General features: G+C 40.9%; 1 protein-coding gene across 3 annotated transcripts; it reads right to left on the minus strand.

Moving 5' to 3' along the window:
* Nucleotides 1-7,982: 7,982 nt before the first annotated feature.
* grik2 (glutamate receptor, ionotropic, kainate 2) lies at nt 7,983-219,263 on the minus strand. 3 transcript variants are annotated; one of them, XM_041043959.1, is made up of 17 exons: nt 219,146-219,263; nt 152,211-152,378; nt 150,551-150,808; nt 135,653-135,834; nt 130,369-130,422; nt 126,586-126,759; nt 86,590-86,733; nt 84,151-84,258; nt 79,285-79,398; nt 62,574-62,780; nt 60,440-60,663; nt 53,768-53,886; nt 48,624-48,841; nt 36,429-36,654; nt 24,190-24,440; nt 23,868-23,895; nt 7,983-8,236 (listed from the first exon to the last, which is right to left on the minus strand). In XM_041043959.1, the coding sequence occupies exons 1-17, from the start codon at nt 219,261-219,263 to the stop codon at nt 7,983-7,985; spliced, it is 2,847 nt and encodes a 948-aa protein (XP_040899893.1). The 3 variants fall into 3 exon arrangements, with proteins under 3 accessions (XP_040899893.1, XP_040899895.1, XP_040899894.1); XM_041043961.1 differs by lacking the exon at nt 23,868-23,895 and having other exon boundaries at nt 8,072-8,236; XM_041043960.1 differs by lacking the exon at nt 23,868-23,895 and having other exon boundaries at nt 8,072-8,236; nt 135,653-135,839; nt 150,550-150,808.
* Nucleotides 219,264-261,392: the final 42,129 nt, after the last annotated feature.

Here is a 261,392-nt window from a genome sequence, read left to right on the forward strand (position 1 = left end):
CATCAGCACAGGATATACAAGAATTCTTGAAAGCAGTATCTTTTTTAGGATTGTTTCTTCCATTGAAGGAAAGTTGACCGGACACCACTTCCATAAAAGGTCTCTCTCCTGGAGGTACTCCCACCACAGGTGGATCCCAGACACTGTAATCTGGTCATGCTCCATTAGACCACCATGGGTCTCACTCTGTGTAATCTGGCCATGGCTTGTAAGGTTCGGGTGTTTCTCCCTGAGTGTAATTTTGGATTATGTCTGTAAATCTCCTGTGGTGGGGATCAGCAGCGGATAAATGCCTATGACTTTCCCTTTTCACCACGCTCTCCCAAACCTTTCAGCCCTGCATTTGCTGGGCCAATAATCTCCAGTAGCACACACACCAAGAAACAAAACAGCCTAACCCCTTTTTATTTCTTTTCATCACTCGATTTCCACCCAAATAGCACAGGGAAGAAAAGTATTGTCACCTGATTCAGATGCATTGTTTTTTGTTTCTGATCCTGTCCATCCCTTACAGCTGTATGTATGTATGTTTTTTTTTTTTTTTAGAGAGGATTTAGTTTTGTTTCATCTCTCCTTTTTGACACAGTTCAAAGTGCTGCCATTGTTTTTGTTACATGATAGGCTTGGCTAGACCTTCTGAATTTTACCTGTGATTTAGCATGGTGTCACAGATTATCAGGATATGTTTCCACACAACTAGTATTTACTATGACTTTAGCTCCAATCCTAAAACTAACCCAGAGTCCATTTTCAAGGCTGCATCAGATTCTAACCTTAAAACCAGGCTTAACCCTCTGAAAAAAGACAGCCACTCAATTCACTAGATGATGATGCTAAAATAAACAAAATGTGTGTGGCCATTCTGAACTGATACCAATCCAAAAACATCTGCCTTCAGACATGGTTAGTTTACCCTCCATACAAACTAGCTTGTTGCAAGCATATGCTGGTCTGTAGTATCACCACTGTCTATCCACAGTATTTGACCAGTAACCCTTTTCTAACTCAAAATTCAGGCCTAACCCCCCAGACTCAAAGTCCAGTCAAGTCAGTTTTATTTATATAGCATCCATTCATAATGGTTATCTCAAACCACTTCTCATATAGAGCAGGTCTGGACCGTACTCTATGTGAGCCACGACAGTGGCAAGGAGAAACAACCTTTTAACAGGATTGAACAGAACCAGGTTCATGGCCTGCCTTGACAAGTTGGGTTGAGAGGCACGACAGACTGTCATTCATTGGGAATAGAAACTCCAAAAAAGTTCAGACTGAAATCAGCCCTGCTTTAATAATACAGGAGGCTGACTTATTAGGAGCATGTTACTTCAGGTAATAGTGAGATAGAAAATACAATCTAGGAGGTCTGTTTGAGTGACAGGTCTGTGAATTTGACGGCTTCTCACCAAACCACCGCAGAGCAGTTTATAATATTATGAGACGGGATTCAGGAGTTATCACAGCAGCAACTATTTTATCTTTTGTCAAGATGATTACGAGGTAAACAACAGAAATTCAGCATTTAAATTTCAAACTAATTCTACCAGGAACGTGTGCTGGCATGTATCTGATTGGGGAACTCAGTGCCTTGCCAGGTGATGTTATGTTGCAATTTGGCAAAAGCACATTCCTGGTGATGACTTGCTGTATATTTCTATTGTTAACCTCACAACTTTATAGTTGTGCAGTGTTCTGGCTTTCCTTGATCATATTTCATTGTCTCACTAGTACACTAAATAACACGCCCCCCCTCCAATGCAGACCCCCGTGTAGTTTTAACACAGGACTGGACTCCCCACTAACAGTGCATAAAACTCAGGCAAACCTCACACCTTTCAGAGGGTGGAATTCGGTTGGCTGTGTTCAGCAACTTTAAAAAATTTCCAGACAATCCAACAAGCATTGACTGGCCAGATGTGCAGAGGTGAGAAAGTAGGCAGAGTAGGAATTCTTTAACCATTTTTCACACAGCTACCTCAACCACTTTCTGTGTGTACAACCAACTGGATCACCATGCATGCTTTCGAGGAAGCATCGTCTGAAAGCGAAAGCCATTATCTCTATTTGTACAAGTCATCGCATCTGCTTTTCACACTATTGTGAGCAACACTTGAAATGCTGTTTGTGCTCCATTAGCACATTACGGTGTCAGTATCCATGTAAACACTTAAACACCTCTATTCTTTATCCAGTTAGAAACAAACCTCATTTGAAAAATTCTGAATTTACAAACAGAACAGGAAGTATAGTTGTTTTTTCATAGCGTTGGCTTCATCGATTGTTGTTCAGTGGGATTTCACTCATACATCATACTATGATATTTTAGGCAATAGTATGCTTTTAACTCTTTTATTGTAAATGATAATGCCCTCCTGCACAGAACCCTGACCTCAACCCCATTCAGCACATTTGCAATGAACTGCAGTGGCCTTCAGGAAGACCAATGTTACCAAACCTTAGTGGTATCATTTCATTATGAAGGTCACCCATATGAATAATTTGACATGACTAGTCAGCTGATGAATGAGCCAGTGATGGAGACCCATGAATGAGACAGGTAATGGAGCCTCAGTGCTCAGCCTGAACTGACATAATGCTATATTATAGCACAACTGAGAGTTATATAGATAAAATGGTGACCTTCTAAATGCTGCTAAGAATGCTTTTGTTGTTGTATTAAGACAGTACAGTTGACATTAATTAATTAATTGATGCTATAGTTCATCTAGCTGTTTACGTTAGCTTATCACCCTGCATTAAAACAGTCAGTGTTTATTTTAACCAAACACTCACTAGCTAACCCTTGTTAGACCTGGCTAGCTCACAGGACACTGTTGCTGAATTAAATCATTTTTCCTACCTGACTGTCCTTAACTAGTGAAGATGAAAAGGCAGTAAAACATCCTTTCCTTTATCATTCACTTCTCTGTCTTTATTTGTACTGGAAATGAAAGCTTGCCTAGCCACGCTTTCTCACGAAAAGTCACGTGGGGAAGTGAGATCCAGTCACAAGTGATCACTGGAGACACATTTTAATGCCAGGTGTGAACTGACAGGATCACCAGAGCTGCATGTTAATGCCAGGCCTGAATTAGGCCAGCGTGATCTGATCTCAATGCATCTTTGGTGCTTTCACACCTGTACTTAGAGCTGACCACTTGTGATCGAAGTACCCAAGATGCATCTTAATGGCAGGTGTCTCAGAGCCACTCTTCACCAGCCATGATAATTAGCCAATTAATGGGATCTGGCATGTGAGTCGGTTATCTGCCCTCTGACCCAGCTGAGACACAGAGATTAACATCCCATCACAGTGCACCTGTGTGTGAAAACATCAATATGATAATGGAAAGGCTGACACCTACACTAACACACACAAAAGAAACAAACACCACAGGCTACATGGTAATGATCTACACAAAAAGGAAGAGCATTTTGTGTGTGTGTGTGTGTGTGTGTGTGTGTGGAGTATCAGTATGTTTTCCCTCCATTCAGCTATTCCAGAGGTTCCAGTGAGGCAAAGACAAAGACCCTATTTGATTTGTTTTTCATGGATCGAGCATCAGGAACCTCATCCGTGTTATTTTTTTTCTAATGTTGCCAACTGTGGGCAGGAAGCAGGGGGCCAACTGAACACTGTGTAGCAGAAGAGACTTCTGTCTACTACTGGCATCCTTATCAATTCAGCCTGAGCCTTGAATGTTTAGAGCACATCATTAAAATCTTTAATAATCTATGAGCCAGTCAAGGGGGGAGGACTAGAAAGGAGCCAGTCTGTGTCATACAGCAGATAAGGGTGAGTAACCTATTCAGTGGTCAGCAGTTCAAGTTTTGGTGATCCCAGGTGATGGTGCAAACCAGGTGCAGCAGCAGACCGGCAGCACTGACTCTAGACTAACTCTAGGATTACACTCATGTACAATTGTGTTTGTAATCTTTAGGTCTCAAGATGGAGTTGATTCACTTGTAAATCTGCAATCAATAGGTGAAAAAAAGTATAGCAAATGGAAAGGCGCCGCAACTGAGAGTTTGGGTTTTTTTTTTTTTTTTTGGAAATTGCAGTGTCTGCGCTTCTGTCAAGAACAGCCACAAACAATTTTGTGCCAAAATGCGCACCAAAAATGGTACTGCACCGCCTAATCAGCATAAACACAGCCTCAGCAGTGACGGGAAATAACCAAACAGGCACACACATAAAAAATATTGACTTGCACCCCAGAAAATTGCATAAAATCAGCTTTTTTTTCCTCCCTGGTTCTGGCGTTGTGCCTGCAGAAAAATAGAGCCCTCTCAGTGTTGCAGAGGGATCTCTCCTCCAGCAGATACACACTGACACATTGCTTCTTTACTAATAAACTGAAAATCAACTGAAAATGCACTGTTTCCTCCGGTTTGCTGACAGTGATCAGGTGTTTGCTCAGCCTCTTTAAATTAACAACTATATATTTGTGAGCAACTTGTGTTCTTCTATCATATTTTCACTCAATTTAAGCTTCCTTTTAACTTTTGTGCCGCTTGTATCACTTGCCTGTAATTATGTGTAAAGCACATTGAACCACGTTGGTGGATGACATACAAATGCTATACTAATAAATCGGCCTTGGCCTCTTGATGATTGCTGGCCTAGATGGACACTGCTGTAAACCTTACATTACTATTCATCATCATCATACTGTTTAACATACATTCATCTGTGAGGATATTATTGGTGTCAGCATCATTGTGATACGCTGTAATTGTGCTCTCTCACCAACAGCTGTAACTTTACTGCAGAGGTCACTGAGCACAAATGTGCACTGATGGAGTGCGAACACCAAGGTCACTCTACCACCACATACATGAAGTCACCAGCCAAACTCACAGGTTCAAGCAGATAAGGGCACAGTCATTTACAGACCAGCAGGGCAGACAACTTAGTACAAATGTGTCTAATGTAATCTTTGGCTGCATCTCCCACAGCTTCCTGTCCTCAGATCTGTGCCACCTCAGGGTTCGAGGGCAAGGAGGATGAGGATGGGGCGCTTTAATCTGATTGGCTGCCATTCTGCTGAGTCATTGGGACTGACTTTGACCAGAGTCCCTGACAGAGGTCAGGGATTGCCTTCCACAGTGACCTTGTAGAGTGGTTCAGTTTCTGCTGAGTGAGCAAATTCCCAGCGACCAATTCCCAGAGCTGAAGAGATGCTTTAACTGTGTTAGATGACAGTGGAATGATGGAATTTGATGTTTGTGTGCAAATTCAGTGGTGACGGTATAAACTGTTGTGCTGTCACATGATTATTATTATTATTATTATTATTACTATTATTTACCTTTGAACATAACTAAGATATATCATACTTTGGCCTAATAATCAGCCTGCATATTGTCAGTGAGCTGGAGCCTGAGGATTATTACTCACATAACCCCATTTTATCACTCATTGGCACCAGAGGCCATCTACCTATGACCCTTGCCGTCAAGGGCGTGCAAGAATTGTTTCAATGTCAGAGGCATGAATATTCACCATTCAGCCACAACAACAAGTGATTGGTGTTAATATTTTGTCTCAGCTGTGTACATTTCAGTGGTTGATTCTATGACCTGCACATCGATACAGGTGTTTCCAGTTATTTTGCTTATTTGGAGCTCAGAGAATCAGCCAAAGTAATTAAATTTACCCGTGGGAGTTGCATGGTATTTAGGGAACGCCCTTGTCAAATTGGGGATGCTGCTATTCACTGGGTAATCTAAATGGGGGACCCAAACTGTGAGGGATCTACATGACCTTGGAGTCTCTTGTGTTTCCCTCCTGGGCCCAATCAACAGTCCACATACTGTCATTAAAAAAAAAAGTTTATTAGCCCCATTGTTAGTCCACAGTGACGCTGGAGAGCAAATATTTTTTAGACCTGGTTGCCATGGGTATGTGTGGAACTAAGACCCAGCTTCCATCCCATCATTAAAGTGCCACATGGGCATTTTTTGCTGTATACACTGTAAAAGAAATGATAACCACTCCTCCAGAAGACTTTAAAGCGCTGTCATTTCTGCTCTGTTCTTGTCATGTTTTGTTCAATAAAGACACAGAGGACATGAAAGTTGTGAATACTTTTTTTTAAATTTTCTTTAAACTTGTGCATCAACTTCAAAGGGTAAACTGTGTGCACTCTATTTTTGTTTTCACGAGTTCAAAATTAGTTAAGTGTTCTTATTATTATTATTTTTAAATACATCTTTTTTCCTTTTTAAAACCATTTACACACGATTGCTCAGCACTGGATTCTAGCAGTCTATCAGTAATCAGGGGTGTAGAATGATAAGCATCATCAGCAGTCTTCCTCCCTTCCTGTGTGTGTACACTATATAGTTGCTCTAACCAGTATTGTCATTACTCTTCTTTCATGTGAAGTAAAAATATCTTTCTTTAAATATGATTCTTTTACATGATAAAAATAGTTTCTTTTTTTTTTTCTTCTTCTTCTTCCTCTCCAAAACAACATTATGTCACTGATGCTTTACCAGAATGTTCTGCCTCTCTCTTGGAGAACAGAGCACTAATTGGTGTGAATTTGCTCCATGGAGAATGGGTGCACCCTGCACTCATGTGTGTATGTGTGTGTCTGTGTGTTTGGGTGAGTGTCAGCTTTGTCTAGTGTCTAGGAAAGCCTCCTGAAATACTGGCGTGGAGTACCACCGCTCTGCCATGGATGACACTCCTCGTGGTGCATTTTGTGTTGATAAAAATCATTACAAAATTTTGATTCTCTTCGTACAAAAACACTTTTTCATAGAAATTGCATTTGCACAAGTAAATGTGGGGCTTTGCTGCCAAAAAAAAAAAGAAAAATAAAGCCACAGGTGTACAAAATGAAACTGGAGACTTGTCACTGAGCAAATGGAAAGAAACTGTGTATACCCATACAGAGTTGAGGTGTATTTACCGCAGTAGTGAAAATCCAGTCCATAGAGATATAAATAAGGAGTCATAAATAAAACAATAAATACTTAGAATAAATAGAGTTTGTGTGTTGTGTGATTGCTGTGAATTTAGACTTGGTGAGCATCGCCCACACCACTCCAAGGTTCCTCCTCATTGACATTAAGGGTGTGTACCTCCACAGAATCCTCTTTACATGACTACTGGCTGATACATGGACATCAACAGCTCACTACATTGCCCCTAGTCCTGCATGGTCTGCTTGTATTTTACCATATAATCTTAAATCTTAAAATCACCCACCCACCCCCCTTACATTAAAGACAAAGTGTTAGTACTCTGAAACACAAATAAATGATATCACTTATTGCCTGATGGATGATATAGGCTACAGTTTATCCATTTCTGATGTCGATCAATATCATATGTGACTAAGCAATACCTCTCTGTACATTTTGGGAGCTGCCGAGGTCGCCATCGCCTTCGGGGCTTTGGGTTATAATTTAATCGAGAGCCCCTGTGGTCACTCAGTTCACAACTTTTGAAAATAAAACAATCCTATACAAACTTTTCTCCCCATTCCCCCAGTTAGTATTTCTATGTTCACTCATAATAATAATCTGAGATGCTCGTGAGGCTGCTCGACCAGCCTCTTTTTGAAACTGTGCGGTGAAAGACTGACTGAGCAGCAGCTAAAGATGATAGGTCCAATTCTTTTTTTTTCTTTTGTTTTCCCCCAATGACCTCTTCTTTCCCAATTTAAATTTATTTCCAGACTATCTCTTCAACTCCTAGGTTTTGAAAATCCTGGCACCTGTAGATTGCCGCCTTGCCAAGGTGGTAAGAGTAATGAGGTAACTCACTGAAATTTCACCCAGGTTCAAGTTATTTCCACAGGAAATATTGTTGAATCTCTTATCCCTAGCTAATTAAAAAGAAACAAGAATGACGTTTCGTCAATATACAACCAAGCACCTCTGCTCTACCTTTAAAATGACTCAGCTGTCAACCGTTACAACCCACTGCCCCCCCCCCCCCCCCCCCCCCCCCCCCCCCCCGCCCCTTACCATTTACCCCTGCCCTTTGCCCCAGTGTCTCTGCAGAACTCCTCACTGCAGGAGAGAGGGTGAGAAAGTGATTGAGATTCCCATTTTAGGCCATGGTCTCTTTCCCTGGTAGTCTGCGGTCGTTGAAAGTGTGCATGTTGATGACCTCCTCCGTTTTCACCATGACAGGCGGCTGGGGCTTGTGTTTGAGCCGGCGCTGGCACTTGAGGGAAACCCGCAGCTCGTCCACCATGGCACTGCAGAAGGACCTCTATAGAGGGGAAATAGAAAAAGGAGAACAGAATGGTTTCAGACTGCTTCTCCAAATGTTGTAGGTAAAAAAAAAATCAAACAAAAAAAAAAACCCCAAATGCCTGTTCTCCTAGTGGAGAGCCCTGTTTTGTAGCCTCCCCCAGTCACCACCCACCACGTTTGGTGCAGAGCTGCCACAGGGGAATATAGTGAAATATGCAGTGTAGCAGGCTGGGAATGGAAGAAATGCTGGATGGGAACAGAGAAAGAAGTAGGGTGGAAGGAGGTGCAGGTCCATGGGCTGTGTAGCAGAGTGTAAAGTGTAAAGCCATGGAATTACTCATCTCAGTGTCTGAATACATCAGTGGTGAATTTGTGGTTCTGGCTGCTCATGCAGGGCTTTTTATGTGCACAGTGTTTGATGCATTGCAAGATATTCTACATTTCACACGTATCCAAACTTGTATACTCTCACAGTGCTGTACATTATCTGTTCGTTATAAATCTGTAACGTCCAAAAAGGTTTAGCAGTAAGTTTGTCTTGAGTTACAAATATTTGGCTACAGACTCTTCTTCAAACTTGTTTTCTAATTAGTAGCCAGGATAGCTGTAGTCATTTGTAATTGCCAGTGTTACCCATAATGCCTTTCTACACTCTCAGAGAAGGGTAGGAACTTCCAGACAAAACACCAAGACTGGACAGTTCTGCAAAACCCCAGATTATGTTTAGTACATTTTCAGCCCAGTAGTGGCATGGCTCCGTGGCAGTGTTTACTTGTTGCAGACTGAGATATGTCAACAATTACTGAATGGATTACCACTACCACACAATTTTGTACACATTCACGGTCCCCAAGAGTATGATCCCCTGATTCTTCATCCTGCACCAACCACAGGTCAAAGTTTTCACTTCTCCAGTGAATTATCTCAACAACTACTAGATGAGTTACCATGAAATTTGGTATTTGCGCTCAGCAAGCACTTTATAAGGAAAATCTATCTATCTATTTTGCTTCTTTATTATTTATTTATTGGCATTTATGCAATCAGCCATGAAATCAATCAAATACAGGTCAGGAGGATCAAACATCAGAATTGGTAGTTAGAGTGATCGCTGTGACTTTGACCATGGCAAGATTATTGGTGCCAAAAGAGATGGACTGAGTGTTTCAGAAACTGCTGATTTCCTGGGAGTTATTCTTTTGCTTTACTGAATGGAGCAGAAAATCACTAGCTATTTGGAAGGAAGAAAAAGACAAAGCTCAACCAATCCTCCAAATTAAAAGACAAAATACAATGATTTCTGATATGATGCCCGTATCAACTGGATATTGTTTTTGAAGAACGCCTTTCAAAACTGTAAAAGAAATGATTAAAAAAATAAATGTTAAAATTAGTAGTTCGTTAAGGTTAGACAAGTTTTGTAAATTTGTGTTACAGTGCCAGTACCTCTGTTTCATGACAAGCAAAGGCTCTAATGTTTTTTTAAATACTAATTTAGATAGACTGCTGACTCTTTGCTACCTTTAGGTGCAGCAGTGAATGTAGCTGCCTAGAACAGAACAGGTTGGTGAGTTCCAACAGGATCCTGCATCAGTTCTAATGGTGAGTACACTGAGGAGAAATCTCCTTGCAGTATGTGATGAATCCCTTTGGAAAAATAAGTTAAATCTCCAGTGGGCTGTGTGCGTGTTCCAGCCCCACTTTGTAACTTAACTTGATCAGACATCTGGATTTCTACAGTTTTTCATTTAAATATTCCCTAGCGCAGTTTATCCACACACTGTGATCATCATGTAGCTGAACATTTTGACACCATGCCAAACAGTTTCACTGTATAGAGCCTGACTGATGTAAATTACATGAATATGTAATTAATGCAAAGATTCATGCATAATTGAATGATTAAATGTACCCAATTGCCATGTGACCCATTAAAGGGAAACCGATCCTCAAAAAGAATGCTACGGCTGTGACGTGCAAACATTTAAGGCTAAATTCTCCCCTCAAAACATACTGTTGAAACATGAGACACATTTTCAAAATGTTTTACTGTCAAGGATTTTGTGATTGTCTATGGATGCAGCCTTTCAAATAATCTCTGGCGACCTGGTTTCCTAAAAATAAGCCACAGGAAGGTGGTGGAGGTAGGTGCTTTGGATGTGCAACAAGCAGGACATCACATATGCTGATTTGTGTCCACATATTGAGTCCTGCTTGTGGTTAGGGTCATGCTTAGGTTGGCCTCTGAAACAGTTTGGTTAAGATTAAGGATCATGGCTCTGATTAATTTGATATTTACTTAAGCTTAGCCAAAAGATTTGATTTTCCAATACATAAGCATAAAAATGCTAATCATGGGCCATCCTTAAGGGTATAGAGGTTAAGGCACCAACCATGGACTTCACCATCCAACAAGGGATGTTACTTCTTTACATGCCACTCTCCATTTTTCTCTCTACCGCTATTTTCCTGTCGTTTCTCTGCTGCCATCTGTCTAATAATGACATGAATTGAAAAGGTTTTGTTCCTGTCAGTGTTATATTTTACTTTGCTTTTGTTTGCCGGTGTTTTGCGAAACCTTTTGTGTTTGCAAATCCTGACAGTGTGGCTGCTTCAACATTGCTTAGCATCCACCGCTCACATTTTTTCTTTCTACAGCATAGATGTGTTGAGGGTACAGTTAAGGTTAGGCAGCTTGAATGCTTCATCAGGTTTAGGGAAACATAATGGTTACAGTCCTTTTATTTAAAAAAAAAAAAAAAGGAAATATCAGTTCTTAAATTGTAACTGTGGATTGTGTTCTCTCCTGACATTGCTACATAAAGGGGACAGCAGTTCATGCACCTAAATTATTCTGTGTGCAATAGTCTCAAATGAGCATGAATAATATGTTCAGAATTTATCCACAGTCAAATTAATCTCTGGCTATAAACAGGCCTCCACTTGCCTCTTGTAGGTTTTTAAATTAGCCGACCCTCATGCTATTATTTTTTTGTTCATCAGGGAAGTGAATTGCACCCAACAGCTGTCAGTGGAAAAACATTCTCACTTGCATCAGGGCTGAATAACAGACTGCAGTTGCTGGATCACTGAAATAGTTAATATTCCTCGCCACTGTACTTCAGCAAGATGGGAAATCAACAAAACAAAGCATAACCACACAGATTAAGATTCTTCAGACAAAGTATTTCTTTCCAAATGTCCCTTTTTAAAAAGTTTTCAGTGAAAAGATAACTAGCTGAACATTAGCCCGGGTCAGTCTGCATTTGCTATGCCATGCCAAGCCCTGATTACAGCAGGAGGATAGGTGCGCAGAGCCATGCCACTGGTAGCAGCGTCATCCGGGGTCAACCTGAGAATTCTCGCTGCGGCATGCCATTTCTGGCAAACCTAGAAATAGGCTTTTATTTTGAAGACGTCATAGGAAATGCAGTGTTTCTCACCGTAAAGGTGACCTCATGGGAAGCATTTTAAGGGTTTCATGTGTCATTTAACACCGTTGTGGTTACGATTAATGGCAAAAAAATTATGTAATGACAACACGCAACATGACTTAAGGAAACTGGAGTAGTTTGGAGTTAAAGTTAGTGGAGCTTAGTTTGCAGTGCTGCTCTTAAATACAAACAGGTGCACTCCACCAGATATGGACATATTTTGCGCTACTTGGTAAAAAATCCGTTGTAAATATTACAGGGAGGAATAGAATGAACAGAAAGAGCCACAATGACCTGAAAAAAAGGGTTCAGGCAACCGGGTCTTACCTGGCTGATGGTCAGAGGAAATGGTCTGGATCATTAGTGAGTTAGAAATAAAGCAGATGAATGATGTGATTCACATAAACACCCACTCAGAAGCACAAGATGCTAGCTCATGCAGCACTGTAGGCATTTCCACATGTGCTTAAACGCAATCTCTGTGAGCACGGTGGGTTTTACAGGCCCATCAGAACATCATCACTTATCGCTGCACATTGTATCTCCTCAGACCGGAGTCTGCTGTTGCTGCTTCCCAATTAGACTGTCGCTTCTTCACATTCTCTCCTCTTGTCTCATAAGCTACTGTGGCATCTGCAAATACTGTGTGAAACAACACCAGCAGGTGGGGACCGGACCAGTCCTGCTCCTGGAGACACTACAAGCCATTGTGTTCTGTGCTCCAAGCTAATGAGATAAACAAAGTGACCACTGTGGCCCAGTGTACACTTATCCTTATTATATTTACAGTACATGCAAAAGGGAAAGGGGAGAACACAGCAAAAGTGACTGGGTGTGAGGCTCTCAAACGTGCATTATAATCATTATGAGGCAGATTCAGGCACTTACCTAAAGGGCCAGCCCCTGTGCTTGCTAATTAATATTGCCTTGTGACCACTGACAATCCCATTCACGGACAAGCAAAGACGGAAATGCCACAGAGAGTGGCCAAAAACTTTTGTAATGTCAAATGATATTGATTCAGCTATAATAGCATTTCAACGTCAAAGAACAAAAAAAAAAAGAAAAGAAAAAAAATCGATACCAATTGGATTCGGAGACAAGTAACAGCATTTCAGACTCAACTTTCTCACACTAATTGGCTGCACCGTGTCATCACCTGCAATCAATCAGGTGCAAGTAGTCTGTAACTTTGTTATACTACATTTCAACTGTTTGAACATTATTCAGCTGCTAATTTATAAAAATCTGATAAACTTCACCAAGCTGCTGATTTTTGACAAGCATTAATTATCATGTATTTATACTATGGTCATTCTACAAAGTGACACCAATAATTATTACTTTGGGGTGAACACAAAATGAAAAAGACATTTCAATATCAAACATTTCAAGTAGAATGACTGTGTTTTGGTGAATTTTGCGATTATCTTGTTGCAGCACATTAGAGAAGTCATTACTGCCTTAAACTATCCACCTATTAGAGGATTTCTTCTTCCTACGCTTCTCATTTATATGCCCTGAACCTTTGTTCAGTCCACGGTTTGGGTTTTAGGATTTGTAGCATTTAAAAATGAAATGAATGCACACACTCCTCTGAATGTTTACCCAGACTATGATAGAAATGGAAACCACAATGGACATAGAAGATACCAGTTACAACATGTTTACCATGACTTGTTCTCTTTCCACAATGTGTTGCATAAAATCACAGTTAAAGCTGCATTAACAGATGGTAGTTTGGTGAGTTTTGAGTAGAGCAACACAAGCATTCACGCAGTCGTTATCGTGTCAGTTTTGTAATTGGGCAGATAGTATACACGTTCGAATCCCAGCACGTTTGAATCAAAACAATGTGCAAAGAGAGGCTGAAAAGCAGCAGAGACAGATGCTATTCCTCTGTTTACATGACACATTCATTCATTCATTAATTTTCTACCGCTTAATCCTCTGTCAGGGTCGCAGGGGAACTGGAGCCTGTCCCAGCTGCCTATGGGCAAGAGGCGGGGTACACCCTGGACTGGTCGCCAGTCAATTGCAGGGCTGACACGCAAAGAAAGACAACCACACACGCACACCTACGGGCAATTTAGAGTAGCCAATTAACCTACCCCATGCATGTTTTTGGTATTGTGGGAGGAAGCCCGAGTACCCGGAGAGAACCCACGCAGGTACAGGGAGAACATGCAAACTCCACACAGAAGGGTCCAGACCGGGGTTCGAACCTGGAACCCTCTTGCTGTGAGGCGACAGTGCTAACCACTGCACCACCGTGTTTACATGACACATAATTTGTTGATGTTAAAATGCTATGTATAGCTCCTCCATTTAGACTGACGGTTTTCAAGAATGTGGATCGTATTAAACTACCACTTCTGTTCACAGTGCACAGTGCTAATTCTGCTCTACGCTGCACCTGCAGCAAACATGTAAAATGTCTACAAATCTATATTTTTTCACATCTATTTCTTACAGTAAACCTGCTGATTGTCTAAGCCACTCTGAAAGAGGCTTTTCAAAGCTATTGATTTCCCCCCCTTGTAAAAATTAAATGGCATGGCAGTGCTTTCACCAGTCACAGCCATATAGCTCCAGGCCTCGGGGAACGCTGGGTCCATTCTGCTCGCACACAGGGGGGACACATTTGCCATCATGGCTGCCTGCTGGTGGCATGTTGGATTGATGGAGGCTGCTTGTGGTCATTGGATTACAGAGTTTTTATGACGCTCGACAATCAGCCGAGGCTGTTTCGCCGCATGTCACCGTGAGATAGCTCAGAGGAAGGGCCTGCCCAGCCTGAGGAGAATAGAAACGTCGTATATCTGACGCTGTGAGCTGCCGTCAAAAGGAAAAAGCTGCATTTAGTCCACGCGATTATTTACACAGGCCCGACTGTACAGATGAATAATGGTTAATAAAACTGTATATCATGAAGGCATTTCCAGGGGAGTATTATTGGTTTAATCTCATTCTATGTGCATTTTATAGATGCAGTAATCCAAAAGTAATCAGAAGAAGATGATTTATGGTATAGATGTTTAGCAAGTACATATTAATCTGGAATAGGCCTGAGTTGAAAAGGAAAACCATTTTGGTCTACTCAGCTTTCTCTAAGTCCAACATATAAAGGGTGTCCTCACCTGTGAGAGTGAACTAATGGGCTCCATTTAGCCTGAATGGAGGAGGAGGAACAGATGTGAAGCTGTGATGCAGATGGGACGGGGGCATGGCTGCGCTATAAGCCTCAATTTACTCTGCGTGTCAGGCCCCCAGTGGGCAGTAAATGATTAGCTGCTTTGAAGGTTTGTCTAATCTGTGGGCTCCTCTGAGCTGCCATCCACATTTGGTGCAGTGCAGGCTGTGTTTTCCTTGGCGGATGACCTGTGTTCTGTTTGTTGTCTTCATGTTAAATGCTGTGTCTCTTTTCATGCCCGCTTGCATGCGTATCTCGTGTGTACAGAAATGTGCGTCAAGAGGAATTCAACAAGTCATTCAACAAGTTTTCAGATGCAGAAAGCATAATTAAATACAACTGTATGTGTATTCAGACACACATACTGTTCTATAAACCTGTCGTCCATCATCAGTAGCTCTTAAGAGGTGAATATGTATTAATGAATGAAATTTATATGCATATTCTTGTGATTCCCAAGCTTCAGTATCAGCTTGCGGTTTCTTTCAACTCTTGACACCTCTCTCCTCAATCATGAGAGAATAATAATCATTACCTGAGGGGTGTCTCATTATGTTTGATGATGCAAAAATTCAAAAGGAATTTCAATAAAGAAAAAAATCATCAATGGGTGACAGATTTTAAAAAAAAATTCTACGAAAAATTAGTGCAAATTCCAATTATTTTGAATAGATCACGGTCACAGTGGATAAACCTGACCTTGAAGATTTTTGAAAACAACCTGAAATAATTCATGAGTATGGACGTAAGCAGCAGGATCATATTTATCTGCTGTGTGAATATAGCCAAGTGATGCAACGGGTGGACTGGCATGCTTATGTTTTGTTTTTTTTTGGACCTGAAAGATCAGAGTTATATTTAATGCATGTATGTGTTATTCTGTTTTTTTAGGTGCTTCAAAAAACTACCTAGCAGCCTAGATAACGATGGGTTGGTTATGAAGTTTAAAGGTGAGCTGTCCAAATTCAGAGACAAGTTCTGAATAATCATTCAGACAAAGACACTTAACAGGGGTTTAGACCTGGATTAGACCTGTGATAAAAGAAAACAGGGGGCTGCATTGGTGGTAACTATTTTATCTTTTATCGTGACCATGACTCTTACAAGGTAAATGTTACATTTTACATGTCACATCTACCAGGACTGTGTGCTTGCATGTATTGAATTAGCCTGGAGTTAGCGTCAACAGACTGGCTCCATGAAGAAGCTGCATTTTTCGTTTTCACACAAGGCCCATGTTGGTCTGAACACATGCAGAGGATGATGATGTGGCCTTCAAAGTACCAGCAGTTTATCATTGAATGTTTCACTCATGTTATCTGAGTTGTCACTGGTAAACCATATAAATTAATGGTTATACTGCAAACCCAGTTTGCTGGGAATTATGTCCATATCAGGTGTCTAGCGATAAAGACACAGTTTTCTAGATTTGGGCAAAAGAAGTCTACATTTCTCCAGTCCCAATGGCCTGTAAAGACATATGTCAGGTGGAGGCTGATGTAGGACACAGCTACAAATTCAACCACTGAGATTTAGCTCTTCCACTAAATCTTTTTCTGCCTCAGATGGATCTCTGCCACAGAAAAATCTTTGCAGAATTAAAAAAAAAAGAACTGCCATGTAACTGAGACTAACCACCTGAATCATTCGACTTTTCCATTGAGCACAGACATCTCTACGTGTGCGTGAGAGTGTGCATCCATATGCATGCATTCGTGCACGTGTGTGTGTGTGTGTGAGTGTGTGTGTGCTGTGTGTCGATGAGATGGAGGTTCCTCACACACAGCTGGTGGTCCCTGCACCCCGAGAGCCAGGTTTAGTCTGCGGCAGCCTCAGCAGCAGGCAGGAAGAGAGGAAAAAGCAGCAGGAGGAGGAGGAGCGGGAGGAGGAGGAGTGGGAGGAGGAAGCGGAGGAGGAGCTGAGGGAGGGAGGGAAAGAAGAGGAGAGAAAGGAACGGGAAGCAGAGGGGGGGAGAGGGAGGAAGGGGGACAACCATGGTAATCATGGAGATCTGACAGACTAGAATGGAGATGACAAAGAAATGCTCCACTGAGAGCCGATGAGGCGTGTGATTTAGTGGGAAAATTGTGGAGACAAAATCTGAAAGATTTCAATTAAATTAGCAAGAATAATTTTTCTGAAGCACATTGTAACACACACTTTTGTGTGTGTGTGTGTGTGGGGGTAAATCTAACACACTATCAATTTTGCCTTGACTGTGCTGTTCCTGTGAAGCAGCCATTATGAGTGCAGAGATTACTATTACTCTATGCACTCATAGGTAATGAAAACTTCACTATAAGTGACATTTTGAGAAATCCTCTGGTTTAACATCTTACACCTGAATCATATACATTTCATAAATTCAGGTTCCAGGACATGTTTACAGTCGCCTGGCACACACAACAACACAACAGCTAAAGCAGAAAAGAACCACTTAACACTCAATTACAACAACTCCAAAGCTGTCGTCCTAGCATGTTGTATCTTGTTTAGTTCAAACCTTCAAAACTGAGACGCTATGGTTGTAGAAGCAGTTATAAAATGTTTTTTTGTTCTTGTTGTAAGTATACATTACAGTGATAATAAGTGCACTGAGGTGTCACTTTTGTCTTGACTGCAAATCAATTGTGTACTGTTTCCCTAAGTTCAAACTGAGTCTACACTGTGTTAAATTATTTAAGTCATATCCAGACATACATGCTAAATTTTAAAGTATGTTTTTGAGTTTTTTTTAGAGTTCCACTTTCTGCTATTGCACCTGCTCACCTACACCTGGAATCCTGCCCAAATAGTTCTTCAGACAGCGCTGGAGTCGTTGGAAAGCAGATTTTATTTATTTATTTTACTTATTACTTTAAATAGGAGCTAACTATTTACAGCTGTTTCCAGTCTTTGTGCTAAACGAGTATGAACAGTTCCCAGAGCAACCTCTGCCTGTGGATCTGAACAAATGGCCGTGAAGCAGTTATGATGGAATGCACTGAAATAATGTGAAGGGAACGCACACAAAATTAAAGAAAATGAACAAAGAAAAGTCTCACAGTCTCGGCAGATAAATCAAAATGACAAGCCTACAGAGCTCTGCAGTTTGTAAAGTTATCAAATGTTTATTAATATTTTTATTAAAACCTCTTAACAAGTGTATTTTTTTTCTGACAGTGCTCTCATCTAATGGTATTGCAATCTGTTTAGTAAATGCAGTAATCAAAAACACATACTTTTGACTACATGTCTATTTAAAAAAAAAAACACTATTAATACTTCCTCCAATGTATCAGAGGGTGTGTGGCTCAGTATATAAATGACTAGGCCCTTTCTAATGTTAAAGAAAAGAAGTAATTATAAAATGCAAATTGCAGGGTGTGCACTGTCAAGCATGTGAAACACAACAAAGATATGCTCAGCACCACATTTTTCAACTTGACACTGGCAGCGTCATGGAGAGAAAACAACCCCATATTGTTCAAAAAAGAAAAAAAAAAGAAAAGAAAAAAAAAGTTGGTGGTATTCAACTATATGCCAGAAGCCTGAAGCAATGAAACAAAAATATATATGGTTGATTTTCACAATGAAACAAAATAGATGGTTCGTTTTCACAGATTAGCCTGATGCTAATTAGCGCCGATCTGTGAGATCTAACAGCTACACATTATAGTGAATATTTAATTTTTTTAAACCAATATTTGGACTATACATATCAAGCTGGGTTTAGGGTTAGACCCACATATTGGTTTTCAAGTACTAGCCTTTTTTCACATCTCATATCAGCTAGTCTGACCTGCAAGCCACCATGATGACTGAGGTTCCTTTTTCACTGGAATTGTTGAAAAAAAAACTGTTCTAAAAAAGATGGAATGCAAGTTTTTCTTTCTTTGCACATTATACCTTTATGATAAAAATGTTTTCTGATACATTTTCTAAATGCATTCATCATCTGAAGTCAACAATATATCCCAGAGTTTCATCTTTTCCAAACAGTTGTGTGTATTACCCTGTCTTTAAGGAATACTTAGCCAATTCTGTGACTTAGTAACAGGAGCTGCATGTCTTTAATGTCAATAATACTTGCTTATGTTGTTATCATTGTACCAAGCTGTGGTTGCCTAGGTTACGTCCAATATTCACCACCACAGCCAGGGATGTTCAGTACTAAGTGTCTATCTGAAGTTCTGAATTTGTATATGAACAGCATGGCAACGGTAATTTCTTAGCTGTTATACTGTTGTTGGTCAACTGGAATCAGCTAATAAATAAATAAGAAGCTACCCAGTATCCGTGGAATTACGTTCATGTTGGGCAGTCCTGATGTACGTGATTTATGTCCAGCCAACATTCAGTGCCAGTGCAGGAAGCAGTGTGTCCTTTGTGTGGCAAAGCAGGAAGTAATAATAATGTGGAGGTTGGAGTGGTGCAGACCAGCTAATGCCATTTGCACACTGTAGTCATGATCTTTCCCTAACATCAGCAAAGTGTTCTTGTTTTGCCATGACCACGATCCTTCTCTACTTTAACCATACCATAGTCATGTGCCGATGCTTTAGAAATTTTCAGACTGTAAGCAATGGATGTTAAAAAACAAGGCTTTTGAGAATTTTGGTCAATGTTTAGTTATGGTTGTACAAATTATCTGATCTGTGGTCCTTAAATTCAACCAATCAGATAAAACACATCACTGAGCACATTTTTTTTAATTTTTTACTGCCCCATCTGTAATGGCTACCTGGTTACGTGTATGGGGAAGCAGATTATGTTCTGCAATTTCTATTGCATTTGCCTACTGTGTTTATCACTGAGAGCCAGGTAAACCTGTCCTCAAGCTGGGCTGGTCTTGACAAAGAAGCTGTAGTGCATCATTGAACGTGTAGGCACCGTTGGCCAGGCACTATGAGCAGGAAACTGCAGGTTTAGTTATGGACTACATCAAAGTGAAAGTGACTGTGGACGATGCAGACCACCATCAGAGTCTGGAGACTCTACTCACTCGGAAATTAAACTTCCCTCAAATAGCTGATAACCCACTTCAAAGAATTTAATTAATCTAGGTTTCAGTGGTTGGTCCTCAATGATGGCCCCAAATACTTTTTCAGAAGCTTTTTCAGTCAACAAAGAAGTTAGCAAATATCATCACATATCAGCTATAGGCAGCTTCAAAACGGCCTTCAAAACTCTAACCCAGTGATCCTATTTAGTTTAAATACTACATAAATTGTTGAGTGCACTCCCAAGCAAACAAGTGACATTGTGTTAATCATTGTACACTCATGTGCTCCAATCAAAGGCATATCCACATAGCAGAGTGCATAACACGTGACAGTAGTGGCATTTGTGCATGAAACAAGAGTGCAAGCATTTCATTGTCAATCCAACCTTTAAAGTGATGTGAGGTGCCTCCTGGGTCTTTTCATCTTATCTGACCTCACACTGTGTATATGTCTGATCTTACTATATATTCTCTATTAGAACCTGATGTACTCACACATATGCAGACCTTCTTTTTAAGGTTTTGGGAAACAGGTTGTTTGAATTTGAAGCATGATAGATCAAATAAAAAATCAGATGAACTAGTAGATTACTTGTTTGATGTCTCAAATTATACCCGAAGGTAAAATATGTACTGTTTATGAGAATATTGATACATAATCCCAGTAAACATTTTAACTTGGAACGCTGATGCTAACATGATTGCCTGCTCCAACCTGAAGAAATACCAATAGAAGTCCTCATATGAAAGTTGATGTCAGTGGTCACCCATACTTTCTACCTGTGGTGTTTTGTGAATCCAAATCTTATCCAAGAGGCAATGAGACTACACCAGGCGTACATAATGCTTCCCTGGAGCACAATATCATATACCTGTGGTGGTCATTTTGCCAACAGTACATTATGCAGAATCATGTTTGCATGTAATGTGTCCCCAAGGGTGCCATTTATGTTGAATATGCCTGAAGCACCATCTAATGTACCTTTGGTTCCCTTATTGCCTGGGTGCAAGATCCTACACATGTACCCCAGGCAATAAGGCTACCAGTGGCACATAATGGCACAATGGGTATATTGCCATTGACAATAAGGAAGAACATCACCTCATTATCTTATTTCCAGTGGTATATTATGTGCATACATGTAATGTACCCTTGGATATGAGACTGTAAAGAGCACATTATGCAACCCTTGGGTTTCATATAACGCAACCTTAATACCAGGAGTACATCACCTCAGAAAATGTATCCCAGACAACATCGCTGGCAGGGTTTAATCATGTATGACTGGGAAGACTGGTAGCCTTATTGCTCAGGTACACCTTTGATAATAAGGTGGAGCACTGACTGAAGTCCTCCTGGCATACTCAGTACCAAGGGTACATTACATGTAGAACATTTTCAGTTAGATATTTGTTTGTTGCTGTTACGTCTTGGATTGTATTGCAACAGTTTCCTAATCTATGCAATGTGTATCTTATATGCAAACACACACCAGCAAATGCCAATGGTGAATGTGAAGATCTTGCAAATGGTGTACACCCAGGTGTATACCTGTTGTTGTTTTCTGTTGGGATCAAAATTCTTCTTTCACCACTGACTCCAGTTTCATAGCAAATGCAGTCATAAATTCTGTCCACGACACTTTAATCTGTCTCTGCTTTTTCCATGAGTTGATACTGTATCTGGTCAGCTACTCATTATTGTCTTGTTGCTGCTTTAAATTCTTGTTTTCGCCCAGGCCATGTTTGCTTGCTCATACTGTTGTACAGTCTGTGGCTCTAATAGAATGTTGTCTGGGAGGAAGTATGTCTGCAAGTCATGGACACATTTTAGCAAGTAAACATAACTGTGGTAACAAAATAAATCACCTTATTAACACTTGCTGCCTTGACCTCTACAGTTATCATTCCAGTGCTGTACTTGCAACACAGCTTTTCACAGGCACAGCTTTCGACTTTTGGTGGCGTGTATGTGTGTTTATGTTATACCTGTATCTATATCTTATACTTGTGCGTTCACACCTGTGCGTGTGTTAACGTGTCTGAGTGCTCTGAGTGCGTTCCCTGAACAGAAATTCACAACAGGGGTGCCTGGCGAATCAATACAGGGTCACTGAGTCACTGTGCAATCAATATAATCAAATGGTGAAGGAAGCTGTCAATGAAACTCTTCCAGGATAAATACTGTGGCTCCAGAAAGTGGAATTATAGTTTCACTCCTCCCATGAGAGCCTATTAGTTTTAAGGCAAAACAGCACAGGCAGAGGACTCAGTTAGGATTTATGCTGTCTCTAGTAACTTAAAGCATTGGATAATTGCTCATTTGGTAATTTACCCTCAAAGCTCAATCTAATGAATATGACAGTGTGACCTCATGAGGAAATAATCAGAGATCTCAAAAATATTTTGAATAAATTTTCAAATAATAAAATAGGTCCAGATCTTACAAAACTAGTATGCATGAATGACTATGGCCATTATTTCATTTTTGGGCAGTATTTACACTGGTTTGCAACATATTATGTAATATACTGTATATAACTTGTGTACATTAGACTCATACCTATGTGAAAATTGACAGTTTAGTTATTATCTGAGTATGTGGCATCTTCATAATTTTCAGTCTATTAAAATGTAGTTTAGTGATTAAAACAAAACTTTTTTTTTTAATTTTATGTTTATAAAAACATAAAATATGAATTTCTTCTTTCTTTGCCATCCGACATGATACATGTACCTTTTGGGATGCTGCTGCTCTGTTCAGTCCACAGCATTTGGGGCACACCTCCCTGTTCACTGTCAGCTCTCTATGGTGATAAAAACCATAAGAGTTACATATTTTACTTGCTTATTTATTAGCTATTTTAAGCTGCAATCCAAATGTACACTTTCAACTTATGCGGTCATTTTATATGTATTAGCTTTAAGCTAACTGGCTTCTAGAGGAAACCTCTCTCGAGTTTCCCCAGGAAGCAGTTAGCTATTGACCTACACGCTGAACCATATAATGCTGTAATGCTAGCATCTATCTTGCAGTAGACAGTCGCATGTAAATAATAATTCATTGCCATTTTGTCTGCTTATGCAAACACATGTAGTTATAAAAAAATGTCCAAGTAAATATATCCTTCATTGTACAAACCTGTGACTGTGAAATAAATACAGATACATTTATAATGTTACATATATAATACAAACTATTATATACAGAATTATTTAACAGGAAGTACTTACGTATTCTAACCCATGTTTATACAGTTACAGCCTCATCTAGTCTAAAGTAGATTTCGGTTAAAATTAGTAAAGCAATTTCGATATGTTTGGCAGCTGAATGAGTCTTAACATATTCCATTTAATGCACTGAGAGAGATAGAGCCTTGGTTTTTGAACATGACAAATGAAACAGAGGATTCATGACAGGATTGGGCTTTAAAGAGTAGATACTGAACACCCACACCCCAGATATTTATATATAATAATGGAGAAATCTCATTGTTTCATTCATGTTTTATGCATTTACAATCGCCCTAAGTGTTTCTCCGATGGTGCAGGTCATTATATCAGCAACTAGTCAGTGTCACAATGTTTGCTGGGAAACTCCAGTCAAACAACACAGTCTTGTGATCTAGAAAAGCTGCCGTGCCGTGTATGAGCAAAATGCCACAGACATCAACGGTGAGAGTAGTTACAGTATAGGCAGGATGGCGGTTTGCAGAGTGGAAAATGGATAGCAGGAGTGGGGAGGAGTGTGTTAGTGGATGTGGCTGCTGAAGACGTGGGTCATGCAGCAGAGCAAAACATTCGCAGTACAGGTGTCTGTGAGCCAACTCTATGTTACTACCAAAACTCCAGACATGTCCCCATTCCCTCAGGAGTGTCACAAAGAAAAACACAATTCAGTAGTTTTTTTTTGGGGGAAGTTTTAGATCATGTTAGATTACAATAGAAAAAAAAAGTTTCTGGAGTTTCACTTGAGGTCATTTGAGATGGTGGTTAAAGTCTAGCTTGGATCCATGGTGACAGCAGAATTCCTCACGTTTCTTATCTCGTTGTCGCCATTGGGCCTATGTGAATAAATGCAAAGAAACCAACCCTTATCTTACTGCATATGACACAGCACTGTCATTATAGTGTGAGTTTCCACAAATTGGCAAACAGATGATCTCTTTAAATTATATATTATAATTAGAAAAATAAAATGTATTTGGCATACATTTTGTTTCATTTTGTTAACAGTTATAGATTTATTTGTCTTTGCCATGAGACTGCCTTTCATGGCACATGTGGTTAAGGTAAGAAATTCTGCTATCATTGTTTTAAATAAGGAAGCAGAGATGAATATCAGGCGTGCTTCTTACCTTTTCAAGTTGTGCATTCTGTTTGGACTTGTAGAGGAACTCTCCCACGGCCACAAACACAGAGAGGACAAGTCCAGCGGCTAGGACGATGAAGATCCCTCCGATGTTCTGTACCCCGAGGGCGCTGGCCTCCTTGCTTTCCTCCTCCGGGCAGCCGTTTCCTCTCCACCACTTCTCCTTCATCATGTGCAGCTTCCCTTCCTCCTGAAGCTGCAGGATGGCAATAGTGATCTTATCTCTGTACGGAGAGCCTGAAGGACCAAAAGACACAAGGTCAGCGTGAGCAACCAATATGACTGAATCCTTTACCTTATTTGCAAATGGAGGACACAGATCGTCTCCTTTATTGGAAACACTGACTTTGATGATCAGTTTGAGTATCATCTTAAATCTTAAAATCAGTGTGGTGTAGAGAGAATGCTGATTACTTGGTCAAAGATGCTGTTCATAACACTGTATGTACTTAGATACAGAAATTAAGTACCTGTATTCATTCCATATTAACTTCAAACTACTGCACAGTAGATGCCATTGGGTCATGAATATATCAACAGCTTGTTGAATATACTGTAAGTCACATGATTCGCACATTTTCAGCGGTCAGGCCCTTGTTTTTTCAGCTGTGGCTGATTAACTAATCCAGGCTAAAGTGTTGTTATCAGGTTAAAATGATCTTGTTAATTCTTCTTCAGGGGATTAGTTAAGAAATAGCAGTTCATATAAAGATTAAATGATTTACCTATAATCATAGTAACAATACATACAAACTAAACTAAATGAAAAATGTAAAAAAGTGTAGTGTAAAATATGTTGAACACAATATAAGTATCGCAGAGTAGATTTTCCAGTTACTTAGCTTAGCTTGTGTTGGATTGCCATTACAGTTTGAGACTGACCTCATAGGTCATTTGTGCAAGCAGCTTGTTACGACTAAGAGCTTCCCATGTGAAACATTTATCCATGACTGTTCCAAACCTTAACTGCTTCTATATTTTTTGATGATGGTCCTCTAACTTTAAGCACTTATTTTAAACCAAATCATGATCTTAAACCTAACCAAGTAGTTTCTGTGTCTAAACCTAACCAAACCAAGACTGTTCCACAATCTTAACCAGATTTATTGTTATTACCATGACCACAACAAGGGCCCAGAATGCCTGCCATTTACATACTGCTTCTGATAACCAGACCTCTAATGGCTGGCAAATGCTGCTAATTGGCATTTAGCTTCATATGTCCAATATTTACCAGCAGTGTCTTCTTAAATTTGTGATTAATTTTGCTGTAGATTTTAAGTCAACATTTTACAAGACAGATGTGACAGTGAAGCAAAATCAATAGGGTTCTCCCTTCAGACACTCAGAGTTCCTTAGATCCAAACCCAGAATGAACTCGGCGAGAGGCAGGGGCACACGCTGGACGGCGGCTGTACAGAGACAAACACATTCACATGCAGGCAATTTAGTAGGGACAATTTAGTTAATGGTGATAATTACTATGAATTTACATTTTCAATCAACCTCTGCTAAACTGTGTGTTTAGTGCTAATTAGCAGATGTTAAACCTTAGCAGTGACCATGGTATGGATTACCTGCTAAACATCAGCATGTTAACATGATCATAGTGAGCATGTTGCCACAGCTTGTTTCAGCATCTTTCTTTTATCATTAGTTTAGTTATGTTGAATTTCTTGTTTTTCTCCTGTGATAAATCAATGCTTATTTGTTGCATGCTGTTATTTTAAAGCCTGTTCTGTGATCCTGCCTCCTAGTCTTTTTTTTTTCTGTGTATTGGTGTATTTCAATCAAAAACCTCATTATACTTCAGTGACTGTTCAGTAAATTCCAGTCTACATTTCACTTTATTTCAATGTACACGTTTAACATTGTAAAATATTAATGCTAATGTCTAGCATTACCATTTCATTGTCCCCGTGGGCCCAACAACACTAAACTAATAAAGCTAAACTACATCTATGGGGCTCATGGTTCCACTCATTCTACCTGTATGGCTGTCTAATTAAAACCAGTTGCCATGCTTAATCTGTGCTAATGCTTTCACTGTGAGCTGTTTCCCTGGGTTAATAAGTTAACGTCCCCAAAGCAAGCCTCGAAATGTTCCCTTCTGCTCGAGTGAGGTGTTCGCCGAGCACCCAGTGAATTCTCCACTCTTTTTCAGTTTTCCCAACAACAACAACCCCTGCACCTCTAATCCTCCCCTTCTCCTCTCAGATAAAGCACTCCAGCACCTTCCCCTGCTCCTCTGCAGATCAAAACCAGTCACATGTTGAGATCCCTGATTAATCCTGAAGTGTAAAAAAAAAACAAACCAACCCCCCTACCACCAAAAAAAAAAAACGGTATCCTGCCAGACTCCCATTCCCCAAACGTCCCTGTGGTACAGCGACATATATACTGCAATCAGGACGTTAATGCAGCTTGACTTTAAAAAAAAAAAAAAAACAAACAAACAAACAAAAAAAAAACTAATAACACCTATTATCACAAACACTTAGAATGAACTCTCCCTGGAGCACAGGGGGGAAAAACATGTTTAGATTAGAAAACATTATCATTGGGTAGCTGCGGTGAAGTAGCAGTCTCTGTGATTACTAGTTAGTATGCAGAGCCATATTAGCAACAGTATTATTTAGTGGGATCAAAAGACTTAAAAAAAAAAAAAAGTGACAATAATAAACTGTGCTCCCCTGCTGGAGTGGAGCTTTGAGCTACAGCCCTCGGCCTTGCGGTGGTGAGGCTGCAGTCACAAGGCCATGTTCACACTCTTTAACATCTCTTCTGTCCTTCATCTCTGCCCAAGGGCTTCTGGTATCTGACTCTTTATTTCAGAGCGAGCCGCCCAGCGTGTTTCAAAAGCATCGATCACCATGGTGATGGTGAATGTGAATTGCGCTCCGGTCCTTGTTATTCATTGTCATCTACAGTGGATACCTTCCCTTCAGCTCCGGAGTGGAACAACAAGCCAACGTGTGTCAGATAAATCACTTGCTTAAAAAAAAAAAAAAAAAAAAAAAAAAAAGGAACAGGCCGGCAGCCTTGAAACCGGGCCCGCTCTGCCTGATCAAAACAAATGGAAAGACCTCAGCTGTGATGTCATGGGCGGGATGAAAATGAGCACTGTGTCGCACAGTCGAGACCGTTTTTTGGCAAGTGTTGTAACCCACATTCACATGAGCGTGAAATGGGTGAGCGATCTGATGCCTCCTGACTGACTGAGCAACAGTGTATCCTTTGTAAATGGGTTTTATGTTAGAGTTATAAAATACGCTGCAAACCATCAGATCTTCCAGAGCCAGATGGCATTGTGAGCCCGGTCTTGACTGTGAAACTAACCACAGCCTTCATACTCAGATCCAGATAAGCCTGCTCTGGATTCTTCTGTTTTGACTCATTCTAGACTCATCTCTGAAATTTTCAGTCTACCTTTCACTCTCTGCATAGCACTGGTCAAGATCAGTCATGCTTGCCACTGATGCAGTCCTGGACCACAATGTCCTAATGAGCCATATGAAAAACTATGCTGGCATCAGTGTTGTGGCTCTGGAGTGGCTCATCTTATGTCTAACAGATCCTTCTCTGTTGTCTCTGATGTCTCAGTGGTCTATTCTCAGTCCCCTTTTATTTACTATCTACACGCTAGCCCAGGGACAAATCATGTGTTGACATAATATTGATTTCAACTGCTATGTGGACAATACTCAACTGTATGTTCCGATAAAGCCTGGCACCACCGATGTGTCATCTATTATGTCCAGCCTTGATGAAATTAAGTACTGGATGTCCAATAATGTCCTGCAGTTGAATGATTCCAAATCATAACTATAATTACACTACCTGGACCCAGAGCTAGCAGCATGAACAGTCTCAGAACAGTGTTTTATCAAATTACGTCGAAAAACAGGCCTGCAATCTGGTTACTGTTCTCGACTCTGAGTTGTCCTTTGACAGTCAGGTGACTAAAGCTGTAAAATTCTGCTTCGTACAACTGAAATATTTAACCCGAGGTTAAGTCATTCCTTTCATCTGCAGATCCAGAAAAGGTCATCCATGCTTTTATCTCCTCCAGACCTGACAACGGGAACGCCTTTTATTCTGGTATCAGCAGGTGAAACATCCAGAGACTACAGCTGATAGCCAGGCTTTTAACACGTTCTAAGAGAAGCGACCACGTCACACCAATCACTGCTGCCCTTTACTTGTTACCTGTGAGTTTTAGAATTGATTTCAAGATTTTACTGCTTGTTTTTAAAGGCTTGAATGGTCAGGCCCCATGAGCATCTGTGATCTGCTAACTCCCTATGAGTCCTAACTGCCTGTGTCACTACCTGCCTGAGGACCTAAGACAGACAAAATAAATATCCTCTTATAAATCTCTTCTTCAAACTCACTTTTAACTTTTTCTTAACTGATGATATTTGTTGTTTTATTTATTCATCTTGTTTAAGATTCATGTTTTTGATTCGTTATTTTTAATCCTTGATTTTACAGTAAAGCACTTTGTAACTGTTTTGATCTGTCTGATCTATCTGTATTTTTATAGAGAAAATATAGAATACTAATTCTAATGACCTATTTTGTAAATTCTATTATCACAGGAATTTTAACACAATTTGAAACAATTAAAACAACAGTGGGTTTTGGTTTTCGATTTTGTTTTTCTTTATTTTATTTTATTTTTTCATTCATTTTTATTGTTAGCTATTGTCAGACTTAGTGTTTAGAGTTCTGCTCAAAGGGTTCAAGTTTTGTCTCATTAGACCTGAGAATCTTTGTCCTCAAATGCTCTTTGGCAAAGTCCAAGCAGGCCGTCTAATGCCTTTTACTCAAAGTGGCTTTTATTTTCCATCCATCTAGCCACTCTACCATAAAGACTGATGCAGAGGGCTTCTCTGAAGCTCTGTTAGAGTGGCCTCTGGGTTCTTGGTCACCTCCATATTCCCAACCCTTCTTTATCAGTTTCGCTTTAGCTGGACAGTCAACTCTAGGAAGAGTTTCACAATTAATGAGACCCCAGTGCTCCTGGGAACACTCAGAGCTTCAGAACTGGTTTCGTAGCCTTGCCTTGATCTATGCCTCACCTCAGTTTTATCATAATTTTTTAATCTACACTTGTGTGTGCCTTTCTCCACTGTGACCCAATTTGCAAGAGGTGGACTCCAGTCAGGTTCTAGACACATCTCAGGGCTCATTAAAGCAAAGAGGATTGCTGAGGAGTCTGACCATAATTTGGAGTGACACAGAACAGCTTGTTGCAGGGTTGTAAACAGGAGATTTAAAACAAGTGAGGGGTCTGACTACTTTCTGATGCCACTATAGTTTTACTGACAGTCTGTCACTGTGATTTTGTGTCTTACTGTATCTGACTGTGCTGTTTGTACACTGACTGTTACTGTGCTGTTGCATTTCTCTGATTTGGTGCATAGCTGCTACACAGTGTGACTCACTGCTTGGTCTTAAATGTACTAAACATACGCTATATTCAGCATCTGACTCAGGGAAGTCACTGACATTGCTGGGGACTGCAGCTTGTAGAGAAGATCTGAGGATGGTTTGAGGACTTTCTTTATTTTCCCAGTTTTCCTCTCATAGGAGCTCATGATGAGCTACGACACACATCCCTTCTGTGAATTTTATTATTATTATTTTGTTTTTGCTGTCACATCAGACAGCTGTTTGTTTATTTGTTGTTTATTCTGTCAGAGGATTTTGTGACTATAAAACAGGGAATTGATAGATGCCTCAGTCAGAGGGAATATTGTCTCCTCATTCAAAGTGAAAGAGTGTATCCCATCCTTCTGCTAATGGCTCATCGGTGCGACCCTCACAGGCAGCATGGACACCCCGGACACCCACGCTTACATCCTCAACTGTGGACTGATGCTGAAATTAGAGCACAACCCACCCACACAACCCATCATCAACCTACTACATGGAAAATAATTTTAATGACCAGTCATCAAATGCCTCCAAAAGCCTCTGTATACAGTGTTAAAGTCCAAAACACAAGAGATGGTCACTGAACTCCTCCTGCTTCGTGCTGGTATACATGTCAACCAGCAACGGATCAACACTACAGCAGTGTGTGCAGCTTCCAAGCATGTGCCAAAGTTTTTGGCTGTTGTGTGTATCCTCTATGTGCCATACACAGTTGATCCACAGGTCTGCTACACAGATAAAACAGTCTGTTTAACCACTGATTTACATGTTAAATGTAAACCAGTGTGTTACAGTTGCTGTTGAGGAACATGACGCATGTCTGGACAAGTCTAATTTCATAAAAAAAAAAAAAAAAATTCTCCCTGGACAAAATTTCCCAGTAATCTCAGACTCACTTCCACAGTGGGTTCTTACAGCTCGCTTAAAAATCTTCACTCTGTCAGACAAAATCAGCATAAATAGCTTAATGACAACAGTTCGCCCCAGGCACAGGTGTCCTCAGTTTAAGGTTTTTCAATCATGCAGAGGAGGACAGAAGTTTCATTGTATTAATTAGCCCATATGTGTAGTTTTCATTGCCCCACACCCCCATACCCAACACTGTTTTTGATGGCAGTTGATTTAGTCTTTTCGGGGGTCTCTTCACATGTACATATGTGTATATGCGTGTGTGTGATCAGGAAGGCCAGTTAAGTCTTCACTGCATGCCATCATCGAGAAGGGCTACTACTTCAATGCAGAAATAAGGCAGACACAATGAAAGAAGCTGTCGAACTGAATTAGCTGGCAGGAGACCATCAAATCCACACACAGCAATTAAACACAAACACATAAAGGCACCTTATGAGCCATAGATACAAAAGATGTATGTAGGTGATGCTGCTGCAGGCAAGTGGAAAAAAAAATCACAGTTTTTAAACAAACACAAATGCAGGTGTTTAAATAAAAGACGCATTGAAAGTTGACAATGCTCCGATTTCACCACTTATTTCCTTCCTCGTGGAAACGTCTTTAATTATGATGTTCACACTGATTAGTCACCATCAGATGTCACCACATATGGAAAAAAAAAAACAGACACGCAGTTAACGTGTGAATGTAAACAGGATGCTCCATACAACAAGGTGAGGTGTACTGTAAATGACATCAATCAAATCTCACTGGGACTTGAAAGTCTAGTGAGTCTGGCTGGCTGATAGTTAGAGGACTGTGAAAAAAAAAACAAACTGCACAGATGCCCAAGAGAAAAAAAAGGGCATTTACTCTTCTAATTCAGGGACGAGTGCAGAGAGAAATGACAGTGCCATAATGAATCCAGAATAAGACACTTAGATGTAATCTGCAAGATCAAAGCAGAGTTATGGGAAACCAATCCCTAATGCATTGTCTCTCAGTGAAGAAAAAACTTAGAAATCTAAATGTGCTGCAATGGCTGATGCTTGGAACATGTGATTTTCTAGGCTACCGAGAGCAATCCTGCTCTCTCTGCTCTGCATCAGGAGATTTGTTTTGGATGTTATGACTGGATGTAAACACAAAGAACAGCAATTAAAAAGGTGTTTATAGTGTTTAAAATGATTATATACTGGGGATTTTTGGGCATTATATATTCTGTGTTGTAGATTTATTAGACTCTTGATTTATTTCTTCTTACCATGAGTTCTACTTTCTTTAAAAGACAAATCTAATTTTTTGGATCTAAGTATTTGGATCAGTAAATTTGACTTCTGTCCAACTGACACCATCTAAAGACTGCAGATACACGTGATCCGTTTGCTGTAGTTATCAGACAAAACACGCCAGCTTCCTGCTCAAACCAGCCACGTGAGGCACAACATGCGGTGTAGTTCTGTTAGAAAGCTGCCAGATAAGAGCTCAGGTAAGAGCGCAGTTTTCATCAGAATCAGCTGAGTGTGTCACACTTCGGATTCCAGCCAATGAGCTCATCGTCTGCTCTGGATCTCGTCCATTAGGATGTTAGGATGAAAGATAAAGGCTCTTCAAACTGTCACCGCCATCAATGTCTCATCTTCACAGGGGGGGGTAGTATTCCTGTGGCTCATGGTGTGACTACCAAACACTAACACTACCAAAAAAAAAAACAAAACAGTAATTTCACAACTTAAAACTCTTCATATGTCTTTTCAGCTTTTCCTGGTTTTTGCACCCTATATAATAAAATACAGCATTTATAATTAATAAGACCTTCTTTCAGTTTGCCTCTCCCGTCATCAGCCATTCGGCCTCTTGTCTGCAGAAATATAGGTGAAATACTGAGTAAGTTTGGAGAAAAAAATATCCATCTGTCTGTCTGGAAAATGTTTTTAAACGCAAAGCTTCCACAGAATCAATGTCCCTGCTGCATCCTCCCTCTGTTTGAATACTCTGTCTAATGTTCCTTCTTTCTCTAGAGTGTGCTTGGGAGGTGGGGAAAGTGGTGGTGGTGGTGGTGGGTGGTTGTTGAGGGTTAGGGTGGTGTATGTCACTCCAGGTCACGGCATTGGAGATTTTCCATTTCACAGAAATCCTTCCTGTTTACGAGGTGAAGCTAAACAGCCCGACAGGGCAGCAGCCTGCAGACAGGCAGCACAGACGCTTCCCCCTTTACCCCGTTTGATTAATGCAGCCTAATGAAGCTAAATGAAGATTGATAGTCATCAGGGAGAGAGACAAAGAGAAAGGGAGGATGAGGAATAATGCAGAGCCTCATGAGACTGCAGTCAGTGCAGAGTAGGAGGCAGTGGCTGCTGCACAAGCTGTCTTGTACAAAATGTGGAAATAAAACCTGTGATGGTTGTACTGACAGTGACTCCATTTAATGACCTATTGGAAATAACATAAACGCTATCACCAAAAAAAAAAAAAAAAAAAAACACAGAACACTTTTAAACACAGTGTTCCAGCTTTGGAGCCAATCTCTCACCTCTGCACTGCATCCAGTTTAAGAAATACTGCCAAAAAAAAATCAGCTTGTAGAGAAGAAAAAACAAGGAAACTAATATTAAGTTCACTTAACACTGACACTGTGGAGGGCAGACGTTCCCCTGCCTGCTCCCCAGCAGACAGTCACGGTACGGTCGCTAGGGCAGATGCGAGAGATTTAAATTGCCATGATGAAGAGGGAGTGTATTTTTATCTCAACTGTTTTGTTTTTGTTGAGTTAAAATTAGAGATGACCTGATAGCACTTTCTTATTTCTGTACCACCACATGGGGGATCTGGTGATATGAATACAAACCTGCTGTCCTCTATAAGAATATGCACTTTCAGATATGTCTGGATTTATATTAAAAACATGATGCAGACATTGCTATATAGTTAAATCCCAATTAATTGTTAATACATAAGAGCAATCTCTCAATTTTGTAATACTGCTGCTCCCTGTTAGAGACTTCAACATTTCAAAGCATTTGGAAATGAATTATTGTACTACTATACTGGATCATTGGGCAGTGCTACCCTCAGAGCAGGGACTGTTCTGGGACAAGGAGCTACAGGTGAGGAACTAAATCTAAATTTAGATCCTGTACTTCTACCAGTTGAAATAGCATTGTCATTTATATAGAGCTTTTATCCAAAGCGATTTACAATTTGCCTTTCGCTGATCCGTTCACACACACACACACATACTCACACAGCAATGGTTGCAAGGCACTGGCCCAATCACTGAGAGCAGCTGGTGGTTCAGCGTCCTGCCTCAAACAAACTTCAAAGTGTTGACAGTAGGAAACCTACAATTAATGGACAACCCACCGAGGCACAGCCACAGGTACAGTGAAGTTTCCATGTTCCTGTGACGAGTTCTGGGCTCCAACAACACACTAATATTGCAAATTATACCATAATTTTGCCCAGTTAGCTACTGAGGTCGTGGGTTCAAACCCAGCTGTGGACGACACCACCTCCCAAGGATTTATGCATTGTGGACTGGATGACAGATGAAAATAGGACACTTCTAAATATTATACCTTGCTGTATCGTCCTCTTTGCTGCTGTAACGGATGTAATTTCCCCATTGTGGGACTAATAAAGGTTTATCTTATCTTATCTTATAAGGGATGTTTTGTGCACTAATATAGGTTACAGAGGCCACAAGTTTTCTTTAACAAAAACAAAAACCACACACAAAAAACCCACTAAAAGTTCTTCTTCCTGCACGTATAGGATCTATCTTCGTTCTACATACGTCCCTGATATGTTTAAGTATTTACCAGTGGATGTTTAATGAAGTAAACACACCATTAGCTTGAGCAATGACTAACACCTGGGAGGTGAACTCGGCCTGTCCATTACAGAGCTGAGGCAGCTGCCAAGGGGCTGAGCACTGAGTTATACAGCTCTATCAGAGCCCATGTACTAATGCAGGCCAACAGCTACTCTCTGTTCAAGTCAATGAGAAATGTGTTAAATGTCCTGGCTATATGGGAATACACGCTGCATATGGTAAAGGGTAATAAAAGGGTAGGATTAGCAATTTAAATACCTTGTCCTGACAGCACGTGAATGGGCCACCAGGGAGTAATGATGCTAACACCCCTGCTTTTTTTTTTTTTTTTTTTTTTTCCCCCCAGTACGGACAACAACTGTGTGGTGCACTCACGCTCCCTTCATTCCCTTCACCCTCTCGAGCTTTCTTTCTTTCTTCTTTTCAGTGACACACTCACACACACACACAAGGACAACCACATGAATAATATGAATAAATGTATACACCGTTATTTGTTCAGTCACAGAAAGCAGTAAAATATATACGATGTAAGTTTTATGCTATAGTCAAGTACGCAGTCACCTCGGAAAATTCATATCCACACACACCCACACCCACACACACCCACACACAGACACACACACACAGTAGCGCACCTTCAAAGGGAGCACATCAGTCAGGAAATGCAATCACCCAAAGAAAATATAGCCTACCTCCACTGTTTTCACACACAGCTACAGTCACTCAAATTACCTTCTGTGGCTGACCAGCAGAGCATACACAAACAGCAGCAAACGACCTTGCCAGCACTCAATGTCCCACAAGACATTTCCCTGATTTGTCAGGACAATACAGCTAGGCTGGGTGCTGGAGAGACACTTTTGAAGGCAGATGCGGACGAGAGTTGCTAATAGATAACAGATTTTCATTTGATTTGATCATTTGATGGAAAAGTGCAGTCACAAACAACAACAACAACAACAAGTCTTGGTTTGGGATATTTCACTTTTTGACTTTAGCTTCAACAAAGAGTTCTCCCAGTTTCAGGGCACTCAGTCTGGGCTGAAGTGGTGGATGCACTGATCCATACTGCCATTAATAGAGGCACAGCACCAGTACTCAGTTGCCATGGTGGCTCAATTGTTAGCATACATATTGCCCAACTTGAAAATTATAGGTTCGAAACTTGGTTGACCAAGGCTTACAGGTGTTGCCCGCGTGATGTTTTGTTATCTAGAAACAAGAACACCATTTAGTTAGCATTAATTTGATCTTAGGAGGCATAAACACACCGCAGGAAATAGCTCACAATCCCCTCTATGTTAAAGAATACAGCTTAAGAGCAGCCTGCATCACAAGGCCATGATGTTAAATTGTCTGTCAGTTGTAATTCCGCAAGTACTGAGCCAGAGTTTTTCTTCACACTGCGTTTGTAACAAGATTATGACAATCTGCTGCAGAGCCGCCCTCTCCGTTCATCCCCACTATTTGTGTTACACTGTTGCCTTGCCGGAGATAGCCCCAGGATTTTCCTCGCCGAGTATTCCCCCCCACCACACGATTTGCCCTCAGGGATGTGGTGCAGCATAAATGCACCAAATACACGGCTTTTAATTTGCAGCAACAGAGTTTACAACATTTTATAGAAACGTTCATGATCTACACTCAAGATATACACAGCACATCAAGGCAGGATCCTTCTTTTGAACTGCTACTACATTACTGGTCATATTTGGAGATACCATGGAGGATTATTCAAGCCATTACCAGGTCCATCGAATGGAGCCCAGAAAAATAAAGCAAGATATTTTAAATGCACGGATTCACGAAATATCAGGAAATCACAATTAACCAGAGTACACAGCTGTTTACGAAAGAATAACGTGAAGGGTTGCGTTTAGCTAAGGACCATTACTTCCAAACTTTAACGAAGCTACAACAGCAATGACAGTTGCAAAGGACAGCAATGAAGCTGCTACAGCACCTCTCATTCCACCACTTGAGCGTATGTTACATGCATCAGAGCTTAAGTTTTGCTTCAGCTACACCATGTCGTATAACTGTAGAACACATACCCATTGGGGTGCCAACCCCGTAGGCTTTGGAGTCGATAAGGCCTCCGATCTGGGTGAGGTTGCAGTTGCGCTGCGTGACGAACTCGATGGTGGTGGACTCCATGAGGAACGCGTAGTCCGAGGTGAGCACACGGTGGATGCCTTCCTCGACGTTCTTCACCATCACAGAGTGCCTCCGACTACTCATGAACTCCCACATCTTATCGTACGTGGAAATCTTGGTTTTCTGAGAGGGGAGAAAAATTGCACTGTGAGTAAGAAAAGAAATCCTAACAGACACAGAACAATCAAAAACCAAATGACTTCACATTTATTGATTGTGAAAGCTATACTGTTTATACTGACAGCGAAGGCCTCATATTTTGGAGGTTAATGACAAATTATTTTTGTCTCCAGCAGCTATAATGTCCCGAGCGACTAAAAGAAACAATGACAGGCAGAGCACTCGCACCACTCATTTAAACACAGCCAATGTATGCAGCTCTATCAAGGCCTGAAAAACCATTTACATTCAATTACTTTCCAAATTTCATTAGGAAAACACGTCATTTGCCTCAGCAGAACTTTTTTTTTTGCAGCTCCAGCAGCAGTATGTGCTTTCTGTCTGCCCAAGTCATTATCGCTTGTGAGGAAAATACAGGCTGAAGCAGACAAGCATGCTAAATAGCAGCAGTAGTGTGAATCTGTATGACTGTACATCTCTGATGTCTGTGCTGTTGCTATCATCTATAGTTAGGAGCGGCAGCCGCGTCGTCAGTAGCAGCGGGCCTCTCTTTCTACACCTGTAATCACTGAGAAAAATCCAAGAGCGCATAACTCTCCAGGGGAGCAGATTTGAAGGCATTTTTGAAGCCATTTGAAACCTAATTAAGTCACATCTTCAAGGTCCTGCCCGCCATTATTGTGTGTAATGACTTTTTGTGGCTGGTCGATATTTTAGATCAACTGGGTGATTTGCGGAGTGCCTATCAGAATCTTTCGGAGTCACCCTTGACAAATCAGGTGATTGAGCATGCAAGCTTCAGACTGCTGATAAGGCGAGAGCAGTGGCTGTGAATACACGGAGAGTCAGATAACCGCCTTTAACTCCCGAGTCAAGCAGAGAGCTGAGGTGGGCTTCCTGGAGCCTACAAAAAGGGATCCAGAGCTGATTACATTTAAACTGTACGTGAGATCTTGGAAAAACGCATGGGGTCCACGCGATGAATGGCTGTCTCTTGAGACCCAGTGCTGCAATTTTGTCCTCTATGGGGGACATCTGTTTCTCTCTTCCGCATTTCAATAACTATGTTGTGTTGAAATCTGTGACCCCCGTATATTGGACATCGTGGCCTTTCCAGAAATATCACATTTGTGGGGGCGTGTCCATCCCAACATGAATTATGACTTTTCAAACAATAGATAAAGTACAGCATTGAAAAGCACTTTGTCCTCTTCTCTTTTGAAAAGCATAATGTGAGTGTGGTTCTTTCACAGTGTGTTGCACTTGTCTGTGTTTTACTGGGAAATGGGTTGTGTTTGTACTTGTTGCTTCTCATGCTGTGGGATGTGATGGGCACTGGACGAAGGCTTGACAGTTAAAGTAAATTTAATGTGGAGTAGCTGTGTGAAGCTTTTATCTTTTGTTTGTCCATGATTCATTTTTGCATTTTTACAGTCATTTTTTGTGTAAGTGATATTCTGATTACGGCCTGGATGACAGAGACGAGTTTACTCAGGCAGGTAAGACCCCAAGATTTTCTCTGATCTGAGGTTAATTAAGATTATTTATTCATTCAGAATTTAATGACTAAAAAGCTAAATGCTCAGCTAATGATTTCCAAGAAACAACATTGATTTTAAATTTTCTATTTTTTAAATTGTCTTTTTTTCTTATTGTTGTTTCTCCAATATTCTGTCCAGATGCAAAATTACAAAGAGGAGAGATGAACAATGTCCTGATGTAATGCTTTTGGGAAGAAAAAAAAAAAAGACATGACATCCAATAGACTTATTTTAGCTAAAACCTCTTGAAATACCCAAGCACATTTTTAATGTAACATCTTTCTTTCAGAATATTCTAGCCCTTTCAATAATAAAAAAAAAACAACAAAAAAACAAAAACTCCTCGCTCCTCGTTAATACCCTCATTATACTGTAGTGGCCATAGATTTGCAAAGGTAACCACAACCACTATCAGCCTTGGTTAGATCAACACGGTGAATGAGTTATCCTCTCTGAGATCCTGTCTGAGACTTTGGCCTGTTTAAACACAACTAATTTGTCACTGAGTGGAAGACATTTCTATGGGAGGGTTTTTCCTACATCCGGTCTATTCCATAATCTTATTTTTTGTGGCTGGCATAAAGTAGAAAACCTGTGCCACCAAAGGCGTGTGATCAAGAAGGGCGATTTAATCTTCACTGCATGTGGACACTCAGCTTTAAAGCACTGGAGAAATCATTAGAGAAAGGCTGCTCTGGTAGGAGGTGCATAGACCAGTCCCTGAGAACTGCTGATGTGACATCAAATCTACACTTAATAATTATACATAGGCAAACAGTTGCCAGAGAACACAATAAAAACAGCAGTTACACTTTGTCCAAACTGTATTTAGCAAACCTAACTAATAGTGTATTAGATATGAATTAGAAAGAATGAGTTTGAAAAGTTGATGTCAAAGGCTGATAAGCGTCTACCATACACATTATCGTTTTATTCTAGAGCTATGACAACTACAGGTCAGAATGCCATTGAATTTGGTATGGATATTTATGGTTCATGAAGGACTTTAGCACGTTTTCAGGCACAGCTCACCTGCAAAATACAGCTGAAACTGAGGCCAAATCTTACTACAGCACTACATATGAAGCTTTGGGAAAGTTCAGTCAGGATGACTCTCCCTGTGCATGCCTTCTAAAGTCATAGGCACAGTTTCCTATTTCTAAGCTCCAACTGCTCATGATTTTTTCTTGATTTCAACCAACCACAACCTCGTAAGTTGTCAGACTCTCTCTCTGCTGTTATTTCGGCACCGCAATGATTCGTGACCTGCCTCCGCCCCTTTCACCACCTCAGCCGTGGATGGCTGGCTCTCTCAAATCAAATCTTCCAATCTGCAGTCTCCCTCTATAAAGATGTTCCAACCTTGAGCTCCATTCCTTATCACCACCACCTAGTTTAGGCTCCAGGGGGAGTTTCCTTCAAGTGGGAAACATCTAATCCATAAGATCGCTTCCCACGGGGATCTACTTCTTGCTGAGTTCTAACCGTCAAAATCTATTCTACCTGTTCATTATAAATGTACTCCACACTTGACTCTGTCGTGTCATGGTGTTTGTTCTGTTGATTGATTAATCTTCTAAAATGATCCTCCAGTAGAAAAAGCCTACAACATTAATTTCCAGTCAACATTAATTTCTTGACCATGACCTTTTCTTAACATTAACCAATATGCATTCAGAGCACAAAGTCTTGACATAGCATTCTGATCAGTTTCAATTCTATGCAGAAAATACATATTCAAATTCCTAACACAAATTCCCCTACAGGCCCCTGTAAGACAGCTACATCATCACTGCACAGAAAGTTCAGCTTCTCATCCGAAAACAAGATATTAATTGTTTAGTCTGCTTCGGTTCTCTAAGCTGTGAGAGTACAGGTGGGGAGTGGGAATGGGTCAGCAAGTCTTCAAACATCATGTAACAGCTCACAGCGCTGTAGCTGTGGAGCCTGTTGTCTGTCCAGCAGTGCAGAGTCGACAAAATAACAAATCAAACTCAAGCAGAGCTCCGGGACCTCGGGGAACAGGAAACAAAAGTGCACAGTAATCATCCCATTTGCGTAAAATCAAATAGCAGATTTGATGAGGGCAGAATCTTCTAATATGATAATGCTGTTAGAGATGCAAGACTATATTTGCTTTATGCAAGTTTATTTTCAAGTCAGTAAATTACACAGTAAATTACATGCACAGTCACTATGAAACTTTATTTCTTTTTTCCAGAGAAAACTTGTGACCCCCAACAACAAAGACCCTGTGAGGCTGGTTGTAGATGTTTTGGCCATCTCTTAGCCATGAACAACAAGTCAGACCCTTCAGGGATTTTTTTTTTATATAGTAGTTCTCACCAATGATGTTCATCTTTTAGGAAAGGTAAGTCATTTCAATAAAGTGACTACACAATTCACCATCAGTTATCAGTGTCATCAGTGATGTAATGGGTTGTACCAACTGTGGGGGAATTGTCCTTGGTACAACCCTGATTAAATTTTATTGTTTAGCAGAATGAATAACCTGCTTGAGACAGAAGTAATAGAAGCAGGTGCTGAAAGGAGGATATAACCTTTTCAAGACTAAGGTTATGACTAAGGACACAGTGCAACACTGAAAGTGAGTGGAGTGTTTTACAGTTGCTGAATTTAGGGGATAAACAGTAGGAGGTAGAGAGGGTTTTATTTTAGTACCTTAAGGAAAAGGGTCTAATATCCATATTATAAACTCTTTATGAAGTCGTAACGTTGCACTCTCTGGTATAGCAGGTGGCGGCATGCACCTTTCATGCCGGCTTGTGGCCCACCATTAAACAATGTAGAACAACTGTTAAGCCAAGATAACCATTTAGTTCATTTAGTTAAAAACTTTTTTTCTACAATTTTGTAATTTCATGGCACCAAATAAATAAATCCACATCTTCACATTTTGATGTGAAGAAGTTTCACTTGCCCAGACTTTCTGACGAGGCTTCCCCACAGGGTTTCAGATCCTCTCAGACAATCCAATAAGCACGTTGTTTGAAGCAGACCGAGACCTAAAAGCTAAGTGCTAAAACTGTTTATGGTTTGAACACTGCTTCCACACTGCAGTCGATATCCATGCAACCAAAAGAGGTTTTCTGTCAGCAAAACTAAACCTTCTTTTAAGTGTTTGAGCAAATGACCAAATCTGTCTTTCTTTTAATGAGTACATTCCTAAAGGTACCACATTTAAACAAGATACAATATCCAATTGCCATTCCATTAACTCCCAGGTTGCCTCCAGGAAGATCGTGCAACACCATTAGCTGGGAACAACCATATATTGACTCTTGTTCATGTAACAAAGGTCATTTTTCTGTGTACTTGTACTTTTTTTTATATTTTTGTATTACCATTACAGATTAAAATCAGGTCACATGAAAAAAAAATTAAAAAAGGAGCCAGATCAGCAGCTACAGTAGAGAAAAAGCTGATGGTGTGTCTGCAGCATTATGGTCTGTGGTCGCTGGAGGGCAGAGCTCTGTGTTCCGAGAGATGCCACTCCTAGCAAAACTTTCTAGATACATGCTTTAATTTTTAATTAATTAATCACTGACCAAGTGTCAGAGAGTGTGAGAGTGTGTGTTTGCACCTGGGTAAAGCCAAGAAGTTAGTGAAGTGAACAAAACAAGCACAACAATAAGGCTTGCATGCTGGGTCTGGCTAAATGCTTACATGTTCGCAGTGCACCCTGTAGCTGACAATTCTAAAGGATCTCTGCTGTGACTGCAGAGCTCATAGTTTGGCTGTATTTATAACTGACAAACAGTTGATGGAATTTATTGCTAGTTTGGACTGAAAGGCTTGGTGAGGTTCTCACCTGGGAACGGTGTTTATACGTTGATATATCTCCAGTGTTCTTGTTAATAGTTTTATCATATATATTAACTAATTACCACCATATAACAGCCCACCCTTTCCCTTTTGAAAAATGTAACAGTAAAATTTACTCAGTCGATTTTAACTGACTCATTTTTTTTTACTTTTGTCTGAGAACATTTTTACATAATTAAGTCATTTCACTTCTACTTGAGTAACATTTCCTTATAGTGACAGTACTTTCACTTGAGTACAATTTTCCAGTTATTTTTTCCATCTTTGGCACAACGTGCTGACACAATTCCCTGCTGTCTCTTACTGCCAAAACCCAACAGCAACTTAACCTTCAGATAGTTAATAGAATTACTACAAACTGCTGCTCAAAACACCCAGTGTCTGTTCTGCTGCATGAGAAAAAAAATCCTCTGCCACAGAAAATGATGTGTTTTATGTTTCCAGTTTCTTTAGAGTAAAAAGCAGTGTGTGTGTGTGTGTGTGTGTGTGTGTGTACTTGTAGTTCTATATTGGTGAGGACTAGTTTGAGTTCTAAATGTTGCAGATTGAGGACATTTTAGCCGGCCCTCACTTTGTAGCACACCTTCAAAGTTCTGTCTGAGGCTTCGAGACTTGGTTTAAAGGTACAAAAATGTGTGTGTGTGTGTTTGTGCTGTGGGTGTGTGTATGCTTGTTTTTAATGTCCTAATGGGGGACTGACTGCACACCAACCAGTGGCGGCTGTGGGGACAAAGGCAGAGGTCCCCACAGGTAGAGACTGCTTTTTAAGGGTTAAGACTTGGTTTTAGGGTTAGGGTTAGAATTAAGTTTACGTTAGTGTTAGGATAAAGGTTAAGGTCAGGCATTGAGCTGTGACAGTTAAGCTGTGACACATTATGTCAATGAGTGTACCTCACAAGGACAGTGAAACAAGTCTGTGTGTGTGTGTGTGTGTGTGTGTGTGTGTGAGTCTATGTCTGTGCAACTGTGTGTATTGCCACGGTAGATGCAACTATGTCTTGGTTTTTTGTGTTTCTGAGCACATTTGCACACAACACAGTTTAGCTTTTGTGCACACAGCGTTTAGTGTGTGTACGAGAGTGTAGCCCTGAATTGCTCACTGCTTGCCAAAGTGTTTTGCATACTTTTCAAAGGGCCCTAATCAAAAGAATCTAGAAAGCGGAGGGAAACGGCACACAGTTTTTGTCAGCACAAACAACAACTCTGCTTTTATGGAGCATTCCCTCACACCAGATTTTACACGCACTGTTTATGATACACTGTTGACACTAAACACAAGTGGCTATAAAAGGAAAACCAATTCTGCACTCATAGACACATTTGTAGTGTTGTCAGCTCGACCTGGAAGAGAGTCAACTGTAACAGCAGCAGATCAGATGTAGCACAGAAACAGAATCACACTGACTTTTTTTTAAATGTTATTTTATGTTTCATGCTATATCTACTGCTGCGTGTGTTTCACATGAGATGGAATGAAACCTTAATAATTATTGCGGGAAATTTAGAGAAAGAAAACCAAAACATGAATACGACAAGAAGATTATAAAGCAACTGACAATGCACATTTGCTATAAATAAGAATTATTTTGAGTTTGACCAGACAATTTTAAAAATCATGAGAACCAACCAAGACTAAAACAACTAAAATGGAAATACTGACTATGTTAAATTCTGTGGTTAAGGCTGAAAACAGTGCTAATAAGAGTGTTGAGACTAAGCCAGTACAGTAAAGTTATGGGCCATAAAACTATAACAATGACACGAAGACACTTAAATGCTGTGTATGCTGAGGAGAAGTGCAGAGTTGGTGATAATTTTCTGTGGTCTCATCTCTACAAGCAGCACCTTTCATACACCAGTAGCTGATTACTGCCACTTAAAGGTTTGGTTGTAGATAACTAAAAATGTCCAACAGAGTCATTTCTGTGTGACTGCGATTGACCTGATTTTACTTGCATAGAGGTACTGACAACAGTCCCTTTATTACTTTTATGGGGTTTATTTTTATATAATTTACTATATATAATTAGCAACATCAACAAGCCTGACCAACTCTGGTACAACAACAATGTTGTCTGTGGTATAATCAGAAAATGTAACATTAACTGTGACAAACAGCAGGGCTACAGCTATGCACTGACACCGTCCCACAGACACACACACACTGGACAGCCTCTCGTAGCAGAGGTGCTAGCTCAGCTACAGCACAGTATCCATACAGTGACTGTCTCAAAGGGCCAGAAATGTGCTTCTGGTAACTGTCAAACCTCCACCAGACTCCCTGTCTATCCAACAGAGAAAGGGACAGTCTGACAATAGCTTCTCATGGCTGATTAGCTCTGACTGCCAGCCCTTTGTCGGTGTCCATGCTGCACTGAGTGGTGGTCGGACAGTCTCCCCCTGTGCCCGAATGTCATCTCTACAGAGCCATGAGGCCATTCTCCCAACAGCCACCGCTCCTTCACTCCTCTGTTGCACTTTTTAAAATATGCTGGGAGAGAATCTGAGGGTGTAGTTACCCTTAAAGTAATGACCCAGAGAAGAAGGGATGCAATTGCTGAAGAAAACTGGGTCAGTCAGGTTCAAGGGGTTAAATCGGTTCACTCTCTGGGTTAATGTTGGATGATTTCAGCTGTTGTAGTGCAGTTTTTTTTTTTGTTTTTTTTGCTTCCAGTTGTAACTACAAACCACAAGCTCTAACATACACCTCTGGCTGGCTTCATCTCCAAACTGACATTGATTTCTGCTGTTTTATAGTGATTTTTAACCATGTGATCGTAAACACTGGATCATACGGCCATGAGCTGGAGCAAGTTATAAAAATATACCAGTTATTTCTTCGTCCGTCTGCCCTTACATACCCTGCCTCTCTCTCCTCTCTCAGGTATCAAGCACATCATCTCAATAAGCTTTTTCTGCTTGGTTTAATCACCATGCTGGAGGTGTCCCTCCCATCTGTCTTATGGCTAATGCAAAACAAGTCAGGCTTGTATAGCCTGGGGACATGGAGCCCAGTGCCATGGCTATGTAAAGGGCTACTGTCTCTCCCTCAGACTCTGCCAGCCGTCACCCCATTATACACACAAGGTGGGGAAAAAAAAAGCACTGTCTTTAATAAGATGTGATTTTATTAGCTAACAAGCAAGACACAGCTGCGGTGTGTGTTTGCTTATTAAATTATTCAGTGTTATTGTAGCGACAGTCCATAGGGAATGTCTCTGCTAGGAGGATGAGTGAGATGCTTCGATGCTTCAGAGACTATCCCGTGCAGACATTTACATAATTAGCCACCATTAGACTCCTGTTTTACAGCAGAAGTCGATAATTACCCAAACAAAAGGTATTTTGTCTTTTTTTCTTTACCTCCTTTTGAAAAGTAATTGAAATGCGTGCGCACATCATCCGTGAGCATGCTGCACTGAATCAACTAAGACTGATGATAAGTCTGATCAAAACACTCCATCCATCATCACAACAGTGTGTTTTAAACACCTCAGACGGGGGTTTGTGGACAGAATACATTTACGCAGTGAAGGACAACTGCCCTCTGCATAGGCCTAGATTCATTAATAATCAAACAAAGAATAAAAGCAAAGGATTATATGTTGCAGAGAGAGGCAACTAGCAGATCTTGTGTGGAAAGCTGCTGTCCTGCAGGTCTGATAACGTGTTTACTTAAGTTATTTTTTGTATTTAGTATTGTAATCTATTGTTATTTATTTATTTATTTTAACATAGTAGATTATGTTCAGACCTGGTGGAGCTCTAACAAAGCATTTCTCAAATACGAAAACACCAAGTATGTGCTGTAGGTGTTACTTCTACTGACATTTAACACAAGGACGATGGCCCAATACACAGTTTCCATTTAAGGATCATTTTACCCCAGAACAGTTTCGACCTTAGTATGAGCTAGGTAATCCACTATTACTACTAGCACTACTAGCTAACATGTAGTGTACAGTTTGTCAAATTATTGTTGATTGTTGTGGTTTATTCAGTACATGTTATATATACTGCTCTTGTACAGAGATGTTCTTATGATATGACAACTGAAATCTTTAGATTCTAATTGGCTGGAAGGTGTGAATTAACAATTAACAATTATTAACCACACAGGATAACCAGACATCTGTGACACAGGTGTTTGTAGTTCCAAATGAACCTGCCAGAATGAAACTGTAGGTAAAAAAGAGCCAGGGTTATTGGTGCAACCACCACCACTGGCAAAAGGAAAAGAAATGATTCAAAACTTTGAATTTGGACATCCATCTCAACTGACTAAGTGTCAAATTCATGGTCCTATTCTTTACAGCTGGGACCAGCTGATTGTGCTGAAGCTGACCATAATGGTGATCAGAATAACAGACACCCCACAGAAATCAAGAAGAGCAGGCTACAAACAGAAGAAAGACAGGAGGAACGAAGAGTCGAGGGTGTAGAGCTGGGTCCAGACAATAGAGACTGATGGAGGAGAGCACATTCACCTATCTATCATCACAGGCAACGTTAGATTGCAGGACAATAAGATGGACAAGCTAGCGGCCCTCGTGAGAATTCAGAGGGACATCCCCCACATCCTCCGCTAACCCAACAGCCACCTGTGGCATCGCCCACGTTGTTACCACCAGACTCAGGACTCAGTACCCCAGGGCTTTCTTCTCTCCTCACTTTTACTGAGTTTGTAGACAGCACTAGAGACAGGACCCTGGACCTGCAGTATGCTATCGTTAAAGAGGCCTGGAGATTCTACCATGTACATTACTTTTTGTTAGTTTTATTATCCATTTTGTCTGTTTACTTACTGTGTATTTATTACTTTATACTTTTTTACTTATTTACTTCCCATTGATCTCTGCAGGAGCAGATCTTGCAAGGTTTTCTGATTCTGATTCTGAATATTTTCAACTTGAGGACAGGTGGTGTTTTGTTGGCAGGTAGCCATGGCACAAGCAGGATAATACACTCCAAGCTCGCGTGTTCTGTGATTGATGGATTACTTGCAGTGAGGTGTACGGATTCTGCGGAGTAAGGGGTAGACTGATTCTGTGCAGAGATGCTGTCGTGTAGTTTATTGAGTCTCATGTTTCAGTGCGGTGACCGCCACCATCTAAAGTCCATTCACCACCATTGTACTGGGGTTTGGAAACAGAAATCTCAGAGACACGTATCACAAAACCTCAACAAACCAGCAGCTACCGAAGTTGGATTTGTTACTCAGTATTTTTTGATCCAAGGTTTTTGGCCTGGAAGCCAAAGCTTAGATGAAATGCCAAAAAAGACTGTGCTAATTTTAGTTTCTCATCACCATTAAATAACTGCACAAGTGAACCTGTGACAGTCTGTGTTAGACTGAGTTAGACACTATTATGATTTTTTTTTTAAATATGAAAAGTTTGGTGCAGACATTTTAAAATAAAACATATTCTCCAAACGGACACTTTTTGCATCCAAACACATGAGAAAAACTGTCATCAGCACTGGTATTATCCTGTATAACTGAGCCAATAATGCACAAATGATTTGGACTAAGTGTCTGACCTGAGGCTGTAAATTATGGCTGCAGAGGGACCTCAGCATCGGTACGATGATTAAAAAGCACATATGCTGCTTCTTACACCAACTGTTGTTTTCATTAATTTGTATGGTGAAATGATAAAGAGACTGTGCTACTATCACCACAGCAGTTTTCTAATGAATTGGTGTGAGCACGTCTCGGTGCGAAGACGAAACACACAAACATATTAATCACAACCGTATTCCTGTGTGTGAACAGTACCTACGAATGCGTGCGTGCTTATTGCACAGATGGATGAAAACAAGGTGTGAAAAAAAAAAAAGGCTAAATCTCAGATCTGTATGAGTGCCATCAACGGATTTCATGAGAAAAAAAAAAACAACTTAGAGACATTAAACTCAGAGAAAAGAGATCTAATGCAGGGAAGTTTTTAAACTTAGCAGGATTAACACAACTTCCTTGATATGCGGCAGGTATTCTATATGATCCTACAGTGAGGCGATTACCAAGCAGAGCCTTGGCAGTGGCAGAACTCTTACTGCTGCATGGTTACAGGCTGTTTCACTGGCAAAAAGGCACAGAAGTATTTGATCATGGAGACACGGTGGCTCAGTGGTTAGCACTGCTGCCTCGAAGCAAGAAGGTTCTGGGTCTCAACATGACCTGGCCACCTGGGACTTCGCTTTATGGAATTCGCAGTCCAAAGACATGCAGGTTAGGTGAAGTGGAAATTGCAGAGGAGTGTGAATGTGTGAATGTATCTACCCGTGTCAGTCCAGTGAGAGACTGGTGACCAATCTAGGAGGTTCCAGCTCCTCATGAGCCTTGATAAATGAGTACAGAAAGCAGACGCACACTTGTTTAATCGTGTTACACAAGTATAAAATAACTAAATATAATAACTGACATAGCTAAAACATATTCTTCACGGCAAGGCTGGAATACCAAGTGGGCAAAGTGGGCTTCAGCTTCTAAGTCCCCAGACTTCCACTGACCCATGGTGGGTCAGCAGAGTACTGCACCAGAAATGGCGGCATTTGGTTTAATAATACCCAGTTGCAACTAACCTTGAAGAAGGTCATGGTGGCGCCATCTTCTACCACCCCATATTCTATCTTCGTCTGCTTGGCCAGGTCGTCAGCAGAATCAATGGGTGACTCCATCCGCTCCACAGTGAGGAAAGCTGCCAGGTTTGCCGTATAGGAGGAGATGATGATGAGTGTGAAAAACCACCAGATTCCTCCTACAATTCTGGTGGAGAGGGCTTTCGGCATGAGCTCAGATCCTGAACGAGAGGAGCAGAGGGGGGTGCGTGAGGTCTGGTACAGCACTAGGCTGGAAAGGGGGCAGCACCCAGACAAGGCCAGGCTGAGTCAGGCTAGGCCTCTGCATCTGCTGCCTGGACCACACACTCAGATACAGACACACAGAGTGGACAGAGTGGGCAGGCTCGTGGTTGGACCTGGTGAATGGTATTTAGTCTTGAACTGGTGATGTGAATCCTTCCTGTGTACCCTGGACAGTCTTTACTGTGCTGCCTGGATCTGGCAGGCTAACCCCCATGCTAGCTAGTCAGAAACAACTTATTTTTGATTAAGGTTGCAAACCACGCTGCCTCAAATATTTGTTGTGCACCTTATTGTCACCATCACAGGTTGTCATTTATCATTTTTGATTGATTGCCATGCTTCCAGAGGGGCAGCTCTGCGTAGTAGCCTATGAGCCTGAGGGAAGACACTAGGGGGAAAGAATGTTTGAATAGAGAACAGGAATCAGCCCAATAACACAGTTGAGTAAGTGACACAGCAGAAAACTTGTCAAGGCCTGCACCCTTTTCTTGTTGATCTTCATCTTTGAGTATTTAGCATATGTGATGGCCTGTTAGTAGCTGGAACAGCCATAAGGCTTCATGAACAATTAATGGCTTCGACCAAACAACAAATTATTTTACCAGTAGCACCTGTGCTGTGGCAGTATACTCTGGTATAACAGGGTTTTATGAAGTTGGATTGGACACAGCTAAAATTATCCTTCTGATATTTTGGACTCTTCAGCTCTCCAGTCCCTGAAAGACCAGCCCTGTCAAGCTGCTTAGCAGTTGCTCAACAGAGGGAAATTACATGTTAAAGTTCACAAAAGCTAAACTCTACTTAAGATCTGCATGGATTTACTCACAGGGAGTGAGTGACTCCACTCCACTGATTGCAGCACTTCCTGTTAAATTAGTGGATTTTTGTATGGTATCAGTTACTTTCACTAGTTTGGATTTCTTATGGTAGAGTGCACCAAATCTTCAGCTAATCTGACTGTTTTTCATTCACAGTATGTATGAAGCTCATGAAGGAGCATACGTGCACAGGCAGAGTCAGGATGGGGTTTGTTGTCCAGGTGAAGGAAGATGGGCCTGGATTATCGCAGGACTATTCTACTCAAGCGGCTTAAGCAATTGAAAGCTGGGATTTTGCACATTGACTCAGAGGGAAAGCTGACAAAGAGTCAGAGAGATGGGAGGTTAAGAACTGTGTGTTCCACTCCCTTTGTGAGAGACTCGATCGGCACTCTCACCTTTAATGAAACTTTCTTTCTTTCTCATGGTTAACCGAGTTCCCCAGCGGCAGTAGCATGCAGGGGAAGACATAAGTTGACGGAGTTGATGGTGGTGGTTGTGGTCTTTCCAAGATCATAAGCATCAGAAGTGGCTAAATGTATTTACTGTTGGGACAGGCACAAAGAATGAAGCAATGGCACTACACTTTTTCTAGAGCCATGATACTACTTTATTAGAACACACTGAATATGCTGACTTGATACTTGATACTTATATACTTATGGTCTGTTCAGCTCTTAGTGAAGGTGTAAAATTTTGCCACTGCCATTGATTAAATTAGATTTGATGTTATTTATTCATGTATTAGTTTACTTATTTATTCAATGCATTGTCATTTTTTATTACTCCAGTTATTTTTTCCATGTAGACATTCAATCCTCTATTTCATTCTTTTTTAAATATTATTGACACTCTCCATGTATTTCCTTTGTTTGTTTGATGCCTTGGGTCATTATGTCTTAAGTCTAACATAAAGTACTGTGAATTGTCTTCTTGTTAATAGGTGTTACGCTGTAGGTGTTAAACAGACTCACCTTTTCTTGCCTTAACTGGTTAATCAAGGATTAATTAGAGAAGATGTGTTGAAAAGTGTTAGTCTGGGGCCTGTAATCCTTTAAAGTAGTTATTTATAAGCACGGAGTTAACTGTCACTGACATAATGAAGATTTTTCTCCAGTTGTTTCTGTGTTTCCTCTCATATTCATTATGAGTCTGAGCTTACATTTAGACCCCTTTCAATTTTAGGCATTTGGTTAACATAAACAGATCAGATCAGATCATATCATTATCATTGGGCATGTAAAAAAAGGTTAAGTAAAAGACGTAGAAATAATATATATGGAGCCCCCCCTTGATGGTAATCTCACAGAGGATCCTCACAAAGTTGAGGCTGTCCATATTGTTTGTTTGTCTCATTAGCCATTAAGCAGCAAAGTCACCCAGGACGGCCACCAGCCATCCACTTTGTCCACTCATCAAACCACAACCAAAAACAAAAATCAAGGAAACAGACATCAACCAATACATCAACACTTTTAGCAGTGGATTCTGCTTGTTCTGTGTCGGTCCCATGGCAAGCCATCAAATAAATGCAGGTTTGTTTAAAAAGTTGCACATGTTACCAGTTCCGTGCTTCTTACTCCGTTCCACCTCAGAAACCAGAAAACAGAAAAGGGGGGGGGGGAGGGGGGGGGAGCGACCCGCTCAGAGAAATGAGTCGAACCCAAACAGAGCCTGGTTGGGGCTGACTGTCATGTACCCAAGGTAACGTCATGACCAAACAGCACATCCCACAGTTTTCTGGGGGGCGGTTGCAAGCCACCAGGGCAGGGGAGCCTCTCTACAAGTGTAGACCAGCACGGTGCCATGCAGACACTGTGTGTTCATCCAGTCTAATCCCGCAGCCTTCTGGCCCCCAGCCACATCTTCTCAACTGGTCAACCCTCCATATCTGTTCTGCTGGCTTTTCAAGATATGCTACAATACACGAAACTGCATCCAGGAGCTAAAGTCATTCACATAAATCTCCAGCAGATGCTCGTTGGTTATAAACATGTTTTATGCTTAGTACTAATAGAATCTTGTGGGTGGTTTTTGCTGAGGCGAGGTTATAGTCAAAGCAGTCGTCGTATTTTGATCTCAGATAGTTTAAATGATTTCTGCATCTTAGGAGTCACATAAATAGAAATCTGTGAAATTGTTAGTAGCTAATTTGGGGAGATTAGTCAGCGTGCATTAAAATTAAGTCAGAGCATGCAGCCAGCAAAGAAGAGGTAAATAATCAGCGACAAAATCCTTAGAAAGATTGAGGTATTTAGGAGACTTAAGGGTCACTTCACCTAAAAAAAAACAAAAAAAAAGCAACAAAAACAAACTTATTTTCTCACTTACCTCTAGTGGTACCTAGTCATGCAGATAGTGTTGCTTTTATTTGTCTGACTTTGGAGATATGTCAACGTATGAGATTTTACCCTCCACCCTCATACAAAGGTGGAGGTGAAATGGAAAAAAAAAACAGTGTGTTCTGTGGATTATCCAGAGTAACTGGAACACTTTACCTGGAGATATATGTTGATGTTTAAATGTAATATACATTGGCAAATAGCCAAATAATATATAATATCACAAATATAAAATTCAACCACTACTTAATATTTATTACAATTGTTTTCTTAAAAACATCAAGTAAATGTTCTTAACAGGTGAGTACATTTAGGCAGGATGGAGGTTAAATTAATAATAATAATAATAATAATTTTAATAATTATTATTTTATATATATATACAATATATATATATATATAGCTATTTTTGTATTTTTATATTTATATTTATACAGATAAAACCAAACTATCTGTATGGCTAGCCACAAGAGGTACTGGAGATATATTTTTAAATTTCTTGTAATTTGAGTGAACTGACCCTTTAAAGCAGTTTTGGCTATAGCAGTTAGCTCTTTGAGTGCTTCAAACCACTGTTCAGATGCAAGACAGACATACAGACAGGTGACAAAGTAAAGGAAAAACCAACATAACGTCTAACACGCTGGTCCAAAATCTGACTAGCCATAACTTATCATTTTTTACACCACTGTAATGAGGGGTCTATGTACTGCAACCCTTCTATAATATCCCTCTCTGTGTAATTGTTGACTGTTCTAGCTGACACAGTCTGATGTCGTCTGATGACGTCCTGCACTGACATTCTCAGTCACCCGAGGGACTCGACGTATTAATGCACAAGCATCACAGTCATCAAATGTGTACTGTCGACCAGTTTCTGACCCTGTTTAATGGTGTCTTTTCTACTGATATAAATGCAGATGTCACTTAAGTAAAACCCCCGGCCAGTTAAACAGTCTCTATGACTGAAGCTCTGTGGCCCAACAATGGACTACTTACATCTTTTACTCTTAGAATAATGCATTTTTGTCCAGTGCACCTGCGTGGAAGCATCTGCATTCAGAATGTTTCTTAAAGTCATTTATGAAGGTTTTCCTTTCATTTCATTGTCACCCGTCTGTATATACCATGCTCTCCAGGCCCTAAAGTAATCACGACCTGCTATAAATATGTTGCTATGAAGGAAATGCTAATTTAAAAAAAATGCAACATATCTCCGATTGTGACAGGCACTGTAAAGGACCATTGTGTGCCATTCCACGATAATTCAGATTAGATTTACAGTTTAAAGATGCCAACTAGTTGAGAAGATATGGCATTGGTTTTTTTTTGCAGAAGGAGACAATAACCAAACAGGCAAGAAAAGCTGCTGAGTTCACATTCTCATTCAGTCTCACCCATCTGATTCATCTCAGGTATTCTGGGTGGGTACACTTACCTGTTCAAATGGCTGTGAATAGGAGGGGAGGGGTTAGGGGGGCTGGGATAAGGTGAACATGCAGGAGAACCATCTCCATTCACCGTCATCGCATCACTCAAATCCACTCAGTCCATTCTGCTAGACACTCTACCAGTGAAGCATCTAGCTACATGCACAGAGGCCCCCATGCATGGTCACGGGCCTGGTCAAAGAGCAAGGTTGACCCCCAGCAAAAAAGTGGGACTTGTGCTTGGAAAAAGGGGGGCAGGCAGAGGCGTCTACCTTGCTGCATGAGAGCTCCAACTCCGAACCAGAAACTATTTAGCAGGGTGAAATTGTTTTCCACTACATCCGAGTCAGGGTTGCAAGGATGGGGGTTATACCACTCGTAGGGACTAAACCTGTGACAGTCGACAGAGAACACACACACACATACACACACACATATAATTTTACTGCAGTTGCATGAAAGACACAAGAGTGTACAATAAAAAGAGACCAAGAGTGGTCGTCCTACCTGGGGAGACAGGAGAGAGAAAACACAGTTTAGTTAGTCATGTCCAGAGATGAGACACTGCAAATCATGCCTGAGAACACAATAATCAATAAGCATTGCTTTCCCTTCATGTACATACCACAGGATGCTATGCTGTCAACTGCATTAGTAAATTAAGAGTTTAGTACATGGATTACTATTTTTTTTTTTTTTTACTGAATAAGCTATTAGTGAAAATAAAGGCTCAAATATGACTACTCATCTGAATATCTCTTGTGTGTTTTTCAATTTTAATAACATATATTATGTGGGGAGCGGGCTTGAATTAACACCACTCATATTCCAAAAGTGGCTCCTCATGTGGGCGTGCTCATATCAAAGGCAATTCCCTCAGTAATTTAATCGATGGGGTCTGAAAATAACTCCATTGTCAGATGAGAAAAGAACTAATAATCCTTATAATCTTGGAGAAGCATTAATATTCAGCAGATCAAACGGTTCATTCCCATCATGCCCACACCAGCCTCAGCAACCCCCCCCCCCCCCCCCCCCCCCCCAACACTCCACGCACTCCTCAAGCAGAGAGATTTTTCATTTATTCATGTTAAATAAAAGTGACATTACATTAGTAAAGGTTGATTGGTCTACAATTAAGCATCCTGACCTGATTTGGTTTGCGCTGGAGTACGGGATGGGGTGGGGGGGGGCGGCGGGGGACCGGGGCCCTATCTTGACTCAAGCTGTTTAATAGACACCACGGTTTGACTAATCAAATTGCAATGTATAATGTAGACTTGTCTCAGTGTGGGCCTTTTTTTTTTTTTTTACTGCGCTGGAAGTCGAGAATGATAACCTGGAGTGGATGTAACATCTGCATGGAGGATAATACCTATGAAGCTGCTACAGTGCTGCGTTTCTGGATTGTCCTCTGGGTAAAATACAGTAGCACTGGGTCACATACTGTAATACATGACTCCATATGAAGACGTATGGCTGTATTGATAAAACGACAGCATCATAAGCGCACCTGGTCATTGAATAATGGACTTTGTCATTATAATGCGGGTAGCAGAGGCATTCCTTTTCACCCCTACAATACTCAGGAGGATATTGTGTAGTGTAGCTCAAGGACCTCTGAATGCCCCCCCCCCCCTCCAATTTCTGCTTTAAGAGAATCCTTGGCCTTAAATCAGTCCATCTGCTCACTCAATTTGCCCCAGATTTGCGTGCTTGTCAATTTGCAATGCCAAATTGAGTTCAACTGAACTGCAACCTTTCCGTGGCGTGTTTGACTCTGTGATCCAATCCCTCGCCAACAGAGGTCTCTGAATATGCTTCCTCCAATCATGTCGTGAGAAGGCAATTACAGCTCACCATGAACATGGATGAGCGAAGTTGTCATCAGTACTGTGCACTGGATCATGGGAGCGGTTGGCTGGACTGCTGCTGCTGCTGCTGCTGCTGGGCGGGTCAGGGAATGCTAAACCAGTGGCGTTTACAGGAGACAGCGCAGTTTAACCTGTCTCTCTCTGTAGCACTGTGCTCAGCCCGTTCACTGTCATTTTGATTCAATTTACACTGACCTTATATTATCTCAGGTCATCTGTGCTCCAGTAGGGAGAAACTTTGAGCAAGGTCAGTGCGAGAGATAAGCATGGACAATAAAGAGAGGGGAAAAAAAAAAAAAAGCGAGCATTTCACCAGCAGTGTAGAAACAATGTGAGGTTTTTATCTTTCTACAAGGGCAGGGTCATCCTGCTGAAAAACTCCAGCGATCACACGCGATAACGCCAATGTCAGGGGGAGACAGATCAACAGAGTCCAAATGGTCCTGTTGCTCTGGACACAGGATGGTTGACCTTACATGTCCACACATCAGTATGGAACAATGTGCGTTACACATTTACATGTTTACCTATCTGGGATTTATTTTTCTGTAAATCTTTTAATGGTTTCCGACCTTTTCATTTGTGCTTTAATGTTATATTTCTTTGCTTCCTGTGCCCCACACTTCCTTGGTGTGTGAAATGCCTTGCTTTGGATTATTCTTCACTTTCAGGAAGCCGTTTGACTCGGAAGAGATTTGGAACTTGCTGGAATAAGATAAACCACAGGTGCAGACTGAAAACTGCTCTACTACCCGGAAGGCAGACATTTAAAAACATAAAACACAGCGGTGTGCCACGGAAAATGGTCGGTAAGAATGAAATTACAAGCTAAATCGTGTGTTGTACATTGGCAGCGTGCTCTAAAGTTAACCAATATGTCCAACAGTCAGGTTTGTTCGCTCTTTACTTAAGAGCCAACATTTCCGTTTTAAGAATCTAAGATTTTTGTGGAAAAATTAACATGTACATGACCAGAATATCTTACTTAATGGACTGGATGAGATTCAAAGGAGAATTTTAACCACATTAAGGGGACGGTGCCTTTAATATGAGCACATATTAACCAACGGCTTTTCATTTAAAGCCTGAGGAGAGACAGATTCCACTTTGATGTGAGGGAAGAAAGACTTTATCCACAGAGAAATATTCTCATTTTGAGAAAAAGACAGGTGAGAATTAGATGTCAATATCATGAGTTGTAAGCATTTAGAGAAAGGATGGAAAGGAAAACGTTCTGATCAACTACTGTCACAAAGCTTTGCCTCTGCTTTTCACTTTTCTTAAAAAAAAAAAAAAAAAAGAAAAACAAACTTTATGTGGAAGATGGAGGGAATTTGATTACCCAAAGTGTAACCAGGTGAGAATGCACAGGCTTTATCAGAGGTGTGATGTACTACAGAGAGTGTTTTATTTTTTTATTTTTATTTTTTTTAGCTGTTTCATCACCCACGCCAGAAGCAGTGCTGTTTTTGTCATTAGAGGGAACATAAAAAAAAAAAGCAATAACAGCCGGCGACATTAACATCAGTAACTGGAGGTATATCAGGGGGCAGGTGGCAGTGCAACGGAGTAATCATGTGGTTCCAACTGTACACCTATGTGGACTAGGCCTACACGAGGAGAAAAGAAGCTGCTCTACCTCTGACACTGTTGTATGTCAGTCCTCATATTCAGTCTCTCACTCATGCAAACAGTCAGTCACACAGTACAGCACAAACACAAGCATACATAGATAAAATGTGTAATGTGTATACACACACACACACATATATATATATATATATATAAATATACACAGTGTATAATGCACAGTGGAAGTAAACCTTGTAGTATTAGGTCTTGTCTGTCAAATTTATGTGCTAGACAGTTTGTTCTCACAAACCTTTGTGAAATGAGAGTCAGCTCTTAGCATACAAATGACTAATGTGAACAGAAAATAAGGGAAACACACTTCTCTACCATGAAAGGATTAAGTGGAAGACATAGGACAAATAAGGCTCCTCATGAATCTGAAAGAAACCAAGGGAACAGATGTTTTATGCAAAAGGCTGAAAACAACCTACTTTATATTTCCATTTAAACTGAGAAACAACCTCTTATGTCGGTGTGAATTATGACCTTTGTCTGTCAGCAGCAAATGCAGAGGTACTGCGGCACTGTTCAGAGCCACAGAATGTGGTAGGGATCAGGTCATAGAGGTGGAAAGGGTCAATGAATCCTTTGACTATATATCCCACATCAAGCCCTGATCCTAACCCCAGATCTGTCCCCTAATCCTAACCAAGTGGTTCTTGCAACTAAACCCAGCCAGACTTTTACTAAATATGTAACTGTGATCATTGAGAAGGCTCTTCTCTTGCCACAGTAGCTTCAGATCATTTTTGTTGGCAATGAGAAATTGCATATTTAGTCATTTAGTTCAGGAGACTTACTGAGGAGTTTTCCAATTTTAGCTGATCCCATAGTGACTTTATTAAAAAGTCAGTTCACTCTTTTACTCCTTTTTATATTTAGCCATACAGACTAAGACTTTTCCCACATTATTCCAGTTTACATAGAGACTATTTCCTCTGCAGAGTTTTATTTCATTGACATCAAGATCTGTGGATTATCCACAGCAACCAGCTCGCTCTCTCTGGCAGATCTGTGCCAGCTGAATTTTAGAAACTAAATTCCATTCACCTGCATTGTATTGGAGTGAGGGCACAAATCTCAAAGACATATGACCTGGGCAAATAAAACTAAACCTACCTGTATGGCTGCCTATCACAGAAAGACTGTGATAGTTCCTGCCTGTACATTATAAACATGTAAAAATCCTCTTCTTATATAACTCTTTCACAGCTGAGAGACGTAATCTCCACATTTTCTGTTCACGATGCATAATCTCCCTTTTAGACTTCTCATTTCACGAAATTTTGTGAGACTGGTCTGTGCTACACTCTACAGCAACAACATGCAACTGTAGCCCAGCATGCATTTGTGGATACAGGAGAAAAAGAAGGAATAGAGTGAGGGGGGAAATTTACACACTTACCCAAACACTTACTTATTTGTGATATTAAATACAGATAGGTGCATATTCTGAGCCAACTTAGATGACAGTTGCCGCTTTTTATTCTCTCGTGTGATCATATCAGCCAGTAACATCGGAAAAAAAAACCCACGTGCGTTAACGGTAAAACTGTCGGGTCACGGGCTGCCAAAGAGAGCCGACGTCTCCCAAAAGTTTTAGAGTCAACACAAACCTTTCTTTCTCTTTTTTTTTTCTTCACCGTGCTTCAAACAGACACCACAAGCAAGAGCCGCTACGTCAAGTGAGCCAGCCATCAAAAAAATAAATAAATAAAATAAAAAAAAAACCCAAACTGGCCTAGTTTCATCAACTGAAAGGATTTGTCTGAGCAAAGACATTAAAGGAAAAGACAACCGGTACAAACAATGTGTTGTTTCATTTCACCAAACTGAGCTATTGAGCAGATGGACACAAAAGTAAGTAACATAATACTGAGCTGCTCCGTTATAAACACAACACCTACCCTTCTATACAAGGCTTTCTTATGGAAGGGTTGGGTTAGGTCTCAGTGATACAAGTACAGCAAACAAGCAGAGGCTAGATTCAGTTATAAGTTCCTAAAAACTGACCATAGGTTCCTATTAAATGAATCACGACAATACTCCATCCATACTTTCCCAACCCTTCACAGAATGACTGCATCCTCCCACTAAAACTAGCTCTAATCTACTGTACAGTTCCATCACTTTTCATGACTGGAGGCCTCTGAACAATCTAATTTCCAAACAATCTGGGCCAAAAAAATAAAACGCCACCAGTACAACTCCAGATGAGTTCAGGAACCCCGTACGTCTTCCGAAATGTTCACAACAAGCGCTCCCTCCTTGGGTTCAGTTTCTTTGAGCAAGTGCAATGTCATTTGAACTTGGGTGGCACCGATTAACTGCAGTGAGAGACCTGAAAATTGCGGGTCGTAGCCCCACTTATAAGAGAACTTTGGTGCAGTCCTTCAAGAGTGAGAAAGTAATCCAAAGCAACTACAGGAAATAAGGTTTTAGGCAAAGGTTTTTTGGGGGGAGGGGCGACCGAAGTTGACAATTGATAGCCAAAAGGTTTAGGTGCTTTGAAAGCCCAGCACAAAGCAGCCTGGACAGATATATTTGGTTATATCTTCATGGAATTTCAGCTGTTATGGACACCAGAGGATGTTAGTTATGAGAACAAGCATAGACAAAAAGGTTAAGGGGACTGGAATCAGATTCGACTTTTCCAACGACATGTCTAATCTGGTGAGGTGTCTTGCTGACACAATAAGCAGAAAGAGGTGACAGACCCTATCTCTGATTTGTTGTGTTTGAAACAAGGTGAAGGTAACAAGAGAAAAGAAAAGACAGCATGAACTCTGAGACACTGGGGGACAGCGAGGGAAAGGTGGGAGAGGGGGCAGCAGCCGTTCACATCGAGCTCGACACATCCCTCACACGTACTTTCACACACACATATCTAATATGAGTGCACAACCTCTCTGCCACTCTCTCAGACACATACACACTACCCTGAAACGGCTGATGGCTCTACAACTTCTCTGTCTAAGGTCTGTATTTCTGTGTATGTCTGTATCTCTGGATGGTTTTTTTTTTTTTTGTTTTTTTGTTTTACCGATACCACTCTGAGCAGAAGCAGGCCAGGGGTAACCTAGCAGCCATGCCAAGTGCCAATCTGAAACAAGATACTCTACAAAGCAAAAACAAATCCTTTATCAATGTCTGATGGTGGAAACAGGCAAATATCCATCACGCTTAAACTGCATTAAACATATTAAAAGACCATGATGTTGGGTCTGAGCTTTGATACATGACCACTGATTAGAGTCAGCACTGTCACTGAGTGGTCAAGCTTTCACTATCAGCAAGTTCAGTGTGTGCTCAGGATGCGGATCCTGTAATCACAGAGATTAGCCTGTTGTTAGTCAGATGGGCGAGGCTGAGCAATGGCCGCTAAGCAATTGTGTCTGACTGTGTGTGAAGCTGTGATCACTGGAAGTGACATGTTACCTGGCTATGACAAACAGCACACAACTGACACCCAAGTAAGCCAGCAGAATATACATCCAGATATCAGGCGAGAGGGGGTTGAGGAAGGAGAAGACCCCAGGGTTGGTCCCGTTGGGCTTGCGGTACAGTATACTTATACCCAGCGTCATGAAGGGCTTGGAGAAGTCAATAACCTTCTCGCGCACGTATGTGATGGCGAGGGGAGCCACTGCCAGATCAGCTCTCTGTCAACATTAAACATAAAAGGGAAGAGGGATAGGCTATAAGTCAGGAGAACAGGAAGCATTTAGAGGCAATCAAATTAAGAAAACAGGGTCTTTACACTCCACAGAATCTGTCCCAAGGCACTTAGCAAGAAATTTAAAGCCCTCTTTCTCTCTCAACCCATCAAGTATACTCCTGCTGCTAAACTCCACTTTTTATTTTTTTCCTCTGGAGCCTAAATCAAAGCATTTATTTATTTTCTTCTTTGTGAGGACGCCTGGGAGCATGAAGTCTATCATAGTGCTATACTTTATACAGTGGTGGAGAGGCGGAGGTTCAGACAGATAGGACAGATCGTGCTTTAGAGGACCAACACAAATACCTGATCTACAGGTTCTGGACTTCTATGATCTGACTGACATGATTAGACTTGTATGGACAAACCTTGACTATCAGGACATAGTCTAGGCCGACATCATGCTTTTGGTATAATGTTATTTAGCATTCAGTTACCATTCAATGGTACAATGGCTCAGTATATTCTTAATAATATAGTGACAACATCATCAAAAACTTTTATCTTGTTTTTTTATATATTTATACTTTATGCGAGTATTCGTTGATACAGATGCATTAGTAAAATGGTGGTTACTCTCATGTTTTCATGTAGCTGTCCTGGTTGTAATGTGACAGAGGCACTGGAAATTGGTATCAGGTATCAGCTCTGGAGCAATTCCAAAATTTAGTTCCAAGAACTGCTCCACAAACTGAGTCAAAAACCTGTGACAACTGACACATCAGCTATGTGCTGCATACACTCTACATTCTACATTTTATCGAGTTATTAACAACATGGCGTCATGCTTTGTTTGGCAAACAAAGGAGCTGTGCTTGTATGTGATGGGGTTTGTGTAGAGTCACGTTATCATATCTGGGATGAAACTGTGTCGTGCTGTTGACAGTTAATACATTTCAGGCTGCATTGTGACTATAAATGCTAAACATTCACAGCAAGGCCAAGTGGTTCATTTCTCAGAGATATATCCCTTTTGTCTTATGAAGGCTGCCATATATCACTCGAGGATGAATTGACTGAGCCGTGATACATGAAAAGTCTTGCTGATATCAGGCTTCTCTGAATCTATCCGAACTACTCTAACACAGCCCTTACACGCTGGAGATACACCAGGCCATGTTTACACGGCTGTGAGCATTAGACAGACCACAGATAATTTTGTTTAAATTCCTTTGACAGGATGTTTCCAACTTGTTCTGCACAATTCAGCATTTCCCCCTCAATTGAACTCTACGAGTCCACACTCCCCCAGTCTTCTGAGGCCCTGTCTGCCGCAATAACCATCTGTCTACGTCAAGCCTGTCTAAGCAAGAAGTGGAGGACAAACCCATGCTGAACATCATCTCGCAGGGGATTGGGCCCTTCACCCATGAAAAGACTGTCACGACAGCCAATCGCTGCACTGATCAAGAGCAGAAGCAGAAGACAAGCCTGGAGGAGTAAAGGGAGACCTGACCCCTTGTGGGTGCTGCTTCTAATGGGGTCAGATATTGACTATTGGGCGTGCAGCGGCCGCTATTTTTCTGCCCGTGCAGTTTATCCTAACTGGGACTTTGTCGGGTGTAATGATCTACACTGTGAGCAGATTGTGTGTGCCTGTGTGTGTGTGTTTTAATAAGCTCTGTAGGGGAAACAACTCACGACAGAATCCATGCTCGCCTCGCATCACTGTTCTCTCAAACAGTGCTAGTTGTTACCTCCCTCTTCTTCTGCCTTTTTCATAGTCTTTTCCTTCATCCCATTTTATTCTTTGTCGTTCCCGACCAAACATTTGTACAGTAATAGATGTTGATGTGAGAGTTTACACAGTTTTTTTTTTTGTTTACATTTTTTACATGATGTTTAGAGACTCACGTGGTCCATTAGCTCCTTGATCATCCCGTTCCACTGGCCTGTGTTCTCATCCTGGGCGCCGTACTTCCCGTCTTCCACCAGACGAACCTCGTAAGTGAAGCCCAGGATGTTGGCCAGCTCTCTCAGCAGGTCTATACAGTAGCCCTCAAAGCGGTCGTTCCCATACAACGGCTTGTCAGACTTCTTGAACATCACATACGGCTCCTCCTGTCGGGTGAAATAGTGGAGGAGGGATCAGTCTCTGCAGCACTTGGCATCTTTTACCTACTGATAAGGCCTATCTGAGGGGGTGTCTGATGTGTGAGATAGGCTTTTGAGCCTTGCGAGCTCAAATACACACTGGCTTGGTTAGTAAAGCATGTGTGTGTGTTTTTGTGTGTGTGTGTGTGCCTGCCAGTCCTGTGATGTGAGGTAGGTTGGGTGCAAAGTGAGGCATGACCATAATAAGAGATAATCCCCCCATATCAATGACTCCGTGCTCCTCTTAGGCTCAGCAGGCTGGCCTTGTGCCCGGGCCCAGCTTTCAGGACACCACATGCTTTGTCAATAAGATAAGAGATACTGATAGACAGACACAAAAAGAGAGTGCACATCCCCTCTGTTAACACAAACAGCTGGGGAGATTACTAATGTCTTCTTTCGTAGTATTTCCTTCTCCCTCCCGCCTGCTGAGGATCTCCTCTCCCTCCACACTTCACTCCATGTTGTTCTCCATATCTTTGCTTCATGTACCATCTGTCTTTGTTGGACTCTCGTACTCACTGCACGTCATTCATTTCTACAACTCCCTTTGTCACTCTCAGACAAATGAATTAAAAAAAAATATATATATCTATATATATCATAAAGCAGGTGTTGTTTACCATAAAAAGGAGTTTTAACAGTACACATGCATGAGAGATGTTTGCATGAAAAGAAAACCCAAAAGAAACCCAAAACAAAACAAAAACAGTTTGTTCTTTTAACCAGGACAAAAAAACAGGGTTGAGCGTAATGATTTCACTTCATAGTAATGTGACGATAGATATGTTAAGATTATGGGGGGGAAAAAAAAGGTAGAACAGTGTGAGAGTTTTCTTATTTAAAAACCATATCTTTGTGACCCCTTCTGTTTATTTTATTTTTAATTCATCTATCATTTATCACACTGATATTTTTATGTGATTCATTTTTCTCCCTTGCACAAAAAAAAAAACATCATTAATTTCATGTGCAGTATCACATTTGAAACAACCAAAGCATTTAAAATGCAATATTACATTTGAAATTTGTGTTTCTATATCAGGTGACTGTTCACTACATGTGAAATATTCCAAACCTAGAAACGTCTGTGATGTGAAAGTGACATGTAAAAAACTTTCATATGCAATGTTCACTGACTGAGTGTTGGAGGCTGGATTCGCACAGTGGGCGTAGCACTTTGTGAACAGAACTGATTCAATACATTAAGGACGGAGTCATTATTGGGGCTGTGGTTAGGATTAGCATTACCTCTGTCCAGGTAAGATAGCATCTACCTTAACTGATCACTGATTTGATGCATCAGCCAGCAACCGTGCTGAGGGACCCAAATCAAACACACCCTTGATGTCGTGTGACGAAGTGCACAAAGGTGCATGCTGGGTGTGACAAAGTATGACTTCTACCACAAATGTAATAAGACAAAAGTTGAAACCTAGAGGCTTCATTGCAGAGGATTTCATGGAGCACAAGGCTCGCAGAATGATGTTCAGACAGGTGAGAGCTACAACAAACTCCCTTACTGTGTGTACTGTGGTGATTTTGTGTGTGTGCTACACAGTGTGCATGTACAGTATGTTTGTGGGTTACAGCCCATGTGGAGTTTCTACTGTTCATGCATCTCCAAACTGTCAACCTTAGTGACGCTTTATTCTGTTGTTATTTCAACAAGATTCAGTATCAGGCTGCTTCATTGGTTTTGTCTTCTTCTCTGGTAAATTCTGGTGAGGACACACTGAGGAAGGCAGTTTATTTATATCTAAAAAAGCTACGACGTTAATTTGTTGTTGGTTTGGACATAAGGACTCATAAGGTGCAATTCCCCTGGGAATGGCGTAATGATGTTGCACAAGAATATACAATGATATTTCACTTTATTTTGTGGCTTAAATGTGCTCTTTAATTTCATATGACATTTTTATCACCATAAAATATTTTTTCTTTACCCACCACCCCCACACTTTCCCTAGTAAGGCAGTAAAACTTGCTCAGAGCACATTTGAACTTACTTTTATCTGCAGTTTTTCACATCATTTTTACTTTCACTTGAGTTAAATGTCTTTAACTTCATAGTGATTGTAACTGAGTACAATTTTCCAGTCCTCTTTCCAGCCCTGATTAAAACAAAATTAAAAGCAACATTTGAAAATGTGAACTATCCTGAAATCTATTGAATTTTTCATCAGAGCTAACAACTAAAGGATACTGTCAGACAAATGGAGCAGACGTACTGGTTTAATGCCTGCTGCTTTAATAAGACCTGCATGCATGTGCACCATCACACACACTGAAGCTTAGGTCCTGTTTGGTAAAATACTCAAAACCCAAAACAGAAACTCTTGTTTAGATTTGAGCTGATTTAGCTATTTGACCAGCTGCAATACTATTAATAAGAACAATGTTGTATTCAGTAACACTATGTCTCTGTCAGTAACATTTTCTGATGTTAAAAAAAAAAAAAAAAGAAAAGAAAAAAGTCTGGTTTCTTTTGTGACTGTGGTCCATCTAAATCCTCCTCTGGGTGTTTTGCTAAAGAAATATCACGAATAAGGTTATCAGACGATTTTGTGTCTCATCTCAGGCTGGACCCAGTAAATGGACATCATTTTAAAGAACCTCCAAATGACTCTCTGCTCTGCAGTGAGCTACACAGGTAGCTGCAGTAATGCTAGGTGAGCAGCAATGACACAGACAGAGCGGCAGAGTCCGTCTGTTTTGTTACTGCAGAGTTTTTTCCACTAACCTCACCAAGGATGAGAGCGACACTTGGAAACCATGGTAGCTACTCAACAAAGACGGCAACAGCTGTAGCCTCCAAATGCTTAACACGCACACAAATTAAATTAATGCAGAACAAAAATACTAACTAAAATGTCTTTAGTTTCTGTTGGATTAAAACTAATCAAAATCTAATGACTAAAATTTGATGAAATCTAATTATACAGATATATTTACATGTTCACTGCAAAAAGCAGTGTTAATGTTTTCACATGTGAAATATATGCTTATATATAATATTATATATGTTTCATATACAGTTTTACACATAAAACATGTGTCCCTAACCTACTAATAACTAAACTAATTTTAAATGTGAAGTATTTTAATTTATTAATAAATTTATCACAAATTGTGTCATACGTGAACTACAGCATTACATATGGGGATATCACATCTGGTGGATTTATCACATGTGAAATGTTGTTCCTCATTTAATACACAGTAAAAAAAATGTAAATCTTTCCCATTGCTGCCTTCCATCTAAAATCAAAACAGGAATGAGGTGGAATTAGCAGCTGCAGCCTCACTTTAACCACACTGCAACCGTCAGTTTCATCGGTGCTGACACAGCTCAGTGCATGAGATGTTATATCTGCACATTATACCTCAGCAGCTCCTGGACTGCAAGGATACTGATGTAATAATGATGAAAGAGCAGAAAGCAGTGTCCACATACAGATCAATAACAGGGTGCCTACAGTGTCAAGGCATACAGTACAAACACCAAAACAAACCAGTGCAGGTATATGCAAAAGTTTAGGCACCCCTGGGCAAATCACGTTTTGTTTTTATTTATTTGTTTATTTTATTTGGAAGTATAAGTATATAAGTAAATACACCCTCTGCAGCAAACAAGGCAGAAAAAATGAGCTTCGTTCAAATGTTATTGCACTGCTAATTTTAATTTCATGAGCTTAAGAGGCAGAAAAAAATTCTCATTGCAAATGCAAACGTTTAGTCACCCAAACACTCAGACTTTCATTAATTCATTACGTCTTCACTGAAACATTAGGACAGCTGAAGAACTGTCATTAGACAGACTGAGGATCTGATGCCTACAAAGCAGGAGAAACTATAAAAAAAAGAAATCAAAGAGCTTGTAGTTTGAAATGTCCACCATCCAAAGTGTCATTAAGAAATCATGTTTATGGTGAACTTTGGAGCAAGACAAGATCTGGAAGACCGAGAAATCTTTGAGATAAAACAGCACATTTCTTTGGCAAAAAACACAAACCCCCTTATGACTCTGCAGGGAAAACCGACCTGTGACCTCATCAGAAACATCAGTGTCAGAAGTCTGCAAAGCAACATCTGGATGAGCCAGAGTCCTTTTGGAAACAAATGCTGTGGACAGATGAAGTTAAAAATGGAGCTATTTGGCTGCAATCACTAAAGCTGTGTTTGGAGGGGGGAAAAAAGATTTCACAAAATATCCTGGATGCAAATATCATCCTGTATCTGTCTTCTTCTACAAAATGATAACGATCAAATTAAGCGGACCTTAAAATTCACCATGAACTGGTTTTGGGAGACACCCAAGCTGAAGGCTTTGGAGCAGCCCTCACAGTCCTGTGACCTGAGAATCATTGAACGTCTGTGGGTAGACCTTCAATATGCTGTGCACGTAAAACAGCCTGAAAATCTCAGAACTTAAACTGATAGGCAAAGAAGAGCAGGTAGAAAAAGTCCTTAATCAAGTCTGTTATCACGTCTGTTAAATACCTGACCAAATTACTATGGAAACATATAGGAAGGAAGCTCAGCTACTGTTAACGACAGCAACACATAGACGTGACAGCAGATGGTGTGTATGCGTATATACTACCAGTTTTTCTTCTACACATTCGCTGCAACATCTAACACTCTGAGGTGGGAGCAGGGCTTTCCTCTCTTCCCATCGCCATGGTAACTGAAACTCTGTACTTCAGGAGTGATGAGCACGCCAGTGTTTTTAAATCCACACATTTAGCTTTCTAGGGACTTTTATTACTGTGTGCAGAAGGACACCGCTCTCTACTGATACCACCAATATTAGAGTCAAGCAGAGGGAAGAAGGGTGTCATCATTTTAAAGGGGTTCTATCTTCAAACATACCAACTTTAAGATTATTTATCACTCACTACCTCAGGTATTGTGTTTGTTATTTTCTGTTAAAGTACATTTTGTGAATCTATTAGTCTTTGGTGTGGACATTCATTTGTGTAACAGATTACTGTTCCAGATTAATGTTCCTGCTACATCCAGTTTGTAAGAACTGCTGCAGGAACTTATGCATTTCTACAGTGGCCACAAGGATACTCTGTGCAAACCACAAGAACTGGGATTGGTCAGTTGCCGATGCACAGTGGAGAATACTGAGAGGGAAGACAGCACCAAGCTCTATCACAGTGAATGAAATGATGTAAACACAGTGACTGGATGGCACAAGTCTCCTACTCAGTAATGAAACCATGTGCAATGGAGGTTACCTGGATGTAACTCCTGTTCTATAAGTCTGTGGTCCATCATCACTCTGTCACAACATAAATGAAGCAAATGAAGACAGTAAACAGTGTTGGAAATGTACAGTAACTAAAGTATAATATACCCTGGTAACATACAATGTCCATGTATTGACGCTGAACTATAGAATCTATACTATCTACTATCACAGAGATCGAACCTTTGACTGACATTAATCCACTGTGTCCAGTGTAAACCCAAAAGAACTGGGTGGTGTCCTGTGTTAAAGTGCTTTGTCGGTCCCGTCCCTTCAACATGACTCCACCCAGTGTGCGCTTTGTTGCTATATACGTCACCGTTGCCGCAACCGTTGCCGCTGGAGGTCGCCTAACAATTAAACATAATTAGAGATGCCCACAGCTAATCCTAAGTATCAGCACTGGTGTTGATCCAGGCATATTGTAATGAATCGGCCTCAGCGTTGCACCTCCTCTCCTTTAAAAGGAAGCCATGCTCTACAGCTGCATAAGCCAGAGAAAAACTGGAGTGTGAATGTGAAATATTACTCCGTGTGCAGTAGTGAATGACTCTGAGAGTTCAGACACTGGGGTTGGAAAAATACACACAGGTTCGCTAAGCTCTGACTCTAATAATCATTAGCAAAGCAATGTAGAAAAGTGCTAGCTTCTCTTTTTTAGGCGGTGCCGAGCGTCGCTTTTGCGGGGATCAAATGACAAACACCACCAGCGTCATATCAGCTGTCACTAATTAATGTTAATTCTGTGAGTAACTTGATTACAGACCTAAATGAAACTCGGCTGGTGTGCTTTCTGCATGCTGCTGTCAGTACTTGTCAAAGACATTCATTGAGGGAAGAACCTCCACTCTATAACACAACTGTCACAGTGTGAACTGAACTGAGAGCTTCTTTAGTTCCAACAAATCCAACAGAGTGAGACGTCTTCTCTCTAGCATATCACGGCTTGTCACTGTCAGCGGTGGCATTGTGTGTGTGTGTCTGTGTGTGTATATATATATATACACACAGACTATTTCATCAACATTTAAGTAATAAAAATGTAAGTAAAGTAAAGTATGGGATCAGACTGGATATTGGCAGATACCCAGTACGACTCAGATCAGGGTCAAAAAACTTCATTTTTACCAGAGAGCAATTTCCATCAAATATAATTCACGTCTGTAAAGTTTCTCCCTCTGCAGGATGCTCTGTACCCAACACACATACACATACATTCAGTACGTCACAGCACTCTCTGAATACTGTCTGAGGAACACCATACTAACACTCGCTCTGAAAGCCTCGCTCTGAAAGCACTGATTCCACACCATGTTGGAAACTTTCCTCTGAGGTTCTGCTCCATGTTGACATGACTGCATCACATCATTTCTGCTGATTTATCAGCTGCACATTCAAGCTGCCAATCTCCTGTTCTACCACATCCCAGAGGTGTTCTACTGGATTCAGGTCTGGAGACTGGGGAGGCCACTGAAGTTCACTGAACTCACTGTCATGCTCATGAAACCAGTCTGAGACGACTTTAGGTTTGATTGATTGCTATTAAGGGGCCCAGAGTGAGTCAAGTTCCCCACACCATTACAGCACCACCACCACCACCACCACCAGCCTGGACTGATACCATCTGTGTGTCGTAGTGGATATCCAGATTCATCACCTGTGCAGGTCTCGCTGAGATCACAACTTTTGTCCATTCTGATGTTTGATGCAAACATTAACTGCAGCTCCTGACCTGTATGCATTGCACTGCTGCCACACGATTGGCTGATTGGATAATTGCTAATAGTTCTTAATGAAGTCTTTGGTGAGTGCATATAGAGAGGTTTAGACATTGATGGACCCCACTGCTTGTGTTTTAGGTTTAGTTTTAGTCTCATCTCTCTGAAAGGACCTTTTAACCACAGTAACAGCAGATTTCTCCTCAGTCTGACCTTTTAAATGATCACTGGATTCATCTGACCATTTTCTCCCAGTCTCCACGTGCTGCCATGTTAACTAGTGGAACAACTGTTAGTTCTAGTTGAACACAAAGAAGCTATTGTGAAGCCATTAGCAACTTCTGACCTCTCACCTTCTCTCAGCTGTGAAAGACTGTAATTATCATAAACAGTCAGTGGACACATTAACAAAGAGCACCTCTCCCTGGAACAGTCAGCAGCACCTGTGATTCTTTCTGGACATTATTAAAAAGCCCTTATCTTCCATCTGTGAAACAGGAAATTGTGTATGGAGGGGTTTTAATTTTTTTTTTTTTTTTTTTATTGGGATGAGCAGCCACAACATAAGAGCCATGTTACTGTTCCCGTCACTGAAATTATGCAATAATTCATGCTATTTGTTTCTTCTGGTTTGATTTAGGCCAATGCTGACCGACAGAGAATTAGCAGTTTCTGTCTTTTATGAATTCCAGCTTCAAAAGAGACGGCGTTCAAAAGAATTTTTAATGGCATAGTTTGATTTAACCAGCGTGGTTCTCCAGCTCCTATTCACACGCTTTAATCCCAATTAATCATATAAACACAGGCCTGGTGGAGAACATAATCTGACACAGGAACACATTGCTCAATAAGATAAACGGTACATGCTTTGCTGATGCACTTGCATGAGAAATTTGCATGGGGCTGTTCCAGAGGCAACAAATGTTGTGAGAGTAAATAACACAGTAAGCTAAATAATATAAATTGATTTATAAAAAAAAAAAAAAAAAGGACATTGTTGTTTGCTACAGTACCTCCACTCTACTGATAAAATACATTTTAAATATTCCATTTCACTTTCATTTATGTTTAAATGGATATTGTTATTTTGCAACATCTGTTTCCATTTTACATTTTCTCTGTGCTAACACATAATCACATAATCCTGCTTTTCAAGTGATTACCAAACCCTTGTTTATGTTTTACTAGCCAATAATAAGAATACCCAGTGTCCCCCTTTGTTCTTCTGCATCGATTTTAATATTTCTTTGGCAAAACTGTCACCCAACTCGGGGAATGTGCAAAATTCAGGGTAGTACTTTGGTAAAGAACTGATAAAAGCTCTCAGTTTGATTTTTTTAACACAAGTCTGTCTTGTCATAGTATGAAAAACACAGGTGTTGCCGGTGTCATTAACAATTCCACTGTTGTGACCCACACAGCCAATGAGTGAGCACACATAATCTGGAACTAGGAAAAAGGGACGCAGCCATTATAAATGGTATTAATTACATCTGTGGTCAAGATGTCTGCCAGGAAAAGGCTCTGTCGGCAGGAAGTAAATCAGGAAAGCCTTCTTCTCTTCTGAAAGTGTTTGAAATGACTCAGCACTGTTAATAAACCCATCAGTTAAACCAGCTCCTTAATTGGGTTTACAGTGACTTCATAACCTTTTGGAACTCATTAAAATGATGTATGATGATATGTTTTTAATTCTGGGTGTGGAAGTTTTTCTCAAGGTCCACTTACCAGCTTTTTTTTTTTTTCTGGGCTTTTAGCTGCATCTCAGAGTCTAACCCCTAACCCCAGCACTTACCATCACCCACTGGACAAACTCCATCTGATGAAGAGCATAAAATGTGGTTGGGAGATCCAGAAAATAGCAGAACTTAAGATTATTGCTATTATTCAAATGTCTATTGTTGCTTGCTACAGGTTTTATAGAAAAGATGCTTTTTCATTGGTTTTAACAATTTAATTCTGTGTAGCAAAGCATTAAAGTGAACTTCCTAACAGGGCATGCCCTCATATAGTTATTTTAGTTTATAAATAGGATACACATTGGTTTGAAACGACAAATTAAAATCTGCTTTTAGCTACATTACAGTGGTTATTGTTATTAACCATTTATTAATTGTTCAATAAACTAAGTTAAAGAATTATTAATTAATATAATTCATAGGACATTTTATTAACATTAAATGTTAAAAAGAAGTAGATAAAGCTTTGTGAAATACATTCAAATTATTCTGTTAAGTGTATTCAATACACATTCTGTGTTCAAATACAGTTGGATTGTGATTATATTAATTATAGTATGATTATGGCTGAATTATAGGTATGATAATTGTCACTTTCAGGACTCCACAGAGGTCAGCATGACTATGAATATCATGCACCCGACTGGGATACGAGCACGCATATAGGTCCTTCTAGGTGTCATCACACTATCCTGAACACATGTATATGTAACAACGCAAATACACACACTCCTTCCTGTCTCCTGCAGTGAAGCTGATAGTACATGTGGACCAGTGCATCTTTAAATAAAAAGAGAGAGAGAGACAGCAGCCGAGTGTCTCTGTAAAGCAAACCTAATTAAAGTATTACCGCATCCACGCCTCACCACAGACTTTCCTTAAACACGAAATCAAGCCCATTCCTCTCCAACAAAGGGAAAACAATGGATTTTGTGCCTCAACAAAAACAAATGAAACAGCCTTATTTGAGTCATTTTTAAACACTTATTTTAGTTTTATTAATCCCCCTCCATGTAGTGTGTTATAGCAGAGAACAAATCCAGGTGCTCTCGGCGTGCACTGCTGTGACTGCCTATTGGCTTAAATGTAACCGAGGAAAACACAGAAGAAATCTGATATAATACATTTCTAACTGCACTCATTTACTGTCAGAAATTGAATGGATCCAATTTACCAATCCGAATAATATGCAATGAAGTCTGCATATACAGCAGCCTATTGATGCCACCATAACAGTTTTGGTTAAATTGTTCCAACAAGATCCTCTTCATGTTTTAACAATATATTCATTCATCCATTCCCAGTTCGTCCTCGGAGCCCACCTGGGCGACATCGATCAGAAACTACCTGCTTTCATCAAGAAGTATCCCTCAGTGAGTGCTGCTGGACTTCATGCTGGCAACAACGACGCTTCAGCTCGACTGGGAGCTGAGTTATTAAAAGAACAATTGCTCGGTCTCTAATGGCGCTCAAATGCAACCTTGTGTTTTTTTCTATACCATATCTCTGCTGACATGGCTCTGAGATTTTCAATTCAGCTTTAACCACTTTGGGTATGTACAGCACTGTGATTCCCTCAGGCTATGTGATGCCTTCTGCAGTTCAAACGGTTTGTACTCAACTAAATTAAGGGCACAAATGCTCACCACAAACACAATAAACTGTTTTCAATTATAACATCATTCTGTATATCCTGTTAAGGCAATTCCCATTGTCCCATGGTCCCCAGCTGGAAAGACAGCCGCACAGTAAATGCCAGTAATCTTGTCCCCGGCCAAGCCCTCCTTGGACGTGCCCATCTGGTCCATGCCCATTTTCCAGCTCGGTTACACTGGTTTTGTTAAATGTCAGATCATTTAGTCATTTGGCAGACGTTTTTCATACAAAGCGAGGCAACTTAGGGTTCAGTGTCTTGCCCAAGGACACTTCGGCACGCAAACAGGAAGAGCCATGGACTGAACCACCATCAGCGATCAGTGGACAACCCACTCTACCACCTGAGCCACAGCTGCCCCGTTGTTCAGTTGTGATTTTAAATTATGAGATCAGTTGGATTTGAAGTCCAGGTGACTGTGTTGCATTAAATGAAACATGGCCTCCCAGTTTCAGTTATTTTTACCAGCCTAGGCTTGCAGGATGTGGAGGCAGCCAGACTTTATTTGCAGGACACCAGGATAGCCACATCCTCAAAACGCCCACTTGCTCACTGTAAATTTTCTGGACAGTTACCGGCACCGTTCACACATCGGCTCGACGGGACATTACATGGACGTGGGACTAGGGAGCCGGCAGGGTAAAGTTGATTTAACATCTGGTTTAACTGATGTGGACATTTGCGTTCGCACATATAGCTCCTCTGGGCAATGTCTAGGTAAGTTCAGGGTTGCGGTGCATGTGTGAAATCGGCGAGGGCATCAGCAGCATCAGCCACACACTCTGATTATTCAGTCTAAGAAATTAAACTTTTATAATTTGAGGCAACGTAGTGGTTGTTGACTATTCCGTCTGAACATCATTCTGCGAGCCTTGTGCACCACAAAGTCCAAATATCTGATCTAGGTTAAACGTCTGCTCGTTCAGTGCAAAGAGAAACAAATCCTATGGTATTCTTCTCTGAAAGGTATATTCAAATGAACCCCAACAAGCTAAATTTAACACACATATATATATATATATATATATATATAGTAATAATATAAACTATAACTAGCATAGCAGTATAGCTAAACAATGAACCATGACAACTGCACAAACAAAAGACTATTCACTCAAACAGAGATTTTCATGATGCCATGTGGACAATATTTATATGGACATTAGCAAAAAGAACTACTGTCTGTCTGTCTTCCATGATATTTCTGTTAACATAGTTGTATTACAATCTGGTTAATGTGCCACAGATGATCAGCTAATGGCAACATTGGCTCCTGGAGACATATTAGAAAAATGAGATGCATTACACAGCAGATAATCACCAGGATATGTTACACTAACAACATATGTTTGATAGCTGCAGCATTTAGCTTAATGATCCTTTACAGTGCTTATTTGTCAGTATGATCTAGTAATTAATGTAACCGATCCTATTTATTCATTCTTTCTCCACCTCTGTCTCGCTCCTGAACGTGACACATGCTGGAAGGTCTGTGAGCCCTGGCAACCTGCTTGTTTGCATTTCCTCACGTCTCGTCCAAGAGCAGCTGCCCTGGACCCGGACAGCCAAACCGAAATGAGACTTGATCTGAGACCAGAGGTCATTTCGTTTTTTCAGCCAAACATTTTAATCACCAGGTTTGCCGTCCCTCTCTATTTGCTAGTTTTCTAGTTTTAAATTTCAGATGCTTTTAGCTCTTGATGTGTTGAAGAGAAAGAACATAGATTTGCATGATTTAAGAAATCCTGAATAGTTTATTGACGGACTACACAGTGGAAGTACGTAAAAGCTGAATAATTGCGTTTGTGTTCAGTAATTTCAGCTTTAACTAAATATAAAATCTGAAGGTTTTCTTACGTGTAAAATATGAACAGAATAAGATTATATATCTGCAGAATTTATCTCAAACAATTTGTGGATTCAAGTGTTTTGTTTTAGATCTGTGTTAAACCTGCAGTGGGCTGCGTAGACAATGGCACAAGGCACTGCTAGTTAAAAATTCATATTACTCATCTTTAGATGTTTTGTATTTTCCAGTAGTGCACTGAATTTACATCAGAGCTTAAAGGCAAAAAAAAGGAAAAAGAAAAACATGACACACGAGAAGATGTAGTAACTGTGTAAACTCTTTAAAGAAAGACTTATTGTCAACAAATCCCATGTGCAGAGCCAAACCAACAATGAAAGGATTCTACTCAAGTGTTGTGCGTGTATTCGAAGCCTGAAATATCTATTCCTTTGTTCCACAGAACTCCATAAACTATTTAAAACACACTGTTGCACTGGGTGACATGTTTCTTCACTACCGTGAACACACACGTTCGACTCAGTTTAGGAAACCTCTTTTTATATGTAAAGCTATACATTTATGAACTGTTTTTAAAAATTGTGTGCCATTTGTGTAACAGTTTTGTAAGGCACTAACGATTTATGACCTAGGCAGCATTTGCCAAGGTGTACCACAAGGATGGAGTCTCTGCACGCAACAGTGGGGGGGTCCTTGGAGGTTTGGGGGGGCCACATTCCAGCAAACTGAGCTGATATACAATGTTGAGAGGCATTTGAGGAGGCCACATCTTACCCATCACACAATCCCATCAGGGAAGCATCGGATCCGTCCGGAATTCACAGCCCAGAACACAGAGCCAGTCATAAGGAGACGTATGGCCCCCACAGAGCCCATTTATCAAACTTCTCACAGGATGACACTTATGAGTCAGTAAAACTGTTCTTCACTGAGTTTGTGCAATAAGACGCATTTATCAAATGACTTCCACCTACTTACAGCAAGTTGTAAAAGTAACTTTAAAGAGCAGCTTACAGGTGACGGCATGATTGATGACATGTATGTTCAGAGAAGGAATAGTAAACCAGAGATATAGACTCACCCTCCATCTGCCATATTATAGAGTATATTCTTTTTTCCTCACAGTTGATTGAGTGGTATGTTATTCCGCAAGAAAATACTACTAAGCATGTTCAAAGAGTTCACTTTATTATGGGATATCTTTAAATCTGCTGGTCATAATTAATCTTAGAAATGAATCTAATGTTAATTATAATCTAACTGTAATGTATAAAAATGTAAAGAGGGATGAAGAAATAGGAAATTGGCTGAAACTGAAACTAAATTCTGCTGTTTGTCATCAGAAAAATCGTATAATAAGGAGAATTTGGTGCCGTGCAGACAGTAAAGATGCTTCAAATGCAAATGAAAATCTTAGGCCAAAACTACTCTATTTTAATTATTATTATTATTATTATTTTATGATTATCATTATTGATATCAACAGACAGAAAACAGAGCTTGGCTAGGATCCTCTGGAGCTCTCTTACATTTAAGAGCAACTGTAAGTCAAAAGAAGTTTGACATGGTAACACGAAGAGACAGAAGACACTGGGACGGCCATAATCCCAGATGCTTGGAACAACCTACCCGCCTTGAAAAACTGTACGAGTGTACAGAGGAGAACTGCTTTTACTTTGTAAAAGTAAAGTAAAAGTTTACTTTGTATAGAGTTAACAGATAAATAAAATCATTTGTGGTATTATTTTTGTATCTCACAATACAGCATTTTTTTTTCACAACTGCCTGAACTATTTGCAAAGTACCTTCAAAAGCTGGCACAGCGACTGATATGTAATCATTAAATGAGGGACACGCCGTCCACAAAATTCCTCATCTGCCTCAGGCACTAGGTATCTTCTTTTTTTCTGGGTGTCTTATCTGGGTGTCATACTTTTTGGACTTTGTGCTTTGCAACAGAGTGAATTTTCAATTAAATGTACAGTTTAATATTTTGCAACCCTAACTAACTAAAGGCCTGCTCCTTGCTCTCTCTAAGACATTACACAGTACATTATCTGCAGCTTCAGCCATTAGCCTAAAGGTACTTCATTTCCACTGCAACATTACGGGAGTGATTTCTAAAGTAGATAAACTGTTGATAGGCCGAGATCTCAACTGTAATTACATCATGTTTTATAGTACATAATCCCTGAGAAAATGATGAGAAGCTGGATGAAAGTGTGCATCAATCAAATGTAACAAACCCAATTATTGTCAGCCCTCCCTCCTTTTCCTTGCTGCTCACAGCCATCACACATCTCCCCATGACTCAGTCCTGATATGGCAATTACAGCCGTGGAGAGTCTTTGCTAATAACTGCAATCCAATCACTTCACAGCATGTGCGGAAGGAAAGAAGGCCCAAGATAAATAATGACAACCCGCAATTTACTTGATATTGTTATTTTTTTACGCTTGCCTCCTCAATAACAGGATCATAAATGGCTTTTAATTTGGCACAATTTCTCACATGGAACATAGTCTTTGCCTACTGTTTGTAGGAGTATGCTGGTAGGTGTGAGAATTTTCAAACATATAAGCATAGGGGGTACAGTATTAATTTAATTAATTGATTTTTTTTTTTTTGGTTAATAATGTATGCACCACTAAAGGACACTGTACACTTCAAAGCAATTTTTCTGTTATATCAAATTATTGTCTAAATTGTCATTAAACACTCCAAAAAGCTAATAAGAAGACCATGAGTTTGTGAAGCTACTAGTTAATGAGGTCAAAAATGAACTCTGATGCCTGGCATCTGAGCCAACATAATGAGCCAGCAGCCAACAGATCCATTTTCACGACAACTGAACAAACTATGGTTGAAAGATCTGTAAAAATCTAGTAAGTAGACCTTGAGTCTATATGTTGTTTCAGTGCCTCTACCCTGACAGATGTGCAATTGTGGTGGAGATTTTTTTTTTTCTTGGAATATATTTAGTTAGTTTTTTTGTTTGTTTTGCATAAACCAACTACGTTGAATTATATATAGCCTAAAACAATAACATAATTAACCTAAAAATCAAGTGATGTGTAACATGTGAAGCTATAGAATGTAAACTTGTGCTTATATTATTAAACTCAACCATAAATACAACAACGACATGGCCTCCCTGATAGCGACTAACTGTAAGTCGAATGAATTTGTATTTATGCAAAGATACAGATCAGAAAGAGCTTAAATTCACTGCTTCTTCTCAGAGTTCTGTCTGAATTCCATGGTTTTTGGCACCACCAGCGAGAGAGACAATAACACAATATGCCTGATAAATCGGTTGATAGGAGGCAGAGCCGTAAACCATGAAATCTTATTGGACAATCAATCAGTCAATTTTCCCTGCCTGAGCCTGCTCCCACCAAATTGGAGTCCTCCACAGCGCTGAAGTCAACTGGCAATTTGGGACTGCAGTGCTTTGGGGTACTCTACTTCAATTGAGTCGGAGAGCAGCATGCCCAGAAAGTGCTCTAAAAAGAAAAGGGCATTTCAGGCAAAGCACTGAAGAATTTTTCAAGAGGAAAAGCTTAAAAATAATGACATCTTTGGAGGGAGTCTGTTGTGGCTGAGAGCTGTTCTAGCCCTCTATAATTGGTCCCCACATAAAGCACCATTACAATTTGATTTGGCTATAAACAGCCATTTAAAGCTGCAATATTTAATATACACATTGTCGTTCTAAAACGGCAGTGAAAGGTAACTGTTGTTGCTTTTGCAGACTTCATTACTCCGAAATCCTGTTAGATAACACTAGTGAAGAGCACAGAGCAGGTTTATATTTACCAGCTGGGTCGGTGTGTATTTTATACCAAAGACCTGATCAAATACCAGTCTGACTCGGCTGATGTGAACAGTGAGGAAAAAAAGCTTCCCATTGGCTAACAATTGCACTCAGCACGTCCTTTCACCGTGTACTGTACTGAGTAAAACCCACCAAGACCTTGACTATGACTATGAAATTAATAAACCTTATTTCCCTCTTTTCCTTTGGTGTATACCAGTGAGCAAACACGACAACATTTCATTTGGCCAAACTGCAGAGAATCAAAGGTACAGAAGACAGTTTATCATCTACCCCCACATATGAACACTTGTTGTCATGTGAATAAAGTTAACTAATAATGCCTGAGCACAATACATGCACAATACAACATGCAACCAAAATGTAAAAGCTGCTTAAGAGGAAAAGAAGAATGGGAATAAAACGACATGCTGCTCCAGCAACTGTTCAGAAAGATTCATTGAAAAATACGGTACCAGTATGGTGGAGACGATCAGGGATCGATTGGATAAGGAATCAGAGACGTTAGTTGTCTTCCCCTTCTGGTTGTCTGTCATGTTCAAGCCACTTGGAGGGTCCCAGGTACCAATCTGTGAAAACAAATACCATCCATTAACTATACTACATCTCTATAACTATTTTCCTTTGAGGGGTCATAGCAAGGGCTGGATATTGGGAAAGAGTTGGGGTACACCCTGGACATGTCACACTCACATTCACACTTATGGGCAATTTAGAGACAACAATTAACTGAACTTCCGTTTGAATCTGGGTTCGAATGTACTGAGCCGGCCAGTAGGTTCTAACCAAGGTTCAAACCCACAGCAACAGTGCTAACCATTTTTAAGTTACACACAGTCATATAGAGCAAAGAATATACCACACATATACCATACAGACACCATGACTAGTGTTGGGTTCAACACTAAGGCAGCTTTGCTTTTGGCTCAATTGAAATTTCTACTATTGCTCATAAAAGCTGTGGGAACACAACCACCCAGAAAACCAAGCTAAATTTTCAGACACTTTCTCTTTGAAACTTGCTCACTGTGAGGGGAAGAGCAGCTCAAATTAAGCAGAGGGAAAAGGGAAAGATGTACTGAACGTTTAAGCAGTCACCAAACTAATTTTGTTTTCTGACTGGAAAATTAAAATTGTTGTAATGAATAAATAAATCAACAGAAAACTTTAAATGCAATGTTGCGATTTGCAAGGATTCTGTATCAACACCTCTGCAAGCTTGCCCTTAACATTTTTCTCAGCATTAATCCACAGAGACCCTACTGACAGACAAGGATAATGATACTGGCAAAATCTGCAAGACCCTAAAATACATTCAGTCACAATGTTTTATTTACCTCCAAGTTTTTAAAAACTCTTTCTTTCTACAATACCTGTAGATGGCAAATATGGTAGAGTTAGGCAACTTAAACTGCTGGTTAGGTTTAAGAAAAGTCATGGGTTTGGGTAATAAAGGCAAACCTTGACCATAGGTCTGTAATGGGATGTGGTCTCCTCCATTAAAGTCATAGTAATGCAGTTATCCAGTAGTCTGAGGCTGCAGTGGACACAGGTTCAGCAAAGCTGGACAGTTGAAGACTGCTGACAGTCTGCTCTGATGGATCTGGATTTCTGCTGAGGCTGCAGATGGTAGGGTCGGAATCTGGCATCAACAGCATGAATCCATGGACCCAACCTGCCTTGTGTCAATAGTCCAGGCTGGTGGTGGTGGTGTGATAGTGTGGGGAATGTTTTCTTGACTCACTTTGGGCCTTAATACCAATCATTGCTTGAATACCACAGCCCATCTAAGTATTGTTGCTGACCATGTTCATCCCTTCATGGCCACAGTTCACCATCTTCTAATGGCTCCTTCCAGCAGGATAATGCTCCATGTCATGAAGCTAAAGTCTCGATTCCATGAACATGACAGTGAGTTCAGTGAACTTCAGCGCCCTCCCCAGTCTCCAGATCTGAATCCAGTGGAACATCTTTGGGATGTTTTAGAACAGCTTGAATGCGCAGCTGACAAATCTGCAGAAATGATGTGACACACTTATGTCAACATGGACTTAAAGAATCTCAAAGGAATGTTTCCAACATCTTATGGAATCAATGCTACAAAGAAGTGAGGCTATTTTGAGAGCACCATGTTAGCGTGATGTTCCTAATAAAGTTCTTGGTGAGTGCATGTGCATCATCACAGAACATGTACACAGACTCCCCCTCCCTCTATTATGGATAGAGACAGAGAATAATGCAACACCCTGAAGACACAGTTGACAGCCATGTGAACCCTGAGCAGAGTCAGGGGGCACTTTCTTCCTGAATCCCAAAGGGAATAATGTTAGAGATGATCTAGGAACTGGATTGGCCCCATGGCCTTTTGGAGGAGGGGTGCACGCTGGGGAAATAAGGAGGTATAAGAGGGTGGATGGCGAAACTATCTGATCATTCCTCAAGGCTTCTGTTGTCCTCTTTCAGCTCCTCTCTCCACACCAAACCACCACCCCCCACCCCCACCCATCCAACCTCACTGCCCTAAGCATCACTAGAAGGGACCACAAACACTCCAACCCAGGCCAGCCACTCTCCTCAGGGCTCCTCTGATGCCCTGCGTGAGGGCCCGAGATAGGCTTTGTAATTGCAAATCAACTTTTTAATTCAGGCTTCATGAGGCTGGAGGGCTTCTGAAGGGTTTTTTATTAATAGAGTAAATTATTCATGGAGGTGCAGGCACACACAGAACCCAGAACACAGGTCAGGAGCTGCTGAGAGGCAAGCACCAGTGAGGATGCTGAGGATGCTGAAGTGTGAAGTGTTAGCAGTTGCATGTGAGAACATTATTTCTATCCATGAATGGTAGCGGGTTCTCTTCCCAATGATAATCTCATGAATCTCAAATTAACTGCTGAACACTGGGGAGATGCCATTCCTGGGAAAAGATATAAACCACAGATGTGCCTATTTATATGTGCACACACAGGGATGCTAAGTTATAATGCCATGATGCATTCTAACTGACAGTAAAGGTGGGGTCTGGATTTTGTTTGGATGTCAAATGGATATCTCTCCGTGTTACAGTTTGCTGAGTTTCCATGCTGAGATGCAGCAGAAAATTGAAAAGTACATAAAAGTAAAAATGGGGAATCGCACACGTAAGATTGCTGGATTCCTCCAAGGAAATCACTGGAACGTAAGGCCACGTTTAGACCGCCAGTAGCACCGATTCCTTTCAGTGAGACCTCAGCAGCGTCACAGATGCAAAGAGCTTCCACAAAAAAAAAAAAATAGCACAGGTTTGTCTGCAGAGCCATTATCTGTCAAAGCAGCCATCAAACACATGCAGTGCGCATTCCACAGTTTACCTAATCATCACCGTGATAACTTTCCAGAGCTGTCTGCATTTGATAAACCTCCAAACTCACAGATCTGTCATTCTAACAAACCTTCCTGGAACATATTTCATATTCTTACTGGTAAATGAAACAACACAAGCTCACCATTGCAACCACTTGAATATATATTTTTTTCTGTTTTCAGTCTAAATGCCCTATAACTGTCAATATCCTCTTGCTTTTATCCTGAAAAAAAAAAAAAAAATCACAGAACCATCTTCTATGTCTACCCTTATTATGCACAGAGACCAGAGAGGGAGGGAAAAAAAAGAGATTTCTGAGTTAAAATAAGAAAAACAGCTTGAGTTCCTGGCAAGCTTTGAAATCAGTCCGATCTGTCATGCAAACATACAGAGCTGGAGTGTGCTGTTAGCTACTGTAGCTGGACCTATTGTCTGTACTGTTAGCTGCAAGAAAAAAAAAACCTTCCAACTGTCAAATTCACACAAAAAAAAACAAAACAAAAATGAGGCAGAATCTCTTTTTGCAATAAGACACAGCACTTCTTGAGTAGCGTGCTGGATGTGGCAGCAAACAGGAGTATCCACCACTACAGCCTTAATAAGGAAACACAGTTACTAGGATGGAATGTCACACTGAAAAAGACTGTAACTTTAATGTGTTTTGGCTTTGGTGAGACTATTGATCTCCCTCACCCCGCCCCACCCCCTTTCTTTTACAGTGTCGACCTAGCAAGGGATCTTTTCATGGCTGGTAAACACAGGAAGAATGATTACAACCCTCAGAACTCTTTCAGTGTACAAGTGGACATGCGAGTACTGAATTAAGGCAGATTTAGTCAGAAATGTCAGAAATGTGCCTCATATCCATATTTCGTTTTGAGCTGATGAAGCTAAGTTTCATGCACCACGTTTTATGCAGCCACTAAAATTTGTCTTCAGTATGCAACACGTTAAAATTGTGTTTCCATTGCTGTGTGTCCAAAGGGAGATTTCATTTCTATCAAAATTTTCATAATTATAATTTGACATTTGAGAAGTCAGAGTGGCACGGTGAACTGCTGACATGTGCGGCTGAGGTGAGGGCCTGAATTTCAATTTGGACCTTAGTACCATGTCATGCCTCTTACTTCAAAACCTTCCTGTGTTACTCTGATTTGAACTTGGAAAAACAAAAAAACAAAAAAAAACAAACAAAAAAAAAAAGCCCGGAACATTCTTTTGAGTTGATGGCAAACTTCAGGCTTTGCTCAGTGTGCCGCTCTGAGCCATCAGATGGCAGTTTGATCCTCATGTACTCCTCGGATGGATGGATCCAATTTATTTTGATTACAGTACATAGCTCTTATTCAGGCTCTGTAGTTGCATCACAAATCTCCCGGCAAGCGGGTCAGAGAGGTCCTATGGAGGATTGGCTGTGCACAAGCAACAGCTAAATACATAACAAGTAAAAGATCTGAGACAGATAGTCATGGTGTGGTGCACCGTGACACTAACCTTTCTCATATTTAGCCTTCGTCTTAATTCTGACACAGTGCCTATGGTTTGAAACCCAACTGTGAAATCTGCCAAGTTTCAAAACATCAGTTTGGGGATTTTCTGCTGTGTAAACTCATGGACCCTGTTTCATAAGCAAGGTTCAGTTATTTTAATGTTAGTATCTGTAGCTGACTGCACATTAATTGATCCCTGGCCTCTCAATTTATTTTGGAATACAAAAATGCTTTGTCATACATAGCCACTGTTAGCCATGACTTGTGGACCTCCAATATGGCCGTCAGAGAGTTAGCTCAAAGCCCTCTTTTAATGGACTGCATTTACACTCACATGTTAATGAGCTATCGCTGCAAATTGCTTACGTGTGAGCTAATCTTTTATGAATCACTGCTACATCTACACATTGATTTTATGTTCACACTGTCATACAAGTGCATGAACACACACACACACACACACATATAGATATATATATAACAAACACAACCTTCTCAAGCCCCTCCTCCTTCAGACTGATGACATCGAGGTCGAAGTCTGTCCTCAAGCCATTGGTGCGGTTGAAAGTGATTCTCCCCGTCAGGCCATCCCAGTGGGCCTAAAGAGAGAGAGAGGCACAGAGAATATAAAGAGGAAACATTCAACCATCGACATTAAGTCTACATCTCTGCTTTTATATTTATATGTTCTGGTGTCGCTGTTTGAGGCAAAGCAGTCAAAAGGTGATAACGCACCCTCTATTTCCACCTCTTTCACACACTGCCTCTGTTTGTACAGTCTTCCCTGCCATCAAGGTGCTACACATACTCTGAGGCTGCATTTGTAACAGTGGGAAAGCAATTACCCAATCTTTACAGATATTTAGGGGTGTGATAGGATACAGTGTAGCATGAAAGTGGCTCAGAGCAGGAAAGGCTTTTTTTTTTTTTCTCAGGCACAGCAAATCATCACAGTGCTGCTCCGACTGGAAGCTGGGAACTTCAGGGCCTATCTATAGTTAGATGAGTGGGAGTCACAGATTTTGGAAGTTACTCACTCAGAACAGTCAACTGTGCTCGAAAGCATTTGTCATACTACTTTGACTCAGTGTCTGAATACCTCTATTGATAGCAGAGCTGTTCACAGACACAGTGATATGTTACTTTCAATAGGGATTATTATGAATTACTGTTACAGAGGGCTGGGGGTAGGAATATCTGTCAGTAAGTCAGCCAGTAAGCTAACCATATGTAAATCTGTTCTGCCATTCTGTCTGTCCATGTCTTAGGTCAAGAACAATATGGGGTGATTGATAAGTTTGTGGCTTAAGGTCAAAGGAGTCAGTGTGTTTTAGCATTTTAAAACAGGGGCACTGAGTGTGAGAGCTAATGCAAAGGACTGTACTGTAGCAAGCAAAGTGGTTCTTAAATTGGGGTCTGCTGACCTCTAGATCCACAAGGTGTTCCAAAGTGAACCCAGTAAAACAAGTATATATACTGTGTTTGAATTATCTGAGTCTAATAAAAAATTATCCCTTTTAATGATTTCTGTGATGATCTTAGCTTTCACGTTAACCATAACTGCACCGTGGGGTATATGGGCAGTAGAGGAACATTCCCATATGTATCAGATGGGAATATGACGTATACAGTATACAGTGACTAGATAGTCAGAAGAAGTCTAAAGCCCTGGACAGAGACTACAGTGTTCATTACATCCCATGATATTAAAGTGTTGGACTTAATTACTACTTAATAACTAGTATTTTTAAATTTAGGTTAGTCTTGCAGGTTGTGTAATTACAAAATTGTTACCAAAAAGGGGTGGTAGAGGAAAGGTCACTGGGTCATTAAAATGAGAAGGGTTCATCCTGTGGGAGCATGATTCTAACTAATACAAACCACCAACATGCATGCTGGATCTCATGGAAATTGAAGAGACGTCTTCTTTCAGCGTTATGTTTTTATTTCCATCCATACTTCTATGCTAAGCTAACACAGATGCACCTTTGTAATGCTAAACTAATACAACAGAACATTATAACGGTCATGAAGGTAGGATTTATCGCAGGACTGCATTCGTTTTAGCCAGGTGTACCTAATAATCTGCCAGCTGAGTGTATATTCAACATGCCTTATGGATATTCTCACTAAATCTGCAGTGCAATCGCAATCAGAGCAAATTTATGCACACTCCACTTCTTCTAACAATCTGAGGACGTTATCATATGAGTCCTTCCGTACAGTAAGGATCCTGTGGTGGAGTATTTCAGAGATAGTGCCATGTAAGCCTGTGTAGAGACTCATCATTCTGGATTAGCACAAGTGTTGCCCAAGACTTTTCTGCAGTGCAGCTATCGAACTAACCAGTGTCGTCTTATAAACACTGGCTTCCTCCTGTGTGACTCTATAGGCTCGGATATCTTCAAGTCAGAGGACAAAGGAAGCTCTGCCTATCAATCCTCTACCCATACAGTTTAATTCTTAGCTGTCTTTTCATGATCTCTGTGAACTAAAGGGGAACAGAAGTTTAGAGAGCTCTAAATATAGGTTGACTAATACCCAGCGTTTCCACAGATGGAAGGCTCTGGATTAGCCGGCCCAGCTTCACAAATGCAGCAAACTGTGGGGCAATTACCAAAAAAAAATTTAGATAACGTTGTGTTTACGTTTCTGCATGGCTGATTCATGGGGAAATTCAGAGAGCAGGCTCAACATGGCTGATTCCTCGGGGGAATGTGCATGTGCAGAAACTGGAAAAATGATTTCCATACAAATAAAAACACAGATAAATCATTTCTGTATATTCAATATTTTTTTTTTTTTTAGTCTTATTTACATTCCGTCACCATCCGCTTTCCAGAGAGCACGGGTTTTCTGTGTGAAGGTGCCGTGTACTGTATGTTGTGGAGGAAGACAGAATGGGGAAGGGAAGGTAGAGAAGCACCTACCTCTTTGATGAGGGCCATGAAGCGGTTCCCGAAGCGCCAGGGCTTGTGTCGGTTGCACTGTAATGAGCTGACAGTGATCTGCTGAGACTGCTGCACAGCCACGGCCACCACGTGCACGGCATCGTACATCAGCGCAGCGTCCGTCTGCAAGCCGAGACAGAGGAGGCAGAAACGGAGCATTATTAACGCGGAATATTAACATGGAACATGGCACACGACAAATCGCTGTGGCCTGCCATGATGGATGTGCTCAGAATCAGGGAAATATCAATATCATGATGGTTTACTCAATACCCCTCATCAAAACTCAGATGTATGGATCTGCATCTTTTCACACAATGGACACAATCACCCTAAATATTAGATGATTTCTGTGTTGACATATTATACACTGATAGGAGGCATTGTTGGTCGTAGCTTGCAGCAGAAATAGTGACTGTATTCTGCAGGGAAAAGTTAAGATAAAACATAAGAAGAAAGCTAACACATTAAATACGAATGAATAAAACTTGCAAAAAAAGTCGCAGGTTTATATAAATATGCTTCTGACATTTTCAGCCTATATTAATAAGGATTCCATGAGTGGGAAGTGTGAGAAAGAGTATGGATTTACTGAGTGTAAATGTAGGGATAGAGTGACAAATAAAGGAAAAACATGATATTTAAAAAACAACACTACATATATATATATATTCAAACAAATGTCACACACACACGCACAGATATAAGTTGTCTTTATTTTACCTGTAAATGCTTTAGGAAAATATGCTGAAATACCAGAAACCTATAATGAAACATTACACACAATACTTCTGCTGACAGTATGATCCAGTACAAGGTCCAGTACTGTATTGTATTGTTTGGCCGTGTCCTATACAACAGTAAATACTGGTATGTCTAAGGTTTTTGTAATCTATGTGTAATAGTCACTTTAGAGAGCAGAGCTCTGCAGGGTGAAGCAGGAGAGAGGGGAGTTGTGAGTGTGACAGCACATACAGGTCATTCTTCTGTTTTTACCGAGCTTTAGGTTCACTGGGGGAAGCAGGTAATCTCTTCCAGTTTTGACCTATAGTCCATTTTTACTTTTAGGTCCTTTAATGCCCCTTAAAGGGTACATTATGCTCGAGAAATTCATGTCTGTAATGTTGAATGCAAAGTGTTCTCAACCACAGAATCAGGTAAAGTCCCTTTGTGAGGATGGATGTGGACGTGAAATGAAGACACTCCAGAGACCACGGTGTGAAAGCAACAAGCATTTTGGTCCATGTCAATTAAAATATGTCACCAATAATGTTTTTCTGTTGTTTTTTTTGTTTTTTTTTTTAATTACAGCAACAAGAGGCCCATTCAAGCAAATGAAATAAACACCAACAAAAGGTTCTCAAGATTGATATGCACAGACACCTTTTCCCAGTCTGACTGTGCACTGCAAGTATTTCTGTCTGTATGTATATTTATATAATAAAACCCTGACAGTGAGCAGTCAGTGCGAACAGAAGAGTGTCACCAAAGGTAGAAGTGCCAATCATACACGCTTCATGAAAGAAGCCCATAATTCCACAGTTCCTCAAAAAAAAAAAAAAAAAAAAAATCTAATTAGTGTTTGTCTCGCTTGATTGAAAAGCAATCAAAACAGCTCTCCATAGTTGTTGCATGGAAATCATGTCCTCGGGTGCTTGGGAAAGCATTGTCCTGCAAGGAAAAAAAAAAAAAATCACTCCCTAACCTGTTGTTTGTTTTTTTTGAGCCTTGATCGAGCATCAGAAGGCTGCGGCTTAAGAAGACCTGTTTGGGCTACAATAGCTGCAGCGAAGACGCAATGCATGTCACTGTGTGTGTGTCTGTGTGTGTGTGTGTCGGTACATGTAGTTGTATCTATATGCACAGAAGACGTCCAGACATGTTTCAAAATCAATCACAGTCAATAATTTCGCCTTCTTGAAATTCAGATTGGCCTCCCTGCGTGCCCGGCAGGAGTGTGAGGTATTAATAATCAGTGTTAGGAGAAGGTGTTAAAGCAAAGGGAGTGTGAATGTTTTGCAGTGTGGGTGTCACCTGGAAGCCGTTAAGCGTTCAGGGGTTACACCATTATGCGTTACTGTTTTGCAGATACTGGTGTCAACCAGCAGCCAAGCAGCGATAGGACGGATGTGATCCACTTCAACTGATTTCAGAGGTACTACAGAACGAGCCCGTGCTTCACTGTAGAACTGCTCGTGTCCACATGTTATACTGTTAGGTTTCTTGTAAGTGAAAATGTTGACCAGACTGGAGAGTACGGATCACCAAGACCAGCGTGGTTCATCCATCCATCCACTTTCTAAACCACTTATTCTCTTAAGGGTCACGGGAGGCGGGAACCAATCCCAGCTGACATTGGGCGAGAAGGGGGAGTACACCTTGAACAGGTTTATTACAGGGCTGACATACAGAGACAAACAACCATTCATGCCAACCCAGAACCTTCTTGCTGTGAGGCGACGGTGCTAACCACTGCAGCCCTCAGAGTTCATCCTCTGGAAATTAAGAACATGCACACATATATCACAGAAATCCAGCTATTGCATATTTTACCAAGTGGCCATGGAAAGAACTATCCAATTTAAAACACTGCTGCTCTGTTGAATGAGAACCAGTGGAGCTTTGAATTTCTTCCAATCCATTATGCCACAAACAAAACTAGCTTAGCTACAATATCTGCTTCCAGATGAGCTGGGAGGATACACATGAGTGTGGAACTCTCTGAAGTGACCAGTTACTTAAGATCCATCCAACAAAAAAAGATGTTTTTGCTGAGGACAGTCTCTGACTCTTTCCCTCAGTGGTTATAGGGGCAGGATCTGCAGCTCTGTGATGTTCACACTGCCGTCCAATTCTCTCTATTATAAACCTCACGGGCCCACAGGGACCTCATAATAGAAATGTGACACCCTGTCAGTCAATCACAGAGCTGATACCGTGAACAGGAGAAGTCAGCAGGATTTGTCGGGTAGTGGAAGTGAACTTCTGTTCTCGCCCACGTAGCCGGTACTCGGCTGGCATGGCCTCACTTCCCAGTGATGTGTATTTTGGGGTTTAACAAATGGATAAGGCGACCAAAAAAAAAAAAAAAAAAGATATTCCAGCTGAAGCATTTCAGTCAATACGGCGTCAAAGTTAAGAAAGTGTTTCATGAATTAAATACGCTCTTAATTAAAAACGAGCAGCCAAATGTGTTCAGCGGCGAGCAGGAGTGAATGAAGATGAGGCGAGGCTTGCTGGAGGAGTTCTGGCAGCAGAGGTTTGTGTGCCTCTCTCCTTCTCCCCCCGGTGCAAGCCTCACAAGTACCCGTCAGGCAGACTCGCAAATGATTTAGCAACACCGACACTTCACTCTATAAACATCTCATTAAAATCAATTATGTCACTCCTGAATGAAATTAAAGCTAAACGCTTTAAAAGCTGCTTTTCCCTTGTGTCAGCCAATATGAACATTACCCCTGACGCTGTCTATTTTTCCACCTCATTGTTGCCTCCCCTCTCTCTCTCTCTCTCTCTCTCATATCACACACGCACACACACACACACATGCACAAAACCCACAACCCCTCAACACAACCAGCTCATCAACACTGCCATGGAAACAAAGTGGCAAGAAATAGCTTTCAACCAGACTGGGCTTGGGTTTGTTTTTTTTGTTTTTTTCCCCCCCTGATGCTGGTTTGCAGCATGGTCTTTGTAAAATGCACTCTGTTGAGCAGCAGCAGCCTGGCACTGAACAACAACAACAACTAACTTGAGAATTAAGGTTCACAAGCAGTTTCTGGAGACTGATACAATCCTAATACCGTGGATGTGAAACCGGCCGTTGTCAGTGTTTTTTTTGCACTAATTCTCTCCAGTCGTGACCTTTTCAATTCCCGTGCCGGACTCCCGTGCCAGAACATAGCAGGATGAATTAAACAAGAAGTATCTAAAGCAGCACCGTGGGATGATTCAATCCTCCAGTGATACTGTGGCTAATGAAGTTATTTTATCATTCAAGTGCAGTTCAGTGGCTGCAGTTTAGACAACAGTAGCCAAACAACAAAATTACAGAGTCAGAACCTGTTAGCAATCTGTAGTATGACTGACAGTTCCTTTAATGTTAAGGACTAAAATTAAAAACACAACCTTACAATACATCATTATTGTTTTCTGATGCCATTACGGAGTAGGACTATATGTATTGGCAGCTAAATCTTATTATATTTCTTTATGTTTCCTTATTCCTCATAAATCTTGGGACTATTCTTTAGACCTTAAGCTCTCTTGTTTCACTTCCCTCCTCAAAGGAAAGAAGACTTATTCTTCTTGTTAGACGAGTTGTTAGAAAAAAGACACAATATCTTCAACCAATCTGAGTCCTGAGAGTTTTACATTCAAAACATTTTTATGTGTTGAACTCCAGTGCTTCCTTTTAAGGAATGATTGTTCAGTACACTGTAAGGCTTTAACCAATTACTTGTATCTAGTCTGTTAGAGAGTATTATTATTAGTAGTAGTAGTATTATTACCTAGTCCTGTTCAAAAGAAGCCATTGAAGTAATCTGCAACAGCAACTGGATCTCAAGCAACAAAATCCCTTGATCAAAAATTTTCATTTATTTCCGTGTTGTTTTTTTTTTCTTTAGAATTTCAGCTTTTGCAGTGGGCCTACCATAACTGTTGTACGTGGTCTGACTTTACAGTTTTATTCCAGTATAAAAAACAACACTGAACCAATATGTTGAATAACACTTTGAACACAGAGACGAGACGTATTGCTGCCCATGTTTTGTCGAAGCTGCGTCAGTGGTATTGCATGTGACAGATGCTCAAACAATCGGAACAAGCAGACAAAAGGTCGATCCTAGCCCTTCTTAAAATTCCAGCACAGGAGACAGTGATGGATTTATTTTGAAGTTCCTCTCAGAAAGCAGCGCACGAGGCCAATAGCAGGCTTTCAGAGGGTTGGCTAGTAACAGCTGTGAAAGAGAAAAGAGGGTGGGGTGGGGGGGGGGGGTCGGCGGCGAAGGGGATTGGCAAGGTGGTGTTTTTAAGGCTGACTCGTAAAGCGGTGAAGGGTGGCGCCTGCAGCCAGCCGGAGCTCTGCTGGTCACGCAGAAAGCTGTGGTCACACTGCTCTGGATCTTTTGATTGAAACATAAACACCTTGAGAGATGAGGGCACACTCAGGAACAAGTCAGGGGGGGAAAGTAGAAATAGGAGAAGCGTGTTAGTGTGTGTGTGCGCGTGGGAGTGGGAGGAAGGTTTAACACTAGACTGATTGCCCCAAAGCAGCTTGGTAGCCTCCCTTCTTTCACTGCTCCGTGGCTACTCAGGCCCCTCCTCCCTGCTACTTGAAGGGATTAAAAATTGAGCATGTTTTGTACTCTTTTGGAATCTCTCAGAGGCCTTAGTCATGACTAGGTCATTCTCTGCCATCAGCTATTCTTGCTATTCTCAGCACTGTACACACAAGCAGTACTGATATGTCATAAATTATTTCATCCAGCACATACCAGCATATTCTCTGGTGTCAGGAGGGACAGAGAGGCAAAAAAAAAAAAAAAAAAAAATGAGTCAGATACCTGCTCGTGTCTCTTCTTGCATCCTAATGTTGAGGCCCGACACGCTGACTCTGGAGATATTCTGTGGCATAACCCTAATTCACCACCTGATAACCGAGACAGACGCGCAGACCAATGCTGGGCCCCGTTCAGAACCAGACTATTGACTTTATGAACTAACTAAACTATAATAAACTTCAAATGAAATAATGATTTATTTCCTTAATTCAAAGATCAGTTTAATGTCTCAGGATTACACAGTCAAAACAGATTTGTGACAGTATTCTGTCCTATTGTTCTCTAACAGAAACTGTTTCATTTCTAAGATGACACGCTAAATATGAGCAACATAAATCTATAGTGCAGGTCTCTTATTTTAAATATACCATGAAATGGGGGAATCAGTGAAACTTCCTTGAAAAATTCCTGGAAAAGAGTGCAGCTTCAGTGGAGAGCTCACGCTGCATCCAACCAGTCCAACCAGCAAAGCCACATAGTCAAACTCCAGCAGTCCAAAGCCAGCACTGCACTGAGGTTGGAATATCGAATATCAATCAAACAGATTATATGATCTATTTAAATAAATAAAATAAAAAGTATACATCTGCTGCAGCACTATAACTGCTCAAGTTTCACTCCATCTGTTTTCAAATTATACCTGCCACTATACCTCTGTCAGCGTTAAGTTACTCTTGTCAGTGTTGCAGAAAAGTGTTCTCGTATTTTGAACATTCATCCACAAAGTCGAATCGAATTCAATACTTCTTAAGGCACCGACCGAATTGCCTCGATACCATCGGGTATCGAAAAATGTCATTTAGTTCGGTACCAAATTTCAATACCTAATGGGTTAATCTCGTCAATGTCACTGAGCCAATAAGCTTGCAGCATGTTTGACGTGCCAAGCTCAAAAGTGCTGGTGATTGGCTGTGTCCAGTCATCCAGGAAAAAGTTTACGCCATGCCCACAAACGTAGCTCAGGCGAAGCTGTCGCGTCGCGTCCGTGTAAATCTGTGTTAAAGGTGGTAAAGATCTAAAGCGTGGCTCTATTTTAGCAGCATCGATGCTCACAGTGCACAATGCAAAATATGTAAAAACGTAATTTCTACCAAAACTGGCAACACGTTGAATATGATAAAACACTTGATGGTGCATGGAATCAATTTCAGAGCAGAAAGTTGCTCGGCTAACTTTTAGTGTCACATGCATGTTTGCCACAGTTAAGCAATCCGTGTGCATTGAGTTAGCCATATAAATTGGGAGCTACATGGCTTTACATATGATTAGCATGTTTGGCTACAAATGGCAAGTTAAATAAATGTTAACTGAATATAGACTCAGGCCCAGCAGATGGAAGAGGGCCTCAAAGAGGGAGCTGGTGACCAAGATGACAGCTCATCTGATGAAGACAGTGCAGCTGCAGTATCAACACTGGTAAGAATATATTAAGACATCCTACATTTTCCCCATTTCATTTTCAGAGGAAAAGCAAACATGTTTGCTTCTACCTTGATGTGTGTGTGTAGACAAACACAAGATACAGGATTTAAAAGTAGACAAATGCTGCAAAACTCTGGTGCCACAAACACGCATGCTGCCACACACACCACAGCGTATAGAAAACCAAATAACACAAAGCCTGTGTTTAAAGAAAATCAGGTGATTTTGACCTGATTTTAATCCTATAATGCAAAGTAAGAGAAAAAAAAGTTTGTTAACTATCTAAAATAACTTTATAGCAAATATTTGATGTGAATCCAAACACAAACATACTGAATTCAGTTGGTAGGTGTTTCGGAGGAGTGTGGATGTCGCATGTGAAATTTCACAGCTCAAGTGTAAAGATTCATGGTTAAAGTTTCACAATAATGAAGTTCTCACCTCTTTAATTAAAAAAACAAAACAAAAAAAACAACAACATCTACATGAGCAGAGGATGCGACGTGCATAAAAGCTCTCTAAATCTTTTAAAGTGCAGCCTGCAGGGTCAGAGTTAAATGACAGTGCTGGATGTTCCTGTTGGACCCGAGTGAAATAGACTAGCAAATCTGCCATATGACTGACTTCCCTGCTATTTTTAGATAACAGCTTCGGTGACGTCAGGCAGAAAATGTTCGGGGATAACTGCTGCGCTCACAGGTCATCACTGTATTGTTTTTTTTACACTGCATTTCCACAGCAATCGTTTGTCACAAGCGTCTCCTGTGCTTGGATGTGATCGAAACAACGTCTGCAGAAATGGACATGTATACCGTATTAAAAAAAAACAAAAAAACAAACATGACTTATAAAATGTGACAACAATTCAACACCTGTGCACATCAGCAGACAGGGTTTCTGATTCAATTTTTCTGTATTTTTCAGTGCAGTGTACACACACACAAACATGCACACGTGATGTTCACAGGATCTGCCTGTGTTGCGTTCAGGCTCCTTCACGAATTCTGGACACAGTCCACGTGTGCACACACCAGCTCTGTGTCCTCTTAAGCCTGAAATTCACTTGTGAATGTGCAGTAAAATAAACGCCTGTGTTTATCGGCAACTGACATCAAATTTACGTTTAATGATGCATTTCATCTTTTTCTGACTGAGAATTATTATTCTGTGTTTGTAGTTAGTGAGAAGGAGAGAGAGGGAGGAAAGTGAGGGAGGACGTCCATTGTGTGTTTCTTGTTTTTTTTTCCCTTCATGTGTTGTCAGACAACCGAACGAGTATGAAATCTGATCACGGCTCGTATAAAGAGTGATGACAGAGAATATGTCAGCGAAAGTTTGTCGTGTTCAAGTACAGCTGAAAACACCTGTCACCACATCCAAGTGATCTGCACATCTGTATTTACGCCTGAATAACTGTGGCAGCTGAGGAGCAGACTCTCCGCTTCTAAAACGCGACGAAGCCGTGATTGAGTCGGGACGCGGCCTGAACACAGTGCAGCCAAGCGCCGTGTCCATTCAGCTTCGCTCTTCTGTTGTGGACATTTAGGAAACAGATTCCAAAAAAAAATCTTTTCAGATCAATTTCAATGTCGTCTGAAAAGTTTTTTCTGATTCCGACTGAGAGTAAATACAGACATTAGCCTCCCGGATTACAGATTATCGCTAACTGCATAAGAATCTACTCTTGTGGGCATCTTACCAGTCAACCTATGAAACACTGGTTAATGTGTGAGGCCTGTGGTCATGCTACAGAAGTACTAGTAAACATGGCATACGGGATCCTAAAACAGGATGGATAAGACTAGCCAAACAAATCAACCTGTCTGCTTTCAACCACAAATCAACCAGTTAACAAATGACGCCCACTTGTGGTGACACAAGAAAAAGAGTTTCAGTGATTTTTTTTTTAAATTAAGTTTGTGCTGTATCTTGCAGTACCTTGCCGACATCAACCCAACACATTGTTACATATATTCACAGTTACTAAGTGTGATAGTGACATTGATAAAAAAAAGAAAAAAACCCCAAAATATCCCATTCTAACAGAGGAGAGCCACGTCCACATCATTTCTCCTTGCCCTTTCTCATCTTGGAGCGCTTTTCATCTTTGAAAGGCAATGCAGATGTTCAGTCTATTTATAGCGCAGAGGGGTCGCTTTCCGTTTAAGGAGCTTGCCTTGCTCCGAGTTCATCTATTTCCTTTTTTTCTTTTTCGAATTGCATGTTGACTTCATTTTTCTTGACTTCAATTATTGATTTCATTTTTGTGGTAGCTATTTGTTCTCATGCTAACTGCCCTGTTTGAAACATTAATGCTAGAGCTGCTATTGTGACCATAAATATAGGTGTGATGTGTTACATGACAACACAATAGCTTATGGTCATCAAAAAGCCCCATGTGCAAACCAGTCACTGCCTGATCATGATGTGAGTCACCGTGTGATAACCTATCATACTGCACTTCAGGCAGCACTCACTGGACCTGTGCAGCTACAGCACACATGCGTGATCCAGCACCATGACGACCGAGTTTGCACGCAATAAAAATCCTTCAACACAAAAGCAATTATTTTCCTCAACTGCAGCAATAAGCACAAATAAAGCTGAGGCTGCAACAGCAGAACAACACAAGTCCTATATGTAACAACAGCTTAGATTAACTAACTCCAAGCAAATGCAACACACAAAAGGACACGAGAGATAATAAAATGGAATCAAGTTAGTGCAGTTATGAGGCTGGAACACCTTTTAGTGCCTTTTATGAGCTCATGCGGTTTATGGGAAATTAGGTCTTCATTTTCACATTAACACAAGCAGTCCTGTGGTAAACAGACAGCTCACAAACTCTCGTGTTTATGTTTTAGAAAAAGCTTTTTAAGGTTAGGTATTACATTATAAATCAGTATGTTTGGATGCTATTGTTTAAGTGTGAGCTTTGAAATGCTTATATTTAGCTGTAAGCTGTGAGAGGGATCGATACCAACACCATCAGCCCTGTGGCTGCCATTTAAGACCCAGAGGTCATGTCCTCTGCATAGGTTGTTGTTGTTTTTTTTTTTTTTTTGGTGTGTGTGTGTGTATCCCAGATTTGTGCCAAATTAGAGCTACTTAAGATAATCAAACATTTCTGTATTCTTTAGATCTAAGCATCTAAACTGTAGTCAGAGCCTATGCAGGACAAAGTTAGCAAACACTGGAAGCAGGGGTAAAGGCTGGTCTAGCTGTCTGAAAAAAAAGAAAGAAAGAAAAAAGAATGAAATAAACGACAGTATCAGTTCAACCAGTGCCCTAACACATCTGCATGGGGAGGAAATGTGTGTGGATGGACAAAACATCAGGCTTTAACATAGGAAAGCACTGTTTCCCATTTCCAACCGTCAGTGCTGACTTGTTTACCCATTTCAAACCTCTAACATGAGAAATTCAGCCACGACAACAAAGCTCCCCTAACCTTAACTCAGTCATAGTCATTTTAGCTCCAAAACCTGATCTTTGCTTAAGCCTAACCAAGTTGTTTCTGTGCATAAACCTAACCAAACCTAAACCACAATGTCATCAGTTTTCAACACTATGCTGTAATGCTTTTGGAAGCCAAAGACACATGGTTACATTCTGATAGAGGTGTCAGATCAGAAAACACTGGCCTGGAAATACGACAGTCAGAATTTTTTGTTGTTTCAGTTCGAGAACAACTCATCTACAGGTCAATAATAAAGCATGATGTGATGCTGTGAACAGTTCATGAAAAGACCTGGGCCTGGTTTTGCAAAGTGGATCTTTAGGCTAGGATCACCTTAGCCAAACAGACATACAGAGATTAATCCAAGATCATCTTTGCTTTACAATTCTTTTGAAAAATGGAGCTCTTATTTTCTTATTTCCAGTATCATTACAAACTGTTGGTTGTTTTATTAAAATATGAATCAGTCAAAGCCTCATACATCTACAGAGCATTAAAGTGAGTATTGATGACCATATTTCTCTGGTTCTGAATAACTATATGCAGCCATGACCCAGATATCTGCTTATATCTGTTTTACATTTTTATTTTATTTTTTCATGTTCATGTCTCAAAATAAACGCCAGCATGGAAAAACAGCCTGATCCTTCTCTCCAACATCAGCAGTAACGCCATTAAAGAGATGACAGTTTCAGCAAGAGAGAGAGAGAAGAAAGAGCATGTCACTTATTCCCTCCATTAGTTTCATTAGTGCAGGAGGATGAGGCAGATTAAGACTGCAGCGAGTTGGATGATGATGCGATTTGGCAGGGTTATCTGTTATTTCAGGCCCGGCCATTTTGGCGCCTCTGGTTGGGCCGGGTTATAATGTGATGTGATGCCCGGGCCCTCGGGGGGCTGCACTGCTGTTGCTACCAGCCTCTCTGATTAAAATCTGCTCTCACCAGCCAGCCTCAGTCTGGATGCCCTCACGCTCCCCTCTCATTTCCATCCAGCACTGTGTAGATTTCATTTCCCATCCCACATGAAGTTATGGCAAGGTGCCATGGAGTTACCACAGGGGTGCCACAGAGAGACAGAGCTGGGCCAGACACCTCACAAGCCCACACCTGTATACAACCCAGTGTCAGGGGGGGAAAAAAAAAATTCATATGTTGTAGAGAAGGTGAAGCAAAAAGAGAAAAAACTACTCCATTATGCTCCAGAAAAAGCAGATCTCATGTAAAACTACAGAACTATTAGCAGTAAAATGCACATAATTATCCATTATCAAATAAAAAGAATGCTCCTTTGCTTCTCTGTGCTGTTGACTGTGTGCAGAATGAATGCTATGCATCCACAAGATGCAAGCTAGCACTCAAAGAGCCGTAACCAGGATGGACAAGAGCTGACAGTTTAACTATTTGATCATTAGCAGACACATATTTTGTACACAGATCTTTTTGTTTTACGTGTAAATAATCGAAAAAAGTCCAGTTTGGTGGTGATATGGTGATAGCAGGTATATTATACAATGATAATTTGAAGTACATGTAGTATATCCACATAGAGGACATATAGAGGACATAATCTCAGTGTCCTAAATGGGAGCTACAAGCCTAAGCACATTAATAATGGTGGTGGCAGTTGCATTTTTTTTCAGTCCTCTATCACAGAGATACGGTTTCAGTTTGGCTCAGTTTGGTTTAAAAACAGCTCACTACACCAACAGTGTGACAGCTCACGGTTTACATGCTCAACCTTGACCTGAAACATCTTTTTTTTTTTTTTAGACTCCAAGTCTATGTTGTTCTGACTTACACATGTAACCACAGTGATTACATATTGGGGGTCTAATGGTTGCCAAAACTGATGAATGAAAATCCAGTTGTAGAGACTGGTGAAGGAGCACACTAGCAGCTGCTGCTCAGCTGATGTTGCAGATTTTGTTGCATAGCCAGTGCAGACAAGGTGTTAGAATGCTTGTTAAAGTTTGAGATACATGCTTATTTGCTTACTTGTTGAGAGTTAGATGAGAAGATTAATATCATTATGGCATAAAATTCAAAAAAATCATTCAGCAGAGACTCCAGGTAGTTACTGGTCACTGTCAAAAAAAAAATAGTCTGAGACATAACATGGTGACTAATGTCAACAATGAGACTTAAACATCACCGACCTCACTCAGTACTATTAATATTTGAATAACCCAGAGTAAAGCACCACCGTGGGTTTAGATCAATGATAAAACTGGCCTGACATAACTGTTTCAGAGTGTTGAGGAATGAGTTTGTTAAAGCTACACAGTCAACCTCTCCTACAAAACCTCAGTCACCGTGGCTGCAGTAGCTGAAATGTATTCTGGGACAAAGCTGAGTGAAGAAAAGTGAGTGTTGAGCCACATAAGACTGTCCCTGAGGAGCCTCTCCAGATAATGAGACAAGACTAATGTCACTAATTGGTGCTTTAATTGATAGAGTCTGCTTATTGGACAACTTCATTCATTCACCACTGTACTCACTGTGGCCTCTTCACTCTGTCCAGACTTTTCGTGCAGGCGACTCATTCCTGCAGACATCGTGTTACCTCACATTAAAGTAGATGTGTGAAGCTTGAGGGCAGGGGTGAGAGGTTCAGTTACTGTCCAGTTCAGTGCTGGAATGGGCCAGACACTGATGTAAGGGACTCTGAATGTGGCATGATGCCTGGTGCCTCTTGGGATAATGCTGTACACAGTATCCAGAAAATCTAGTCAGCCCAAAATGCCTCACTGATAAGATAGGTCAGAGGAGAACGGAAGGGCTGCAAGCTGATGTGCAGAAAGATATCTAAGCCCACAGTAGTTTGGAAATGAATGTAGTACAACAGAAGTGGCTTGTATTATTATCAGCTAAAAGGACCATAAAGCCACAGTGGGCAAATGATCCTGAAAACTGAACAACAAAGTTGATGGACGTCTGATGTCTGATGGAGGCTCTCAGTCATCCAGGTCATGTTTATCCATGAATAGCTGAATTGTGGGTAACAGGGCTTGGTTGCAGATACTTGGAAACATTTCATCTCTCATCCAAGAGGCTCCTTCAGTTCTGACAGTCCCAGGTATTTAACCTCTGTGGGGTCGGAATCAAGGCCCGACTGTCGTTGGAGTCATCTGGACAGGTGGTTTGAAAGAGGATTGAAGGAGGCTGTCTGTGTTAATGTAGAAAAATGTTCCCTCAGCGGAGGAAGGTGTCTGTGACACCACTCACCCCCCACCTACCATGCTGTCCTTTCATCCTTTCCCAAAATATTTAGCAACGTTTTCTACATTAACACAGACAGCCTCCTTCACTCCTCTTTCAAACCACCTGTCCATCCCCATCCAAAATGTGTACACTGTCCTTAAAGGAGTATCCCTTATCCTTCAGGTGTAGGTACACTGCGTTTGAGTCCTGACCCAAGGACTTGGCCCTGCTGTGTTGAGCCATGCATTTGTTCAACCATTCACCGACGACTGCAGGAACCGAACAACCAGGAGTTCTAACGAACCAAGTGACATCAGTGGCCTTGACAATGACCTTGCAGAGGTTAAATACCTGGGTCTCCCCACCAGTCAGTCAGAACCGAAGAAGCCTCTTGGATGAGAGGTGAAATGCCTTCAGGATCTACAACCGAGTCCACATGCCCTTGATTCAACTCTTCTTGGACAGAGCAGACGGATGTTTCTTGCTCTAATGAATCCTTGTTCATTGTGAGGCATTGTTAGCTGTTAGCTTTGTGTTCACACCTAACCAATTTGAAGTTTAAATAAAATTTGATTTGGCTGAAAGCTCCAGAACAAGCAGTGGAATTTAAGCAATTTTATGACCTGTTGGTTCCAAGGCCGAGAATGTACTGATGAACTGTTTAAGTCAGGGTGGATGAGATTCCCTTCATTAGAACAGAATGCTTTAATTTGAATGACTCTGGAATTTAAATATAAAACCCACTAACATAAAATATATATCCAAATCAACTAAATGGAAAGTTAACATTCTGTTCACCTGATCCTAATCAGCATCCTCATCACCAATTTCCTTTTTTCTGTTCAGATTTTATGATTTTCATTGCCCTGTTCCAGCACAGCAACTTCTACAGTTGAGCAGTTGTTAAAAAATTCTCTGGCTTTGACAGCTGCCTCAGGGCCTTTATGCACATCTCTGCATCCACCTCTGTTGCACTAACAGTGTAGCATCACCTACTGTAGGCTATAATATTGTCTCATCTAATGACTGTCATGTCCCTCTGAGCACCTCACATACATTATTAATCAAGGGCTGCTTTACTTTAGAAGTAAAGTTTTTTTTTTTTTAACCATCTAACTTTATGTAGTGTACATTTTTCTCTCTTTATGTCACAGTACAGCGTTGCTCTGATAACATGTAACTGGCAGTTGTATTATTATACTTTGTAATCGTGTATGGTCCTTCGTACCACTGCTGACGCTGAAAAACTCCACTCATTTCTGAAAACAGGAATTGAAGCTCTGTCGTTGTGTTATTATTTTACTCTTGGGTGACATCTTTGAGAATGAAACTGCCCACAAATGGAACGAAACAGACAGCCTAATGCAGCAAATTTAGTGGCGGCAATTATGCAAATGATCAAACCTCTCACAAACGCGCACCCCCTCGCAAAAACAGGTGGCATTTATCAGGCTGAAACAAGGGATTTACAACACGGTTGTGCTCTTCAGAGAGTTTGGTGAATCTGATTTGGAACACTCATACGGACAAACCTCACAGAAAAGCTCATGGCCTAAGGCGGAAGGAATCAATTTTGGAAAACCTAGCACATTTATTTTTCAACTCCTCCGACATTTACACACTTAGTCCATCGATCGTGGAGCATACACATCCCTTCTTTGTACAAGCTGGTGTCTTGGACCTCCAGAAAGTGCTCCACAGCAATGACGACACCAGAATCACCGCTAAACTGAGCTCCTTGACTGACGTCCATTTTCTCTGACTTCCTTACTTGCTGACGTTCAATTACCAAAAACAGAAATACAACAGAAGCTATTAATGCCACACTTTCTGCAGAATCACTCAAAGAGCTGAACTGTACATGCAATGCAACGAGAGCTGTATAACTCATCTCCTTCTAACCTCAGGCCACGAACCAGAGGACCAGTGAGATGCTGTGGATTCAGCATGGAAGGAGATCATGGTGGAACGTTTTAAAATTCTTGCCCCACAGTCTTTGATGATTTCATGCAGTTCCAGGGCAAAAGCAAATTTTTGTTCTGTTATACTGAGCTGTGACTTGCTGCAGAAATTTACTGGCAGAAAGTGATCCACTTCAAATAGCAGCTTTTGGCAGCTTCAAACAAAAAAACCTAATATAGATATCACCCTTCAAGAACTCGTACACTATCAGCTTGCAAAACAAACATAAAATCTTTTTGAAATAAAAGAGCAGATTGTGAGATGGGAGCAGAGTGGACTGCCTCCAGGCTGTTGTTGATTTCTGCAACTTTGCCTGCGGCTACGATTCCAGATGGGTTTTATACCCTTTAACTACACTGAAATCAAATGTTTTCTCCAAAATCTTTCCCATGGTAACCATTTTTTCCATAAAAAAGAAAAAAGAAATGACTCCAGTCATCAGTCCCCTTCATATATGAAAAGCTCTGTAAAACTAAAAACAATTTTGCATTTGGAAGATAAAATGTTGAGGCAAGAAAAAAAAAAAAAAAAAAGGAGCAGAAACTTACAATAGAAAAAAATGGAGAATGACAGCCCCTCACCATTTATGCTGTAGAATTGTGTCACAATAATGTGCCTCAATATGAGAGGAAATTGACTGTGTAAAACCGAATCATTACTATGGCTGGCTTTCCTTTGTAATGACAATATGCGTCTCTCCACATTCCATCAGCGTACATGCCCCCAAAATGATGCCAGGAAATGAGTCCTGAAGATGACTGCTGGCTGCCAAATGAGAGTGATAGAGATGACAACTACGGGATCGCTACAAGACACACGAACGCACAGAGCAAGGCTGGGTATGAGCATTGTATCGGGATACTTGACAGGAATCAGGACACAAAAGGCAAGAGCTCGTGGGATTTAAGGCACGGCGGTGAAAATGGCAAACAACAAGATGATATCAGTTGCATGTCTGAACAGATTACTGTTGAACAAGCTGAAACATCAATAGTTACAGGATCTGACTGAGAGCTGAGCTCAGTTCTGTCAAACAGCTACCATGTCAATGTATGTCAACACTTATGGGAAGCAATTACTCTCCAGCTTCAAAACATCAAGACCATGCTTTTTCATGGGTGATCAGTACATTGGTGAAGATGGAATCAGAGATTTTGTTCTTCAAAAAGTATGAAAGAACAGTATATCCCTTCATCTTGTCTTTAAAGTGCTAATTCTGTTGAGGTCACACTTGTCTGAAAGTCTATCCCAGCATGCACTGGGAACAGGTGACACTGTATGGTAGGGTAGATATACAACCCCACATGTCAACTAAGGTAATGGTTAAAGTCAGGAAAAGACAGAAAAGACTGTGTTGATGGCAGATAAACTAAACTAAAAGGACAATGTCTATTTTCCTTTGTTTGTTTGTTACTGAAACCAATACAATACACCTGCTTGTGCACAGAATAGATGATATATGTCCATTATATACCTGTATAGTGCAAATCTTATTTTTTGCATTGGTGACAAATTGCCCAGCATTAAAAAAAGAAGTGCTGGTGCATCACATCAACTACAGTTTGTCCTTGGGCTTTGTTATTGTATTATCACTCTCAATCAGTCAAAGGAGAAATAAATACAAGAAACATGTCCTCATACAATGTCTGCCTTTCCACCACTGCTGCTGATGAATGACTCACAGGAAACAATAAAGACAGCTCTTACTTACTCTCTCTCACACATTTACACATCCAAACATTTACACAATAAAAAAAAGAAAAAAGAAAAGAAAACTGTAGATAGACCAGAAATTAAAACACAACGATCAGCAGTGAACATTAAAACCAAACACAAAAGACAGTCAGGGACATAAAACCAATAACAAATGAGAGCATTTCACGTTTGATTGTGGACTTTCATTATGCCCCCACAGGCAAATACTAACGTCTGTCCTTATGAGGATGTTTAACTGTCACACATTCATTCACAGTCCTCACCAGTGACCCTACATTCATAGCTCCAGCCTTTTCTCAACTTAATTCTAACCTTCCCCACATCAGTCCTAACTGCCTGAAGGAGTGAGGGTTGGTTCTCGCTTCAAATTTCGATAATGATCATTTCTTTTACTTTCACTTCATTTGAAGGTGATAAATTCATTTTGCTGTGGCAGTCATTTAAAACAAAGTGTGGATACTGTGGAGTTACTTTCATAACAAACTATCATTTAAGTATGACTTTGCTTAAAGCGGGCAGTGAATACATAACGCCATGAAACTATTAAAAATAACCCACATATGAAAGCCAGACTGTCCCCCAAAACACACAAAGCATTTTATGGTAAACCTGTGGAAAAAATGTCCAATGGGCCATAAAACACCACAAAACTCAGCAGTACAATAACACATAATATCAAACAGCACTAACAGAGTCTATCAGAGCAGAGTTGCAGCTCCAGAAGCCCAACGATCCAGCTGTAAGGCACCGTTGTACTTTTTTTGCTGCTATATCATATCTTCTTGGACTGTGTCTTTGCCTCAGAGGAACAGATCTCTCACTCCTTAAATTAATTAGCAATGCCTAATAGATTTTTTTTTCTTAATTATTCCTCTGTTCAGCATCTTTATTCATTCTTTTCTGCCAGATTACTACAGCTGGTGATATGCTATTATTTTTTTAATCCTTTTTTTTTCTGTAAAGCACACAGTGAGAATGTCTCACTCACCCATCCTCAAGCTTTTTTTTCTTTTCCTTTTCTTTCTTTTTTTTTTTTTTTGTTGTTGTCATTTGAAACAAGTGCCTGATTAAATAGAAACAATGATGCAAGTTTCAATTCACAAATTGGAAAAGCTAATCCTCTGCTTAAGATTTCCTTGGGGTAGGAAGATTGAAGAAGACTCTGCCGAGGGAGCATGTTGGGAAAATTGTGCTGTAAGAATTTTCTGCAGGCATATGAAGGCATGTGTTCTAGTGATCTAGGTCAGATCACTTGTGTGTGTGTGTGTGTGTGTGTGTACTGGTATACAAAATGAGTGTTTTCACAGAAAGAGAATATAAACTCAGTTGGCACCAGGCAAGTATAGTTTTACACTATAAAGAGAGGCGTTTCTGTTATTTCCCTGCCGTCATCATTATATCATTGACATAAATAGGGTGGACAAAGTAATAGAAAGACCTGTCTGTATGAAATATAATTCATCAGCATCACGATATGCAGCAAGTCGAATCAACACCACTGTAAAAACTGTGCAGTATAACCTTTATGAAGAAGAATGCAGTGCTGGACCGCTGTTTTAGACTGCATTAGTTTTAGCTAGGTGTTCCCAATAAACTCACAACTGAATGTATGAGTGAGGAACAGGGCTAATAAAGGGAGATGCTAGTGCAGGGAAATATATATGGATGTTTGACTGCACACTCTTCAAACCAAACGGCTTTTATTTTTTATTTGCAGTCCTTGAAATGGTGATTTATTGGGGAAGTGTAGCAGTGGGTGACATTTAGGACAGGTCTTTCCTTCAATGTCAAAGCTGTGTTTCATCACACTCACCAATCCACTTCCGCTGCATGTAATTAGAGAGCCTTTTTAATTAGAGCTGAGCTGAATGATTGCTTGTTATCTGTCATGTCTGCAGTCCACCACCTCCATGCGAACGAACACGAACAGCACAGACCCCACTGAACCCGTGTGATGAAGCAGGAGTGAAATGGAGAAACTTGCACAGATTGTGAGGCATGTACGTATGAAAACATTTTCCTCTGCATATGAAATGCTTGGTCTCAACAAATTATGTGACGTGACTGTGGTGTGAAAAGAGTTATATGATAAGACTACATGGAACAGCCAAGATGTAATGACAAACTGAGACTGTTCTGGAAACGTTGATGTATTCAACAGTGTGATGAAACAGAAATATTTCAAAGGGCAAACAAATATGGACAAACCTCGTGTCAGCCAGGGTTCGTCTTACAAGGTAATTAAATCAAAATCTAATGAATACAGAGGTATACCGTCATACGTACATACCAGTGTGTTGTTGAGTTGATGAAGTGAACACTCATGTCACAAACCGTAGTATCCAGTGGCTCTTGAAAAGTTTGTTGTGCTCTCTGCTTTCCCCCAAACTCTCAAACTTTCCTATCCCACTACTGTGCTGTTGTTTTTCTCCCCCCACATCTAACTGGAGGATGAGGAACTTTATATCGACGAGTGCTACAATAGGCCCTGTACAATGGACACACCGAACAGAGGAAGGCAAAACAAATGCCTGCACAGCTCCTCCACAGACACTAATGGGCTTTCTGTCAATAAATCCAAGGTCAGTGCCTTACTGTCCACCATAGATACCAAACTTATAGCTCTAGATTAGCAATTAGGGAGGTGTTCCACAAAGAATTCTGTCACAGGAGAAAACTAAACACGAGAAATTTGTGAAAATGCTCACAGCACAAAGGAAAAAGACAATGAGGCAATAAGACTAACTATCTTTGATATGGAATCTCCCAGTATTTGAGACAATCTCATATTTACTGGCCCACCTGAAAACCCATACGATGACCCCCCATCAAAACTCCCACTAGTGACAGTTAACAGACTAACATTTCTAAAAGCACTTCTAAATAACGGTCCTAAAAAACCCAAAAAACAAATGTCCCTGACCTGCTAAAAATTTGAGCATCACAAACAAAAATAAATAATTAAAAGCAATTAAAACCAATTTGAAAAGACAATAACATCAAGGGAGTCATCACTAATAAAATCAAGCACAAGGTTGGTCTTTATACAGATGATGAATTACGAAACTCACTCCTACAATCCATCAGACTTATTAATGACTACTCAAAAATATAAAACTACTACCTTAAATTGGAGCAAATCAATTATTCTGCCTCTAGATGGGAGCAGTTAGAATGGTGCTAGCCAAAAGTCTATTCTCCCCTTCTCCATCGGGAACATTAAATATTGAGGTACAAATATCTTCTCCAAGCTGGCAGAGTTATTTCATCTCAACTTTGACCCAAAAGACTAAGAACAATTGAAGATGATGTAAACCACAGGATGAATCTGCCTCTGTCCCTTATTGGCAAATGTGCATCCATCAAAATTTCAGCCCTTCCAAAGGTCAACAGCCTCTTTGCTGTGATCGCAATACAACCCACGAACAACTGGTTTACCTCACTGGACTGAACCATAACTAAAATCAAATTGTCAACCCTAAGGAAGAACAAAGACTTCTAGCTTTCAGTGTTGATACAGTATGTGGCTAATCAGCTACAGTCCATCTATATATGGATTCACCCTAGCAAACCAAACCACTTATGGAAAGAAATAGGACAAGGAATATACTAGGAAATCTCCATATCAGACCTTCCACTTCTCAGTTCTGCTATAAAACATTATACTTGTTTTAAGAACACAGTCATCTCTGTAGCTTGGTGGAAAATCAATAAGTTGACATCAACACCCTGGAAATACACCCCAATCTGGAATAATTCCCAATTTTCAAATCACTAAAACACTACTCAGTTTTATCTTACTGAAGCAAAATGGTATCACACACCTTAACATTTCCTGACCTGATACCAAAACCAATATTTTCTAACCTTGCAACTGAAATCCATTATCAAATCTAAAGTTAATACCACTCAGAACTTCTGTGTTTTGTTCCCATGTTTATGACATGAGCACCCACTTCACCAAGCATCTTAATGGTATGTATGTATGTATGACGATATACCACTATCTTAATCTGAAAATCATTTAGATTTGTGTCCTCAGCACATCATGTGCTTTCCAGAGTTTCAGCTCATTTTACAAAGTGACACGATGTTGCTCGACTGACTACAGCAACAGTCTCCAAAACAGAGGGAGCTCACAGCTTCTCCCTGATGAAGCCATTTACCAGAGCTGATGGAACAGCTTCCTTCTGTCACTGCAAACTAAGCAGAAGGCATAAGGAGGGAGGGAAAGGCAGAGAGAGAAACAATTAGCCTAGGGGTCCTTGGGATCATAAGTAATAATTTGAGTGAAATTAAGTGGCAGGTTTAACAAGCAGGGATAATTTCACTTTTCTGGTCTTCCTGGGGGAAATCTGGCCTTTAATTGAGTTAACACTTTTTGTTTGGCAAACACTCCTAAAGCAGGCCAAGACTGCCACTGTGTCTCATTACCGACACCCAGAATTGGTGTCAGCGCCCAACCATCTCCTACCACCTCTCCGTCTGGCCTGCCTTGTCTTCCTCATCCCACACACCCACTCCATCGGGCTTTTAGCTGCTTTGTCGGCCCCTGTCACAGTGTTAGCGTTCTAAAGCTCGTCCTATTAGGCCTTTCTTATGATCAGGAAATAAAGAAAGAAAAACAAACTTTAGTCCTCCATGAAGGTGAAAGAATCACTATCATTAATGACTGATATTACGTAACAGTGAAATAAATTTTAGCCATATCATACAATACGTGTACACTTGATGTTCTCTGGACCACATTTTGTAACAATCAGTCTGGAAGCTGTTGAAATATTTCATTGGATAAGTGGAAACTTTGACCAGATGTTGGCATTAGAGAAAGACTCAGGGGATCGCCAGAGTCAAGAGGATTCATCCTCTGGGGGGAACCATGAATGTCCACCGACCAAAAACGCCGGTTGATGTTGAGATATTCAGTCTGGACCAAAGTGGTTGACTGACCATAACTTCAGCCTGGCTAAAAAAAAAATTGGTTACATGTTGAAAGAGAATAGCGTGTTAGCATATGAAGCAAAAGTTTTTGGGAAGACAACAGAGTTTAATGGCACAGATGCATAGATAAAGTATATCAGGCTGTGACTACACAACAGTGTTATCCTTTAAGATTGGATTTACTCCTCGTTTACTGTGCAAGCTCAATTTAAGTGTGATGAGTTTGCATTAACATTGTAACCTAAATTAGGGATTCGTTTCAGTGTTTTATTTTTAATGGATGAAGAAGGCACTGTACCTTAATTTGCTACCAAAAAAGAATATAAGAGAACTTGCATGGAATCGACTTACTTCAGTTAAAAGACAAATTATGTTTGCAGAGCAATCTATTCAAAAGATTTAAGCACAAATGAGGGGAGGGAAGGTTTCAGTCTCCTGACAGCTGAGGTTGTAAGTATTTTAATATAAGATGAAATATTCATGACTAAATAAGCAACAATGAAAGTTAACGGTTAAAAGAACCAACTTCCTTCATGTGATGTTTATTAGGAGATTTTCACAAACCCCCCCCCCCCCCCCCACCCCCAGCTGTCATAATTGTGATCCTAAATCCTGAAGTGTATGACTTCACCTTGAGTCCCGCCCTCTTAAAACCAGTGAGAAGTGCAAGGACACAAATCCAGACAAAGTAATGTCAAATCAATAAATCTTAGGTCGTCCCTCCATGTGAGTTTTGGTGCAGCCCAGTCTGACCATATCTACGGGGTATGTGAGGCTGAAGAAAGACACATTTGTGTCTCACTTCCTCTTTCTCTCTGATGTGTCCTCACTGCCCCCTGTCCAAAAAAAAAATAAAAATAAATAAATAAAAATAAAACATCTGTTGACAATGCCTCCCATTGAGTCCATTGTGGTCCATTACTGGAGCTATAGAGAGAGGCGTGGGTGGTAGATTGTTGTTAGTTGGACACCATCCACCCCCACCTCAAAACCCTATTTCCACCCCCTGCCCAGTCTCCTGCAGGCTGTCTAATATTGTCTTGGAAGCCTCTGTGGTGGAGATATTGAGCAGTACAGTAGGTGAACAATGGGAGGGGTGTGTAGAAGGTGATATGTGTGTGTGTGTGTGTGTGTGGAGGGTGGATGGTTTGAGGGGTTGTTATTGTGAAACAGAAGGAAAGCAGTGGCGCCGTCACAGTGCCAGGCAGGACCCAGGATAACGGAGAACTCAATGGAGTGTTAAATGGGAAATCATCTGTTTTCAGCCACAGATTTAATGTCATTGCTGCTCTCACTCTGCTGCGCTCTGCTATTCTCTGCCGTCTCCCCCTCCCATGTCTCTCTACTTCTGTGTTTTGTTTTTGTCCAACTTAAGTTTTTTTTTTTCCTTCTCTCTCTCTCTCTCAGCCATCCCTCCATTCTGTCCTCTGCCTCATCATGGCCCCTGCAGGCCCTCAGGTTATCTCATATACCGTGGGCAGTTTTCCGCCTCATGTTCACAATGGGCCATTTGGGTTTGGAGTGTCAGTCCGTGTGCCCTCACATCATCTCTTTCTGCAAAAACACTCGGAGCGTCTCTCAGCGGGAAACCTCCATTAGCGACTTGACAAGACAACTGGAGAGAAGTTAGAAAACACCCCGCCACCTCCGCCTCCGCTGCCGCCCAGACCCAGTCCTCCATCTCCATCTCCCTGCCCAGATGAACTCATCCATTTACAGCCTCGGTTAATGGCTTAACTCATCAAGCGTTATGGCTTTAAAAGAGGGTGAGCTGATTGAAAAACACTCCAGATTTGGGATTGTTTTTGTGTATTTTTTTTTTCTTTTTTTTTTTAAACACAGTGTTGAATTAAGCAGACGGCCGTTAAGTTGGACCCTTTCTCCTGTTCGAAGCGCTTGAATGAGTTTGTGATTCAGCCAGAGCTGGCAACACCATTATCTTTTTAGAAGAGTTAATGTATCCCCCCATCCTCTGCCTCTGCTCTGTGAGGAGGGTAGAAGTATATCTGACTTTTGGGCCTGCGTTGGGATAAGCAAATTAAAATTGTGGAAATTTAGTCTCGGAAGTAGACAAAAATAAAAAATATAGAATACCTAGAAAAAAAACAGAAGAGAAGAGAGTTTATACATGCAGTAAGGCCCCTAAATTTTATAAAATCATTAAAGGATAAAGCTGGCATTGTGTGTGTGTGTGTGTGTGTGTGTGTGTGTGTGTGTGTCCTGATTTATCCTATTCCTCTGTGCTATGGAGCTAAAATGTTGTTCAAAAACTATTAAAAACACATAAATGAGCCGCACCATTGCACTGGTTGACATGTATCTTCATAACCAGGAACAAACACTGTAAATCTATTTTGACTCAATCCCACACACACACACACACACACCATCCGGCTGCCAGGAAATCACTGAGCCTTTTTTTTATAAAAATGAAACTCTGTATTTGTGAGTTGTTTTCAGACTTAATTAGTAGGAACCAATAGGATGGTGAGTAGAAAAGTCTTTGGTGATTTCATAGTATGAGCAGTGTCACCAGTCTAATCCAACAAACGCCGCTGTCGCTGTCAAAAAGCCGAGGAGCTGAATTAAAAACCAAAAACGCACAAAGCCTCACCTGCCATCAGCTACGCCGTGATGAGCAGTAGCCTCGGGCCAAGCAAAACCTCTCACTTCAGCACAGTTTTGTCCCCTTCCTTCAGAACACAGCGACGCAAGATAAACTCCTAGAAACTTGAGTCGAATTGGGTTGGACACTAATTGGCTTTGGGAATCTCCGTCAGCGGCTGGAATTTAATTGGATGATATTTACATGTAAAACAGCATTTAGTAGGAAGTAACCCTTTGAGATACATCCTCCAGCGTACATGAAAGGATCACGAGCCACTAAAAGAATGACAAGTTTCTCTACCTTTTTTTTTTTGCTCTTTCTGTTCACGGCAGAGAATCTGCTAAATATAAACTCCTGGTTGTGCAAGACAGGACCAACAAAGGCGAAGTGAACGTCGCTAATCTACTTATTTGCTCCGCGGTTCATCATGTGATTGGCGGAGAACAAAATATGCAGGAAGCTGCTGATGTATTACTTTGAATGAAAGCCACTACATTTTCCATCTCAATGTATAGTGTCAAAACAAGGTCAGCGGCATGTGTCAGTTATGTGCTCAGTGACTCTAACGAGACCATGTCGACTCTGACGCAGACACGTGAAATTATGATGGTTTTATTTCTTTTGCAGAACTAAGCGAATAATATGTGGTTCTCTCCATACTTTGTGACTCCCCTGCCCGCATCATGTACTTGGCTGGATAATAAGAGTGAATTAGAAGTGGTGATGACAGACCATTAGAACAGCTCTATCCTGTGTTAAAACTTCGCCGTGACCTTGCTCATTGTGCATGCAGCAGACAGAGAGTCCACGAGGTCCGACTACAATCCCCGAGGCCACAGACTGAGAAAGCAGCTATTTATCTGCTTAAACAGCCTCGGAAACCTGTGAGGGAGCCGTTTGATAAGAGTCCCTCGCAGTGAAGGGATGAATAGCATAAAAAGGGAACATGCCAGCAGAATACCTTGCTTGCTTTAAGTCTTTTTGATTTTTAAAGTAAGAAAGCAGCAGCAGCCCCAGGGCCTTAGGTTTGAGCTTCCTTTGTGTTAAAGAATGTCTGAACATCTTCAGGCCCGAGTCTAACTCATTCACACTGTTGTGATCTGTCCCCCTGACAATGCTTCACAACTTGGGTAATAATGAGTGTGCCCTTTGTGGTAGTAGTGATAAGTGAATGGTGGCTGTGTTATTAACAGCATCAGGGTATGAGATGAAATTCACTGAAACTTCACAATGAAACTTCTCTGATAAAAAATGATTTACTGACCACTGCATATACACCACATGTATATTCAGCCAGAAAACAGAACAAGGCTAATGCTCTGGACTGGACTGTACCACCTCATTACTGTCGTCGCTGTGGTGCAGAATCACTCTGAGAGAGCCTGACAACTGAACAAGGTAGAGGTGATTCAAAGGTCATCTCGCTAATGCCAGAATAAATAGCAGAGTTTATGACTTTTACCCCGGTTTCAGACAAAAATTTTACTTCATGACTCATTTTTATGATTGCTGCTAGTTTGGGGTCACAGCAGCTGACCTTGTATGAAATGATAGTTTAGGACTGAGAGAATGATGAGGGAAAACTAGGGCAAGAAAGAAAAATCCACTTCCATCTTTGTTTCATTGTGTGTCATAGTGGAAAATGTCTTTTTCTCTCCACATTTTGTTGGTTGCAAAGTCAGACTGTAAAGCTGTATCCAGAGACATACTGTTCATACACATATACAGCAATTAATGCACATAGATACAACCATACAGAGGATATGGTATACATGTATTTATTTCTGTATGTACTGTACATTTACAGAGCTATATACCCTTAAAGTATATGCTAATGATTCAAACATACACTGCTACACCACTTTTTGTTTCTGTATGAGCCCTGTACACAGAGATACTGTATATTTAAACAACTACAGCAAAACTATATTTGCATACATGTGTATGTACCTATGTATGTTCAAATACATCCCTCCGTATGTATATTTAACTCTGTTAGTGTCCATTAGTGTACACATACAGTACAGCACAGAGGTGTATAGAGAGGTATATGCACATTGAGCTATCTATAAATGTCTGAGGCCAACAGTGGTAGGTTTTGGCTAAAACTTGGACTTTCATGATGGAGGAAATAAGATTTTTATGCTTAGAAGTGTTCCATGTACAGTACAGTCTCAGTTAAAGCCTAAATGCTATAAACACTGCCCTTTTTGTAACTGATTTAAATTTAATTTTTTAACACAAACTGTAACATGTAGACAAGACACTGCAGATGAAGTGTTTGTTTCCTTTTAAACTCAGACTGGCTGAAATCAGTTTTGCTTCCTGTCATTGATAATTTTGTATATTACAAGCACTGTGATAGCTTTAGTTTTAATAACCTCTGAATTTTGCTGTTGCTTGCTACTCACCAGAAACACAGCCCATTACTCGTAGCAACAGCAGCAGATGTTGCTAAGACTAATGGGATAAATAAAAGCAGATAGAGAAAGTGGTTACTGACGTTCCATCACTGTAGACCTGTCTGACTGTGCATTTCATCTTTTGGTTCTTTTGTTTGTTTTATGTCTCAGTACACAACGTACCTCAAATCACAACTATTACTTTTTTACGCCTCTTATAATCGTTATTCCTCATTTTTATTTACAAAGGTGACACTGATGTGTGTGATCACAGTCTACACACACGCTTTATAGGTAAGACAAGTGCCACTATTATGGAAATTACTTTTTTTTTTATGTCAAAATGATGATGACAAACAACTGAGTTGCACTGCCTTCAAGAGTAAGTAGACCGAGTTCACATTACATAGTCAAAGTATCATATATAGCAAACTGTAAGAGTGTGCTGAGAACGTGCTATTCTGGTTTGCCACAACCCATTTGATTACGTCTGTCTGTCTGTCTCTTTCTGCTGTGAGAGTACGCCGTCGATTGCAGCGAGAAACAAAAGAACCCCCCCCCCCCCCCCCCCGGAGTTTGGTATTTGATCTGACTCAAACCAACACAAATGAGTTTTAAGTCTTTAAGCGAGCTTTGCTAATTAAAAAGACTCCCTTCTCTGTCAGGCATACTAATGCTAAGGGCCTTGAATGGACTGTAGACATGACTATGAGCAGAGCTCTGCCATACTGCTTTAATAGCAGAATCCACTGTCCCGTGACTAAGACACACTGTCAGGGGGACTAATAGTCTTAACACTCAAGTGAATCTGATGAGTTTTTTTTTTTTTTTCCCAGCAAACAGATAATGAGCAGAGAAAGGAATCTGCTTTAAGGAGCCTCGGAGAGCTGCTTTGTATGTCTGCAAGCTTTCTTGGCCTGGGTGGGATCAGGATGTTGTCGTCGTGTGAACCGTACAATGAGAGGAGTTTAGGATCAGCTGTGTGGCTTTAACGCGGCGAGTGTGCCGGAATCTGATCCATGGTGAAACAATATACTGTAGTGTAGAGAGGCGATCATTTGACATGATGCCAACACTGACCTAAAGCAAGAGTAAACATGGTGCTGCGTAGCACAGCAGCCATTCATCAGCTTCCAAGACTCTCCAGAGACTGTGGACAAGCAGACTGAGGGTTACTCCATCTAGTGTGAATCTAACTGGCACAAAAACACTTTTGTCAACATGTGAGCCGAGCATATTTTTCAAATGCATTCCTCTTCCTGACAATGATGAGACAACTCCAACCACCACTACTCCTCCAACCTCGCCACCACTGTGAGTCAGTAACCTCTGATCCGCTGCGTAGCTCGGTTACACACAGTTTGGAATGTTGCACCATGGGTAATAGATCCAAAGATGGCTCGTGGCAATGACCAAGCGGAAACCATGGTACGGTATGTCACTCCCATAACTGCTCTAAAGTTAAAAGACAAGTCTACAGGCTATAAGACCTCCAGTTTCTCCTGACAGACATCTCATATTCTATTAAAAGCCAAGAGTAGCACAGTATATTGTAGGTCTAACATTAGTGCAAACATATTTAGCCACTTAAAATAATCCAAGTGCAATAGGCAACAATATGCATAGTAGTGTTTGTGGAGAAAGAAAAAAAAAAATATATATATATATTTTTTTAGGAGGAAAAAAGCAGAGACTAGTGTACTCATCCTCGGCTCAACACTCCACTAACTGGATAATAATAAAGACACACACACTCCCCAGAACATCTGAAACTTTCCTCTCAGCTCACTGCTGATATGCTAATGCAAAAATTATTATAATTTTTTATTTGAAATTTTAAAATCATCTGTGGTTAGACGAGACAGTGCTGTGTGCTCCGTACAAATCATTGCTGTGTCTCAAAATGTTGCTCTGCAGTCATTCTACAGTCAAATGGACATTCACTATTATCGAAAACATGAATTACAGGTGATTGCTCCGCACTCTGTCGAGCATCTGAGCATCCTCGACTCATTCAGCATAGTTATTAAATTGCTACAGATGCCATAACAAAGGATATCCTGGTGAGACACTGGAAACTTGAAATATGTATTTTTCATCCTTTTTTCCCCATTTTTTAATGACTACATAATGAATTCAATGAATTTTCAACAAATTAATCCAAACAAGTAATAATTATTAGTTATAGCCTTATAGTCACAATATACTACAATGGAAACCGACGGCTGAGAAACCCATACAGTTTGCTGTCTCCAGCCATACAGCTGGATGGTGACAGGGAAAATATTTTACCTGGATAACAAGCATAAACATGGCCTTGGTTCTGGTCTTACTAGGGATATTTAGGCAGAGAGAATATCTGTATGAAATACAGTCTTTGTGCTTTGTTGTACATGTTATTCAGACTGGGACAGATTCCTGGTATGAGACCACCATCCATCCTCTCTGGGGACCAGAGATGGAGATGTGGCAGCAGTCCTGGGATGAAAGAGGAGGGGGAGGCATCAGGATGGGGAGGGTGGGGGCCGGTTTATAAGTCAGCACTGCCTGATCTTACTCCAAAATCCAGATTATAGCTGTATATTTTGCAGTGACCCATCTTAGGGGAAGCCCTTCTGGGCAGCAAACTGACGGCAACACTGCAGGGCTGGGAGTCATTAATCCAGCCATGGGTGCTGCTGCTGCTGCTGTAGATTGTGGGTGACAGCAGCACTTAGCTTTACCCACACAGGCACTACATATCAATAATACGAGAACACACAAGCGTGCCACAGAGACAAAAACACATTTCATACACATACTGACCCCATGCGACACTAGGACACAAAATACATTATAAAACCACAGATGCACAGTTTTGTTCCTTAAATATTTTGTTCATATTTAACATTGGCGTGTTAATTGTTATATTTTTCTTTTAAATACTATTGTAATGGAAAGAAACAGTGATTCATGGCAATGTTTTCTTTTTCCTTTATTCTTTTTTTTTCCTGCAGATGAACATTGCTCAGACTGAAAATTTCCATGTTTTATGATAGTATATATCATTCATACACAGTTTTGGGTTGCCAAGCTGTGAAAACCACTTTAGCTGGTGTTGGGTAATAGTGGAGTTAGTGGATGGAAATGGTGGAGGAAATGAGGAATTGTTGAATCCATAAATAAATAATGGCAGGTGCATGTATTTTATCCTCAGGATTTAAACATGCACTCTTAGATTTTGTCAAACTATAGAAAATTTGCATCAGCTGATGACATTGTGGTTGTTCAGATGCTGCTATTCCAACCCCCCTGAATGTCAGCTGAAACTCAATTCATTACCTTTAATCTCCTTGAGACCAAAGGCAGCAGAGGTCTAACCTCTTTTAGTGACGAACACAGAAGGACAATTGCTGCAGCAGCTTCTTACTAGCCTGTCTACTTATGCAAGTAGAAATTTTCCTCCTCACGGCTTGTTTTCAAGGTCAAATTAATTCACTGACCCTGCGTTTTACAATAATATTGTATCGAGTGCTCTAAAGCTTACAATTAAAATATAAACTTGTATTTCTTCTTTGGCTGACAACATGTCTACAAAGGCAGAGCAGCCGGTCCAACATATCTGCCAAGAACAACAAGCTAAATTGAAGCGCTGGTTGAATGCTCCCTAATCTGCAACCCACTCCTGAAACCTTGACATGGTCCTGTACAAACTGCAGAAATGAAAAAAAAAAAAAACATGCTATTATTTGAATTTATGTGTTTGCAGATAATTGTGGTATTGTTTCTTGATTTAAACTGCTACTCAAAACAAAATGCAGAGTTTGTGGTAGCCTTTAACCTAAAATGGTGAAGGCACAACAGTCATAAAATATTGGCCAAAAATGCAATATATTTATGCTGTCTGTATATTTCTGCTGTCAGTTTGAGTATGTTATACACCTGTGACATACTCAAACTGAAGATACCATTTGAAATCTAAATCTGTCCTATGTACCACTTCATGTGCACATTCCCTATATGTAATTCAGCATGGTGTTGGCATAACACAGTATCAGTTCTAATGATGGTAATGATACTGTAGCAGGGTAAAGGGATTAAACGTGTTTAGTATTAATATAAAAAACTGATTAGAAAGCTGGTTGCTGCATTATTCTGTGGGCTTTTGGCAAAGTTGGATTACCAATCAGGCAACGTGGGAAACTGTCCTGGGGCCCTCAGACCTTCAGGGCCCTGAAAGGTTCACTTTGTATGTTGCGGTCTGGTAGTATGAACAACTATGACACAATTCCAACCTGAAATGTTAAGGGCCCTGGTTTAAGGGGCCTCGTGTCCAAGTCTAGCTTTAAAACCTTTAAAAATGTCAGTTGATATTATGCTCTCATCGGGCATATTCAGTTTCCTACAACCCTTGATTTTTCTGGGTTGCAATGAGTCACAGTGTGCTATACTATGGTGAACAATGTATGTTGCTGGAACAATGTATATTCATTTCATTCATTTTATATGACTGTGGTTGTCTCTCTGTCTCAAGTCATATTAGCTTACTGACTTTAGACATAGAGACAAATTAATCCTCCAGGACTTCTATTTTTTTTTCAATTTAAAAAAAGAAAAAGGAAAAGAAAAGCTTGACAGATAATTCTCTTATTTTGAAGGATAAAATTATTTGCGTGTGCTGCTCACCTGCTGATATGACTTCATAAAATTGTGACAAGTCATTTCAGATTGTTTGTGATCAGGAAAATATATTTGTCACAATCAAGAGCACACAGTTTGACCAATCAACTGTCTGAAGACTGAGATCAGTTGATTAAATGAGTCAAGTCTGGTGTGCTGCTGCTTGGTTGGAACAAACACCTGCAGCCACACCGGCCCTTTGGGGGACAGTTTGGACACCTCTGCTTTACAGTCTCTCATTGGCAATGGCAAGAGGGTGTTGCTTGACCTGCAATTCTACTTATGGCCACTAAATCACCAACACACTGTTCATGGAGGACTTGGTACCGGCACAGAATAGCAGAGCAAGCTATGGCAGTGGTTCCCAAACTTTATTGGTTGTGACCAATTCAACAAGAACATTTTCTCATCTTTTTTTTTTTATAAACTGGGCTTAGAAGAAATAAGAAAGCATAAGTTTGTACAACGTGATTATGAGTCCTGTTAAAGGACTAATGATTCAGAGGGAATGGCAATAAACCGGTGACTGGTCAAAGAGGAGGAAGAATCAGATGATGGTGTTTTGGAGATGACAAAACTGCAAACATCAGCCCCTTCAAGTGGGCGTTGTAGAGAGCTACTTGTCTCACACAGTCCTCTGGGCTCACAAAAACCCCGGCTGACACTAAGTGGCTCTCTGGGTTAAGTCTGTGCTACTGGAGTCACTGCTCCTCGTCCTCGCCAGTGCTGCTGAGCACTGCCAGCCACTGCAAATGTAACGCCAGCTGCCGGAATAATGTCCCAGCGACATGTCACAGCCAAATTCCTTCCTCGGCCATGAGGACAATGCCAGAGCCGGAGCCAAGTCCGTGAGCCAGAGAGGGAGAGTCAGAGAGATGGCTTGCTGCACACAGAGAAGCAGATGGAATAAACTAGGCTGAGAGAAGCCTCATCTAAGAGGTGGAGAAGGGCACAGTCCAAAGGCATCATCCCAGCGCAGAGTGTGGGGCTGCAGCCAAAATGTGGAATAACCAAATATTAGCCTCCCCCTAATGAGCACTCCTTCAAACAGCTCAACTCCAGACAAAGGCTTTGGAAGAGTCTCAAAGCCACAGCACTGGTCTCATCAGGGCATATCCCATAATGCAACACAAAAGCCATGAGTCTTAAACCTGTGGAGGGGAGCATGTATATGCTCAGACAGGTTCCTGCTCTGTGCTGGTTGTTGTTTGTTGTTGGCGTGTGCTTTGACAGGTCCGACAGCCCCCGCTGTTCCAAAGCTGAACTCTGCCCAGAGGTCAGCAACCACAACCTCACCCAATCCCCCACCGCCCCCGCCCAATCCCCCGATCCAACCTGCACCCCCTATGACTTACTTGCCCCTTAAATCAGTCCGGGCCATGTTTCCCAGCCTGTTCTGCCACTCAACGAAGTCTCTGGTGAGAAGGCATGACTGACAGGTTGGAACAGAAACAGGCAGGATCGAGACGAAAAACCCATCTCTCAATCCCTCCACCAGCCTCGTCCTATTCCAGTTCACTCATATCTTTTTCTGCCAAGCTAACACTCCCCTCAGCAGACACACACACACACAGACACACCCACACACACACACAAAGTCAACCAATGTTAGTGGAGAAATAGTAGTAAATAGTAGCTATTAAGCAATTTATCTCTTTACAAAGACTGCCCGGACAAAACAAAACTCTTTCCCACAAGGGACACTGAAAACAAAGTGACAGCCAAACATTCTACTTAATCTAATTAGGGATTATTAGTATTGTATTAGGTTTGAAACAAGATAAAAACTAACTTTTATATATTGGTATGAGTTTCAAATTGAAATTGTGCACTGTTGCTGTTATCACTTAAGACTCTTTCTATCCACACAATAAAGCATTCTTGATGAGAATGATCTTTTTATAAGACCAGTGTCTGTGGAAGAGACACATCAATGCAACTAATGAAAACACCAGTAAACAAAGAAAACATCACTTTGACAACACTAATTTCACATCTGGAAAAAAAAAATAACACTGAAAATAATGAAACACAAACCAATTATATTCACAATTTTCTCATATATGCAGCATAAAGAAACTCACAACGAATATAGAAAACACAAACAAATACACAACTTCTATGAGTATGAGAATACAATGAAAGTTTGTCTGTCTGACCAGGTATCTATTTATCTACCTATCTTCTACAATGTGCTGGTTCCCAAGGGACATGAAAAATCCACTGGTGTATATGTACATGAATGTATCAGATTCATACAATCAGACCGTTACAGGTACCTACACAGATGGCCTAACACAAGCAGGGTGTGTAGCGCAAGTAAAAACCCAAGCCACTACACAGCCTGTGTGTTTTTTTTGTGTGTGTGTTTCTCAGTATGTACTGTCACACTGTGTCTTTTAATTTGCTTTGTTTGCAATCTATTTGTGGGATGAATCTCTTTTCTTTCTCTGGCATCATACTACACAAGCTAGACTAGTCTTTGTGGTCTGGATCCTAGCTAATCTTTTTTTTTTTTGTTGGACATTTAGACATTTTGTTCTTATTTGATGGCTGACAATATAGACAGGGAACATGGGGAGAGAGACAGGTATGACAGGCAATAAAGGTCCCCAGACAGGAACTGAACTATGGATGGTGCAATAATGTTGTATGCAACCCAACCACCAGGGCACCCGGAAACAAGCTAATCTTAAAATCAGCTTCATATTGTATTGTCAAACACAATACAATGAAAAGTTATATGAAAAATTAATAAAAAATAAAAATTTAAAAAAGTAGGACATTGACAGCAAAATGGGGAGGATTTATTAATACTTCCTACAGGCTTGTATGTGCAGATGCATGGTTTTTATGTTACCTGAACACTTGATTAAAAATTATGAACAAGTATAAAACACATTGTGTACATGGAACTAGGTCCATTGGCAGCCAAAAAATAATAGCCAAGTGCTAACACATTTTTGGCAGGTAAGCCTTCAGCCGAGCTTCCTGCTGTTTAATAACATATTTCTCATATGACTCATTCTATCCTTTCCCGGTGCCCACCATATGCTGTTTGAGTGATCCTCAGATAATGTGAATCCTGGAATATGTCTGATGTCTGAGTGACATTTTTTTTTTTATAACTCTGTTTGGATCTGACTTTAAAATGGTATCTGTCAAAAAGGAAATAGCTTTCCATCACTGCCCCATTTAAATGTACCCACAGGTATAGCATATTTATGGTAATATGGAAATAGAAATGATTTCAGCTGCGACGCCATGCCTCTGAATACCAACTGTGTTTTGGAGCTGCAACAAACAAAGAGGCGACCTTGATGACTCAAAGGTCAGTCCGTTTGCTTGGACCGGGGTAAAAGTTAACGTCTCTGCCTTCCAACTTATGACAAGGAGATAAATGCAGAAATTACAGTCATGCCTGAGTGTGTGTTTTTTTTTTTTTTCTTTTTTTTTGAACCTGTTTCAATTTTGCAGTGCACACAATGAATCAGACAGCAGCTAAAGCAATTAACAAGGAGAGACATTATGGTAATGAGAGCGTGGAGCTTGTAAGGTCACTCTCGTTGTGCATGTTGAGCCACGACTCAGGGCAGGGATTCTCTGCCACCAGATTAATTGAAGGCAGCATAAAGGAATGGGGTGCATAATTAGCTTACCTGATCTGTCACACACAGGCATGTGCTGGCAAAAAAAAAAAAAAAAGAGAAAACAGACTCTGGGACCAAACTTCATGGGCTTATTTAATCGTATGCATAATTTGGTGCAGTGACATGGGATGCAGAGCTTGCAGCTTCAGTGAGAAACGCTGCGGCTGGATAGTGTGTTGGCTGTGACAAAACTAAAATGATCAGGCAGGTAAAGCAAGGTGAGAATGAAGGCTGATTTTGTCAACCTATGGTTTGCAAGAATGAACTAGCAGAGCTGTGCTAACAATCACAAAGATATTTAGCCCTTTAAAACAATCCCACAATGCAATGCATCCCATTTTATGAATGCGGAAATTACATCACGTCAGTAATGATGCAAAATAATGACGATTCATACATTAAAAAATGTCAATGTATGGCTCATTGTAGGATAAATTACTGAACGCCAGTTATACAGGGAACAGTGTATTAGTGAGGGAGGGAGTGATTTCAGACAGACGCAGTAGATATTTGTGGTCTCCGTCACTAACCGTGAGCCACAACGCAACACACCAACACAATCACACTGTCAGGACAGCTTGCCGTTGGTCAACAACACATCTTTCAAAGTCCACCGAAGCTGAACCGTCTTTGGTGTAATCTGTGATTGCAGCAGTTCCATTGAAATTATTGGTTTTAGTCTGAAATTCTTCTGACTTCTTCCTGAAAATGCTGGTGTGATCAAGCCCTTCGACTAATACACTGCTTTTACAGGTTAGGTTTGATTGCATAGGCTATGTACTGTAGACCTGAAAGCTATTTCAGATGCGTCCAACCAAATTTTTCAAAGTTTGAATTCTTCAAAACTTTGTTGCAATGTTTTTTTTAAAAGTCTTGGTTTTCTAACTGAAAACATAAATAAATAATTTTACAAGGAGATCAGAGAGACTCTCAACTAGTTGTCAGAGGAGCTAGGTAGTTTTGTTTGCTAACTAGCAAATCAAACTGCCTGGACAAGTGGAGGGGGAACATGACCTCAAGACATTTATCAAGGAGAAGGACAAAGAACTGCAGGCCTGGAGCAACAATTGACAATTGACAATTTGGAGCAACATTCTCACATGGATGATCTGATAATGAGCAAACTTGAGACCACACATCATACTTCCACTATGGCTACTGCCGAAAGGAAAAGAAGAGGAGGATGCTCCACTGAGTAAATTATTTTCTTTGGGCTTTGGCAAAGGCCTGTAAGGGGACTGTAACACTGCTTTGTGTACAAAAAATGTGAAACTGAAATACAAAGGCAGGCTTAGCAAGCTGCCACAGACTGCACTGGACCTTAATGAACATGTACCCAAAAAGGGCACTCGTATATCCAGGCAGGGACCTCACCGTGAAAAGCAAACCAAAATACAAGCAACACAGAGAAGGAACTGCAAAGTATGGATATGAACCATTCTCTGTTTCTTTGCTCTTGTTCTCTAAAAAATTGGGAAAAAAATTCTAGATGATTTTGTCAGAAACTATAATGTACTGTGTGCACAGCAATATGTGTTTTGAGCAACATTCTTTGCCCCAGCATCATTTGTGATAGGTAAATATCAACTGAAACAAATAACAATGAATGGGGGGAAAAGTATTTGGTACTATTGACCACAGCTTGATAATGAAGAAATTAGCAAGATATGGAATAAGAGGGGCAGTACACTCCTGGTGTAGTAGCTACCTGGACAACAGGTATGAATGTGTTCATTTAAATAATGTTAGCCAGCAGTGTTAGGGCCCATTATTGTCTATTTTGTACATAAATGATAAATATGAGGTTTTTAAAATATTACATATTTATATATTTTCTAATGAAGATTCATTATGTAAAAAAATTTTTTCACCGTTTCCTCATTGTGGCCTATATAAAGTACTATGTGGAAGTGTGGGGAAACACACTTTTCATGACTCAGATCATGTATGTTGCGTTAATGCATTGTAATGGCCTTTTACTGCTTTTTTTTTTTTTCTAGTTTTGTTTTGCAGAGCAAAGAAAATGCCTAATTTCACAGTTTAAACTTCCATACTGGTCAAACTGCAAATGAAACCATTGAAAGTAAAAAACAATGGCACTGGGTGGAGAAGCAGTGTGAGAAAGTGAAGGCTGTGCGCTGCTCGCTCCGTGCAATCTGTCATGATCTGCAGGTCCATAAGTTCCAGCACATCAGCAGTTCACCACTTAAGCACACAAAACCGTAAATACAGCACACAAATGAAGCTGTTAATCAAACGTTTATAGAACCTTTCACCGTGTCAATATGCATTAGCTGCTGACTGATTGCCATTTGTCTAATTAATCAGTCCCCACCTTCAAACTCATATGCTATTAATTCACTGATGAGCAGGGTCACGGCACACTCCTTACACATAAATCTTCGCCTGTCACTGATCCAAAAATAACCACCTCGCCTGATAACTCTCCGCAGCACAACACGTGGGGAAAAAGAGACAAATACAAACACAAAGATGATGAGAAAGACTTTTTCTTATTTTGCCTGGCTTCCTTATCTTCGTGTGGACTTAAGACATCAACTCTAGGACTCCGTGGAGCAGCCTGTGCTGCAAGCTAGTAGCCATAAAGGCACTCTCTGAGCTTTTTATGTTTTGAAAAGGTCCAGTTATTACACACACAGTCCATTTCAGGTCTCAAGTGGGAAACAGTATTGATTCAGCCACAAATCCAACAAAAGGGGCTTAAACAGAGTAACACCCACTCTCCGATATCAATCCAGAAACATGACTCAGCAAGATCTCGCTGTTTCAGAAAAAAAAAAGAGAATCTGTTATTCCTCAGAGGTAAGCCACTGTTTTCAATCAGCAGCCAACATGTTGCCACTGCCGCCGCCAGTGCTTTACAACTGGAATCAGACCAAGAGGCTACATCGGCCCAACATTTAACACCTCAACATTTGTGGGAATAAAACACAAGGACTCTGATTTCACTCCTGCCTTCCCTTCACCCACTCTCTGTCCTTCTTCTTCTTCTTTTTCATTCATCCACCCTCATCTCATTTCTCTTCCCTCCTCCATTACTCTCTCTTTTCCTTTTCATTTCTCGTCTCTGGTGGGTTGATGTTTTTTGGCAGAGTTCCCAGATAAGAGACTGGTATGAAAGCTGCGTGGAGGAACAGTTATTACAGGCAGTGTGCTCTGATCAGAGAGGTTTCAGATCACAGTGAAAGAGACTCTTCTTATCACACCCGGGGGCTCACAGCTCAGGGCACCAGGGTTTTCCGTTTGACTCCCGCAGACGACTGGCAAGTTACAGCGCGAGCAGCCACTGCACATTCACCCCCATCATGTCAAGTGGTGGGACAGGGATACAGTAGAGAAGAGTTTCTAGTTTTTGCTACATTGTCCCATTGATCAACTGTGGAAGACACATTAGTGTTTTGTCACTCATCTACCTCAGAGAACAGATACACTCAACAATTCACGCAACCCCTCTATTTTTTATGCTCCAAGTCTATTTTCTTTCTTGTGTATGTTATCCCCTCATGTAAACTAAATGTTGCTGCAGCCAGGTCATGCCTTTTTGTGTTTTAGGAGTATCCTGAACATGTTTGCAGCTCATGATTGCTCTGGTAACAGATACTCTGGAATCCCATCAATCTCACCTACTTTAATGTTATTTAACAGATTTTGAAACAAATGAGAAGTCTATGTTAAAAGAGTATGTCTGTAACAAACTGCTTCATTAAATTTAATTTCATGGAATTTATCAAAAAATACAGCCACTGACAGGGAATTTCATGTCAGAGAACACAAGCTGTTCCAGTATAACTACAGCATGTGCAGATAAGAACAGAGCAGTGTGGGAGCCATCACAGAGACACGAGGCACACGTCTAACAGTTGCGACAGAGCGGAGTCTCTAACCCTCTCAAAAACAGAGTGTCTAAAAATAATTCTCATAACATCCATGAACTGAAGTGCATCAAGACTTGCTGTCAGTCACTGGAATGAACATGAACTTAACTGGAATGAAAATGAACTTTGCATGTTGAACTCATGATGCAGCCACCAAATCTGTCCGGGGAACAAGTTAGCGATCACTTTACACCTCTTGTGAACACTAAATGGACCAGAACACGACAATAATCAACAGTGAGCTATGTTTTTTTTTCCTTTGGTCTAGACCAAATGAACCAAACTACAGGTGTGACAGTGACCTGAGAAGGTAAACATGGGGCATTAGAGCAAATGGATGGTCCCAGCGGATATGTTTTCATCAGTATACTTCATGGAATCCAAGAGTTTGAGACAATAGGTAAGTAGCTGCAGATTGGCTGAAAGACAGACAGAGGGATTCATTCGATTCACTATGCATTCATTCATTCATTTATCCATGAAACTCACGGTCATGAAGCCGTCCAGTAGACCAGAGTCAGGTTTGGGTGGAGCCTGCAGTCGCTCCATGGACCATTTCTCAATGATGGAAGCCACTTGGCTGTTCTCAGTGTTGAGAATCCTGAAGCCCGTCATGTTCACACCACTGTATCGGTAAGGCTCCACGTCCAGTGCAAACAGATCCTGGAGAGAAGGAACAAACATTAGTGACAGAAGAGGCAGACTTATTAACAGCCCTGCAAAGATTCCCCAAACCCCACAAAGTCATACAATTTAATGACTAGAATCTTGAAACTCAGTCACAACTCAGTGAAGAACACTTGACAGAGCAAAGCTAACAGCTCCATGGTGAGTCCAGTCATTGTCACATCCTGGACTTTATATACTTGCAGAGCGGGAGGTGTTATTTCAGGGATCCAACACGGTTCCAGAAGCAAAAGTTCTGTTCATTTATTAAGAGATGAGGTGGCTGGCATTCGGAGGTTCAAGGACATGAAACTCTCCTGGTTCAATCAGTACAAAAGATGAACAACTGTGTTTAAGAATATGTGGGTCTTTGATTTAGGAAAAACAAAACAAAACAATAAATAAGGACAGAAGTACAGCTCCAAGCCTTAGAATGGAAAGCGCTGTATGAATGTGTGTGCGAATGGGTGAATAAGCTTTGAGTGGCCAAAAAGACTACAGAAGAACTATATAAATGCAGTCCATTTACTACAGGTGTCAGCCACTGTTATGGGTACATCTGCATAAAAGTGAAAATGTATTTATATTTGTGAATAACCCTCAACTGGACGCATGTATATTGAAAATAATGGACCCAAAACTGAGCCATGTGACATGATGCAAATAAGATGGACAGTGGACAATGAGTGCTCTGTGGTCAAAACACGACCTAAATTGACAAAAGGTTGAATTTCAAATGCCGATCTGCTTCTCCAAGCAACTGAGCGAGATGGTATGGACAACTACTGGTACAGGTCTAGAAGTATCAGAACTGCGCAGTTACCAACATCAGACTCAACCAAGAGATCAGTAGGAACCCTCAAAAGCTAAGTTCCCATGTGGAGTTTGCATGTTCTCCCCGGGCCTACATGGGTTTTCTACCAGGTTTTCTGGTTTCCTCTCACAGTCCAGAGATGTCCAGGTTGGGTTAAGTGGCAACTCTAAATTGCACCCATTCCTCTATTTGTACCCCAGCTCTCACACAATGTCAGCTAGGATTGGCTCCAGCCTCAAATGATAAGCAGTATAGCTAATGGATGAATGGGCTAAGGTAGGAGAAGATAAGATTATACTGTTCACAGTAAGAGACCTATGCGAATGGGGGACAGTGAGTTACAGAGCTGCTCAAAACAGCTCAGCTCACCTGTTTTTGAGCATGTGTTTTTTAACAACAGACTTATCAGAGGCCTGCGACTGTTGGGGCTGTAGAGCTTAACTGGGGAGAGTGAGCGGAGATAGGTCAGCAGGAGAGATGGGGCAGAAGCTGGCGATGGGAACACCTCCTCAACTAGGATGTTATATCTACTGGGTAGCTGGATATCCCGTGGAGGACAAGGTGGATGTTTCTCAATAGGTTTTCCTTTCCACACAAAAGACAATGAGTGGAGTGAAGATCACTGGAGGCTTTTTGGTTCTAGCACCTGACTGAATCCATGGAGCCTTGTACTAATTTGTGGCGGCGGCTCTGGGACCCATGGAAACCAGGTAACCGAGGAGTTGCTTGCCTTACTTGATCTGATGAAGAATGGAGATCCATCCTTCCAATTCAGTGATTTTTTGGGTCAAGTGGAGACTTCTCTCACAGTTGGCTGGGTTGGACAGAGGAGGCATACTGGACAGAGGTAGGTGCAACATGGGCTTACAAATGACTCTACGTGTATAGAGGCAGGCCCCAATATAGGCTGAGGATATTCATAGTCTTTTGTTGGTGTCCTCAGGGACCTTTCTTGTGCAGGTTGACAGTGGGGGAGATATACAGACTGAGTGCTAATCTAAAGGCAAAAACCATAATAAATAAGGCACATTAAGAAGAAGGCAGTTCCCAAACTCTGATTTAGGCTGGTAAAATAAAAAGGCAACTCAATGATCGCAGTGAACATACATACATCATGACAGTGGTGAAACTTCAGAAGTCTCTCGCATAAGGCCAGTTTCAGGCCATGATTGACAATCTGGGGTACTGATCACTCCTTCCATACAGTATTAGAAAAAACAGGAACACGAGATATGTTAAGTGAAGAGTAAAGAGAAATCTGGCAGGAAAATGGCTGCTATATGTGGCCTCAGTATGGCTGGGTTGTTCACTCTGCTTGGAGAATTAGGCTGTCAGCACTGGACTCTGTCTGCCAAACACAGCAGTGGGAAATGACAAGACACCCCTCTGTCTGTTCCTACCTCCCTTGCCTAATTCATGTTTGTATTTTACTCTTCATCTTCCTGAAAATACCAGAGGGATTTTTAATTGTCTCCACATAAATCGTGCCAAGATGAATTGGCTTCAGAGAGGAAGTATGTACATTTAGATGTTTCATTTCAAAAATGAAAATGATCCTTTCAACCACTTTGATGAAAAGCAGAGACAGTTGAAAACCTGAAGAATTAAATTTTCAAAGGAACTTGACATTTAAAAAGTAAAGGATGGAGGAGGGGAGGGGAGAACAGCAAGAAAGAGAGAGTGTTTTGATCCCAGGCAACACAAGCAGCCTCTTCAGAATGAGAGTGGGATGGAGCTTCAGTAAGAGTTTGATCTGAGTCAAATCTTTGACCTGGAACATGGACTTGACAGCAAGTTCACACAGTCAAAGAGCTTAGAATAATGCTCACTAGTGTGAGCACATATGGTATGTAGATGTGTATTGTATTGACTTTCTCCTGAGATAACCAAAGGTGAGGCCGCTTATTCAGCCACGATCTTGCCTTTCACATTTTCTTCTGTCTCATCTCTCTTTACCAAGACCAACAATACTACTACCATTACTACTACAACGACTACAAGAGGGAGAAAAAGAGGAGGGAGAGAAGAAAGACCATGGATGTATTTTGAGACCTTTAAACCAAACCCCAACATGGCAACCAAAGCTAAGATGAAGAGAGGTTAGTTTGTCAGAATTAAAGGCGATTATAGCGAATCCCTCTCTGCTGTAGAGAGCCTGACTCATTTTTGAAGGACAGCTATGTTATAATTAAGTTGTGCAGCTCACTGCACATGTTCACATGTCTCTTTCCCTGCCCCCCCTCCCAGCTTGGTCCTGATTGGCCCATAGATTTTCCCCTGAGATGATAAATAGTTTTTGTATAAATGTAAAGCTGGTTACAAAATTATAATACAAAGAAAAATAATTGATCTTGTTGGCAGTTTGAGGTTTCCTGTCAACATTTTCAGAGTGGTTAGTGCTCACAGCAAGAAGGTTAGAATTGGTTTTGAACCTTGATGTCCAGTCCAAAGACATGTAAGTTAGGCTGAGTGGCAACTCCAGATCTCTTATAGATGCGACTGTGAGCGTTAATGATTGTGTGTCTCCATGTGTCAGCCATGTGACTGACTGTGTGACAGACCTGCCTCTCGCCTAATGCATTTTTTTGGGTTCTGGAGATCACATTAAAGGGGAAGAAATGAATGATCCAAAGAAATAAATACACAACGAACAGCTCAGAAAATGAAGATTGAAGACCGGCGTCATCTCATTTTTGGGCATGCAACAAATCTTGGGAGATATGGGGATATGGAAGTCTGAGTTAGACCTGATGACAAAGCGACTGTGCAGCACAGTCTTTCTTTCTACTTACCAGTGTGGTGAAGATATAGTGATAATACTCTGTCATCATCCCCATGGCGAGAGCCTAAGAAAGAAGTGACAGAAAGAGGCACAGAGAGAGAGAAAGATTGGGATAGATAGAGATTTATAAATGAATAGGAAGGCAGATACAATATTTTGTCATATTTTGCACACATGCACACACACACAAGCAATTGTCTGTTTGTGTGGCTGTGTAGTTGTACTACCATGTAATGTGAAGAGGCATATATTCTGCTACGCTGCTGCAGCCACAGGCTCAGAGATAAGAAACAAACACCCACCAAAAAGAAAAACAGCTAAATAAAGCAAGAGATAGAGCTCAGTCTCATCACATATTTGGCATGTTTAGGGAAACAGACAGGCAACTGTGGGGCCAGCCCTATAAACGTGAATATCAATGGTTGACTGACTGGGTGATGAAGTTACACCACTGGTCAGCCGAATGTTGTGTGACTGAGAGATGATCTTGTACCATTGGCCCAGTGTTGGAGTTTACCCATTGGCTGTTGAACTGGCACGAGCAGTTTCTATTACATCACCAGGGGGATGTTTACAGGCAGCATGGCCAACTCAGTGCCTTTGTAGCTACATTTATCATTGTCTTTAACTCCTGTGTATGGTGATCTTGTCAGATGCTGCTGCGGTTTTAAAATCAGGATTTTAGCAGCACAGGTCAGCAGCTCGGAAATGGCTGGTTAACGTGTCATCTTAACGGAACATGTGAAAGAGAGCAGCTTTATTGGGAATTTAGCTGTTAAATTCAATTACAGTGTATGTGAGCACAGAGAGTAGCAAATACACTGCAATAATATACTGGGCTGTAACCTAGTCTTGTTAGAACGTGGGACATCTGACATGCAGCCCCCAGAAATCCGTGGTGAGTGATTGTTTTGAAGCCGTTGCTCATTTGAAAGAAAGCCATCCAGTGAGGTGTGATACTTACACTGTTGATTTGAATGTGTGAAAATACAGGCACGGTGTTTAATATGATGCTTTCAGTGTTGGCTCTGTTTGTAACAGGGTCTATTGGCACTGCCAACCAAGAAAAGGTACAAGCAGCTGGCATTGGAGATGAAAAAAACATTTGAACATAAGCTATGGTTTTACAGAATTGTCCCAGTTTAACATTCTTGACAGGGTTACTTAATAATGGATGAATCAAAAACATTATGTGTCAGCACTTTCAAGTCTGATGGTGTGATGGATTGTTCCTTTCAGTTTGGAAGCAACTTGTTTGGAAGCATTGATATGATATCTGAATTTCTATAATATCCATAATATCCAACAATGTATTAGTTTGAGACCTGACTCTTAAAAATCTTTTTTTTTTTACTTTTATTTAATAAATGCAAAATATGAATGGATGGACAAACGTGACACACAAGCAGTAGAGTCAGTAAAGCAAAGGACTATAGATCTGTGGGTCATTGTTGTTTAAATAGTTTCACAGCTTAGCAGACACCAGAGCCACATGAGTATCAGATATGACTCTGGGCACAGATGGGGAATCATGATTCTGCTGTTGCGGCTCCATTTTCTATTTTAGGTTGATTAGATGAATACAGTTTTACATGAAAATCTGAGTTCTGCCTTGTTCATGTTCAGTCTGAGGCAGACTTTTGTCATCTGTCTGCAATTGCCACTCATCTTCCAAAGCAACTCTAGGAAGATTGCCGACAGGAATATGTACTCATTCGCACCATTACCGAGGCTAAAAATGTACCTCTGAGATGAGATACTAAAGTAGAATCACCTTGCTCTGTATTATTCTATTATCATCCAGACCGTGTGTGCGCTGGCTGTGTGCCACCCCATCCCAGCTGCATGTAGCTATATAGAGGAGTCAGAGTCCTGCCTGCCGTGCTGAGACTCACTAAAACCAATATGAATCACAGATTAGGACTGTGTGCAGAGGATGATTAAACAGGCAGGAAGGGATAATGGCTGCTGGCACCAGGTGGGAAACCTTCAGAAAGTCTACAGCCTTCCGTCTGAGGACAAGCCCACTCAGTGGTGACTCACACGGTGCCATTTCCTGCACCCTGTGATGGCAGACGAGTGTCAGAAACCTTTCAGAGCTTATGTATCTAGTCCAGTTTTTGATGTCAGTGAAAACAAATCAATAGAGAAGCACATACCGTTCCGTTATAATAGCTATCAGATTTTAAAACATCAATCAAAACTATTAACAAGACAGAAAAAAAAGCACTCACTGGGCTTGTTGTAGCCCTCAAAGGTGCATTCGGATACAATTCAAAGCAAATTTTCCTTTCATTGCACACATAAATTTCATAGCTGAAGTGTTTAGAAACAATACAATGGTGTCTGTCTAGCCAAGGTTAAAAATTAGACATAACTGAAAATACTCTTAAAGACTGCGTGAGGAAACACAGGGTATCAGTTACAGGAAATCGGACAAATAAATAATTATTACAGACAAATTAAATGTTCTCCTGAATATTTAATCTAATTTTCAGCAGTATACATATTGTCCTTGTTGTTTCTGCACTATTTGGGGGGTAAAGGCTTGGCTGACAGCCTCACCCTCTCTCTAACTTATTGGTGTGTCACTTAATGAGAATATCAGAGCAGGACAGTTAAGTCTTTCATTACCCCCCATTAGCAGGGCTTCTCTCTGACATTATAAATGAAAGGAGTCCTTGACCTTCCATTGCAATCTACCACTCAGGCATTGATTAAAAACCCTGGGAGAGTGACAGAGTGCTGGGGGTGAATCATGTTGTCTTTAATATTTGATAAATCCTACAGGCAGGAGAAATATGAACGCTTGTTAATTGAGTTACTCATTGCAGAAGTAATCTTTTACAAAAAAAATGACTTTCTTGGGCTGCCTGAGAAAGACATTGTGTAGAACACAGGAAAGAGAGCAAAAGTCTAATCTATAAGTTACCTTTTTTCCCCTACAAGTTAAATCACAACACTACATAATCTAAAGTGTAACTCTGGTTCATTTTTGAAGTAAAATCTTTAAATTCTTAAAATACCAAATCTTTGTACACAAGTATTATTGTTTTCAAAAGGGAAAATCCTAAAAAACAGCACTTGCAATAGTTTTTGTGGGACTGGCTGTTCCTTCAGGCGATGGGAGGCTGGTTTTACTCACTGATCCCCTAAAATCTGTAGACTAAATAAGCATGAAATTTGTGAAAAGCTGTGACCAGTTTACTTCTAAATTCACTCGTTTCGGTTTAGAAGCTAAGATCTCCCGTGTGCAGTGATGGACTTGGTCAAAGTAAGAAATCAGAATGTCACCACATCCATCATACATACTCTGACCTTCACTCTGTTCCTCACAGTACGGATAACAAAGGCCATAATTTGGAGATTAATGGTACTATTATCTTAAGATATCAAACACGGTTTTCCTGTGATCTCAAAGTGAAGGTGTCATTATCACAGGATTAAAGGCTTCTGTGTTTTGTGGCCCGTCCAAGAGGATTTCATCATGTGGATGAAAAGGTGTCCAAGAAAAACATAACTGATATGAGTGCAATATGACCATTACCATTTCTTATTCAAGAAGATTCGATAATTCAGTCGTGATTTTCCAAGTAAACATATTTTTTACCTTGAAGTAATGAGATGATTGAATTGTAATTTAGACATAATTGGGATAAAAAGTGTTCTTAACAACTATAATCATGACTTTTTTTTTTTTTTTTTTTTAAAGCAAGATTTTATAAGCAACGACAGCCACTCCAGGCTTCCATCACAGGTTCTGCATGTTTGGGAAAATACAAATGTAGCCAAGTTCCCCATCAAAGAGAACTGGCAGTACTGGGAAACAGGTGAGGGTTCGCTTCGAATGAAAGTTGTGCATAATTGTGAAGTGGAAGGAAAATGATACTTGGTGTTCAAGATTTTTTACAAATAAAAATCTGAAAAGTGTGGCGTGCACATGTATTCAGCCCCCCTGAGTCAATACTTTGTCAAACCACCTTTCGCTGCAGTTACAGCTGCAACTCTTTTGGGGTATGTCTCTACCAGCTTTGCACATCTAGAGACTGTAATTTTTGCCCATTCTTCTTTGCAAAATAGCTCCAGTTCAGTCAGATTGGATGGAGAGCGTCTGTGAACAGCAATTTTCAAGTCTTGCCACAGATTCTCAATAAGATTTAGGTCTGTACTTTGACTGGGCCATTCTAACACATGAATATGCTTTGATCTAAACCATTCCTGCTGGAAGGTGAACCTCCGCAGACTCAAGTATTTGGCAGCCTCTAACAGGTTTTCTTCCAGCATTGCCCTGTATTTAGCTCCATCCATCTTCCCATCAACTCTGACCAGCTTCCCTGTCCCTGCTGAAGAAAAGCATCCCCACAGTAGGATGCTGCCACCACCATGTTTCACGGTGGGGGTGATGTGTTCAGGTTGATGTGCAGTTTTAGGTTTCCGCCACACATAGCACTTTGCATGTAGGCCAAAAAGTTCAAGTTTGGTCTCATCTGACCACACTACCTTCTTCTACATATGTCCTGTGTCCCCTACATGGCTTGTGGGAAACTGCAAACTGGGACTTCTTATTGCTTTCTTTCAGTTATGGCTTTCTTCTTGCCACTCTTCCATAAAAGCAGTGTTTCATTTGTCTTTACCTTTGCCCCTATAATATCATGTCATGTCATCGTCTGCCACTTCCTACGGCACCTCCCACGGGTGGTGGGCCCATGGGAGGTGGTACCGCCCGGAGTGGGGCTCAAAAACACGACCCCGGGGCGAATGAGTCTCTACCAGCTGAGCTAACCAGGTGGTGCCCCTATAATGGTTATAGAAGTTATAAATGTAGTGAAATATACACCGTCTATTGTAGTGACGTAATGTATATTATCATAGCACTGCAAACACAACTGTTGCACGTCCACTTGAAATCCTACACAGTCAGTGACAGCCATGTAATGTTACATCTAGCAACGTAACCAAAAAACAATAAACCCAGATTAAACCCAAACTCTTGACACTTGAGAATTATGGTCTATCCTTAGTTCATAGCGTTTCCCATTAGGCTTCATTTCATGAAGAAAGATGACAACAGTGCTGGTTGTAATGGCAATTTCAAGATGGTGGAAGAATCAGCAATAGGCTGAAACATCTTCCTATGATAAATGTGCCGAAAAAAACAGGATATCCATGTATTTGACAGTTTACACAAGTGCCACTCCAAATCTGTTTTTCCAGACAGATAACTGATCAACAAGCAGAATCGATAATGGCACCGGAATCAAGAAAATCTTACCACACCATAAACACACACACACCTGCTTCAGGATCCCAGCAGCCATTTCGTGGCCACAGTCAAAGATTATATGGAATTCCTTCCCCCTCTTCATCTCCTTTAACAGCGGCTTGGCATCCTTGGTCTCCGCGGGCAGCTGCCGAATCTTTAAGCGGATGTTGTACCGGGACGGCGCCTTAATAAGTTCTTGCAGTCGAATCAGACCTGTTGGGAAAACCAGAAAGAAAAAGAAACACATTTTAATGTTGTCCTTTTACCTTATTTCAGAAAAGGAATTTTAAAAATGTGTGTCTTTCCACAGCAGTTGACTACTCCTGATACATGTGGCAGTGCTGGTTATAATTAGAGTGAGGTTTTCATCCGTGTCAGTCCATTTCTCTTCGTCTGTCCTCTTTGTCCTTTTGATATTACCCACAATGCATGTAAATGGTCTTTCAGGCTGCGTTGCCTGAGTATCAGCAAACCCTGATACTCCCAACTACACCAGTGTTCTTACAAACACAACAGAACAAAGACATATATCAATAACTGTACATTACCTGACATTCATCATTCATCAACGATGACATTGATTCTGTGCTCGCTATCGACCCGTCTCTCCCTCTACATGCTGCTCACTGTCGTGTGTAGGATGTGTGTGAAGTCAACCTTGGTGGGGAAATTGACTGGGACTTCAACTGACGCACAAACATCTTAATTTTGACAGATAAGCTTCTACTGTGACATTCAATAAGTATTTCTCCTCTCAGTAGCTGATCAATCACTTCTGTGTTATATCAGGAGAATATGTAAATGTCAGAGATACCAGCAGAGCTAGACGTTTATATAGAATGGATTCTGTGGCCTGTGCATTTTTTTTCCCCCTTTATTCAAGTTTTTTGTTTTTCAGTGACATTAAGATTATTTCTCAGCATATTCCCATACATTGTGTATGCGTGATGAATGAATGTGTTCTCTGCTTCTAGTTTGTTAAAATGCAGAGCCTGTGTATCAGATTGGTGGGTGTTTTGCATACTTTTCCGCTTTCTCCATTTGAGACTGTCCTCTAGACAAAAACAACAGCATCCGTCTGCTGTTCAAAAGCCTTAACACACCCCTGTGTTTGTCTTCACGAAACCCTGTGAATTATGACTGTTGTCTATCAGAGGAAATGGCGGAGGAAGTTGTTTTTCCACTGCAAAACCTCACGGGGAGGGGGTGGTTGGATGAACAATGTGCGTGACTGGGACATGAAAGACCACTTACATCTTGTTTCCAACCAGCAGTCAATGCTGATTTCTTTCAACCGTGACCATGATCTTTTCTTACCTTTACCTGAGCAGCTTTTGTGCCTAAACCCAACCAAGCTTTAACCACAGCAGTGGCCGATCAGTCAGTCATTTCATCAATTTCATAACCATCATTTGCATTTTGCAGAGCAGCCTTTTTTTTTTTTTTTTTCCATGGCCTCCCAGAGCTTAACCACCACCCTCTGATATAACATGGATATAAATATTCATTTAAACACTACAGTCTCATTCTCAGTCACCCAGAATAAAAGCTAACCGCTACTCTGCAGAGTTACAGATTACTATTTAACGTAAAATAAACGGTGAATACAATTAAATACACAAATATTTCAAATTTGTATTTCTTCTTACAGTCTGCTTATACTTCAGCTGTACAAGGACCCACAGCTCAGACTCCACTGACAGGTTTCTTTTGTTGTTTCCATGTACACCAGGGATGAAAGAGCAAGGCCCCATATTTAGGATGCTATATATATAAAAACTAAACTAAACTAAACTAAAAGTGATCACAAGCAATCAATAAAACTACGGTTCATCACGAGTTAATTCACAGTGACTGGACCAGATGCTGTTTTAAATCAGTCTTTACATCTACAAACATCAGTCTAAACCAGCAGAGCAGAGTCTTCGGTGTCTCTGCCCACAGCCCACCGTCCCCCAACTGTTTGGCCCTGTAGCATTATTTGTTTACTTCCTGCTTCCAGATGAGTGCACTGCACTGTGGGAAACCAGCCTGCAGTCTGCTGGAGCTTCAGCAGCAAGTCGCCGGCGTTCATTTAATCAAACACTCTGTCGCACACTGATGATGATATCCCCGGAGTGTTGACCTGTGAGACACTGGCAGTCTTGCATTAACTATTGCATGACAAAGTAGCTCCTCAGCCATGCTTCACAACATTTCAGCTGGCCACAGAAGCACTGCGGTGTATAACATAAACAAACCAGACTCCAGAGGTCTGAAGTTGTGTCACAGACGTCCATGGCATTTGGAGAACTAGCTGTGCTCACTAAAAAGACTAAAAATAATGACTGATGGGGTGTAGAGGTGTCTGCATTCAGTAATGACTAAGCAGTAATGAACAGTCTGATAAGGGAGATTTGTGGAAATGCGACAGCGGCAATGAGCCCTCCAAACTCAACAGCCATATAGGTCATTTGTCCCTGCCCTCGGATGTGCAGCAGCAGGCATAACAGACTTTTGTCGCCACGGTAACAATAATAAAACCCATAGGAGCATACTAGGGACAGGTGTACCAGACCTTTGTGGTCATGATAACAATAATAACCATGTGGTTAAGGTTGCAGAATGTATTGTGTATGCAAATTTACAAATCTGTTATTATTTTCAAGCAACTAGATGGTTTTTTTTTTGGTACCCTTCACTCACACCATCCCTCTGTGCTGCAGAAACAAATATCTCTCTGCCTCTCTGGGCACAGGGCCAGAGGTATGGACTCGAGTCACATGAATCAAAGAAGACTTGCAACTCGGTTTGTACTTTAACACCAACAACTGGTGTCAGCACTTGGACTTGAGCCTTTACAACTTGAAAGATGTTATTCACGATAGCCCAATCAATGCCATTATAAGAATTTGGAACAAAAGACTGTGGCAAAGGTTCTTCCTTTCATCTTTCACAAAATCCAGTCCGTCAGTGGCATCTAATGTACTGTGCATGACAGATGGACAGAAGTGTGGACAGATGGACCCACGCCGATCCGTTTAGTCCTTCCCGTGATTTCACTGGGGTGGCCACCGCGTCTGACAAATTCTTGATGTGCCCAGGAAGTATAAGTAGAGGCCTTCCAACACAGCTGACGCTTTGTGGGACCTAGAGCGACGAGCTGAATTTTATCAGGCCTAATTTGCATGAACACGAGTGTATGAGAGAGCAAAAAAACGTGTTTGACATAAGTCCAGTCTCCTGTGAATGTTTTTTAATGTTGTGTGAGCTTGTCTGAGGAGAAAATCAGCTTCTGCTGCCGGAGCGCCGATCTCTTTTTTTACGGTTAGTTAGTGAACATCGATAAAAGCAGCTCCACACATCTGACTGCTGCTCTCGCTCATCATAAACACCTGTCAGAGCACCTCTCTGCCTCTTCCTTTCACTCTTGAGACGCCTCTCCTTCCATTCTGCATGGGTGCCAGCGCTGACCAGTATTGACGGTGCTTAATGCGCAGCGACTGTTCGAGGATCCATATTTAACTCCGCATGAATATTTCATTCCCTCTAAGCGTTTATTACGGGGCTGTCTGGGAGTCTCCTGAGCGTAAAACAGTTCGGCCCGCCTGTGATAAATATCCTTGCGAGGGATCGGCCCCCTCAAGCTTCCCCCTTCCCAACTCCCTCTCGAGTGTATCGCCGGCGACAAGGAAGAAAAGTTCCTTTTACTGGGCTGCTCAATCATTATCAGCCACAGACGTTAAAGTGATTCCCCCAGACGGCCGGAGCACAGCGTTGCATGATGGGAGTAATGGCTGATGAGTCACTGAGCTGCAGACTCCCGGGGTCAAGGTTAATGTGATCCTTGCCACATCAGCTGGCTTATTTATGTTCAATTAAATGCTCGGAACACGTTGGAGAAAGATTAAAGCGGGGCCCGCAGTCAAAGGTTCTACTAGCTGTTGAGGAACGTGGAGGCAGAACATGCATGCTGCTGTTCCCTCACTATAAATAAACCTCCGGGTGTAAATGGGGGCCAGTCACAACAGTAAAACTTGTCGCTGTTATTAGATACACCATCCAGCTCTAAGTCATTTGTGCTTTAAAAAAAAAAAAAAAAAAAAACATTCCCTGAAACACCACTTGGTTTTTCTGCAATTAACTCTAACTTCCACATATATCCTCTTGCCACATGGTACAATGGGAATAGAAAGTTGTTCTTCCGCCACAAAATGAGTTCAGAGTAATTAATTTGGGAATGAGAGCAAATATCCTTGGGTATTAAGTAACTAAAGATTGCCCTAACAATCCAATGCACGTGAAGAGGGGTGTAGCACAAAAAGAAAAAAACTAGGCCCAGGTGGAGGTCTCAGTGGGCCCCCCTTCTCCTCTTCATGCATCCATTCCCACAGATTTATTCACTACTATGCCCTGGATGTGAAACGTATGGAGTCCCAAAGTGATATCGATATTAAAACCATAAATAAGACATCATAAATGGATTAATCAAACTCAACTTAATGGTAATATAATAATGGTGTTGTGAAACAGTCCATTAATATTTTAAATCTCATCTCATTATTATGAAAAAAGTATTTCATCCGGTTTCTTTCACAATAGCAGTTCACTGTAGGTCTTTTCTTTTTTTTTCATTCCAGTTTTTTTTTTTTTTTTTACTTTAAAATGTCAAACCTCCATCAGTTTTCAGTCATCAGCTATGCCAGGTCACCATGTGCCTCTGCGGGAGGAGAGAGCTCAGCGCATTCGAGTTCCATAACACTGTGATCGGTTTATCCCGTGAAGGCACACCATTAAAACTTTGTAACATCACACTAAGCCTTTCATTCACGTTTTGGCTCCTTTCCTCCATTTTTATTCTACATTCTTCAACTAGCTGACATGTGATCATGCCAGCAACAGAGAGTCAAAATTAATGAGTGACTCTCACCAGCATCTGTCATCCACAGTAGTTACTAGTCTATTGTGATGGCCTTTCTTATACTCTGGTGACTGTCTTTACAGCCATCTGAAGGCAGCAGGTATCTGTTCCTTCTGTAGGCTTTAATTGGAGTGATGTTGTCAGGTTACTATTACTCGCAGCAGACCTGCTGGTTACATTTTGTACAATCAGCATCACAGTTCACACAGTTCCATAAAAAATTTCAATCGATAAAAACTTCTCTTTCTGCTAATAACTACCTCGGAACTGGGAGTAACAGCCGCATGTGTTATATTCTATTCTGGCCAAAGTGTCAGAGACGTGTGGCTGTGAAGAGCAACACCATATGATATATATATATTTGTGGATCATTATCTGCATCAAATTTACATTGTAATATAAAGATTAAGCTGGCTACTATTTTGCGCAAAGATTGTCAGCAGTTACTTTCGTGGAATCAAATCCGACTGCAATAAACTTCAAAAGCGATCTTAAGTTAAAACAATTTCAGAAAAAAAAAAAAAATCTAGAACATCTTGTGGTCTAACTCTGCATGTCCCAGACAACAATAAGTTTCCTCTGAGGGAAAAAACCTCTGTTACAGAGGATGAAAGTAAAGAATGTGACTGGCCATGATCATTACAGCCCCTAACACACCCTCCTATTATGTATGACAATATATTCTTTCTGATTCCACCCCATATGTTGGTGCACCACAGGTTCAGAAGTGCACTTGGCATGTTCCCCAATAAACATGACTGTGATCCACACCACACTGCCAGGTTCACAGACCAGATAACTGGCTCAGTGAAAACGTTTCTGAATAAATGTGGTACAGTATTATGAAAAATAATACAAATCTTAAAAAGTATTTGATTATTTTACATTTTCATGTTTCTTTCATATTAAATTGTCTGTAAGTATTCAATATGAGTATGTCAATATTTTATTTAAAATTGAAAACTTTTTCTCTATTTATTTTTAATATTTTTTGTTGATGTTATTGTCACTGGTGCACTGTCACCATCAACACCAAAATCAGCTAAAAGGAAAACTGAAGATACATGTTAGGACAGTATTTTCCATTCAAAACTCTTCTGTGGGGAAATCAGCCTATTAAGAAAAAACTCATAATAATAAGCTATAATTTACCTATAATTTATAACGGCAATAATGAACTCTTTACAGCCTCCTCCCACACTTTAGGATGAAGATACACAACCATTTTTCATGGTAAACATCACCAACATAACACACAAAGACAGATTCCAACAATGCTCATCTTGCCCACAAGGAACTGAACTACTGACTATGTAGATCTGAAGCAAGACAAAACAAGTATCTCATGTGCAAGCCTCACTTAAACCACTTCAACAGTGAGTCTGGACTAATTCATTAGACAGAAAATAGACAGAAACTGCTTGGAATCTGATAAAAAGCATAGAAAAGGAGGCAATGTTTCAATGTTTCAGATTTCAAAGTGTTTTAAAGACCATCGTGAGGTGATTTGATGTTCAAGTATAAGTAGGTTAAAATATTATTTTTTTTTTTACTGTTTTTCCTTATGGTTCTGCACTGCACATTCCACTGATTTCTTCCATCAATAAATTCTGATTTTAATAAATTGCGGTTCCTGCCTGACCTAGGTGCTAATATTCTCTTTAAGCTCTTCTATAAATGTTTCTCTGGGATTTCTTCTGTAATTAGTTTGCTTCATTCCATCTGTTCTGATGAGCCTTTATTTATTCATGTTTGTGCCAGAATCCAGTCAATGTTCTTACAATTCTTTGGTCACTAATAGAGGTCGATTTTTAGCTCTAAATTGCTTAATGCCCTTTGGTTTCACACTGGTACAATTGTCATTGATTTTGTTTTGACCAAATACATTCCTAACTAGAAAGTAGAGATCATTCCTCTGCCAACGCCAAACAATCCTACACGTCTGTCTAGCTCTTATAATAGAAAAGTTAAAGGAAAAGGAAGTTATTTGATAACATATATGATTTATGTGACATAAAACAAAGTACACCTCTGTGTGTGTAATGTGGATTCAGCATTTTCTTCCACCAGATCTGGATTATTATCAGTACTTTCTGTGTAATCCTGCAGACAAATCAGCCCACAAAAACAACCCACAAACCAACACGGGTGAAAACATAACCTCCTTGTCAGAGGTAGTAAGGAACAATAGACAACACCATCCAATTTCCCACTCACTCAAAAAAGCAAAAACATAAGACAATAATATGGGATCACAGCACAGAAAACATTGCAGATGCTATTAGCATTCCAGCACTGCAAAAGTGGGATTAGCATGGTGAATTGTGAAGAGTCAGTGAGCCCTTTTCTAAACAGGCTGTTGAGTGGTAGTGGAGCATATGATGGGACTGGGACTGCTGGTGTGGAGACTCACACAGACAGCAAATTGAAAAAGATTAACCCTCCTATTGTGTTTGAAAAGGGTTTACACCCTTAGTGTTCCAGGGTCAAATCTGACCCCTGTTTGAATTCATTAACATTAACGCACTGGGGGGAAAAAAAGATTATCATCCAGCAAAATGTTTTATCTGTTAAGTAACTTATTATTGATCCTTAACCATGACGTGTTTATATCGACTAACTTTTGATATTTTATGTACCTCTGACCACATTTAACTTAAAATGTACAAACCATTTTTAGTTTATAGGCACAATAGATAGCATTGCTAATGATGCACAGAACAGGCAAATGTATAATAAGACCATAAGGCCAGTGATAAAATAAATAATTATTTGTTTGTATTTTCTTATACACTAAAATGAACAATTACTGTTACATCTGTTGTATTACAGGTCAACATTGACAGCATACACTTTCCTATTAAATAAGGAAAAAAGTGCATTTCATTTGCAGTGGTTAATGTTATTTTTATTAAAATGCCAAGATACATTAGCTCGTTAGCTACAGTAGCCCTGCTAGGTAAAGTATGTTTTTACTCAGCTCTGAAAAGAACATAATCTGTATGCTCTGTGGTTGGTTTGTGTAGACAGCATTCAAAATCATCATACAGCATGATGAAGGTGAAGTCAGCGCCACCAGATCTGCCCTGTACATGTTGTAAGTTTGCAAACTTGGCACAGACCAAGGTCTCAGCTACTGCACAAAATGAAGTAATGTACTACACATGATTACTTATGACTTTTTTCATATTTTAGACTGTAACAAAATTGAGCAGGGAAGCCAACGTACTGATTGATTAAATGTGAAGAAGCTAAAAGGCACTGGCAAAAGTCTTACTCTTTACAAAGTATGCAGGTGATCACAGTTGATGGTTTTACTTAAACTGATGCCCAAATTAACTGCCATATTGGTAAAAAAAAAAAAAAAAAAGTCCTAAACTAGCCCATTTACAGATCATTATGCATCTTTATGTATACCTGGCTGTTATTTTCCATTTTGGGACCTCCACTAAACCAGTGCTGGCTTCTGTGGAATCCTTGTGGAGCATCTGACCTCAGCCACTAATCTCTAAGATTCTACATGGGACTGTCAGAAATTACTTTTGTGGATTCAAGGTTCTGGCTGGTTCCCCGTAGTTATGTGCTGCCCCCCCGTTTAGGCAAGGGAAATTTTTAAGCCTGTCGAAACCAGTCACTTTGCAAAACTACCACAAGATCGGTACAAACTTGACCCAACACTCCCCTTTGTCCCTAACTGTCAAGAGCTTTACTTTCTAGAAGGCTTAACAGTTACAGAAGAGCTCAGCACAATAATAGAGGATCAGTCACAGTGTACCCTGTGGAGCCAAATGTGGCAGCCATGTCTAACATCCGTTTCATGTGAGAAGAGAAGTCTCCAGCCAGGCACCAGCTGCCAGAATAATCAAAGGTTTTTGCCAGACTTTTGCCATGAAATGTGGACTGGATTTGGAACCAGACGTTCTCCGTCAGTACTCTGACATAACAAAATGTGAACCTTATAACAAGAGGATCTGTTCAGAGCAGAGTCTATGACCTAACTGAAAACTCTCCCTTTTGACTGTCAGAGGTTAAATGCCCAAATGCTAATGACATTTCTTAGGTGACACATGTTGTCCATGGTTGGGCAAAGCTACAAATACTTCTGACAAGTTGATATCTGAAGAGATGAGAGCCTGATCAGTAGAGAAAGTTGATTTATTTTTCTGCAGTGCGTACAGTATATGGCTGTCTCTCTCAGCTCTAAGAGTGATTAGGCTGCAGGTAGGCCTGGCAGTAACTTTGGGAATGGTTCAGTGCACACAGCTGAGATACATTAGGTTCTGAAAGGTTTTCAGTTAGAGTAACAAATTGCTTGTACAAACTGTATTGATTTGGCAATGAAATAATATGCCACTGTTACACATGGATTAAGTCTGAAATGCATGTTGGCGTGAACAAATGAAGTTTTGACATAAATTATTTTTATTTGTTTTGTACAAATGCAATAATTGATTTAAATTGATTTCATGTTCAAACCTGTTTCCATTTCGTTCACTTATACGTATATAGCTTGTGATGAACACATTTTACCAACTCTATAAAAAAACAAAAACAAAAAACAAAGTTTCAAGAGCATGAGGATACAATTGTCAGTTTATATGGTATAGATATTTTTCTTTGTAGAAACACTGTGGCTTTTTAATATCACCGTTTACATCAGGAGATCCTTGACAGGTGGCCATCATACAGCAGTTTGTCAAGATTTCATTTGCTGTACCAGTCAAGGTGAGTTGAGTTGAGTCTCCAAATGACTCAAGTAATGACCACACATTGACATCAATCAGGTCCTTGGGTGGGTGGGGGGGATGGGGGGGGGGGGTGTAGTGAGAGTATATATCTGAGAATTTTCACACGAATGTAACTGCAGTCCAGGGATACACAAACATCAAGGCAAAAAAGCAATAGTCTCAAAGTTTTGCTGGCATTGTTGTGCTGATATCTCCACATTCATTCTCTGAGCCTTTGACCCGTAAACAAGGTTGGATGCTGATGATCAATTCCCAGAATATAGTGAAAACCCTAACTGAATCCTCATCAGATAGACCCTCTGAACCCTATTCAGATAGACTGGTCCTTCTGCAATTTCTACTAACATTACTAGTAACAATATCACTGTAACAGCTATCTTTGCCACTAATGCAATGCACTTGCCTTATTGTCTCTGATGTTTCTAGACTTCTAATTCCCATTAATATCCTACCAGGATTTAACAGATCTCTAAATATCAGTTTAGCTTGTCAGACATGGCTCCTAATCATTTTCGTGCTTCTCTCAAATGACCACTTTAGAATTACACCATGCAGTCATCCATATTACTTGTGGTGAACATGCTGTCAAGCTGACCTTTCATCAAGCACCACAGTCCCCACCACAAAAACTGGAATTACTGCCTTGCAGCTGTATGCCTCCACCAGCTAGTCAAAGTTTTACATCCACTCATTTGATATATGTAATGAAGAATTTGAAGGAATTTAATAAAAGGTATTAAGTATATTTTATCATAATTAGCATTTGAATTCTTCAAGGTCAAGTGCACATGTGTGCCAAATTTGAAGAGATTCCCTCAAGGTGTTGATGAGATACTGTGTTCACAGGAACAGGAGATATCGACAGGTGGATGGATGGACAACTCAAAAACAAAATGCCTCCAGCCACAGCTCCTTCTGGCACAGAGGCATAAAAAGCAGGTGGTGGATTATGGACTCTGTAAGTTATCATTTGAAGAGAGGATAAGGGCCAAAAAAAAAAAAAAATCTATTTCTTGTGCTTTAGAATTACTGTATTTTATTGTCAGAGCTTCACAAGACGTTTCCAGGGCTTTAAAATAGAGAAGTAAAACAGTGCAGAAAAATTAAAAATGACTGTGAGCTGAGTCACAGTGAAAGGAGATGTGGTTTGCCAGGGGTCATACAGCTTCTCCTTTCTTTCCTCCGCTACCTCAGGGATGGCTTCAGGATGCTGCTGCCATAGAAACCAGGTTATAAACAGAAAGGGGTCGACAAGGTTGACATAGAGCCCGATGGTTTTGTACTGCTACTACAGCAGAGGAGCTATTCTGTCCACCCAACACTTTGATCCAGAGACTGTCTGTCTCTTTATTGGCCTTCTCTCCATGTCAGTCATTCTGGTTTCACATGCTGTATGTGTGTTCCAGGACTGAAGAACTACTACTACTACTACTACTACTACTACAGACATGTTATTCAAATTTTGAACTCCTTGAGCCTGAAGCAGATCCTTGGGCCTCCTTGGGTCTGAAGCAGATTTGGCGCAAGGGGGACAATCTTGCCATTATTGAGGCGGATCCTGAGAGATTTCTCCAGCTAGTTGTAACCATTGATGTCAATTGGGTCCACTACTTCCAGCCAGAAATGAAAGAAACAGTGGAAACACCCAAAGTCTCTGGCTCCCAAAAAAGCCAAACTGGAAAGTCCACAGGCAAAGTGACTGTTTTCTGGGAAGCAAAGAGTGTTGCTGGTGGACTACCTGGAAAAGGGTCACACTATTACAGGGGCCTACTATGCTGATCTCTTGAGACAGCTATGGGAGAAAATCAAGAAGATTTGGAGTGGGAAGCTGACAAGAGGAGTGCTCTCTGCTCTCAACAGTGGTGTTGGCTGCCATCCAGGAATGCAGATTTGAACTTACTTACTACTATCTCTACCCCAAGATGAAGGAGCTCAGTGGTTGTCATTTTGACAGTGATGACATCACTGCTACTGTGAACCATTTTCTGGAGGTCTGACACACCAACTTGTACAGAGAAAAAGAAAAAAAAAAACATTATACACATTTCTGGCCAAGACTTTTGAGCTCTCAACCTTGTAAACATGGTATAAAAAAAAAATGTCATGTGGTTACTAAAGTGTAAGACCTGTGGTGTTGTACTTGTTGCAGACTTGGTGACTGGAATGTGCATGTTGTTCTTTTCATTCCTCTCTCATAGTTCTACAAAATAAATTCACTTTCTTACTATATACATTTTAAAGTACTGGTGAGGGTTTCAAAGGTTTTTTTTCTTATGCTTCTAGTACAAAAACCCAAGGTGTTGAAACAAGCCTCCGTTTGTAACTCAGCACCAGACTTAATGCCCCTAATTTTTTTTATATTTTTGTTCTTCAGTTATTCTTGCATCAGTAGTATTTTGGGAGATTCATCACCGGGCCACCGAAATTACTTGCAAGACTATTCAAGGACTCCAGTTAAGGAAAGTGAACATATCAGAGTTCTGTCCGACTATAACAATGACGGACCAAGAAGCCAGGAAAGCTTGTACTGCCTACCCACTTCTGCTTACTTGCAAGACTCAAAACCCAGCCTAAAAACTCTGCTCCATCAACCGTAGAGCGAGGCTGCCACATCAGCTCTGCTATATGGCTTCATTTAAATAGAGGAAATTTCTTTCAAAATCAACAACTGCTTATAAACTTCATACAGCTAGCTAAACTCTTGCCAAAATAAAAAATATAATTTTGTCTCTTCTACCTCTAATTAGTATTCTGATAAACTGTTTATTTGTATTTTATTATATTTTTGGCCTCAAAGCAGTCCGATTAAATATACTGGGGCAAAAATAATGGGTTGTTTTAACAATTGGGTGCAGGGTTGCAACTATAGATTATTTTCATTGTTGATTAATCTGCACGTTATTTTTAGAGCTAGAAAAAGGCACAGATGGTTACAGAGGAATGGAGATACGTATGGAGTCCATACTGTGAACAGCAGTAGGAAGCAGTTTTTTTCCGAGCCAGCGTTTTATGGTGTAGTAGCCTGTTCTCCCTTATGGCCTAATCAAACTTTGTTGCAGCAGCAGTAGTTGTAGCAGCAACAGTGTTCCAGGTAGTTGTATGGATGGTATGGCTGGCTGGGAGAGCTATAACACATGCTGCTGCCATCTCAGTTTTGCCATTATAAAGTTGAGCCGTTAGAGGAGCCCCATTATGGTTATTGATTTGCTTGTTTGCTCCCCGCTTGGTGGAGAAACAGCACAAAGAGAGAAGTTGTTTCCTACCCCCCTTTATATCCCATTCCTGAAAAACAGACACGGTTTAGAACAGCGGGTGGGGGGGGGGGGCCCATGAGAATTATATGGTAATATAAATGTTCTGCGGCACTGACTTTGCTCAGTACACCAGACAATGTGCTTCTCATACTGAAACAAGAAAAAGAAGAGATCAGATGAAATGGAATCCTGCCTGAACCGTTTCAAGGACTCCAGTTAGATCTGATTTCTGTTTGTCCTCAGTGTCCACCATCAGCGCTATCTGTCCTCGCTATCAGGTCACCTGTGTAAATGGTGACAATGAGAGGTAGAAGCTGTTTGCAGGTCAAGCCAGACTCATTTCCTGTCACCAAGACAGAAAATCAAGCCACTATTAACCCCATAGTGAACTAGCTATGTCTATGTTACAGCTTAATTAACAGAGGTGGCTGGATCAGTGAATTAATTCCTAGCTAATGTCGACTACATGACCTGCAGGGCAAAGACCCACGTGTGCATGTGCAACACACACACACACAGACGCACATATACTTCAGATACTGACTCACTGAAATTCCACCCCAGTCTTTATGTACACGTAGCATGTAATGTACCTTTACACATGTTTGGTTTCCTGTATTTTCTCTGAAGTCTGAGGTCAGAAACAATTTCATCTGATGGCGGGGGGGGGGGGCAATATCATTGCAATATCTAGCATGAGACTTGCCACTTTGCTCTGCCCACCCCTGCTTCTCCCTGCTTCATTACGCTCCACCCAGCCCTTCGCCTCCAGTCTTTATGTTTGGTGTCTCAGCTAATGTAGGAATCGGGAGCTCGTTGTCCTGTGAATCAGCCATAGCAGATCACCGCATCACACTGTTTTAATGAAGAAGACGGTCAGCGTCATGCGACATTATTTTACAATCAAATGATGCCCAATTAACGAGAGATGCTCCCATGAACAGGCTTTTGCAACATGGACTGTTTCCTGAGAACTCTTTGTGGGAAGAACAGACTCTGTCACAGACAAAGAAAACTACAGTACAGGGAGCTAAATGCAGAATTCAAAATGTAATTGAAATCTAAAGGATTTTAAATTTACATGCAGCGCTTGAGTTAATGTATTTAGTATTTAGTTTCTGTTAATCAATATGGCTGTGTGTTTCATTCCTGTGATGGACTGGAAACCTCTCTTCTACTCAGTCTATGCTGAGGCAGCATCCAGAGATAGCCTCCAACCCCTGATGACACTCAGCAGAGAGAATGAGTTCATGAACTGCAACATGTTGGATTGCTATTTGTAGATTTTCTTGATCATTTGGTCAACTGCTTGTTTGTAATTTAGCACATACAATTAGCATATGACTCCAAAAAGCAGAGTTTATCTGGCCTGAATGCTAAACATAGAGAACACACACTGCAGTACTGTGATCAAGACCAAATTGGTCCCAGTGTGTCTGCTGGATGGAGCTCTGGGAAGCCTGGCAGCCTGTCTTCAGGCTGGCACACACCCTGACCCCTGGCATATGGTACATGTACCCAGCCTGCTGGCTTATTTGTCGCCTGGTGACCTGGACTGCAATAATAGCAAGGTTTGAACAAGGTCTGCTTCCCTGAGTAACAAAAAAGGCGTGTCTTCTGCAACCTCACGCACTCACACACTCGTATTTACAAATGGTAACAATATTCAGCTGTACCCAGGAAGTCTGCCATTCCACATTAGTTTAGCTCATAAATAAAACAGAGAGGTGCAAAACATCCTTCCTGTGTGACATATTTTTTTGCTATATAAAATGAAAAGAAAAAAGGAATCTGATTTGTGTGACAAAAGACTTTCAGTTAGGAATTTATCCTTAAAATAAGACAATCTGTAGCCATGCAAGCAGCAGGGCTCGAGGTATGGATTGAATATCTGAAAATCAGATTGAATATCTCAACAACTACTGGATGGACTGACCTTGCATTTATGGTTCACAGAGGAGGAATCCTACTGACTTTGGTAATTCCCTGATTTTTGTAGTAGAGAGTAAAAGTGTTCGTGGACTTACCAGTGCTGTCATCATAGACCACAGTGACCGTCTTCCACTTGAAGAAGTGGACCAGGTCTAGGATGGCCCGGCTGAGGGAGGAGAAGTCTGGATAGAGGCTGACATAGAAGACATCTCTGTTGTCCGATACCTGGTGCTTCCACTTGGTCTGGATGTGTGGCACCCCCAGGGCATTGCAAATGGACTGGACTGCATTGGCGGAGGAACTGTGAGAGGGACCGAAGATGGCTGCCACCCCCAAAGAAAGCTGGTCACAGGCTAGAGGGGGGGAAACATCTGACTAGTTAGTTATTTTTATATATATACGTTATGTACGTAGATAAACAAACAGTGAGCCATGCTTTTACATTAAGTGCTGGGTGACATGTTCTTTCATTACCATGAACACACACATACTGTAGTTTATTTTGACACAGTGCTGCATAAACTATTCTGCTGCTTCAAACAGTCACAATTAGTCACAAGAGCACTGTCATGGTCACAGACTGTCAGTCGTTCAGCTGATTGGTTGTCAGAACGTGGGTCTTACTGACTATGAGCCAGTCTGAGGGAGATGTAGAAGGAGACAAAGAGTAGAGGACAAGGAAAGGAGAGAGGGTGCTGCTGATAGTGAGGACACATTCTTTCAAAACAAATGATCACCCTCACACCCAAAGTATTTTAGTTTGGATTCTCTCTGTGTCGGTTTGTTAGCCTAAATGAACTGAAACCAGCTGAGCTCAGTGTGAGTGGGTGGGTCTACACTGCAAGGGACAAGTGCAGTGTCTGTGGAAAGCAAGTCGATCTCACAGGCTTCCACTCCTTCTTGTTGTTGGAAATAAGGGAGTTTAGAGTATGTGAAGGCCTTTTAGTAACTGGCACATCCATAAGGCTTAGTGGTAATTAAATCCCCTTAGTTATACCTCTGCCATAACAACAGTAAGAGGAAGTGGATGAACTTCACTGGGCTGCAAAGGGCTCTGACCTCAACCCCAATCAGCACCTTCAGGATGAACAAACATGGCCTTATCAGCCAACATCAGTGATGCTTACTAACGCTTTTCTCTCGTGGCTAAATGGGATGTATCTACTAATATTGATTACGAAAGCTCTATTGCTTTACATTTCCAATATACAAAGCTAAACATGTGACGAAGATCCGTCCGAGCTCGCTTTCATGGAACCGCAATCAGTGGCCATACAAACAACTGCACATCTTTGCATTAGCTCGACTGTGTACTCTAATCAACTTATCTGATAAAAGATAGTTGGCTAAATCACTGAGACAGAATATAATGGCCCGTAATTGATAAGAGACTTGAAATGTCAGTCTGATGCACACACAAAAACTGCTAGATTATAGCACTTTATTGGCTGTCTCTGGGGGCCAAACAGGTCTTTGAATTACTGCCGCTGAGTCATTACCTGGAACCAATCAATTCTCTCTGTTTACATTTGAAGTGCTCAGCCATTTCTCCCTCGCCTGATTATAATTGTCACAATCTAAGTCACTGTGGCTCGCGAGCCTCAACGGGGGGAATACATTTACAATTCAAAACAACCACGGCATAAGCATATGTGCACGCACACTCACACAGACAAACACACACACATAGACACAATGTAGATGAGAGAATGCAAAGACCGCAGGCAGATCTGCCAGTCACAAGCACATGAATACCTTTCCTGGAGGCCTCAAAGCTGTCATAGATGTTTATCCTTTGGATGTCGTAGGTGAGCGTGGTATTTGGCAGTAGGGTTCTGTTCCTGTTGATTGTGTTTAAAGCAAATTTAAAGGCTAGTTCCTCAGCACCCGATGGTCCACTTTCAATAGACTCAAATATCCCCCCTGTCAAAGAAAAAGAGAGACAGCTGATTAGTGACTGATGAACCAAAAAAAAACAAGAGCGAGATGCATCAACTGCTCCTCCGGATCAACAATCACACACTGACAAATAAACAGTGTTGAGCACGTTACAGAAAACATGTCATCACTAACTTAAAAAGTAATTGCATTACTAACTAATGACTCATCAGCAGAATTAATTCGTTGAATTAATCTGGGCCCAGCTCCTTGTCAACCAGTTCCTAATTTATTGCACCTTTTTCCCTGCCAATTTGACAGACCATAGATTCCAAGGCTCGGGAGTAGGTACGCCATGTCACATAACCAACTAGCGCATACATCATGACTGCATGGGCCATATGCATCATGTTAATGGCAGTGACTCAGAAAGTGACTTAGTCAATTGCATGTGTTATGTAGATGTGCACTGAGTTGCTAGTCAGCTATAATGCTGATGATTCACTATGATGGAGATAACTTGGTGTATTAATTCTCTTCGAGTTCTTTCTACTCTGTCACGCTGCAGCTCTGATGTTTGAACAGTTTTCTTTATTCAAGAGAATTACAAACATCTCTGAATATGAATACTTGTGACAGCACAATCCAGATGATACTACAGTATAAGACTTTAACTCCAGTAGCGTTTGTGATCACATTAATGCAACACAACCATATTAATACACCCTGTCACAGTGTTTTGTTAACCTGAGGTAGGGGTGTGCGATATGACGATATTAGATCGTGAAGACGATCTTGATGTTGACGATCTGCCAGAGGAGAGACATCGTATTATCATCTATAGGGCACATTCTATTAATTGCAGCTCTATGCTTGCGCACAGAAGCACAGAATTTTTTTTTTCCTTGGGCAACTAACAGCCCGCTTCACGTGAACATGACCAACCAATCATGGCGAAGTACGAGCAGTGCTGATTTTTTTTTTTACTAGCCTCGCTGTTTTAGTCAAGGTGTAGCGGGTAGCCATGGCCGACTACGAAAGTGAAAGCTTGGAGTTGGTCCCCAAAAAGAACTCCCCTTCAGTCGTATGGACAGTGTTGGGGAGTAACAGAATACATGTAACGGCGTTTCGTATTCAGAATACGTAACGCCGTTTCTGTCTTGGCCAATGCATTCCTGTCCCGGCTCTGTTTTGCCGGCTGCGGCTCAAGCTCTCGCTCCTGCTGCTCCTCGTCCGACTCCATTCTGTCCGACTGATTGGGCGAATAGCTCGTTTATTTTCATTTGTTTTCGTGGAGCTGGGGCTTCTGGGAAACGCATCGGGTTGCCTTCGTTCATTTAGAGAATAAATATCAACTCGTAAAACAGAGAAGTATCGTCACGTAATCCATTGATTTCAACAACGTAACTGTATTCTGAATACTATCTATTTAAACTGTAACTGTGATGGAATACAGTTACTCATAATTTGTACTCTGAATACGTAACGCTGTTACATGTATTCCGTTACTCCCCAACACTGCGTATGGAACTGGTTTGGGTTTTCTCCAAACGACAAAACGCAAACACAACGAACCTCTTTAACCACCTGAAGAGGCAGCATCCGAAACAATTTGCTGAGAGCCAAGCAGCGAGGCCAACCACACATCAGCCAGTGGTAACGGCTAAAGACATTACACAGAAACAACCAGCTATAACACAAGCCTTTGATAAAAGCACGCCATATGAGAGAAGTAGCAAACGGTGGAAAGAGGTGACTTTTTTGCCTTTATAACTTTATGCTTTATAAGTTTTTACAAAGAAAATAGTTTGGTTTTAAATTAACTTCACTGTAAAAATGAACTGTGATAAAATTGTGATCGTTATTTTACCATTAAAAAATCGTGATGTGATATTTTTGCCATATCGCCCACCCCTAACCTGAGGCCTTACAGTCTGATCTAATACAGGAGTCCTGTGCGGCGTCTCTGTGGTTAGAACCCTTTACGTTCTCTGACACTAAAAGCAGTGTTTCTGTCAGAAAACACAAAGATGGAATTAGAAAGCTTCACCGGTCTTCACCTTTGTCCAGATGGACAATAGAAACGAGACAAAGGAGACATCCCGTTAATATCAGATGTAGCTAGTTTACATGAGGACAATGATTTTAGATCACAAACAGTCAGCGACAGCTATGTATCGTTACCCGGATAATTTTTTTTGTGGAGGTCAGAAGTAACACAAACCAAAGTAAATAGTGACTGTGACGCAGACTGGGTGTTCAGAGTAGCCTAATGTCTACCCTACCTCCCCCTCCTGCGTCAAGCTAACACATTTCAGTCCAGTCTGTCCACTGAATTCACAGAAATTAAGTTGATATCAATCCTCAAATCAAAGTAAGACAGAAAACAAGCTAGCCAAAAATGTCGAAGACCGAGCAGCACGGTGCCGCTAAATTTCAAATCTGACGTCTCTTCCTCCACTTGTTACTTAATAAGGGACTTTGCATTTGTACATCAATAACCTGCTCCCTTACAGTTGTTACCACTAAGACAATGAACACTAGACGTGTTCAGTGCATGCACAAACACTTCTCCATCAACGAATGATCATTGTCACTGACCCAGTCGGTAGCTTTTAGCAGTGGAGCTCCTCACAGGTGACTGACAGCTCAGCTGTGATACATGGCAAATTACTTCCTTATCAAGAGCTTATTAAAAGAAGTGTGGAAGCCACAGAAGCAATCAGTCTGATGACTCGGTCATAAATAATAGTCGGCTGAGCTATTAACCGTTCGTGCTGTGCTTGAAGAGGCCAGCTTGGACCAGCAGCTAAAAGTGCTACTTTACAGAAGGCAATCAGAATCAGCGCTAAGCTGTTCACTTACTGTTCTACTTACTCAAATTTTTCCTTATCACTCTCCGTGTATGGAATATCTACACTCCACTGTTTCTGAGCATGCTTGCTTCTTCAGTTAACTCAAAGATGGTCCCTTAGGGAAGATGCACCACGCTCTTATTGATTCACTGACTGTCATTTATGAGCACTCTCTACCACTCTTCAGAGCAGTGTATATTTTAAAGGAAAACCATGCTGGAGTACGTGATGTTTACTGGTTTGGGGGGTGAGATACACAGACGAGCTCGCCCTCTGTTCAATAACCCCAGTGGTGTTAAAGTCTGATGAAACTGTTGCTGCAGTAGCTAAGCATTCAGTGCAGGTTCGGTTTGTGTAGGCCCTGGACTGGTTCTACTGTGAAAGTCAGAACTGATAACAGAACACATTATTTTCTATAGGATTCATTCAAACACCTTTGAGGGATTTCTGTCAGTAGAGTTGATAAGGCCGAGGTGTTTCTGTCTCCTGTAAGGAGACAGAAACACCTCATGATTATGAGGCAAAAGCTTAAGTTTATTAAGTATCTTAAGATATAAGATGATTATGGTGATTATTACTAAAATATTAGTTGCACTAGACAATTCTCAGTTGTCTGTTTTCATTTACACAGGTTATTCATTTTATTTATATGTACATTTTCTATTTCAGTTGCTCATTGCATTGTCAATGCAGAAAATATAAAAGTGAAAACTGCATATGCTCAAGACCATAACTAAGCAAGCTTTTAATATCCTAACGCTGTATATCAGTGATCCACGAGGCTCGTGCTAGCAAAAGCAACCGGATCCAGAGAGAATTCAATTACAATAATGTGTCCGATACGAAGCACCATAATGTATTTTCTTCAGAAAGCCTGGGAAGTGTGTTTAAAAGTGCAGGCTTCTACAGCTACAGCCCTCCAGTGAATACTACTGACAGCCAGCAGATGAATGGACAGAGAGGAGGCCTGGAGAGTTGGTGGTGGTTGGGGATGGGGGTTTTGGGGGTGGGGGGGTCTGAGATCAATGTTCTCTGATTGGCCGGCGAATCAATCAATCAAGCCCTTGGGGAGCAGTGGAGAGCAACAGTGAGAGATTGAAGTGTTTTGTTTGGGTGAGCCCTATGGCCTGGCTCTGCTGGCTCAGTGTCAGTCAGGGGGGGAGCCCAGACTCCATGCTTTATTTACTCCAGCTACAAGCACTCTACTGTAGGACCCTCTTCTAGTGTACATGTAATCCACACACACAACTGCACAAGTACTGCAGGTTCACCCTCGGACCCCCCAATAGCAAGCGATTACCACAAGAAGCTGAATGCTCCGTTAAAGTGGTTTCACCAGTGAACACTTTAAATATACAGTTGTTGTTTTTTTGGGGTTTTTTTTTAAGAGGAATGCGTTTGGTCTGTGTGCTGGAGCTTAAAGCAAACATCAACAGGAAGACCTCTGACAGCAGCGGCACCGTCGAGAACTTTCTGCTTTCATTAGCATTCGTCTCATGGGAGAGCCCTATTTTGCATGTCATAATGAGTTTGAAGGAATTAATAAGCATCAGTTAAGCGGGATGTACTATAATTGGAAAGCTGAGTGTTTTGGAATGGGTCCGTTCACACACCAGAAACGCCGTTTTCCTGCTGAGAATCTCTGCGGTTCCACTGAAAGGAATCTGACCGGTAAATACGGAGATGAATCACTGGAGAACGGTGAATTAGTGAATTAGAAAGGTGAGCGTATAAGTAGGTAAGTGTGAATATGAATACACATGGAGTCTAATGAGAAAATTGCTTGCTTGTCTGCATGGACACAGAGATATGGAAATGAAGCAGAATAAGTGAGATGGGGACAGAAGGGAAAGAGAAAGAAAATCCTCCAATTTGCTCGTTCTCATCTTAATGACAGCAAAGCCGCTGTTAGACTGTGCAACAGCAACTGTGTAAGTTTGGGTCTAATAAAATCCTGGTTCACAATCTGTGTCCGACTGTACAACAGGAATCTGAGGCCGTCACATCATACAGTGAGTCCAGGTGAATCTACCATGTAAAATAGAAAACAGTGCAAAGGCACATCATAAGCTGCTCTTACAGTTTAAAAATGTAGAAAAAAAGTCATCTTGGTTAAATATTGAAACGCTCAACAGCAACTCCAAGCACGAGACCTAACTTTTTTGTTCCTTTATATCATTTTATTAATATTTAACCCAAACCATCATGTTTTCTCTAACCTAACCTTAAACAAAGCACTTCTGTGGCCCAAACCTAACCACATGTGGTACCGTAAACCTCCGTTCTGGGGGTCAAAGTCCTGCACTGACTGGTTGGATGGTATGCCTACCATAAAAACACACTTTAGAAGCTTAATAATCACTTACTCTGGTATCTGTGTGAATAAACCTCCTAAGGTAACAGTCCTTTAAAGGCGTCCTGCCTGACCCAGAGCCAGAGATCAGTCAAGAGAGAAATCCATCAGCACTTCATCCATCTGATCAAATGACAGCAGACACACAGTGACCACAGCGCTCACAGCCGTCACCAACGGGCTGAGTGCTCTCTGAAAATTAAACATACACAAGCAAAACGTTGCCTCCACGGTTCATCACGGTGAGTACTTAGGCAATGAGCCACTCAGGCCTGAGCGTCCTGGTGATTTTACACAGGCTAAGAGGTGTTATGAGTTATGTGTGACGCCAAGTGGAGGAAAATGTTCTTAGCTGCTTCAACAATCGCTATAAATGAACCTGACCTGAGTAACTTATGGCTGTTATAAAAACAGGTGAGTCACACGATTGTGCAGTAATTCACAAAAGGACTCACACAGGATCAAAAAGCTTACTGCTTTAGTTCCTCATAATTAGACCTATGTATCTTTTCAAACTGCAACTTCATAGATTTACAATTGTCCATTTATTGCAATTTTCCACTTACACGTCATTTGAGTTTCACACTCACAATTATTCAAATTTGTCTAATGGATCCAATTATTTTGCAAATAAAGGTTTTACAATCTAATCCTACATTTTGAAAGCAAGACTTTAGCCTGTGACAGTATTTTATATGTTCATCCGGCTTGATACATCATGTGTCAGCATGTGGTGTGAATCACCGAATGTGTTAATCTTTTCAGTTCCGTGTTACACATGTACATATGTTATATACTCCCAATCTTTAAATCCCGACAGGGAGTCTGGAGAACAGTTTCTCTGATGTTAGTGCGTCGGCGTGATACAAAGCAGTCTAATGACTGGTTGTCGACGCACACAATACAATTCAACAGCACCACACACTGCAGCTAATGACCGTGAAGTTGAATCAACACCTCTCTAAAACATTTTCAATAAAACGTGAACACTTTATCCGTCACAAAGGAGGACTTACTGCAAGACTGCGTTAGTTTTAGCGAGTTTACCTAATAAACTACCAACTGAGCCTTTGTCCTGTAAGCACAGAGCCATGTGTGTCAGTAATCCAGCAGTTTACCACAACAATATTGTATTTTAGTCAAGTCATGAACAATGTCACAGTCGTCCTGAGCCTGAGGTGACTCACTGTTAACAGTCACTGGAGCCTTTGTACTATCGAGTGTAACTGTAGCTCTGTAGAAGCTTTACTGTGACAGACATGTGCATATAGGGAAAAGCAGACAGGTCATGTACTCATGTCCTGACTATTTCTGACTTACTAAGTACATGAACATACAAAGTGTCTACTCAGGCCTTTTAGTTCAAAAGAAATGTTTCAAATTTAAAATTCAGGCATCCATCTCTCATCCCTAGCCAACAAAAACAGACAAGACTGTAAGAGAAGGTAATATCATCAAAATAACATGACTAAATGTCCAGGACTAAACACATAGTACAGCTGAGGCCTTTGGAAATGTCATTATCTTTGTACACAGCATCACAAACCAAAACATGGGGACAAATTTTGACCTGATGATGGCCCTAAATGAAGCACAATTGTGACCAAGTAACCAAAGTCACAATTCATCCTGTGGGGAACACTAAACTTCACTGGAGCTAATTTCAGTGCAGCATGGCCAGTAGCTGTCAAGCTATGCTGTTGTGGAACTGAGCTACACAGATAGACTATTTTGCGTATTTTAAATTTAGTTAAACTTGCCACATTCTTCAAAATCATGTATTTGGGGCTGCAGAGGAATGTTGTACAGCCCATGTGAAGGACACACTGAATGAATCAATCAATCTGTAGCATTACAGCACTTTAGCTTTGCTAAAACAGCTGTTTCTCTGTTGCACTCCTACTCTTCCTCTTTGAGAGACTGACGGAGGCTGAGGCACAGCTCAGTTCAAAGAACGATTTACACAAAATGTGGATTTAAATCTCACAGAGATCCTGATTCACATTGATTTTATCACAGGTAGGCGTCCATAGATTCAAAAATGTGCCTATGGAAGATAAGAAATTTGCTCCTGTGTGAATGCTACAGTTTCCCAAAGCGGATCACTGCAGGCACTTTGATCAATACACAGTAAATTACAAACAAATCTCCTGCTGAATTCAAAGAGACAGAAAAGGACACATGAGCACCTTGTGTTTGCTGTGAATGATTTACTGCCCTGACAGTGTCACCTGCCTCCTCACAGACTCACTTTCCCACCATTCTCCACTCCTCAATTTCCTGCCTGAACTCCGCCCAGGGACTCGGCATTTACAGTATGCCATTGGACCGTAACAGTGACCCATGATTTAATCTTATCAACAAAACCCGCGGTCACACTGAAATGTTTCTTTCTCTGCTATAACACTCACCCCAGAAAAAATACACCCTTTCCTGCAGAGCAAAGGACTGTGTTTTCTTACATCCATACCTGGACCTGGTCTTCCAGCCACTGGATCTTTTCAGTGCTATTCCCGAGAAAAGATGCAAATACTCGTCTGCAAGGCCGATCACCAAGTAAGACTTACATATGGGCAAAGTTAGTAACACGATTATGTGTTAAAAGGTGCAAAAGAATGTAAATCAAGGTTAGACATTTCTACATGAACTTCTTTTGTGTTTTGGTCTCTGGTATTTGACCAAAACTCTTAATTCAATGTAAAGTTTCAACTCAGATAGACTCTCTCTCTCTCTCTAACTCTATCTCTCTCTACCAGTGTGCCGCATACATCACACATTGGGATCTCAGTGCTGGGAGCGAATTAGTATAAAATGATTAGTTTAGAGACTTGGTTGGAATCTCAAGCTTCCCGCCTCGGGCTCATAATCCTTTGTCTGCTCTGCTCACTTACACACACAGACACACGTTCTCATTCCCTCCCACGGATACAAACTCACTGCTTCTCTACCTCTTTCTCTCTCTCACAGATCTGTACAATGGCCTCACTTTCCACACACTTTATTAATGGGGAATGGATAAACTTCTGCCCATCAATCTACACTCGATAACCCAAATTGAAAACACGCTTTTAGATTATTTTTTTTGCAAATTTAGTAAGAATCAAAGACTGAAATCTTTCATTTGCAGAAGTCTTCCGACTATAACCTGTGGCACTTCATTATCTCATTAACGTGCCTTCCATTAATGTTCCAAAATTTGCGATTAATCATTTGTGAGGGTGATTCCCTGAGACTGATGGAGTCGGAGTCTGATCGGACTCCTTTTCCATGAAGTGAATAAATCTAATCCCATCTCACTGGGTTTTAACTTTAACACTGTGCCCTGAAAGCCTATAGGCTGGCCTTTCCCACCACCACCCCCCCCCCCCCCCCCCCCCCCCCCCGACCCAGCCCGAGCAAACACCAGGCATCATCCATCTCAATTTTCTGTCTCGAAAAAAAAAAAGGACAGAAATTAATTGTAAATCCTGTTTCAGTTCATTGTTTCAGTTGAGTGAAAATTATTTATGAGGAAAAAATACAATAGCTTGCCCCCAGCGTCCCCGCCCACCCTCAGCCCCCACTCTCTCTGTCTGCTGCTGCTGACAGTTTGATGGCGATCAGTGTCAGAATATCAGTGCTGCAGAACAGGAAGTGTAGCATGACGAGCTCCAAGAGCATGTTCCATCTTTATCACAGCTGAGACTGTGCTGCAGCAGACAGGGTTTGAGGAGGGGGGGCATGGACAGCAAGAAGAGACCAGATGGAGTCAATAAGGAGAAAAAAAAAACAGCATGCAAAGGAAATGTGTGGGATGTAACGTGAACAGAATAATGTTGGGAATGATGAGGAGAAGGGTGCAGTGATTTTCATCAGATAAACCAAGACTCGTGGCTACAGAGCTCTGAATCTCTGGACACAAATGGACAATATGGATGGGAAGACTGGATGAATAACGCTGTGTCCTCACTCAGCCAAACAGCTGTGTTGTGCCTGGTGGGCCACTTTAGTCTTCAGCATGCTTTAAACAGAGTGCTTATTGGATTGGATTGCTTGTTGGATCTTTTCACAGTTTCTGCAACACCCTGTCTGACTGTGGAAACATATACAAAGTCCATCACAACAAAGTGCAACACAGTGAATTTGGAGACAAAGGTGTTTAAAGGCGTGTGCTCTGATCCACTAAGAAGGCAAGCAAAACACAGTGTAACCAATCAGAACATCTGCAGACACCTTCACCTTCAGACAGGGTGGGACAGCCTAGCTACTGCATACTGGACCCTGTAGACGTATGTCTGACTTCCACACACTGATTCTGTGATTTAGATACGGCACATGCAGCTGCACTGTTGACCCATTAGGATGTATTTCTCCTTCAAAAACACGAACCTCTGAGGAGGACGCGGCTGTTCTTGAAATGGTGCAGAGAAAGCGTGTATGCCTTTAAGGTGCCCGTACACCACAATCAAACTTCTTCTTGGATGGTTAAACAGTGAAATCCCCCCCTCCCCGACTATAACTTTCCAAAACTGCCAATCAATTTTCATGCCCATTTCACACACAGCTATTGGCCAGCTGTGTGAAGCTGAAAAAATAAGAGAGGTTTTAAACATCTCTCTCAAGCTCTTCTTTCATTCTCTACACAACTACTTTTGGCATCACAACTGAGCACAACACTATCAATGCCAATGCCAATCCAAGAGAACCTGTCTGAAAGACTGCACTGTAAATCCCATATTTACAAAGTTATTGTGTTCGGACCCTTTCTCTGCTAAATACATGTCATACGAACCAGTACCTTAGCATAATACCACCTTAAACACTGAGTTTGATAGCAATAAGATAAAATTATGCACAGTAACACTGGGTTAAAGGATGAATTCTGCATGGGAATGACACATTTTGCTACTAACAATGAAAAGAACAATACCAGAATGTACACACTGCTAAAAAAAGAGCACAGACCACAAGTAGCATCAAAAACAGGGTCTGAGTTCAGTTAAATGTTCAGGATCATATTTTTTAGGGTCTGTGTCAGATTTTCGTGCAATGATTTTGTGACTTTGAGATACTGAAGACCCATTGGGACACATCAGTTGGGTCCTCCCAATATAAAAATGCTGTCCTACATTTGTCTAGTGTGATATACTGTGTGCTGGTTACTATTCATTTTGACAGCACCGATGTTAAGGCTGTATTAATCCTCAGAACCTTCAAAGTCACAGCGATTCTTCTCTGTTGAATGATTTTGTCAGATCTGACCATGCAGACAGCAAGTACATACCGTTAGTATTAGGCTTAATTTTTTTTTTCCCCACACAGTATGAGGTTTCTACTTGTGCAGTCTGATCACACACTAACATCTTCCTGAGACATGCACCAGGTCAGAGGGGTGATCATGAAGAAGTGTCCCTTCTTTGACACTATCCAGTTGAGTAACTCAAGTTGATAACCATTGAGTAATGCAAAGGAGAGGGGGGAAGAAAAAAACCGTCAAACTGCCATTACTGTCTACAAATGAATCTGCTCTTCAGTTTTGTTTAAAAAAAAACAAACTGTTTTTCAACAGTAATATTCCCAATATTCACATCACCCGTTTCAAAAGTAATTTACCTCAACAGAGCTACAAAGTAATTAAACCAGCATTTCTTATCGACAGATCATAAAAATTAACTCAAATTACCACCGCTAACGACCTCAAACAATCTTACCGACAGTGTAACAGGACTAAAATATCAAACCCCGACACTTCTTCGGTTAATATTTATCGTCAATCATACCCGCAGCGTCTTTTCTGTTAATCCTTCAGCTGAATACTCCTCCTCCTCCTCCTCCTCCTCTCAGATGCCACGTGCACAGGTGGTCTCCATGAGCTCACGTTCCACCTGCACTTCTTTCCTCAGCGGTGCGCCCACCTTCCAGGTCCGCCACGACTCGAAGTGAAACGGTTCCGGTTACGCTCGCTCCTCTCCACCTTTCTTCTTAATGCGCATCTTCCCTGTTTTTTTTTTTTTTTTTTTTTCAGCTCTTTATTTATTTTTACCAGAGTTCAAACTCAACACTCATCATTATTAATAGTAATAGATACGTAATATATGCCTAAGGGGAACCCTTAGATCCAGCTGGATCCAGGTCACCCCTCACATAAAGCAACAAATAACCACTCCCACCTATGGACAATTTAGATTTGCCAGTTAACCTGAATGCAGATATCTTTGGAGCGTGGGAATAAGGGGGAGTGCAACCATCAAACTCCTCACACAGAAAAGCCCTGGCCACTGCACCAACGTGACGCTCCATTTACAAGTGATCAGTTGTGCACAGGATGTTCAATCAAACTACCACAACCTGACGTGGAGATGACTCTGGCCTTCCTTATAAGGAATTTTAGATACAGGATCAATTATCTTTTATTATGACACACAGGACAGTTTTCATGTCCCCAAGGCTTTTTCTGGACATCCTACTGCTGTTGGACAGGGACATGATGGGTTTGATATTTGTGCCTATATTTGCATATTTATAGTTTCTAGAATAGAATAAAAAATATGCTTTTAAGCTTTTTTTCCAGTAGTTTACTGAATATTATTAAAATTTTAATGTGTAGAATACTCTGATTTACAGTCCTGCTATCCTTGTTCAGTCTGTGTTCTATCTCTCTGAGCCTGTGCAGATCTTGTACAGGCACTCATGAATTTGTTTCATAGAGAGATGTCATTATTATTCAGTGGTCTCTTTGTGCAGAACGGTTTGTACCTTTTTCATACAAGATCAACAGCAGAAGGCTTTATATACTTCAGGGAGCTGTCTGCAGCAGTTGAGGGAGGTTTAGAAGGAAAAGATTGAAGACGCTTTCACACAGTGAACCACTTGAGAATTGCAACTAGGTTGTTGTATTTATTCTAACATTTGTCCTTTATTCAGCTCTCTCCTATTTCTGTTACCTTCTTCCTGTACTTTGTTTTTCCCTCTTTCCCGACCACTCATCTTTTTCTGTTTCATTTTTATCTGACATCCTACCAGCACAGATTACTGCAACAGATACAAGTGCGTAATGTGTAATTTTCCTCTCTTTCTCATAATAGAAAATCTTAGGAGTGCTCCACTCGGCACTTTCACAAATGTCAGTGCTTCTCAGCCATTGTCAAGCACTCACGGAGACACAAAATGTCAGCCTCTCTCCTCAGTCGCAGCCTTTGTGAACTACTCACATCTGGAAATGTCAATGAGCAAACCACAATGGGAGGGAGCAGACTCTTGGAAGGCAGAAAGCTCAGTATACTCCAATTCACTACAAAGACCTACAGTGGAGTCTTGGGCACCCAATACAGAGAAACTCATCCGCTCTGTTGCTACAAACCTGTGACCCATATCAGCACCTGTACAAGGTAAAAGTCAAAGACACTTCTATGATGGGTTTGGCCAAGTGAATGAGGAAACGGATGAGGTAAAGCGTTAAAGGTGATGCGCACGCTACGATCAATACTTTACTGAGATATCTGAATTACTGCCAATGAATGAGGCATTGGATTCATTTCCTTCTGTTGACATTGTAAACCCTGCCACTATCACCACCCATTGATCATTTTTCATAATCATTTTTTTTGCTGGTAATGCAGCATCAAGCAGAACTTGAACCTATCACTACAGTGTAAATGGATGACTACCAGCCAATCAGAAATCAGACAGTTTCAGACACCCCTTACATGCTATTACTCATACTACTGCCAGATATGATTCCCTGAAATTGTTATAGATGCCTAGACCCATAGTAGGCACAGGTTAGCCATTATTCTACAGACCTTATGTCAAGAAGAAACACTTTGCTTTCGTAAGATCTGCAAGTCATGTTAACTTGATGTATGCACATATTCCATAACATTGAAAACGACTACAGTTTGAAATCTTGCTGGATTAGCGAACTTCCACTTCCACTACTGCAGGTAGAGGGCGTCAGTGGGTTGAGGGTTCTATTGTAAAAAAAACAACAAAGTTTCAAGTCTCCCTGCAAACATCTCTTTCCATTAATGTCACACCTCCAGCCAGATTTGATTTGAAGATTGCTGACTTCACAGATAGCTGTCAGTCTTGTTTAAGATGAAAAAAGCAATGCAGGGTAGGTATAGTGCAAATCAAAAAATAAATGAATTAAAAAAAAAAAAACTTTTACTTTGTTCTAACTGATGAAGGTTTCTCCTCTAACAATCAATACATGCTAAATCAAAGATGGTGCAGAGTTTCTTTGTTGCTCACTAATTGGAGTGCTGCTTGTGTACTCTGTGCTGCTGCTGCTGGTAGCAGCACTAATACGGCATTTTGGATCAGGGCTGATGTTGCACCAAATCTGTCCTTGTGGAACAGGATGTTGTTAATTTCTTAAATGTAACTGAACATCTGTATCATTAATGTGACCCGTAGAGGATAGTTATTCTACACTGTAAATGTCTCTTGTTGCGTTCCTCAAACGCTGGAGCCTCCGGAGGCGGTACGGTGCAGGCACACTGTGAGCCACGTGCTTGGAGGACAGTCAGGGAGCACAGCTTTATTCTGCTTTACAATTCAACCTCCTCCAAATCAACAGTTAGCTAATTCCCTGTGTGCTGAGGTGGGCATTCAGTCGCTCTGAGGGGGTGCCCCCCCCCCCCCCGCCCCCACCACCCACCCATCAGTCTGCAAGAAGAAACAGATTGTTAATAGCACAGGGAGTAAATCTTATTATTTCTCTCCGTTCTATCTCTCCCTCTGTGGATCTATTTGCTTAACAATGATAACAATCCCTGCAGCTTAACTCACCCGGGTTGGACCAATACTCTGAACAGCATGTTTGCTCCCTCTCTTTTTAATGAGTAGCTTTGGTTTTGAACTTAGCTGAGGCATATTGATTTTCTGTGCTCAGACGAGTGTGTGATATTATCTCGAGTAAAGGGGAAAAATGAGGGAGATGAAGGTCTAGGGCACATTCCTCCTGAGGCGATTTTCTCCCAGTGCACCAGCATGATGCCCCGTGACCCCTCCATTGTGATGTAATCCCAGTCCGTTTAAGGGATCAGCCGGTGGGGCTCTGATGAGATATGAAGGCGTCTCGACAGACTCATTGATTTAGCAAAGGAAGGAAACATCAGCCAATGATCGCACATGTACACAAACAAAACCTTCCTACTCTGTCCATGATTCAAATTAATTAAGGTGTACAGTTCCTGATGGCTCCGATGCAGAGCTGTCTATAAAAGCCTTCCAGCCATAATGGGATCAATAGAGGATCTTTAATGTCCTGAATAGAGGTTCCTCAGGTCACAGGAGTCTCAGATCTCACATGCCCTCTGTGTCATCCTCTCCTACATCCATCCTCCTTTCCTTTCCGCTGCGTTTATCTCAGATTTTCTCCACTGTACTGCAGATGGCTCAAACAACAGATTTGGAATTTAAGCTGCCAGTTGCCGCTCACTCGTGCCAATGTTCCCTTCTCATGGCCAACAAAGAAAATGGTGTTTATGGAATCTGTCAATAAGTTGTTGAGCACAATCCAGCTTGAAAAACCCAACAGAAGTGAAACATCAGTGGTGCATAACCACTACTGAAGCATCCATCCATTCAGTCCAACTGACATTCATTGACGCCATCATCGTCCTCACAAGCAGCTGTCCTGTGACCAGCACAGCTCCAAGAAGCCAAAAGGACAGTCACCACACAAGGTCTGTCAGAGTCTGTGTAAACATTTACAGAAACAGAAGCATCAAAAGACAAGCGATGCTTAAAAATTAAAAATGATATATATATCATAGAAACAGTGAACCACACTCTTTAAAAGGGCTCAGAACAACATGTATATTGGCACCTAGATGGACACGGAGTTAACTACACAAAGTTAGTAACAAAATAAGTAACAAAATGAAAAACAAAAAACCCTTTGGGGCAGCAGGGCAAGGTGTAAAGACAACAAAGACATGTTATCACCGTAAAAAGTTTACTATACATAGTACATATGTTAGCCTAAATCTAGAAGACACAACAATAGCATTCATTTGGACTCCTGAGAAAAATCTCTGGGCTCTTTAGCAGCTAAATGCTCCACCATGTTCACCAGCTAATATCTACCTGTTTTGTCTTGTTTTGTTTTGTTTTTTTTTCCTTTTTGTTCAGCAGGTGTTGTACTGTGGGTTTATCAGAGATATTTTACCTGAACAAGTCTAATGAGCACTGAGACACTGAGGTAAACAGTAAAGTTGGGGTTCATGAGATGAAAAGAATGTGTGATAAATCAGGTTTGTTATTTACGGCCGATCCCCTTTCAAGCTGATCTATTGTTCATGCAAGAGTATTGATCAGAGCAGCTTTAAGATGCAGAGAAGCTTCAGAGAAACATATTTGGCCATCACAAAGAAATGAAACTTTGCCTTTGAGGTAGCTCATAAATAAATAAAGACGGAACCCGGCGTGATCAGAATCTTTGGTATCACCACATCTTTTACAGATGATTTCAAAGGAGAGAAGTGGAATGAATTCTTTTGCCCGTATATGCATGCTGTAACTGCATGCTCAATCTCTCCAATAATCTATTGACTGGGCTGGATGAGAATATTTAACATGGAGGGGAAAAAAGCAGGAGAAGCCAGCTCCGGGTACACAACTAAAAAGGAAGTCCCCCTCTTTTTATCATCCAGGGAATTATTCTATGCACATTTGTCATCATAGTCTGGATTCATTTTCCAGCAAATTGCAGCCAAGACCTCTTTATTATTAGAAACATTTTTGAAAAGCGGGAAGAAGGAAAATTGAACCTTGGCACTTTCGTATGACGCAGCGTGACTTTTCATTTTCCGCTTCCTCTGTGAAATTGTGGAGGGTTAGAAATGGGTGGAGATGGTACACAACATGCTGTACAGATAATGAGAAAACAAAAAAAAAAGGAGAGAAAGTCAAATGCACAAAAAAAAAAAGAAAAACAAAATCTATTTTCTGCAGGGAGAAAACACTGCTGTCAAGTGTGCACTGAATTATAATGTCAAGAAAAGATAATTCAGATGGTGGGAGAGCCCGGCGCGGGCGCACTGATAACGCAGAGAACGGGGGACACATGGCTTTTTAAACAAATCTCCTCGCAGCTGCGTCGTTCAGCTACAGCTGCTCTCACGGACACCATGTGAGTAGGTATTCAGTGGGAATGTGTTTGTGTGAGTGAGCCAAAGTGGGATGTGTGTATTTGCCCAGTTGAAACTGAGATGTTTATGATGATGCTAACACCTCCACGTTTATACCTTATCATATCAGTGTGCTGTTCTGCTACTTTAACAGCAAAGCTACAGCAGGACAAGTTTGTATTCTTCTCATGCCAGATCAGACAAAAAACAGTGACAGTGTTAATCTGCTGTAGTTTAACAGGTCATGCTGACCATGTTAAACATCTTGGTTTAACGAGTTTTCATGTTAAAAAGAGCTGATGAGCAGCAAACACAAAGCTGAGGCTGAGGGGAAAGGCTGTAGTTTTGCAGATATTTGATTATGAAGTATTGAAGTGTTTAACCAGGTGGTGGCACAAGAGGAAAAGCCACAGGATGCCCAAAGTCATAGCAAGTCATCCTGACTCAGAGCCGAGTTTCCTCACTGTTCATCTGGTATGTGTGAGGATATTTAACTGGTTAAGAGAAGACTTTAACCCGCTGGTGATGCCGGATTCATCCACTCGAGATTTCATCCGGGAAAAGGCTTTACATACACTGAGCAAATAGGAACATTTTTTTTCATTTTTAGCTCAGGCACTGACAGACTGTGTGGAGCAGGCAGTAGAATACTATATTTTCTCTCATAAATGATGAAATTGATGACATGATCTTTTACAGGATCAAGCTGTGAGTCACGAAGCTTAAGGCTTCAACTATAACTAGACTGGAGTTTTAGTATCCATCACTGATGCAGCCTGAAAACTGAGAATATTCTTACACTTCTCTTACGTCTAACTCCCTGCTGCTCTCTGGCAGTGACACCGCTCTCCAGTCCGTGGACCAGGTACCAAATATTGCACAAGCGCTGAAGTTATTTCTGTAACACACGGTTACAGAATGCTCAGACATCCTGTCCTGTCATGTTTGTGCAAAACCATTACAGAGCATTTCCATAACACACACTCACGTTTAAAGGCCAAAAAAAAAAAAAAAAAAGCTAGTGCTTTAGAGACAGACAAACTAAGCCAGCAATGCTTCCAAGTCAGTGTCTTTCTCAAGAAGGAATTGACAAGACTGTTGTGTTTATTGAACCGGGGATCTTATCAGTTATTGGACAGAGTCTCTCTTAACCCTGACACCTCTGTGTGTGTGTGTGTGTGTGTGTGTGTCTGCCATGTGCACAATATTGTGTTTCCCGCTGTTGTACTCGTCCTCGCTAAGTGCGAACACAATGAAATCATCATGTTTCAGTGCACTTCCCATTTAGTGAACGGCTCTCTTCGCTCCTCAGACGCCTCGCCTCTATTGTCTCAGCTTCCCGTGTAATGAAATCACACTGCAGCCTCAAGGTCACAGCTGGGTTGGCTTCTCGGAATTTTCCGACTGTCTATCAGAGGCAGAGGTTGACTGCTTCGTCTCCCAGATCCCCAACAGGTTCTCTGGGAATTTGGGAGACAAAACTAACGGCGGACGGACGGATGATGGATGCAGTGGCAAGATGAACTTGTTCCGCATGGAACCAAGCCGCAGTGAGGCTTTACAAATTGCTTCAAGTTGCCATTTTCTGACTTACCACTGCTGTGTTTAAGGTTGACTTTATGCACAGACATAACACATGAGGACATGAACTTCAAGGTTAAGGTTAGGAAGCAATTATGGTTGAAAAAAACAATATTGCAAACAGTTTGTCCAAGTCACATTTTATTTTTATTTATTTATTTTTTTTACCCAATACTACACCCCACCCTCCTCCCTAAGAGATGTTTCAGCACTGATAATGTCTCTGTCTACTCTGTCTTTGCTCCTGACCAAACCTGTCTCCAATTAGTGATGTTTTTTATAGTGGTAAATGCCTGATAGATTTGCAGTGTCATTGCAGCTTTTGATTATGTTTATGTTTTTAGAGTTGGGGACGTGTAATGTTCTGTAATGTTTTCTGGAGGGTGTACACAGATAGATGGTGTCATGTCTAGGTTTAGGCTACAAAAAGACACCTCTGGGGATGAGGAGACATGGTGGGTTTCATTAAATATTTTAAATCGTGTCCTGCCTTGTCTCACTGTTACTTTGAGTTGGCTAAACAGAACCATCATAAACATGAATCATGCTTGAGTGACCAAGAGCTGATTTTTAACATTGATTTTTGTTAAAATAAATGTGTTTATTTTAGTTAAATAATTTAATTTAACCATTTAATTTAACTATTTATTTATATTTTTAAAAAATCATTCAGAATTTAAAAGAAAATGATCATCAGCTACTAAGAGTTGCATAGAGTTCATCAGTTCAGATGCTTTTTAACTAGTTTCCTTCGGAATCCACTACCACAGCAGACCCTGACCACCTTCAGGTGTATGTAGATCAGGTCCTTCACAGGACATCACATCAAGATCATTTCTCAGAGGGGGGGGGTCTGCTCACTAAAGAAATCCTTCTCTCCGCAGGTGTCTATCACACAATAATTCAATTCTCATTTCATTGGTTGTGTCCTGAGTGAACAGCTTCTAAGCAGATCGCAGGGCGGCAGGCTGCATGAACAACCCCTCTGTGACTGCACATAATAGAATCATCCACACGTGATTTGTTCAGTCCTGCGGCCGTGCCATTTTTCACCGTTAACACCGTGATCGCTGCCCCCCCCCCCCCTCTCTCTCTCTCTCTCTCTCTCTCTCTCTCTCTCTTTCTCTGTCTGTTGTTTCTTTTTTCTTTTCCTTCTTCTTCTTCTTTTTTTTTACTCCTTCCCTCCGTTAGAGAGTAGTGGGTGTGTGGATGGAGATAAAAGGCAGGCATGTCTGCAGGTATGAGCCATGGGATCCATTATGGCCGACTAATACATTAAGAGACATTTCAAACTGAATCACAGCAGGTGGAGAACAGCTCTCCCTCTGGGCAGGCTGAGGCATCTGTTATGACAAGTAAACCAAATCTCAGCTTTCCCTGGATGAATAAGGAGTCACCTCCAGTCACACACACACACATACTCTGCCTCCATCCCCCTCCACACTCCCCTCCCTGCTGGTCCCTCCTCTCCTGACACCTCCACCCCTTTCCTCCCCCTTTCTCCATTTCCACCATCTCTTTGCTGCTGTCACCTTCCATCTTTCATCTTCCTTTCACATCTCCAAAACACCACTCCAAAGAGAGGGAAAAGGGAAAAGTTCAGCGCAGTAGAGAGGCTGTGGTGTGAATGTGTGTGTGTCCCAAAGAAAGAAAGAAAGAGTAAAATAGTCAGAATGAGGGTGCCTCAGGCATAAATGCTGAGATAATGGTTTCATTTGGAGAGATCGTGATGAGACCCTTGAAGGGAAAAATCCCCTCAGATGGGTGGATGAGTTACCTCTCTCTTTTCATCTCTCTGCCACCAGATCCCTCTGTCCTTAAAGCCACGGGAACATTGGACCCTCTGCCTTTAACTAACCCTGACAATCACAGCTGAGGGGAGAGGGAAAGCTGGCCTACACAGCCTTGTGCCTGCAGTCTTCTTTAAAACATAAAAGACACAGAGGCACAGTCACGCTCGCATATAAAAGCACACAACACGCATAAAAGCCCACGAAATAAGGCCACGAGAAATGAAAATTCAATCAGCAATCAAAGGTAATATAGTTTTTTTTGTGTGTGTAAAGCCAAAGCATTAAAAGCGTTAATGTCCGAGTCAGATTCATGTTGAATCAGTGAGAGGGAACGTGGCTTTTTCTATTAACTGCTCCTGACTAAATATCCAAAAAGGCAGAGAAGTAAGTGGTGATGGAAACACTTTACAGATATTCATAGAGGCTTTTAAAAGCAAGTAATCGTTTTCCCTTTAATGCATAATGTAGCTTATTTGTTTCAAACATTACCATGCATTAGGAGGAAATTGTTCCCTGTTTGAGGGAACTTGTATCCCTGGCTGCAGTTAGCTGGGGACACAGAGCCAGATGCCACGCAACTGGGGAACGTGCAAATTTCTGTGTGGGTGTGCATTGCACATGTTTTGATGTTTGTAGTTGTTTATTTCTGGGAGCTGATAATGATGATGCTGTATTTACTGGTCACATTATACTGCTAATTTACAAAGAGTTGCGGTGACAAAAAAATATCACAACAATAGTGTCTGTGGGAATGTTTACTGGATGCTTTGCAGACTCTGGGTGGACAAGCCTCCGAAACAGTATTTAAACCATTAAGGCTCATAACGCTCTCCTTTCGAAATCTACACTAATTAAATTCTTTAAGAGATTTTGTTTCCACTCTTTCTCTTCCACTAACAATTAGTTATTGCCAGTGAATACGGTTATAGACCAGGGCAGATAATTCAAAGACGATTAAATTTACTTGGCTTTGGTTGTGCTTTGTTGTGCTTTGATGTTTCTTTCTACAAGGGGGAAGATGGCTATAACTATGGCCATGATTAATACATCAACAGCCCTTCTATTCTGAGTGAAAAATCAATGTTTTGCCTTTGTATAACTAAAAAAAAAAAAAAAAAAAAAAAAAAGTATGCATCACCGCAATGTACAGTGCTTTATTTTTGAAGGTCACATATTTTAACACTTATATTTATGTCTACTTATGACACACAAAAAAATGACTGAGTTATGTCTTCCCCTCAGTCTGTGCCAGTTTGTCCTTAGTCCCTTGTGTCTAGTGTTCCAGTCATTTTGCTCTCGTCTTGTTTCCTAGTGTGTTTCTATGTGTAAAACATATGGTTACCAAGCTCTTTGCCAAGCTTGATACTGCGTATTGGTTATCTAGTTTACACCTCTGAATTTACAAAATCAAATAAAAACCTATTTTCAAGATGTGAGACCTTTCACATCTGGGTTTTGTTTTTTGTTTTTTTGACTAATCTTGAAAAATTAATAAATTGACAAGTAGCCTGCTGCTTAAGAAAACTTCTCAAGTTAAAAATGATATTTCCAATGAGCTTTCTCCATTAAATGTCTCAGTAACTTGCATAAAAACATTTAGTTACACCTGGCTAATAGAAGGTGTGCACTGAAACACACACAGTTACTCACCCCTCAAAGAAGCCCCAGAGAAGCAGTCTTGATGACATGATGGTCCTCCCACACAGTGCAGTTCGGCAGTAAGGCTGAGCATGGCACAGACCCAGGACCAGCTCTGCCTCCTACATGAGCAACCAACAACAACACCTGCTGGGGTCCAACGCACAATTCCTACGCACACTCCACAGTAGCACCACCACTGCTTTCCATTACACCCCCACATGGACCCACCACACTCCAACCTCCTCCGCCTCCATTTGCACACATACACACAGCAGTGAGTGAGAGTCAGAAACACACACACAGCCTCTTTCTTAATAGTGAAATTAACACTTTCGTCACATGTGCACACCCTTCCCAAAAAGAGCATAAGCGAAGCTGTAGCAACACGTAGCAGGGTGTAAACGTTATATTGCTAGAGGTGGGAATATGATGGGGATATTTCTCACTTTGTCTGTGAGATGTAGACGCCCCAAATGGCTGAGTGTGAGGAGAATGTGGCATGAATATCCACAGGTAGTGTAATCAGAGCCAACCAAGCCTGCAGGCGAACGGTGCAGGAGCTCCTTGTGGGAGCAGGCAGGTATGGGCAGGGGAGATTACCAGGTTAAGGGAGAAGGCAGTTCAACAATGGAGAGATACAGAGCATAGGGACAGAGCCACCAGCTGAATGGAGGGCCCACACAAAGAAAGCAGCCAGCAGCCAGACACCTTCCTCCATAATCCACTCAAACTGCCAGGCCAGAGTTTCCAGCACATCTTAGTGGCATTTCTTCGCTGTACAAACCTCAACAACATCAGACACTTATGCGGCATGTGAACCAGTTAACTTTGACTGTGACTGCGGCAAATGTAGATGACCGATCCCTGTCCTGATGTTTTTGAAGTGAGAAGTCAGGGCCCCTATTCTCTGCTAATCAAAAATTATTACGCCCCACAAAATTTTGACCTCCAGAGAACACAAAAAAACTCTGCTATAAAAATCACATTAATTTAATTAAAACTGTCCAGTAAAGGAAACCTGTTATGGCGTTACGGCATTATGACATTAGGATGCTTGAGTGACCTACAAAGGAAGATAGATGGGTTACCAAACCCATTGAAAGAAGCTGGACTTCTTGTTTGAAGCTTCAAACACTTCAATGGGCTTGTTAAGTTTGTTGAAGCTTCAAACAAGAAGTCTAGTTGCCTTCAATCAACCCTTAGGATATGATGACCTGGATGAATGAGAACTTGCAAACAACAAACCATACGTCTTACACATACACAGCCGAACCACTATATTTCCATTTCCTTGTCGCTTTGGTGCCAAAACCAAAACCAAACTCTCCCTGTACTTCATATCATACAGGGAATGCACCAGATAAATAATTAGAATCAATGACGCAGGGTTTAGTGTTTAAACATCTATTAGACATGATTAACACAGTGCCACAAGTCACGCCACAAATCAAACATGATTGATGCTACAGTTCATAAGACAATGTGATGTAAACATGTTAGATATGATATATTCACACAGCTGCTGTCATAAACCTGTATTTATGTTGCCTTTGTCAGATGAGGTGGCAGTCATAAAATAGCCTATAGATTTCATCAGCAACCAGCTTGTAATTACTCCTGGTTAACGAGAGTGGGAGGAAGCCAGAGTACCCGGAGGGAACTCATGCTAGCATGGGGAGAACATACAAACTCCAGACAGAAAAGGCCTGGCAGACAGATTTAAATCAAGAACCTTCTTGCTGTGAGGTGACTTGAGAAGATTCTTTTTGGTAGTAATCCCAAACACTAACTCACATTTTACCTAACTCACATTGTAGGCCCCAGCATACCTCTGTCCCACTGAGAGAGGCCTTGTGTAACTAACTGACCTTGAGACACAGAAAAATAGTCTGTTTGTTAAGGCTATTTTCTCCCTCCACCCATCGACCCTGTCTGTCTTATCTTCTGAGGGCCCCCACTATACCCTTGGTTGTCATGGCCACTGCTGATGGGAAAGGAGCCGGCTGAATTCTAGCCATTGGATAGCTATCTGAGAGACGGACTGTGAACTGAACACGTATACGACTCATAAGCCTAATACTAACGGAAGACCTAAAGAAGGAAAAATTCCTTTGCAAAGGTTATGTTTTGTGTGAAAGCCAAAAAAATTGCTGTGGCTTCTTTAAACTCTCAAGAGGATGAACCCTTTTGATTCAAGTGATCCAATGAGGTTTCCTCTAAGATTAACCTTAGGACTCATGTCTAGGAAAGCAAAATGAACAGCATGTTGTTTGTTTTGTCCAAAACTTTTGTATTGTAAGGCACAATGAACCCACACAGCCATCCCTGTGTTTTGGTCTAACATTAGTCACCAGTTAATTGGTGCAAATCAGCTTTGTTGGTTTTTTTCCATTTAACATGTGACAGGACGAGAAATGTTTTTTAATCCTTTTGGCTCCGTGTTCTTTGACCTAATCACAAGGTGCAGACAGAAAGAGAGCAAGCAGGCTTTTTAGTGACAAAGACCTCCCAGGAGAGCTGTCTAAGACATATGTAGGCCAGAGGAAAGATTATAAATAGAGGAGGTAAAAATAATCGACGTAAGAGTTGTGTAATACAACACAGACAAGAGTGCTGCTCTTTGTTCGTGTTGAGTTAAACAGTTCCTTTAGCAGAGGAACAGGCATGTGATTTTCCTTTTTTGTGACAGAACAGAATAGAGGGACGGGGAGGAAAACAAAGAGCGTGTGGTGAGGAGGGAGGGAGGGAGAAGAGGACTGATGAAGGTTGAGTAAAGAATGTAATTGTCTTCAATACTTAATATCCAAGAAAACATGCTCGTCTAAGTGATTTTCACCACCGGGGGTTTGTGGAACGCTGAGGTTTCAGCCTTGTGCAGACTCTCCTCCTTTCTGCTAGGTAAATCAGATATGAGTTACACACACAGAAATACACAAGAACACAATAGAAGACAATTGTTTAGTTAGACATGGTTTAGTTATGAAATGTGTAAAAACACAAAACAAACAAAACACACCGTGGCTTTATGGATGCACTTTCTAGAAATCTCCCCTTTTTTTTGGAGAGAGAGAAAAAAGGTCACACAAATGCATCAGCCCAGAGGGAACAGCAAAATTACTATACATAATTGTATATGTATATACATTTATATTGTATATACATTTTTGTAATAGTGTTGGTCGCTGAAAGAATCATTTACTGCCTGGAGACTATCTATATCTATCAATCAGTCTATCTATGTAGACAGATATTTATAGTATATCAAGATATGAATGTGATATATACTATATAGACAACTTTAAACTAACAAAAAAGACTTAATTTTTCCTCTGCCACTTATGAAATCCATTTTCAACTGCTTATTATTTGAGTCATGGTGGGCATCAGCCTAGGGAAGGTATCCCAGACATCCTTCCTCCTGGCCATGTCCTCTGGCTTTTCCTGCAGGGACCCCAAAGATGCACCAGGGCCAAATGGGATATGTTATCCCTCCAGCATGTTCTGGGTCTGCCTCCTTCCATTTGGACATGACAAGAAAACCTCTAAAGGGAGGCATCCTTATCACAGACCCAAATCATTTTAACTGACTCCTTTTGATGCAAGGGCGAAGGCCAGGTCTGGGAGGGTTCACCGCCGAATGATTGACGGCCAAGCCCAGTCAAGCTCAGCCTGAGGATATATCATGGAACCACTACAGTGTAGACCCACCACATGAACAAAACCTGCCAAAAATCAGTCAGCAGGCACAGACGGGACCCTTGATGTGCTGGACCCTGGCTGCGGAAACTGGATTTAGGGACATGGAAAATCAAACCTGTGCCTTTGGTTTTAACCCAAAAATACTGGTAGCAAACATTCTGAAACAAAGTTATCTAAAATAGAGTCTTTAAATAAAAAGGTTCTTCTCCTGTAAGAGTTTAACGTACTCAGAGCACAGCAGGTTGTGGGTTTAAATTCCCAGAGCAGTGTTGAAATCAAAAGAGATCCATGTTACTATCATCAGCCCTGCCACGGAATATCAATAAGCAAAATGAATTATTTAGTCAACTTAAGGTGCTAGATTTGCATGTGATCAGTACTTTGTGGAGCTATCCATTGTCTGTATTTAACATGAGAGGAAAACAGGCATTGTGACTCCCTTGCTTTGGCGATTACTGCTTTAAGCCCGGGGGTGTGCACACGGATGCAGCACCATCAACAACATCAGGCACTTATAATAATTTAGGAAGTAATTACGGGCTCGACCATTTTATTAGCAATTCTACTTTCTTCCCTGTTCAGCAGCTGGAGGAGCTGCATGTGTGGAAACAAAACATTAACATTAACAAGGCAAGGCTGCAAATAAAGTCTGCACGTCTGGGGCTTTAAAGGAGAAATATAGGGGTATAAACGTTTGTGTGTCTGTGTTCTCAATGTTCAGAGCGCTAAATAATACGTATATTTAATTCCTGCCTATTGGACCTAATTCTCTAAACCTCTGCAGATGTGAAGCTTGAGAATGTCCTGCCATTTTGCCACCACAAAAAAAAACAAAAAAAAACTGATTTCATATTAAGTTATCTCCAAAATATTATTATCATCATATACATTATCAATGTATGTATCCAGTGGATGTTGGTAATATTTCCAGAAGGAGCAATACTAAGCAGCACCATATTTACTACTATGAGGATATTGGGGTTTCTCAGTCATCAGCTCATAGTCTATGTACTGAAATCGGCAAATGAATATTGCACTGTCTGTTACATCTTGTAGTGACAGTCAGAGCCTGCCCTTTCACCAGTCGCCCATCCCTTCAGCCCACCTCCTGCATCGCACAGGCTCCAGGTTAATGAGGTCTGAGGTCTAAATGAGGGTCTGAACATGCTCTCCAGTTAACTCTGTTCTCTCAGCCTCATCCCTATACAATGGGCGAGGATCACCGAGAGATCTATCACCCTAATAACCACTCATCATCTTAATTACATTTCCCTGCCACACACACACGCACGTACACACACACCACTTGAACCATCCATTGGCCAAATACGAGAAGTGCAACGATAACGAAATGCATTCCACTTGATGGCCCTGAGAGAGAACCACTGCTTCAGCCAACTCTTGGCCATTTTGTGAGCATACAGTATATAATAGCAATGGCTGAGGTCAGAGATGTAATTGAAAGCAGAAGTTTGGCAAGTAACACCTCAAGTGACCAGTGCCAGCTTAAACCATCTGGGAGGCGGTGGGTATTCTTTGATTCAAATGTTGTGGAAATTGACTTTTGCTTTGAAAAGGTTCGCTAAGAACAGGGAGTCCTTGATTGCTTTGGATGCCGGACATGCAAGAAAGGTTCCTGAAAAAAAAACTCTCTTATATCAAGGCAGCAGAGAAGACACAATTTTGGATGGCCAGAAGGTGTACGTTCTCTCAGCTCATCACATGGCAATGCATGACTTATTTAATATGCATAATGGAAATGGAATGCATGGAAATCTATGATACAGCAACATTAATGCCAAGGCTGACAATGTTACCACCAGCGCACATTTTACATTTAAAATGCTTAATTTCTCCAAATATAAATAAATAATATGGTTTGCTTTTCCTTAAAGGTACAGATTAAACTTAAAGAAGAAACTTTAATTAAAGAAATAGAATACAGTGCATATGCAGTTTCAGTTAAAAAAAAAAAAAAAATCTTCCTGAGGGGATGATTCATTGCTGGACTGCTGTGTTTCTGTCTCTGAACATCAGTAACACTAGTCTATACTTACTGTAACCCAAACCTTAACCGTTGCATTATCATATCGTTTGACATCATAATGCTCTGGTTTTACATGCACTTAAGTAACCAGGCTACTCACACAAATCAGGTGACACAGGTAATCTCACTGTAGTAACCTATATACTGTAAATCCATACATACAGCAGATCAGTAATCAGATTTGAACCTGGATGGCCAGAATATGGATGGCTTGTTAGTTGTAGCAGTAGATTTAAGGGTTATAGTTTTGGAATTCCATCTTTAACAATCAACCACGAGTGTAATGTACTGGTGTCTTCTTACTTTTGGCCAAATGGTGCTCTCAGTCTTAGAGGTTTTAAGACTGAGAGCACCATCCAGCTACCCCAATCTTCCCAAAGAGAGTGCTTGTTGTTGTACTTTTTCTTCCTGTCTCCACTGCTAACAGCTCCATCTTCACAAATCCGTCACAATTTGTCATTTCTGCTGTTAAACAGATGATAGATAATGTGTGTGTGGGCATTTTGCAGTCGCCAGCTGGCAATGGCAACTTTCCTTTTTTTTATACAGATTAATACAGCGAATGAAGGCAGGTGAGTTGTGAGCTTTTTAGCAATTCAACAGTTATTCACCATGTCACCAACTCACAGCGATGCAACAAAATCGTTCAGTCCCTTTTGTGCTTGGCTGCCTTAAAAGGTTTCCATAACAGGGCTTTTCAACACAAGCACTGAGGGATAAGTCCAGCAGTCAGAGATCAGACAACTTTAGAAAGGTAGGACAGTAAACAGTTCAGACCGGTGCTTAAAAATGAAGGTGTTTTTAGGCCTCGGGCATCTGGAGAAAGCAGTGATGAGTCACACCACTGGTGCACTGAGCATGGGGTAAAGTATAGTCACTGATTTAAGGCTATGATTTGGTGTGGGACAGAGGAACTGGGAGCATATTCCATTGGAATACCCATATACATGAGAATAAACATGAGTCTGGTAGCATTTCAGTGACTCTGACAGTAAAATTAGCACAATGCTACAAGCTACTAATGTAACTACAAAGCATTATACCTGGTTTTTGCATTTGGTGTTTATAATTTTAGTTGAGTTTAATGACATATCTGATTGGTTCCCAGATTACGGAGGTTGTAGTGTTATTAAAGTGATTTTATGGCTCAATGATCACAAACACAAGCGTATATTTAGTTTACATGACATTAAGGTCAAAATTTTTAAAAAATCTATGGAAATGTATTATGGAGATGAAAGTGTATGTTAAAATGTAAATGTGTCCTTTTTGAACTCAAGCTGCCTTTTAATGTGAATGCTTTAATGAATGTGTACTATCATTACATCCTTAATTGACACAAACAAATGCTTCACTCCTCACAGAAGTACACTTCTACACCATCGCTAAAAGTGTGTCTCGTGGCCATTTAGATCGGAGCTAATCCAAATATAATATTACAGATAATGTAAAGCATGTTGCCAAACAGGTTTTACATTATCTGGCTCAGATGCTCTCCACTCAATGGGTACGGGTGCTGTGAAAACAGGTGATTCAGCCGAGCGCTGCACTAATCTGAATAAGTGCCACTTAATGCTGAATGGTGGTGTTATATAAAGCTTCAAACCTCCGGAGGCTTCCAACCCACAGGGCCACAAACAACACTTTGTAATGGAGCAGTTCTGAAATCCTGAAAACTAGCGGCATGGCCAAAAAATTACTGTGGTGTGTCCATCATTTAGCAGGAACATTTTACAGGAATAAATTAGCATTTTTTTTTTCTTTTTTTTAATTCTCTCCTGCATAATTATTATGTCAGTACTTTATCAGAAATCACTCCACATTAAATTTCATTTCAAATTAAAATGCAACTTCCAACACAGACGAGCATTAAAAGCATTTCAGAGGTTCTGATTCCATTAGTGGTTTTGTTTATTGATCTCGCAGCTTATTTGCTTGTTTGTTTTGTCTAATTTCAAATTAACATGTGCATGATTTACTTTGTTGGATGAATATTAGGTTATGCTCTTGTACCAGGAATCCAGCAATCACCTAAGGTGTTGATAACAAGCATTGCTAAAATATATTTATGCATATTTGTATTATTGCCAACTGTGCTTGAAATAAAGTATGAATGCAAATTTACATGTGGTTTGTAAATGTTCTTTTTAACTTTGCTTTCCAGTTTCCAAACCTGAATGAAAAAAACATTACAGCAATCATCAATATTCTCCTGTATCAAACTAGCTCACAGTTTTCATCCTTGTATTTTCGGACCAAGACCAGATTTCAATGTTTAAATAGAAAAAAGAGACCCCCCCTCCAAACCCTCACATTTCAATCATCAGTTTCAAATCATCAACAGAGCGATGGGAAGAAATTTGGGGATTTAGTTGAACTACTGTGAGATGATCATACAATCTACAAACTCAGCGTAGTGTTGACCTCTGCCAGTGCTTAATAATCTCCCCAGCTGGTTATTGACTAGATGGCGGTGCTAAAAGCAAGATCATGATCAGAATAGAAATCAATAGTTATCTTCCTGTCGGGGACATAAATGTGCATGTCACCCTTTGGGCTACTATAAACAGACTTTGAATGGATGAGGGGAACTACATAACCTCTTAGGAGGAGGAAGCACTGGATTGTCAAACCCGTCATCAGACATGAAGACACTGGCGACATTGGACCAAAGTTCTGGACCAACCCTCTTGACTGACTGACTGACAGCCCAACAATGCCATCCCTAGTGCCAATCAAAGAATAAGTAAGATATATTAAAAGTAACAGTGAAACCACCAGAATTCACAGCTCCATACGTAGCTGATGAACCTGGATGTTTTACACGACTGACAGCTGCTATTTAATTTGGCTGCAATGCTGTTACTCAGTTAGAGCTTTACTCAGTGGTTACTGGCTGATTGCCAGTAGTTACTGAGTTGCTGGCTAGGTTCAAGCAATCCCCCAGTGTGTGCAAGGCATTATTTAGTGGTTTCCTTCTTATTTAGTGGTGATTGCTGTTTTACTTTGTTGTTATATAGCAGTTACGTGTGGTTGTAAAGAGCTTGATGTAGTGTCTAGCTCAAATAGGGTGTCCATGATGTGGAGTGAGCCATTTGTGACTCATTATATGCTGTAAAATCAGTGTTACACAGTGTCCTGTCATGACTGAACTGTGCTGCATGTAGAAGCAGACAGAGTGTTTCTTCAGCTCTTTTGATGGGCCTTCTCCACACCTCTCATAATGTGCAGCCAGGCATAGATAGGATGCTGCATAAAGTCTGCTGGACAGGCAGAGGGCTGGATAAAAGAAGACAAACCCTACAGGTCCTCGATCAATACTGCTGGCATCAATATTCACCACCTGACTGCCCTAATACCAGCCTCCAGTTAACTAACAGTCTCAGCTTCCACTGCTCCGTTTGTGTGTGTGTGCGTGTGTGTGTGTGTGTGTGTGTGTGCGCACGCGCAACTATAAAGACCAAAATAGAGCAGGGTAGAATTTACACTCAATATGGTATTGATTTCATTTTTGCTCATTTCTCATGTCTGCAGCAAGTTTAATTGGATCTACCATAACGACACGCCAAGGATGAAGACAGTGCAAACAGCAACAAAATCTAAAACTACCCATCAAGCAACTATTCCCTCATAAAAAATTACCACAGTGCTTCGATTTCTCCTATTGTCTTTGGGATATGCCAATCACAAATGAAACAAACACTGGGGAATCAATTTCTTCTCCCTGTGTTGTGGCCAGAATTGATTTTTTTTTCTGAAGCACACAACAAAAAAAAAATGGTGTGGTCATTAACATGTCAGAAACAATACTTTTCATATTTGTTCGTCTCACACTCTTACTGTATTCTACAACAGATTTTTCTGCTTCCTCTGAAACATAAAAACAAAAATAAACCACTGGCCAAAGCACCATAAGAGCCCCAGAGGTTGATTCATGATAATAATATTTCAGGCTTCCTTTAATTATTATGAGAACTCACAAATTATATTCAGTACTATTCTGGCAATCTCCATCCATAACTACTCCAGATGAGCTATTTGGGTGCTGTATTGCTGAAGCAATGAAGAAATATCCAGAGAACTGCTTGAGCAGCAAACCCAGTTTTTCACTCCACATTGCATCAAGAAGCAGCGATGAAAGACAGCTATAGCTCTTTGCTCTTTCATCAGCAAACATGTAAAAGGCAAGAAAGAAAATCACTCTGAGATTATCAGCATCATGCAGCTTCAGGCTGGCTCTGTCGACCCTGAGCACGCACGCAGATCAGAAAATGAGGGGTGACAATCAGTAGCTGGTTGAACAACCTCTCGCTGCTTGGTGGTTTTCACGTGCAGTAACAGTGCGCTCTAAAAAGATTATTTTGGTGATCTCCACTGACTTTTACTTTTATGGTACCATCAGGCCCAGATTTATCATTGACCAGAACTTTGGCCCATGACAAACCACCTCCAAGACTAATGGCTAAATATCAACTTGGTTCTAAATCATCATCCCCAGAGGATGAACCCCTGTGTTCTGCTGATTTTTTTTTTCTTATTCCACCAGCAGGCAAAAATGGGATTACACACATAACACTCAAGGTAACATGTAAGCTGTTGAAGACTGTCAAAGCAAATTAATTACTGAGCACGTTCATGCTCTTAAGGGGATAAACTGTTTTAAAGAACAACTTAACACCTCCACACTTTGTTTTTCTTTCTGTCATTAGCCTCCTGTGGTTTAACTTCTGTGTTTCCAAGGCAGAAGACATCTGAAACTTTCAACAGAGGGAACTTTGAAACAGTGAAGTTTCTTAAAAATATATCTTCCTATCCCAGTCAGTTCCTAACCCAAGTTTGTCTACCATTTGGTACATGGCAACAAAGCAACTAAAGCAACTATCTTATGCTGGTGGAAACAGTCAAGTAGAGTGGCTCAGGCGTGATAGTTATTGTAATATTGTATTTATTTATTAATTTAATTCTTAATCCTATTTCTATTCCTATTTTCTTAGTTTGGGAATTAGTGGAAGGTTTCTGTGTCTCTGAATGATGTAAATCACTGATTCAGCTGGGATGTGTTGACATTAAAAGACTGAATCTTAAATCTGAATGTCAGAGTAAAAGGCACGATCTTCCAACCAAAATAGAAACGGGAAATTAGAAAGAGGGTAAGAGCAGCACAGGAAGACAAGAGAACAAAAAAAAAAATGCGAGGAGTGGACATAATGTCAGCCACTTTTAAAATAGATAATAGGACACTGGTAAAACAAGCGACCTCTTATGAACACGCTGCTCAGCCTGACTGTGTAGTGGCTCCAGCTTTTTCTCCATTGTCAGGGTGAGCGGTGTTAGCAGGTAACAGATGGCAGCCTCATTGTAGAACACATTCTCTCAGATGACTCTTCATTACCTTTAAACAAGTAGTGAGGCAAATTTCCTGCAATGCTATGCTAATAAGACTTCCTGCTGAATCCAAGGCCTCCGGCTCGAACATATGGACACACAGACTCCTCATGTCATTATGCTATGGTGAGGAAATGCTTTGTGCCCCGTAGCCACATTTGAGAGGATAGCCACTCTTTTTTATGCTCTCCCGCCCACCCCCCGCCACCTAACCCACATTATAATTCTTTGTCTGTTAACTCATTGAGCGCTCAACAGATTCCACAAACCCTTCTAGAGGGGGGAAAGTCAGATGATTGATTGACAGGTCAGTCTAAAATACCTGATTCTGAGCAAGAGGTCTAGACAACTACAAGCTGGCTTGCTATGGTATATGCTGTGAATATTTATGATTACATTTGGTGGCCCATTGACCTTCCCTGGATTACATCTACAAGTCTTACTCACAAGAATATCAAAATCTAGAAGGAATTATGGGAATCTAAAAGGAACAGGCTTTGTCGTTACTCTGACGTTCCTTCATTTGATAAGAGGAGGAGGAACCCTGAAGCCTCTATTTACTATTTTCACTGTTTTCTGACAAAAATAGATAGAAAATAAAAATAGAAACAGAAAATAATCAATTTGAAGATAATGTGATCAACTGATTTGATAAGAATTATTAGCTGCAGCCATATTATTTTCTATTGTACATTCTACTTCAGGGATCAAGGAGCCTACAAGACACTAATATAGCAGCAAATGCAATAAATACTGTCTCCACCTCCACAACACTCAACATTAATTTCGGCATTAAAACTGTCAAAGACGTGTGAAAGTGGAACAAATGATCGGACGTTGAAAGCTTCCCGTATCAGTATTGAAGCTGACCTTTTAAACCCTGTAGTATAAGCAGCCCATTCTCTCTTCCCTTCTCTTCCTTTATCATTTTGAAAGCCAGTTAATACCTTCTTTTTTTTCCTTCCTCTACTTGTCTGTGTGCCTCCTCTCCATATGAAACAGCCTTATTCCCATAACAGTAGATATCTGTGCGCTGGAGCAGTGTTTTTTGGATGCTGAGAGGAAGAAGTTAGATGACGACAGAAATATTGCAGTAATGACGGTCGTGAACAGCAAGAGAGGAGGATGAGAGCAGCTTTTTCTTCCCATCTTCCCTCTTGAGCCTTTCCCCTTCGCAGAGTCGCTGCGTCGCCTTTGTCGTGCTGTCTGGATTATAGGCACCAAGTTTTTTGAGTTCGACTTTATCTCTTAATTCCCACAGCAGTTTAAAAAGGCAAAGGAGGAGCCCGCATCCCCCCGAATCCCCCCCCCCCTCCACACACACACACTTCCTCACCTGCACAAACACTCCCCAATTTTATTCTTTTTTCCTCCTCTACTGTAAGCCTACAGACATTATCTCAGTTAGGAGGCTGCAGGTCAAGCACTAATTTCTGCACCGGAGCTCTTAATGTTTTCTGGCATCGATTATGGAGAGAGCCAAAGAGATTGGTGATAATTAGACTTAAGGAGGGAAAGCATTTTAACGGAACATGTAATGGTTATTATGGAAGAGGTGAGGGAGGGAGAAATTGTAGAAAGAATTTACTGGTGCCAGAGATAGCAAACCCTGCGGGCCTGCCAGGATAAAACCTCAACTGTTCAGAAATAACACAATTAGCAGCCGGCCATTCTGCAGCCCCACACTGACTCTTCTCAAGCTGAACTATACAAGTAAAAGAAAAACATGAAGCCTCTCCTTTGTGTTTTTTTTTTTAAGAACTTCATCGATTAGTCAGTGAATCTGTTTCCATCTCATGGCCTTACAAAGGAAGGTGAAGCATCTCATCACCAGGGGCTCGACGGGATGAGGTGTCTTCTCCATTCAAATGAATTTCAACGCTCAACAAAATCAAACTCTCTGCTTGGAGTGGACAGTGGGCGTATAGATCTCAGGACTTTGACTCTGCAAACTGGGGTTTGCATCCATTTAACCAACCACACTTACTGTAGTAGTGTGTACATACACAGTTTCCCTGTGCAATGAAAAATTACTGGCAACACTTTGAACATTTCAGGTTCTCACTTTCAGTTTTCCCAGAGTGGTTTAAATAATCTGGATAAGATGATGGTTTATTTATATGCTGGTTGCTTATCTGACAGCTCATTAAAGTCATGTCAACACGTCACTTAATCTCAGCAACTCCTGTAGTGAGTACAATGTGATCAAAACTAAGTGGTAAACAAACCTAAAAACTGTTAAAGCTGTAGTAAGCTGGAAATCTGCCCTAAAATTTGTGTATTCCGGGTTTTACAACTGCATTTGCATCTCTGCTCATTTTCATCTCTTTATCACATTTTTTTTCTTTGCCACCAATTAGTTATCACAGTAAATGCACATACAGTATGTCAACATCAAGTTAGCCTTGCTTCTCTTATGTTTAGGATACAGAAATCCTTCACATTGCAGTTGGTAGAGTAGACTTTATCAGAGACACTAAGCTGCTCATGACCTTTGCAGACAATATCAAAGCCGTGCTCTTCTTCTGGTCTGAAGAGATCAATAGTTTGGCACCTTCAGAAGGTTCTTCGGGGAGATTTGATGTTTCCTTAAATTCTGACAAGATTCTAAAATATCTCAGCCTATTTGATGACTCAGACCCACAGGTTTTTGATTGCAGGCCTGTTTTTTCTCTCCACAAGGCAACTGAACCCTCTTCTTTCATGATGCATCAAATACAAATTACAACTTTATGGTTCCAACAAGGTGAGAAAGTGAAGCAGCTGGAGATCAAAAGAAGGAGGAGAGGAAGCTGGGGTGGCTAACGGGCTGAGACCTTAGGCCACAACCAGGATGGAAACCTCACCTCTGTCTGGGGATGAGCGTGGACAAACTCACCTCCAGATCTCCCCACAAATCGATCAGTCCCCCGCATTAAAGGTCCTTCTTTGTGAAACCCAGCTTTCCACCCTGAAATGAGATCTGCCAGCAGAGAACAAACAAGCGGCAAGGGGAGAATGTTGCCGCCGGTGACCGCCTCCTCCACCGCAAACTGTTTAAGGGTCAACAGAGGCCAGCTGTAACTCCATTAGACAGAGAAATGGATAGCTCAGTTTCTGCAGCCTGACACCTGCATCATGTACTGTCAAAGTGGCCCTCAGAGGCAGGGGTGAGAGGCACAGGCAGAGAGGAAAGGATGAGAAGATAAAAAAGGCAGAATATGGGCTAGAATAATGATGATGATACAAAATAAGGTCAACAAAAGACAAAAATGTAAGAAAAGGGGGCGTTAAAAAAAAGAGGAGTGAAAAGTTAGTTAAAGGTTTAAAGGTTGAATAAAGGTTGGTGAGACATAAAATGCTTTTATTTTATCAGGCGAGGAACCAGGAGAAAACAGATGTTCAACTGATAAACATCCAACTAAGAAATCCTAATGAATTTCTGACATAGCCTAAAACCTTTTTAGCTAGTTCACAGCAGGTCAGCTGAACAAGCAAAAAATCATGAATGACGAAGGAAAAGCACAGGTGTAAATAATCAAATGAATGATGGCTGGATTACGTTTAGCTGCTTCAGGGTCCTGGTAATATGCTCACTGATTCACCGTCACACCGTAATGGTTTAGTGGGACTCTTGAATTGCACAGATGTGCCGGTGGAATTCTGGCAAAGCAGTCATTAAATTTGTATCTCTAATTTGTAAATCTGTTGTGTTGTTTTGGTGACCACTGATGCCGGGGTCCAGCTATCACACTTCAAACACCTCTGTCACGCTAACAGATAGACCGCTACGACAACAACAGCACTGAACTCTCTGGGTAAATAGCAATGGCTGACACTTCAAAAAAGTAAATTCTACCAGCTGAAAACAGAGTTCGGACAGATGCTTTCACGCACCTTCACCTTTCAGTGAAATCAAAGACACAACAGTTCCTTATTTTGAACTGGGTAGTCTATCAAAGCCATATGAAGCCAAATTTATTCAATGAAATCCAGTGGGAATCCATTAGCTAACACATTAGATAGACTGGGGGAGTAGGTATTGTGGGGTTAACCTGCTTTCAACATGCTTCTGCCTCCAGCTTGGTGCTAAAGTCACAGGGCATCAGGGCCTGTGAAGTGTAGCAGCCCTAGACTCTAAGCTGCATTAAAAAAAAACAAAAAACAAAAAACAAAAAAACAGATAAAGTAACGAAAGCACTGAAATATTTGGTTGGTGAGAGGCTGCTGCACGCATCCTCCATGGCACCAACAGAAAGACATGAAAATCTACAAAATATTTCAATGATTTGGATTTTTATTATTTATTCAACTGTTCAGTTTCTGTAAATTTTATTTTCCAAAGCGTAGGTGTAAAATGTTTGTTCCACAGCATTCTCTATGAGGCAAGGAAGAAGAACAAAAGAAAAGCAAAGTAGAAGCGATTAGAATCAATTAGTGAGTGGAAATTTTCAGTTATAAAGAGAGCGTCTTGGTGAGTACGGCATTATTCTGATGTAATGATGGAATTAGTGCTGTGGACATAATACTGAATTTATCATGTGCAACAACCCACTCAGTGTTTGTGGGCCTTTGTTAGCGACCAGCCTTTATTTGTTCGTGCTGACTATTATTTGAGACTATTTGAGAAATTACAGTATAGTAGTAACTGTTCACAATGCATCGAACACCCACTGCTTCATCAGCGTGATTGTACCACCGGACAAACACAGCACTCACAGAACTCACACCAGTGATCTGCTGTACTCTCATCTGAAGTTTGGCTCAGAGCCGTGCGTCCCTTCCAGACACAGACAGACAGGAAAAAAAACAAAAAAAGTTCTTCAGACAGCCACTGACCCTGGAAATAACACTGTTTTATATTTTCTTCTTCTTTCTTTTGTCCCCGGCTACAAATCGAGCAGAAGTAATTTGATTTAGCCATGGGCATTTGCCATCGATTGTCTGGCCTGCAGGACGCTACGGTCAAGTGTTTGTCCAAACAGCAAGAGACTGGATAACAGAAAGAGTGTTCAGTGTGTGTGTGCGTGTGAGAGAGAGAGAGAGAGAGAGAGAGAGAGAGAGAGAGAGAGAGAGATGATGGTGAAAAAGTCAAGATTAACTCAGTGACATATGTGCAGTCATCCACAGAAGGTCCTAAAGCAATGATCCCTGATTTCCTGATAATAATAATAAAAAAAAATATGACAGGCGTCGACACGCAGGAGGCAGCCAAGTTCACCACAAGCAAAATGGATGCAAAATGCTCTGTTTATGAAATGACGACACTGTAAAAAAACATTCCCTTTGGATACTTCAGGCCTACAAAAGATTTGACCTTCACTTGACTTAATGTAACAGACGGCAAGGAAGTTTTCATGTGGTATGGAAATTCAAGTCCAGTTTCTCTTGGTTCAGATATTTTGTTTAGCAGTTACAGACAAATAATATCTGTATAATGTACAGTGAGTGATTCACCTTTTTACTTTCTGACATAAAAAATGAGCTTTTGGTGGAGGTTTAAGTCAGAACGCGAGGTCTTTAGTGCTGCATCAAACACATTTACAAAGCAGGATGCTTTATTTAAACACCTGCTTCACACACACACATATGTGCATAAACTAATTTTATCTGATGCATCCTGCCGTTAATTGCTGCTCACAACGGCAATTAACAGCACTTCATTACAAGCCGATTCATGAACTATTAGTTAAACGTACCACAAAGTTCCATGATACACAAGGCTTTTAAATATGTACTTTGTTATCACATGTGCACAGATAACAGAACGGTCGGGCTTTTCGCACCAAACACTGTCGTGCAGAGGAATGCCGATGTCTTAAAAAAAAAAAACGGGTAAAAATAAAAGATGAAAGGCCAATAACTGTGTGGCGACCTGCTTATCATTAGACTCTAACTTGTGTTTTGGTTAAGATCCACCAGCCTACGCGTCCTCGTGACAGGTGGTCAGCAACAGTGTTGTCGATATATGAACAGTCCACAGCGCACAAAAGGATGTGCTACATTTTGCAGACTATAAGTGAAATAATGCTCAAATATTAACCTGGAATTGAATTATTAATGAATTAATTAACTATGCATTTAGTGTATTAGGTGTCATCTAACCCTGTATATCTAACCCCATTGTGACCTTGGCACTACATTGCATTCTGTTGACTGTACTCTGAGCTCTCCTTTTGGCTCTCTCTCTCTCAATGGACAGGATCTACAGCTGGTGTGAGATGAGCCATTTTGCCAACGCCAGTTGTTTAAGCCATCGTAATTAACTATGTACATGTTTACATGTTGCAGCAAGCAGCAGTGATAGTAGGAAAACTCCCGTACTGATCCATGAAGGGACGCAGTTTTCACTTTGCCTCTTTGGAATGAAGAGAATGAGAACTGAGCACAGTTGGCACGAGCAGCGATACTCAGAGCCAACAAGTGGTCTGAGTGATCGCTGAGTAGATCGCTGTACACAAACAGTATACAATTAAAGACAATGACACACACCCACTGTCTCCTCACAGCAGACCAGGCAAATAAAAGAAGGTCAAAGAATTTGCTGACTTCCTTTTCCTCCTCCCTCCAATCACCCCCCCCCCCCCCCCCCCCCCCCACCCCACACCTCAAAAACCTCCATGCTTTTTAACTGTGAATCAGTGAGGGAAAGCCAGGCCTGAGCCCTGAGCCTGCCGCTCATATGTGACATCAAGGTGAACTCCTGCCTGCTCCACCCGGAATACTGGGCCTATTAAAAGAGAAAAGAGCCGAGGGCCAAACCGTCTGTTTCCTTTTTTAGCCCGTCACCCTCCAGAGGTTTGGCTTACAAAGCAAGAAGCAAGGAGAGAGAGAGAGACAGAGAGAGAAACTGAGAACGAAGATAGATAAAGACAGAGCCCTGTTTGGATTTCCAGAATGAATTATTTCTCCTGATTTCTAACCCATTTATTGATATAAATCAGGGTAAAATGTTAAAAGACTCAAAGCTTGTGACAGATATATTTTCAGTGAAAGAGCAGGCATTTGCACCCTATTGCTTTTATAGGTCTTCTTATTTGCCTTTGTCTTTACTCCTTTCTTTCTTTCCATGAGTGTGCAGTAGCCAAAACCAATTGCTCTGAGAAAAATGATCTATTCCTAACTGGATCTTAATCTTGAACTTGAGTTGCAGTGCACTGAGCTCTCAGCGCCGTCCTGCATTTACCTCACGACAAAGGTTTTAGAGCAGAAGCAAACAGGAAGTGGGCCACATCTCTGTGATCTCCAGTCCTGATCACACTTGCTCAGGCAGGTAGACATGTCCTCACAATACCTGTGTGCAGTGTAGTGTGCTCGATGTGTTGAGCTCAGCCCCAGGAAGTGCTGGTTATAGCTGTTATATTTTAACCTTTATTAAAGAAATCCAAACCACACTAGGACCTGCCCAGTCACAATCACAATCCCTAACTACTGAGTAGCTGAGGGTTCAGTGCTTTACTCAGGACTGGAATGTGTTGAAGGATTGGAGAGTGTTAATCTATTGCTTTGTTCAGTCCGATTTTTTGATCCTGGCTTTAAAGTTACTGCTTCTCTGACCTCTAAGCCACATTCTCGGTCCCTGGACTATGCAGACTCTCATCTCGTCATCTAGTGTTTTTGTTAGTTCTCTCGCTCTGCCATGCAGCATGGGGTCGTCTCACACTCCTCGATATGGGACACCTGGCAAATATCCTGTCTCTCAGCGGATCCACAATGCCTATTTTCACCTCCAGATGAGGTAGAGCCTGCGCACGTCCCTCCTGTGGTAACTCCAAAGCTGTTTTCAGACTGTGCTTGCACAAGTATCCTGAGTGACTGTGTGCTGCCATTCACCTGCTTTAATCGCCTTTTCTTAACAGGACTAAATGACTTGGGAGGGGCGGGGGGAGGGTGAATCAGGGCAAAGGAGCAAGATGCCAGACATTCTCCTGCTTGCCAATTTTAAATGAATAATTTAGTATCCAATTGTCATCCATGTTCCTAATGAATAAGAAAAGATCCCCGTAGTGTAGTGACCTGTGTTGTACTACACTGATTCAATGAAAGATGGAGAGAGAATCGGATGGTGGTGTGTGCATTGGAGCTGTCTGGGGAAGATGGTGAGATCAGAGTTCAGACCATAGAGGGCTTTAAAACGCTCGCAGCACTGAAAGAAAGATGATTTATACTATATTGTGTTCACAGAGTTTCTTTTTTTTTCTTCCATTGTGTCTGTGTATGAACGTCTATGGCAAACCAGAGACCCGGTCGGTCGCAGACCCAGAAATATGCCAATTTAACCCACCTGCAGTATGTCCCTTGCTTACTTTGATATATATATTTATGTTTATATATTTATATATATTTACATTTTTAAATAACATGATTGTTATAATAATGATTTGGCAAATAAATCAGCAAACCAGACGTGCATGGAACATGTCTGTCATGTCAAAATCAATGTTACAGTGTCCTCAAACTTGGATTATTCCATTATATATACTGAGTTGGCAGTTTATTAGGTACACCTTGCTAATACTAATAAATCTAATCCAACAATCCTGCAATAAATCCTCCCTTCATGAAGGTTGTAATGTTAAGTTTGCGTTGCTGTCAAGCTTTATTGTGTTATAGCTCTCCCAGCTCATGTCAGTGAGGGCGGGCTAAATAACAGAAACACCTCTCTGTATAATACAGTTCAATAGAACCACAAGCTACATTCACCAATATTATCACACAGTTGAACCAACACCTCTGTAAAAGTAAATGTATTAGACTGCATTAGTTTTAGCTTGGTGTACCTAATAAACTGCCGACTGAGGGTATGTCCAAAGTCCCATTTTCCCTACCCCACGAATCAGGTGCAAGCCCATCAAATCCAGATCTCTCCAATCAAATCGAGGATTACAGAAGTGGCCAAATCAATATCTAATCTTCCTCATCAAATAATGAGATGACGCATTTAGTCTAATTGGATGAATGGCCTATTAAATCCAGGATCCAGACGTGTTCATGTCTACACTTTTAACATGAATGACCGTGTCAGTACTGTTACGTTATTAGCATCAATGAAGAGCTTCCCAGTGAAACCTGCCCCCATGAAATTACATTTCTATACAGCTAAACCACAACATCATGTACATTTGGCAAAAATCAGTGGCTGAAGTTTAGCTGCATAGAAATATAATATTTTAAACTGAGCATCATGAGTCTGAGTCTGGATTTAACCGGTCATTTTTCCTCCCCAGAAATCCTCAGTGCTCTGCATCCCTTAGAAAGCTGCGATACTGTTGTAGTTTCGTGGCGGCCGCTGGGAAAGCAAGGACACACTGACCTGTTGTTCTCTCCAGTAGCAACCTGCAGTTTGGCTGCTGTTAGCATCCCCAGCTCTCTCCCCCAGGGACAGCGCTGAGGATTACAACAAGGACAGAAAACTACACTCACAGCAGACAGGCACAGTGAGGCGAGAGACACTGCATCATACTGTACTGTGCCAATGGGCTTACTCACAGACATGCTCTCTCACACTCTCACTGTCCAACAGAAAAACAGGCATACGCACAAGGGGCGTAAAGGCCGGAAACAGATACGTGAGACATGCACACACAAACACATTTTTTTTTTGGCTCTGCTGTGTTTGCCAGAACTTTCCACTGTGATGTGTTTTATTCTTTTTTGATTCCTTATTGAGCTAGTTTTTTTACTATGCATGTTAATTATTTAGTTCTTCTTCTATTCATTCGAAGCAAAGCAGACAGATAAAGTATAGTTATTACATCACACTGTGACTGAAACACTCATGGGTCTTTACATCTTAATCTCTATATAAATGGCTATACTGAATTTCAGCCACCTCCATCTTAATCCTTCTCTTTGACTTAGAGCTGCAGTGTGATAAAAAATGTTGGCACTGGCAGAATAAAGGTGACAGAGCTTCACATGGGGGAGGGGGTGTGAGGAAGCTGTATCAGCCCAGTACCTTTGCCTTTGGATTTCCATTTTCGTCAAAGACACTGACCGTACTGCTTTTACCAAATGTTACAGAGTTCCATTCAGGAGAAAAGGCTCTGCTCTTTGAGAACAAGCAACGTTCTTCAGGTGATGAATGAGCCAGTGATGGTGAGGCAGCTCTCTGATCTCATAATTCCCACCAATTAAAACTATCCGAACCATGGAAATAATGCAAACCACCTCGACCAGTCACATGGCGATAAATCCACGTGGCAGAGGTTGCTACGACAACACATTGACCACAGCCGACATCATGAAAGCAATAAGAATTTTCCGAGCCATAAGCTGTATGTTCGACTCAGAGGAGCTGACCTAACACTACAGAGCAACGCTGCCACATTCGATCTAACAAGAAACCAAATGGAAATGTTTTTTTATTTTCTTTGTTTCTGACTGCTAATAGGGCGTCAGCACACCACAGAGATTAAACCATCTTACACACACCAAAAGTATTTCAAAGTGTGTGTGTGTGTATTTGAGGCACTGAGAGTGAGCAGGAAGAGTTAATTTAGCAATGCCAACAAAGCTGCCCAAAGCTACGGCTGCAACAGTAAAATACATGGGGTCGAGTATCAACCTTTGCCTTTGGTTTACCAGCCCTGGTGGTTTTCTGTTGCATCCTGGCTGAAACGCAGGAAATTCTGTTCCTCACTTGGAATTATTCATAATTTTTAAAAAATGATTATGGTAAAGCATCCAGCTAAATGCTAAATGCTAAACAGTTTTTTTTCCCCCTGTAATAATACCTGCATTGGTCAGTGCCTGACAGGTCACTGTTCTGCCAACTCCAACTAGTTGATTAACATCGATTACACATTAAAAGGAAAGCAGAGAGGAAGAGCGGTGTTTCATAATGGAGCTTTTACACTGAGTGACACAACTATTCAGAGCCGAGCGCTGGAGCCAGGGAATAAGAATAATAGCATAAAAATGAAAAACGACTGGGAAGCCATTAATGATTATTGATGATATTTCTAGGAGCTAATGAAAAGGGCACTACAACAATTAACACCTCTTCAGAAGCAAATTCATAATGTGGAGTTTTCTCTGGCTTTAACTATGAAACACAGTGATGGAAGAAAAACTATAACCTGAGCTTAATCCTGACCTTTAACCCCAAACAATGTGACTGAACATGAATACTTTTTGCAATGTACTGTATGTATTTATATAAACCAATAATCTGCGAAATCATTTAGGAAAAACTCAACATGAAATTAGTAACATATTACTTTTATCATTATGCTTTTAATATTGACTGTGATTCCTATTTTAATTCTATTTAACAATAACCTTTTTCAAAAATCTGTTTTTCATTTTTTCATTTTTTTTCCTGATGTCGTGTTATTTATTTATTATTAGATACTTTGGGTTCGATACACACAAGAAAAGACCATCAAATGCCATCTTTGTATCCTTGAAAAAGCAATACATTTTACAAACGCCAGCTAAATATGGACTTCATACACAGACTCACCCTGGACCCACCCATGTGTGTAAGTAGCTGCTGAACAGAGGTTTCTATGGAAGCTTGTAAAAGAGTCCATTAATTAGACTGCCAGTTTCGATCCATGTCCAGCTTTTTCAGTTAGGGTAATTGTAACCCTCACAGGGAAATGACCCGCTTGCTTGTTAAATTAGACCTTTTTCCATATACTTTACTGTTGAACAACCTTCCCTGATTCAAATCATTGGATAGCGCTTAAATTAGCCAATTCTAGTGTGAATACTATTTATATTTGGAGGCTAACAAATATCCCTGACTTACAGCAGATCTGGCGAGCTCAGTTGACCGTAACATTGGTTTCTTTGTGCGTAAATCCAGTGATCAGTCAGCAAAATGTGGAGCTAGAGCCTGACTGAAAAATGGTGAGCGTATCTGCAGCTCAGGATATTGTAATGCACTACCAGCAGCACTTCCTCTCTAACCCCTAAAAGTTATGAGAGGAAAGTCTGTAAGCCTTTGAAGTGATGCTGGTGGAGGAGCTGGACAGATTTCCCTAAAGAGCAACACAGGATAAATGTACAGTACAGCAGCTGACACAGGGAGCAGCGATCAGCACAGACGGATGCTGTTTGATGTGAACAAAGCTAATAAGAAGCATGTTTGTGCATGTACGAGCTACAGAAGGGCCAACGGAGATGGTTTTTGGATTTTTCTTCGAATCAGATGATGCTCGTGTTCAAGTAGTGCACACAGTGTTTGCCTCTCTCTTCTTTCAGGTTGAGTCTGAGAGGTCATGGTTTCTGCTGGTCAAAACTGGGACAAAGAAGCGAAGGAGCACCACTTGCCCCAGATGCCCTTGAGCAAGGTACTTAACCAGCGCACTGCTCAGTGACCATCAGACTGTGGTCGTACTGGTCAGCTTGCAGGTGTGAGTGTGTGTACGCCTTGTAATGTGAAGGAGGGATAGAAGCTATTCGTTTTCATCCCACCAGCCTGGATAAATAAAGGTAAAAAGCAATGAAGAGTGGAACCTTCCCACTTCCTGCTCAAATGTGCTGCACAGTGAGCTGAGTTTGCTTTTCAGCATCTATTTACGTAATGAGGAAATGTTGTTATTTATGTATTTGGCAAGTCAGACACAGCAGGTCCAGAGACAGCATTTCTGTGTTTGTGTGACAGAGTGCTGTGCATCTCGGATGTGTCGCAGCAGATCTCTGGTTTTAAGAGACCGTGAGACCCAGCGTTGCCATTTGACCACCAACACATTTGCACTCATGGTGAAGGTGTGAATGGTATAGAGCAGGGCAGGACTTTGGACTTTATTTTCACGCCCAACAAGCTGGATAAATCTGAAATAAATTTTTGGCTGGCAGGAGATGATGCTCCAAGCAAACACGTTGAATGGCTTGCTGTAGCTGGGTAAAGACGACAGCAGACAGCAGCAGAGAATCTGGTGAATAATCTCTGAAGTTGTTGGTGAGGGGGACGAATGTCACCACCAACCGATAGCTTCTTCACCTCCCTCCCACTCTGTGCAGGAGAGAGCGGAGCTTTTCAGCACCAAGATGCTGAAACCTGATAAAATCACGCTGACTGAGAGAAATATCAGCTTCCTGATGCAACAACAGCATGTGGCCATCTCCACGGACACCAAGAGGAAGTCAGAGATACTCAGTGAAAGATTATTAGAATTATTATTATTATAAGACTCCCTCCATCCTCCTCTGTCTCTCTCAAGGTGGTACGTGGAGATGACCCGTTGCCGTCTTTTACAACATGCTGGATTTTGCTGCCATCAGCGCCTGCGTACTGCACCAGATCTGCATGTGAATGACAGCATCCCCAGAAGGGACTTCACGCTTCAGCTAGCCCAGGAGCTGCACGCCGAGCGGGTGGCATGAAAAGTGGCACCGAGTGTGGACATGCCCCTCGCCGTTGCAGAAGAGTGGAGGAGAAGAATTTGCATGCTGAAGAGGCAACGCAAACAGAATAAAATATTTGGCAAGTGGCTGAAGTGCAGGAAAGCTGTGCGTGGAAAACGAACAGTCACGGTGCTGTATGTTTGTGTGGTAAATGTGTTTGAGCAACATGTAAACAATCCCAGAATGCATGTTAAGAAGATGATTTTGTCTATTTGCAAATGTTCATTGTGTTAAACACTGATTTAATTAATTATTTCATTTTTATGATTGATGATTATGATTATTATAATTTTTGTTAATTGTAATGGGTTATGTCACAATGTGTTGATTGTTGTTTTATGATATTACAAACAAATATGCACATATTTTCTTTAAATGCCCTTTTTTTTAGCGTTGTAGCCTATTTAAAATATCCCACATCATAAAACAAGGAGTCCAATTAAATAAAATAAATAGAAATAAATAAACTAATTATACTCTTGACATTCATTTGTGAAGACAATGCATTAATACACAGACATTTATGTTATTAGTACAGTTGTCAGGTGCATGGGTAAATTTTACTGGTTGTCAGTTTTAGGTATACAACAAGTACTGGTGGTTGAAGTGTTCAGACACAACATGTGTCTTAACTTTCTTTCATTTGAACATTTAATTTTGTACTTTTGTGCTTTCCACTATCCACCTTGGATAAAATTTAAAAAGGCATACACCTCTGTGTCTATAAGGTCCCACAATTCACACTGCATGCCAGGACAAAAACCAAGCCATGAATGAACCAAGGAGACCTCTGCGACAAAATTATTGGAAAAGCATAGATCAGGGCAAGGGTGTAAAACCATTTCTAAAGCTTTGAGTATTGTCGAGAGCACAGTGGCCTCAATAACTGTGAAGGTTCCTAAAGCAGCCAACTCTAAGAAGAGTTTTGTCCATGGTCAGGGAGGTGAGCAAGAAGCCAGTGGTCACTCTCAGCAGCACTCCAGCAAGCAGAGAGGTTAGATGGAAGCCACTTTGAGTAAAAGGCACATGACAGCCCGCTTGGAGTTTGCCAAATGGCATTTAAATGACTCTGAGAGCAAGAGAGAGAAGATTATCTGCTCTAATGAGACAAAAATTGAACTATTTGGGCAGAACTCCAAACACTATGTCTGGCAAACACCATCACCTGGCTAATACCATCCCTATGGTGAAGCATGGTGGTGGTGGTAGTATCATAATATGGGTGTGCTTCTCTGTGGCAGGCACAGGGAGACTGGTCACAGTTGAGGGAAGGATGAATGCAAATATTGAGAAAAAACCATGAGTGCACGTGACCTGTGCTCTGGAGTCCGGGGTGACGGTTCAACTTTCAGCACGACAACGACCTGGAGATCACAGCCAGGAAAACCAGAGCCAACATACAACATCTGTGGAGAGACCTGAAGATGGCAGTTCACAGACACTTCCCATCCAGTCTGAGTCTGGGATAAACCAAATCCAGGTGTGCAAAGATTGTAAAGATTTACCCAAGAAGACAGAATCCTGTTTAAATTTCAGCAGGTGAGTATAAAGTTATTATTACCAAAATGAACTATGGAAAAACTGCACAAATTAGAGCCTGGTTCTGATAAACCAACAGAATCTATTAATGACCAGAAGGTGCATTTGCACTACAAACAGATATACAACACATTGATGCATTGCATGAATTCTGAAAGCAGAAATGAAAGAGTTGAATTAAAGAAGAGCGGCCCTGGCAAGCTGTGTGTCTCACTGTTGTGTCCCAACAGGCTCATGAGGCACAGTTTTGTGTTGACCAACTCAGATGAACTGTGAGGGCCTTATCCCCACTGCCGTTTACGGTCATGTTTAATTCAAAGGAAACATCCTTTATTTATTTGCTCCCTCCTCTCTAAAGTGTCTTCATATTTTTCTGCAAATTTTCCCCAACTGACCTTCATCCCATCTTCTATTTATCTCTCTCACTCCCTCTCTCTCTCTCTCTCTCTCTCTCTCTCTCTCTAACACACACACACAACTATGCACACAATCTTTTTTTTTTCTACACGTTTCCTCCTCCCACTATTTTCCCTTCCTCTTTAAGAAGAAATTGCTCTTTGAAAGCGATGAGGCCTGACCGAGACGTCTTGGGAAATCAAAGCAGCTCCCCCTTTCCCTTTCTACCTACATGAAAACACACGCATAAAACACACACTTTGTGAAAATCAAAACCATAGCAGGCGATCAGGAGTTAATGTAAAGCTGATGGGGCGGGGGGTGATCTCTCCTCTGAGTTACAAAGGACAGATGAGGAGAATCAAAAGTGCGAGAGGGGAAACCAGGAAAAAAAAACAACACAAAACGTCCGGTTGAAAAAAGACACAAGAAAAATCCCACATGCAGATAGCAGATAAAATACCCACGCACAACCAGTGATCCTGTTGTCTGTGATGTCGCAGCACTTCCAAGAAATGCCTGAAGTGTTTCTGTATTCTCTGGTCAGCAGAGTGTGAGACACTTCCTCAGAGAGAGAGGGAGTAAATTCTCCACGCATGTCTGCGATCACTCGCTGTGTGTGCTGTCTCAGACGAAACTGCACTGAATATGCAACACGAGTCTCCTTCTTAACCTGAACACACGGTGAGGAGCTACAGTGGTCGACCTTTCACTGTGTGAAATGCATGCAATTTGGCCAAATCATTTCTGTTATCATCATTGAAATCATCTTCAAATTGCCTAAACATCCACTGCTGACCATTTATCAAAAATCTCCAAACAGGAAATAGAGCATTTGTCAGGTGAGGGTTCATGGCACCAGGCTGGTGTAGTCTATGTATAATTAATCATGGTGAAAAACAGTCGTGGTAGCTGCTCCCGAGAACCACTGCCACAGCTTCCGTGGGAAATGGGTGCGTTCCAAAACTCGACTAGCACAGTGCCTGTTATAATCAGATGGGCGTGACCTCCATTCTGTTTCAATTTGCCTCAGAAAATGACATGACACTTCTGCCGACTTGAACTGATGACACTGTATGATACAAAATAAAATGTCACATGTAGTAACAGAATTTTTTCTTTCAGTACAGATAAATAAATGCATATTTCACAGGGTTTTGTTGGAGCCGAATTCCAAATGAAAACAGTACTAGTAGTGTCTCTGTCGACAAAAGGTCACCACCAGACCAACACCACATCTGCTGCTGTTTGAGTATACACTCGCCAAGCACCTCATTAGGAACACCTATGCGCCTGCTTATTTGTGCAAACATCCAATCAGCCAATCATGTGGCAGCAGTAAAATGCATGAAATCATGCAGATACAGGTTCAAGGAGCTTCAGCTGATGTTCATATCAAACATCAGAATGGAGAAAAAGTGTGATCTCAGTGGCTTTGACTGTGACATGATTGTTGGTGTCAGATGAGCTGGTTTGAGTGTTTCTGAAACTGCTGATCTCCAGAGATTTTCACACACAGCAGTCTCTAGAGTTTAACTCAGAATGGAGCCAAAAACAAAAACCATCCAGTGAAGCAGCAGCTCCGCAGATGGAAACACCTTTTTGATGTGAGATCACAGGAGAACAGCCATCTCAGAAGACAGAGCATGTTGAACCTTGAGGCAAATGAGCTAGAGACCACTTCAGGTTCTACTCCTGTCAGCCAAGAACAGAAAGTCGGACACAGACTGTGGACACAGGTTCACCAATGCTGGACAGCTGAAGACGGGAAAAACACAGCCTTGTTTAATGAATCTGGATTTCTGCTGAGACACACAGATTCAGAATTCAGCATCAACAGCATGAATCCATGGACCCAACCTGCTGCTTGTGTCAACAGTGCAGGCTGCTGGTGGTGGTGTGATGGTGTGGGGAATGTGTTCTTGACTCACTTTGGGCCTTAATACCGATCAGCTATCATTTGAATGTGACAGCCTATCTGAGTATTACTGCTGACTATGAGCACCTTTTCATATTCACAATGTTCTTCAGTGGCCTCCCCAGTCTCCAGACCTGAATCCAGTAGAACACCTCTGGGATGTGGTAGAACAGGAGATTGGCAGCTTCAATGTGAAGCTGATAACTCTGCAGAAATTATGTGATGCAGTCATGTCAACATGGAGCAGAATGGTGTTTCTGTTTTGAGCAGAAACACATCAGCAGGAAGGCTAAGGTGTCACTTGCTACTGATTAACGTGGGGAAAACAAAGCAAAGTTCCCTTCTCTTCCAAACAGGACTCTGAATGAATGCCAGACAGTGTCATTTTCATACTATCAGTGTGTGGGACTCACACTTGTGTGAGACAAACAACAAAGAGGCAAACAACTACTGATCAGGTTCTTATTGCAGAAAGACTCAGTAATGGCTGATGAGACAGAGATGAGCGACTGCTGCTGGGGTTTGGACTGACATTACCACGACAGGCTGGTCTGCGAGCTTGAGTGCTAGAGCAGTTTGGGACTGTAGACTTTAGGCTTTCTGTGTACTCTGTGGGATGGCACATTTTCAAATGCTGGAAAAGGTTTGTTGTGTTTCCCACCTTTCCCATTAGGACAGGTCGCCTGCCTATTTTGCTCTGGGATATTGCTCTGCTGTTAATCCAGCTTTAGAGATCTGAACCATTTCCAAATCACAGGTGTTGCGAGGCCTCACCATTATCATCATTATATTTGTTTTTGGTTTTTTTTTTTGTTTGTAGCATTTGTTTGTTTCCCATCATTTTCAGACCATAATGGAGTAGTATTACAGAGGAATAACACAGAATGTGATCGGTCGTCTGTGAGAAAAATCTCTGAACGCACCAGAATTATGCTGAAAAAGTTGCTTGAGGTTTCAAATCACAGTAAAACTTTGTAATCTTTATTTACTCACTTATCTTTTTTTATATATTTTTTAATATCATTAAAAATGTGTGTGTAAGAAAGTGTAAGAGCAATGCTTTAAAAACATTCCTTGGTGGTGTATTGAAGGTCAGAGACCTGTACAGCAGCCAAATCCAGGCACAGGTATAATCATTCTTGAACACGTATATATCGAGAGCTTTAAAGATGACTAATGGGATAGATCAGTGATCTACCACAAGTTTAGAGTCTTTCTCCAGAGCACATTGAAATGAATGGAACTAAAAAAACTAAAAACTAATGGCTAACTGGAAGGTAGGAAATCTCCCTGAAACCCGATGCTTGGTTTGCTTTAGAAAATGGCATACATGATTTTTATGCACTTAAAGGTTCCTTATTCTATTTTCACTCTGCATTACTCACCAATACACATTGTGTATATCCTTGAGGTGTAAAAAATGTGTCGGATTCATTTCCTTCCTCATAAAACATTTAGCAAAACCCATTTTTCAAGATATTTTCAGTCCTGCATTGTTTACATCCATGTTATTAGCTTGCAGTCTTGTTCTGTCCTGCCCTTTTTGGCACACTGCTGCTTAACATAAGTGGAATAAACCATCAGCTGGAATGTGCACACATACACAGCTGTATATCCAAGCCAAGCTAAATTAATATGGTCTTTTAAATCTGCGTGTAGAGCTCTCATTGTACTGTACAACAGCAGTGTCCAGGCTGTAGTGTTACACTAATTATTAAAAAAAAAAACTAATCATAGCCATGGAGTTTCTGGGTGATGAAACACCAAAGCAGCTTAAGGGAGACAACTAGGTCCTCCCAAAATCTTTGACCTGTAACTCAGATATGACACAAACAGAGAGAGCAACCCTAAGGGACATGTATACCCAAATGCTCCACTGACCCAGGAAACAGGGTGGTGTGTTGCTGGTTACTTCATGTGTGGGGACAAAGGCAAACCAGCCTGTAACTGTATTGATGCATTTAAACAGCAGCACAGCCTCCACCCTGCTTTAACTCAGCCGCTTAACCTCTTAACCATCAATGATGTAAAATCACTACAGGCCGCAGCTAAACTTTGTCTTGTTAAAGCATTTGAATGAGAGTTTGGTTGCAGAGTTTACCTCAGTGTGCTGCACCTGCTCCATCCGTCGCTCTCATTTTCCTTCTCTGTCCTCTTGGTTGTGCTTATGCATATTTTGTGCATCTTTGATTTGATCTCCTTTTTTGTTTGCCAGTTTTATAGCCTCCTAATGTGTTACAAATGACACCTATGCTAAGGATTAGAATGCGACAATCTGATGAGTAATATTTACATGAACAGAATAGTAACAGTTTCTCTCAGGTAGAGTTGAATGGCAGCCAAAGTAAATACTGTGTAATCAAGATCACTGCGTCCTGATTTCTCAGATCAGTGATCACATAGAAATGCCTCTTCTGAAGTGGCCTGTGAGCTCTCCTTCACTCTCAGAGTAAATCCAGGACAGCGTTACATTTGCACAGCTCCACTTTCTTAGCACATCTGGCTCCTGTGTATCTTCTAACACATCCTGCTGCTGACTTATTGGACTGATGACTCTATTAAAGTTGAGAGCTGAGAAAGAGCTCGACTGTTGTACAAACAGCAAACACACACACGCACGCACACACACTGCTGAGACACTTACAGATGAAGCAGCAGGGCCCTCATAATATGGATGACACTTCAATCTAAATACAAGCTAATGAAAGAAACTCCCTGGCACTGAGGACATTATTGACATATAATCCCGGCCCCTGGGAGAGGGAAGCCATCATTCTCCATCCACAAGCCAATCTAAATGGTCTGAAATTTTAATATGACATTTTAGGGAATTGGATTTATGGCGTATCAGCAGAAAGTCAGCCGATTGACAGATAAGAGTTGTGTGGCGCAGAAAGGGGCCGGTGTTGGTATTTGTCCCCGCGGTGCTGCATTCTGCCATCGATTTTCCTGGAGGATTATTATTCCAGTTTCTTCAGCAACTTGAGGCAGGATATGGGCTACCTTCCCCTCAGCAAGATCATTCTAATTCATAACCCCTTCCAAATGAGTTATTGACTGAGGGAGGCTTCTGTGCCATTCTCATTCACAGACGTTTCCTTATAATATATACAACTCTGGTCTACAAACACCTGGCTCCCAGGTAGCGTGAAGAAAAACGGAAACATCTGGAAGACTGAGACAGAAAAAAGAGGGGCCTTCAGGTGGTGGAACCGGCCCCTCCGGCTGCCATTCTACACATCCATATGCTTTGCTTTATGCTTATTTATTCGTGCATGAGTCTGTAGCAAATTCAAAGTGTTTTTCACACAAAATGATGTTTTCAGTTCAGTATAGGGTCATCAATTGACCCTATACTGAACTGAAAAAACTTTAAATTACAGAACTTTAGATTACAGGAGTAGTCTAACAGTCTAACAGGGCAGACCCATGTCTTCTGAGACAGTCTGACATAAAAACATATACAGATCAACCATGGATAAGAGTGATCTGAGAGGTTTCTATGAACTTGATTCAGTTTGACATGTTTTATCTACGACCCTGGATCATCATTTGAGTCCATTTTAAATGAATTCAAGCTGACAACAACTGTCATGAAGGAGCAAGTTACAAACTTCTCAGATCTACCTTTCAAAAGAGATTAGGAATGAAGCGGCACCACTAGCGGCTCTGTGGGGGCTGTACTTAGGCAAAAGAATCCATTAAAAAACACAAATGATGACCTAATGGCAGCACTAGAGGAAACGCCAAGGGTTTACCAAAGTTATTAGGATTCATTCTTTAGGGACCATGAATGTCCAAACAAAATTTCAGTCCATTCATTGGTTGTTAAGATCTTCTAGTCTGGACCAAAGTGGTTGGACCAACCAACCAACGCTGCTGTCCCACACAGCTAACATGGCTAAGACAATAAACAGTTTTCCTTTTAAGCCCAGAGACCTCCGCAGAAGCCTGAGACACAGCTGCAATCAATGTGCCTTCCATTGCCTTTGGGGAAAACATGTCTTTTACCTTGAAAGTTTTATTTCTTACAGTAAAACATGCTCTGGCTATTAATGCACCATCAGGCATTTTGTAGATAGAACATTTTGTTACCACTGAAAGATTGTCTCTGTCGCTGAAAACATTTTGTCATTCACTGAAATTACTTTTACTGTTCTAATCTATCAGGATCCAGTGAGGACCCAAGTTTAGACTTGGTTGTTTGACACGCACACACACAGCACGTCTCAGCACACTTTGTTTTGTATGGGTTTTGACCCTTTTTGTCCCAACTCACCTCAGTGTTTGAGAATTTCTAAAACTGCTTTAAACAACCAAAATGGAACTTTTTCCTGACTAACAACCTCTTGGTGTCGTACGTCCTCTCCAAGAAGCAAAGGAGGCAGTAGCACGACAATGCCTGTACAATGGAGGATGACTAGGACACGCAAAGTGTCCGGCTGTGGCTCGGAGACTGTGATTGACATCCTACTAACAGCGCGTCAACAAAGAAAGCATTTCAGCAGTGCTCTTCACGCACAGATCAGTCCAGCTCACGTTTTACTTGCACTACGTCCTGTTACACTTCACGTCTATTTTCTTCCATTTTACGTGAATAACAGTGATTGTGCGTCGGCCTATGTGTACTGCCAAAACACAGGTGACCCACAACTTCATTCTTAGCTTCAGCGCCCCCCTGTGTAAACACACAGACAGATCTTTCAAATGCTCTTAGAGACTCTTTTGTGTAAATTAAGATTCAGTATTATTTATAGACTTGACTCAAACAGAGAACAGAGGATCGGGAAAATGTCATTTATTTCAGCCGTGACCCTCATGTGCACAGAGTCATCGTGGCACCAGGATGCAGCACTGAGTACACCGTGACTGAAGTGTAAGGACAAACCACAAGGAGACAACAGTCAGAGCAGAGGACAGTGCGTTATGAGGAGTCCTGGTTTGTATTACTGCCACAGTGATACAGGAAATGGATCCGGTCGCTTATGTCCTCATTGTGTTCCAGTTCAGCAGGAACAGAGTGTCTCCATCACAGTTAGCCCACATGGTAAGTCACCTCCAGCTCAGCCCCAGTCAGCATCTAAGACTCAGCTATTACATCCATACACACACACACACACACACACACACACGTCTTATTTTGGCAAAACCAAACAGCAGGAAGAGACTTTGTGTTTCGAGCCGAGGGAAGGATGCAGATGAGCAACTGTTAGAACAATCGTTTCATGAGGCGTATTAACTGTCTTCATGTGTATATCATGAGCCTGAGAGGAACATGGCATGCGTCCTCCTGCTCCTCTCAGCCGCGGGAGACAGAGCAACTAAAGCCAGTCATATCAGAAAAACACACACTGTGCATGGGGGCTTAATGCCTCGCCACCGCTCACCAGCTCCCGCTCTCTTTGTTCCCCCTGAAAATGTGAAATGATATATATATTTTCTCCATGTAACTGATTTTTGCCAGCTTGAGATAGGTTCAAATTTCTATAAACCAGCTATGAGTGAAATATGAATATTTTAAGCAGCTTAGCACTGATTTAAATATATTTACCAGTAGTGTGTTGGCTGTAGGCCAAGACACAGTGTAATGCTCACAAAGCTACCACTGCTAAACTCAATTTGAGAAAGCTGATAATTCAGACTGGCAGCGCTAAGGCAAATAAAGTCATTTAAGGAAAATATTTCATTTTCTCATGCTTTGTAAAAACAGCAAGTAGAATAGCACAGATATGAGGAGACATGAAGAGAACATGGCAGATGAAATTAGGCAACAAGAGCAACTACCAGACCAGTGTGGTGGGTGAGTTCCTATTCTACAGTACAGTCTGTGTCATTTTCACAGATAACATTATGAATATGACAGACAGTGCAGGCAGGGGCTGTGTTTGTATGTACACATGTAACATCACCACGGAGTACTACTGATTTTCCATTACACAAATACATCATGGTGGTTCAAGTATAGAAAAGGCAAACTTGGCAGAGCTACGTGCAGTGTCATGAAGCACAGACTGCATATTGTTGTAAGCAGGCATAAATAAGCCTGCTTTGACATGGAAACCTGTGCAACACACTGTAGTTTATGTAAAGTGTTTCGTGTGTTAGGTGCTTTTGTACAGCTCATGCCAACAAATAGATCTTCTCTAAGCTGCTACGTGTTGAAATACAGTATTAAAATCCAGAATCATATATATATATACAAACAAACCTTAAATAATGGAAAGTTCAAACACCCACATATGCATGATAACTGCATGCAAATTGGTGATGAAGGCCATGTGATCCAGTCAAAAGCTCTAGAACAGGCAAGTGAGTCGACATTGTTGTTTTTGCCAACTGCTGTTTCTAATCAGTCGATATAAATTATGTATTTGTGCTTGATTACAATGCAGGAAATTATACATTACAAGGCAAGTGAACAACATCCACATTTACATGAGCTGAGTTTAGATAAGTTTGTCTCTCGGTGTCATCACTAGAGATCCGAACATCGAGATCAAATAAATAAGGCTTTGAGGTTTTGAGAAATCTCTTTCGATAAAGGCCGGTCAAAGCAGTTTTGGGGCCGCAAGTCAAATTTTAATTGTCCCCTGAACTCACCCCAGTACTGCCTTTCCCCCACCAAAACAAATCACTGGTCCACATCATTATCCAACCACACTTATTATATGATATTGCACACTTTCCATCAGCAGATGAAATCATCCATCACGAATCTCCACTCGGTTCTTCAGAATTTTGCTGAGCAAACTTCTTCTGCTGATGAAGACCAAGTGATGTGACTGAAAACTCACTGGTTAATGATTCCAAAATGAATTTTGCAACGTGCAAACTGGCACACCAACAACCAGATACACTTAAAATCATACCTAAAAACATTTGTGCTAGGCACTCACTTGATTTGTTGTTCTAAAGCATGAGCACAGCACTCGGTTTAAACAACACTGCTTCTGGTTTAAATAAGACCAGTAAAGGCGCACTCCTTAGAAGGAAGAACGAGTGAAGGGAAGTGCTGCCATGCTAGGATGTGTACACCACTGCCAAGGGCATAAAAAGAGTCACTGACACATTATATGCTTGAGTTACCCGCAGTGAAGGATGATACAATGAGTGTTGCCATTCTGTGAAACAGCTGAAGTTCATTCTGTCTCATGCCTACTGTGTGAAAACAGGTTCCCAAACACTGTATAATAAGGAACATATTATCACTCTGGCTTTCGTTAAAAGACATTAAAATGTGCATAATTTCTGCCTGCTTCTGTGTTAAGGTTTGCCCATTGGTATAAAGATGCCGGTAATCTCTGTCAAGTGGGCAAATGAAGTTTCCTTCGAGCCACTGGCCAGATCGACGTCTAATTTCTTATTTGACGCCACCATCAGGCCAACATTTCTGCTTGAACAACACAAGAAAGCTAATCTATTTTCTCCTTTGTTCGTCAATCCAACACTTTGGTCCAAAGCAAGACAGCTACGAACTACATTTCCATGAAGATAGATATCTATGGTCTCCAGCAGTGTCCCCCCATCAGGCCAGATTTTTCACAGATTTTACACAAAAGAAACATAATCTAACGGACAGACGATCATTCTGAATGAACTTCATTCTTCACATTTATTAAAATAATTGCTTTCCACTTTGGATACTTCATGAGAACCGGCAGGACAAATTCTCAACGCAGAATATCTCAGACTACAAAGAAATGCAGTAAATAAATGTAGGGTATCAAGAAACTAAAACCTTATTTGTGTAATGAACATTGCAGCTTCTAGGTGCTGTATTGCTAAACATTGCCTCAATGTATCAAAGACAGGAGCAGTCAGCCTGTCAGGCAGCTCGGGAGCAAGGTGGCGGGTGTTAGTAATAACACACCCAGCATCTGGAAGAGAAAATGAAGGCAAACACTAAGACTATTACCCATACTGTCCATCCTATAACCATCCACAACATTTTACAGACTGAAGTTTTGCTCAGTTTTGACTGCATGTACGTACATGCTGTGACTCTGCAGACTTACAGTTCTGTTTTGCACTTTCAGATTTACCCCCAAGTAAAGTGGTTTAAATAATCTGGCTGAACCACTGGTTTCCAAAGCGTCTGACTGCATCTTTCTGGCCCTGAGTTCAGAATCTCAGTAACAGCCTACAAAAACCAACCAAGCTGATGGCCAGAGCTTCGATAGAACCCAGGTTTTATTAAACCATGGTATTCCAAGGTCTTCAGGGGTTTGGCTGCCGAGGAATTCTGCTTGAGTGGCTGTGCTTCCTTGCCCAAGGACACTCCTGTAGCATTTGAAGGAGAACAAAACTGTAAGTGATTCTTTTACACTGCCCACCCTCATTTTCCAAATGGCAATGTTCCAATCACATGTGAGTGCCACTAATTTCTTACATGAAACAGCCTGAATGTGTGCCAGAGCTGCAGTGCATAGAGTATTTTCTTGCTTGCATGCTAAATCCACATGGCTTTGGTAGTAGGTTATTAGACTGTTTATTCAGATGAATCCCTGACGCTATTGGAGTCTGGGTTTATCAAACTGTCATCACTACAGCATGACATCCAAAGTGTTAGCTCAATGCCCTGGCAAACGATAAAGGTTGTATTGATGTCCTCATCTCAATGTCATTAAACAGCCTCTGCCTTTGCAGACCGTGCCAACTGTTAATTGAGTTACAGAGAAATGCATAAACATGTTTTACAATAAATTGTTATATATTATGCCATTTTTGAGTAAAAGACTTCTCCTGCAAAGCACTTTACTGGTGAAAGAAGTGCTGATGGAAGAGTGCATAAACTACATTTACACTGCAGAGAGGCATAATGAACACAAAGGCACCTGAAGGAGAACGGCAGTGAATGTCGGTCTGAATATATATATATATATATATATATATAAAAAAAGCTCAGTGCGTTATTGGTTTTGTATAGATTTACATCCTGTCGTATGCTGTCACATTACAGAGGGAACAAAAATGAATGTGGCCATAGATGATCATTTTCAGGTACAGTTTGGGTTTTGAAGTTGATAAAAACTAAAAAGGGGAAACCTAATTCTCATTTTAAAAGCTAAAATGTCTCTCACATTAATCTTACATTTTATTTATTTATTATTTTTTTGTTAAAGCCATTCTCTGTTAAAAACTGCTGTGTCCTAGTCGTACACTGATAACTCAAGCATCAAATAAATCTTCTCCATACAAAAAAGAAAAAGCATGCATGAATTTTTTTTTCTCTCTTTTAAAGGTATCTTCCTCATAAAAAAATATCCCACTTAACACGTTTCCATTGAATCAGATCTATTTTCTCTGACTGAGTTCAAATGTAGTTCATCCAGCATCCTTCTAATTGAAATGATATCTTCAGTCCTAGCTTGGATAACCTTGACTTCGAACACTTCTTCTAATTCTGCTTGCTAATTCAAGTAGGGAAGATGCAGAGCCGGTAAACAAATTACCGGAAAATCAGCCATTTGAGCGTGAGGATCTGACTGTCTGCTGTACTGAGCGCACACTGAATGCAGCATCACATTCAGGCAAAGTGCTGGAGTACTCTGAACATGATTGGAGATTGTAAGATCATGAACAAAGACAATGAGGGGGCTCTTTGGAACGTGGAGGCTCACACTCTTACTGTAAAGTTACTCAGGCTGCTGCTGCTCATTTTTCCATCCACAATCCCTGCCTCCATCTGTTCAGTGTTTGTGTTAACAAAGGGGAAGGGATTTTTTGGCATTTGGGGAAAATAGGGGTTGAGGTTGTGTTTAGCCTAGCATAGCATGAAGACTGGAAGCAGAGGGAAAAGGCTAGCCTGTTAAAAACCAGTGCACCAACCAGACCATCTAAACTTTCTAAACCCCTACATAACAAAAACGTTAGGGGGAGCTACATGTTGAAACTATGTCTTGGTTCACAACAGCTGGGTGCAGTGACCGTGTGCAGCTTTCAAAGTCTTGTTGTCATGGTGCAAGGTGAGGTTGCCAGGTTTGGTACCATGTTGCCTATACAGAGACCAAAACCAAACCTGATTGGCAACCCAAGCTGCAGCAGAGTGGAGGTCTGAACAGGTCCAGGTGGTTGTTAGTAGCAGCAGTAATTAATTTACACACGTTGGGTTTCCGTAGGCTTCTATTGGACTTTGGACTTGTAAGTTCTGGTATTCTGGGTTGAACAAATATTTAGTACATGCTTTATAACATACTACAACGCAGGTATAAGAATTTCTTCATGTCATGTTTGTCAGTTCAGTTCTATTTCTATCATAGCAAAGTCCTAGCCAACACTACAGTTAGTTCACTTCAGCTGATTCCAGGTATTTTGACGACAGCCTTTACACACAAAGCATAAGATTGGTATTGATCTTCTCATCTTACTTTACAAAAGAAAGCAAACAGGCATATTTCTCCAAATGTTTAACTAATTCTCAAATCTCTAATGCAATGGCATCCTCTGCCTTGTGCATTGTGTTTTTTCAGTACAGTGTCTCTGCTGGGTTCTGTTTAGTCCCTGAGGGTTTTTTTTTTTTTTTTTATCACCGTCCCTGTTGAATCCTTAACATGCTGCTTGGATTCATATTATAATCACGCTCCACTGCAAAGCCTTTCCTGCCAAATACTGTACATAAATGATCCAATCTCCTTTGATGTACGCGTTTCTGACTTAGAGTGTTGTTCATAATCCATAATCTGTGTCATTTTTCAAACCTAGACCTTATTTTCTTGTTTATCATTATTATTATTATTATTATTATTACTTCTGGCATCATGGCTGTTGATTGTGTTCAAGATTTCATCTCTCGCTTCACTAGCGATGTAGCTTCAGTTGACTGGAAACACTGCTCTTCAATACACACCCGCAGGGGAAGTGCAGTCTCCAAAAGCCGAATCCAAAAACAATTTAAACTAAGCACAATATCACAAACACACACACACACACACACCACACTGCACTGAGAGGACCTGCATGCTTACATCTCATTTCCATTTATCCACTGCCTGAAAAGTGTATATTTTCAGTATCAGATAACTACTGAGAGCTAGCTGGCCGTTCATTGTTGTGTTCATGTCATGCTGGATTTTCTGTAAACAAGGTCTGCCAACTACGGAAAGCTGTTCATGTCGTGGAAATACAAGGAGGAGGGTTTTGCAGGCAGTGTTGCCTCCCATGTGGCGTCGCAAATTTAGGAAGCGTGACAATACAGACAGAGTACACATTACACATAATGGACAATCCAGCAAGTGAGGGCGCCCAAATATTAAACATGACAATTATTATTGTCACTCATACTCTCTTGTTGGAGATTGTTCTCCAACACTTAATTTCCTTTTAATTGACTGATTGTCTCTCAGTGATTGTTTACTCAGAGTATTTGCTTATGAACAGGCCCTACCACTGTCAGTGGAAGGGATCTGAGGCAATCGTCCATTTGCTGTAATCTTAATCTTCACTGAATAGGATTCAATGATAAAATTGTGACAGAGTTGCCAGGTTTGTGTACACTCAGAGAGCACTTTATCAGGAACAGCACACTAATATTTCGTACTCAGAGCAGCCTCGGCTCTTTGTGGCATAGATACAGGTTGGAAACCTTCATCTGAGCTTCTGCTCCATGTCGACGTGATTCATCACATCATCTCTGCAGATTTATCAGCTGCACATTCAAGCTGCCAATCTCCTGTTCTACCACATCCCGAAGGTGTTCTACTGGATTCAGGTCTGGAGACGGAGGAGGCCACTGAAGTTCACTTTCAAGTTTAAACATCACCACTAAATTTGTCTCAGGATATAAAAATCCCTCAGTTGACATATTTAAATTTCAGGTGTGTACTGTCACTGTTTAGAGGTGATAATGAATGAAAACGCCCCCATGTACACTTAATGTCAAGTCCACACAATAATTAACAACACCGTGAGGGCTACGCTGCGTTCACATGTGATCATGAGAATGAGAATAACAGATGCATCGTCCGAACACATCACCCTGTCGCACTCTCTATTCCGTGTCACCGAAAGGGAAGAACAGTTTGGTGTTGCAGTGTGTTCTGTTTTGGCTCTGAGCAGAAGGTCAGAAGTCAGACTTTTGACGAATGTACAGCTGGGTCTGTGGTGAAGAGACTGCTCAGACCAGAATAAATAAATAAATAAACAAAATAGGCTTATATTCCTCACTCATCATCCAACTCCACCCTCAGGATCAGCACCAGGCATCTGGACAGTGTACTATTATTTCAGTGGTTCTTTCAATGCACTTTCTGTCCATACATGGTTTGCATAAAGACTCTCCCTATGGGCTCCTGTATGTTGTCTCTGACTGAAAGGTGCTGTGTATGCATGGCATATTTTTTTATTCTCAAACCCACTCTCTCTCTCTCCCCCTCTCTCTCTGTCCCCTCCTTAGCCTCTTTGTCTGTACTGAAGTGGATAAACATGTTGGAAATGATTTTTACATCAGCCTTTCTCTCCTTCTACCATCTGTCACTGCCAGACTCTGATATCTTTAGCTTTCATATGCACTGGCAGAACAGTGCCCTCTTCCTGTTTTTGATCATAAAGCAAACCAGCAAATTTCCCTCCAAGCCGGGGGAAAACAGGCGTAGCATGACATTGTTTCAGAACCAAGAACCCACTCAGAGAACGTCAAAATCTTTGACACTTGGCATCACAGATGCATTTTCGCCTACTAACAGTCAACTGTGGTTTCTCTTAACTATGCTTACCTAACTTTAACCAAGTACTTTGCCTATGCTTAATTTGTATTCAATAATACGTTTTCCACAGTATTTCTACAAAAACTCCATGCTCCAGCATAACATCCACCACTTTGACCTCCACCCCCTTAACATGTTGCCAGTGTGACCATAATCCCAGGGTTACTGCACTGAGAGTTGGCAGATCTCATGTGTTCTTTAGAACAGCATTAAACGACAATCCTGGCATTATTCTATACTTTCCTTAGACTTTCACGAAAAGACCAACACCAAAACGTGTAAGTCTGTCTCTGAATACTTTGTGACTTATCTACTCTGTGGTCCTCAGACCCAAGCCCACTGGTTTATACTGAAGACGTAATTAAATCTTTAAATATGGATTTATAGTTTCAGTTTAAGAAAAAAAAAAAAAAAAGCTCAGCAATTCCCTAAAACATCACTCAAATAGGAGAAAATTGTCCATGTCTTGGTTTGTGGATTAATAAACATTTGTGCTTTTGGTATTTACAGCTGTGTTCATTAGAATCCGTAACATCTCCAAACTCCACCTACAGCTACAGTGATGAACGTGAAAACAAATAAAAAGATTATTAGGGAAATTAGCTTGTTCATTGAGGGACGCTGTGATTATCGCCTCCCATTTCATACCTAATGCTCTCCATCGCACGATGATTCACTTAGCCACATATTGTTTTCCGAGCAGCTCGCATTTCTCTGCAAATCTCCTTATTTACAAGTCATCAGTGAGGCGGGGGCCGGAGCCTGGAGGATAATGTCAACTTTTCTGTTGGGTTATTGACAGGCAAGCTTCTCAGAGAGCCAGTTATTTTCTAAAGAGGGGGAGTTTTTCTAGCCTTGACCTGCAACATTTAGCTTGTCTGCCCCATTAGACGGTGACCTTCATACTAATGCCGACCACGGCAGCCAGCGCCAACGCACCTAATTCAATCTCCGCTCTGCAGAGATCACAGACACATAAAGTGCCGGTAGAAACTGATGCATTTTTAGACAAACAAACGCTCCTTGGAGCTTCTTCTCTCAAACGTGAGGAACCTTGTGGGTGTCCATGATTCCCATGAAGCTGTGATGTATGTAATCCTTGACTTTCCATACAGTCTGTAAGCTGGAACACTTCCTTGACCTAAACTGTTTTTTTTTTTGTTAATGCCACAAGTCATTTAATTTCCTGACAGCTCCTAAAAAGCTCCAGGACGTTTCAGCAGACCCAGCAGGCTGGAGTCACAGTTACAGAGCTAGCAGGTCTCAGGTTAATGTGGTTCACTCTACTATTGTTTACTCTGTATTAAAGTGTATCTTCAATGAGCCATGGGAAAATAAGTTATGTGGTTCATATCATCAGTGGCTGCCAGTGTTTCAGCCTCTGTCTTTAACACACACACACACACACACACATGAATCAATCATACCATCTGAACTGCTACCCTGCTTTGATGTGCTTATTGCCTGCACAGGTGTTAAAAAAATATATTCTTAACCACATGTTTCTTTGCTCCAGAAGGTCTTTTAAGAACTCACCCTGGTAATCTGTTGAAAAAAAAAAAACTTTTAGGAGATGGTCCGATTGATCAAAAAAACAGCACCTGTGGCAATCTCACCCTGAGCTGTTTGTGATGTACGTGAATTTCAAAACCAAAATCCAGCCAGTTGTCCCTCACTCTTGCACCGTTATTCTTCAATCAACTGAAGGAGTTTGAGTTTTCATCCTGTTTTGGAGAATGGCTCCGTCAAAGGAGTGGACAAAACACATCTGGAAAACGAGTGCTGGGATTAGTGAATTAATAGAGTCCAAGAGTCGAAGCTTCTCCAGAAGCAGAGAAAATCTCTTTTGTGATTTCAAAATTCAAATGGCGGAGTTAATGTAGCACAGTTTGGACAGTGGACAAGTCAGGGTGTAGGACGTAGACCTACTCGACAATATTCCTCTAAACTCCATCCCACCTCAGTCTTGCTGAGATGCAATTTGGGGATTTAAGTGTTATTGATTGCTAAACAAAATCAGGAAGTTTTCACTTAAACAGTAATTAATGACTAAAGTATTTCCTAAATATCTTTTATCTGCTGATCTTCCACAAACAAGAACACCATGGGTACAAATGCAGGAAATCAGTTCCTCCGATTTATATATGAACGTCCGTCTGCTTGTAACGAAGAGTTCTACTCAGCCAGTGTCTCCTGTGACTTTGTCAAGTCTCACAAAATAAGCCGAAAAGTCAAGGATATCTATGTCACTGCTGCTTTGACTTTGACAGTTTGTTGTTTAACCCGTTCACCACCATTATTTAAGTGCAATACTAAATTGTTGGACCTTTAATATCTATATCCATTTATAATCTGATCAGGGTTCCCTGTGGGTAGCTCAGGTTAGGCAGCTAAAATTAATATGAAATTTAAGCCAACCAATACAGTTCATCTCCTGAGCCCCACTGACTGTCACATCCCATGACCGGTTGAAGCTGTAACAGCACACACACACACACACATACACTGAGGGCCCACCAACGCCTGCTGAACTGACTGTTTCAATACACAAGTGCCTGGTAGCTGATAAAAGTACTTTGGCAAAGGCAGAGAGGAGGAATAAATGTAATCACAAGACACGTTTGTCCAACGGACAGATTGATGTCGTAACTGTTCAGCTTCAGCCTCCTGACTCCGCTGCTGTCGTCAAACACAGAGCTCTTTAACTGAGGAGTGGTAAAGACTGTGATGATATAATGGGATGTAATGGAGCACAGGGTGTTTCCCTTGGCAAGCTGTACCCCCACCCACACCTCCACCCCCCGACCCAATACACATGGACTGAAGCTGGGAACCGCAACACAAAGACACCACGACTTTACCGACACCCAGCAGGCAAAAGGTTTTATCCATTTACTTCTCTCACACACACGGTTTCAAAGCCTACAGCTCCGTCAGTAGGAAAATCAATCTGCACCTCATCAATTTGCATTTATGAATTAATTTACGATTTAATGAAATGTGGATTTAATTACCGGGGATGAGCGCTGTCTCTCCCAGTCCGCACAAAACAAAAATAGTTGAGTTATTTAACAAAAAGCACATTGTCAGTATGAATATATATATGTGTGTGTGTGTGCTGTATCTGTGTGTTGGTGTGCCTACATTACTGTATTTTTTTCTTGATGAAATACAAGTGATGGGATAAATTAAATACAGTGTTTGGATTTAATAATATATTTTCTGCAGCGTTCTTCCTTCTTTGGACTATTCTTCTCTGTGGTTGCATCCACACTGTGTCGATGGAAGGCAGCGGCCTTAACCTCCTGCCAACCGCTGGCCCCGGCATTAATGTGTCTGGAGCATTTCCCTTTGATGAAATGATGCAACTATAAAAACATGTGGGACGTGAGGTGGAATGCTTCCTGTGTAAGCATCATGTACTGTAGCTGCAGTTTGTTGGGGCACACTGTATTTTACATTAAGTAAAATATGATATATATATATATATATATATATATATATATATATATATATATATATATATATATATATATATATATATATATATATTTATTTATTTATTTATTTATTTATTTATTTATTTATTTATTTATTTTTTTACCTGCTTTAAAGGTGCTCATGGTGAAGTTTAAGGAGGAAATTATTGTTCACGATAATCAAACATTTTCCCTTAGAGAAAAATTAAATAGCAGATATCTGAAATTTGGACGAGGCATGTGGCATAATATGAAAAATGATGCATCTTATTCTTCAAAAAAAAGAAAAAAAAACAAATTGAAGTTGCAATGCAATCAGTAACGTTTGACTGTCTCTGCTTTTCTCACACACACACTTACACACACACCACTACCATACATGCAAATATGAATTCATGGATTAATATACACAACATATGCAAATACCAGTGCATCACATCTGAAATCACCAAATCTTACACACACACATTAATAGACACAGAGTGGGTGACATGAACTCATAAGCATAACACTCCCAGGAGACACACACATGAACACACACACACACACACATATGGGGGTGTGGTACCGACGTCTTCAAACGTTAACAATATTAAATATGAAACTTTCTAAACAGCAACAAGTTACAGGCTGCCCACTATTGCCTCCTTATGGACTTATAGATCATTCATATATACATTTCTATTTTTGGCAGCTGGCAGTGCAGGTCTGTGCCTGCTTTTTTTTTTTTTTTTTTTTTTGGAAACATTAACCTCATACTGTTGCTTCTAAAACACCTTCTTACACTGCGAGTAAGTCTCAGAATGGCAACTTAAAATATTTTCCACAAGTGAGGAAAGGGAGGAAAAGAAAGTCTCCAACAGGTCAGGATGAGAGCACCGTGCTTCATGGGAATGAAAAGACACCAAATAAACTTTTAGGACTACATGAGAGGGGGGGGGGGGGGGATAAAGAAGAAGTAGTAGCTCACCAAATCTCAAGACATGTGGCATCCCATGAGAATATCCCACACAGTGTAATAGCAGCAGTAGAAGCCTGACGGTGCACCTGAATCTCGCGCTAAACATCGGCAAGGAGGCAATCTTCATGGTGCTTCTGTGGTGCACGGGATTTTTTTTTTTTAATTCCCTGAATCGGTAAATCCCCAGAATTTTTTTCTTTCTTTCTTTCTTTCACCCCTTTAACGTGAAACAAGGCGACTGCAAGATCACGGCATGATCACCACAGGCGGGCTGGGCAGCGGTTTCCCCACATCCATTTGGCAAAACAAAAAAAAAAAAAAAAAAGAAAAAAGAAAAAAGAAAAGAAGAAGAAGAAGAAAAAAAGAAAAGAAAAAAGAGCACTGCGTGTCCAGCTCACTGCGCCAAGAAGAAATAGCCCTCCGACTCAGCTGAGGAAGATGATGGTGGAGGTGGTGGTGGTGGAGGTGGCGGGGCATCCATGTTAGGCAGGGCAGAGCTTGAAGAAATCCATCTACTGAAAGACACAGGCAGAGATTGGAGAGGGGTGAGAGGGGGAGAGCGGAGGTTTGTGGAGATCCAGCGTGACCAAGCGAGGCTGTGAGTGAGTGAGTAAAGCGGCGGTCTCAGCAGCCTCGCCAGCCCGAGCTCCTCCTGCTGCACTGCCGCACAGCATCTGACGTCGAGCCAACACTAGTAGTGGGAGAGCGCACAGGGTGGATCGGGCATGTTTCTCGGCTACTGCTGACCACTCTTCGCCCCTTGATCTATACCGCCTGCCTAAATTGTCATACCTCCCCCCACCACCACTCCTCCCGCCTCCCTCCCTCCTTTCCTCCTGCTCTTTCCCTGTTGTCGTGTCCCCCGGCCAGCCAGTCAGCCAGCCAGCCCAGCCGCTCTCCGGTTTCCCCTCTGATTTCTCCTCGGCTCAGTTAGGTTCCATGGCCGTTGCTGGCAGCGGAGCAGCGCGGTGCACAGCCCCGTAAAAGCCCAATCTATACATTTGAAAAGCTCGCTTGTTTTAGATCGGAGTCACTCAAGCTCGGAGCCATGTGAGGGCTCCAAGAACCAAAGCTGTCACTGTACACTCAACATGATGAATCGCCTCTGCTCACTCCCGTTGTATTTCAGCACTCACGTCCTGTGTATGGAATTATTACTTTTTTTAGTCTCTACTTTTCCTAAGACTGAGACTCCACACCCTGACAGGAAGCCTCAACATCAGATGTTCATTTCATGTTTGTCATCCGACTTTTATTTGCAAAAAAAAGTACCTGCTCCTTTATATAACTATTAATTTACTGACATTGTTCACAGGGACTGAAGGAAAAATAAATAAAAAAATATCATTAAAATATATCGAGTTCAGTATTTTCCTAAAGGCTGGGTTGTGGCCTCTGATCTGCTATTTACAAATAAAACATAAAATCCCATAACTGTTTCACAACCGTATGGGTTAGTTTTACTCAGTTTCTAGGCACAGAAGCACAGATTATTGCTGTTTTATTCCCAGGGTCCGTAAATGTTCCTGCAGAGTTTTCAGCCAGAATCTGGTTGTTTAATCTGATGCCTAATTTTATATATATATATATTTTTAGACATTACAAATACAGTATATAACATGATCTGTGATCTGTGTTCTGTGATATAAACTATCCCATTAAGATTTCAGACACAGTTTTGAATGAGTGCATATGCTTTGATGAGTTTTCAGCACCACGGACAGCGAACGTGTAGTGGCCCAGTCTGTGACTGAGGGACCATGGACAGCAACCGTATTTGAAATAAGGCTTTCCACTGAGGGTGTTTCAGCACCACGGACAGAGCTTCCTATTTTACAGCAGTCTTTGCGTTGACAAGAGTTCAGCACCACAGACAGCTACACCGAGGCTCCTCATCTGCTCCTGTTTTAAATTTGCCAGCTCCCTCTGCCCTGCTGCCTGCTCAATTAGCAGTGTGGGGCATTCTGCTTGGACCAAATCCATATGACGATACAGTTTATGCCCAAAGGTTAAATATTGTTCCACTGTGCCGCCTGCTTCCACATTATTAACATTCATTTACAGAGGCCAACACCCAAATATGTACCCAGCTTGGCTGCTCAGCATTTTTCTTTTTTTTTTTTTTTTTTTTTTTTGGAAAGCTGAAATGAACTAATGTGTGAGTTGTTTGCACAGAATAAATGTGATTTAAAAACAAAATTATCCTCACATTTATATTTTCAGGAATCAGGACATAATTTGTACTGAGGTACAGTCCACACCTGACACAACATGCAGTGGCATATACAAGTTGATTTTTCCAGTTTGCACAGTTCAGTGTTTTTCTGTAAGATCCGAGAATTTTTTGAGGTTGTCAGCAGTTTTCCTGAGCTGATGTTCAACTAATGAAGGGAAAAAGAAAAACACATCTGAGAATTGTTTGCAGTGAGTAGGCCTACATCGACGGAGTATTTTAGCTCACATAGAAGTCATAATAAAAAGAAGCCTTTAACAAATATTAACAAACGCAAAGCCGCAGGTCTCTGACAAGCGTGCGTAACGTCCAGAAAGGTGCTCACAGAATCTGCGGGGTTGGCAAATGAAAAAGAAAAAAAAAGTACAGCTGGCTCCAGTGCATTTATTCATCTGGATTTTTTTTTTATATCCAGCTCTTTATACAAATAGAGCTACAGCTCAACAAATGCCTCCTCTGTGCAATTGAAAAGGGCTTTTAAACAGGCTGAGCGGAGCCCCTCCACCGGGCAAAGCTGCGTGATGATAAAGTTGATTTAAAGCTGATGTGCTCGTCAACTACGGGATTTAAATGCGCGACTCGTCTCCGCTGGTTCCCGTGCAGCCCCGTTGAACCCGAGACGTTATCTACGGATCATTCATAAAGCGGATCACGGTTGGCATTTAACGGCCCCCCTCCCCAGTAATGTCTTTCAACCCCACAACACTGAAGGTATCAACCCGAGGAGGAGGAGAAGGAGGAGGAGGAGGAACCCGAAAAGGTGACAAGCGTCTCCACACAGGCTAGAAGGTCGGGGCAAAGACACCGGGAGGTCACGTCTCTCCGAGGCTGTTTAAACCACAGGTCAGAGCCTGTCTTCGGAGACATTTAAATGATCTTCGCGTGCTGAGAGCGCAGCTTAAAAAGCAGCTTTGCCGGTACGAACTTCAACGAAGGAACTTCAACCCTGACCGGTTTGGTGCGTAGCGGTGTTTTCTGTGCGTTTTTGCCGGTTAGAAAGGATTTGGGAAAAAAGCTGCTTCGGTCTCGCCTGATTCCAAATATATAACCTGTTCCTGAAAAGATGTAGCGCGGGGGGAAAAATCATAATAAAATAAAAATGTTAAAAAAAATTAGAGCGCAGAAAGAAAAAAAAAAATCATGTGAATATATGTAAAGTTTGAAAGAATGGGCGTACCTTAGGTAGAGCTGGAGCCGGGAAGAGTCACCAGAGCAGCACAAAGAAGTTGATTTGTTTCTATGGAGAAACCGTGTCGCTTCCCCCGCACTTGCATCTGGTAGCGCTGCGCTCCGGCCGTAGGGGAGACACGCCTCCTGTCGGACGGCAGGACTCACTGCTTAAAGCAACTGGGTGGGTAGGTGGGTGGAAGTGGGAGAGGGGGGGCTGTAAGCGGGGTGGGGGCATCGGACAAGGGGGACACGCCGACGGAGTCTGCAGCTTCCCAGGAACGCTTCCCCGGCGGAGGAGACTGGGTGTCACCTCGGACCGACGCGCATTATAAGCCTTCATCCGCTGGATAGTTCAGAGCCTGTGGACAGTTGCACCGGCAGCAAGTTCACCATTTGAATGCAGACCATTATGGTTTGGGGAATCTGAGACTGGAGCTGAGGGTGAGACCCTGTCTGATCCTGTAGGTTGAGGGAAAAAAAAAAAAGTCAGGAATCTAAATCAACGCTCCCCATTGTGGGAAATAAGATCAATGTTCCTCTGAGACTGATGACCTTTATCAAACAGTAATATCTAAACAGTCAGATGTCTCTCCTCCCACAGATTTGACTGAATAGATTTAATGTAAGGGGGGGGGGGGGGGCAGGGAAATCTGTCACAAATCAATTTAAACCTTTAAAGAAGTTAAAGAAGAAACTGACTTCCACTGGAGGTAAATTAAAAGTACAGATTACAGCAGGTGTTTGGGGTTTAGTGGAAAATCTAGAGCTTGGGGAAACCAGCTATTTGGGTTCCACAGACTGAGCTATAGGAGAATATAGGACACACTTTCATTTGCATTTTTGACAAGCCCAGGCTTTACAGCACAGTTTAAGGAATGTTAATTAACTGTATTTTGTCAAAAGAGCAGAAGCAAAGACTAGACTGTTGTTAGCTAAACTGTGCACACTTTTAGAAACAGATCCCACTGCTTGGTCAACTTTTCTAGACCCGAAATTCTTGTGCCAAAAATTAAGGGCTTCAGAGAAACCAAAACGTTTTGTTTCCAAGAACCCATCCCCAACCATCAGAATGGTGCACCCACAAGACTTTTGTAACAATAAAATAATGGAAGAGAGCTCTTTAAAATGATAAACATCTGCAGAACATTGCATTTCACAGGTTCCCACACCGTCAGAGGGAATGTTTCGAGATGAAAACGTTCCCTGGTGGCAGAAAATAAAACCTCACTGGGAGACTGATGTTGCTTATGAAGATGGTTATTTGATGATCTTCATCAAATATCTGCTCAGTCACCCATCCTTCCTCCCATGACTGAACTACGACTACAACTAACTACGCGGGACGCAGCAAATTTTGACAACAGAACTTCAGTCACAGCTTACAAAGTAAACTGGATGTCACATGTTTACCAAATTATTTCTCTCTTGTGAAAAGAGAAGAAACAAAGAGACGAACACCAGCTCCACATCAGTTCCACAAACTGTGAACGGAGTTTAGACATTTGGTGGCAAATTACATAAATACACAGACTATTTCTCACTGCTTAGTGTTTAGTTGATGATAAACCCTTTTAGATCCATAAAATCCAAAATTAAATTCCATCACTCATGTTCAGCATTTGCAAAATATTCTAAATATATTACAGTATTGAAATATATCACTGATATCTATCACATTATAAGCAAACAGGATAAATAAATAAAGATTATTAAAAGAGCTTTCTATGAATGTTTCAGTTACATTGTTCCCTCTGCTACATTGTCAGAGTCTGTGGGCAACACATTGATAGAAATGATGGTATCTGAGAAACTGGACCATTTACCCACCTCAGTGACTTTCTCTAACTAGTCCAAACTAGTTAGAGAAAGTCTAACCACTCTAAACTAGTCCACTTTAGTCTACTCCGCTAGTCCACTTTCTCTGCTCAGTCATCTTTAACTACTTCTTTGTGTTGTCCTGATTGTTTCTGTTTTTTTTTTCATAAAAGCAGTTTGAAACTTTATTTTGAAAATTGCTATACAAATAAAGATTACCTCTCTATTCTCTGGGAATCATTAGGGGGTGAAATATGAACTATCTGTGTGATAAGAAGAAATTGGTTACAGACATAGGATGAACACAAAGGCCTTTGTGTTTGAAAGAAAATGCTAAATATCAGTACCTTGTTTGTGTGTATTGTGTGTGTTTGTGTACTGAGATGATGCGCTGAAATAAAACCTCTTTCACTTTGATGGTTCTTTAACTTTTACTTTTCCATCAGATCTGTATTCCTGCTGGTGTGGAAAAACCTCTGAAAGTCAGTCGAGCGCTTCAGAGACACCAGGGTCCTAATTTAGGCTGAGCAGGATTAACCTGTTCAGCTGGAGCGATGCATCATTGAGCCTTTGATGTGTCAGCACAACATACCCACATGTTGGACTTCAAAATATGAGACATATTTCTTCCTCATATCTGGCTTTAATTTTTTAGGAAGTGGAATGTTTTTACCTGTTTCCTGATTTAACATTTATTGTCTTGAATTTTTTTTTGTGCTGCCAGTTTGGGGTCTCCTGTGTAAAAGAGTTTCCAAACTCAAGGGGGTTTCCAACCTAATAAAATAAAGCTTAAATAAAAAGAAATAAAACTTATTCTGAAAACCAAATAAATAAAATAAACAGGTAAAATAAAGGAATTTTACAGACTGGTTTTCTTTCAGTGTGATCACTCCTGGCTGTTATTTCAGAGCTGGATGACACATGAAAGCTCTACATCAGTCCATGACTGTAACCATGGAGCACGCTGCAAAACAACATTTGTCTTAACATGTCACTGATTGTTTCCATATAACCAGTGAGAACCTGCCTCTGTGGTGAGCCTTTCTCTGTTTCAATTTGTGTTTAGAGAAGCAAGTGACAATATCTCGACATTAGGTGAGATAATGTCTCTCACCACTGAAAAATCTCGATGCATCTTGCATAGAAACAACTGAAATTATCTCCCATGCTTGGCAAAGTCACTCTTCTTCTCATTTAACCCCTGAATAACCTGTAAAGATAGAAAGTCTTTTTTTTCTCCCCTTTTTTCCAATTCACTGCTCAACACGAACACTCCTCTCATTTTGTTTCAGCATATCAGGCCAATCAAAAGGCAGGATCAGAAATAAGGGGAACAAGGCTCAGGCCATCAGACAGAAATAACTGCAACAAGATATATACAGTTTAGTGGTGAAGGAGAACGTCCCTGCAGGGACGGAGGCCTGATCTTAGGACACAGTCTGGAGCTGAAATGAAAGGGAGCTTTGATCACCTCCCCTTCTCTCTGTGTGTGTGTGTGTGTGTGTGTGTGTGTGTGTGTGTGTGTGTGTGTGTCTGTGTGTGTGTGTGTGTGTGTGTGTGTGTGTGTGTGTGTGTGTGTGTGTGTGTGTGTGTGTGTGTGTGTGTGTGTGTGTGTGTGTGTGTGTGCGCGCGTAGCATGAATAGTTGAACTGTGGGGGCTACAAATAAAAAGTCATTGACAGCTCTGTAATCTAACAACCTCTCCTGCTCTCACCTATGGGAAGTAAAAGGGGGCTGAGAGAGATAAGATAAGATTTGATTTTAAGGTTTTAGAGATGAATTATTCAGCAGTCTCATTGAGAGTGTGGTACGATTGAACTGGTTTTTGAGAAGCACTGATGAATTCCTAAAAACAAAGCTGACTGAAAAAAATATTGTCCTCTACACAGAGTTAAAAAAAGAGAATAGACAACTTTTCAGGGGAAAAAAAGGACTTTCATAACGCAGATGCGTTGAAACATGTTTGATGGTGATTCAATCAGTAAAAAGAGCCTGAGATAAATTAATAATAGGAAGTAAAAATTCAGAAAACAAAGAACATTTGTGAAGAAAAGTTAGAATTCTGTCTTTAGAGTCAGCATATCAGAGATTAAAGTCATTAATCAGAAACAAAAACTCAGTTCTTGCCTCGGTGGCAGCTGCCCTGTTGTCTCCCTTAAGGTATAATGACAAAGAAAATTGCCCAGCACACAGGGCTGACACAGGATGTGATGTCATGGCTGTCAAGTGAATAATTGTAGGGCTCAAGTGTAATGTGACAATATCTTTAGCATCAGAAAGCTCTCTTTCCCCAGCCCCTGCATCTGTCACAGAAGGCTCCTGAACTTGGTATGGGCTCTGGGAGAATGCAGAAACTCATAATGTAATAACTGCACTTAATATACTTAATAACAGTATAAAAAAACACAAGAATCCACCTCAGAAAAAAAGTCAAGATCCTCATTCAGATTCTTATCATTTTAAACTGGGGGGGCTGAAATATAAAACATAATCTTTATGCAACACAGCCTTCAAACCAGTGAGAAAAGCACCAAAAACACCCAAGAAATCCCACAATAGAAACAAAATTGCTCTAACTTTGTCTGAACATAGTGTTTTTATGCACGACCCCGTTACTCACTGAGGAAAAAAAAGGTTTCCACTTTAAAAACATAACGTGACTGTAAATGAGTGGAACTGCTCAGCTGCATGTTGTTTAGTGTACTCCTCAGTCTCTCCTTGACTACAGCCCAGCTACTCTTCCATACCCATACAACAATTAATTTACATTTGCTTCCCTGTATGAGCAACTTAATGTGTAACCTGACGTTAAACAGATCAAAAAGCGAGTGAGTTCAGTGGATCATGATGTAACAGTCCCACGTACCAAACTACCAGGCGCTCCTCGTGATCGGTGACTCTGAGCAGGGGATGAAAAGAAGGCTTTAAGAGCCGTCTGAAAAGTAGCTTATTCAATTCAGCGCCGACAGCTCAGATAAGACTGACATGATAATGAATTAAAAAGGCTTTATTGCAGCAGGGCTAGGTGCCATTCAAACTCATTACAGAGCCGTTTCCATGGCACATCAGCACTGTGGACTTCAGACCTTTTAAAGATGACTGGAGGAATGGAGGTCGCACCAAAACCAAAACCAAAACAAAACAAAACATAAACAAAAATCAATAACATCAAATCCAAAACCTGATATGTTTACTCATTTTGTCTCTTAATCCCCAAATTCCCTCCAAGCTCATTGATAATGTTTAAAAAGTGTGAGGAAAGACAAGAGGAAAAACACAGAATCAACTTTAAGAACACTTTACTGATCCCATATTGCTGATGTTGGTTCAAAACCTGCTAAGAATGAATGAGCCTCAGTACGCTCCTTTCTCTCCTCACGCTTTCTGTCTCTGTCAACACTTTCAACTGTCACAAAAGTAGATTCACCGCTCCGGATGAGCAAACTTTCATTGAAATAAATGGGCCACCAGCATGAAACATATTAAGGTTAGACCCATGGGTTGTACAGGTTACCAGACAAACACATTCATGTTTATTTATTCTTTTCACTTCACCCAAACCTGCATGTCTGATATGTGAGAGACTGTACACCACGCCTGCAAACTGTACAGAAATAGGTTCAAAACCAGGACACTATAAATGTTAACATCTGAACAAATACTGCACAAACACATCTGAAAATACACCTAACTAGCATCACGCCACACACGTCTGACGCACACATCAAGTGATCTAAAACGCTGCTATGATTGTGACTCATTTAAAGCTGTTCAGATCTCTCTTTCTCCTTTCAGCTCGGGCTCAGAGTGTCGGATGCCTGCTGTAGAAGAAGTGAAATGCTGCTCGTACGTGTTGTATTTACAGAGAGGAATTAGCCAGTCAAGTGCTCTTATTGCCTGCATTTGCAGCCCATCTCTGATTCAGCCGTGTCACCGCTGCAGTCACCAGTGCACTTCTCTCCAGCTGACACCCTGACATGTAAAAGCTATCAAGTGTCAAACTTAAAAGGGGTCATTTTTAATATATTCTGCCGCACATAGAACTGGTCCACGGCTCTGTCAAAGTACTCTTATAATTGCTTTAAAAAAATCTCACAGCTGGAAGGTCTACAGAAATAGAATCATCCTGTTTCAAGCCTGTGCAGTTTAGAGTGATTCACTGTTTCCAAAAACAAATCAAGAAGCTAATGAAGTGAGTAGATCACTCATTGGAGGCAGGATCTTCACAGGGCTTCCTGAGATGGTTCAAATTCAAAGCTTCTAAAGCCTAATACAACCTGACTCATATCAACGTGCAGTCACTATAAGCTAGCACTCAGCTGCAGCACTGTGTAATGCAAGTGTGTGTGTGTGTGTGTGTGTGTGTGTGTGTGTATTTCACAATAATCAGTGATTAACATGAAAACTGGAATCATGCTTGCTAAATTGCCCAGTCAGGTGATCAGTAAACATTCTGATTTTATAGTAATGGAATCAGAAGTAGGACAGTTGGCCTGATCAATGCAATATGATCATTATCCTACTAAGAGTTATTTAAAGGTTAAATGCTCTGTGTTTCTGCTACACGATCATGGGAATGATACGACCTGTGGATTTTCTCCCACAGTGTCTTCAGCAGAACCGTAGGCCTCATCTCTACTTTTATATCTGTTACCATCATCATCCATCCATCATCTACACTGTCCATACATCCTGGACAGGTCACCAGCCTGTCACTCTTGTGAGGGCTGTTGTCAGGAACACGACAGTAAGGACCCAAATGCAGACACAGTAGGTGGACTGATGAGCAATCATGTCTTTTCATAGCAAACAAATCACTGGCACAAAGTCTGAGAGGCCAAGAAACAAAAATCAGAAAAAACAAACAAAAATCATGCAGGAAGGAGAAAAACTCAGGAACAAAAACTCAAGGATTCTTACTTGGGGCAAAAAGGCATGGAGGTAGGTCCACAGGAAAACACGAGGAGCAAACACTGGAGGCAAACACAGAAATAAACAACAGGTATAAACTCAGGCAGAACAACAGGAACAAACAACACAGGCAAGACAACTGGGCTGACAACAGACGAACAGAGACAGGGGAAGCAATGAGACCTAAGTACACTGAGGGCAACAGGTGATCCAAATTAGGGTGCGGCAGACAATCAACAAAGGTGGGAAACAGACAAAGAGAGGAAGCAAATTGGGAACAGATGCACAGGGAACAGGACTTCAAAATAAAACAGGAAGTACTGAACAAACCATAGAAACCAAAACAAGGTCTAACACAGTCCAAAAACATAACAATCACAGGGCTGACACATACAGACAATCAACCATTCACGCACACATTCACACCTATGGACAATCTGGAGTCACCAATGAACCTAGTCTTTGGACTGTGGGAGGAAGCCACAGAACACAGGACACTGGGAGTCAAGAGTGTTGGAGGGGATTTATTGCCACCCTGAGCATTTCCACCTCTTGGTCGCCCAGTAGGGTGGTTGTACTGCCAGTCAATGTCCTCCATGTAAGTGTCCATGTAAATGTATATTTATGTATCAGGACAGTAAGCTCAGGTAACAATGTGATAAAACAGAATAAAATACAGTAGTGACGTAGAACAATGTTCTAAGACTAAAGTTGCAGTTTCTCTGTGACAAAGTATAAAACTGATGGTTACAACAGAATGTAGTTAAAAGTAGGCATCTTTGTGATCATTAACAATTGTTTAGATTGTTGGATTGTTGAGTCGAGACTGGATTTGGCCTACTTCCCAGAGCTGACACATTTGTTTATCGTGGTACACATTTGTGGATTGTCTTCTGTGGGTTTCAAATCATAAAGTCCAATATAAAACTTGTTTTATGTGTTTGTCCAGTCTTCAACTGTCCAGTTTTGGTGAGCCTATGTCCACGGGAGCCTCAGATTTCTGTTCTTGACTGACAGGAGAAAAACCCAATGTGGTTTCTTACTGTTGTGGCCCATCTGCCTCAAGGTTCAACGTGTTGAGCATTCTGAGTTGTTTTTCTGCTGAACACAGCTGTAGAGAGTGGTTATTCAGAAGTAGTAAACTCTCGATTCAAGGGTCACAACTTAGTGATAAATTGGGATTTATTCTATAGCTAAATATAAATTTAGGTATATTTACATAAGGAACACTTAAAAAAGAGGTCAGAACCAAACAGATGAATAAAGTTGAGCTTGACAAACTGAACTGGTCACTTCGTTTGGCAATAGCGAAATGGAATTCGGAGATGATAATCTATTTTTTAGCACTTAAAATTAGGAATGCAAAACATTATCCGACATCGGCTCTAATCACAGACAGCACAAGTATAGTTTAGCCTGCTTTGGCAGCGTCATCTTGGAGCCGTACCCTTTCAATTGGATCCAAAATGGTTGGGTGCTGACTCCACTCGCAGCTCCCCAGCCAGGAGGCACTCCCTAGGACACAGTGGTTGCCAAGCAACAAGGGTCTGATAGCAGGGGAGCCGACGGAGAAGATTTCTGAAGGCAGACAAGGATCTTTGGAAGTACGCATAAGTTGTTGGATGATCCAGCCTCTGCTGGTTTCTTGGACCGTTGTGGTTGTAATTGGATAGGCTCTGCTACACTCACTTTTCTAAACTAGACTCACTGAACGGTCTTGAAAGTAATCTCTTCCAAAATACTATTAAAGTGAGATTTACGAAAGTGCAAAAGAAAAAAAAACATAGGCTTATTCAGTTTGGTATTGAGTTACAAACTTAGGCTACTTCAGACAAAGATCAGAATCTTATCAAAGAGGAGAAACAAAACATTGGGGGAATACCAGCCTAGACAAAGTAAAATAAGATGGAAGAGGCTTGTGAGCAGTTACAAGAAATGTTTGTGTCGTCAAAAGTGTCAATGTGTAAAAAGTGAGAAGCCAAAAAACAGCCTTCAGCGGAAATGTTTGAAGTGTACAGTGCAGCACATCAAGGAATTATTCAGAGTGATATACAGGACAGTCAAGATGAGTTCCAATATGGCTGACAGGCAAACAGGAGTTTAATAACAACAAATGTGATTAACAATATAATAAAGATCTACAATCTTGTCTCATAACTGTGCATTCCAAGTCACCATAGCATTCCATGGTGAATGCTATGGTGACTTGGAATGTGTTCCATGGGAACACATTTAGATACTCCCACTGGTGCTTTAGTGCTTGAATATCCAGGACCTTACCAGAGACACAATTCCCAGCTCAAATGCTCACTATTCCAACTGACATGTTGGAAACATATTTATCCTTTGTTTCCTACTATTCCTATGACACAGGAACTCAATAATTATGGGGATAATGAGGCAAAAATGTAATCCTGAAGCATGTAATGGTGCAAAATATAGTTTATATAGTTTGTAGAACCTTCACTATCACTCTTGCTGAGGAATTTTACACATTTTTTTTCTAAATCTAGGGCCTTATAAAAAATAAAATGGCATGCATTACAGGCTTTTAATGGTTTTGGTGAGGTTAGGAACTATATTTATTGCCCAAACATAGTTTCCCAAAGAAGGTTTTTAGAGCTCTATAAAAAATGAAATCCTATCAAGGGATGAAAAAATATTAAAACATGATCTTAACAGAAATACCTTACAGGCCTTGGTTTTGGGATCCATTCATGAAATACATAACGTCTGAACAAAATCTGAGATGAAGCTCCAACAACAACCTTAACCTAAGATTTCAGCTGACTTTGTGGACTTTGTTTGTAGTCCTTAAATTTATTTAATTCATGTCATCAGTGCCCACAAGGCAAAATCACGTATTATTATTATTATGGTTTAAAGTCCAGTTTGCTTAAATGATGACATTTAGGAATGTTTCAGTAAGAGTTCAAATTCCTTCTTGTCCTGTTTCACTGTTTATATGAAGAGTATACAATATATCCGGTGTGTCCCACTCAGCAAAACCAACATTCACTGTCCTTGAAGTCAGACCCGTCCTCAGTGACTGTTCCGATATCTAACAATAAACTTCTGATGACGCTCATGTCCGTGCTTTTGGCGACACTGCACTGTCCTCAACACTGGGCTTTTATAGCCCATCAGTGAGTGAAACAAACACTCAGTGACCATACAAATTAGCCCCAATACTGAGGTAAACAACTGTGTCTTTCTTCTCTGGAAGGATTCTCAATGTCACAGAAGATTCACTGCCAAATCATCCGTTAAGCACCTTCCAGACTGTTTTTACTCTTTGATAGTTTGTGCGTTCACCAAAACACAGACCGGGGGAGTCAAACCCAAGTCGTGTTCTCTAGAGAGCACATCCCTCAGTACCAAAGTGACTGGAGAAAGCGCCATGATGATGAGTTTGCTCTTCTTAGAGCTCTACCAGTAGCGTATGATGGAGATTTGGTTAAAATTCAGAAGGGAAAATTAAAAGAGAAAATTCAAATTAACTGCCGTTTACTAATCAGGATAATCAGATCATAATTAAATGTTAAAAAGAGAAAGGAAACTGGCAAGACAAATTGATATCATGAAATAGCAATTTGAAATGGAAAGTCAAACTTAATTCCTAAAATGAAAAATAGAACATTTCTCATCTCTAAAAACTCATCCTCGTCCTTTCATTCTAAGCGATGGGAAGTAAAATCTATATTTCAGAGCTAACTAAGATGTTCTAATCTGTGGTTTAAACAGGCTGAGGGCATCAGATCAGAAAATACTTCTATGTATTGTTCTAGAGGGTGTGGACTAATAACATACACTCATTTGTCAGTGTATTAGGTACACCTAGCTTAAAAACCAGCTGTATTGTCATTTTGGAGGCTGCAGTTGGTGGTGTTGAACTGTACTGCATAACATTAAGTGTTGGACACGAGGACCATGCTGATTGCTAAAGGGCACAATGTAATGCACAGTGAACTACATGGACAGTGTGGGGACGGGGGTTGTTCCTAGGGTCAGTCTACCACTGGTCTATACCTTAACATCTCAACAACTACTGGATCTACTGAGATTAAACTGTAATCAGACATTTGTTTCAGTCACTACCCAAAGCACACGAACATAAGTGAGGGTTGGGGCATAAACTTACTGGTAAATAAAAGCTTTGCCTTCTGGAGGGAGCTAGGTGTAGAGCTGTGGCTCTTCCACGTCAAAAGGAGCCAGCTGAGGTGGTCAGGGCATCTGATCAGGATGTCTCTTGGGTGCCTTTCACTGCAGGTTTCCCAGGCACATCGAACTGGTAGGTGGCCCCAGGCTAGACCGAGAACATGCTACCCAATGCCCAACTCCAGATAAGTGGTAGGAAATGGGTGGATGTATGGAAGTGCTGCATGAAGTTGAACTTTTTTTCTTTCTCACACAGACCTCTGCCTCTCCCCCTCTGTTTCCTCTGTTGCTGCTTTTAAAGGGGATCAGAGGAGTACATGCATCATTACCTATGGTTGCCTGCTCACTCCGTATCCCTCTAACCACTAATGTATTCTGCCCCTCTTCTAAATTGTACCCAGCTGCACCTGTCTTGCGCCAGTGCCTGTGGTCACCAAAATTGGAAATTTTGCTAGTCACGCCCATTTGTGTTTGAGCCTGGAGATTTTACTTGCACTTGCGCCTGCACAGTATTTCAGGAAAATAGAGCCCATAGTCTTGTTTTAGACCTGCTTCCTTGTCTTAGCATTGGTTCCTACTACTTCTGCATCCATTTCTCCTTGATCTTTATTGTCCATGCCAAAAAAGTACAAGAAGACATTTGGATTGATGTAAGAATATGACACTGATCGTCATGCATAAGTGACATCCATGTACCAACTCCCATTCATTCTTAATAAGAGTGCAGAGATTTCTGGATGCTGTTATACTTCACCTGTCTTAAACATAGGATTTTTGACTTCAACATCTTTTTCATATGGAGTTCAAGCTAATTGGACCATCACATGAAAATTGTTTTCTCTCTTGTCAATCTGGTGGTCTCTCCTCTCTTATTGTAGTTGGTAATGAGGCCTGGAACACAGAGTGTGTGATTACAGGAGAAGGACCTGAATGCCCCGAGCCAGAGAAAAGGCTCGTTCTGCCCCCGGTCACCCTCACAATACACAACACCAGCACCTCGGTTCCTTTAGCCAAAATAATTATGTGAAATTGCAGGTTGTGGAAATATACTTTTTTTTTGTCATTGATTGCAGACAACAAATGTTTTCAGGGGGATTGGTTCATGTCATTACAAGCACACAACACTCTCATTAAAGGCAAATCAGAAAGGTAACACAAATAGACGGTGCTTTTGGAGCTGAATTTCACCTGATGAGTCACTGCCACTGCGAATACAAACAGTCTCTTCCTGTGTGTCAAATCTTTTGTACTGTTTCAAATCAAATGCGGGCCTGCACTTGAAAGTTGTGTGCGTGGTTAAGCGCATGGTTTTGGCTGTTCTCTGAACATGTTATTGGAATATTATAATTCTGTGCATATCACATACTGAAATATTGAAACTATGGAGCATGACAGTCAGACCAATATAAAACTGTACTGATACATTAAATCAATAGAGACATTTTGTTAAGACCTCAACCATCATCAAAATATTTTATGATGATGGTTTATTAAGCAGTCCTTACTGTTTTTTTTTTTTCTCACAGTCCAGAACTAGGAGACCTTTGGCTTTCATTTGCTTCTGTTAAGGTAGATGAATTTTAGTTAGTGTGAAACTCTGACGCTTCTGTGTACTGTTCAAAAACAACTGGTTTGGAGCCATTTCTTTTTTCTTTCTTCAGTTCTTTCTTGCTTTCTATTACCTACATGGACAAAAACATAACTCTCCTAGGGACATCTACAGTCACACTATAGGTGAAGCAGAAAGTGGACATACAAGATATTATGGATGTGGTCTTCCAGTCCACTTGATGTAATACCCACAGAGTTTGTCAGAGTAATTGAATCTATTTGCACCTGTCTGCTGCCAGTTTTTGACAGTTTTTCATGTATTGGTTGTGTCCCAGATTATTTCAAAGTTGCTTGTGTGCAACCTTTTTTTTTTTAAAAAAAAACAAAAACCAAACCTGGACTAGATTCTACCCTCACCCAGAACTACAGACCAATCTCCAAGCCTCCTTTTGTGTGAAAAATTTTAGAAAAATATCTGTCCAAGCAATTAACTTTCAACAGCAGAAAGCAATAACATTTTTGAGAATTTTCAATCTGGTTTTCTCAAACATCACAGCACTGAGACCAGTCTTCACTTGGTGACTAATGACATTTTAACAGCTGTTGATGAAGGGATGTGCTCAGTCCTTCTTCTTTTAGATCGTATTGCTGCCTTTGATGCTGTCAGTCATAGCATTCTGGTAGACAGGCTGAGGCACCGGGTAAAAATATCTGGTGCAGCTTTAGAATGGTTCTCTTCATACTGGTTCTGTGTCTCCATTAAAGGCCACATGCCGTCGTTTGCTCCTGCTAAGTATGGTGTCCCACAGGGGTCACATTTTGGGACAAATTTTTTCTGTACATGCTTCCCCTTGGAAAGCAGGAGATGCTAATGCATGGAAATAATATAGAAAACAAAGATCTGTATACTCTCTGTATACCTGTGCAACTGACTAACTCTTGAAACTGAAGACGGTCATTTCTGTGTTGTGATATAACTTAAATTTATATTACTAGTATAAACAGTAAGCAGAAAAAAAAATTATATATATATATATATATATATATATATTTCAACAAAACAATTACACTATATCTGGTCTGTTGCAAATGTGTGGAGATTGGCCTGGTCTGACATTAGATTTCTGTCCTCCCCTGGAATAAAGAGAACTTCTGTCTGGAAGGAAAAAAAACTTACGAAAGACATCATCAGGCAGGCAACAACTTCCAGTGTCTTCTCCTGAATTGTGACCATGTATGCAGCGTCTGCAGGCTTCCTCCTGGCATTAGAAAACAACATTAAATTAGTTTTGTCTGCATTCAACAGAAGACTACAGGCACACTGCAGTGTACAACTGTGGTGTGCTGTATTTATTTAAGGAAAAAATAAAATAATTGCTTGTCTGAAAAACAGATTTTAAACATCTGAGCAAATACCTTTTACTGCTGTTGGGCTAATGGGCAGCAAATTTTAGCAGCTTTAATAACTACAGATGATCAGGGGAACTCAGTTGAGGGATTTGTAAAGATCGCCCAAAGCCCATATTGTTGAAACATTATACAGACAGTAGCAGCTTTAGATGCGCAGCCAGGAACTTGTCGAGAACAATGTTCATTCATGTTTCATGGCGAAGTGTAGCAGTCTACATACATTGGCATCTAGGAGCCAGGAGAGGTCACGAAGCCAGCAAGGGAGGCCTTGCCCTGGCTCTCACTGATTACCAATTACTGCTGTGCTCTCCGGTGGAGGTTCAAGCCGAGCAGCTGGCTCCATCTTAATGGGCCACTGCTACACATTTGACGTCAGCTTTCTAAATACCAGAGCAGATCAACCAAACAGTCGGCATTTTGTCCCCCAACACACAATACCAAGCAGCCGTGGAATGAGACACAAAAGAGTGATTGAATGGAGAGAGAGGGGGAATAATAATAGAGGAGAGGTGGGAAAAGGTTGAATGGAAGGAGAAGGAAGGAATAAAGAGAAAGATGCGATTACCAGCGTTACCTGTCTTCATTTGCCCTCTGCTCTTCCCTCTCATTTGTGAAGAATCAAAGGTTTTTGCTGATTTATAATTAGCTGACCCTGACACTAATTAGCAATGCTCCGCGTGTCAGATTAGAGTGAACTGAATATTTCCCTTAATGTGGTCACCATGCCAATAAGTGGGGCAAGACTTTGTTAAAGAGCAGCTCTGCAAGCTCATCAACATTCCATCAAGTGAACTTATCTGAAGAGGAGGACTATTAATCTGCTGAGGGTGGAGAATGTGGTGTCATCAAATACAAGTTGTGAGTATGCTGGCCTAAACCGCTGCTACAACCTGTACAAATGCATGTTTGTTTATAAGTACTATTAAATTAATTATTGGAAAAGTTCCCAGCACAAGCAAATCATGTGCAGCCTGAAAAGTTTGGTTCTTTATTTCCTTTTATTTTCACTGGTTTACTTAGAAATTGACTTTCGAACAAATTCACAAAACAAAATTTCAGAAAGGCTTGTTAAGTTACTATGGTGGACATGTCAGCAGATGCTGCATATTTATGCATCTTAAAGCAACATTAGCATTTACTTGGAGTAGCCAGTAGACTGTCCAATATTCACTTTCTTTTCAGTTCCTGATACATTTATGACTTTAAATGTCTCTTAATTCTCCACTATGTTCACCAAGCAAGATGCTAACTTGAGACTGTCCACCCAAGAAGAATGAGAGCATCAGTCACTTCAGCAAGTGCCTTAAAATCAGCATGTTTACATTCAAGTGACAATGCCCACTAGCAGCTGTAGTAATTATGACGAGAACAAAGGAGAAAGTCAAGTGCCTTTATTATAGCATGACGAAGTCTGCACAGGGAGGAGGTCCAGGTGAATGAAAGGGTCAACAAAACATGAGATGAAATCATAGAAAGCTGTGGTCTGCTTCTGGTTTACAGACAATTCAGTTCAATTTTTTTTTTTTTTTTTTTTTTTAAAAAGCATAACGACAATCACCTCCTAACTTTAAAATGGCAGTTGCAAAGATTTTCATTATGTGCCTGCTTTGCTTGCAGAGAAAGCATAAACTTCAGTCCAAAACTCAAAAGTCCTTACTTCAGGGTGAACAAGGCAAGTGAGGCAAATCCAAAGGAGAACAGAACACAAATCCAGAAGGGTTCAAAGGCAACAATCCCGGAGTACAGACAGGAGCTTGGGAACACAAGGACGACAACAGCAGGTGCTAACATGGACAAAAAAAAAAAAACATAGTGGGAACACAAACAGGCTGGAACACAGACAAACCAACAAAGGAAACGGGGAGCAACGAGACTTATATACACAGGGGTAATGGGCAACAGGTGAATCACATTAGGGCGGGGCAGACAATCACAAAGGTGGGAAACCAGACAAACACCAGATACACAAGGGACAAGGCTTCAAAATAAAACAGGAAATACTGAGCAACACTCATGAAACCAAATGTAACATAACTTCAAACTGAAACAGGAACCTACTAAACCAAAACTCAAGAAACAATCTGCAAGAGTCCAAAGGAGACTATAAAGAGTTTTTAAAAAGTCCAAAAAGAGTTCAAAATCTGCCACCTTAGGGGATGATTGTGACACTGAGTATCATTCCAGAGGGCACTGATAATGTATTTTGTTGTTTAATTTGGAGGACTTATTGGCTAACACTGTTGTTTGGTGTTCTGGGTATGGGTATACAAACGTGGAGAATGAAGGCCTGATGTGGCAGTCATGACTGTACCATAGGCTATATTTTTTGATTGAACTCATTAAGGACTTTGTGGATTTTTTGGGGACTCTTTTGTTGTTCAGTATAGTTCAGTATTTTGTTGAGTTTATTCTGTATTTCCTGTAATAGTTTGAAGCTCTGCTACTTAGGTATCTATTTTAGTTTAGTATTGGTACCTGGTGTCAGCCTTGTTGCCTTGCCAGTGTGATTTCTTATGGCCTTGTCTCTGTCTGATCCTGTTGTCCTGCCTCTGCCTGTACCAATAACCCTGCCAGTGTTTGCCTCCTGGTTTTGTCTCCTAGGTTGGATCTTTGTGTTTCCCTTTGGACCTACATCGGTTGCCTGTTTTTGGAGTTTTTGCCTTGAATTTGTGTTCTTAACTTTTTCTACATCGTGGATAATTTATAATTTCCTGGCCATGGACTTTATGCCAGTGATTTTTGGGGAATTAAAATAGGTTTTCATTATCCGTCTGCCTGGTATGCCTACATTTGGGTCCTTCCCTCATGTTCCTGGCCACAGCAACAGCTATTTTCCATAAACACATTAGTAAAACTTTTGGCTCTGGGTGGGCTTAATATTCAGGGGCACAGCTTCACCTTTTGCGCAGGGTTATACAGTATATAAAAGTAACACAACTTCCATTTTTAGTTGTTCCTGCTGTGCTTCACTGTTATTCATCAGACCTGAGGAATTCTGGGAAGTTTGTGCAGTCCTAGGAGGCCCTACAATATAGTGTCTCGTCTAGCAGAACCTAATAAACACAATCAAGGATTCTGTGGTATCTTGTGATGCATACACAATAATAAAATATGAACATCAGATGTCTAAAAAATAAACGTTAGAAGAACTGTTTCATGTCTAAAGAGACTCTTAACATTGCCAACAAACAAAAATCCACAATGCAAACAATATATCCTCTGCAGCTTTTTTTAGAAAGTCTGAAGCAGCCGACCTGCTGTATAACTTTGTTTGACTGCTTTATACAGGTTTTGGTATACAGTGGAGTCCACTGTCCACTTTCCCACTCACTTGAATGAGTAAGTGGTCTCAGACTTTTGGACCTCACTTCATCTGTAATAAACCAATGTCATCTGTGAACCCAACTACAATATTTATCAAAATGTGGAAATGGCATCTTTGTGAAGTGTTTTCATTAAGTGAAAAGGTTGACAGAGACCTTTAGTTAGAAGTTATTGGCCTCTTCTACACTGGGAATGTGCAGCATCTGTTTCAACCGTTTCCCAATATGCACCAGGGAAATGATGTTTATTTATTCTAACTTTGATATAAAAAGAAAGGCCAGGGGGTATTTGGCTAACTGAGGCAGTGAGTCAGGTAGCGACTCCAGAGGCTGGCTACGACTGCTTACGATTAAACACGGAGTCAAGGAAGCAGGAAGACTGCAGGTCAAGAGTGAGCACACCAAAACTGTATCCCAGTCTGAGGAGTCCTTTTAACTATGTCCTATGTGGCACTCACATAACACTCAGACACGCAAGCGGAGTAACAGCCACTATACAGTAGCTCCCTCAGGAGAACAGGGCAACACCCAGCAGTGGCAGAGAGAGGGCAGAAGATAGGGGGGAGTGATAGAAAGAAAGTGTATAGCTGGTCAAAGTGGCTGAAAGAGAAGGCTTAAAGGACACTGAGATGAGAGCCACAGTTTATTTAGCTGGGAGACTAAAACCGCAGAATAGGGATGAGAGGAGCGCTGGAAAGGGATTAAAAGTCTATCGACCGGTCTGTGCAGTAGCCTTTTACATTATATGAGGCCATGTTTAATTCAGGCCTATGCTGTGGAAAGCCAGCGATGAGATTCAGCCAGAGGGGGTGAGGAGGAAGAGGAGGAAGGGGGAGAAAGAAGAAAATAAGAGGAGGTTTGTAGATCTGGTGCCTCCAAAACATCCAGGGCCCTAATTTGACAAAATATATAAATATACTTGAAAATTTACTATAATGTACACCAACAAATATAATTCTGGTTGGGAAATAAAGGTTTGTTTTATTTATTTATTTATTTTCATTTTGCCAGTAACAGTCAAATTAAAATTCTCTAAGTTGCTCCTAAACACACAGAACTTCTTCAGATTTGTTAGCTGCACATTCATCCTGGGAATCTTCCTTTGTACCACATCCCAAAAGTGTTCGACTGGATTCTGATCTGGTGACTGATTGTTGATTCGTATTACGAAGCCCAGAGTGAGCCAAGAAAACATTCCCCACACCATCATACCACCACCAGCCTGGACCCACCCACCACCAGCCTGGACCCACCCACCATCTGCCTGGACTGTTGAAACAATGCAGGTTGGGCCCATGGATTTATGCTGTTGGCACCAAATTCTGATCCTACCATTTGCAAACCAGATTTAACATACCAGGTTACATTTCTCCAGTCTTAAACTGTCAAGTTTTGGTGAGTCTGTCCAGCCTCAGATCTCTGTTCTTGGCTGACAGGACTGGAACCTGACGTGGTCTCTGCTGTTGTAGTCCATCCACCTCAAGGCTGGATGTGTTGTTCATTCTGAGATGCTTTTCTGATAATCACTCTTCTGTGCAAAGTGGTTATCTGAGTTACCGTATCCTTTCTGTCAGCTCCAACCAGTCTGACCATTCTCCTCTGACCTCTCTCATCAACGAGATGTTTTCGTCCACAGAGCTGCTGCTCATTGGTTGATATTTGTTTTTGGTGAAATTCAGAAAAACTGAAGATCATCAGTTTCAGAAATACTCAAACCAGCCGATCTGACACCAACAATCCGTCCATGGTCAAAGTCACTGAGATCACTTTTTTTTTCCCCTCATTCTGATGTTGGATGTGAATGTTAACTGAAGCTCCTGACTTGTATCTGCATGACTTTATTGCTTGCACTGCTACCACATGATTGGCTGATTGGATATTTGCATGATTAAGCATGTGCACAGGTGTTCTTAATAAAGTGCTTAATGAATGCATTGTTATATTTTTAAATGTAATGTAAATTAATTAAAAGTAACCATCGTCTGTAAGTTCTAATTGTACAACATGAATTCTTCATGTTGTTAAAACCTTTAAGCTCCCAGAGCTCTGTGTTCTCAGCCATGCCCCACCAACAGTCAGACCAGAGCAGCAGCCCCCCTGCTGCTAGAGGGGCCTGTGTAGTCTCTAGTATGGCCCTCAGGGTCATTAGCAGTCACTTGTTAGCCTGGTTTTGTCTTCTGCCTCTTCCAAGTCACTGTCTTCAAACATAAAGAGGTTTTGGAGGTGCAAGCTGTGGGAAGATGATGAACTGTTTGGGGTAACCTGGAAGGAATAACACCTCAGGAACATCCGTCTCTTGTATTTTGCTCAAAGGTATCCTACAGGATATATCTCACAATGCACAGTTCTTTCGTTATTGACATAAATTTAAATTAAATCTGACAATTGGCACTGTAATGTAATATCCATTATTTTATTTCAAGTTGAACGTGCTGAAGCTCTGAGCCTGATGAACAAAAAATGTGTAATTGTCAAACTAAGTATCGTCTTGACTATAGATAAAATAACAGCAAATTGGCAGGAAATTTTACAGTGTATATTCAAAACATAGTATAGCCATGAGTCTATCTTTAATCTTTCCTCCATTTATATTTATTTTTAGTTACTGAACTGCGTTATTGTATATAATTTAGCCTTTAATTCCATTGCTCATTACCTACCTTATTGTTATCATGATTTATTTGAAGTAGCTGTTGAAACACTGCCATTTCCCTTTGGTATTAATAAATTATTCTATCAATCTGAAATGTTGGGGAAAAATAGGGCAGTGAAGAAAGTCTGCTGCTGGCAGAGAGAACATGCCAGCAAAATATATATGATAAAAGGGGGATCTAATTCTGACAAATGGAAGAGAAATAAATGCACAGACACAGAATTCCAATAAATCAGTGCAAGCTTTATCTTTGTCATTTTCATTGGCAAGGACTGTGGAGAAACAGCAGTGTTACATCTGATCCAAAGTGTTCAACAAGTGTTCACCTTACAGCACCTGAGGAAAACCAAACTATTCTGAATTATACAGTTTGTTTTAAATAACATTCGACAGAATGTGTCAAGTCATTCAAAAAGTCTCAGAAGGTGTGTCCATGGATCATGCAGCCATCTAGGATCCTAAAAGGCCAACCTGAGAGATCTGTGGGGCTCTCTTCAGTTTCCAACCACTTTTAAGTTCAAAGATGATAAAAAGCCTTTAGTCTTTTGTTTGTTAGTAGAATTGAAATGGATTTTTATGCTACTTTAAATCCAAAATTTCACTTATGACGGTTTGACATATGTAAGTGCAGATCTTCTCTCCTCCTTCTCTTGCCCTTTGCTGTCCTCCCCTCTCTCCTTGTAGTCGCCTTTTCACAACATTTCTTTTTCTTTTCTCATTCCATTTACTCATGTTATATAGGACCATTCTGAGAGTTTGAATTAGTCACATACTGCTCCAGAAATCTCTTTGACAAGAGCCCAGCATGTCACCCTGTGATTATCCTTTCATGATTATGGCAACCAGGGCTTAATGTTTCTCTGGAAATAGCTACTATTTGAAATTTCCACAAATATCTTCAGCTCAGTGCAGCTGTAATAATAATCCTAACCCTAATACACAAAAGGTCCACTGGTATATATTCTGTTCTTCTTTGTAGATATTTCTTTATGCAATTACATTCACATCAAGGCACAGAAAGTGCTGTTTTGATGAAGGAGAGAGAGCACAGATTAGTCCTTCACAGACACCCTTGCATTGACTTAACAATGGACTCAGTTCCAGACAGTGCAGAATATCAGTCAGTGACAATACGGTTTCATGAGACTGTTGGCAGACTGCAAATCCTGCAGTCAAATGAAGGTTAGACGCATTAAAGTATTCTTGAAATTGACTTGAGCTCCCCAAATGCACTGCAAAAAAAAAAAAAAAACAAAAAACAAAAACAGCATGTGACAAAATAAAATCACTTCTCATTTCTTTTGAGACAAATTGTAAAAGTTACTTCTTTATTAATATAATATTAATAATATTTGATCCAAGGTTATTAAAATGACTTGTAGAGTTAGACAGATATACTCTTGATGAAGGTTATAATGTTCAGTTTTTCTTGAGTCTGTGTTAAAGAGCTGTTGATTCAACTGTATGATCAATCTGGATCAGGATCCATCTTTGTGCTGTGAAGTTTGGTGAGGCTTACGAACCATCCTCTGACTCCACCATTTTCACTAGTGCATATTTGCAGAAATTCAAGCCAAGACCAAAGATTGTACTTCTGGCCATGTGGTGGTAAGGGATATGAATTCTAAATGTGTCAACAAGGTTAGCAATATGAGCAAAAACGTCCAGCCGGTCAGCAAGGAACATACCTAGGTTCTTGGTGGTCATTCTTGGTACTACTTCTTCGTACCATTATTGAAAGTTACTCTGGTAAGAGAATAATCCAGTTTAAAATTTCATATGCGTGCAAGATGTTATGCTACTAGGCTAACCCCAGGCTCATGACACATCCCCAATCTAAGGCTTACCAGCCTCTAACCTAGTGCCAGTCCCTGCATGCTGCATTTGATGTGAGAAGTATGACTTCCCTGGGTGGATGTCACCTTTCGTGTCTGGTGTGTGTGTGTGTGGTTGACTCACTTCTAGGTCAACATTCATAATTCAAGTCACCAGCCCACACAGGCTAGGTGTGAGGGTGGCCGAGAAGCCTGGTACCTGAAACAATGAGTTTTGGCAGTCTGGATCAATTCCTGGAGTCCTGTTCAAAAATTTTACAGTCAAAAGATGGGACGTTTGACACCCCAGCTAACAAAACCTTGAACTTTAATATAAATTTGCATTAACAGAATATATTATGCTTACCCAAAAATACATTAAATCACTCTTTTCAGAGATCCACCTTCTTACAACCCTCTCAACTCCCTTTCTGTTGCCTACTTTTACATTTTCTACATGGTTCAAGACACTTTTGGGAAAAACTTCAGAGTCTGCAGAACTGTCCCCCCTAACGATAATCTCCAGTTAAACACCAACAGCAAAGCACCCATAAAAGCCTGTTCTCTTATTTAAAATTTCTATCACTTGACTTTGCAGACCTTGCAAGTTTTTACTTGCTTCTTGTGTGACATTGTGTTCATATATTATATACAGTGCATGACATATTAAAGGGGAATTTATGAGCCCGTAAAATTTTGGTGTGAGCTTTTGCACCCATCTGCGGGTTTAATTCTGATTATTTCAACTGTTCCTGGGCTACTCTGCTCACCTTATCTCAACAGCCGGAGCCAGCAGATTTTTCTTGAGTAACATGAGAAGGATCTGCCACCCAACTCCTCCTGCAACAGTTATGTCACATCTCAACTATTGCAATGCTGTGAAAGCAGGTTTAGTGGCTTGCATCACCAAGGCACTTCAACCCATATAGAATGCTGTAACTCTGTAGATTGCTCAAATCTGCTCAAATCAATTCAAGTCAAGTCAGTAAAATAACTAACTATAATAAGGAAATGCTTAACGCAAAGCAAAATGTTCTGAATTCTGTAACAGTACATTATAGTGAATACATCTTGCATAACATGAGAAACATGACCTTGTTCAAGTGATCTTAATGCAGAGAAGGTTGCTATGGCAATTGGAAGCACTGTTGGAGAATACAGAAGAATGAAAGAAAATCAATCTTGATTGATTGAATGGGAAAACAGAAGAATGAAAGAAAACAGGATTTTGTATGTCAAAGACATGCCCTTTCTTGAAAGGGTTATTGTCATTTTTAATGGGGCCATAATAGCCTTATCTCATCTCGTAACACCACCTTTGTATGTGTGTTCAGACACTGATATCAAACTTAAATGACCCAGTTTAATTCTAATTACTACTTCTTAATGGATGTTAGCAGCAGGTGTCAATCCTCAGACATTGCCAGGATTTTATAAGGCCAATGAGACCCCCTAATACTGTATATCCTGTATATTCTGTATCACTTTGTGTCATTTAAAATTAAACACACATCTACTCCCTCTTTCATCTTGGCCAATCACCTACCTACACATATAATCTTTGTGTGGGCAACAGAACTGTAAATTGGTTCATTTTCCACCCCCTTAAGCATTTATGATGCTGGAAGTGGTCACTGGGAGTACAATATTGTTTTCAAAGTGAGTTATATTGCAGGAGGTAAAAGCTAACAGTCCCATTGGTGTGAATTCCAATGTTTTAACACATTGAAAGGTGATGCCTACTTGCCTGACACAGTTGTGAAAAACTCAAACAGATCTTGCAGCAGCTGGGAGAGAAGCATAACGGTGCGTCAGCATACCGTGCACAGAGTCAGGGTGTGCTGGAATAATTCCACCAGATGTTAAAATCAATGTAGCATGCCTATGTTTTGGAAATGGACAGGGGCTGGGAGGAGGGTCTGCCATGACACATTTTGGCAGCAAAAGAAGTTGTCCAGGAAAGTACTGGATTTAGCAAACAAACTGGTTTTGGGCATACACTGAAAAAAATTTAGTTGAATTTACTCAATTTTAATGTTGAAAGTGATTGCACACAATACATTCATCTAAATTTAGACATATTTTTTAAGTTGGCTGTACTTAATATTTTTGAGTAATTTCAAATAAATTATGTAAGTAGTTTCAGCACAAAAATTCGGAGTATTTGTTACTTTGATTTCCATAGTAATTCTAACTAAGCCCATGTTTAATTTACTTAAATTCATTATGTAATTAATATATCGTGGTTAACTAATTTGTTATTGTGCTTTAAATTAAATTGTTTTATTCTACATTATGTAAAATATGTTAATTCAATTCACAATTTTATTTAAAACAATCAAAATGCATATGTAGATGTGGGGGTGGCCAAGAAACCTGGTATACAACAGTAAGTTGTGGCAATCTGTAGCAATTCCCAATTCCATTTTATTTGACAAAATTAGAGTCTTGTTCAAAAACTCCACAGTAAAAAAATGCACATTGGACCAACCAGAAAGACAAAAGTAAGCAAAAAAGAGGAAAAAAAATTCTCAAGAGCACTTCTCAAGAAGAATCAAAATAATACACAACAAAAGAATTGCATGGCCCTTTAGTTGTCTTGCAAGATGGTTTTGTTGAGTGTGAGCCGCCTAAGAACTATGTGGACTATGTCAATAGGTTTTGCTATCATTTGAAAGTGGTTGTGGAAGTACCATGGAAAAATGTGGAGGATGTTCAGGCTAACATGAAAAGACTCTCTCGCTCTTTTGTCGCTTGATGATTCACCATTTGAAGCCAAGTACGTAGGTCCACACACTGTTGAGAAGCAGGTTTCAGATCATAATTGATTGTTACCCCAAGTCAGATGAAAGTTGTCTCAGTTGCAGGTTCTAACAAAACAAGGGACGTTGAAGTACCAGGTGATCAAGTCCTGTGGTAGGCTCAAAAACTCTGAGCCTATGTGTAATCTGGAGAGTTTGCTGGCCTACCTGCCTGCATCACAGAGAGCAGAGTAGATAGGGCTGATCAGGCCCCATCCAGTACTGCACAGTATTAATGCTGGACACACAAGTCTTGATGGTGGCGCTGTCTATCTTGATGACATTGTTATTTTCAGTGATGCATGGGATGACCACATCCAGTGAGTTGGTGCTCTGTTTGGCTGCTTGGCTGAGGTGTGTGAGGTGTGTATGAGTTTGCTAGTATGAAGGTGACATGCCTTGACCGGATGATCAGACAGGGATTCACTCATGTAGTGGATGCAAAGGTCCATGCAGCTACGGGCTGCTCTATACCTGGAGCTGTTTTTTTGCAGGAAAGGGAGGGGGTAAATAGGTGGGTCTGTTACTTCTTCAGGTTTAACTCCAACCACCGTAATTATTCAACTAGCAAGAAGTAAGCATTGTCCTTGGTCTGGTCTTGGTCGGTTAAATACAAATACTCTCTACAAAATTAAGAAATTTATTTACTGTATCTTCATAATATCACTCCTGACTCTGACACCTATACAATATAGCAAAGTATGTCCCAGTGTATCTAAAAAAAGTATAAAACTTAAATTCTAGTCACAAGAACAGTGTTGTGGGGAGGATATCTTTCTAATTTAACTCATTTTGATAAAATTTGATATTCTATAGGCCTGTGATACATAGGAAACAGAATTCTTTTTGTGCAAAAATAAAAATATTTTCTGTTTTTGGAAGGAGTGTGGTTTCACAGTGATAGCTGCAGGGAGAAATGTCAGTTGTCTATCTAATTGGCAGTAGTATTTTGTTTATGCAGATGGAGACTCACTGTGACAACTGATGCATGACAGTAGCTACATGAAATATTATTAATCTAAAACACATTCAGTCTTCTGTTCAGTCACTCATTTCTACAATTTGTTATAAGAAGAGTGTAAATACCTGAGGGTCAAATAATATGTTAAAATTCATATTTGTATGAATGACAGCTACTATAAATTCTCCCTTAAATTAGATATGATGAAAACTAACATGTGGGCTCAAAATACAGTTTAGCAGCAGATGTTACACACTGGGAGAAGAAGCTGCTACAAGCTGTATTGTATTTTTTGTTGATACAGAATGATTTTATCATTTGACCTTTATTGAACATAAGCCATGATGGGAAAAAAAAGCATCACCCGTTCACTGATACTATGGCAAAGGTCTTTAGTACACTGAAGAAACTGATCATCTTCAGTCTTGAATGATTTTGCAGTGTAATACAGGGTTTTCTACACATGATGTGACCATGGGTAGAAAACACACACACAGTCTCATAAATGCTAAATGACCACAGTCTCAGCTTGACCCCCAAGCAGGTAGACCAGGCACCAAGCACCTTTGAAAATTTAGAACCAAAGGCGTACCAACTTGGCAAACAGAAGGCTAAGACCATCAGTAAAAAGGCCACAATAGCAGTGGATTCAGTCTGTGCAAAAACTGTTCTCGTACACATAAGTAAAATATAAATGCCTCGCCTCATTTGAGTGTATTTAGGAGCGAGGTAACTGCATTTTGGTCTTTAGCTCGTGACATTTGATAAGACAAAGCAATCCCACTGGTACTTTATTGGTATCCTGTTTAACTGAAAGAGCCATCACTACATTTTAAAATGTAAAGACTCCTCGAATCAATCATTTTATCGGAAAAAATCCTTAAGTGTAGGAAGAGCTGAGAATATGTCTTATCCCCATGAACTGTAACACCTTTGCTTCACCAAGTTAGCCTAAACTCCCAACTCAGTCACACATGCATTTATGTGTGTTGTTGTGATAAAGCACCTTTCCCAGTTTCAGTGGCAATTTTGATGGACTACAGGGCGTCAATTAATTTTAAACACATTCTCAGAGTCTGTCCCTAAAGGGTTATGTAACTAGCCTAATTTATTAGCTTGATCAATTTAGCATTTGATGAAATAAATTTCTAATAGGAAATTTCGTACTGGCCCAATTTAGGGAATTAAAGGTGCAGTCATTATAAACCCACAGAGGACCTAGGTTTTAATTTTCATGACACATCTTGAGCTTTTGGTCATAAACAAACGTATTGAACAGACTGAAATTCTGACCTGAAAATGGGGCCAGATGAAAAGTTAAGGGATCTCTAAAATAAGTTGGATTCATCTTCTGGGAATCATAAGGATGAATATCTGTACAAAAGTTTGTAGCTGCTGAGATTTTAAAATCCGGTGGACTGACCCACTAACCATGGATACCATCCATAGAGCTTCTGGTGTGGCTAAAAATTTGCATCCTGCTAATTTAATGCAAATGGCCACTTCAATTAAAGGTGCCCACATCAGCCATACGTATTGGTTTCAACATACAAAACAGAGCATTGGGAATGACTGTGGTGAGGTTAAGTGACATTTTAATCTCTTAATTAAAATTCTTATTTAATTAATGACTTAAATATTGCTTTTGTTGTGCACTCTGTCAGAGTCCCAGTCAGTATCAGGTGCTGGTGCTCCAGTCTGTAGATGACACTCCATCACCTTCTCTGTGGAGGGTGATGGAGTATGTCTTGCGTGCAACATGCCAAAGAAAGCAATTGTGGCCACTGATGGATGTGGTTTCTCAGTGCAGAGGTGTCTGACTGCTCACTGGCTTAAATCAATCTGTTCATTTAGTCTTGGTCAAATTGATCATCTGAAAAATGCAAGCGGCTTTCTCCTGAACAGTATACTGCTATTAAATCACAAGCACAGTAACCAAGTGCTACCTCTGCTTTTAGAGGCATTCTGAGTAAATATGTTAGATAAACTCTGGAAAAGATAAGCATGGCCAAATCATCTGGCTTTTTGCCATTGTCATTCTCTCTGTATTGCATGTATATAAGCACTGAACTACAATTAACCAGTGGTTATATGTGTATTTTGGAAATTAACAGTATATTCCATTCCCATACCGGGAAAAAAAGAGGCAAAGGACATGTATCCTGTTTATTAGACTTTTTATTTAGACTATCCTCTGCACATATGCAGTGCTGTAACTATAGACATCTGAGAACAAATGTTTCTTAACTTCATGTCTCAACACTGTGCTGTATTAACAAAAAATATAGAATTTCAGCCGCTGGGCTCAACTGAGACATACAGTAACTTGTTAACCGTAACATGTTAATGGACCTCTTTGGATCCTCTGGAGTGCAGTCCTAAGTGCCTCATTGGTGAATGAATCCTTGGCTATTGGCATTATCCTCCTCCCCTGCTGGGGCCGGGTTCTTCTTCGTGGTGAAGTATAAGATTCAACAACCATGCATCAATTTCCATGTACTGCCTGTGAACAGTTACAAGGGGCCACTGTATTAACTAAACTGGCCTATCACTTGGTCCACATTCATCCTGCCAGAAACGGTACTTGTAACGACCTCTTTCGACTCAGTCACTGTCAGATTGTCCATTGTGCTTTCCACACCGTGGCTACTGTTCTAGTCTTTTGTGGCTAGCCTTTCCTGTTTTTAAATGCCTGTCATTGTGTTTTGTAGTTCTTCTGCTCTCTAGTAGCCAAAATTTATTGATACAGCTTTTCATGTGTAGGACAGATTTCCCACCACTGACCAAACCCATACCAGTTTAATTTTGGCAGTGGAAGATGAAAGTTTTCTTTTTCATTTTATTCAGTCTCATATAAAGAAGTTCACATTCATTTATAATGTAAAGTATACAAATATCAAACCACTGCCATCTAAAAAGGTTGGTTTCTTTAAAGTGTCTGTGAGGATTGATCCTGTCTTGGAGAAGCAGAGGGCTTAGCAGAGTGGAATGCCAGGTAGGTGTCTTCACCATCTGTTGTCATGGCGACTAAAGGTCAGCATGAGGGGTCTCAACATTCTCCAGGCTTCTTTGGTCCTCAATAAGAAGCAGGAGGCTGATTGCAGCAGGACCTTGTGGCTGGACTTTGCCAGGGGCAAAGTTAATGAAGCAGGTTGACGCAGAGCCGTGCTGCAGCTGTGATGGCTGTGTGTTAGAAGCAGCACAGGACATTTTCAGTGACAGGGACAGAAGTCTACGGAGCGCCATTCTAGATGAAAGTCAGCACAAAATGAGAGAGGAAGCAGCTTGGGGAGTAAATTAAGGTTCCTGCCTCAAGCAATACTGATTGCACTGTGTACGTAAGGCTGGTCCAAACATCAAGCCTTACGGGGGAAGGGTTAAACCCTCACACGTAGTTGGTTCAGTGGCAAAGCGCGAATGGCTGATTTGCAATATTTGCTGCATAAGGTTTGATGGTTAGATTGGTTCTGTGCAAACACTCATTCAGGCATGTGCTTCCAGTGAACTGCTGCTGAAAGTTATTCTAATCCTCTGTGCTCAGACATTTCACCGGTTGCACTGTTGCCTCTTTGAAGCTCTCCCACCTTCCTTTTTCATTTTTTTTCCCTTCCCAGATTGGCACCTCAATGAATTTGAGAAAATATCCCACAAGGCAGCAAAGAGTCTATACTCTTCAGAATGGTCTTCTATTGGATATATTTGTCAACTAAGTCTGGTGTGTGTTCTGTCTCATGAAAACAGGTTTAATTCATTTCCAAATAATTCTCTTTTGCTATTATTAGCCTAAATTATTTACAGTACATTCAGGAAATATTCAGACCCACTTCATTTTTAGCACATTTTGTCATGTTGTAGTCTAATTCTGAAGTTGTTTAAATTCAGTTTTCTCCCTCATCAGTCCACACTCAGTATCCCATAATGACAGAGGGAAGCGATTTTAGAAATTTTTCCAAATTGAAGATCTGAAATATCCCTTAGACATTAGCATTCACACGCTTTGCTTCTACACCTTGATTGGAGTCTGGTAAATTCAAATAAATGGACATGATTTGGAAAGGCACACACCTGTCTGTATAAGTTCTCACAGCTGACAGGTGCATATCAGAGCAAAAGCCAAGCAGGCCAACGAGGTAGAAGGAACTGCCTGCAGAGCTCAGAGACAGGATGGTGTCAAGGCATAGATCTGAGGAAGACTGCAGAAAGATTTCTGCTGCATTGAGGGTCCTGTCTGAATACTTTGTTAATGCAAGTGAGAGACTCAGGATGACAGATATAAATCACCACTTTTTACACGTTAACATTTCATTTTAGATCCTGTTTAATCTTTGTAGAATTGGCACACCCTGGTGAACTGGTTGTTAAGATGTAATCAATATAATCTCATTGTCTGTGGTTTGCATCCAGCTGGGCACTTTTGTTGTATGTCATACTCTCTCTGTGTGTAGAGAGAAAAGAAAAAATTCAAAACGTGATAGGATGTATCAAAATTTGATCTCACTTCAAAACTCTCCTTCAAATATGTGTCTTTGTAATACTACTTTACCAAAAATGATTTTGATGAGTGGTTAGCTGAAGGCGGTACTTGCACAGAAACTGGTATTTGAATTTGAACACGCACGCACACAGAGAGAGAGAAAAAGATGCACTTAAGGTGTCAAAGACAAATGTAGCAAGGGTTTAGGAAAATCATTTAAAGTTTGAAGAAGCAATTGTAAATTCAATGTGATCATTTAACAGAATTAGATTTCTGAGATGTAATAATAAAAGAACAGAGAGGGGAGTTGGAGATTGAATTTGGAAAAAGTCTAGCCAATTTTGATAAACTGTTTCATGCTGTGAAGTTCATATTTAATCAATGCCTCTTTTCATATTGATATAAAACATCAAAACTCTGTGATGTGGTAAATAGAGCAGGCCCCAACACGACAAAGGAAAATACCCATGAAGGTAAAACCAGAAAATGTAAATATAGTTGTGTTTACAGGCAGTGCCACAAACAGTAGATTTTCTCCCAGTCAACCACATGAGCATTAGTGAGGTTCGACACTGATGTTGGGCGAAAAGGCCTGGCTCACAGCTCATCCCAAAGGTGTTTGACGGGGGTTAGTCAAGTTCTGCCACACCAAACTGGGAAAACCATTTCTTCTGCAGAATCCTTCAAGAAACTGACACAAAGTTAGAAACACACTGTTGTCTAAAACAGCTGGAGCAGTAAGATTTCACTGTTCCGGACCCATGTTCCCAAAAGTATGTTGACCCCACATGGGCAGGTGCAGCAGGTCCAAGGGGCTCACCCAGCCTGGGTTACAAGGAGTGGACGATAATGAACAGGGACCACCAGAGGCATCCCAGTGGGAGTCCACAGGTCTGTTGGAACACTGAGTCAGTACATAACCAAAACCATTCAACACCGAAAGGTCTCCGCTGGCACACTCTAAAAACAGAGACCGAATCAACGTCAGAAACAGAAATAAATCAAAGTAATTGAAACCTTTTTTTTGTACAAAGTCTAAAATTGAATTGTGATGTTGATCTGTTAGGTTGGTTTGTTTTTTTTTCCTGTGTTGACCCTGAACACTACACTTCCAGGGTATAATTTTACATAAAACCTTCCTAGTTTAGCTTTCAGTACTCTGTATGTGATGCTTTGTCCAATTCATCTTCCATTTTGGAAGACTGAAGATATAATTTATCTCATGAAATGTCCATCATTTGAGAATGAGCTAAATTAAGTCTGCCTTTATCATCCTGAGTGTCTTTGATGAGGCCCGAGCGCCAAGAGTCTGACTGCATTTCTCACACTGAGTCATATTGTTGCCTTCCTTTTTATTTTACTGTACTGATCGTCATTATTAAGTTCTATGTAAAATTGATTTTTCAATATTTTAAAATATCCTCCAGTCGAATCAAGTGCGCCCACAGAGAATTCAATTTGGAAACTAAAAGCCAGGAGTGGGGTAAAAAAAAAAATCCCTCTTCAGCGAGGAAAAGTGAATAATTCAGAGCTCATTCTTTTGAACAAGCTGCCAATAAATTACTGGGAGTCCAGAGTCAGAGAGACTTAACAGAGCCGTCCTGCATTCACACGTGCACACACACACACACACACTCATCAGACATGGAACACACAAACTCAAAATCTGCACCCAAACACAGATGTGCACACATACACTTTTATGTCACTCAGTTATAGGAATTTCTATGAGGGGCCATTCAAGCTGTATTTTACTCTCAACCTCTCATACTGGTGCATTCTCCTTTCACATACATGGATCTGCTGCTCTTATATTCAAGTATTTTCACTTTCAAACACACTGATTTAATATTAGAATCAATTGTTGCCGTTCAATGTAAATCACCAAGTTTTAATATTTTTTCATATGGTGCAATAGGTTACTATAAGGATACCATAGAACTCATGTTTTCAGTGGACCCAGCAACTTTTTTACATTTTCCTTTTAACCATTTCTTCATTGGCTCTCAGAAGTGTCTGTGAAAACTGTCTCTCCCTCCCCATCCACAGCAGCTCCACTGCTGCAGCTTTTACTTGGAAGAGAATTCCTGTATCAGCAGATTTGTGTAACATTAGCGATGCAGCGATGAAATTGTTTGTATGATTTTTCTTACAGTGTAGTAATGTCTCATTCTTTTGAGGACATGGTTGCTTTGGTGAATGTCGCATATGAGAAGACAAAAGAAGTAGTGATGAAGAGGATGAGGAAGAATGAGAGGAAGCAGCTGAGTGAGGGTGTGTGATAGAGACATTTGGGGAGGTAGCAGTGCAGTACACTGAGTGTGTTTTTATTTTAGGTGAAGTACCCTGCCCTAACAACATCTGGAATGCTGTTGACTGTAAGCACTGAAGAGAGGCCAGCAGAGAGGAAAATGAATTGAACCCTAACCCTTCTTCGTGCGTTTCGCATGAAGAAGGTTGGTGACACAACATCCCACTACATACAAACCTACTGAGCACACACACACTACTCCACAAACTCTCTCTATCTTCCTCTCCTATTAGACAGATGCTCATTTCTCACTCTCTTCCTGTTGCTTTCTCTCGCTTTTCCTTTTCCTAAAATTTCTCACTCTTTCTCTCTCTGCCTTGTCCTTTCACTCACTCTTTACAGCAATGATGACACAGCAATAACGACACAGTGCACCACAAACTCAGCAACACAGTAGGAATGTACCCAAATACAAATACACTATTTGGATATGCAGAAATAATGTGCTGAATGAAAAACATCAGACAAAAAGTTTCTTGTCCAGTAACCGTGCAGCATGGAGTGAGGAGATGAGATAAAACTACTTCAGCGCACAATTTGGATATTAAAACAGACTGAATGAGTGTGTATATGAAAATGAAAATACATAATGTGAAAGTAAAGTCTACATGTATGTGGAAGTGAATGTGAAAGGCCCAGAATGATATATTATTTTCACAACCTGCTTGACCAGTCACTCATGCACATACACACACACTCAAATACACACCTGCTCAGTATGTGATTTTATTTCATCGCTATTTTATCATATGGCCTCATTGAGATTGAGATCTCTCTTCAAGACAGACCTGAGAACAAGATGACTTTCATAACACAATACATAACAGCTATATGGTTTGAAAAGGACAGAGAGCCTTTAAATCCATACAGGAAACTAAGTTTGATTTTTAATTTCAGAGTCAAATGTTGAATATGAATCTTCGATGACAGGCCAAATTCAGGAGTATTGATATGACTCAGCAGGAGTGATGTAGGTACCTTTTAAGGTTTTAATAGCTGGGTAATCAGAGTGAAGGTGGAGAATACCGTGTACTTGGTCTCTGTCTGAATTTTAAACAAGTCTCTGATTAAGAAGTGATAATTGGAAGGACGTGCAGCCCTAGTCAGTTTGAACTATTTATATTAAGTTTAAATAGAAGTGGACTAAGAATAGACCCCCGTGGCACCCCACTTCTGATGGTACCTGAGCACCATCAGCACCAACAGTCTCTGTAAGGTAAGAATAGATCCAACTGAGCAGGACATCATCATGTAGTTAAAGTCCAAGTTTTGTGATCAATTACTTTTGAGAGATCAGTGAAGAGGGCAGCACAAAATGTTTTTTTTAATCTGGGGCAGAGATAATGTTACCAGTTACAAAAGGTTTGATTAAAGATGTGTGTTAAATGTGGACAGATCATGGGGGCACTAAGATGGAGAAGATATTGGTCAAGATTATCTGCACCTCTGGTTTTGCATGGTTATAACCTTAATGCAGCTTTGTGAACAGCTGCACTGGTTATCAGAGTCTAAGAAAATTTGCAGTCAGAAGAAGAAGTGGAGGTATTTGGGATTCTCTCTGCTAGACAAAATTTGTGACTGTGATTGTGACAGTCTGCAGAAATATTGTTATATAAAAGACCAGGGGAGAGAAAATTATTATTAAAAGCTTCAACCATCAGAAATACTACCAGATTCCACCTTGATTTGTGATCTTTGTGTTCTTGAGAGATGCTATAGTGTTCCAACATTTAGAGGAGTTGCTGTGACAAGTGTCAGGTCATAATTTGATGTGTCCCTACTGATTATACCGGTGTAGATGTTTCTTTGTTGCCTAAATGTCAACCTGGGTTTCAGGGGTGCCACTGGATCTAGCCCTGAGCCAAGCTTTGTCTCTGTGTTGGACAGCTGTGGGGAAAACTAAGGATTGTATTGTTTACTTATGGTGGAGTTTTTTTTGTTTTTTGTTTTGTTTTGTTTTGTTGTTGTTGTTTGTTTTTGTATGGGGCATGTTTTAAGCCATAATGTTTAAAGACTGGAAAATGTTCTCCAGTGCCAAAGCAGGATCATAATGGAGAAAATCCTCTCAACGTGAGAGAGGCGAGAATCATTTAAAAACTCCTGAACATTAAAATGTTTTCTAATTTCTTGTGTTGATCATTGGAGACTGGGATTTAGAGATTTTTTTTTCACATCCATAAATAGACAGTACACATACTTCACTGGCTATATAAAGAGTTGTTGGGAGTCTGTGGCAGATTGGCTGCAGCTTTCAGGGAGGTGAGTTATTAAGATGTATGTGACAGTGGCTGCACCATGGGAGAAGGTCTTCACCATGGAGCTCACTTCAAAATGTGAATAATTAGGATGGATTTCCGCCTTGAGGGAGAAACCAGTAGCAGCATCCTGGAAGCACATTAGCAGGGTGTTGAGCAGCCTTCTGACAAAAACAAATGGCCCCTGTATGCCACAGGAGATACCAAGGAGCTCTTTTATTGTTTCTGTTGAGAGCCAGAAATGCTTTTCAGTTAGACTCTGTGGCACCAAGTCTCCTTTAATTTGCTCACATACCCTGCACACCCTGTGCAGGGCACTTTGTGTTTGTGGACAGGGAAAAATAATTGCACTGTAAATAATCATTGAATATTTTTGCACCTGTAAATAGACACAATATCATATCATCAATTCAGACCTCCTCAGAATATATTCACTAGGCCCTGGAACAACTAGGACTGTACAGTTACTAGCTAGGTTGACACAATGTTTGGTGTTAAGATTCAGAGGATATTTTACATTCACCCAATTTTTTTTTCTCAACGGCAAGGTTAAAATAGAAATGATCTCCCCTTGTGGCTCTAATAGGCAGACTGATTTGAAATTTGCTAAACAAATGATACTTTGATTCTTCTTCTTCTTATTATTATTATTATTATTATAAAGTTATAAATTCAATTTATGATTCTTTACTTTAATTAGTTGCTTTGTAGGATTTTGTGCTGCTCTCCATTCTGCACACTATCTTGTGCTTCCTATTTGCTTTTGCATGTTTGGCCAGAAACCAGCATAAGGCTCTACAGCCCCTTACACTGCTATGAGCTGTGGTGGTGAAGTCCAGAGCATGTTTGCTTTTTGTTTTGGTGAAAAACCAATGACATTCGCATCAGCCCCTGCTTCACTTGTGTTGAGCGCAAATTAGCAATTATTAGCATGCTAACATGTCAAACTAAGATGATGAACATGGTTACATCTGCTAAACATCAAGCTGTTGACATTCTCATTGTGAGCACCACTACACCTAAATACAGTTTCACAGAGCCGTGAGGATGGTTGTAGACTCTTGTCTTGATTGTGTACAGAGAAGCTTAGCTTTGCATCAGAGTGCACCATTAACAAAAGAGTGGCATGGGAAGCACCTTGCTCTGCGACCCCTGGTGTTTGAGTGTATGTGAGTAGTTGTTGAGAGCCTCTGTGAAGCATTTTGTCCTGCTCAGTCAGAAGGTCCCTGTGCAAACAGCTGTTGACTCATTGGTTGTATATTAAAATGTCACTGACAAATATGGTCACAGTTGATACTAACTGAACTTTGAGCCCAGCTGGAGTGATACAGTCTGAGAGGTATGCAAAGTCTGAGGTAGAACAACCATGAGGTTTGGCATCTTCACACTCTTTAAGCAAAGAGTGGATCCCACAGGTGCAGCGCTGTCTGGTGCTCATCATGTGAAGAGAGCTTTTGCACAGCAAAATGTTGAAAAAAAGATTTTTAAACAACATTTAATGGTGACAAATGACAAATTTAATTCAAGCTACTGATCAGATATGAATGTGCATCAGTACAGAATAAACTATTTAGATTTATGTGTATATAAACTGTCACATAAATAGAGATCTAGATGAGGAAAAAATGTCAGTGACTTTGACTGTGGCATGATTTTTATGCCAGACATCCTGGTTTGAGTGTTTCTGAAACTGTTGATCTCCTGGGATTTGTCACGCACAACAGTCTCTAGAGTTTAACTCAGAATGTCGCGACAAACAAAAATCATCCAGTGAAGCAGCAGCTCTGCAGTCGGAAACATCCTGTTGATGAGAGAGGTCAGAGGAGAATGGTCAGCCTGGTTGGAGCTGACAGAGAGGTTTTTAGTAACTCAGATAAACACTCTGTACAATTGTGATGAGCAAAAAAAAAAAAAAAAAAACACATCAGGTTCCAGTCCAAGAACAGAAATCTGAGACTGCAGTGGACACAGACTCACCAACACTGGACAGATGAAGACTGGAAAAACGTAGCTTGGTCTGATGGATCTGGATTTCTGCTGCGGTTTGCAGAGGGTCAGAACTTTGCATCAACAGCATGAATCCATGGACTTAACCTGCCTTGTGTCAACAGTCCAGGCTGCTGCTGGTGGTGTGATGGTGTGGGGGATGGGTTTGGGCCTTGATACCAATCAGTCATGGTCTGGATGTCACAGTCTCTCTGAGTATTGTTGCTGACCATGTTCATCCCTTTATGGCCACAGATCACCATCTTCTACTACAATGGCTCCTTCCAGCAGGATAATGCTCCATGTCACAAAGCTAAAGTCGTCTCAAAGTGGCTTCATGAACATGACAGTGAGTTCAGTGAACTTCAGTGGCCTCCCCTGTCTCCAGATCTGAATCCAGTAGAACACCTTCAGGATGTGGTAGAACAGGAGATTGGCAGCTTGAATGTGCAGCTGATAAATCTGCAGAAATGATGTGATACAATCGTGTCAACATGGAGCAGAATCTCAAAGGAAAGTTTCCAACATGAAATCCATGCCACAAAGGCTGTTTTGAGAGCAAACTGAGACCCTACCCAGCACGGTGTTCCTAATAAAGTGCCTTCTGAGCATAGTGTACAAAACCTGATTACATTCATTGAGTTTTCAAAAGCAGAATTATGTCATTTTATTCCATTAGCTATTGGTTTGTTCAGTAATGCTGTATACATTAATCCTGTTTGCCTCATACCTCTGGTTTTCTTTGCAGTTTGGTTCATATTACTTTGTCTTTGCCCATGGTAATGTCATCCACAGAATAATCACTTGGAATGTGGTTTATGTTGGATACAACAATATCAGGGATGACAAGTCAAACATGAGAAATTCATACAAATAATACTCAAACTGATGCATTGTATTTTACAAGCTGTGCCCTTTAGTGTGGTCTCAGGGACGTGTGTGTTGATGTTATTGTTGTGTATGTGCGTGTGTGTGTGTGTGTTTCAGGGGTAGAGAGAGAGAGAGAAAGAGAGAGAGAGGAGAAATGAGAGTGAATCATCCCCCTCACTCTCACTATTCTCTGAAGCAGAGCTCTCTTGAGGCATAGCCAGAGTTCAATGGACACCATTCATGCATACAGTTCATGAAGTGGTGTGTGTGTGTGTGTGTGTGTGTGTGTGTGTGTGTGTGTGTGTGTGTGTGTGTGTGTGTGTGTGTGTGTGTGTGTGTGTGCGTGTGTGTGTGTGTGTGTGTGTGTGTGTGTGTGTTGGGGGAGAGTGATGCGGGTCTGGCCAAGAGGACAAACCACACAGAGGAATAAAGCAAATGAAGTGAGGGAGCTGATGAGACACCTTCTTCACAGGCTGAAATTACAGAAGGTGAGTTATGAATTACAATGAGGTTGTGTGATTGAATGCACATGGCAGGCTTCTTTTAACCTCGCTCTCACTGTGTGGCAAAATGCAACATTAACGGATATGTAGCAGACTCATTTCACGCCCGTTCATGTGCATAGAACAATAAAAACTTTTCAGCTGACTGAAAACAAAGACAGCATTAGAAAACTGAAAGGTCTGAAGCCCAGCAAATGGCCCCTAGAAATTGCAATGTTCATTACATCCCTGAGTATGAAAATATTGGACAGAAAAAAACAACGTACCGACTGTTTTACTATTCTTCAAGCCCTATCAGCAGTGAGGCTAAAAATGTAAGGTTTGTCCGGAGGGTGGTAACACAGGGAGGGTCAGGGCTCCATTTAACCAAAACAGCTCATCATTTTGGAAGTGTGAACAAGCTCAGAAGAATTTATAACAACCTGCCTGTTAGACACTGAGAAACAGGGCCCTGTATTCTTGGCGGCACAACAACCAGTACAAGCTGCAGCCTGACCGTATTTTCCTGACCTTGAAATTGGTGTTTCCAGTCTATGTGGTATTTTGGTGCCCAGCACAGAACACAAGGCAGGAGGCAGTACAAAGTGAGTTGTTGGTATTTTGGTAGAAATTTGGTGTTAGACTTTGGATGTGTTTGATGACACCGTGTCTCTGATTAAGAAATAGAAATGGTTTATCCTCTGTTAGGCATGAATGTGCTTCGTACATTTCATGGCAATTTTTATTCATTTAGTATTTAGTGGAGTGGCGATAGAAAGGATCATCATTATTTTTCATTATTGTTTGTGTTGTCCTTTTACTGTTTGGACATTTTGAAGATGGACCAGAATGATGCCATTTTCCAAGTTGCCACAAAGATAATGACATTTCCATCAACCTATAGGACAACCTTCAGATCTGGAGACTGAGGAGGACACTGACGTTCACTGAACTCACTGTGATGTGACATTCTGGACTGTTGACACAAGGCAGGTTGGGTCCATGGATTCGTGCTGTTGACTCCAAATCCTGACCCTACCATCTGCAGCCTCAGCAGAAATCCAGATCCATTAAATGT

This window comes from Toxotes jaculatrix, chromosome 8, assembly GCF_017976425.1.
Source record: "Toxotes jaculatrix isolate fToxJac2 chromosome 8, fToxJac2.pri, whole genome shotgun sequence".
Lineage (NCBI taxonomy): Eukaryota > Metazoa > Chordata > Actinopteri > Toxotidae > Toxotes > Toxotes jaculatrix.

Excerpts from the sequence above, each read along its gene's own strand:
- grik2 (XM_041043959.1), bottom strand. The coding sequence starts at position 219,263 with ATGAAGATTGCCTCCTTGCCGATGTTTAGCGCGAGATTCAGGTGCACC. Across the intron at positions 152,379-219,145 it reads GCCACATGTCTTGAGATTTG|GGGGGATATTTGAGTCTATT; the intron begins GTGAGCTACTAC and ends TTTCTTTGACAG. Across the intron at positions 135,835-150,550 it reads GGTCTATGATGACAGCACTG|GTCTGATTCGACTGCAAGAA; the intron begins GTAAGTCCACGA and ends TTTTCCCAACAG.